At 37.6% G+C, this 288,358-nt stretch overlaps 4 protein-coding genes across 9 annotated transcripts; 1 reads left to right on the forward strand and 3 right to left on the reverse strand.

Moving 5' to 3' along the window:
• Positions 1 to 54,677: 54,677 nt before the first annotated feature.
• Positions 54,678 to 55,901, reverse strand: FANCF (FA complementation group F). Its single transcript, XM_066251141.1, has one exon. It carries the CDS (start codon positions 55,870 to 55,872, stop codon positions 54,796 to 54,798), a length of 1,077 nt encoding a protein of 358 aa, XP_066107238.1. The 5' UTR covers positions 55,873 to 55,901; the 3' UTR covers positions 54,678 to 54,795.
• A 34,907-nt stretch (positions 55,902 to 90,808) lies between these two features.
• Positions 90,809 to 227,940, forward strand: GAS2 (growth arrest specific 2). Of its 6 annotated transcripts, none has more exons than XM_066251144.1 (9): positions 90,809 to 90,938; positions 99,442 to 99,606; positions 111,914 to 112,035; positions 142,581 to 142,722; positions 155,689 to 155,752; positions 164,918 to 165,059; positions 171,778 to 171,885; positions 187,893 to 187,946; positions 226,190 to 227,940. In XM_066251144.1, exons 2-9 carry the CDS (start codon positions 99,462 to 99,464, stop codon positions 226,406 to 226,408), a joined length of 996 nt encoding a protein of 331 aa, XP_066107241.1. In that variant the 5' UTR covers positions 90,809 to 90,938; positions 99,442 to 99,461; the 3' UTR covers positions 226,409 to 227,940. The 6 variants fall into 6 exon arrangements, 5 of the variants coding, with proteins under 5 accessions (XP_066107241.1, XP_066107239.1, XP_066107244.1 ...); XR_010728096.1 differs by lacking the exon at positions 90,809 to 90,938 and adding an exon at positions 90,975 to 91,229 and having other exon boundaries at positions 187,890 to 187,946; positions 226,190 to 226,204; XM_066251142.1 differs by lacking the exon at positions 90,809 to 90,938 and adding an exon at positions 90,975 to 91,229.
• A 4,306-nt stretch (positions 227,941 to 232,246) lies between these two features.
• SVIP (small VCP interacting protein) lies at positions 232,247 to 239,791 on the reverse strand. The gene is made up of 4 exons (XM_066251148.1): positions 239,560 to 239,791; positions 237,426 to 237,476; positions 236,800 to 236,913; positions 232,247 to 233,465 (listed from the first exon to the last, which is right to left on the reverse strand). Exons 1-4 carry the CDS (start codon positions 239,611 to 239,613, stop codon positions 233,451 to 233,453), a joined length of 234 nt encoding a protein of 77 aa, XP_066107245.1. The 5' UTR covers positions 239,614 to 239,791; the 3' UTR covers positions 232,247 to 233,450.
• A 20,832-nt stretch (positions 239,792 to 260,623) lies between these two features.
• CCDC179 (coiled-coil domain containing 179) lies at positions 260,624 to 264,001 on the reverse strand. The gene is made up of 3 exons (XM_066252807.1): positions 263,909 to 264,001; positions 262,027 to 262,071; positions 260,624 to 260,767 (listed from the first exon to the last, which is right to left on the reverse strand). The coding sequence occupies exons 1-3, from the start codon at positions 263,999 to 264,001 to the stop codon at positions 260,624 to 260,626; spliced, it is 282 nt and encodes a 93-aa protein (XP_066108904.1).
• Positions 264,002 to 288,358: the final 24,357 nt, after the last annotated feature.

Below are 288,358 nucleotides of genomic sequence, written 5' to 3' on the forward strand. Positions count from 1 at the left end.
TGATATCTCATTGTGGTTTTAATTTGCATTTCTCTAATGATTAGTGATGTTGAGCATTTCTTCATATGCCTATTGCCCATCTGTATGTCCTCTTTGGAGAAGTGTCTATTCATCTCTTTTGCCCATTTTTGGATTGGATTGTTTCTCTTCCTGCTGTTGAGATTTACAAGTTCTTTATAAATTTTGGTTATTAACCCCTTATTAGACGTATTGTCAAATATGTTCTCCAATTTTGTAGTTTGTCTTTTTATTCTGTTATTGTTGTCTTTAGCTGTGCAAAAGCTTTTTAGTTTGATACAGTCCCATTTGTTTATCCTGTCTTTTATTTCACTTCCCCATGGAGATAAATCAGCAAATATATTGCTCCAAGAGATGTCCAAGAGCTTACTGCCTATGTTTTCTTCTAAGATGCTTATGGTTTCACGACCTACATTTAAGTCTTTTATCCATTTTGAGTTGATTTTTGTGAGTGGTGTAAGTTGGTGGCCTAGTTTCATTTTTTTTGCAGGTAGTTGTCCAATTTTCCCAACACCATTTGTTAAAGAGGCTGTCTTTACTCCATTGTATTTCCTTACCTCCTTTGTCAAATATCAGTTGTCCATAGAGCTGTGGGTTTATTTCTGGGTTCTCTGTTCTGTTCCATTGATCTATATGCCTGTTCTTATGCCAGTACCAGGCTGTTTTGAGTACAATGGCCTTGTAGTATAACTTGATATCAGGAAGTGTGATACCTCCCACTTTATTCTTCTTTTTTAAGATTGCTGAGGCTATTCGTGTTCTTTTCTGGTTCCATATAAATTTTTGGAATATGTGTTCTATATCTTTGAAGTATGTCATTGGTATTTTAATTGGTATTGCATTGAATTTATAGATTACTTTGGGTAATATAGATATTTTAATGATGTTTATTCTTCCTAACCATGAGCATGGTATATGCTTCCACTTGTTTATATCTTCCTTGATTTCTTTTATCAATGCTTTGTAATTTTCTGAGTACAAGTCTTTAGTCTCCTTGGTTAAGTTTACTCCTAGGTACTTTATTTTTTTGGTTGTAATTGTGAAGGGGATTGTTTCCTTAATTTCTCTTTCTGACTGTTCATTGTTGGTGTATAAAAATGCCTCTGTTGATTGATTTTATATCCTGCCACTTTGCTGAATTCATTTATCAAGTCCAGTAGTTTTTTGACTGAGACTTTAGGGTTTTCTATATAGAATATCATATCATCTGCAAATAATGATAGTTTTTCTTCTTCTTTTCCAACTTGAATGCCTTTTATTTCTTCTTCTTGTCTTATTGCTGTGGCTAGGACTTCCAGGACTATGTTAAACAAGAGTGGTGAAAGGGGGCACCCTTGTCTTGTTCCTGATCTTAAGGGTATTGCTTTTAATTTTTGCCCATTGAGTATGATGTTGGCTGTGGGTTTCTCATAGATGGCTTTTATCATGTTGAAGTATATTCCCTGTATTCCCACTTTGCTGAGAGTTTTGATCATGAACAGGTGCTGAATTTTATCAAATGCTTTTTCTGCATCTATTGAAATTATCATATGGTTTTTCTCCTTTTTGTTTATGTGATGAATCACATTGATTGATTTACAAATATTGTACCAGCCTTGCCTCCCCAGAATAAATCCCACTTGATCATGGTGTATGATTTTTTTCATATATTGTTGGATCCGATTTGCTAATATTTTGTTGAGGATTTTAGCATCTATATTCATCAGAGATATTGGCCTATAATTTTCTTTCTTTGTGTTGTCTTTGCCTGGCTTTGGAATCAGAATTATGCTCTCCTTATAAAAGAAGCTTGGAAGTCTTTCTTTCTCTTGAATTCTTTGAAATAGTTTGAGTAGGATAGGAGTTAGTTCTTCTTTGAATATTTGGTAGAACTCTGTTGTGAAGCCATCAGGCCCCGGACTTTTCTTTGTTGGGAGTTTTTTGATAACTGTTTCGATCTCATTTGGTGTAATTGGTCTGTTTAGGTTTTCTGATTCTTCCAGATTGATGTTTGGAAGATTCTATGTTTCAAGGAATTTGTCCATTTCATCTAGGTTGTCTAGTTTTTTGGCATACAGTTCTTCATAGTATTGTCTTACAATATGTAAAGCCAGTAGGCAGGGCCAGGGCTACCATCACAGCAGCCGCCTGGCCTATGCAGGTTCGCATTGGATTTGGACAGTCGGTAAAGAAACAACGAAGCCACAAACTGGTGGGCCATAGTCTTTAATCCTAGCTTGCACCTGGCGGGCAAGTGAAAACATACACTGGGCTCCAAAACCCACTCACATTAGTGCTCACAAAGCCACTGACTTATCTGAGTTTCCTAGAATCAAAGGTTTCTAGCTCACCAACCTTATTCTCCTCAGTTCCCCATCTCCTTCCTTCTCCAGATACAAACTCTACACAAACTGGCATCTCACTCAGCACTCTGCCATCTTGGCTGCTTCTCCTGGCCTACTCCATGTGGCCTCCTTCTGCTGTCTGCTCTGCTCTCTCCTCTAATGATAATCTCAGGAACCAAGAGCACAAACTCTTTTCTGCCCCCATTTTATATTGTAGCTTCACAACCTCTAATCCAATATACAAAGTAGGGAAGTCTCTAATACAAAGTCACTTCTCTGAGGCATAATTGGATTGTACTGCCCCACATCAAAAAGGGTGGGAAAAGCTTAATCCCAAAACCAAGCCCCAGGCTACAAGGATTCTCAACACACATTAATATCACCTGGGTGATGGCCTCCTCTTGGGCAGTGTAATCTTTAACAAAGTGAGCATAATACATTTTATCTGCCCAACAATCCACCCCTATGCTCACTTTACCACCCACAATTTACATCACCAGCATTCCTGTGCAAGGAAATTAGAACATTACACAGATTACAACAGCAAAAATCATACAGTTTCAACAATTACAAAGGTACATTTCACCAGTCTCTCAGCATTTAGCGCAAAATGTCCTCGGCCTTCTTTCTAGCCACAGGAAAAGCTTCCCGGGGCAGGGAAGTGCTTCCAGCAAAGCCACCCCTCACCCCCATCAGGGTATTTTACATTGTCCAAAATTGGTAATCCGTAAGTCCATCCAACAAAGGATCCAATGCCCACTCCGGTTGTAGTCCAGAAAATCAGTCCACGCACGTGGGGCATCAGCCACCCCCCACATTCCTGCCATCCTGGCAGGTCTTACAATGTCCCATGGAGGGGCATGTGGCAATGGCAGTCAGCATTTCCATCTCTGCTCCAGAAAGCATGATAACGTTCATCCTATGTCCCCAAAATCGCAGACCCACCAGGAGCATAATAAGAACTCCTTGCTTCTGGGCTCTCACCTTCTGGAGACTGCGGATCACAACTCCAGTCTGATTCTCCTCATCCTCCAAAGAGGAACTGGAAACATCAGCTCCTGCTGCCAGGCTCAAGCCCCGGGCTGCCGCCGCCTTCTGCTCCACAGACCTTGTAGCTCCGGACCCGGCCTCAGCTTCAGCGTCAGCCTCAGCCTCAGCCCTGGCCTCCCGCCGCTGCTGGCTCTCTGCAACATCCAGGGCAATCTGCAACTAACGAACCTCTGAATCCTCCTCCAGCAGCTGCTCCATTTCCAGGTGAATCTCGCAAACCTGGTCGACCTCCTCCTCCAGCACTTCCTCCCGCTCCAGGGTCAGCATCTCTTTCTCCCATGCTTGCTCCAGCTCCTTCCACTGCTCGGTATGCAGGTCCCGGGCAGCCTCTTCCACAGAGCTCTCGGTTTCCTCATGCATGGCTGTAAAAGTCAGCCAGCCTACAATCCCCAAAAGGACAGCCATGGGGAACCCTAACACTAGCCAGTCCTCTACTCCACCACTCAAAGGCTCCTTGCAGATCTGTATCGAATCCTGCCACAGACTACGCCAAATGTAAAGCCAGCAGCCCGGCCCATGCAGGTTCGCATTGGATTCGGACAGTCGGTAAAGAAACAACGGAGCCCAAACTGGTGGGCCATAGTCTTTAATCCTAGCTTGCACCCGGCGGGCAAGTAAAAACATACACTGGGCTCCAAAACCCACTCACATTCAGTGCTCACAAAGCCACTGACTTATCCGAGTTTCCTAGAATCAAAGGTTTCTAGCTCACCAGCCTTATTCTCCTCAGTTCTCCATCTCCTTCCTTCTCCAGATACAAACTCTACACAAACTGGCATCTCACTCAGCACTCCGCCATCTTGGCTGCTTCTCCTGGCCTACTCCATGTGGCCTCCTTCTGCTGTCTGCTCTGCTCTCTCCTCTAATGATAATCTCAGGAACCAAGAGCACAAACTCTTTTCTGCCCCCATTTTATATTGTAGCTTCACAACCTCTAATCCAATATACAAAGTAGGGAAGTCTCTAATACAAAGTCACTTCTCTGAGGCATAATTGGATTGTACTGCCCCACATCAAAAAGGGTGGGAAAAGCTTAATCCCAAAACCAAGCCCCAGGCTACAAGGATTCTCAACACACATTAATATCACCTGGGTGACGGCCTCCTCGTGGGGAGCGTAATCTTTAACAAAGTGAGCATAATACATTTTATCTGCCCAACACAATATTTTGTATTTCTGTTGTTATTTATCCTCTCTCATTTCTAATTTAATTTATTTGAGTCCTCTCTCTCTTTTTCTTGGTGAGTCTAGTTAAAGGTTCATCAATCTGTTTACCTTTTCAAAGAACCAACTCCTGGTTTCATTGATCCTCTGTATTGTTTCTTTAGCCTCTATGTCATTTATTTCTGCTCTGATCTTTATTATTTCCTTCCTTCTACTACATTTGGGCTTTACTTGCTGTTCTTTTTCTAGTTCTTTTAGATGCAGGGTTAAGTTGTTTATTTGAGCTTTTTCTAGATTCTGAAAGTGTGCCTGTAGTGCTATGAACTTCCCTCTCAGTACTGCTTTTGCTGTGTCCCATAAATTTTGAGTTGTTGTATGCTCATTGTCATTCGTTTCTAGGAATTTTTTAATTTCTTCTTTGATCTCATTCTTAATCCATTCATTATTTAAAAACCTGCTATTTAGTTTCCATGTGCTTGAGAATTTTTGACCTTTTCTGTTGTGGTTCATTTCTAGTTTCATGCTGTTGTGCTCAGAGAAAGTGTATGATATGGTTTCAGTCTTCTTAAATTTGTTGAGAGCACTTTGGTGCCCTAACATGTGGTCTATCCTAGAGAATATACCATGAGCACTTGAAAAGAATGTATATTCTGTTGCTTTAGGGTGAAAGGTTCTGAAGATATCTATTAAATCAAGTTGATCTAATGTGTCCAATAAGTCTGCTGTTTCTTTGTTAATTTTCTTTCTTGAGGATCTATCTAGTGATGTTAGTGGGGTATTGAAATCCCCTACTATTATAGTATTGCTGTTGATCTCACTCTTTAAGTCCATCAAAGTCTGCTTTATATATTTGGGTGCTCCTATATTAGGTGCATAGATATTTATAATAGTTATATCTTTCTGTTGGATTACTCCCATTATCATTATGTAGTGGCCTTCTTTATCTCTTATTATATCTTTTGTTTTAAAGTCCAATTTGTCTGATGTAAGTATTGCTACCCCAGCTTTTTTTTCATTTCCATTTGCATGAAATGTTTTTTTCCATCCTTTTACCTTCAATCTATGTGTATCTTTTGTTCTAAGGTGTGTCTCTTGTAGACAGTATATGTATGGGTCCTGTTTTCTTATCCACGCAGCTACCCTATGTCTTTTGATTGGATCATTTAATCCATTTACATTTAAGGTTATTATTGATATGTAGTTGTTTATTGCCATTTTATTCTTTAAAGGAGTATTCCTCTTTTGCTATATTTTTTTCTCACTTTGATCTGTTTAAAACAGGCCCCTTAACATTTCCTGCAGCATTGGTTTGGTTGTAATGAATTCCTTGAGTTGTTTTTTGTCTGGGAAGCTTTTTATTTCTCCTTCGATTTTAAAAGATAGCCTTGCTGGATAAAGTAGTCTTGGTTGTAGGTTCTTGTTCTGCATTACTTTGAATATTTCTTGCCATTTCCTTCTGGCTTCAAGTGTTTCTATTGAGAAGTCGGATGTCATCCTTATGGGGGCTCCTTTGTAGGTGATAACTTTTTTTTCTCTTGCAGCTTTTAATATTTTCTCTTTATCGCTTAGCTTTGGTATTTTAATTATGATGTGTCTTGGTGTAGGTTTCTTTGGGTTTCTCTTTAATGGAGTCCTCTGTGCTTCTTGGACTTGTGAGAGTTTCTCTTGCATTAATTTAGGGAAGTTTTCAGCTATGATATTATTGAACAAAGTCTCTATCCCTTGTTTTTTCTCTTCTTCTTCAGGAACCCCTATGATGCGGATGTTATTTCTCTTCATGTTGTCACAGAGCTCTCTAAGAGTTTCCTCTGACTTTTTGAGTCTCTTTTCTTCTCTGCTTTCATGCCTTCATTCCAGTTGTCCTCCAAGTCACTGATTCGATCCTCAGCTCTATCTATCCTGTTTTTAATTCCTTCCATTGTGGTCTTTATTTCTGATATTGTATTTGTCATCTCCGACTGATTCTTTTTTATACTTGCTATTTCTTTATTTAGGTGTTCATAATGACCATCCATTGTTGTTCTAAGATCCCTAAGCATCCTTACAGTCATTATTTTGAACTCCGCATCTGGAAGATTGATTATGTCCATATCACTTAGTTCATCTCCTGAAGTTGTCTCTTGTGGTTTCATTTGGATTGCACTTCTTTGTCTTCTCATTGTCTGTTTTTGGGTGTTTTATTTGTAGGGTTGTTTGAGTCTAGGCTTGGTGTTGTCTGCCTCTAGTTTTCAGTTGTGTTATTTCTAGGTCTTCTTGGGTTGGTATCAGCTGTTATCTGTAATCCACTTTTGTATTTGGGCAGCTTTGAAGTCTTGATTTGTTTGTTTTCTTAATAGGTGATAGTCTTGTTAATGATCTCAGCAGGGGGCTTTCTTGAAACTGTATCCAGGAATGCGATGGGTGTAACCTGAGACTCTGAAGGCCTCTTTAGTCAACTAATCTCACTGAGGGCTGGGTGCTTTCTCAGCTTCAGTAGGGGGAAGTGTATCTCAGATCTCCATGGAGACTTGAGTTACTTCCCCTACTCCCCACTTCTTGTTTTCAGCTGTGTCTTTTTGCGGTGATTGGAGCTGGATAGATGTCCGGAGATCTCTGATCTGGAAGCACTTCAGCTCTGTTTTGTGAAAGGTTCAGTCCCTCCCCCAGCTATGGCCGCCTCCAGCAGGAATGAGTCAGCTTTTTTAGGTCATCTCCTTCATTCCTTAGCCCCTCACATTCTGTCCCTCTCTCCTTTCCATTTGGGAGATAAGCTGGTCTTTTCAACACACCTCGCTCCCTGGTCGCCAGGCAAGTGGCTGTGAGCAGTAGTTTCTGCTCTTTTCCCTTGTGTGAAATTCCCTCTGGGCTCTCAGCCTCACCCCCCCCCCCTCCGTTCCTGTAAGCAGGGGAGATTCAGGCGCTCCCTACGAGGTTTGTTGTGGCTTCTTCTTTGCTCCTAGGTTTTTGAGAGCTGTTCTTGCAGTTCAGAGTTGGTTTTTCATGCTGATTTTTCCTAAATCGATTTGTATTCCAGTTTGGTGGTGAGAGCTGGGTGTCTGTGCGTCCGCCTACCCCGTTGCTATCTTTTTGTCCCCTGGATTTTCTTTTTTAATCCATTCTGCTACTCTGTGCCTTTTTATTGGTGAGTTTAATCCATTTACTTTTAGTGTAATTATTGACACTTGTGAGTTCCATATTGCCATTTTATAGATTGCTTTCTGTTAGTTCTGTGTCTTGTTTGATCCTTCTCTTTCATTTTTCTATCTTTTGTTTTTATTTGGTTGTATTCCATACCTCGTACCTCTGTTGCTATCTTTTTTAAATCATGTGCTTCTGTGGTTTTTTTTTCAATGGTGGTTACCTTTAAGTAATGAAAAGGGTTCCTACCCTGTTCATTGTAGCACACTATTTTGTGAGTACTTTTGTACTCCATCGTCCTTTGCTACTGGTAATCTCCATCCTCTCCCCTCCCCCTTTCTTTTTATTGTTGTCACAGTTTAAATTTGGTTTTATTGTGTTCTTCTTGGAGCTTTTACTTGTTTACTTGTGGCTTTTTTTTGTTTGTTTGTTTGTTTTTTTTGTTTTGTTTTTGTTCTTTGTATCTGATTGGAGAACCCCCTTTAGTAATTCCTGGAGTGGGGGTTTTCTGATTATAAATTCCCTCATCTTTTCTGTATCTGTGAATGTTTTTATTTCTCCTTCATATTTGAAGGATAGCTTTGATGGGTATAGTATTTGTGGCTGAAAGTTCCTCTCTTTCAGGACTTTAAATATTGGGGTCCACTCTCTTCTAGCTTGTAGAGTTTCTGTTGAGAAATCTGATGATAATCTAATGGGCCTTTGTTTATATGTTGTATTCTTCTTTTCCCTGGCTGTCTTGAGAAGTTTTTCTTTTCCTTTGGTTTGTGCCAATTTCATTATGATGTTCCTTGGAGTAGGTTTGTTGGGGTTAAGAAAACTCGGAGTTCTGTTTGCTTCTAGAATTTGAGGCTTTAGTTCTTTCCACAGGCTTGGGAAGTTCTCATCTATTATTTGTTTGATTATGTTCTCCATTCCATTTTCTCTCTCTTCTCCCTCTGATATACCTATTATTCTTATGCTATTGTTTTTGATGGAGTCAGAAAATTCCTGTAGGACTATCTCATTTTTTTAAATTTTAGAGTCTTTTTCTTCTTCTCTCTGTTGTGCCTCAAGTTGCTTGTCTTCTATTTCACTAATCCTACCTTCTATCTGGCCTGTTCTATTAGCTAAGCTTATTACCTCGTTTTTCAGCTCGTGAATTGAGTTTTTCATCTCTGTTTTATTTGTTTTATAGTTTCAATTTCCTTGGACATATATTCTTTGTGTTCATTGAGTTGTTTTCTGAGCTCCCTAAATTGCCTTTCTCTGTTTTCTTGTATATCTCAGAGGATTTTTAGGATTTCTATTTTAAATTCTCTGTTGTTTCACTCCAAGGTTTCCAATCTATTAAATTTTTTCTCCATAGATTTTTTCCTCATCTATCTGTGTTACCTCTCTTTCTTTTGTATTCATGATATTCGATTTTCTCTTCCTTAATGGCATGTGAGGGTGGTTTTGTTGATAGTATTAATGAGATTTAATAAAGAATAAAAAGTTAAAAAAATAAAAATCAAAGAGTTGTTTTTTAAAAAAATTAATAAAGAAAGAAAAATAAAATAAAATAAAAAATTTTTAAAAAAGGAAATTATTCCTCCCCTCCTTTTTTCCTCTCCTCTTCTCTCCCCTCTTTCTTGAGAAAATCTTGTGGTGAACTGTGAATTATATTGTACTAAATAGAACAAACAATGCCTGTAATGGAGGGCCTGAATTGGGGAGAAGTAATAAAGGGGTAAAAAAAAAAAAGAAAGAAAAAAAATGGGGTATGGACCCACAAAAAGCAAATAAGGAAAAAATTCGGGTCAAGAATAAAATTACTTGCTTTTAGGTGTTGGTTGACTAAGAGTTATGATGAGAGGAATAAGAGGGAAACAGGAAAATGGAGGGAAAAATTTTAAAAATTACTATTGTATTTAGTGGAACAAGAACTAGATAAAATGGAGAGCCAGGGATGGGAGCACTGCTAGTGAGTTAAAAAGGTGAAGTAAACCCCCCCAAAATGCCACAAACATAAGTTTGAGTCCCAGATAAGATAATTTGTTCGTTATTGAGGTTTGAATAAGAGGAGATGTAAAGGAAGAAACTAATATAGAGGGAGAAAAGAAAGAGAGAGAGAGAGAAATAAAAGAGGGAACCACTAAAAGAAGAAAAAGGAAAAAAGAGGAGAGAGAGAGAGAGAGTTAAGGGTTTTGGAGTGCAACCCTCATAGAGAGAAAGGAAGAGGAAAGAAAGGATAATGGGAGATGTAACACTTATGGGTAGTGTAGTTCAAGGAGAGGAGAGAGTAAGACCGGCAGAAAGTTAAATGACCAAACTGGAGGAGGAAAAAAAAATCAAGAATGAAGATAAGAGAAACAAACGAACAAATATAATTAAAATGGGATAGGTTATAAAGTCTATGGATTATTCTTGATTTTGAGAGGTTATCTTCTTGCTTTTTCTTTTCTCTCCCTCTTCCTGGTCGGTGACTCTGTACCCTGGGTTCTGCCCCTTTGGCACGCTCAGGTAGAGGTTTGCAGTTGATAAGTCTCTATGACGATGTCATGTATTGTGCTTCAGTCTCGTTGGCAGTCGAGGCTCATTAGCATTTATAGGCTCTGACAGTGAGAGAGTCCATGTTCCTGGAGCCTCTCTCCTAGTCTTTCCTTCCTCAATTAGTAGCCTGATAATCCAGCTATGGGGTTGCTGCTGCCTCTGCCTGGATAGTAAGAGACTCAAAGAGCTGGCAACTCCCCACTCTATTCCCACTCAGCACAGAGCACTGGGTAAGGCTCAGTCAGTCAGAGCTGCTAGCATAATCAGGCGAGGCTTCCACCCACTCAAAGACCTCTGGCTCTGCCACTCTCTCTGGTAACATGGGTGGGCACCTACTCCCGGGGCGCTTGGAGGAAACTCTCTCTCACTATCTGTGTGCAGACCAGGATATCAGGCCAGCAGTCTCACACTCTGAGTGAAACCCCCGCCCGCACGAAAAAGTTCCAGCATTGGAATTGGCTCTCGCTCCCTCCCCGTGCATGGCTTTTTCAGGGCGCCGGGGCGGCCCGAGATTCTGCTTTTGGCCCACACAAAGGCCCCTGACTCTGCCCCTCTTTGGGATAACACAGGCGCGCACTGCCGAGGCACTCGGAAGAATCTCTAGCTCACTATCTGCGCGCGCAGACCAGGATATCAGGCCGGCAGTCTCACCCTCTGAGTGAAACCCCCACCCTCATGGAAAAGTTCCAGCGTTGGAATTGGCTCTTGCTCCCTCCCTGTGCACAGCTTTTTCAGGGCAATGGGGCAGCCTGGAGATTCTGCTTTCACCCCACACAAAGGCCCCTGACTCTGCCTTTCTGTGGGATAACACAGGCGCCCCTTCCCGGGGCTTTCGAAGGAATCTCTCGCCCACTATCTGCGTGCGCCGACCAGGTGATCGGAGAAAATGGCTGCCCCACTTGTCTTTCTTTGACTGGGTTTGGTGTGAATGTTAGCTTGTATTGACTGGGTTGCCACAGGCACAGTTTTTCCTCGGCTTGCATCTCCGTGCCACAGCCTGGTGCAGCCGTTTGTGCAGCGGCCTGTATCTATTCACCCCCTTTGCCCGCCTTAGTTTCTATATTCTCAGTTCCCAGTGAAAGCAGCCCTATTTAGGTTAGTGAGGAAGGCGGAGCATTTCTTACTCCCTATTTCTTTCGGGATTTGATTATATATTTAGCCAATTTTTTGCTCGACCATACCTTCAGGTGTATTGTGAAACATCTGGAGGCTCCAAGGATAGGTTTTTGTGGTTCTGGTTGAAGATCTTGTTGAGTTTTGGGGGAGATTTATCAGTATCGCTTCCTGCTGCGCCATTACTCTGACATCATCCAAACTTCATTATTTTAGAAAAATTAAAACAACAGAAAATAAAATACCATAACTCCACTATCCACAAAACCTATATTTCCCATTGACATTTTAAAAAATAAAAACAATACATTCACAGGCCCTGGCCGACTGGCTCAGTGGTAGAGCGTCAGCCTGGTGTGTGGAAGTCCTGGGTTTAATTCCTGGCCAGGGCACACAGGAGAAGTGCCCCTCTGTTTCTCCACCCTTCCCCCCTCTCTTCTCTCTATCTCTCCCCCTCCCACAGCCAAGGCTCTATTGGAGGAAAGTTGGCCCAGGTGCTGAAGATGGCTCAATGGCTTCCACCTTAGGTGCTAGAATGGCTCCAGTTGTAATGGAGTAACACTCCAGATGGGCTGAGCATCGCCCCCTAATGGGCATGCTGGGTGGGTCCCAGTCGGGTGCATGCGGGAGTCTGTCTCTCTGCCTCCCTGCTTCTTACCTTAGAAAAATACAAAATTAAAAAAAAGATACATATACATGACTTAGATTTTCTGACTATACTCATATGTATATACTTTTAGATTTATATGCAATGATTTATTCTAAAAATACATTATTTTGCTCTTAGGTGCATGTATTATTTATTATTATTATTATTATTATTATTATTGTATACCTGGGGTCAAAGCTTAAATGCATATAAAGAACTGGTAGGTAATACAATGAATAACTCAGGATGGGTATAATATAAAACAAATTTGTAGAAAGACATAAATTAGAGGTTACTAATCTGTACTAGCTGATAAGCTTAAACTTCTAAAGTTAGCCCCAGGTTCAAATATTTAGTCCCTCAAAGATCTTATAATGCAACATGAATATTTTTATTATTGAATTTTTACAAGAGGTAGTAGTTTAGAAACTACTTTTCTTGGGTACAAGGAAATATAAAACCAACAGCAATACTAGCTAATATGAGACAGAGTTCACTCTGTATCAGTTCCTATGCTAATCATTTCTTACATAATCTTTAGAGCTATTTTATGGATTAGATATTATAGTTTCTCTCACTTTACAATTTGAAGAAACTTAGAGACAATTTGCCCAAAATCTGATTAGCAGGACTGGGATTTAAAACCAGGTGGATCCAACTACAAAATCTAAGCTCTTAAAAAAAAGTTGCTATAATAGCTAAGCTCTTAAGAACTAGTAGATGCATCTTTCTCTGTCTTCCTCTGAGTCTGTACAAGCAATGTCATTTTTAGATAGAGTACTAAAATAAATACATTATGATTCTCATAAGTCTCAGAACATGAGGGGAATGATGGTATGTTTTATGAATTAATTTTAAAGCTATTTATGGATTATATAAGGAACTTTGAATAAATGTTAAAACATTTTCTTTAGAATAAAATCAATATTTTTAAAGATAATTTTGTTTTATAAAAACCATCAGAGCCCTGGCCAGTTGGCTCATTGGTAGAGCATCAGCTCAGCCTGTGAAAGTCCTAGTTCTATTCCCAGTCAGGGCACACAGGAGAAGCTACCATCTGCTTCTCTACCCTTCCCTCTCCCATTCTCTCTAAATTCTCCTCCTCCCACAGCCATGGCTCAATTGGTTCAAGTAAGTTGGCCCTGGGCACTGAGGATGGCCCCCTAGCCTCACCTCAGGTGCCAAAATATCTCAGTTACTGAGCAATGAAGCAATGGCCTTCAATGGGAAGAGCATCTCCTAGAAGGGGGCTTGCTGGAGGTGGATCCCCACTGGGGCACATGTGGGAGTCTGTCTCTCTGCCTCCCTGAATATCAATTTTAAAAAATCAGTAGTTCAGACTACAAAGTAACTGTATTTTGATTGATCAGATTTCTTTTCTACTATATTTTTCTAAGAAATTAGCTATTCAACCAGTCAATTATGCTTTTTCTGAAGTATGATAAGAAATTACTTTCATGGGAGTCTACAAGTAATTTGCTTTTGCATCTTAGGTACTTTAAATGGGAGTCAATGTTCAGATTGATGACTTTCAGCACTATATATTTGCCATCACCAAAGCTTCAATGATACCCTCACACTTACTAAGACAAACCTCAATAAAAAGAAAATCCACTCAATAAACACACCTCATAACATGAAGCGTATAATTATTCTGTTGGAAATTCAATAAAGGGTGAATCATAGTAAGGACAAACTATGGAGATGGATAAGCAGAGAAAATCATGGACATGCAACCCAAACTCAACAGTAGAGAATCATTACTGAGTAAGATGGAATGTTCATTGCTTTGGCCAGAAATATTGTACAGGAAAAATAATCATTGTTATGAGAAAAGAATAACCCTGGGAGAGAATTTTCCAAGGGCTCATGCCAAGGCCTATAAAGTTACTATTATTTTCTGTATAAATATATGTTCTGTAAAATGGACCTAGTGTGATTTGATACAAAGACCAGATTCATTAGCAGTATCCAATAAATAACAGCTGTGACACCAACCCTCACAGAGCATCAAATCATGAGGCACATTTTACTTGCAATATTGGCTCTAACCAGAAGTGTCAAGTTATTAGTTTTGAGATTTTATAGACTGACTTTATTAGGTTAAATATAGCCAAGGGATATCAGTTGGTATTAGAACACCCTTATGGAATTTTCCACTGAAGTCTAACTGAGGATAATCCCGGAAACTGCGTATTATAATTCATGTATATGAGGCTGTATGTATAAAGCTTTCACAGAGAAAATGAGAGCACCTGGCTAAGGATGTGTTCATTCATTCAAGGAAGGTGTATTGAGTGACAACTATGTGCCAGACCTTGATCTAGGCCCCAGACAGACAGATGGGAAAAAGAGAGACAAGGCATCTGTGACTGTAGAGATAATAGTCTACTGGAAGGTGTTAGGTGATATACAACTAAAACAATAAGTGAATAAGGTATCTTTTTTTTAATTATTTATTTTAGAGAGAGAAGAGAGAAGGCGGGATGAGCAGGAAGCATCAACTCCCATATGTGCCTTGACCAGGCAAACCCAGGGTATTGAACTGGTGACCTCAGCATTCCAGGTTGATGTTTTATCCACTGTGCCACCACAGGTCAGGCAAAGGAATCATTTTTGACAGTGGTTAAGATCTATGAAAAGAATAAAACAGAATGATGCAATAGAAACTAACTGGTCAGTGTATGGGTCACTAAATTCTAGAAGAACCAACCAAAGTGCTGAGACCTTAATGTCAAAAGCCAGATATGCAGAAAGCTGGGTTCATAAGTTATGCTTACTTTCTTTTGAGCCACCTCCTGTGTTGTATTGACCTTTTTCCTTTTTTTTTAATTTTTATTTTATGTAACCATGTGTGATTCTCTAGGTCTGAATCTTAGAAGCTTACAATGCTTGGAATGGTCATCCTTTCTAATTCTCCCTTAATTCTTAGGTGTAATTGTATAGCAAAGCTCCATGCCTAGGGAGCTACCTCAAAGAATCTTCTGAGCAGTGTGTATCTTAGAGTGTGCATACTTGATTCTGTGAGTTGATCATGTTTAAATTATATCCTCAGGGGAGTATGATATCTTTGCCTTAGCCCTACACTAAGCTTATAGTGAATATATAATAGCAGAAAATATGGCACAAGTTTGCTAAAAGGTTGAGGAATGATAGATTGACTTGTATAGTTAGAGAGCACTTTAATTTTTCAAACAGTGAAACATTAATACCATTTTACTCAAGGGGAACTGAATGGATTGTAAATCCATTGTTTTACTTCCTTAGTCTGCACACTCTGCATATGGTACAAAGAATTTTTCATCAAAGGCAAAATCAAAGCTTAATGGAAAAAATTAGGACATGAATACTTTTATTAATGGATCTCAGTTTAAGTATTCAGAGCTATTCTATAGATTTCAGAATTGTGGAGTAAAGGTGTTAGCTGCACAGTCTAATATTGTATCTTATTAATTGAGAAAACAGATCCTTGGCTCAGATTTGATTTTAAAGTATTGCCTTGATTTATTCAACCTTGTCAGTCATTAACATAGTTGAAATTCCTGCTCAAGTAGTTATTAGAGAAATCATTAAATCATGAAATATTAAAAGATGTCCTCCAATGCCCAGAACTCATCATGAAAAGTATAATGAATAGAAGACGTTTTTATTAATCATTCATATGCTTTTCCATAATGATGGAACTAGTATACTAGAAATGAAAACATATTTTCTATTTCTGGTTTCTTTAATTTTGTCACTGGCATTTCCTGTAGCTTTCATTTTGGTAAAGTTCCAGGTATCTGAACTTAACGATTTGACATTTTAATTTCCCAGGTATTTGAACTTATATTTAATGATTTGACATTTTAATTTCTTTTATAGTAAATGACTTAAGAAAACAATATATGTGTAAATGCCACATTTTTAATCATCAAAACATTTTTGGTTTTGTAGCAGGGTTCTCAGAGACAAGGGTGAACCATGTCCTATTCTGATTGACTCACTCAACATCTTTTCTAGATTTCTTTTATAGTCCTTTCCTGTGCGGGATTCAAATAATTCAACAACTGGTTCTCTGTCCTAGTGACAATTTTAAGGTTAAAAAAAATGAAATACTGAAAAGTAGTTTATTATTTCATGCATTTAATACTTAAATAAGAACAATAAAAGAGGTACACAAAGCTAGATTATGTTATAAGAGTTTTAAAATATTAATTAAAAAATTAAATAATACCTGATGAAAAGCAATAAAACTGTTATTTAAGATACAGTATTTCCATATTTCTTCTTGATTGGCATCCTCACTTGCACTTTTTCCCACCTATGGACAGAACACACTGTTGTGCAAATGAACATTAAAAAAGAGTAAGGAACGTGAATTTGTGATTTCCACACTGGATGCTGCCCAGGCGCCCACCATAGAGAGAACCCTGATTACAAGTGCCATTTTAACAACCGGTTCGCTGAACTCAACAAAGAGTTAGGTATCCGTTCTGCTGAACTGGTGCAAAACCGGCTGAATTCGACCACTGGTCCGTTCCTATACATGGAATCTGGAAAGGTGAAATGAAATTTCCCAGGCTTGATGCTCGGGTTCCAGACATGATATTGGTTCTGTCAAGCAGGTGAATTCTGAGGAAAGAATAAAGACTCGAGTCAAACATTTGCAGGTGTACATCAGCAGGTAGAGCTTGAATCAAAAGTCAGCCTTTCCTGCAGGTTCCTCCTGACCTCCATATTACTGTTAAGAAATGATTTCCTGGAGCGGATTGTGGATATAGTCATACCAGAGCCACTGGTTGGTATAATGATTTCCTGATTTTCCAGCTCCTTGCTATGGAAGAGATTCAGTTCCCATAGTACGCAAGTCTTACAGTTTCTTCTGAGGGGACCAAGGCTAAAGTTTGTTCCTGTAGCCCTTCTAGTGATTTTATAAGCACCTAACAAGTTATTTCAACTGTCTTTCTACTCATAGACCAGATAAGGTTAAGCTTTTATTTGGACTAAGATAAAAGACAGAGGCTCTATTTAGATCTCAAATCTAAGCTGATTTTCTAACTGAGATTTATCAAAATGCTATATTAGGTGCTACCACGCACTTGACAAATTAATAAAAAAGCAGTTCTTATTCTGCAGTGTTTGAACGTAGAGCTTTCTTGGAACTTCTTGGGTCACAGACAAGCATTAGTTAGTTATTCTCGAGTTCTTGGTAATCATTTCATCAAGAACATCATCATGAGTCCTAGACTGAGGAGTGGTAGAGTTGGGTTTTTTTCATTACTCTTCTGTTAATTCAGTAGCTCTGTGGACATCTGAAAACCCAAACCTTAAAATTGTAAAATGGAAAGAAATAGTCAAGCTGTGTCCAAGATAGATATTCACACTTAAGATAATATTTGCATGAATCCTTGACCTACTTAGGTAAAGATAATTTTAGAACTGTCAGGTATTTTACTTAAACCACAAGGGAGTTAGTAGAAGCAGGTACAGAAATAACTAGAATTCCATCACTTATTTTTTTAAAAAGGCAATGTTTTATTGAGTTTTTATTATTTTTAATGCTATTCTCTTTTTAAAAGTGATACTGAGTTTCTGTTTTAAGTTGGTTTATCAAGGTAAAAACAACATCCTTCCTGTTTAACTATGGTACATACCTGGTCAGCCAAATACATTTTATCAACTGTAAACAAATGCTAAAGTCCTTTAAAACATGAGTAATTTTGGTCTAGGAACCAAGGTAATATATACCATTCATTAGCTGTTTTAAAATATTTTATAGATAGGTAAGTAGATAGATAGGAAGGTAGATAGATGATAGATAGATAGATAGATAGATAGATAGATAGATAGATAGATAGATAATAGATAGATAATAGATAGATAGATAGATAGATAGATAGATAGATAGATAGATAGATAGATAGAGGCTAAGGTTAACAAGCCTAATCTTGACAAGTCAGATTCCTTCTGCCCCCTAAAGAAATTGATAACAAGTGCAGGAGGCCAAGGATTAAGAGGGAGATTTGAGTAAGAAAGACAGACTAACGAAAATCAGGTTTAAACTTTTCTAAATCGTTGACTTCTCCACTTACTGTGTTCCTGACTCTGTAGTTTACAGTGGTTTGCACACTGACAATCTGGCTGAGAATCTTGATCTGTTTCATTGATTGACTCCCTCCTTTGAATCCCAACTCAGCTATAAACACCTTAAAGGCAGGGGTCAATTTTACCACTTACCAAATACAAAGCTTGCTCACAATAAAATTCCAAGGAAAGTTTGTGGAATAAGTTAACTGTTTGTCAGTTTCATTTCCATCTGCGTTTATGATATTGAAAGTTCTAGCCAAGTGCTTCTCAAACAAATGTGAATGTGATCACCTGAGGATTCTGATTCTAATTAAAGCCATGGAGAGGTGGGGGCAGATTTTGCACTTCTAATGAGCTCCCTGGTGATTTAGATGCTACTGTACTTCAGAACATACTTTCAGAGACAGGGTCTCTCTCACTCCGAAGAGTCCTATTTCTATGAGGCAATGATGCATAAGTTACAACCATGGCCTGGAGCCAGAGACAATCTTAAAATCTACTCCTGTATTTACAAATTGAGTAAATATAAAACAATTACTAATAACTCTCTGCCTTAATTTCTTCATGTAAAAATTTGATAACAGCATCAATATTTTATATAGGTATCATGATATGTACATGAAATATATATAAAAAATTTTAGCAAAGTACTTGGCATATGAGGAATTCTCACTAAATGATAGCTGTGCATTCTCCTGATTTTTCCCCCTGTCTGTGCCTCAGATGGTATGTTTACCAAAAACTCTTTGTAGGCTAAGTGAAGCTCAGTCTGAAGCCAATAATGCCAAGTTTGATTCTCCCAACCCCTGCAGGAATTGATAGTAAATGCAGGAGACCCAGGGTTGTGACGCAGGTCTGAGGGAGAAGGATCGAGGATCAAAAAGAGACTCAGAAGCATTAGGTAGTAACGTAGGGTTAATTACTGAAAAAGGAAGAATGCATATAGTAAAATAAAGATGAAAAAAGAGCTAAGAAAGAACAGGTAGAGAGTCAATTGGTTTAGTGGGGAAAATGGATAAAGGATACAAATTTAAAATGGCATTCAAAATGCTGCTGTTTGCTGGGCCTTAGGCCAGTTGCCCACAAGATAGATTTTTGAGACAAGGATTCATGTATGTGGTGTTCAAGGGTAAATTAGTAAGAAGAGTATGGGAAACTGACTAAGAAAAGCAGAGAGGGAAAACTTCAACCTGATCTTCTGGGAATTCATGGAGTGTAAGATCACCTTAAGGTTGTTCCTATTTGAAGAGAAAGAACTGGTATTTTATTCATTGCTTTCAGGCTACCCCAGAGAAATGGGAGAGATATAAATGTAATTGCTACATATTTCTAATTCGCCACAGTGCTGGTAAAGTAGGCCTCAGTGCCTGAAAGCAATCTTCCAATAAAGAGCCATAGGTCTTAGAGGTTCAAAGCCAAGCCACACAAACAAAGGGGAGGGACACAAAACTAATAGATGCCAGACTACTAAATACTAAATCACAAGAGCAACTGTTCTGTTTATGCCATCCCAGGACAACTGCTAACAATGAAAGCAGTTATTGATCTCTGAGGGTTTTTTTCAGTGCCTATGGCTTCTTATTGTGTGATATTAAACAGAAATGGCAATGTTTTTGAAAGTCACGGTGACCTTGCAACATGAGTTTTTGTTTTGTTTTACTTTTTGTTTCATAATTTAAAAAATTACTCTTCAACAGCAGAACCAGTGAAAATAAGCCAAGAGAAATATTAATGAGCACTAACATATACTTATAGAAATTGGGAAGGAAAACGTAACAGTGGGTAGGTTTACAGTTATTCAAATGAAAAATAATACAATAATTAATAAATAATGACACAAGAATAAAATTTCACCTACTCATAACTATAAACCTACTTTTGCAAACTACTTTTATATATCACAAATAAAAATTAGTATAAAAACTAGATACAGCCATGTTGCTTAAAAAATAGCATTATAGTCCAGAGAGAAGAATGTCTGAAAATGGTTAACCTATATGACTTTAACAATTGTTTGTCTCTTTTGTTTGCATTTCTGTTTTCCTGAAATGAATAAACTATCATGAAAACTACAGAGCTGAGTCAGTGATATAAAGAATGACGTCCAAAATTTAAATTTCATAACTTGACTGGCAGAAACATAGAGACTGACCATAGAAAGAAATGTGTTAGGGTAAAAATAAATTGATATGTTCTGTTCATTTAAGCTCTCAAATATAATCCCATATTTCACATTGCACACAAGCCAAATCTGAGGTGAAAAATTAAAAATAATTGAATATATTTTGGGTACTTAAAAATACTGAAATTGGAAGAAATGGTAAAATTACCTTTTTGCAAGAACATGACATATAGAATATTTTTCCCTAAAATTTTGAGAGTTCAGTTAGATAAGGCAAGCTTTAGATTAACCCTTCAATAGCTGAGGCTTAAACTAACAAACACAATATGTGTGCATGTATGTTATATGTATTTGGTATATATACATCTATAAAATCATATTCCTCAAATGCAATATTTTCTAGGCCCTGGCAGGCTGGCTGAGTGGTAGAATGTCAAACAGATGTGGACGTGCCGGGTTTGATTCCAGGTCAGGGCACTCAGGAGAAGCAAACATCTGATTCTCCTCCTCTCCCCCTCTCTCTTCTTTCTCTCTTCTCCTCTTTTAGCCGTGGCTCAATTGATTGGGCCACATTCGGCCAAGTGCTGAGCATCCTCAGCACTCCCTCGAGTTTTCTCCTCAGGAGCTAAAAATAGCCAGGTTGCAAACATGGACCCAGATGGACAGAGCAACGGCCCCATACGGGGGTTGCCAGATGGATCCCAGTCAGGGGCATGTGGAAATCTCTCTGTGTCTCCCCTCCTCTCATTTAATGTGTGTGTGTGTGTGTGTGTGTGTGTGTGTGTGTGTGTATTTTTCTATACAGTAAGATAATAGTGATTGTAAGAAGTGACTGGCAGAAATAATCGCCACTTAGAGTCCTTTTAAATACTTTAGAAACAAAACTATTTCAGAAGATCATCAAAAGCTATAAAATACTGATAAAAAAAAATCTTAAATAGAAATCCAAGACGGCCCTGACCAGTTGGCTCAGCAGTAGAGTGTCGACCCAGTGTTTGGAAGTCCTGGGTTCAGTTCCCAACCAGGGCACACAGGAGAAGTGCCCATCTGCTTCTCCACCCCTCCCCCTCTCCTTCCTCTCTGTCTCTCTCTTCCCCTCCCGCACCCAAGGCTCCACTGGAGCAAAGTTGGCCCAGGTGCTGAGGACGGCTTCATGGCCTCCACCCAGGTGCTACAATGGCTCTGATTACAGCAGAGCAATGCCCCAGAGGGGCAGAGCATCGCCCCCTAATGGGCATGCCCAGTGGATCCCGGTCCAGCACATGCGGGAGTCTCCCTGTCTGCCTCCTCTCGATTCTCACTTCGGAAATATTAAAAAAAAAGAAAGAAAAAGAAAAAGAAAAAGGAGAGAAAAGAAATGTCCAAGACCTATGAAGAATAAATTAAATGATATAGATGACAAAATAAAACCTGCAAAGGGCATAAAAATCCCTGAATAAAAAGGATGGAAGTATAATTTTCTCAGATGGGAAGACTAAAAAATTATAGAGATATCAGCTCCCAAATAAGATAATTAAATATAAATATAAATTGAATATAATCCAGTGAGAAAGCCATTATATTTTTGGATGAGATTTGGTGTCTTAATTCTAAAGTTCATCTGATATAGAAAATGTGATAGAATAACTAAGAAACTTTTGGAAAAATTAATTTAAAAACCACACATTTTACCAGGAGTCAAATCACATTAAAAAGACACAGAAATGAAAACAGAGTGGTTTTAGTGAAAGAAAAAAAAAATAGATCCGTTGTGCAGAATAGTCTAGAAGCAATTGCTTGAAATTTTTAATATATAGAAATGAATATTGCAATTCAGTGGGGAAAATATACACTACTTAATAAATGGTGTTGAAATAATGGGATCTCAATTTATATCCACTAGAGGCAAAAATAAATTTCAGGTGGAATAAAGGTTAACTTTGAATGAATTAAAAATAAACAAAAATATACATAAAAACTAAAAAGTATAAAATCTTAAATAAAAATGGAGGAAGATAGTTTTGATAATATTAAAGTAGGAGAAGCTTTCTCAAGTAAGCAAAGAAGAAACTGTAAAGAAAGAGCAGAATTGACTTTTAAATACTTAAAAACATCATTATGAATGAAGATACTGTAGAAAAGTTAACATATAAGGATCAATTTAGAAAGTATTTGGAATAGTTTTAATACATGAAATAATAATATCTCAGATACGCAAGGAGGCTAAAAACGTATAAAATAAAAATAGGGGTAAAGATTAAACTTTTTGCTAAAGAAGAAATATCAATAGCTATTTACCATATAAAAATTCTCAATGTTACTGATAGTCAGAAAAATATATTTTAAAATGAGAAGTTAGCATGTAAGATAAGAATATATTCATATGTAATTTGGTAGGACGAATTGTATACTTTATTTAATATTTGAACAGGTAATACATTCACATGGGTCAAAATGCACAAGTATTTTCAATATTTTGTATATATAATAAAGCCTTCTCACCCAGTCCCCTGCCAACGATTTACCTCTTACAGGCAATTAATTTGATTGGTCCTCTATGTAGTTCACAAAAATATTTTTATGCAGTTATCATGCAAATACACAATACTTTGCACTTTGATTTTTACACAAACACACGGAGAACTTCTCATATTTCTTGTAACTTTATAAAAATGTTCTATTGTATAGATGTGACATAATTGATGGACAAATAGTTGGATGACAACTATTTGCTAAAACATCATATATAAGTTATAGCACATAGATGTGAATATATCTGTAGGATAAATTCTTGGAGTAGAATTGCTAAATAAAATTATATTTGTGCATTTGCAAAGGAGTACAGTATAGCCTTCTCAGGAGGAAATTTGGAGATAGCATTAAATTTTAAAATAGTTATGCCTTGGAACCAAGAATTTCTCCAGCAAAGTACTTTTAACAATAAAAATCGATGCCTCTAAAAGGATGCATATTGCATAAATTGTAACCCTAAATGTCTTTTTTTGGGAATAATATGTATGTAATGTTCTATACATATTACCAAATAATATACAGCTATTAGAAGGAAAGAATTATATCCATATAAACAAAATGGACAAATTTCCAAGATATATATAACTAAGTGAAAAAAGCAAATGACTGAACAATATGCATTATATGATTTATGTTTTTTGAAAATATATCTCCTCAGTCTTAAAAGATACTCACCAAATTCTTAAAAGAGATTATCTATGGAAAATGGAAAGGCAGGTGGAGGTGACAGGGCTAAAGTGAAGTGGACTTTCACTGTTTTTGCTGTATGTCTGGATTTATATTATTTTTGAAATTAGAAAAATGAAAATGTTAAGAACAACATCTAAGTGGGGAGAGGCAGGGACATAGGTGAACTTACTAGGAAAGTCAGCCACTGAGATCTTGAGCATGGATTGCAAAACTGCAATCGAAAGGGGAAAACTGCAGATTGCAACACATGAAAAAGGTGTGTCCATAGGGATGACCACCAAGGTCAGCACAAGCAGAAACATAGAGTATCTTTGCTGGTACATAGGGTATTCCCATTATAAATGTGCTTTTTTAGCTAAAAGCAATAAATCTCATTTTAAACTAAAAAACAAAGAAAGTGTAGCCACAATCTTTGCAATTTTTAAGTGATAAAATGTGATAACTTTGGAAGAATATATAAAATGCATTTTATACAAAAAGGAAAATGTGGAACTAGTATAAATAAATCATGTTTTATAAGTTATTTGCAACTGGCTGCATTATATGGATCTACCATATGAGCCCATAATTACACCTTATAAACATGAAAAATAACTAAACCAGCAGGAGGGATTTCTTGCCCTCAATAAAAGAACCATATGTCAGGTAAAAGGAAAATGGTCATATCCACCAATGTTGGTTCTGAACCTCTGTTCCTGCTTAGTAACAATTCAGAGCTGAACCATGCCATCCATTTTACATAATGACTTAGAGTAATTTTTACTTATGATGTGAATCAGTAAGGCAGCTAAGTAGAGAGACAGTCTTGTACTGATTCAATGATGTGACAATCTACAAACAGGAATATTCTTAGTGAAAGTTAGATGCAGCCCATGATAGATACCTGAGGTACATGGCCCTATTTTTTCATCCCAGTGGAGCTTGCAGTAGTCAAACAGCATCAGCAAACACTGAGCCCCAAGGTAGTCTCAGAATTCTCAATTTAACACTTCAGGCAGCAGTCATTATCTTTTGTTTTTTGTGTGGGGGAGGGTTGTATTTTTCTAAAGTAAGAAGTAGGGAGGCAGAAAGACAGACTCCCGCATGCGCCAACAGGGATCCACCGGGGCAAGCCCACCAGGGGGCGATGCTCTACCCATCTGGGGCGTAGCTCCATTGCAACCTAGCGCCTGTGGCGGAGGCCATGGAGCCATCCTCAAAGCCTGGTCCAACCTTGCTCCGGTGGAGCTCCAGCTGCAGGAGGAGAAGAGAGAGACAGAGAGGAAGTAGAGGGGGAAGGTTGGAGAAGCAGATGGGTGCTTCTCCTGTGTGCCCAGGCTGGAAATCGAACCTGGGAATTCCACACGCACGGGCCAACGCTCTATCACTGAGCCAACTGGCCACGGCCCAGGCAGCAGTCATTATCAATCCAATAGAATCATTATCAATCTAGATGAAAGTCGAACAATATAGTTTTCCATTGGAATATTTCTCTGTAGTAAGATACTTATAGGTAAAGATATTTGGTTCTGCTATTGATTTGAATGGTCTAATACTTTTGATAATTTTGAGTTTCTGAGAATAAGAGAATCACATTCAGCAGAGAAATATTTTCGCTGTAATTCTTACATGATGTTTTTGTCCTTACACTTACTGTATAACAAGTTAAATGGAATGCTAAATATTTAATGAGTCACCAGTAATTTTTTTAACTCAACATTGAAAAAAAACATTAATTTTAAGTTAATTTTAGAAAATATTTTTGATTTATAGTTTCAAAGCCAGAAAGAGGTCTCTTTTTGTTATATTAGACCTGGTCAGTAGGAAAGAATGATTATGGAAGATCAACTGCTTTCTGAATGTCTTGACAGTGAAACATCATTTGCAAATACTTGAGTACAAAAAGAAAGCCTAATATGAGGCTTCAGCTTCTTCTGGCTTTTATTTCAAAGCCAACCCTCAAGTCCAATCTTTTTTTCCCCATTTGCTCATATAGACTTATATTTGCTTTCCTTTATATACAAAAGTTCTTTTTATATATATATATTTTTCTGAAACTGGAAACGGGGAGAGACAGTCAGACTCCCGCATGCGCCCGACCAGGATCCACCTGGTACGCCCACCAAGGGGCGACGCTCTGCCCACCAGGGGGCGATGCTCTGCCCCTCCGGGGCATCGCTCTGTTGCGACCAGAGCCACTCCAGCGCCTGGGGCAGAGGCCAAGGAGCCATCCCCAGCGCCAGGGCCATCTTTGCTCCAATGGAGCCTTGGCTGCGGGAGGGGAAGAGAGAGACAGAGAGGAAGGAGAGGGGGAGGGGTGGAGAAGCAGATGGGCGCTTCTCCTGTTTGCCCTGGCCGGGAATCGAACCCGGGACCCCTTGCACACCAGGCCGACGCTCTATCACTGAGCCAACTGGCCAGGGCCCAAAAGTTCTACATAGAAAAAAAGCAATAAATATTTAATGCATTCAATTTATTATTTATTTATGCAATAACACATATGTTAAGTGGAATTTTGAGAAAAAGAATAAATTTAAAAAGAAACTTTACTTGATATAAAACTAAACACTTAGCTAATACTATATAACTTATGGTCTTGGTTATATTTCTGCTGTCAAAACTAATTATTGATTAAATTCTGTTAACTATCTTAGTTTTAGTGTTATAGTTATGAGTGTATAAAATTGTTTTTCTTTATAACTTATTGTAACAAGGAACTCTAACTTTGTATTCTGTTGTTGAAATTTAGGATAATTTAAGTGTTAACACTATTATTATTATTTTTTTTACAGAGACAGAGAGAGAGTCAGAGAGAGAGAGAGATAGGGACAGACAGGAACGGAGAGAGATGAGAAGCATCAATCATTAGTTTTTGTTGCGACACCTTAGTTGTTCATTGATTGCTTTCTCATATGTGCCTTGACCATGGGGCTACAGCAGACCGAGTAACCCCTTGCTCAAGCCAGTGACCTTGGGTCCAAGCTGGTGAGCTGTTGCTCAAACCAGATGAGCCCACACTCAAGCTGGCGACTTCAGGGTCTCAAACCTGGGTCCTCCGCATCCCAGTCCGCCACTGCCTGGTCAGGCTATTAACACTGATTTTATAGTGAACAGGTCTCAAACTACTATATATAATGAAAGTGTTCATCTTAAGCATTTGCTTATTTGTTATTATGACCAGAGCCTTACCTACCAGGAGTTATGGTAAGGTGCTGACTGATTGAATAAAGAACTAAATGTATGAATAACAAAATGACTGAGAAAGACTTGGTTCTTTCAATAAACAGATACTATGCATTAAAGTAGATCATTGTCATCATTTAATTTAAGGGTGATTAAGTATAGCACATCGTGCACTGGTTGGTAAATGTATTGTGTGTACTTATTGTATATATTTATAATAAAGTCATACCTTTCATTCTATGATGCCAACAAAGATACTCATCATTTTAGAGAATCTTTTCTCTTTTTTTTTTGTATTTTTCTGAAGTTGGAAACGGGGAGGCAGTCAGACAGACTCTCACATGCGCCCCACCAGGATCCACCCGGCATGCCCACCAGGGGGCGATGCTCTGCCCATCTGGGGCATCGCTGTGTTGCAACCAGAGCCATTCTAGCACCTGAGGCAGAGGCCATGGAGCCAACTTTGCTCCAATGGAGCCTTGGCTGCTGGAGAGGAAGAGAGAGACAGAGAGGAAGGAGAAAGGGAGGGGTAGAGAAGCAGATGGGCGCTTCTCCTGTGTGCCCTGGCCTAAAATTGAACCCGGGACTTCTGCACGCCAGGCCGACACTCTACCCCTGAGCCAACTGGCCAGGGCCATTTTAGAGACTCTTAACTGTTTTATTAATGAAATAAATTTTTCTCATTAGTTAATTATAAATAATTCTAGAAAGTGCTAACTGTATTTCCTTGATTTAGATTCACATTTGCCATGTTTAATGTGGTGGTGAACTTTTCAATAAATGGCTTCATATAGGTCAGGAAATAGAGTAGTTGTGGAACCTGTCTCTCACTTATAATACTTCACATATTCTTCTTTAACCACCTCTTTACTGCAGAAACATGAAGGTGTAGCCAGAATTATATATAAACAACACTCACACTCAACATTAGATCACAGCAATGAATCGTCTGAGTGGCTTCACCAAAGAGCTGTTTCAGCAGTTAAAATGTGGGGAGGATTGACAAGTGGCATATATCACTGGAAATTTAGTACAAAGAACTTTTCTCAAATTGTACACTCTGTTATTACTCATGTCAGCTCAGTAGAAATATATCCTTTCTCACCTAATTGTTATTCTTTCCTAGAAAATAACAACATTGACTAGAAAAATGACTCAAAAGCAAATTATGTGCAGAATAAAAAAACAAGTTCTAACAATCATATATTTAAAAATCAGACCACATAGTACAAATATTATGTTAGATATATTTTAATATCACTCTAATTTCATTTTAAGTGTCACTTATAATGCTAAAATGACTTGGTAATCTTTTCCAGACTGATAGATATGTTGGGAGCACCATTAAACCAATGCAATGGAAAATCATGGTCATTAATTTAAATAAAAATGTTATTAAAGGTAAAGCTTAAAAGATATATCAGTTTACAAAAATGTGTTTTAGATGTAATCTAGGATGTTTACCATATTAAAGTAAAATTATAGCAGCTTACTTTTAATTAATAAATGTATATACTCATTAAGGGACTGGAAAATCAGTCATTTCTTCTGCAAATGGCTTAGGGAAATATTTGATTCAATTATTATTGAGTTAATACATTTATTATATTATATATATGTTAAAATTATTTTTGTCACTATAAAATCACAAAAGTTCTACTGCTCATCTCTTGTCTAGAGAATTGAGATAAAGTCAGCTGTAAGAACTAGAAGATATTTCTTCTGAGGTTACAGTATTGCATATAAATAATTCAAGATTTTCCTTTTAATCTTCTCAATATTTCACTGACAGAGGCAGCCAAGAAGTAATATCTCCTGTACCCTCTGACAGATGTGACACGCATGTGATTATTTTTCTGTTTCTTTAGGGCACGTTATGCTTTCTGTTCACCCTGCTACTCTGTCACTAATTCCCAAATTTCATCACTCTTTTACACTCAAATATTTTACTGTGATTGAAAATCTAATTTTTCAACTTGGTTGATGTAAAGAAATTACTTTTCATCATTACAGGCTGTCAAGGAACAGGAACCTGGATTAGATAAGGCTTACTGATATTGGATGGTCCTACCATGAGGAAAAATTATATATACATATATTATATATATAAATATATATTATATTCCTTAATAATTAGTATAAAGTTTCCCTGCCAAGGCCTGAAAAATCCTTCTGATTTTCTAAATTCTCTCTACCCAAATGACTCCTCATTATGGTTATTTTGTACCTTTTTTCTTCTTCTTCTTTTTTTTTTTTCAGGGACAGAGAGAGAGTCAGATAGAGGGATAGACAGGGATAGACAGACAGGAACGGAAACAGATGAGAAGCATCAATCATCAATTTTTCATTGCGATACCTTAGTTATTCATTGATTGCTTTCTCATATGTGCCTTGACCGCGGGCCTTCAGGAGACTGAGTAACCCCTTGCTTGAGCCAGAGACTTTGGGCTCAAACTGGTGAGCTTTTGCTCAAACCAGATGAGCCCGTGCTCAAGCTGGTGACCTCAGGGTCTCGAACCTGGGTCTTCTGCATCCCAGTCTGACGCTCTATCCACTGTGCCACCATCTGGTCAGGCTATACCTTTTTTTTTTCTTAAAGTCCTACTTCCTTCCTTCCAGTCTCACTTCTATCCTCAGATTGAGTGAGTCACTGTGAATTATTTTTCTTTACTGAGATCAAGGCCATCTACCTGTGCTTTTACAGATAAGTTCTCTAATACTTTTTTCTCCCACTTGTTCTTGTCTGCCACTGTTCTCTCCCCTCCCTGATGTTGTAATCTTGGATGAAAAAGAATCTACCTTCTGCTCCAAAGTAACTTTTTCACCCAATGTGTTTAAATTCTATCCACTCTATTCTTTCCCTAATGTCTTAAATCTCTAAGTCCTTCTTAATTCCTCTTTGTATCAGATAGAATTCTATGGTCACAAACAACAGAGATAGTCCCTGACCAACCCATGAAAAATAAAATTTATTGGAAGCATCTGAAATTTTCATAGGCTTGTAAGGACAGTAGAAAAAACAAACAGATAAACAGGAAAGGGCTGAAACTAGGGAAGTTCTAAGGATCCAGACAATGAGCTCAAGTCTGTCAGGAAACCATGATCAATGTGAGTAGACTCCAACCACTTTTTTTCATATTTTGGCCTAGGGGAGAGCAGACTACCTTAAGGAGAGCCGCATTTAGCCATATATATACAAATGAAAAGTGTAGTTTGCCTAAAACAAAAGCAGGATGCTATTAGTTGAAGAGGCACTGCATGCTAGAAGCATGAACTACAAACCTCCTTTAATCTCCCTTTTTAAAGAGGTATTGTGGTATTTATAGACACAAGCACACACCCTAAAATACTATTGATACTTGCCTCTTATGGCTAGCATTCCACACTGCCATACACCATTCACTGAGCATTTATCAAACAAAAACACTGTTCTAAATATTTTACATGCACTGAACTAGTCATCCTTACAAAGACTGTCTCAGCAGGTACTATTATGATCCTTATTTTTTCAGATGAGGAAACCAAGTCTATTACTCAGTAGGGTTCCAACCTGAATCTGTCTGATTCCAAATTTGGGTTCTGAGCAAATGCACTGTAACATTTCTTTTTGCAGTTAGTTTTTCAACCAGTCAGTGTTGTATAGCCTGCTTTCTATGGTTTTTTTTTGTGTTAATACATTCTCTTTAGTCTTCTAGAAACTGTCTTCTGTTCCTCACGAGCCCCAAGGAACTGGATCTCAGTTTATCAAAAATCTTCTTTCAGTCAAATCTAAGGCAGTTTCCTTGGCTCTCAAACTTCTGTTTCTAAATGACATCATGGACCAACTTCTTAAAATACTCTTTTCAGTTTTTGTGACATCATGCCCCTTTTGTCATCTACTTATCTTCCTATACATCAGTTCCTCAGAGATCGTTCTTCCTTTGGCATTATAACTCTTAGTGACTCCCTCAGCATATGTGATATAAGTGCTAGAGACAGAAAGCCCAAGGCCAAGGACAGAATTTTATGCCAACATTTTTAGAGAGCTAATCAAGTCCTATGGCCATCATTTCTCAATTCTATTTATGTCAAATGCTCTATCTTTCTTTCTGTTTAAATTCTAATGTTCTGCAGCTGTCTGTAGAACATTAATCTTTCAAACTTATATATAAATGTATCTTGATTGGCTGTCTTTTGGAATACTCTATTTTTGCACTCGCATCATTAGGCTGCTAAATCCTGGCAAATATTTAATTAATTTCAGAAATTTTGCCTAGATCATTGAAATCACCTTATGAATAATAAAATAATGATTGCTTAATTAGTATTAGTTTTAGATTTTCTCCAGTCACACTGACCTCCAATATTGAATAAATCTAAACAGCATACTCCATTCTGCTCACTTCCCCAGTGAATCTTTACCATGGAGTAAAGCAGAGATTTTAGCAGTCATAAACCTAAATGAGCATAATACTCATTTCTGTGTTCTCCAACCTAGGCTCAGATTCTACAGAAAACCCTGAAAATTACTTCTTTAAGTTTTATTTATCTTGCGATTATGACTCTGTTATTTAAAAAAATATTTTGATACTTGTTTTATTGGTAAGAAATACTTTACCCATCCCTTTTATAATAGGAGAAAGATTGGGCTCAACTCTGAATACAGCAAAGATTACCAGGGATTCATAGCCAACTAGCAGAGAGTGGAGTAGATGGAAAATTACTAATAGGAGACATCTAATACAGGGGGATTCTTGCTAAACGGGCCTCACATGATTCTTGTCTAAGGATTTAGGCACCAAAAGTGGTGGATTAAGAACTTGATCAGATATCATGGGTAATCAAATGTTAAGGATGGGACTATGATTCAGCAAGATTATTTACTAAAACTGGGCTAAGCAGCCAAAGATAGGAGAGGATAGTGGCCAAGACTGTGGTTTGGTTGAAAAGAGGATTCAGAGATGGCTCAATAAGTTTAGTTGAGAAGAGTCTTTGACAACTTGATGTCACCCATTTTAGTTAAGTTCTCTCTGGTATGGTATGGCTTCAAAATAAAAAACCAAAAAGAATGATGACTTGCTATGAACTGAATGAATGACAGCATTTTAAGTGATTTTTAAAAACTTTTCCCATGACAATTTTGGGACTGGTTAGAGCTTAGCAATATTCCTAATTCCTTTGGAATATGCTGAAGAAATGGATATCGAGACAAGCATTAAAATAATATTCTGTCTTCAAACTTTTATGAGTGCTCATCTTTTGAAAGTTATTCTATTACTATTATTGTTTAAATTATTCAATATGCATACTTATATCTCCATGAAATCATGGTAAAGCAGATATCTTTACTCACACCAGAGTTTCCAAACAGAATATATAAAGCATAATAAACAAATTTTTATTCATTTAATGTAAAATTGAATATTTAGGTAATTATTATACTATTTTATTTGTTTTTTGTAATCTTAGTAGTGTGCATCTTTAGGAATTTATTCATAATCAGGACATCATAAAAGGTAGAGATCTATTTGCTAATGGACAATAGTATCCAATATATTTTCTTTTTTTTCTTTTTTTTTTTTTTTACAGAGACAGAGAGAGAGTCAGAGAGAGGGATAGATAGGGACAGACAGACAGGAACGGAGAGAGATGAGAAGCATCAATCATCAGTTTTTCATTGTGACACCTTAGTTGTTCATTGATTGCTTTCTCATATATGCCTTGACTTTGGGCCTTCAGCAGACCGAGTAACCCCTTGCTCAAGCCAGTGACCTAGGGTCCAAGCTGGTGAGCCTTGCTCAAATCAGATGAGCCCGCACTCAAACTGGCGACCTGGGGGTCTCGAATCTAGGTCCTCCGCATCCCAGTCCAAAGCTCTACTCACTGCACCACCACCTGGTCAGGCTATATTATCTTTTAAAACATACCAAAAGCTCGCAACTTCCAGTTACAGAAAGTATACAGTCATTTCTAGCTTTTTATTAATGTTTCATCACTCAAAAGACTGTTTGAAAGAAACTTGTTTTAGAACTCTCATTTCAAAGTTACAAATTATTTTCAATGAACAGATCTAATTATAAATAAAGGATGTCATTCCTCCTAACCTTTTAAAAAGAAAAACAACTTTCGTCAAAATAAATGATGAATAAATAATCAAAAAGTTTTGTTGTCAATTATATATAATTATTTTAAGAAAAAACAGGACATATTTTGTTTTATTATTTAGTCCATTTTTTTTTCTCTGACATCTTTCATCTTTGTGCCTTCTACCGTTATGATATATATTAGCAGTCTAGGGAGAAAATGTACCTGATTGCTACATAGTTGTTCTCAAGTTTCTGTAGGGACAATAGATGCACATTTAAAATTCATCAAATCAATACCCTGCTAACGAGAATAAAATTAATGTGTCATCACCTTGGCAGTGGTTACCAAATTAATTAGGTGGTCATTAATTTATGTATTTCCTCAGCTGCATTTATAAAGATTATATTTTTTTAAGTGTTTGGCACTTTTATTATATACAAAAAATGTATATGCTCTCTTTTTTAATTCAAGAAAAGTACAAATGAGAAAGTGAAAATCAGATCTTATCTTACTGTTTAGAAATATGGCCATTAAATTCAGATGAACTGCCAGATACTTTTCTATGCATATGTCTATATTTATATGTGTTGATACCTTTATCTATATCCACATCTCTCATTTCTCTCTATACATACAATACATACATACAAGTGGATAAACAGACAAAAATAATGACATAAATTGAATTTAACAGGAAATGTCCATAAAGTATAACAATAAATTACTAATAAATAGTTTTTAAAAAGATATTAATGACTTAAAGATGCCTCTCCAGAAAATATATAACTGTCAGAGTCTGATCAAGAAAGCAGAGTCCATGCCAAGTTCTCCATTAGAAAGTTTATTAGGCCTCAGATGTGGTGGCACAGTGGATAAAACATTGACCTGAAACACTAAAGTCGCTGATTCAAAACTTTGGGCTTGCCTGGGCAAGGCATATATGGGAGTTGATGCGTCCTGCTCCTCCCCCCCTTCTCTCTCTCTCTCTCTTCTCTAAAATGAATGAATGAATAAATAAATAAATACAATTTTAAAAAATTAAAGAGAAAGTTTATTAGCAGAAATTTATTTTTAAAAGCAATAGTTAAAATATTTACAAAGAATGAGGCAATCATTATTAAAAAGAGGAAGAAGCCATCACCATCCAGAAATAATAAAGGAAGAGGTTTATCAGAGTACTGGAGCCTGGGCTGCCTGGAGAAAGAAGAGAATATAAAGGTTGCTCTTTGGGAATTAGAATTACATAAATAGTTATTGCCAAAGATGGTAATCAAAGCAGAGGGAGAGAAGAAGACATAAATTGGCTTCTCCTCATCCATCAATCTCTTGCCAGGGATTCTCATTGACTAAACCTAGTTGGAACTCTCTGGGTAAAGTTGCCTAGAAAATATAGCTCATAGGAATTAGCCTCATGACTTACAGAGCAGAGCAAGGACAGGGTAGAAAGTAGATCTGGAAGCTAATAGGCAAACTACCAGTGCCACTCTTTTTAGAATAGATCTGGAAGCCAATAAAGTACCAGATAAGGTAAGAAAAAAAAATGAAAAGAACCATGAAAAAAATAAATGTTGGCCACTTTGTAAACCTAATTATTTAGGGTACTATTGATTAGTTTTTTTTGCAAAAGATTAAATTAACTTTTCTACTTTCTCTCTCTATCTCCCATTTTTTTATTATTTATATATTTGTTACTTTATAAATTGTTATAAAATTTATAATATGAAATATAGATTACACACACATACACATTTAATAGATTCAGTGCTTACCACCAACTTTCTCCCATATTTGTGCTCTTTAATTTGTTTTAATAATTTGACTTTCATTTTTAAATATTTCTTAACAAAGGTTTTATATATGTAACATTTCTAGAGTTCTTGCTTGAGATTCTTCCTCCTTGAGAATGAGTTTTGTTGTAATATTTTAAAAAATATATAGCTGCATATCAAATCCATGACTCAGATTTGGTGGCCATTGTTCCACTCTCTTCTGGATATGAGTATTGTACTTATTTTAATAAAGCTTCCTGAGCTCTGGCTGGTTGGCTCAGTGGCAGAGCGTCGGCCTGGCATGCAGAAGTCCCGGGTTCGATTCCCGGCCAGGGCACACAGGAGAGGTGCCCATCTGCTTCTCCACCCCTCCCCCTCTCCTTCCTCTGTCTCTCCCTTCCCCTCCTGCAGCCAAGGAGCAAAAGATGACCCGGGCGCTGGGGATGGCTCTGTGGCCTCTGCCCCAGGCGCTAGAGTGGCTCTGGTTGCAACAGAGCAATGCCCCAGATGAGCAGAGCATTGCCCCCTGGTGGGTGTGCCAGGTGGATCCCAGTCCGGCGCATGCAGGAGTCTGTCTGACTGCCTCCCCATTTCCAGCTTCAGAAAAAAAGAAATTAAGCCTCCTCATTTTATCTTTCAATTAGCTGGATTTTATATATAAGTAGATTTTTAAAAAATTTTAAACTAAATTTCCTAAGTTTTCTCATGATTAAGAATTTCTGCGTGCTACTATTTTCTGGACAAAACTATCAAAGCTAGGATAATCCATTTACACTTTTTTCCATATACAGAACTATTATAGAACTATTCATATTGCTTATTTTCCTTGTGGCATGCAGTGTTGGTATAGTGAAATCTGAGCTCAATCTGATCTTTTTATTTATAGCCAATTTATGTTTTCTACCTGACCATCTGAAAATTCCTTCTTTGATTCTTGAAGTGCAGTAACTTAATCGGAACATACTCCTTAATTGTTTGCTACAGATTTTTCTTTGGATGTGGTATGCCTTTTCTTTCTTTAGGTTTATATTATTCTTATTCCAGGAGATTTTCTTTTCTATTATATCTTTTCATCTTTTTGTTCATTTCATTTTGGGGCAATTGACTCCTCCAAGGACATCAAATACGACAATGACCTTGGACAAGTGTTTTAACCTGCCTGAACTTCCATTTTCTTATTTATAATAAGGAATTTTCTTATTTATATTAAGGAGGATAATGCTGTTTATTTTGCAATGTTTTTGTGGTGACTAAATAAAATAATATAAGTAAAAAGCCTAACAAAGAATCTGGCAAATAGCAGATGTTCAATAAATATTAATCTCTCTCCCTCGGGCCCCAGGATCCCTGACCCATCACTCCAATGCTTTGTTCCTTTAACTAGGAATTGCTATTTCTATTAGAAGTATTGCCACTCCTTCAAGAAAAAAAATGTGATTTGTAAATGTATGCTCTTCAGTAAGTTGTAAAGAATGCTCATTTTTAATCTCAGTTTCAAGAGCAACCAAGTTTTCTTTTCCTTCTCTTCCCCTCCTCATTGAAATTAAAGATAAATCTATACTGACTTTCCCATTGTTCCTAAAAGATACACTCCAAATACTCTTCATTTTTAAATTTTTGTGTTTATTTATTTTTCCCTAAATCTACCCTTCTATGACATAATATCTTGATAGTCAATATTCCTTATAGCCTCATTTACCCCCTCCACCAGTATGAAACAAGTATGTCCTTTAGGAGAGGGAAGATACTTAGAACAATGATATCAAATAGGATCCTAAACACATGTTTCAAAAATTTTACTGTGGTTGTTTGTCTGGTTTTGAATTCTGAAAACCTAGCTCTGCATATTAAGAGTGTATGTCTGGGATGACGTCAGAGTAATGGCGGGGTAGGAAGCGATACCGATAAATCTCCCCCAAAACTCAACAAGATCTTCAACTAGAAACAGAAAAACCTATACTTGGAGCTTCCAGATGCTTCGCAATACACCCAAAGGTATGATTGAGTGAAAAATTGGCTAAATATATAACCAAACCCCGAAGGAAATAGGGAGCAAGAAATGCTCCGCCTTCCTCACTAACCTAAACAGGGCGGCTTTCTCTGGTAACTGTGAATATAGAAACTGAGGCGGGCAAAGGGGGTGAATAGATCCAGGCCGCCGTGGCACAAACGGCCGAACCAGGCTGTGGCACGAAGATCCAAGCTGAGGAAAATCTGATCCTGTGGCAACCCGGGCAATACAAGCTAACACTCACGCCAAACCCAAACAAAGAAAGACAAGCGGAGTGGCCATTCTACCCGGTCTCCTGGTCGGTGCGCAGTTAGTGGGCGAGAGATTTCTTCCTAGGCCCCGAGAGTGGGTGCCCGTGTTGCCCCACGGAGAGGCAGGGTCAGAGGCCTTTCTGTGGGCTGAGGGCAGAGTCTCTGGGCAGCCCCAGCGCCCTGGGAAAGCCACGCACGGGAGGGAGTGAGAACTAATTCCAACGGTAGAGATTTTCCGTGCTGGAGAAGGTTTAACTCAGAGGGAAACGCGGCCTGCCTCATATCCTGGTTTGCGCACGCAGATAAGGAGTGAGCGATTCCTCCGAGTGCCTCGGCAGTGCGCGCCCGTGTTATCGCACAGAGGGGCAGAGTCAGGGGCCTTTGTGTGGGCCAAAGCGGAATCTCGAGCCGCCCCAGCACCTTGCAAAAGCCGCGCACGGGGACGGAGCGAGACTCAATTCCAACGCTGCAATTTTTCCCTGCGGTTGGGGGTTTCACTCTGAGCGTGAGACTGCTGGCCGGATATCCTGGTCGCAGACAGTGAGTGAGAGTTTCCTCTAAGCGCCCCGGAAGTGGGCGCCCGCTTGTGTTACCGGACAGAGTGGCAGAGCCAGAGGTCTTTGAGTGGGCGGAAAGCCCGCCTGATTATGCTAGCAGCTCTGACTGACTGAGCCTTACCCAAAGCCCTGTGCTGAGTGGAAATAGAGTGGGGAGTTACCAGCTCTTTGAGCCTCTTGCTATCCAGGCAGAGGCAGCAGCAACCCCATAGCTGGATTATCAGGCTACTAATTGAGGAAGGAAAGACTAGGAGAAAGGTTCCAGGAACACGGACTCTCTCACTGTCGGAGCCTATAAATGCTAATGAGCTTCGACTGCCAACAAGACTAAATCACAATACATGACATTGCCATAGAGACTTATCAACTGCAAACCTCTACCTGAGCGTGCCAAAGGGGCAGAACCTGGGGTACAGAGTCACCGACCAGGAAGAGGGAGAGAAAAGAAAAAGCAAGAAGATAACCTCTCAAAATCAAAAATAATCTGCAGACTTTATAACCTATCCCATTTTATTATATTTGTTCATTTGTTTCTCTTATCTTCATTCTTGATACTTTTTTTCCTCCTCCAATTTGGCCGATTAACTCTCTACCGGTCTTACTCTCTCCTCTCCTTGAACTACCCTACCCATAAGTGTTACATCTCCCATTATCTTTTCTCTTCTCTTCCTTTCTCTCTATGAGGGTTGCACTCCAAAACCCTTAACTCTCTCTCTCTCTCTCTCCTTTCTTTTTTCTTCTTTTAGTGGTTCCCTCTTTATTTCTCTCTCTCTCTTTCTTTTCTCCCTCTATATTAGTTTCTTCCTTTCTCCTTTACATCTCCTCTCATTCAAACCTCAATAACAAACAAATTATCTTATCTGGGACTCAAACCTATGTTTGTGGCATTTTGGGGGGTTTTTACTTCACCTTTTTAACTCACTAGCAGTGCTCCCATCCCTGGCTCTCCATATTCTCTAGTTCTTGTTCCACTAAATACAATAGTAATTTTTTAATTTGTCCCCCCATTTTTCCGTTTTCCTCTTATTCCTCTCATCATAACTCTTAGACAACCAACACCTAAAAGCAAATCATTTTATTCTTGACCCAAATTTTTTCCTTATTTGCTTTTTGTGGGTCCATACGCTCTTTTTTTTTCTTTTTTCTTTTTTTTTCTTTTTTTGCCCCTTTATTACTTTTCCCCAATTCAGGCCCTCCATCACAGGCATTGTTTGTTATAATTCACAGTCCACCACAAGATTTTCTCAAGAAAGAGGGGAGAGGAGAGGAGAGGAAAAAAGGAGGGGGGGAATAATTTCCTTTTTTTTAAATTTTTATTTTATTTTATTTTTCTTTATTTCATTATTAATTTTTTTTAAAAAAAAACAACTCTTTTCGATTTTTTATTTTTTTATTTTTTTTATTTTTTTAACTTTTTATTCTTTATTAAATCTCATTAATACTATCAACAAAAGCACCCTCAGATGCCATTAAGGAAGAGAAAATCAAATATCATGGATACAAAAGAAAGAGAGGTAACACAGCTAGATGAGGAAAAATCTATGGAGAAAAAATTTAATATATTGGAAACCTTGGAGCTAAATGACAGAGAATTCAAGATAGAAATCCTAAAAATCCTCTGATATATACAAGAAAACACAGAAAGGCAATTTAGGGAGCTCAGAAAACAACTCAATGAACACAAAGAATATATGTCCAAGGAAATTGAAACTATAAAAACAAATCAAACAGAGATGAAAAACTCAATTCACGAGCTGAAAAACGAAGTAACAAGCTTAGCTAATAGAACAGGTCAGATAGAAGAGAGGATTAGTGAAATAGAAGACAAGCAACTTGAGGCACAACAGAGAGAAGAAGAAAGAGACTCAAAAATTAAAAAAAATAAGATAGCCCTACAAGAATTATCTGACTCCATCGAAAAGAATAACATAAGAATAATAGGTATATCAGAGGGAGAAGAGAGAGAAAATGGAATGGAGAACATACTCAAACAAATAATAGATGTGAACTTCCCAAGCCTGTGGAAAGAACTAAAGCCTCAAATTCAAGAAGCAAACAGAACACCGAGTTTTCTTAACCCCAACAAACCTACTCCAAGGCATATCATAATGAAATTGACACAAACCAACAGCAAAGAAAAAATTCTCAAGGCAGCCAGGGAAAAGAAGAATACAACATATAAAGGAAGGCCCATTAGATTATCATCAAATTTCTCAGCAGAAACTCTACAAGCTAGAAGAGAGTGGACCCCAATATTTAAAGTCCTGAAAGAGAGGAACTTTCAGCCACGAATACTATACCCATCAAAGCTATCCTTCAAATATGAAGGCGAAATAAAAACATTCACAGATACAGAAAAGATGAGGGAATTTATCATCAGAAAACCCCCACTCCAGGAATTACTAAAGGGGGTTCTCCAATCAGATACAAAGAACAACAACAAAAAAAAAAACAGAGCCACAAGTAAAAGCTCCAAGAAGAACACAATAAAACCAAATTTAAACTGTGACAACAACAAAAAGAAAGAGGGGGAGAAGATGGAGATTAACAGTAGCAAAGGACGATGGAGTGCAAAAGTACTCAATAAATAGTTCGCTACAATGAACAGGGTAGGGACCCTTTTCATTACTCAAAGGTAACCACCATTGAAAAAACCACCACAGAAGCACATGAGATAAAAAAGATAGCAACAGAGGAAAGATGTATGGAATACAACCAAATAAAAACAAAAGATAGAAAAACAAAAGAGAAGGATCAAACAAGACACAAAACTAACAGAAAGCAATCTATAAAATGGCAATAGGGAACTCACAAGTATCAATAATTACACTAAATATAATCAGATTAAACTCACCAATAAAAAGGCACAGAGTAGCAGAATGGATTAAAAAAGAAAATCCAACTGTATGCTGCCTACAGGAAACTCATCTAAGTAACAAGGATAAAAACAAATTCAAAGTGAAAGGCTGGAAAACAATACTCCAAGCAAATAACATCCAAAAAAAAGCAGGTGTAGCAATACTCATATCGGATAATGCTGACTACAAGACAGGAAAAGTAATCAGAGACAAAAATGGCCATTTCATAATGGCTAAGGGGACACTGAATCAAGAAGACATAACAATTCTTAATATATATGCACCAAACCAAGGAGTACCAAAATATATAAGACAGCTACTTATTGATCTTAAAACAAAAACTGACAAAAATACAATCATACTTGGAGACCTCAATACACCGCTGACGGCTCTAGATCGGTCATCCAAACAGAGAATCAACAAAGACATAGTGGCCTTAAACAAAACACTAGAGCACCTGGATATGATAGACATCTACAGGACATTTTATCCCAAAGTGACTGAGTATACATTTTTCTCCAGTGTACATGGATCATTCTCAAGAATTGACCATATGTTGGGCCACAAAAACAACATCAGCAAATTCAGAAAAATTGAAGTTGTACCAAGCATATTTTCTGATCATAAAGCCTTGAAACTAGAATTCAACTGCAAAAAAGAGGAAAAAAATCCCACAAAAATGTGGAAACTAAACAACATACTTTTAAAAAATGAATGGGTCAAAGAAGAAATAAGTGCAGAGATCAAAAGATATATACAGACTAATGAAAATGACAATACGACATATCAGAATCTATGGGATGCAGCAAAAGCAGTGATAAGAAGGAAGTTCATATCGCTTCAGGATATATGAACAAACAAGAGAGAGCCCAAGTGAACCACTTAACTTCCCACCTTAAGGAACTAGAAAAAGAAGAATAAAGACAACCCAAAACCAGCCGAAGAAAGGAGATAATAAAAATCAGAGCAGAAATAAATGAATTAGAGAACAGAAAAACTATAGAAAAAATTAATAGAACAAGGAGCTGGTTCTTTGAAAAGATCAACAAAATTGACAAACCCTTGGCAAGACTTACCAAGGAAAAAAGAGAAAGAACTCATATAAACAAAATCCAAAATGAAAGAGGGTAAATCACCACGGACACCGTAGATATACAAAGAATTATTGTAGAATACTATGAAAAACTTTATGCCACTAAATTCAACAACCTAGAAGAAATGGATAAATTCCTAGAAAAATACAACCTTCCTAGACTGAGTCAAGAAGAAGCAGAAAGCCTAAACAGACCTATCAGTAGAGAAGAAATAGAAAAAACCATTAAAAACCTCCCCAAAAATAAAAGTCCTGGTCCTGACGGCTATACCAGCGAATTTTACCAAACATTCAAAGAAGACTTGGTTCCTATTCTACTCAAAGTCTTTCAAAAAATTGAAGAAGAAGCAATACTTCCAAACACATTTTATGAGGCCAACATAACCCTCATACCAAAACCAGGCAAGGATGGCACAAAAAAAGAAAACTACAGACCAATATCTCTAATGAATACAGATGCTAAAATACTAAACAAAATACTAGCAAATCGAATACAACAACATATTAAAAAAAATAATACATCATGATCAAGTGGGATTCATCCCAGAATCTCAAGGATGGTTCAACATACGTAAAACGGTTAATGTAATACACCATATCAACAAAACAAAGAACAAAAACCACATGATCTTATCAATAGACGCGAAAAAGGCTTCCGATAAAATACAACACAATTTTATGTTTAAGACTCTCAACAAAATGGGTATAGAAGGAAAATATCTCAACATGATAAAGGCCATATATGATAAACCATCAGCTAACATCATGTTAAATGGCACTAAACTGAAGGCTTTCCCCCTTAAATCAGGAACAAGACAGGGTTGTCCACTCTCTCCACTCTTATTTAATGTGGTACTAGAGGTTCTAGCCAGAGCAATCAGACAAGACAAAGAAATAAAAGGCATCCATATCAGAAAAGAAGAAGTAAAGGTATCACTTTTTGCAGATGATATGATCCTATACATCGAAAACCCCAAAGAATCCACAAAAAGACTACTAGAAACAATAAGCCAATACAGTAAGGTCGCAGGATACAAAATGAACATACAGAAGTCAATAGCCTTTCTATATGCCAACAATGAAACAACTGAGAACGAACTCAAAAGAATAATCCCCTTCACGATTGCAACAAAAAAAATAAAATTCTTAGGAATAAACATAACAAAGAATGTAAAGGACTTATATAATGAAAACTATAAACCATTGTTAAGGGAAATCGAAAAAGATATAATGAGATGGAAGAATATACCTTGTTCTTGGCTAGAAAGAATAAATATAATCAAAATGGCTATATTACCCAAAGCAATATACAAATTTAATGCAATTCCCATCAAACTTCCAATGACATTTTTTAAAGAAATAGAGCAAAAAATCATCAGATTTATATGGAACTATAAAAAACCCCGAATAGTCAAAGCAATCCTAAAGAAAAAGAATGAAGCTGGGGGCATAACAATACCTGACTTCAAACTCTTTTATAGGGCCATGACAATCAAAACAGCATGGTATTGGCAGAAAAATAGACACTCAGATCAATGGAACAGAATAGAAAGCCCAGAAATAAAACCACATATATATAGTCAAATAATTTTTGATAAAGGGGCCAACAACACACAATGGAGAAAAGAAAGCCTCTTCAATAAATGGTGCTGGGAAAACTGGAAAGCCACATGCAAAAGAATGAAACTGGACTACAGTCTCTCCCCCTGTACAAAAGTTAACTCAAAATGGATCAAAGATCTAAACATAAGACCTGAAACAATTAAGTACATAGAAGAAGACATAGGTACTCAACTCATGGACCTGGGTTTTAAAGAGCATTTTATGAATTTGACTCCAAAGGCAAGAGAAGTGAAGGCAAAAATTAATGAATGGGACTACATCAGACTAAGAAGTTTTTGCTCAGCAAGAGAAACTGATAACAAAATAAACAGACAGCCAACTAAATGAGAAATGATTTTTTCAAACAACAGCTCAGATAAGGGCCTAATATCCAAAATATACAAAGAACTCATAAAACTCAACAACAAACAAACAAACAATCCAATAAAAAAATGGGAAGAGGATATGAATAGACACTTCTCCCAGGAAGAAATACAAATGGCCAACAGATATATGAAAAGATGCTCATCTTCTTTAGCTATTAGAGAAATGCAAATCAAAACGGCAATGAGATACCACTTCACACCTGTTCGATTAGCTGTTATTAGCAAGTCAGGTAATAGCAAATGTTGGAGAGGCTGTGGAGAAAAAGTAACCCTCATACACTGTTGGTGGGAATGTAAAGTAGTACAACCATTATGGAAGAAAGTATGGTGGTTCCTCAAAAAACTGAAAATAGAACTACCTTATGACCCAGCAACCCCTCTACTGGGTATATATCCCCAAAACTCAGAAACATTGATATGTAAAGACACATGCAGCCCCATGTTTATTGCAGCATTGTTCACAGTGGCCAGGACATGGAAACAACCAAAAAGCCCATCAATAGATGACTGGATAAAGAAGATGTGGCACATATACACTATGGAATACTACTCAGCCATAAGAAATGATGACATCGGAACATTTACAGCAAAATGGTGGGATATTGATAACATGATACGAAGCGAAATAAGTAAATCAGAAAAAAACAGGAACTGTATTATTCCATACGTAGGTGGGACATAATAGTGAAACTAAGAGACATTGATAAGAGTGTGGTGGTTACGGGGGAGAGGGGGGAATGGGAGAGGGATAGGGGGTGGGGAGGGGCACAAAGAAAACAAGATAGAAGGTGACAGAGGACAATCTGACTTTGGGTGGTGGGTATGCAACATAATTGAACGACAAGATAACCTGGACTTGTTATCTTTGAATATATGTATCCTGATTTATTGATGTCACCCCATTAAAAAATAAAATTATAAAAAAAAAAAGAGTGTATGTCTGGACCATAGGATTATATACTGAACTACCTAATGAGAGCAGGCTATGTGATGACATTGTACAAGTCTTTCTGAAGAAAAGAGATTAAAATTATTTTCTGGAATAGCATAGGAATTTGGATAGGATTTGGAAGACAGAGTCAGAGAGTTTAGATGTGAGTGTGAAAGTATGCTTTCAATTTTGCCTTCCCTCACAGTCAAAACCCTAGAGAAAACATAGGAAATCCTTGATAGGTTTGGCTAAACAAAAGCAGAAGGAACTTGGTAGCTTTTGTAGCACTCCGATCTTGAACTCTGGGGACAGAGTTGAGACAGTCATATAGAGTGCACCATGCCATCGTGTAGGCATGGCAGGTCCCAAAAGGGTTTCAGAGTCCTCATCTCTCTCTCTTTGAGTTTCACTTAGCTTTCACAGCACATTGAGGTGTGAAAATTATTTACATGCCTGAGAATCAAGAGCCTGTATACCTAAAGAACTTGCAGTGAAGATATTTGGGAAACCACAAGTATCACCAGCTGGAGACTGGACAGTCTACACTGCTGTCTGGATGAAGAATGTGACTACTTTTAATGACGTCAGTACTGCCAGTGGCAGCTGAGGTGTGGGCATATTCATCAAGAAGTAATCATGAAGTTCCCCACCCTACTACCCATGCCAAGAGAACAGATAACTTACACCAGCAGAAGGGTGACCACAGGTCAGAAACCTTCTCTGGAGGGTGCCAGAATGACATAACAAGCCCTCCTGAGCTGAGATCACTACAGAATACGAAAAACAGAAGTGGGAGTATTTATCCAAAGAAGATTGAGATTTAAACCACAGACATTTATTAGCTTAAACAGGCAAAATCAAAGTTTCTGCCATCAGCAGAAATTAGGGTTTGAGAGCTTAGCTAAATTCAGTAAGAAACAAAAACTGTAACGCTCAGTGTGATGATGTAACATGAAATCTTAAACTGGCTACATTACCACGACATTTGCTCAAGAAATAAAAGCTTCCTAGTTTCCACTGAAACTCTTCTATATATTTGACCAATAGGAAAATAATAATAACTCACCTCAGAGAGTTGTTATAAAAAATGGATGCTTTAGTATATGCAAAAATAATCCTAAGAAGTATTAGCTATTTTATTATAATTACTGATAATATCTAGGATCATGTTGACTTTGCTACAGCCACTTGCTTCATACATCCCAGTACTGCATGGGGCACCATGAGTCAACATAAATTTTGCTATCATTTATCTGTCTGAGAATCTAATAATCCTCCCAATAAATGTAAGGAATGCATAACAAATTTTTCTTATCATTTCATGAGTTCAAAAAATAACTCAGGCCCACTCTTTGAGCCTCTAATGGTTGATAGACCTTATGCTGAAAGTCCCTGGTCTGTACATTTAAAAGACTATCTATTACTGAGGCAATAAACCTTCAAGGAGTTAGTTTTCTCCTTTGATATAAAAAATAAGTGTGTCCCTTCAAAGTATTTCTTTAGAGAATGAGAAAACACAATGCACACTAACATCAAAATGACAGATGTCATTTTGCACATGTATCAATAACAGTGGGAAACAAAATTTTTGTTGCATCCACAAAAGCACTTGTTCTTACCTAATTCGAGTGTGCTGATCTCAAATCTGGCATTAGTTTTTCTCTGTAAGCTACAGTTTTATTGCAATTCAAGATTTTAGGTTTTCATCTTATTATAAAATTTTCAACATTTAACATAATAAAGTAGAATGTCTTCTTGGGCATCATCTTTGTGAAAATATAATAATTTATATAATGCAGTAAATACACTAATACACTAAAAGATATGATTGCATCAGAATGTGTCTACAATTTCAAAATAGAATATATTAAAACACTGATTTTAATCATAAAATTTGCGCAAAACTTATTTAAATTCTATGCAGGAAAAAATTTGCGTTTGTAGCTCTTGTGTTTGTGTATTCATTGAAGACAATCTTGTTTGATGCTCCAGCAGTAGTCTGCTCATCACTAACAGCTCCAAGATTTTGGGGAAACTTATCAAGGTGACTGTTCAGGAAGTGAATCTTAACGCTCAGGTTACATCCAATGTCGCGGAAAGCCAACAGCATAGTTTGAACCAGAAGTTCATAGTTTTCTGCGTTTTTGTTGCCAAGGAAGTTCTTTGTAACTACCACAAAAGACTGCCATGCTGCTTTCTCCTCCTTATTCATCTTCCTGGCAAATTCTTCATCACATATGAGGGTTCGAATCTGAGGTCCATCGAATACACCTGCTTTTATCTTCTCGAAAGACAAGGCAGGAAAAGCAGAAATAATATGTTGAAAGCATTCACTTTCTCTCTTCAAAGCCTGAACAAACTGCTTCATTAAGCCAAGTTTGATGTGAAGTGGGGGAAAAATGATCCTGTCTCGATTAACTATAAGTTCATTCACAATATTTTGCATCCCTACTTCCAGAACTTCAAGTTTCTGCCACTCCTTCTGTATCCAGTGTTTCTCCCGAGCTCGGCTGTCCCACAAACACAGAAAGCAAGGATACTTCGTGAAACCTCTCTGTTGTGCTAGCAGAAAATTTACCATTTTAAGATCCACACAAATGATCCAGTTATGTTCCTCATACTTCAGAAAGTTGAGGAGAATTGTTTTGTCATTCTTACTAAGTCATTTAATTCTGGTTGGCTAAACTGCTGAGGGGTTAATGACTGCTTGGCATCAGAAGAAGACCCTTCAGATTCTACAACCATTTCCTCACGCATCTTATCAAAATACACTTGATCACTATGTTCACTTTCTTCATCCTTAGAAGAAATAAAACCACTGAAAACTGGAACTGGGAGTGTCTCAGAGTGTGGGATAGGTCGTATTGCTGCAAGAATATTAGGATATGCAATCATATGCCTTTTTTTCTTGCCGATGCCCTTTGTACGGATCAGACAGAAATAACAGTCACTGCTGTGGTCCTTAAGTTCATGCCAAACCATGGGAATACCACAAGGCATTCCTTTGTGTTTTCCTTTTGTCCAGTCACAAAGCATTTCCTCACAATTCTGACACACAATATGAGGAGCCCAATTCTTGTCTTTATCACCAAGGGGAACTTGAAAATAGGCAGTATATGCATGTGTCACAAATGATGAAATATTGCACCTTTGATGTTGAAGTGTGTAACAGCCACATATATAAATAACAGAAGGTGTCAGGACTAGTCTTACATTTACACCTACTCAACAAAGCCATGATTCAATCTTAAAACAAAATAAGAGGGTGTTTTTATTAGATAATAATTTTTTACATTTAAAAACAACTACAATTATGTAAACATGATTTTTGTAGAACATTAATTGTCTTGTGGTTATGTTCAATCCAAGAGTCGTTGCCCTTTAACTCCAATTTAAAAACAATGCATGACATTAACTGTAACAAAAAGAAAGTAAAATTGCATAAAAACTAGAGCATGCATCAAAAAACAGATTTCATATTTGGAATTAGCGATGCAGATATATATAGAAACAGTTCTAAAACCTCATGCAACAGAAAATGAAAAAAAAAATTGTTCCCCAGTATAATTCAATGAGCACTTATACTTAAGTAAAAAAAAAGTCTCAGTAAAAAAATAAAAGTTATAACGAAAAGCCAAGTGGAAACTTTAGAATTGAATAATATAATAACAGAAACAAAAATTCAGTGAAAATACTCAACAACAGAATGAGGAGGACAGAGGCAAGAATCAGTGAACTCTAAGATATAGAACAGTACAAATTACCCTAGATGAACAAAGAGAGTAAATATACTAATGAAAAATATAAACAGAAACTCAGTGACATCTTGGAATAAAACAATATATTTAATCTCATGTCATTGGACTCTAGGAAAGAGAAGAGAAAATGAGTGAGACTGAAAATATTCTAAGAAATAATAGCCTGGCCTGTGGTGGTGAAGTGGATAAAGCATCAGCCTGGAACAATGAGGTCGCAGGTTCAAAACCCTGGGCTTCCACATATAAGTGAGATCATATGATATTTGTCTTTCTCTGCCTGTGGAATCTAATGAACAAAGTGAACTGAGGAACGGAATAGAGTCAGAGGCTGGGTCACAGGGAGCAGAGGGACAACTCTCTGAGGGAAGGGGGATGAGGGAATGAGATCAGAGAAGGTGAAGGGATTAGTGAAATTATTGATATATATACATAACACATAAATAGAGATAACAGGACAGCAAATCTCAAAGGGAAGGAGAGAGAGAGAGTTTGGCGGAGGGGGACAAAGAAGGAGTAATGGGGGCAAGGAGGTGGGGGGGAGGGAATTATATTGAGCGGGACACTTGAATCCATGTCAACACAATAAATTAAAATTAATAAAAAATAAAAACAAAAATACCCTGGGCTTGCCAGGTCAAGGACATACTAAAAGCTACAAGCAAGTAATGAACAACTAAAGTAAAACAAATATGAGACAATTCTCACTGCCCCTCCCAGTAAAATCAATAAATAAAATCTTTAAAGAAAATGAATGTTTTTGGCCCTGGCCAGTTGACTGAGTGGTAGAGAGTCAGCCTGGCGTGTGGATGTCTAGGGTTCAATTTCCGGTCAGGGCACACAGGAGAAGTGCCTATCTGCTTCTCCACCCCTCCTCTTTTCGCTTCTCTCTCCCCACCTCTCTCTCCCCTTCTCTCTTTCTCTCTCTCTTCTCCTCCCCTCCTACAGCTATGGCTCTATTGGAGCAAGTTGGCCCCAGGTGCTGAAGATGGCTCCATGGCCTCAGGTGCTAAATAATGGCTTGGTTGTAACAGAGCAAGGGCCCCAGATAGGCAAAGCATTGCCACTTAGTGGGCTTTCCAGGAGGATGCCTGTTAGGGTGCATGCAGGAGTCTGTTTCCTCTCCTCTCAATAAATGGGAATATATATATATATATATATATATATATATATAGATATAGATATATATAGATATAGATATAGATATAGATATAGATATAAATATATATAGATATTCTTTTTTTAAAAAAGAAATAATGGCTGACTTTTTCTCAGTTTGGCCAAAGACATAAAAGCCTATAGATTCAAGAAGCTGATCAAATCCCAAATTGGATAAACCTAAAGAAATCTATACCAAGATATATCATAATCAAACTTCTTTTTTTTAGAAAATTAAATTAAACAGGGTGACATTGATAAATAAGAGTACATAGGTTTCAGGTAAACATTTGTATAGCATTTGAACAGTTGATTATGCTGTATACCCATCACCCAAAGTCAAATCATCTGCCGCCACCTTATATAAATTGTAATCAAAGGGAAAAATAAAAACTTAAAGCGGAAAGAGAGAAATGACATTTTCCATACAGAGAAAAAACGACTCAAAGGACAGGTTTGTCATCATTAACTATGGATGCCAGAAATAAATGGTACATTTTTAAATGATGGAAAAAGAAATAGCCCCAAATTTTTCATCTGGCTCTGTTATTCTTTAGGAATAAAGGGAAAATCAAGACATTGTCACATGAAAAAAATTTAGGAGAATGTGACACCAATAGATTACACTAAAGAATGACTAAAAAAAGTTCTTGAATATTCATGATCTTAATTGTACTAAAGGAAGATATACTTATTATTCTTATCCCAATTTTATAAATGAGAACTTGGAAGCTTAGAACAATGATAGAATTTATCGAAGGTTGTCTAGAGGTATGAAATCAGTTTAAAAAAGAAAGCCATTTAACAAGGTTTTAAATTTATTTTCCCCTTTTTGTCTCCTCAGTTACACTTTAGTTTTTCCACCATAAAAGGATCTGTTTTTTAAATCTTCTTTAAGTCTTAAAGAGAATTATAAATGCATTTTAATTATAATATTATAATAGTGTTATATTCCAGTCACAGAACTAGACTATAAAAACGGGTATAATACCTTTAACAAATTGCAGAAACCATAGTCTTAAAATATCCTGCCTTAGCTAATGTCTATAATGACAAACAGCAAAATCATTTTGAATCTTCTGGGGCCAGTTTACTGGTGCAGTGGGCAAGGTCCAGTGCTTCCAGCTATAATTAGAAAATGGGCCTGCTCTCCATTAATTTTGGTTACTATAGTAATTCCATATGCAACCCATGCCTGCTGACTTGTGAACTAGATCATGTATCTTTTGTAAATTGCTCTTGTTAGTCACTTGTAATTTATTTTATGTTTCCAACAACAATTTTAAACCAGTAGTGTCAGGAACACATGTTTTTACAATTAGTGAAAAAAACAGACCAGAGAGTATGGGCCTCTAACCTCATCTTCACTCCTGGCTATTAATGTTTATGTAAAATACTAAATTTATTTTTGAAAATTATTAGATTGTGAACATAATTTTTAAAAAACCACAATGTAGAAAACATACTCCCTTTCTGCCAAAATATTTATTATAAAATTATGAGAGAGGGTGAGGTGGAGGAGGGTATAATGGCAACAAATAGTGATGGATGAAGACTTGACTTGGGAAGTGAACACACAATACACTGTACAGTGAGGTATTGGCGAATTGGGCACCTGAAACCTGTATAATTATGTTGACCGGTGTCACTCCAATAAAATTCAATTAAAAAGAAATAAAATTATGAGATCTCTCTTGTTATGGACCATTAATGGCAGGAAGCCATTATAGATTCAAGGCTTGGCAGGGGGCTAAGTTCTACCCCCTCCATCTCCATATTTGGCTTTGATGCTGAGTGTTTGCACCCACTCCACTTCCTTCCTTGGGTTGCAGGAAGCAATATACATACCCTTCCTCTGACTCTGTTTGTTTCAGATGTTTGTAAATTTCACTAATGTATCCTGTTTTTGCCTTGGGAGAGTTCCTGTCTTAGCCTTTGATGTGCAACTTTGTATCAGGGTCCTTGATTTGCATAGGTCCATATAATAAAGCGAACTGGGGCTGTGAGGCACTCAGATGCTGCCAGGCAGTTTGAGGAGTCCTCCCGGTCCCATCGGTTTTGTTCTGACAAAGTGTGTTTCCTTAATTCCGCACCGTTATTTGGAAGCTGCGCTGGTCCGCGGCACTCTTTATCTCTAGAAGCTACTATAATTTATAATCTGCATTGTTTTTCCTATTCTGCATTTTGATAGTCATTTTTAGAGACATACTGTTGAAATTCACCATTAACATCCATTGTGGATTTAAATTCAGTTAATATTCTTAAGGTACATAATATATTTCAGATTATCAAAGATCTTTTACCCATTTTGTTCATGGTTGCATCTACATTCAGTGGAAGCTAACAGTGTGCTATTTTCTTATTCTATTTTGGCATATTGTCAATGCTCATAAATATATGCATAGCCTCAACAGAATATCTTACCAGATAAGTATTGATAATGTGTCAGATGCATGGTATAACAATGAATATTTCAACAGCTATTTTATAGAGCTTTGAACAATTATGGAAGGTAAAATATCCAATATTGATCTTCACATATATCTATGCCTCAGATATTGCTTTCTAGACATAGTTTAAGAGATGAGAATTTTGGTTCATAACAAAAATATTTAAGATGAATAAATTGATTAGTAAACTTTATAGCCCATTAAATTATAGTCTGACATATAAGTAGGTAATTAATGCCTATTAAATAAATGAGTAAAAATTTGCAACACAAATATAAAACTGAAAGTTTACATATAAAGAGGCTTTGTTTGTAGTGATAAATAAATCTGCCTTTAGAATAAATTTATTTTGAATAGTAATGTGTGAAACCCAAACTTCAAACACATCCATAACATTGAGATTATCATAGACTTCATTCACGTGATACTAGTTGTAGAATATATGAAAATATAAAACATAAGCTTATTATTCACATTTTATGTCCCTATGCTTATACTTCTGAATTACTACACATAAAAATTCTTAAGATTTAAATTATGATGGTTCATGAGATAAAAAAACAAAACCACAATAGACATTAAAACACTGAAGCTCTTTTGAACTCTAACCTTCATCTCAGTATTAAGAGTAATGAAGCATCAAAGGACAGTGGTGTACACATTGATTACAATAATTATTCAAGCTACTTTTCCTTAAGGCCACCATATTTTTAAGCCAAAAGGGCATTCCTAGCCACCATGGCAATTAGTATTGGATAAATGATGCAACTGCCACACTTCCACTCTAGGACTGACCGTTTCCAATTTATTCCTGAGAGAAATCAATGATTCTTTCCTGAAACATTTACATTAACTAATTTCTGTTAATATGAATACCCTATATCCACAATTTGGTAGGTCAGAAGGGCCATTCTATTTATAACTTTAGGGCTTTGTTATACTGTTTCAGAGCTCAAAAAAATGTATAAAAACTATAAAGATCAAGTAAACCTGGGCAATTTAATCACAGCAACTTAACCTTGATACTGGTAAATGTTGATCAAACTCAAATTCAGCAGTGTTGGAAGATTTTCAGATTGGTTTTAGTTTAGAAATGGCAAATGTTTGGGATGCACTTTTTGTTTGGATTTATACTCCTTGTATCTACTACTAAAATGACTAACATTTCTTAAAAATATGACCCTAAGGTACATATCCTAATCAAATACTTGTTCCATTCCTATTTCTTTTGTTTACCTATCACTATGCATTGATAGTTATCTACTTAATGTATGTCTGTATAGTGTGAGGGCCTTGGATAGTCAAGCAACAGAGGCAGTCTTGTCCTGAGTTTCTAGTCTAGTGGAAACACATGAACAACAGAACTAAAATCAATAGGAAGATGGGTGGTCTGAAGGAAAATAAGAGGGTGAGATGTGTTTATATAAGAGACATTATGGTGAGAAAATAAAATCAAAGTAAGAAGTGAAGGACCTGTGTGGTAACATGCTTGGCTGAAAGAATAATGAAAGCAAAGGTTCAAGACAGGAAAAGAACAGCCTATTCCAAGAATTGAAAGAAATCCTGTATTTTCGAGTCTATAGAAATTGGCTTAGTATGGAATAGCTTATTATGGAAAACAAACAGGTGAATTATGCAAGTATAGAAACTAGTGTAGATAGATGTAGTGGTAAATGTCTGTGTAAGTTCTGTTCAATTACTTCCAATTTCTCAGTGAATAGAACTGAGAGTCCACTACTTGGGCTGTTAGGTGGAGTATGGATTGCAGAGGTGCAATCAAGTAGAGAAACCAGCTCATTGCTGTGATCTGGCAGAGATATGATGGACACATGACCATATAAATTATCAGCCAAACCAGGAAACATTAGAGAATAAAAGAAGATACTTGTATTAATTATGTCAGGAGAACAGGTATAACTCAAATCTGTCCTGAGCAAACAAGAATTTATGGTCACCCTAACTTAGGGGGGATGAGTGAAAATGAAAATAAGGGGAGATATGTTAATAGAATGGATGTGAGGATTGGAGAAGAGGAATTCAAGGATAAGTCCCAGGTTTCAGGCTATTTACTGAGAAATACATGGGAATAAGCAGGCTTATGTGGGGATATGAATTTCTGTTCTGGATGTTTGGTTTGAGGAACTTATGAGATATTTAAACAGGTCTATTGGTCCTGAAGCACTGAGAGCTCTGGGCTGGAGAAATAAATTGTGTAATTGACAGCACACAGAGTTAAAATGGATACGATCACATGGGATGGGAATGTACACAAAAAAGAACCAGACAATTAAATGCCGAGAAATCTCAGGAAAGTCTGAGTAGGGGAGAAGTTAGCCTGAAACTCAGACTGACAAAAGTATCTAGAAAGATGAGGAAACCAGGGTAAAGTGGTGTCACATTAAGTATGAGAAGAGACTTTTAAGCCTAATTTCAAAATGAAGGGACTGGTCAAAATGTCTAAATTTGCAGAGAAGTCAAGTAGTCTGATACCAGAAAAGTGAATGTGGCATCACGGAGATGATTGGTGACCTTGACATTTCAGAGGTGTATGGACAACAGAAATTAGATTGGTATGTGTTAGCTTTTCAAACTATTCCTGACACATGTTGCTAGTTAGAGAACTTTTCACCACTGGAGGTGGGGGAAGTGGTTAAAAAAACACCAAAGTAGGCCCTGGCAGGGTGGCTCAGCAAAACATCAGACCAGTGTGTGGGAGTCCTGGGTTCGATTCCCCACCAGGGCACACAGGAGAAGCAACTATCTGCATATTTACCCTTCCCCTTCTCCTTCCTCTCTGTCTCTCTCTTCCCCTCCAGCAGCCAAGGCTCCAGGGGAGCCAAGCTGGCTCTGGGCGCTTAGGATGGCTCCATGGCCTCCACCTCAGGCACTAGAATGGGTCCAGTTGCAGCAGAGCACCACCCCCTGGTGGGCATGCCCAGTGGATCCCGGTCCAGCTCCAGTGCATGCGGGGGTCTGTTTGCGGCCACTTTGGGGTGAACAAAAAAATACCAAAGTATATCATTATAATAGGAATAAATGTGTCCTGTGCATCATTTTAAAGCTATTTTTTAAGTACGTATCTTTTAGCATTCTTTGAAGTGGGTCTTCTAAAAAGCAAACTATTGTCGTCAATGCTTTTTAAGTAGGATACTTCTAAGGTCATCTCTATCCAGAAAATCCACACCACAAGCCAGTTATTTACATATTTATAATTGTAAGTTACAATTACACCTATTATAAATTAGCACCTAAAATGATATTTTGGACACATGAAAGTATAGACATGGTAGAAACACTAGAATTTTAATTTTGTAAACCATATATTCAAATAATCCATAACAGAACGTCCATAAGAGAACTGCGGCCTGGGGTGAGACCTAAAACTGTCTTTTACCAAATGCAACATCATGCACCACTCTCAAGAGCTAACAGCAGGTCTGTCCAGATGCTAACACCAGGAACTTCAAAACCTCCATCTTGCGCCTTCCAGGACTCCAGGGCAGTCAGAACTTCATCTTTCAGAGGAAGAGTGGCCTGGCAGAGGCTCTGAAACCTGCTGTGCAACTCCTCCCAGGTCGCACCCCCGGCCTCCGCTCCAACCCAAATGCCCTTCTGCAGATCGTAGTGCAAGTGGCGACCCCAGTCTGTTAGTAGATCCAGGTAGACCCGGAAAAGCTCTGGATGGCGGCCCGCCACCGAAGTTAAAAGCCCGGCTGGGAGGCTGCGGCAAAAAACAACCATAATGTCCGATCTCCCCAGAAGCCAGTGAAGCAGCTCGTGACCCCCCTCCCCCGGTGCTTTGGAGCCGCCCAGTTCTAGGATCTCTTTGGGGGGCCGGGGAGACGGAGGCAGCAACAGCGCGGCCGCTATCACCTCCAGGAAGCTGTTTCGTGGCAAGCGCTCCCACAGGCCGCTGAGTAGCCCGCCGGGGCTCTGGGCCTGGGCCTCGCCCACCTCCTGCAGACGCTCCAGCAGCAGCTCCGCCTGCGTCTTTATCAGGGGGTCGTCCCGAAGGGCCGGCTTCTCGCCAAAACCGTTGAGGCGCAGCAAGTGGACGGCGGACCGGCGGCGGGCGCAGAGGGCCAGGCTGCCTTGGAGCGCCTCCTCTTCGGCGTCCGGGACGCCAGGGCCGGGGAAGAGCTGCCGCAGCAGGCAGTGGAAGGCGGCATCCCCCAGGGCCCGGTTCGCCAGCAGGCGTTGAGACAGCAGGAGGTCGCAGCTGCCCAGGGCCCGGAAGTTCGTCAGCCCGGGCACGCTAGCCGGCCTAGAGCCGTCCTCCCGCTTCCACTGGCTTTCCAGCCGCCGCTCCATTGCCGTGCGAATGCGGACATGGCGGCCGAAGCGCCTGTGGACGTGGCGCAGGTAGCGAGCCCACTGCAAGGCCCTGCGGATGGTCGCGGGGTCCCAGCTGCTGACGTGGGTGGTGCGGGAAACAGCCAGAACCTCGGAGAAGCGCTCCAGCTGCTGCAAGAGCGACTCCATGGGAGCGCGCAAGGGCCTTACTTCCGCTTTCACCCTGGAGACGGCGACTCTCTGTGAGCCGATTGGGGTGTCCGTGAAATGATACGCCTCCCTAAAATGCTATTGGACAAAGTCCCTGTCAATCTGACAACTCGATATTTATCCGGGTACTTAGACTCTAGTAAATTTAAAGTGGGGAAACCGCGGTGCTTTTACTTTTGCCCTCAAGCTCTTAGGGGAGGGAGAGTAAGTGTAGGGCATTCTAGCTGGACATCCAAGAGCCACGTGAGAGATGCTGTTAGTCACTATATTCTCCGTGCTTCCTTTTGCTTCGGATATATTCTCTAGTAGAAATTTCCTGAGTTTTGCCTAAAGGAATCTCTGTTGAAGTTTATAATAATAGGGTAACGCCAGAGACATGTTACAAATGAGAAAATGTTATTAAAGGAAATTTTTATTTCAATTCAGTTTAGTAAAAATGCACTGACGCCAGTTAATGCCAGCCACTATGCAAAAATTTGGACCTTGATGTTGTTCTTTCATTTATTTAGATCTGATTCCCAAGTTAATTGAAACAAAAAAATAAGCTTAAATATTAATGCTTTATTAAAATGTTAAAAGAAATTAAAATTTTATCGCACTTTTTTTTGTTTGTTTTCAGAATTTCCAAGGCAGAATAACTTAGTTGACTCTTACTTCACACAAAAAAAACTAAATGAGAGAAATAATGCTTAAAAGCAAATAACAAATAAATGCTTGGCTAAAGTTTGTGGGAAGAGAGGAGAGAGAAAGAACCCATTTCTGGACTGTCATCTGGATTATTCATTCATTTATGTATTCACAATTATTTGCCAACTTCTAGGAGTTTCATTGTCTAAAAGCCTACAACAATTTCTAACCTGCTGAAGTTGTTATAATTGTTCTGTTTTATTATTGTTGTTAATCTCTTACTGACTCAAGCACATCTCAGGGGGCTAAGGCCTAGTAATTTTGAACCAATCATTTTAATCCATCCTTCTCTTAATTCAATAATTAATTTAAGAATCTAGTCTTAAACCAATCTGTGTATAGCATTTTTTTTGACAGAAATTTGTTCAAAAATGGCCAGTTCAAATCAATTAGGCCTAGATTCAGAGAACACTTTTCTTACTCTTCAAAGTCTAAGCAGTTGTAATAGACTGTGTGAGTGCACACAAACAGAATATCAAATATACTTAAGTGATCATTTCTTGATGTTATTCTATTTATATGCTATAAAGCCCAAACCTGCTACAGCCATCTGTTTTCCAGAGCTAACTGAAGCTCAGAATCACAAAGAATGCATTAGATTAAAATAACCCTCAAATTAGTTCTAAGTTTATAACCTTAGACCCTGGGGGGTTGGCTCAGCAGTAGAGCGTAGGCAGGCATGTGGAAGTCTCGGGTTCGATTCCTAGTCAGGGCATGCAGTAGAAGCAACCATCTCCTCCATCGTACCCACTCCCCACCCCCTTTCTCCTCCTCTTCCTGCAGCCATGGCTCAATTGAGCAAGTTGGCTCCAGGCGCTGAGGATGGCACCATGGCCTGGCCTCAGGCACTAAAGTGGCTCCGTTCCTAGCAATGGAGCAACAGCCCCAGATGAGCAGAGATTTTCCGAGTTTTATATATGCCTCTCAACTCTTCTTTGGTTGACTAGCATGTATCTTAAAGCAAAAAAGGTTGGAAAGCATGGCTCTAATGTAAACACTCTATTAGCTAAAGAAAGGGGGCAAAGGAAAGGGCAGTGATATTCAAAATAGGACAGGGAAGAAATAAGTTGGTTAATTATTCTCCTTTTGTCATTTTCCTATCAGCCTATCCATTTTGTACCTTCTTCTCCCTGTTCTGCACAGAAGACTGGCCTGGTTCTTGTTGACTGTGTCAGCCTTTTCCCTTTGCGGAGTGTGACCAATCGTCCTCCTTTAGGGAGGACAGTCCTTCTTTTGTAAGTACCATCCTCCCTCGAAATGTATCCTCCTACATGTCCTCCTTTTTGATATTGGAAGACTAATCTGTAAATGTCCATATTCGATTGAATCAGAGTTGACCCATTGTATGTGATGTGACATATTTGTATTTGACAGGACAATTCGTCAAGGACCAGTACAGTGCGGCGAGATGGGATTATGAGACAGATGTGCTCTGCACTGGAGACCTTGAGAGAGCGCGTGACATACCGAGCGCGCAAATGGCTTTGTGTACTTTTTACTGAAATACAACACAGCACATACGACATTGTAGACTCACAATTATTTCTTTCTCAGTGAATATTCAATCAGACAGGTAAGCACAATTCACATTTTATTAATTCATTATCTATTTAATAATTTCCAAATACATATAATTTTATTTACAAGTATTTTCCAAAAATTCGAGTTTTAAAGTGGAAATCTAAACTCAAACCATATCTATTAATAATGCATTTTGATTAAATAGTTGCATAAAACAGACTTTTTAAATTAGAAAATGATAAATACACCCGAATATCACTCCAAATTAGTGGTTTTGTTTGATATTTAGTTTTGTTAATTTAGCTTCTGGAAAATTCACCTACCATGATGTAACATTTTCAGTTCCTAATGTGCTTACATTGTTCGTGTAGCTCTATATTTTATTTTTAATTTTTAATTTCATTTAAGAGATGGAAAAATCAAAAAAATATAAAATGCCATTTCAACAATAAATTGAAAGAGAAATTTCCATTCCTCATATCAAAGAAAGATACTATTGTTCTCTGCAATATTTGCAGCAGAGAATTTTGTATTGCAGTTTGGGGCAGAGCAGTGATAACGAAACACTTGACCACCATCAAACATAAGCAATCATTATATGCATCAGCTTCCAGTTGTAAAGTAACAAGTTTTTTTAAAACTTCAAATTATTCTGAAGATGAAAAACAGTTAGCTTCAATGGAGGGAACATTTGCATTTCATACCTTAATTAACAATCAAAGTTTCATTGTACAGCTAAATTATTGAAAAAGTTTCACAATGCAAAATTTTCATGTGGCAGGACAAAATGCAAGGCTATTTTGAAATCAGTATTTAAAAGTTACTGTGAGAAAATACAGAAAACTTGGAAACTGCAGCATTTATAATGATTTTAACTGATGCAGCAAATCATAATGAAATTAAATTGTATCCAATAGTAAGATATTTTAATGTTACTAAGGGCATTCAAGTAAAAATTTTTTTAATTTTTTTTTTACTTAATCAAGTAAAAATTTTTAATTTAGAATTCATTGAGGGCAAAACTTCTGAAATTTTGTCAAACCATCTATACAGAATAATAAATGAAAACAATTTGAAATCCAAAGTTGTTGCACTAATACAAATACAAATTTTGGTAGGCAAAGACCCAAAGGGGTGAATAATGTGTATGTAAAATTACATGAGTTACTCCAAAAGAAAATACTAGGAATAGGTCATAATGCACATATTTTGTCAAATGCAATCAACACAGCATCATGTGCCATGCCAATTGATGTAGAAGTAATAATAACTACAATTTATTTGCGTTTTAGTCGTTTTACCATTCGTGTTGCTACTTTAAAACAATTTTGTGAAGAAGCAAATGTTGAATACAAAAAACTTTTAGGATATTCAAAAGTTAGATGGCTTGCTCTAACACCTGCTATAGAGCATGTTCTACAATTATCTGAGCATCTTCATTCATATTTTTATAAGTTTAGACAAATGTCCTAAAATCCTGGAATCATTTTTCAATAATAAAATATCTGAGAAAATACATATTAATGTATTTTGTACATAATCAGGCATCTATTTTTCACAAAACGATTCAAAAGATTGAAGGTAAACATATTTCAGCTACGGAAGTTAGTCTTATTTTGAATGACTATCCTTTAATATAAATCTCGTTTTGAAGAAAATTTTCTTCCTTTAATTATAAAAAGAAAATTGTCAGACTCAGAGGAATCAAATCTGGCATAACAGAAAAGTTTATCAAAGAAGTATAGAATTTTTACCAGACATGTTTTCAATATATTGAAGAATGGTCTGAAACAAACATTATGAGAAATAACAGTTTTCAATGGTGTTTTTTATTGTACTTTATTGTAAGTATATTGGACAGATATTGAATCTTGTCTTGAGTTTTTAATCTAAGGAAATAGACAATTGTCTCTTGAAGAAATTAGAAGACTGAATGTATATTTAAATTCTGAAAAATTAATACAATGGGAAAATGAACATGTCGAAATTGATAAAAGATGGGTGGAAATATTCAGCCATTTCAAAAATGAACACATTCCATGTGAAAATTTATTTATTCTTGTTCAATTTACATTGTGCTGCCCTGGAACTAATGCAGCAGTTGAAAGAGTTTTTTCAATTGCTAATGATTTTTGGACAAGTGAGAAATCGAGATTGAATGTTGATACTCTAGCTGCAGCCCTTGCTGTAAAATTCAATATGAAGGATATTTCTTGTTCAGATATTTCTAATATATTATTACAAGATGATACATTGACAAAAAATATTCATTCAGTGGATTATCTAAATGAGTACTTTTTTCTTACAATTATTATTAAAAATTAATAGGCATGTAAGCATAATCACAATATAAAATATTACAAATGTTTTTATTATGCATTTATCATATTATAGTGTATTGTTGCAATGAATAAAATGTTTCTTTTATTTACAATACTGTTTTTTTCAATTTATTTTATATTGTAAAAAAGTTGGCCACCTTACTTTGCCCTTTGTCTTGCTGCTGAATTGACCAAAGAGAGGCACTGATAAGCAATTGGGAGAAGAGAGGTATAAGGCTTTCTTTGCTCTCTGCTAAGGCATTGGTATTCTGTTTCTTCCTCTAAAAGCACTAAGCTTCTGATAGCACCTGTTACCCACTGAAGCCCTAGAGAATTTCTGCTGCTGCTAATCCCTGGATGCCCAGACAAACCTTGCAGATTTCCTTAATTCTGTCCACAATCCTGTAAATATTGCTGTTCAATTTTCTAAATCCCTGCTGACTGCCTGTTTTCCTGCCATGACCTTGACTGAAACAGTTGTCTGAAATTTCAGCCATTCTTATAATTAATATAAGTGAGTCATTATCAATCAGTATGTGTTTGGGGAATGTTGAGCAGTCTAGGGCAGTGATAAATACATATCCTTGTCATACACTCCTGCCAATCAGTGCCAAAGTCATCATTGGTACTAATACATAAAAAATATATGACAGACCAATGTGAAATGTTTTTATAAATGTAATTAAGTAAAGGGAAAATACATTTATAAAGTAATTTTGATATTAAGTGGTCATTTTTGTGTTTTTTTAAAATTTTTTTTATTTATTCATTTTAGAAAGGAGATGGAGAGACAGAGAGAGAGAGAGAGAGAGAGAGAGAGAGAGAGAGAGAGAGAGAGGAGACAGAGAGAGAGAAAAGGGGAGGAGCTGGAAGCATCAACTCCCATATGTGCCTTGACCAAGCAAGCCCAGGGTTTCAAACCGGCGACTTCAGCATTTCCAGGTCGACGCTTTATCCACTGCGCCACCACAGGTCAGGCCTTTTGTGTTTTCTTAACTTGGAAAAATTTTAAAGTTTTCAATTATTTTAGACAGCTACTTTAGAATATATACTGTAGAAATATGTATGTACATATCTGTAGATAGAGATATAATAAGCCAGTGAATTCCATAATTCAGAAAATCTTGTTTGGTGTGGTAAATTGTAGATGTAGCTATAGATGGACCCAGATTGTGAAGACTTTGGAATACTGCATTAAGGAATAGGGTCTGTGTTGAATTGGCACCCAGGTGCAATTGATGACTTCAGAGCCCAAGAATGACAGGATCATAGCTGTTAATTGAGCAATGAAGTAAATTGGTTGTAGCCAGCTGGGACAAATGGCTAAAGATGGAGGTCCACTAGAAAAATACTGCAATAAATAGTCCAGGAGCACAAAATGACAGTTTTCCTAAGGAAATGGCAGAAGAAATATAAATATAAAGGTAGGGGTGGGAGGGAGTGGTGTTCAGATTTGAAATTCCTTCTGAAGAATCTATAGATTGTAATGGAGAGGAGACTTAAACTAATTCTCTGTTAACTGATTAGCAAAAGTCTCTTTACTTTGGGAATGGAATGGGAAATTACTAATTGATTTTGATTGATGCCAGTAATTGGGAAAGAGAATAAAAAATTTATAGCAAAGTGTGGCTCAGTGGAAATTCTTAAGAACTTTTTTTTTAATCCTAGACTACTGTCATTCCTCACACTTTTTAGGATTCTCTGGATTAGCATATTACATAATAGAACACATAATTAGTGAGCACAATGGTAACTCCAGAAAACATATTGATTGCATGAGAGTTGAGTTATTAAAAACATGGACTGAATTATGTAAAAAGAATAATTTAAACACAAATTTCTGCCCTCTCTTAAATATTATCCAAATCAATTCTGAGAACCTGAGTATTTAATTTAATATCTCTTAGATTGCTAATATTCAGAAACTATTTAAATCCTTGAGTTGATCCCACTGGAAGACATTCCACTGAGTTTTATCACTTACATATTTTTTCACTGCTTGGACACCTGTTTTGAAAAAAGAAATATCAATATGAAAGACAATGATAAAATTCATACTGAAATAAATTGAACAAAATAATACATACTTTTGAGACTATGTATCAATACCCAGATTATCCATCCTCCTCTGTATATGTGTGTATTTGCATAGAAGTAAATGAGATGATATTCTTAAGAAGATAAATAAATACTTGAACTACATTTATGTTTAACATTTTATTTTTCTTTTACAATTAGTGATTGTTTTATAATGTCCAAACCAGAAAGAAAAAAAAAAAACATATGAATCAGGATCTCTCTTTTTCTTTGAATTAGAAGTTTGATTTCACGGGAGAGAGTTGTATAGTAATGTCTGGATGCCTTTATTTTTATCCCACAGTTATCAGTTTTTTGCTCCATACGTACCTGCCAGCAAAGGCTTATTTTCTGGTTCAATAATGTTTTAAGTATCTGTTATTCCCATTTTCAAGTCTTCAAAACTTTTATGTGAATTCTTTCATCACATTTTTTTCATTATTTCCCAACCTTCTTTTTTTCTGGATGGCTGAAATTTCCAGACATATAACCAAAAATGTCCTAAGAGAATTAATATATAAAAAACTAAAGCTAAGGAAGTGGAAAGAAAAAAAACAAAAATGCATGTATAATATATATATATATATATATTCATATAAGTTCAGTTTAAGTTTTCCTTAAAAAGTAATAGATGCATTTAATTTTCCTTATTAATAGTCTCTCACTGAATAGAAAAGTTATCAAGAAACTTGTTTTTTAATCACTTCCAGACCTAATCTTAGTTCTTAGGTTGTACTAGTCTGTTAATATCATTAATTTTCACGACTGTTAGTCTCAAAGATTCCTAGCATTTTAAAATAAACCGGCTGAAGTAAGCCAAATAAGTGATTAAGACAAAATTCACAATATCCCAGAGACATTTTATTTGAATGTAAAATTTCTTTCTGGTAATGTTTCTTATCAGTTAGTAACCAAATGTTAAGTAGAAAGAAAGGTGTTAAAGGAATACTCCATTAGATCTGAAAGAAATGATCCATTTAAGGGAAGAAAAGTGTTTGAAGCAAAAGTGCCAGAATCTAATACTTCTCTTTCCTTTATTATTTTGAGTGGAAAATGGCATTTTTTTCCTAACAGTTTGCATAATCTTATTTAAACAGATCCAAATTGGTCAAAGTCCCTATTTCTTGTTATTTTAGAATATGGTGTGTCTTCACCTTTTCTCTAGTTTACATAAATTTGATATTCATCTGTTTTATTCATGCTGTACAAAATGAGGAGATATATACAATACATCAAGCAACATCTCTGTTTCCAAGATGTCATTAGTACCTGCATGCATTTAAGGACTTTTCAGTATTCCATGGCCAATCTAGCATGTTAGAAAATGCCAAGCGTTCAGAACAAGACAAAATTACAAAGGAAATTACAATGTAGAAGCAGGGAAGTAATGATTAAAATATAGGCAAAAATTTACAAACATATCAGTATCAGATTAAATTTGACTAAATAGTAGGAAATATTGAGAAAATTTTCAGAGCAATATTTTTCTAAATAACAATGTTATTGAACTATTACAAAATTAAAGATTGTAATCAACAATATAATTTTAAGCAAACAATATCAAATTTCTTAGTAAATATTTTTGTTAGTAAAAATTACAATTTTTAAAGTGTAACTTTTGTGTGTGTGTGTGTGACAGAGACTGAGAGAGACAGAGAGAGGAACAGACAGGCAGGAAGGGAGAGAGATGAGAAGCATCGATTCTTTTTTTTTTTTTAGATTTTTTATTTATTCATTTTTTAGAGAGAGAGAGCAAGAGAGAGAGAGAAGGGGGGATGAGCAGAAAGCATCAACTCCCATATGTGCCTTGACCAGGCAAGCCCGGGGTTTTGAACCGGTGACCTCAGCGTTCCATGTCTATGCTTTTACCCACTGTGCCACCGCAGGTCAGGCCAAGAAGCATCGATTCTTTGTTGCAGCTTCTTAGCCTCCTTAGTTCTTCATTAATTGCTTTCTCACATGTGCCTTGACTAGGGGGCTCCAGCAGAGCCAGTGACCCCTTGTTCAAGCCAGCGACCTTGGGACTTCGAACCTGGGTCCTCTGCATCCCAGTCCATTGCTCTTTTCACTGCACCACTGCCTGGTCAGGCTAACCTGTAACATTTTAAACTTTTTCTAGTTCAAATAAAGTTTCTGTTGTTGGTGTTCCTGGTTGTAAAGAATAACATTCACTTGATTTTATTCATTTAGTGAGAAAAAAAAAACACAATTTGGTGTTCTTACCTTCTGCCTGACCTTAAGAATATCAGTTAATAACTATGTTTTTATAACAAGAAATGAACACCATGTTCTTCTCTAGCTCTTCAATGTGTGGTTTTAATTAGTTTGTTTACAGATTTTAGTAAAAAGAAAGAAAATGGCTTAATTTAAACAGAATGACTGGATATCTTTACAGTGTGACTTAAGATTAATTTACCTTTTATAGTTTATACCAGCTGCAAAACTTTCCGTTATTCTTCTCTACTTTTGAGCACCTAGAGTACACCAAATGCAGCTCTCATGCTCTAGCACTGCAAGTATTTTCAACTTTTAACTCCATCTCTGTGTTCTTGAATTCTGTAGTTTCATTACATATATGGATGAAGAACGTAAACTATGAATAGTAACTCTGATGCCCAGATGGTAGGACATTGGAAGGACTTCCAGCATAGCATTAAAGGAAATAGCCAATTGAAACTGCCAGAAGAAAAACCTATTTTGAGAAAGATGGGATATTTTGCCAGCAGAGCCAAAAGGCATTTGACTAATTTAACTATATTAAGTTATTTGTGTATGGTATCTCTTTTAGAAGATAATCCAGAAATCAAAAACCTACTTCATATACCATCCATGGTGGGTGGTTTACTTGGGTAGTATTTGCATTTCTTTCTTTTTTTCCTCCCTCCTTCCCTCCCTCCCTCCCTCCCTCCCTCCCTCCCTCCCCCCTCCCTCCCTTCCTTCCTTCCTTCCTTCCTTCCTTCCTTCCTTCCTTCCTTCCTTCCTTCCAATATTATTTGTGTAGTATAAGAACTCAAAAGTAGTCAGAAATATATACAGGATATATTTTATGATGTTTCCTTAAAAAATTCACCTTTTAATTTGACTAAACTAGTCTCATTTCTTTCCCAGAACAATCTTGTTCTTTCCTTTCTCAACTGTTTTTGTGCCTAATGTTTCTTATACCTGGAACCATTGTCTTCCCTTTTGCTTCACATGAAACACTCCCTTCTATGCTACAAAACCCAAATCAAATCATATTCTTTTATGAGTCTTTCCTGATAACTTCAACAAAAACTAATCTGTTTCACTTCCAGATTCCTAAAACACTTATATTTGCATTGTTAATTTGTCGCTTCCTATTTATTCCTTTTTATGACAAGTTGGGTTCTTTATATGACCTAAATGTCTAATGACATGAGCCCACCGAATTCATCAGCATGCTAGGCATATTGCTACCACAAGAATTCCATAGATCAGCTTCACTATACAGAGCCCCTTTTTTACAAAAAGGGCAAGAACATACAGGCCAATTACATTTCAAGTGGATATATTTAACTTAGCTCCAACTTAACCTTTTTGAATGGAATGACTGTGTCTTATTGTTATTTTTAATGTCAACAATACTTTCTGCAGTACCTTACAGGATGTAGGAATGCAAGGTGATGGAGTGGAAAGAATATGATCTTAGATGGTGAGACTTCTTTTCATCAGCTTTTGAGTGACTAAAGTGAAGGGGCTAAGTCTTTGTATCTTTGGTTTCTAGCATAATCACTGAAACATGATGGGTGTTCACTAGGGTTGGACTCAATAAAATTTTGGAATCAATCAGACCTGAGATTAGTACCAGTGTTGCCTTTAAGTTTTCCTCAGGCAAGTTACTTAACTTTTTGAGCCTCTTTCTTAATCCAAAAAGAGGATATCATAATATTTGTCATAAAGATTTTTTGAGGACTCAATGAAATCATATTTGCAAGGCACTTACACAGTTACTAGTCATCGTCTATACAGACTTGACATTAGAGGCCTCTTTTCCCCTTAATCATTGAAGTATGTGTGTATGTGTGTGAGTTAGTAGATAGGAATGAAAAGGATATTCTAGTGTTGAGGACCTGAAAGATGAAAAAAGTGAGATGAGCAATATGCATTTGGAAAATAGTTTATTTACTTTTGCAATGAATACTTTTTGAACCCATATTATGTGCCATAGCATGTCCTAGGGTTAATAATGAATAAAGTAGGGTCTGTATCAAAAAGACCCAGTCTAATCAGAAGAAAACTCCAAATAGTCAATAGTCATAGGATTAGGATACTGGGTATGACCATTTTAAACATGGCCTTAGAAATATCTGACACTCATCCCACTAAAAAGATGGATTTGAGACACACTTGACCAATAATGCATAGCAGAAGGGATGCTGAGTGGATCCTGACACAAGATCTTAACACAGCGTGCAGCCTCCACCCAGTACTCTTGGACAGCTTGCTCTCAGAACATTCCTCTAACAACACTCCCTCTAGGAATCTGGCCATCATGCTGGCCAATTCACATGGAGAAGGCTTCAGTCATCCAAACCCGAGCACCAGCTGAATGTGTAACAAAGCCTGCAGATTATTACAATCCCTAATTGTTTCAGTTTTCCCACCTGAGATCCTAAGCATTGTGGAACAGAGATAAGCCATTCTTCCAGTGCTCGGTCTGGTATTTCCCATGGAGTTCATTAGCAAAATTACATGGCCGTTGTTTTATATCTCTGAATCTGACTGAGGCAGTTTGTTACATTACAATAGAAACTGGAGCACTAGGTGATTAACTGGGTAAACCAGGCTAAAGATTATGAGGTTACTGTTGCTAATGGTCCAAAAATATTTTTAAACACTTCTTGTTGAAGTTATTTAAATAATTTTTTTCAAAAAAGTATAAAATAACTTGTAAGAACTTGTATTGTAGGTCCAAGTGATGAGAAATCCTTAATAAATAATGTAGGCCTTGGCCGGTTGGCTCAGTGGTAGAGCATTGGCCCGGCACTTGGAAGTCCTGGGTTCGATTCTTGGCCAAGGCACACAGAAGAAGAGCCCATCTGCTTCTCCACTCTTCTCCCTCTCCTCTCTCTCTATCTCTCTCTTCCCTTCTTACAGCCAAGGCTCCATTAGAGCAAAGTTGGCCCTGGCCCTGAGGATAGCTTTATGACCTCCGCGTCAGATACTAGAATGGCTCTGGTTGCAAAGGAACAACACCCCAGATGGGCAGAGCATTGCCCCCTGGTGGGCTTGCTGGGTGGATCCCAGTCAGATGCATGCAGGAGTCTGTCTCTCTGCCTCCCTGCTTTTCACTTCAGAAAAATACAAATATAAATAAGTAAATAAATAAATAATGTAATAGTTACCCATTCTTTTCTGATAAAGGAGACATTTCTTTCTAATATGAAGAGTCTCCATGAATCTTCATTATGATACTAAAATACAGATCATAAACAGTTATGGTTAACACAGAGCAGTGTAACTATCCCTCATGGTTAGAACATGAAAATCTCCATCATAGGAAATAATATGTGGTGATATAATGCTTATACCTAAATTAAAACCAAAAGTGTTAGAAAATTAACTGAATTGAATCTTGAGTTATACTATTTAGAAGTCCAGACTTTTTAATATGGATTCAAGGCCATCTAAAATATCCACTGTTGGCCTCCATAATCTGAAACCCCACCCTTTCCAGACTGCCTCTCATTCCCTGAAAACTTCACATTTTCTCTCTTCCAGGCCTGTATTCCAATCCCCTGCCTCACCTTCTAAGGGCCACCCCACCATGCCACCTACCCTGATTTCCAGAGACAGGCTGGTCTGCCATCCCTTTGGTTTTTTGTTGACCTTAGTTTGTACCTGTTTTCTTTACCAACAAAAAATTCTTCAAGGGAAACAGTGTGTCTAATTCATCTTTGTATTTCCACATTACTCATTTTAGATACTTAGTGAAGATTTTTTAAATGTACAAAAAAAAAAAAAAAAAAGGAAACACTCTAAGGTAAGTTTTTGATATGGCAAAAAAGCATTCCAAAAATATTACCAGAGTAAAAAAATATATATGTTAACAGAGTCTCCATCTACTCTTTAGTTCCAAAACTGAAAAAAAATAGCAAAATGACTACACTTGGTTGAAATCATAAACTCCAAACTGTGGAAATCACCAATTTAGTTAGAAAAAAAATAGTGCCTCTATTCATGAGGACATCTGTATCTTTCCCACACATAATTTGGCTGCATTTCTAAACTCTGCCTTAATGAAAAAAATGAATGTATGATCTGGCAGGCTTAATACATGCCTCCTCTGCTCGCTCAGCAAAGAAATTAAACCAAACCGTATGATGTAAATTATACACTTTCTTGGCACAGAGCCTAGCTTTATTTCCTTACCTTCTCTGTGTCTAGCACAGATATTTAAGGCTGTATAGTAAAATTTAATGAGAAAAATTGGTGCAATATTTAAGGCTGAGTGGATTAAATTTTATAAGTTAGTTAATAATTCTGAGGAAGACTGTTAAAGTAAACATTTTGTCTACAGTATATTTCTAAACTTCCTGTGTCTCTTGAATCATACTTTCTTCCTGTTCCTCCATAGACACATTCTTATTTACTAAACAATAAAAAAACTCTATGTGGTGTTATATTGTCTAAATAAAACTGCAGACCAAACTTATTCATGAACAAGGAACTAAAAATGTTTTAAAACAAACTGAAACTTTATTTCAATCACATCTATGATTTCTACAAACTGTAAAATGGTAGCATACACTAGTATTAGATGTATCTTCTGATTCTTCTCTTACGTTTTTGGGTTGTAAACTTGGATATAGCTTCTGAAACTTGAAGCTTTTCATAGTCTCTTGATGAGTTGCAGCAACATATGTCATTAATAGTGGGAGCTGGGTAACCTCCTCACTAGTCTCAGTGCAGCAAATGACAGACACCAACACCAATTAGGGAGATCTGCCTAAGGCATAGAATGTTGAAGCAAAGAGGATGGATGTAAAATATAAGAAAAGCAAAAAACCAGAACAGAACTGTGCAAAGCAGAAATTGAATGAATGCTAAGACAATGTTCCCATGTTGGAGGGCAAAGAACATGGATAATCCAGGTAAACTATAAAGGACTACTGGAAAAGGAAAACACTTTAAAAGTATCTATCAGTAAATCGTATGCTTTCAAAAATCTGCAACCCAGTGGTAAAGCAATCATCGTAAGGTATAAGATGTATGAGCTAGAGAAAATTACTGATGGTGGAAATAGTTAAGGGCAGTTCAGGCTGCAGTGGATATCATGCAGAGGTGTGTTTATTACCCTCCCGCTGCTGCGTATCGGTAACGATGTGTGTGTGTGTGTGTGTGTGTGTGTGTGTGTGTGTGTTACCTATAGCACTTATATGCTTTTATAGTCTATGCTGGACATTTTCATTATTATTCTATTAAAGTTTTAATAATTTTTACTCATATCTTTCCTTTAGTTTTCACTTTTACAAAGTGTTTTGAGATAACTTACAGAAATTCATGAGCACAGGAAAGTATGATTATGATATTTTACAGAAAGGAGATAGTGGGAGGGAAGGAATATTTTAAGAGAGGACAATGAAGCGGGAAGAATAATTCTAGAAGTGTGAGTAAGGTGAAGAAAAGGAAATAGGATAAAAACAGAGTTCTCCAACCCTTTTTTCCTGTTTTAAGAAATTTAAAGATTCTGATCACATCAGAACACATCAAAATATACTGACATTTGAATAGATAAAAATCAGAATTCTGTTATAGCTCCAAATGAGAAAGGCTGCCTGGGAGAGCCACACAAAAGGTTGCACTCTGGGACAGGGTAACAGCAGGCTGAACCTCTGTATGGCAAGCTAGGTGACCTTAATCAGTTGTTAATTAGTTTTCTGGAGCTCCCTGGGAAGTGACTAATCCGACTAACTTTGTGGACCCCTGGGGCATTGGGGTTTTCTTTAGTTGCCTGATACCTGGTCTCTAAGAAATTAGGGCAAGTGTGGGTGCACAGTATCTCAGAGTGTGATGGCCCAATAAGGAAAGCAATTAGGATAGAGCTGTAGTTGGCTGCTTAAGAGTCGGAACTGAAAAGACACTACCAGAGTCTCAAAACTGGGTCAAGCCAGCATAAAAACAAACAAATAATCAAACCCCATTCACTACATCACACTTTCTTGGACCAGAAAAAAAATTATAGACACACACACACACCAGAAGAAAAAGAGAACCTATTAAACTCTTAATTATAAGAAAGGCAAAGAACAACAGAAAAAACAGCACGGAGGAAAAACTGTATGTTATCTCCTGAACAGGAGATTTTTATGTGGTTATTTTTCTTTTCTTAACCTGCAGGATCACGACCACTCTATTTCCTCACACTCTTTCTCCCCAGGGCTTTTGTTGTTGACTTGGGCAGCCCAATTATGTGAGCATCACATCTTGGCCCACAGTCAAATTTACTACTAGTGCATTTTATTAGGATTTAAATTCACTTCACAATTTAGAAAGGAACTCAGTCTCTCCCAGGTTTATACAACAACTGGTAGCTAAACAATTAGACTTGAGAATCAGTATTCTACTTTTTTCAGCAATTCCCCAACATTTGACATGAGAGACTTTACACAGTCTGGATATTTTTATGATAAGAGAAAGAATGGAGACAACTGATTTTTTGTATATACATGCAAGATTTGCTTTTTAAAAGACTCAGTTATATTTAACTCACTCTCTTACTGGGCTCCACTGACCACACAATAGCTTCCATTGGATATCAAATTGTCATCTCAAACTTATTGGTCCAAAATAGAAACCCAATTCCTCACTCAAAAGAAGATATCGAAAAACAAAACAAAACAACTTCTTCCCAAAGTCTTTCTCATTTCAGTAAATGGCAGCATAGTTTCTATAATTGCTTACATTAAAAAAAATATTGTGGCCCACCTTGTCTGTCTCTCACATTACATATCCATTTATCAGTGATGAAATTTAAATCATACTTTAAAATAAAAATTCTAGTGACATATATCATGGATGATGTAGTATTCCAGACTAGAATTTGGTGCTTACATAATTCATCTGCCTCATTATAAAATGAGTATACTGGGGAGAAATAGTGTGTGGAGCCTGACCAGGCAGTGGCACAATGGATAGAGCATCAGACTGGGATGCAGAGGATGCAGGTTTAAAACTCTGAGGTTGCCAGCTTGCGCACAGGGTCACCAGCTTGAACATGGGGTCACTGGCTTGAGCATGGGTTCATAGACATGACTCCATGGTCGCTGGCCTAAAGGTCTCTGGCTTGAAGCCTAATGTCGCTGGCTTTAGCAAGGGGTCATTTACTCTCCTGGAACCCTCTGGTCAAGGCACATATGAGAAAGCAATCAATGAACAGCTAAGGTGCTGCAATGAAGAATTGATACTTCTCATCTCTCGCCCTGTCTGTCCCTGTCTGTCCCTATCTGTCCCTCTCTCTGTCCCTCTTTCTCTGACACAAAAAGAAAGAAAGAAAGAAAAAAAGAAAAAAGGAAGGAAGGAAGGAAGGAAGGAAGGAAGGAAGGAAGGAAGGAAGGAAAGGAAAGGAAAGAAAGTGTGCGAAAGAAGAAAAAAGTGTGAAGAAGAGAATAATAATATAAAAGATATACAGAGGTGGAGACAAGATGGCGCTGGAGTAGGCAGATGTACCAACATCTACCTCCCAGAACCAAAGTGGATTACAAACTAATTTTAAGAACTATCATCTGGAAAAACCAACTTTGGACTAAACTAAGAGGACTCTTCAACCAAGGAACACTGAAGAAGCCACACTGAGACTGGTAGGAAAAGTGGAAACGCAGAGAGGGCGGCCCAGCTCCCCAGAGTGAACGGCAGCAGGGAGAGACTCGCGTGGTGGGAAGTGAGTTTAGCAGAGGGGAAAGGGTCCTGAGCCCCAGGAACAAAGCCCCAGCCTGCAGCCCCAGAGCCCAGAAGAGGCGTAAGGACAGTGTTTAGCTGGAAACAAGTAAGGATACTGTTTGTGAGAAAGAGTCTGACTTCTCAGACCCAGATCCTTCTTAAAGGGACCGCACAGAACATCTCTCTCACAACCATTCACCCGGGGCTCCTGGGGACGGGGGGAGAGAGGAGAGGACCAGAGTAACAGGAAGAGAGTGCAATCTAGGAGGCATAGGGAGAAACATTTTGAGAGATAGCCACCCTAACCCCTGGGATGAGTCATTCCCCAAAGCTGAAGTGAATATTTCCCCCGGAAACAGCAATACCAGCAAAGGGAAGTAGGAGAGCAGCCAAACAAGCTTCCCCGCGACAGTCAGAGGAGTCGCATAGAAGGAGGGAGCTTTTGGGTCTACAGTAGTGAGTCTTAGGGTCCGAGCTGCAACGCCCCCACCCATGCAGCTGAGGGCACACCAGAGGGCGGGCGGCAGTGGGAGACAAAAGCGCAGTTGTGCTGGCAGGGGCGGAAGCCGGCTGGCCACCACTGGGCTCAGGTGTGAGCTCAATCTTGTCCGGCTGGGGAGAAGGGGGTGTGCAAAAGCTGTCAAGTACAGCTGCCGGCAGCCTGTAATTCAGCATGCGGGAGAAGGGTGGGAACCCCAGAAAGGGTGGAGACCAGCCCCTGAGCAAGGGCAGAGGAGCACAGCCTTGCCCCGCCCATGCAACCCAGGCTTGCGGTCTGACTTGGTAGCCGGCTCCTCCCGTGGGGGTGGAGCCAAAAGCCCAGAAGAGGCAGAATTTCGCTACTGAGCTGAACTTGGGCATGCAGTCCTGCCCAGCAGTAGAGCCAAGGCTAGCAGCTGTTCCTCGAGTGGGCTCCTCCTGCAAGGGCAAGGTGAAAGCCCGGAAAGAGGCGGAGACCTGCAGCTGAGCAAAGGTGCTCGCCAGTGCCCTCAGGACTGAGCATAACGTCACAGACTGGGGCGGGGCAAAGGCCAAGGCCACAAACGCTTGTGCACCTGAGCGTGTGATCACAGCCACTCCCGTGAAGAGAAAATGCGGAGGCAGAGAAATACAACACAAATAAACCAAGAGAAATCCCCAGAAAAGGACCTAAGTGAATCAGATATAACCAAATTACCAGATGCAGAGTTTAAAATAACGATTGTTATGATGCCCAAAGATATTAGAACAACCATAGATGGCCATTATGAAAACCTAAATAAAGAGATAACAAATATAAAAAAGGACATTGAAATAATAAAAAAGAAGCAGTCAGAAATGACAAATACAATATCTGAAATAAAGAATACAATGGAAGGAATTAAAAGCAGGATGGATGAAGCAGAGAATCCAATCAGCGAGTTAGAGGACACAATAAATAAAGGCACAGAAGCAGAGCAGAAAAAAGAAAAGAGACTCAAAAAGTCTGAAGAAACTCTAAGAGAACTCTGTGACAACATGAAGAGAAATAACATCCGCATCATAGGGGTTCCTGAAGAAGAAGAGAAAAAACAAGGGATAGAGACTTTGTTCAAACATATCATAGTGGAAAATTTCCCCCAATTAAGGCAGGAAAACATTTCACATATTCAGGAAGCACAGAGAACTCCATTAAGGAGAAACCCAAAGAAACCAACACCAAGACACATCATAATTAAAATACCAAAGCTAAATGATAAAGAGAAAATATTAAAAGCTGCTAGAGAAAAAAAGACTATCACCTACAAAGGAGCCCCCATAAGGATGACTTCTGACTTCTCAACAGAAACACTTGAGGCCAGAAGGGAATGGCAAGAAATATTCAAAGTAATGCAGAATAAGAACCTACAACCAAGACTACTTTATCCAGCAAGGCTATCATTTAAAATTGAAGGAGAAATAAAAAGCTTTACAGACAAAAAAAAAAACTCAAGGAATTCACTGCAACCAAACCAAGGCTGCAAGAAATGCTAAGAGACCTGTTGTAAATAGATTAAAGGAAAAAAAGCATATAGCAAAAGAGGAATATAGTTTTAAAGAAAAAAACAACTTTTTTTTTTTTTTGGCAATAAACAACTACATATCAGTAATAACCTTAAATGTTAATGGATTAAATGATCCGATCAAGAGACATAGGGTAGCTGCATGGATAAGAAAACAGGACTCATACAAATGCTGTCTATAAGAGACACACCTTAAATCAAAAGATGCACACAGACTGAAGATAAAAGGATGGAAAAAAATATTTCATGCAAATGGAAATGAAAAAAAGCTGGGGTAGCAATACTTATATCAGACAAAATGGACTTTAAACCAAAGACCATAGTTAGAGATAAAGAAGGTCACTACATAACGATAAAGGGAGCAATGCAAAAGGAAGATATCACCATTATAAATATCTACACACCTAATATAGGAGCACCTAAATATATAAAGTAGACTTTGATGGACTTAAAGGGTGAGATCAACAGCAGTACTAAAATAGTAGGGGATTTCAATACCCCATTAACATCATTAGATAGATCCTCAAGAAAGAAAATTAACAAAGAAATAGCAGACTTAAAGGACATATTAGATCAACTCTATTTAATAGATATCTTCAGAACCTTTCACCCTAAAACAGCAGAATATACATTCTTTTCAAGTGCTCGGGTACATTCTCTAGAATAGACCACATGTTAGGGCACAAAAGCAGTCTCAACAAATTTAAGAAAATTGAAATCATATTGAGCACTTTCTCTGATCACAAGGGCATTAAACTAGAAATCAACCACAATAGAAAAATTGAAAAACATTCAAACACTTGGAAACTAAATTGCATGTTATTAAATAACAAATGGGTTAACATTGAGATCAAAGAAGAAATTTAAAAATTCCTAGAAACAAATGATAATGAGCATTCATCAACTCAAAATTTACTTGACACAGCAAAAGCAGTCCTGAGAGGGAAGTTTATAGCATTACAGGCATATCTCAAGAAGCTAGATAAAGCTCAAATAAACAACATAACCCTGCATCTAAAAGAACTAGAAAAAGAACAGCAAGTAAAGCCCAGAGCTAGTAGAAGGAAGGAAATAATAAAGATCAGAGCAGAAATAAATGACATAGAAGCTAAAGAAACAATACAGAGGATCAATGAAACCAGGAGTTGGTTCTTTGAAAAGGTAAACAAGATTGATGAACCTTTAATGAGACTCACCAAGAAAAAAAGAGAGAGGACTCAAATAAATAAAATTAGAAACGAGAGTGGAGAAATAACAACTGACACAACAGAAATACAAAATATTGTAAGAAAATACTATGAAGAACTGTACGCCAAAAGCTAGACAACCTAGATGAAATGGACAAATTCCTTGAATCATATAATCTTCCAAAAATCAATCTGGAAGAATCAGAAAACCTAAACAGACCAATTACAACAAACGAGATTGAAACAGCTATCAAAAAACTCCCAAAAAAGAAAAGTCCTGGGCCTGATGGCTTCACAAGTGAATTCTACCAAATATTCAAAGAAGAACTTACCCCTATCCTTCTCAAGCTATTTCAAAAAATTCAAGAGGAGGGAAGACTTCCAAACTCCTTTTATGAGGCGAGCATAATTCTGATTCCAAAACCAGGCAAAGACAACACAAAAAAAGAAAATTATAGGCCAATATCCCTGATGAACTTAGATGCAAAAATGCTCAACAAAATATTAGCAAACCGGATCCAGCAATATATGGAAAAAATCATACACCATGATCAAGTGGGATTTATTCTTGGTAGGCAAGGCTGGTACAATATTCGCAAATCAATCAATGTGATTCATCACATAAACAAAAGAAAGGAGAAAAACCACATGATAATTTCAATAGATGCAGAAAAAGCATTTGATAAAATCCAGCACCCATTCATGATCAAAACTCTCAGCAAAGTAGGAATACAGGGAACATACCTCAACATGATAAAGGCCATCTATGACAAACCCACAGCCAACATCATACTCAATGGGTAAAAATTAAAAGCAATCCCCTTAAGATCAGGAACAAGGCAGGGGTGCCCCCTCTCACCACTCTTATTCAACATAGTTCTGGAAGTCCTAGCCACAGCAATCAGACAAGAAAAAAAAAAAAGGCATCCGAATTGGAAAAGAAGAAGTAAAACTATCATTATTTGCAGATGATATGATATTGTATATAGAAAACCCTAAAGTCTCAGTCAAAAAACTACTAGATCTGATAAATAAATTCGGCAAGGTGGCAGGATATAAAATCAATACTCAGAAATCAGAGGCATTTTTATACACTAATAATGAACTGTCAGAAAGAGAAATCAAGGAATCAATCTCCTTTATCATTGCAACCAAAAAAATAAGGTACCTAGGGATAAATAAACCAAGGAGATTAAAGACTTATACTTGGAAAATTATAAAACATTGATAAAAGGAAATCAGGGAAGATACAAATAAGTGGAGGCATATACCGTGCTCATGGTTAGGAAGAATAAACATCATTAAAATGTCTATATTACCCAAAGCAATTTATAAATTCAATGCAAAACCAATTAAAATTCCAATGACTTACTTCAAAGATATAGAACACATATTCCAAAAATCTATATGGAAGCAAAAGAGAACACGAATAGCCTCAGCAATCTTGAAAAGGAAGAATAAAGCGGGAGGTATCACACTTCTGGATATCAAGTTATATTATAAGGCCATTGTACTCGAAACAGCATGGTACTGGCATAAGAACAGGCACATAGATCAATGGAACAGAACAGAGAACCCAGAAATAAACCCACAGCTCTATGGACAACTGATATTTGACAAAGGAGGTAAGGGCATACAATGGAGTAAAGACAGCCTCTTTAACAAATGGTGTTGGGAAAATTGGACAACTACCTGCAGAAAAATGAAACTAGACCACCAACTTACACCACTCACAAAAATCAACTCAAAATGGATAAAAGACTTAAATGTAGGCCGTGAAACCATAAGCATCTTAGAAGAAAACATAGGCAGTAAGCTCTCTGACATCTCTCGCAGCAATATGTTTGCTGATTTGTCTTCACAGGCAAGTGAAATAAAAGACAGGATAAACAAATGGGATGTTATCAAACTAAAAAGCTTGTGCACAGCTAAAGACAATAAGAACAGAATAAAAAGACAAACTACACAATGGGAGAATATATTTGACATTGGGTCTGATAAGGGGTTAACAACCAAAATTTATAAAGAACTTGTAAAACTTAATACCAGGAAGACAAACAATCCAATCCAAACATGGGCAAAAGAAATGAATAGACACTTCTCCAAAGAGGACACACAGATGGCCAAAAGGCATATGAAAAAATGTTCAACATCACTAATGATTAGAGAAATGCAAATTAAAACCACAATGAGATATCGCCTCACACCAGTCAGAATGGCTCTCATCAATAAAACAACAAAGAATAAGTGCTGGTGAGGATGTGGAGAAAAGGGAACCCTCCTGCACTGCTGGTGGGAATGCAGACTGGTGCAGCCACTGTGGAAAACAGTATGGAGATTCCTCAAGAAATTAAAAATCAAACTGCCTTTTGACCCAGCTATACCACTGTTAGGAATATACCCCAAGAACACCATAGCACTGTTTGAAAAGAAGAAATGCACCCCCATGTTTATGGCAGCATTGTTCACAATAGCAAAGATCTGGAAACAGCCCAAGTGTCCATCAGAGGACTAGTGGATTAAAAAGCTTTGTTATATATATACTATGGAATACTACTCAGCCATAAGAAATGATGACATAGGATCTTTTACAACAACATGGATGGGCCTTGATAACATTATACTCAGCGAAAGAAGTAAATCAGAAAAATCTAAGAACTATATGATTCCATACATAGGTGGGACATAAAGATGAGACTCAGAGACATGGACAACAGTGTTGGGGTTACAGGGTGGGAGGAGGAGAGGGAGGGGGTTGGGGGAGGGGAGGGGCACAAAGATCATGGCTTTTCAGCATTTGCCATATTCCCCCTTTAATGTATAGACAGACAGCAAATATTTACTTATGGTGTTTCCACTATAAAGACTGCTGTCTTAGGGACAAATGCTGATGAACTATGTCAGCAGTTCCTCCTTCTTCAAAGACTTATATGTCAACGTTTCATGTTTCATAGGACATACCCAAGCTCACTCCATGCTCCCTGGAGCTTTAGCACAAGGGAATGCCCCCTTTTTTTTCTTTTCTTTCTTTTTTTTTTTTTTGTTTGTTGTATTTTTTCTTTTACTTATTTATTTATTTTTTGTATTTTTCTAAAGATGGAAATGGGGAGGCAGTCAGACAGACTCCCGCATGCGCCTGACTGAGATCTGCCTGGCATGCCTACCGGGGTGGGGGGGATGCTCTGCCCATCTGGGGTGTTGCTCTGTTGCAACCAGAGCCATTCTAGCACCTGAAGCAGAGGCCATGGGACCATCCTTAGTGCCCAGGGTGGCTTTGCTCTGGTGGAGCCTTGGCTGTGAGAGGGGAAGAGAGAAACAGAGAGGAAGGAGAGGGGGAGGGGTGGAGAAGTAGATGGGTGCTTCTTCTGTGTGCTCTGACTGGGAATCGAACCCGGGAATCCTGCACACCAGGCCAATGCTCTACCACTGAGCCAACCGGCCAGGGCCTAGGAATGCCCTTGTTGATCAAGCTACCCAAAAGAAAATTATATGGAGCAACCATGACAGACCAAGCAAGTCAGTCTCATACTATTCATCACCAGAACGCTGCAGCCCAGTGTAAACAGTTTCAACTTTCCCAGGAAGCAGCACGGCAGATTGGGAAATCCTGTCCAAGGGGTCCTATACTGTTCCTTCATTTGGAGTTAACCCTCAAGGACCCCTTCCAGGACAAATTTGGCAGATGGATGTTACTCATATACCTCCATTTGACAAACAGTCGTATGTCCACATTACAGTAGATACATATTCCGGATCTATAGTAACCTCTGTCAGAACAGGAGAGGCTGCTAAGCATGTTATAGCTCATTGTCTGTATGCATTGTTCTATTATTGGATTTCCTAAACTAGCTAAACTGAAAATGCTCCTGCATATGGAGCAAAAGCATTTACTGTATTTTGTCATGCTTACAATCTTTAAAGTTAAGATATTATTAAAGCGTACTCAGCAAACATTTTAAGGTCAATTTAAAACTTAAAAAAAAAATTACATTTCTTTTGAATGCTGATGAACAGGAGACACCAAATCTTTTTTGCCTGCAAACTACTACCTTCTTTATTAGATCCAGCTAATAACACTGTTTTGTCTTTTTCCAATTAGCTCCAGATATATGGAAAAGATTTATATAGGCGGATAGGGATCCTCAAACCCCTCAGCGAGATCTTCTGAGCATGGCCTTTAAGATACCAAGAGGCAGAAAAAGCCCAATAGAGATCAGGGGAACTGCCAGCTTTTAGGATACACCCTTAAAGGCTCCAGCGCCCCAAAGGGGTCTCATAGGATGCCATCTGGGTCCTGCCTCAATAGTGGAAAGGAAGGTCATTGAGCTAAAGCCTGCCAGGGTTACATGCCTCTGCTGTGAGGATACCGGGACACTGGAAGGTAGGCTTCCCCCTCGCTCCTCTAAGGGAGGGTTCAGTCTCTTCCAGCTCTGCTCCAGCCACCTATGACCTAACCTTGCCCAGAATGCTGGGGTTTGCCACTGAAGGCTGAAGGTGCCCAGGGCTGTCGGCCCCATCTACGACACTGTGGACGAGCCTAGGGTATTTCTTCCAAGAAGCAGGTAAACTGATTTCATTTGCACAAGGGCCACTTAACTATGTTTTGCCTGAATAGTCAGGTTTTTTATTCTTCCCTCAAAGATCTCTGTTGTGGGTGTTGATAGTCCTATTTTCTGCTGCTTTGCTTAATATATAGTGTTTCCTTTATCCCTCCTACCTCAATGCCCCACTCATATTTCAGGCTGGGACCTACTCCTAATTTAGAGCTCTCTTTCCCCCTTTTGCCAACTTCTATTATGAATCTACCTTTGCCACCCAGCTTAGTGTATCCCAAGGTTCTCTTTACCATGCCACAGTCACAGAGCTCCAGGGAACAGCAACCTGGTCTCATCTCTCCAGGAAGAGGAGAACAGAAGCTCCATATCCACGCATGCTGCAAATGGCTTTTTCAGTCTACCTGAATTATTATCAGCTAGAAGCAGCGGTCATTGGGACTTGGACATGAGCTGCAAAATATAGAATGGTGACAACAATTCCAGTGCCATGCGGACTTTTCCTGGATGTGGACTTTTCTGGACTCCTGCTCCCTGTGACAGCTCCTAACAGACTGAACTGTGGTTGAGTTGCATTTTTCAGGGATTAGGCATTGTGATGGGGCCAACTTGGACTTGGTGAACATGTTAAGGACACTACTCTTTTATGGATTCTTGCTGTATTGGCCAAGAGTTTGCTTAAAGTCTTTTAATCACTGTAAAAAAAAATAGAAGACTGGATAAAGAAGATGCGGCACATATACACCATGGTATACTATTCAGCTAGAAGAAATGATGACATCGGATCACTTACAGCAGAATGGTGGAATCTTGATAACAGTATGCGGAGTGAAATAAGTGAATCAGAAAAAAAAACAAGAACTGCAGGATTCCATACATTGGTGGGACATAAAAACTAGACTAAGAGACATGGACAGGCGTGGGGTGGTTACGGGGGGGTGGGGGGAGGGAAGGAGGGAGAGGGGGAGGGGTACAAATAAAACTGGATGGAGGGTGACAGAGGATGATCTCTCTTTGGGTGATGGGTATGCAACAGAACTAAATGACAAGATAACCTGGAAATGTTTTCTTTGAATATATGTACCCTGATTTATTGATGTCACCCCATTATAATAAAAATTTATTTATTAAAAAAAGATATGCAGAATATAATTACTTTCCATAATCCTATTGCACTTATTCTCATCTGAGTCACTATCACCCATCGGACCTCTCATCTGCATTATTAGAATAGCCACCAATCTGTTTTCTTTGCACTAACCCATGTCCTCCTATACTATATTCTCTGCCCAAGAGTCAGACTGGTTTAAATTCTAAATCTGATCATGCCACCCCTCTACTCAAACTCTTAAAGCAAAGTCCTTGTAAAGAATTACAAGTTGCCATGAAATATGAACTCCAATCTCTTTCACATTATCTCATACTCCCCCTTTCCTTATTTCTACCATAGGAACCTCCTTGATTTTCTGGAACATTTGATTGGTAGAATTTTCCTGCCTCAGTGACTTTGTACTAGCTAATGCTTTGTCTGAAATGGTCTTTAGGAATCTGTGTAGACACTTACTTCCTGTGGATCTCTGCTCAAATAGCACTTTGCTGGCAAGACCCTCCACGACCATGTATAACATCTGCCACCTCTTAGTACCTTCTGACACTCTTACCCTTCCATTATTTTTCTGTAGAACACACATTATCATTTGATATATTGTGCATTAATTTTTATCAGTTTCTATCTCATGTCAGCAAAGTATAACTTTTGTTAAGTTGTGGACTCTGTCTTCCTTGTAAAAAGCAAAGCATACCTCACTTTAATATTTATTCCTAGCAGAAAAAATGGTACTTTTAGAATACAAAATAGCAGAATAAATAGAACTTTAAAGGGAAAGATGTGTCTAGGACAATATTCTGATTGATATTCTATTCAAATATATTTAGAAATAGAAGAACGAGAACAGTTACATTTGTTATATAAGATTAGTTGAACATATGGATTTATTGGTTAAGAAGATTTTGATGTAGAAATACTTCTTTGATATGGAAGGTGAAGGTCAGAATCTCAGCTTTCATGCTAACATCTTTATTTGCTTGGGAAACAAGGAAATTTAAATTGCTCAGAGTCATAAGGATTACGAATGTTTAAAGAGGTACCAGTGTTCCTTGTCACTTACTTCTCCTGTAATGGTTAATTTTACATGTCAATTTGACTGGGCCAAGATATTTAGTCAAACATTATATTTATTTATTTATTTATTTATTTATTTATTTATCTATTTATTTATTTTTAGAGACAGAGAGAAAGGAAAGGAGAGAGATGAGAAACATCAACTTGTAGTTGTGGCACATTAGTTGTTCATTGATTACTTCTTATACATGCCTTGACCAGGGGGTTCCAGCCAAGCCAGTGACACCTTGCTCAAGCCAGCAACCTTGGGCTCAAGCTAGTGACCTCTGGGCTTCAAGCCAGTGACCTTTGCGCTCCAGCTGGAGACCTCAGGGCTTGAACCTGGGACCTCAACATCTCAGGTCAACACTTGATCCACCAGCCACTAGTCAGGCTGGTCAAAAATTATTTTTGGTGTTTCTGTGAAGACGCTTTTGGATAAAAACAACATTTAAATTGGTAGACTCCATAAAGCAGATTGATCTCCTTAAATGTGGGTGGGTCTCATCCAAGCAGTTGAAGGCCTTAATAGAATAAAAAGGCAAGAATTTGAATCCTTCAAATAGGCAAGAATTCTTCCTACCTGACTGCCTTTGAATAAAATATCATCTTTTTTTTTCTACCTTTAGACTCAAACTGAAATGTTGATTCTTTCTGGGTCTTGAGCCTGCTAGTCCTTAGACTACCACTACAGCATTGGCTCTTCCTGCAACTCACCTTGCAGATATTGGATCTTATCAGTCTTCGTTAATTTGTGAGTCAGTTCCTGCCTCCTATCTATCTTCTCCTCCAGCTCAAGTCAAAAGGAAAGAGATTATTTCTATGTAGAATTTGAAAAGTTTTCTTAACTTTTCCTAGTCAAAAGCTTTCTCTCAGTGTCTTCTACTGTGTGTGAGTGTGTGCGTGTGTGTGTGTTTTGTTGTTTTTTGTGAGTTCTTTCACATACTGCTCTAAGGTATTTGACTTAATTTTAGTTAATGTGGAACCCTTGGCACCAGAGGCAAGTTATTTAGCCTTGAGTTAAATTGCTTGACAAAAACAGCCTCATTTTTACAAAAATTATTCATTTATTTTTCTCTCAGAGTATTATATTATCATATGTAAACATTTGAATATAAATTTTAGTTTTATCTCAGAGGTATAAACTCTTGATGTATAGACTTTTGAAAGAATTCTCTTAAAAGAGAAGAAAAAAAGCAGTAACAAAGGAGGAATAGAAAGAGGATGGAAGAAAAGTGAAAAGAGGAAAGAAAGAAGGGCAGGAGGCCAGAAGGGAGAAAAATTAGCATAAAATTTCAAATCACTCAGATTCAGACATGAACCTGAATCCCACCTGTACTGTTTAAGACCATTTTTCCTATTAACCTGTGATCTACTGGAGAGCAGGACCTGCAACTTCAACTTCCTATAATAAGGGTACAGAGGAGGTTGGAGAATGAATGAATGAATGAATGAACCATGAAGCCACTGGATGTCTAAAAGGTCATTAAATGGGATGCCATAAATTGGCAAGTAGAGAAAGATTCAGAGAAAATATGCAAAAGTTTTTTGATCCTCTGTATTTTTAATGATGTCCTAGAGGATAGTTGAAATAAGTCAATAAAATGAATTAGGTGTCCAGTTAATCATAAAATACCTAACATCCAATTCATACTTGCTTTATATCAGACACTAAACTAAGTATTTTACATATACAATACTTAAGACAGGCCTTTGAGAGAGGGACCATTTGCTAACCCCACTTTACAGACATAGAAACTGATAGAAAGGTTAACTATTTTGCCCATAATTTTAGCAAGTAAATGAAGTTAAAATTTGACCCTGATTTTGCCTGTTTCCAAATCTGGACTCTTAAATATTAAGCTAACTGCAGTGATTATTATTATTACAATTTAATATGTCTATTTCTTGACTGCTTTGGTGGGAATAATAGCTGGTGAAATCTGGAGTCCAAGTGTTTACCATGACAGCAGCATGATGGCATCTCCATCTGCCAAAAGAAGCCTGATTCTGACCTCCTCCTGACAGTTCTGTTACTTTGGGCAAGACGTATTACCTCTAGTAGCCTAGTCTATTATTACATATGAGAAAAACACTCCCGCAATATAATTTTAAGAATCATTTCTCAAAATGATTTGTGTAAATTAGCAGTTGTCAAAGATTCCATGTTTGTGAAATATGTGATAGTTTCAACTATGGAAAATATAATTTTGTTTTTCATACTTCAACAAAGTAATCGTAAATCTGTCATTAAAAATGTTCTTAAGGCCCTGGCCGGTTGGCTCAGTGGTAGAGTGTCGGCCTGGCGTGCAGGAGTCCCGGGTTCAATTCCCCACCAGGGCACAAAGGAAAAGCGCCCATCTGCTTCTCCACCCCATCTCCCTCTCCTTCCTCTCTGTCTCTCTCTTCCCCTCCCGCAGCTGGGGCTCCATTGGAGCAAAGTCGGCCCAGGTGCTGGGGGTGGCTCTATGGCCTCTACCTCAGGCACTAGAATTGCTCTGGTTGCAGCAGAGCAACGCCCCAGGTGGGCAGAGCATCGCCCCCTGGTGGGCATGCCAGGTAGATCCCGGTTGGGCGCATGCGGGAGTCTGTCTGACTACCTCCCCGTTTCCAACTTCAGAAGAGTTCCAGAAATGTCAATTGTTCTATCAATAAGGATGCAAAATGAACAATGGGCACCATCTTTACACAGGGATTTCTGTCAGTTACCCTTTGATGGTCACAGTTCTTCCTTCCTGTATCTGTCTCATCACCCAATGATGCCTGCTTTTCTCTTTCAGATATTCAGTGGTTTTATGGTTCAGATATTCATTCACTCATTCAACAATCTGAGGGTTTTTATTGTGTTGATGACTTAATGTGCAAAGATGAATAACCTAGTCCCTCTTCTCTAGGTACTCATAGTTTTAGTAGGGAGATGTGTGTGTTTAAGAAAATAACTGTGATATTACATTGTAAATGAGATATAAAAGAAATGAAAAAATTCTCAGAGCAAAACAGACTAACACAACAATATTTCTACCAGGGAGATCAAGAGAACTACAGAAAAGATCACTTTTAAGCTAGTCCTGGAACAATGAATCTGATTTATTCAGAGGTAGAATATAAAAGGTGAAAGCTCATTCTAGTTCCCATGAGCAAGACATGGAGGTGTGAGGGTGCACAGTGTTTGGGATATTGTGATATGACATCATGTCAAGTCTACTGCTGACAATATGTAGGCACATCTGTTTTGTACTTTATAATGAAACCATCTGTTCATTGATATCCTACCTCAATTTTGATTGATTTTCTCTTTAGTTCAGTTTTAAAGTCATATTTTTTCCAAACTGTGTGTCTGAAATACATTTGCAGTTCTCCAAAACCATTTCTTTTCAGTTGAATAGCATAGAAATGACTAAAATAAAGCCAAATAAAAAATATATCAGAGTGCATTGACATAGGAAGGAAAATACTATTTTCTGAAACATCATTTTGTATTGTGTATCTGAATGTGTTTCTATGTATCTGTCCCATAAAGTATTTCATAATATGGATCACAATAAAAAAGTTTGAAAGCCACTGAAGTAGTATTATTTTGTATTGCTTTTCATTGCACTCCTATTGGTTATGATTAAACCTTGAGTCCAAATCAACCTTGTTTTTTTAATGAAGTGACAAGTGACATAGACTGACCTCATTTACAAGCCTGGTACACAGGCAAGTGTTTGTTTTACTGAACTTCAGTTACAATTTACCAGATGAAATGATTCTAGCCTGGGAATTAAACAATCATTTATAATGTTATTTTAATATTATTTTTTTCCCTGAATTCCAAACCACTAAATTAAAGCCAATATATAAAATACAACCAATTAGTAGTAAGTTTCCCAAGAGACTAGATTCTTCTATAATATTCACTCACTGCACAATTATTTATTGAGTGCTTACTAGATGCCCAATGGTATTCTAGATGCTACAGATAGCAATTATTCAAAAGAAAGCTAGGGTTATTGAAATAAAAATATTTTATATTAAACACTCAAATTAAATTTGACCTCTTTCCAATTAGAATGGCACAGATATTTATAAAAGATTTAGAAACAAAATATTTAATGAAAACCCAACTTCACTTAGACAAGGAAAATCACACAACAGTATATATTACATAGGATATTTAAAACCAAATGGGAAAAATGGCATATTTTATAAAAGTGCTATTTATTTATTTATTTATTGTATTTCTCTGCAGTTGGAAATGGGGATGCAGTCAGACAGACTCCCGCATGCGCCCAACCGGGATCCACCCCGCACGCCCAACAGGGGGCGGTGCTCTGCCCATCTTGGGGTGTTGCTCTGCCACAATCAGAGCCATTTTAGCACCTGAGGCAGAGGCCACAGAGCCATCCTCAGTGCCCGGGCAAACACTGCTCCAATGGAGCCTTGGCTGCGGGAGGGGAAGAGAGAATCAGAGAGGAAGGAGAGGGGGAGGGGTGGAGAAGCAGAGGGGCACTTCTCCTTTGTGCCCTGGCCGGAAATCGAACCCGGGACTCACACACACGAGGCTGACGCTCTACCACTGAGCCAACCTGCCAGGGCCTAAAAATGCTTTTTAATCTATCCTCATATGCTTGTATATGACACACATTTTACAAAAAATATGAATCTCACACGAGTGGAAACGGCTATCAACTGTTAGGTTGTATTCATAAAGTTTAAAGTTTCCTTTAAGAATAAAAAAAGGTTTTATTTTATTTCTTATTTATTTTTTGACAGAAAGAGTCAGAGATAGGAACAGATAGGGACAGAGATAGGAAGGGAGAGAGATGAGAAGCATCAATTCTTTGTTGTGGCTCCTTAGTTGTTCATTGATTGCTTTCTCATATGTGCCTTTCTTAGGTGGGGGGGCTACAGCAGAGCGAGTGACCCCTTATTCAAGCCAACAACCCCGTTCTTAAGCCAGATGAGCCCGTGCTCAGAGTTTCAAACCTGGGTCCTCTGCATTCCAGTCCAGTGCTCTATCCACGGCGCCACCACCTGGTCAGGCAAAATAGTTTTAAGTGGCATTATCTAACTGAGAGTAAGCCTTAACTTCCACGTGAAACTTGTCTCATTTAATTTACTTTGTAGTATTATATATGAATGGTGATTAAAACTATTAACATTTACTTTTTACCCCTAACAGTATTTGTAATTACCATATTTGGACTTATGAAATCCATTTTGTTTCATATTTTAAAAAATATTTTAATATATATCAATTCAAGGCCTATACCGTGGCCCAAGATTGTAGGTAGAAAAAAAATAAACATATTTTATATCACTGATTCAGTATTTCAATAAAAACTACTAAATTAGTATTTTCATGTATTACATTGCATCATATATTTCTTCAGCACCATTGTAAGCCTTCATACTGCTTTCTGTGTCACTGTTCTCACATGCTTCTAAGCGTTTACTTGCCCCGTTTAACAGCCCTTTTGAAACTATTTAGAAATATAGGAATGTCTAGGTCACCTTTCTTTAAAATTTTATTTATTTTTAATCTTGTTTTTAATTTATTGATTTTTAGAGAGAGGATAGAGACAGAGAGAGAGGAGAGAGAAAGAGGGGGAGAAAGCAGAGAGCAGTAGTAGTTGCTTCCTGCATGCGCCTTGACCGAGGTTTTGAACCGGTGATCGCAGTGTTCCAGGTCAACGCTTTATCCACTGTGCCACCACAGGTCAGGCTGCCTTGGTCACCTTTGGAAATTTATTTCACTTTAACCCAGTGTCTCTTTCCGTGGTTTTAAATTTATTTCAAAGTGCCCTCTGAAATTTATCATTAATTTAATATTTGCCCCACTTTTCAGAATGAGTATATATTATTATTATATATATTTATATATGTTAATTCACAGAAAAGAAAAGGGAAGAAAGCTAACCTGTAGATGAGGAAAAATATACAGAATTTTGTTGTTGATTTTAAACCTATATAAAGATACACATTTTTGTTTGTTAAAGAAAAGGCCCAGTTCATATTCGAGACAATGTTGAAGGTGCAGAGTGCCCAAAACACAGAGTAACCTAGAAACTTGCAATATGAAAGTCCTCTAAACTTTAATATTTAAGTGATAAAAAGAAAAACTAAACTACATTTTCTTTAAATCTGGCTTGGCTGTTCTTTGTCATGCTGTCAAGTTTCAAGAATGTATTTAGACATTTTCAAGAACGTATTTAGACATTTTCCACCCCAGTAGGTGAGGCGTTCATGTCCATTACATCAGTTCAGGAAAGGTAAGTTGGATGGCAGTTTCCTAGATGAACATGGTTAAGTTGAGAGAGACCAAAGCAATACATTCTTGGACAAAAACGATTATCTGACACACGTATTAGTGACTGAGTGGAATACATAAATAGAAATTTGATTTTGAAAATTACAAAATAAAAACCAATGGAAATTGTTATACATTCTGAAAAAAATTAAAACACTATCTTGATGCCTCTTCAGAAATCTTTTGTATTACTTCTCTTTTGTCACCCAAAGATATTCAGCATAACTTTCAGATGCTAAGAGAGAGAATGCGTATTTCCCCTAACATTTTCCTTTTCACTCTTGCTGAAAGGACAGAGGATCTGATACGATGCACATTTCAAAACAAAATTCCTGGAAGGCAGGGGCATTGGAGGGAGTAAGTTGAATGACTATGCTTTCCCAGTGCCTCTGTAAGCCTCCTCATTTTCCAAAATTGGGTTTAGTGTTGTTCCTGATTTAACAAAAACATTGATTTACACCAGGGGTAGTCAACCTTTTTATATCTACCGCCCACTTCTGTATCTCTGTTAGTAGTAAAATTATCTAACCGCCCACCGGTTCCACAGTAATTAATGGTGATTTATAAAGTAGGGAATGGACTTTACTTTATAAAATTTATAAAGCAGAGTTACAGCAAGTTAAAGCATATAATTATAATTACTTACCTAGTACTTTATGTCGGATTTTTGCTAAGTTTGGCAGAATAAATTTTTATAAAACAACTTACTATAGTTAAATCTATCTTTTTATTTATACTTTGGTTGCTCCGCTACCGCCCACCATGAAAGCTGGAACGTCCACCAGTGGGCAGAAGGGACCAGGTTGACTATCACGACAACCACTGATTTACACTTTGCTTTTTATAACATCAGTATTGACCAATGTGATGAGAATATTTACATCTGGAGAGGAATAGGATATAAGATTTTCAAATTTTAAAGTGTTAGATTTTTTGAACTCTTATTATAAACCCTAAGGATACTTAAATGAATGTTTATTGGCTGATGATATTTGATCATGAAAAATTGTCACAGATGTTTGACTTTTTCCTTAAATTGTACATATTCTGAAAAACTTTAAATATTTTGTTGGGGCTCTAGGAATACTCAGGTTTGGTTACTTTTTAATACATTTTATTATTCAGACTCATTTCCTCAAATTTGTCAGTAACGGTGTTTTGTATGACTTGATGTTTATGTATATCCAACCAGTAATATAGGCCTTCTTTTAATGCTATTTCCTTTAAAATGAGGTGGCTCCTTGTTTGCCCCCTTCTGGGAAGCCCAGGAGGAATATGGAGCTGACAGCTGCAACCACAGATTGAACAACATAAAAAGCTTGAAGGTCAGTGTCACCAAACGTTTTGATCTGTTTTGCCCCCTTCTCCACTATTTGTACTGGTACAAATAGCTGATGCAGGGTCTAGATGTTTCAGAGCAAATAACCACTTCCAGATGAAAGCAATAATAAATACAACATACATTCTTTAACCATATCTAAAATTATCCACATCACTTCGCTGTTGTGGTTCTACAGGTAGTTTCTACTTGAGGTGGAGGGTGTGGTGGGGGTGGGAGTACTTCACTCACTACTTTAAAAAAATGGTATCCATAAGAGGCTCAGAATAATTGTGTCACCGCCGTCATATACATGGTATGAAGATACACGTGAAACTGATGAAAGGGAAAACAAAACAATCACCACCGGGTATATATTACTTTTCATCTAGGCTCCACGGAAAGTGGTAACCCGAGGCGATCAGGACGCTCAGCAAGAGGTTACCTATACATTAGCGGTTCAAGCAGACACTTGAACATCTGTCCAGTTCATGGCAAGACTTTTCATCTCAGACTCCATGTCCTAATAAACAACAGTTGGAGAGAATTGCCTGTGACGTTCACCATAATGCTGAGCTGAGGCTGAGAGAAAGAAGCCTGGAATTGTATTTCCTTTTGTAAAGTGAAAACAGCCCTAAGTACAACCTCTTCTAAAATACGATATTTTAGAAAGAAGTGTAAGAAATCAAACTGTTCAATTTGGAACGAAGAGCGGCCGAAGTTACTGGAAAGCTCATGCTTCTGAGTCTGCAAAATCACTGGCCAGGAAAGCAAAACTTTTCCAACACCCCATTTTAATATTGTGCTAAAGCCATTGACTCTGTTAAAACCCTGGAGCTAAATACGATCTCCCCTCCCCGCCCTTTCCCTCGTAGGTTCGTGTTTTGGGGGTCAAGGAGGGGGCTGGAGCTTGGCCCCAACCTCGGAATCGCTGCCAAGGGCTTGTAATACAATCTCTCCCCGTTTGAAGGGTAAATCAGTGTCAATTGCGTTTGCCGTCCACCAGAAAAAGTAAGCATTTTACTTCCGTTCGGTCTATGTAGACTGATGAAATGTAGGAAATCTGTTTCTGGCAGGGGGAAAAAATCGTTTTCCCAAACAGCACCAAGAGGAGCCATCAGAGAAGTATGAAGAGGGGCAGTGCGGCTGTAGCTGCTGCCTCTGCCGCCGGGCTGCTGGGGTGCGGAGAGCGGCTGCTGCAGGACCTGCTCCGGGAGGGGGCTGGGCCCGCGCCGCCGCAGGAGCCGAGCCGGGAGCCCCGGCGCCGCTGAGAGCCGCCAGCAGCCAGCTCCGGACGCGGGGGTGAGCAAGGCGGCCGGGCGCCGCTCTCCGCCAGCGCCGCCGCGGGGTGCGCGCTCTGCAGCGCGGGGTCGCGGAGCCCCTGCCAGCGGGTGCACCGGGGGTGGCGGGGCAGGGGGGCGGTCTTTACCAATAACCCCGGAGACCTAGCTGGGCAGGGTGAAGCAACGCGGACATCTGGATGGGCTCTGGCGCTGAGTGGGTGGTCACTGCAGTGGGTGCCTCTGACTCACTGGACACAACCATGTGTTCCTCATCCCTATTGTGGAACAGCCCAAGTGACCGCCGCGCGAAAAGCCCGCTGGGGCGGCTCAGCCAACCAGGGACAGAAGTGAGGGTTTCTAATTAGCACATCGATTATAAATGCACACTTACGCATTCGTGCACAAGGGTCGCTGTAATGCATGCTGTTGTTGGGGAGAGGGGAGGAGAGTGGGGATGGTCTTAATGGATTGATCCTGATTTTTTGCTTGAGTCAGGAGGCCAGAATGGGAGGAAGGAGAGTGACACGTGGGATTTGGGGTGATGCTCTGCTTTCGATTGATGAGTTTGACAGAGTTGAACCTTTTTATGTGAACAAACGCCAGCCTGTGAATCAACCCCCCTAGGGGAATATTTTGCGTAGTATTGTTCTTTTTGCGTCCAAAGATCAGGGTTTTGGAGTCTGAAATTGTTTGGGGAGTCAACTTTGTTTTGAAAGCATTAATTATTTTGGCAAAATTAAATTTTATCAGCCCAGCAAGGTGAATTGCCATTAACCTAGCCCAGCCATCTGACGCTTCTGCTGTGTTGAAGGCAGAGGGAGCAAACCCAGGGCTTCACGATTGTTCTCAACACGCCTGTACAGTTGGGGGTTGGGGTGGGTTACTCAGTACTTTTCTCCGGTTAAACATTTTGGATATCAAAACGTTACCTGCCCCACCTTTTTCATTTTCCTCCTCTCATCTCCTTCATCTTCACCCTGTTATAGTCAAGGTCGGCAAAACTTTTCTCTCGTGTAAACTCCGCCCTCTCCCCAAGAACCCTCTCCAACAGATCAATTGTGTATGGGAGATCTTATGCAGTGGAAATAAGATCTGCTTGTGCACAGGAACACCCATTTGGCCTCCTAGTGTTAAAATAAAGGCTCAGGCAGGTCGGATGTGCCAGCCAGGCAGGGGAAGTCCACCTTTCCTCCCCACCTGTCCCCTGAGATCCACAGAGGCAAGGCTGAGAACAAGCCCTTGTGCTTATTGCTTCTTTCCCCTAACCTCTGAGCAGTGTGGACACTGATTAACTACAGCTGGGATCTAGTGTGCCCAGACTGTCTTTGAAATCGATCAATGAGTTCCTTCTAGAGGAATGCTCCCCCCTAACTGTGGAGGGGGAGGTGGTGGCTGTGGTGGTCCTCTCCAACATGGGCGTCCTGGTTCTGACTGCCTAAGAGAAGGTAAGGGACAGATGCCTGAGGCATGAGACACTGTAGCCCTCATACATGGCTCTCTGAGTGGGCTCTGAAACTGAAAGGTACCTTGGATTTTAGCCTGTATGCTACTAAACTTTGAGCTTCTTTCTTTACTTTATGGCTAAACACCATACTTTTCTGGTGTGGACTATGCTTTATTGGGAAATACATTTACATGGCCAAATTCATTTTCAACTGGTGCAAAAGGTCATGTGATTGCCATTGAGTTTTCTGGTATCTTGCTAAGGAATCTTAGTTAAAACAAACTTGCAGGGATGGTAAAATGTCAGATCTTATATTAATCTAAGTATGTGATGTATGATTTTAGAATTTTGCTTCAACGCTGCAAGTTTGCATTACAGACTTTTGGAGCCTTTGGAAGGCCAAGTTACCTTGATTGAAACCAGATAAGGAGGCTCTAACAATTTGTTTGCAGAGGGAGTTTGTTAAAATTGCTGCTGATGTTAAGGCTATTTTGGTGTCTTTGTGGTTTTGATCTGAAGGCATGAATAGGCTCCCACTGTGTCTTTTCATTTCTCCTGGGCCACTCTGAAGGTTTTCTCCTCAATGTTTTCTGGCTAGAAAAAAATAAAATAACTGGAGTGAAGGTAGAACATACCACCTGTCAAAATGAGTAATTTTGTGTATTTTTGTCTTAAATGTTTTCAGGGGCAATTCAATTGAGTTATGCTAACACTCTCCCCTTACATGAGACAGATATGCATATATTTTAATAGAGAGTAAAATTATGATAACTCTCAATTACATTATCTTTAAGTAAAATAGAAATCTTTATATTAAAAACAACATATTTTGAAAAAAAAACCCACCAAAATCTCATGGAATTAGATTTATCTAATCAACTTAGATTCAATTTTGATGGAAGTCCTTAAATATTCTAATTAACTTATGAATTTCATATGGTTTTCTATTCAAATTATGTTTCAAGTTAATCTGGTAGAGATCCAAAAATCTGTACTAAATTGTTTGAAAAGTGGTCTAGTAGAATTAAAAAGGAAAAAAAGTCACTAATGCTGTAAAAATATGTCAGTTCCCACTCAGTGTTAGTTTTTTGGCCATGTTGCAAGAAGGAATTTTATTGCAAGTATATCATTATTTGATTCAAGATGAATCATCATGGAGCTCCAAGATAAGAAAGATTCTTGGAAAAGAGTTAGCATTACTTGAGATTGGGCACCAGAAGGGCTGAGTAGGATACCTGTAACGACACTGTGGTCACATAGCCTTGTTACTTTGGGCAAAACGCTTTAGGCCTCCAATCATTTATTAAGAACCAGGAATTTGACTAAGTAAATTTTCTCATGTCTATTTGAATTTAAAGATTTTATTACACAATTAGAATACTAGTAATGAATGTGCTTTTGACTTTAAGCTTGGTACTTTCTTTAATTTGTGGACAAGATTCTCCCATTAGCCAGAAGTGGAGGTTTATTTGCAAGATCTAGAATTAGTTTCATGATTAAATTATGAACTTCAATTTTCTGATTAGACCCTTAGGTTAAGATTTTGCATTCATGACTTTGGTTGAGAGTATGTAGCATTGTAGCGATATTTATTGGTTGGCCAAAATGAATCACATCGGAGTAAAGACCTCAGAATGGTGAAACAGCCTCTTTGGCTGTTAATCCTTTTGAGTCTAGCTTGAAAGATACCATTTTCTCCTATCAGTAGATTTTGGGAGGATGTTTGGCGTGGGATATTTTTTTGTTTAAGTTTTAAAAGATAGTGTTAACGGCCTATAAACTTTGTTTCTTCATTGTTTTACACCCAAAACACAGAAACTGATTAGATAGAGATGAGGTCACTGCTACAGATGACAACAAAGGTAGTCTTAGGGTGGGAACCTTCACTATGGGTTCATTAGCACTCTTTGTTTTAAATCGCCTCAGTTAAGCCCTGGCTGGATAGCTTGGTTTGTTAGAGCATAGTCCTGAAACAAAGATCGTGGGTTCAATCCCCCGTCATGGCACATACAGAAACAGATAGATTTTTCTGTCTGTCTCTCTTTCTTCCTCTCTCTCTCTCTTCCTAGCTCTAAAATCAATAAGTAAATTAAAAAACAAAAACATTTAATTAGCCATAGTTAAGGAGTCTGTGGGGAGGCAAGAAGGGTGTAGTGATATCCTCTCACATTTATTTTGAGAGATATAGCATTCCTATCTTAATAGCTTATGATCTTTAACTAGTGTCAAAAATGAAGAATAATTTGTTAATAAAATTTTTTTAAAAACATGTAAACTACTCATTTTAGAACTCAACGTTTTCATTCATCATCTTAAGGGCTTCATCCTCATTATGAAGAAAATTTTGAGTTTTCCAATATTTATGATTTTATTTGATCAATACTTTGTTTCCATTTCTCTTTATCCTTTGTCTTTTCTTAGTGATTTAAAAGTCTACAAAATATTCCATTTTGTTACAGAATTATTTTTCTTTTTAAAATAAGTCAATGGAAGGTTTATTTTGGCATATTTCCTATGGTTACAATTTAGATTTAGCCAGTATTTATTGAGTATAAAATATATGCCAACACTGATACAAATATTTAATCTTCAAGATTGTATTTGAAGTGTTAGCCTCCATTATATATACTAAATAACTCAGGTACAAAAAGAAAAAGTCATATAACTTGAATAGAACAGCTATTAAGTGGGTAAGTAGTAGAGCTAGTATTTGACCCCAGGAGTTTTCATTCCAATTCAAAACTCCAACTAATATTTATTAATCAGGCTTTTTAGTAGAATCTCATAGCAGACAATAGTGATATAATGTTTATTATTTTATTCTTATTTTTCTTTCTTTTCAATTTATTTTCTATGCAGTATTGTGATGCATTTTTTTTTTTAAAACATGTCAACAAAGTCTAGATATAGACCAGAAACCATCTTGGTCATAATAATCAAAGCACACTGCTAGGTGGTGTGAAATAATATTTTATCTTCAGAGTCAAAACTATGAGGTTTTCAACTGGGATTCTGGAGCAACAGACTAAACACTAAACAGAGTCTTTAAACATATGATATTTTACTTACGGAGTCATTAATTTTTTCTTCTTCCCCTGGGCTAGTTCATGTCTCATCATATTCATAATGGTTATTCCAGAATCATTTCTATGGAAAGAATGAAAAAAAAATGCACACATTCTTTGAAGAATTCTGTATTAAGTTTCTGCATGTTTTTCACTTTAAATTTTATTTTTCTGAATCCAAATCCTGAGGGTTGAGTTATCCATTTTTAGGTAGACCCATAAACCTTGGAAAAGGCATAGTTTAGAGGTCTCATAGAAACATTTAGGTCCTTACTCCTCTTTCCAAAGTAATTATCTTTGCTTAGTAACCTACCAAAGTTACTTATTGAGCTTTTAAAAATATTTAAATTATATAAATTTTAATGATAATATCTTTTAGTGTTTTGACACAGTACACAGTTTTTGTTCTCCCAAACATTAACTTTTTAACAAGTTTTATCCATTGATGAGAGAGAGAGAGAGAGAGAGAGAGAAAGAGAGAGAGAGAGAGAGAGAGAAACATCAACCCGTTGTTCCACTTAGTTGTTCAATTTGGTTGTGAACTCATTGGTTTCTTTCCACATGTGCCCTAACCAGGGATCAAACCCATGACCACAGTGCACCAAGATGATGCTCTTTCCACTGAAACATCTGACCAGGACCCCAAACTTTAACTTTTTTCTTCAAGTCTAGTGAATCATTAATCATTTCACTTCTCATCTTTGAAAGCTATCCCTTGGCATCTCTTGTGGCTTTTGAAAACTTATGAATGAATTCAGAAGATTAGAAATGATCTTTTTATTACAGTTTGTTCTTTGTGAACAAACTCATCACATTGATTAAACATTTGTAAAAAATTATAAAAAGGTTCCAATCCTGTAGTGATCTTTTTACCTCAGCAATATAAACTTGTTTGACTTTTGTTCACACCAGCTTAATTATTTCAGTGGGAACCTACTTCACCATGGAATAAATCTTCCACACTCCTGCTAGCTGGGTTTGTTTCCATGTGTCTTATTCCTGTCTCTGCCTTATCTAAATCCAAGACCTCCAGGTAGTAACTGACTTTCAGCTAAACAATAGACAGTGATTTAAAATATGAAAAAAGGATCAATTTGGACTGAAATCCTAATTTTTTTTAAAAGGGACTTAAACAGAGAAGCCCCTATCCATGACAATGACTTTAAGTGTTAACCTATTTGTCATAAGTTTAATTGCTTATCTTCTACTGCATGCTAATTACCCACTAAGCCTTCTTTCTCCCACTTTTACCTCCTGGTAAACTGTATCTCTTCTTTCTTTCTTTCTTTCTTTCTTTCTTTCTTTCTTTCTTTCTTTCTTTTATCCTCCTTTGTATATGATTTTGATTATATACAAAGCAGCATAACAAAAATTGCTTAATCACTCTTACTGTTTTTACTTAATGATCATCTATAAGTTTTAGAAGATAGTTTGAATTACATTTCTGGCAAAATACAGGACAGATTGCATGAGAAATAAATGTGCCACTGTCAAGAAAATAAAAACGTCACTGTCTAGAGGTATTGAGGGGAAGGATTGTGTCCCTCTGGCTCACTGAAAAACTGTTACATGCCATTAGGCTTACTGTAAACTATCCCTTGATGAATTCTTTACTAGACAATGAGCTTAAGAATCTGAGGTGTCTTCTTGCTTTTACAGAGCAGAATAGGACTCTGATGCTTAAATGGAAGTTGCAGAGCACATAATAGGATGTAGCTAAAGTTACTGACCTACCACATCTCACTTTCAGGAAAGTAGTGGGAGAGATTGTGTCTTGAGAAGAAAGGCATTTTAGAGGTAACCCTTTTAAGATTTCAATTAGTTATGTAAATGTTTGAATCATGTGCTTAAATGTAATATTACTTAAATGTTTGTTTCTGAAGCTAGCTAGCCTATAGGAATTCTCACCAGCTACAGAGAGATGTTTTGTTTTCCTGGGACTAGACCTATTTTTAAAAGAACTGGGACAAAAATGTTTTAGGTTTCTGATACTTAATGACAGGATTTGGAGAAAAATTAGGATTTGTATGAGTAATGTGATGATTAACTACAAAAGAATAGGTGATGGTAATGCTTTAGTTCCTATAATGATATTTTAGTAACACGTGACAAGGTGTATTAAAAATGTTTCACATTTGTAGTGGTTCACTATGGATAATTAATATAGAAAGATTTATAAAAAGTGTTTTCAAAGAAAATTTATGGTAATATTTTTACAAAAAGATTATCAAAGCATAATTGTGTAGAAATGCATTGTTTATGTTTTTAAATTACATATTTATGACACCTTTTAGGTGTTTGTGTTCTAGCTGTCTTTTCTAATGTTATAGCAGAATGTTTGGGAGATGGTCACATTTTGCATCTTAAAGAGTCTTAAAGCAGTCTTAAAGAGGCAAAAATTACCCTATGCTAAAAGAATTAGACTTTGAGATGAGCTAGAAAGAAGTACTATGTAAAGTTCAAAGAATAGAACTGACAAGAGTATATTTACACTTATATAGACATATATAGGAAAGTAAAAATACTATAATTATTGAAATATAGATGAAAACCCCAGTAGAGCATAGGAATCTTACCTCTTGCTAGTTATATTTTTATTTTTGTTCAGTTATGATGCGCTTATTACTTTAATGCACATTTGGTGCATATAATAGAGTCCTACACATTGTTAAACTGATAAGTTTGTTACCTTAGCTGCTTCAATATTATTTCTAGTCTTAGGTCCTATAAACATTGCACATGGAAGCCTACATTCAAGGCCAAGTATATATTAAAAAAACTTTCTACAACCTACATAGTGATACCCATACGATGACCAGTTTAATGAAATCAATTTTTATTTTGTAGAAGTAAGATATTTAGTCACTTCTACTCAAAAGATGATTGCAAACAAAACCTAGGATGCAAAACACTTAAAGTGAAAAGGTACAAAATAAGACAAGAGAAAAACTTGCAACAGTATTTGTTAACATTATGGTGTTATTCTTGGGTTATAGTCTGGTTTCTTGATGGATCTATTTTGGAAAATGTGTTCTTCTGGAAAGAGTTTAAAGACGCAGGTTGAAACCTGACTGTGCCGTGATCTACCTGTACAATCTTGGTTACATCACTGAGCCTCTCTGGTTTTGTCGTCATCAACTCTAAAATGAGAGAGTATAGTAGGGACTCTTTGAAAGCACCTCCTACCCTGCCTCCACACAGTTCTCTTAATAGTGAATCCATGATTGCTCAGTCATCTGCATAGAACCAAGCACTGTGCTTAATCCGAGTCTAGGTGATAGTTTGAAGAGTAGTGACCATATGTTTGCAATAAATTGGGCAAATACTGTCACTGCTCACATTCGGCCCTAAAGTTTGGTGGAAATCCATGGTTTCAAAAATTAATCCAAACAATGGGAGTTTACAATTTAGATACTAAAATTTTAATCAGTAACTTCAATTGGAATTTCTCATCTTAGAAACTGTCTCTAAATATGACGTTTTACGAAAACTTAACTCTCACTGTATTTTTTCTATTTGACCTTTGATCGTTACTATTTTCTACCAAGTGGTTGGTCAACAGTGATAAGACCAGTAAAGATAAAGCAAACAGTATTTCCTGGGGTTTAATAATTAATAACCTCATCAAAATCTCCATGCATCTGGTTCCTTTGTCACTAGCACCAAGATTTGAACAAGAGAAGTCTGTATAAAAAGCAATTGCTCTTTTGTTTCCAAAACAGGTATTACAAGTGGATAAATAATGTGCACTGCTCTGAGCCCCAAGGTACGCAGTGGACCTGGCCTCTCTGATATGCATCAGTATAGCCAGTGGCTGGCCAGCAGACATGAAGCTAATTTGCTGCCGATGAAAGAAGATCTGGCCTTGTGGTTAACCAATCTATTAGGTAAGGTTATAAGATCTCATTCTGTGAGCAAAGATAACAGGTTTTTTTCTTCCCCTCATATAGTGTCCTTCACCTAAGCATGTGACAGCACCTGGGAAAGAAAGATTTCATTCTTTGCGTTTTGCATCTGGGAAACCTGAAGCATGTGGAAAATTTAAATGAATTTCTCAATGTCTCTCACATGAACTGTGCTCAGCAATTCCAGCATCATGCATTAAAATGTGGAAATAAGTGGTCAAATTGCTTATTTCATCTATATGCTGATCTGATTTATTTTTTACCTTTATTTAATGCAGCTCACCAACCCCACCTCTTCTTTGCACACAGTCTGTGACATCTGACTTCTAAAGTGAGATTGCTTTGCCCTACTTTTATAGCACACCTCCTAAAAGTGCTGAATACCCAAATGCTAGAACAAACACATCTATCCTTTGTCCAAATGAGCTGACTAGAGTCACCCAACCTTGAACTAAAATTTTGCTTTTCATTTCACTTTTGTTTTTAGGTACTCTTCCAAAAGGACTGTCTCTGAGGAAAATGCTACCTCGTGGAAGGCTGCCTCTTTTTTAATTCCTATTGTGCTGGCATGATCAGAGGAGAAAATTTCAACCATGTGCATTTATAGAATCCTTATATATAGAAACACGATTCACCAATAGTTTTTCACAGAGAACAAAACTGATTTATGACCCGAGGGAAAGACCCCTAGAGCAATATAAGATAAAGGATTTGAATATCGAGTAAACATATATTTTGCATGGTACTTTACCATTTGTAGAAGTGATTTCACTGATATTATTTTATTATTTACAGAATTTTTCGAGATCAGGGTTTTTATATTCACTTTCTAGCTGAGGAAACTAAGACAGGGTGAGAGATACCCTGTCCACCTGAAATCTTAGCAAAATTTGGAAAGATTTTAGCACATTTTAGCAAGATTTTTTTTTTGCTCACCATGGCCCTGGATCTTTGTAGCTTTTTAACTTCTTTTTGCCTTTATCTTAGGGTTAAGATATTTTCTTTTTCCTTACTATGTGCACACTATTTTGACAATTCTGTGTAGTCTAACCAGGGCTACTGCTTGTGAGTATGCATGTTGTACCTTTCACAAGGGCACCTAGCCAATGGATAAGGGCAGAAACATGGAGAGTATTCCAGGAGGACCCTTTACCTTGCTTTGGAGCTGTGTCCACTGGAAGGAAGAGGCTGCCCCCTTCTGTAATTAATCCATGCGAGAGAGGAACTTTGATATCTATCACGTAGAGGGAATCAAGTTAACCTTAGCAGGTGGATTTCGTCTCTTTATTTTGTCCTTCCAAGGCTCACTAATGATTGTTACACTAGTAATTTATTATTAACTTGGAGCCGTCTTCAGATATGGGCCATCATAAGTAAGCCAGTATGCAATAGAAGTTAAGAGAACAGACTCGATATAGACTTCCTGTGTTTGAACCCCAGAACTGCTGCCTACTAGCAATATGACATTGGGCAAATTACTTAACCTCTCGGTGCTTCAGTTTTCTCATTTGTGAAGTGACAATCATAGTAGTGCCTATTTTGTGGGATTGCAGTGAGATTAAAAGGCTAAAATCTGTGTACTACTTAGAAAGTGCCAGACATGTTGTAAACACTCTGTTGTTGTTATTACAGTTATATATAGATTAGTGATAAGGTTCATTTGCATTTGTGGATAAGTTAATTTCTTTATTGACCATGTATTTGAGTGTGCAGCAGCATGAAGTATTAGGTTAAAAAAATGGACACTGGAATCAGAATGCTTAAATTCAATTCTCAGTTTCAGCACTTACTAGCTCTGTGATATGGGCTGGTGTCTAAATACACTGTGCCTGTGTTTTGTCATCTATAATATAAGTATAGTACTAGCAATTTGAATGAGACGATCACATTCAGAACAAGATCTGGCACAGAGTAATCAACTAGCTATAGCAAATATTAGCTATTGGGATTTTTGTGGTCCAGACACAGTCTGCTAACTACTGGAGGGTAGAGTGGTGATTAAGAAGAGACAGAGCGCCTGTTATTAGAGATGTTGGAGCAGATTGAAAACAAACATTAAATAAGTAATTGAATACATAATTCCTTATAAACACTGTAAGATATAGTTTGAAATCAGAGTGTAAAAATGAGGAGGTGGAAGAGGGACAAAGGATTGCAGGACTTGGGGAAATCTTCTTTAGGGGCTCTTATATTTAAACTGAGGACTGAAGAATGATTAATAGTTAGCCAGACAAGCGTGGAGAAGAGCCTGGTGAGAGGGAATGACACGTGCTGAGATAGAATGGAGTCTGGTACTTTGAAAGAACCGGATAAAGGCTAGTGTCAGCAGCGCAGATCAAGAGGAAGAGAGTTTCATGATACTTGTAGGTGCTAGATCATATACTGTTTTGAAGATAACATTAAGGAACTTTGTTGCATGATCAGTGAAGAGCCATTGAGGTTCTAGACAGGGGGTAATAGTAGTTAATTAGATAGCCTGATATTACAAATACGTTCCAAGGTCCCATGACTTGTCATCAAAGTCATTTTATTTGCTGAATGTGATCATTCACAAAGCAGCTTGATCAGTGTGAGCAGCCCAGGACAACCTCAAAGAATAAAGAGTCAGTGTGTGTGTAATGGAAAGATCCTTGGAATAAAAGTCAGGAGACCTGGCTCCTAACAGAAAGTCAGGAGACCTGGCTCCTAACAGGATGTCAGGAGACCTGGCTTCTGGTCCTGGCTCTGCCACTTGGTAGGAAACTTGCCCAAAGTCACTCAGCTATCTTTTCTGGGCTCGGTGTCCTCAACCATAAAATGAAGGGGTTGGAGTAGATGATCTCTAATGTCCTTTCCAGTTCCAAAAGTCTAAGTTTCCAAGAAATCCATCTCTTGAGACCCAGTTTGAGATCATTAATATGCATAAAAGAGGAGAAAATAGTTTATATAAGTGAATAATCTGTCTTTTAAGTAATAAGACTAATTTTTTTATGCTAGTAGTTAGTAACACAAATGCAATTGATGACATTTGATATCTCAGAAAAGGAATTTTAAAAGAATCTCAAGATATAGTAAACTTCCACCTTGCGTTGACTTAAATTTATAAAAGTAGATAGATAATAGACTTCAAGTGACTATCCTATGGTAACTTATACAGTAGAACAATAACTTGACTTTGTTTAAAAGTGGTAAAACAGGCCCTGGCTGGTTGGCTCAGTGGTAGAGCGTCAACCTGGCATGCAGGAGTCCCAGGTTCGATTCCCAGCCAGGGCACACAGCAGAAGCGCCCATCTGCTTCTCTACCCCTCCCCCTCTCCTTCCTCTCTCTTTCTTCCCCTCCCTCAGCCAAGGCTCCATTGGAGCAAAGTTGGCCCGGGCGCTGAGGATGGCTCTATGGCCTCTGCCTCAGGTGCTAGAATGGCTCTGATTGCGGCAGAGCGACACCCCAAGATGGGCAGAGCATTGCCCCCTGGTGGGCATGCCGGGTGGATCCCGGTCGGTCGCATGCGGGAGTCTGTCTGACTGCCTCCCCATTTCCAACTTCGAAAAAATACAAAAAAAAAAAAAAAAAAAAAAAAAGGTGGTAAAACATTTGGAGATAAAATAATCTTATGTACTAGAATGGTGATGATATGGAAGGGAGAAAAAAATGTATGGCTATGATAGAAGATATTTTTATTGCCTATATTAGGTACATTTAGAATTCACATATTTTAGAAATGAAGTCACTAAAGCACATTTTAACATTATTTATTATTGGCCATTTTATCATCTCAGAAATATTTTTGAATCTATATTATGTAGCTCTCTTTTAATTCATGCTTTGTGTCTAATTGAAAGTAAGGGATATCTTGAAAATATATAGTTCCAAAGTTGATGCTGTCTTTAAATAAAGTATATGATTTTTTTTTTTTTTTTGGTGAGGTAGAAGTTCACATTCTACATTAAATCTTTTAATTAGATTTTACCATTGTGATGTGGACCTTACTTGTGGAAAAGCTTTCTACTTCTTTTTAGTAATACTTGATTAAAATGTAAAATTTTCCTGTATCTTTTCTTCTAAAGGAGTATTAATAATAGTCTGAATTCAGATATTTCTGATCCTACATGTAAAATATCAATTGAAAAATGTAGTTGCTTAAAATTTGGATTTAGATTTTTTGAGTGTGTGGATAAAAATCACTTGATAGAGAAGAAAATTATTTCATTGATTCATAGATCAATATCCTAATTCATGCCACATGTGGATGAATAATACTGTAATATTCAGGTGCATGGTACTTGGTAACACTAATACATGCTGCTTTAGATTCTTAGGCACAGAATTAAAGTAGCAATAGAAAATATTTAGAGTAGCTAAAACTTGTGCATAGGAGTATAAAAGGCCAGCTATCTTATAAAGTTATCTAATATGAGTAAACAGTTATGGTAGTTGGGATTTATTTATGTGATAGCACACCACTGTGATTCAAAAAAATCATCATGTAATATTTACTGAATAATCTTTTTTATATTTATTTTTTATAGAGACATAGAGAGAGAGTCAGAGAGAGGGATAGATAGGGATAGACAGACAGGAGTGGAGAGAGATGAGAAGCATCTATCATCAGTTTTTCATTGCAACACCTTAGTTCTTCATTGATTGCTTTATCATATGTGCCTTGATCGCAGGCCTTCAGCAGACTGAGTAACCCCTTGCTCGAGCCAGTGACCTTTGGTCCACGCTGGTGAGCTTTTGCTCAAACCAGTTGAGCCCGCACTCAAGCTGGCGACCTCAGGGTCTTGAACCTGGGTCTTCTGTATCCCAGTCCAACGCTCTATCCACTGTGCCACCATCTGGTCAGGCTAATCTTATATTTCTAACAATATCAGTTGATCTTACTGAAAATAGTTTTTGTAGTCCAAGTATGTTTTCTAACAGCTGGAATCATAGAGCAGTTATATAACCATCACTAAGAAAAGGTAGCAAAAGAATCCTGAATATCCCTTCTTTCTTCCCTATAAAATGTTTCTTTGGGCATTGTCCCATATTATATGGTAAATATACACATTTCATCTCAGACAGGGTCAGTCAGAGGGGAAGGAACAGAGAAGAGAAGCATCAGTCCTTTGTTGCAGCTCCTTAGTTGTTCATTGATTGCTTTCTTGTATGTGCCTTGACTCGGGGGAGGGCTACAGCAGAGCAAGTGACCCCTTCCTTGCTCAAGCCAGTTACCTTGGGCTCAAGCCAGAGACCTTGGGCTTCAAGCTATCGACCTTTGGGCTCAAGCCAGTGACCATGGGGTCATTTCTATGATCGTGCGCTCAGGCCAGTGATCCCATGCTCAAGCTGTTGAGCCCACACTCAAACCGATGAGTTTGTGCTCAAGCTGGCAATCTCAGGGTTTTGAACCTGGGTCCTCTGCGTTCCAGTCCAATGCTCTATCCACTGCACCACTGCCTGGTCATGCCTGTTTTGTTATTTTTGTTTATGCACTATTTCCCAATTTTTATTGATCTGTGTCCTTAGGATATATTTGAACATCAAATGATTATACAAATAAATCTTGAGAAATTGTCAGTCTGAATAAATAACATGACATTAAATTAACAGTCCCAGATGATAGCCAAAACCCACCATTCAAATAGATGAAATTCTACAAATTTAATAATTATTAATGGATTATTGATAATTGTTTTTGGCTTAGCTTTTAAATTATTGTACTAATATAAATTTTCTCGGTATTTATTTCACTTGTGTTTCTTTAATGATTTAAAAATGATGAGCCTGACCAGGCGGTGGCGCAGTGGATAGAGCGTCAGACTGGGATGCGGAAGGACCCAGGTTTGAGACCCCAGGGTTGCCAGCTTGAGTGCGGGCTCATCTGGCTTGAGCAAAAATCTCACTAGCATGGACCCAAGGTCACTGGCTCGAGTGGGGGTTACTCAGTCTGCTGAAGACCCACGGTCATGCACATATGAGAAAGCAATCAATGAACAGCTAAGGTGTTGCAACAAAAAACTGAGATTGATGCTTCTCATCTCTCTCTGTTCCTGTCTGTCTGTCCCTATCTATCCCTCTATCTGACTCTCTCTCTGTCCCTGTAAAATAAATAAATAAATAAATAAATAAATAAATAAATAAATAAAAATAAAAATGATGACCTGCCTTAATCTTGTTTAATAACACTATGAAATCACATGGCAGTATGTTTTTGAGATAAGATTATAGTTAAGTAACAAAGAAATTGATATCGTAGGTCTTTAGATTTTGGCATATGTGTTTGAATATATGCAGGGACTCTGAGTAAATCATATGATATATTATAAATCAAGTTTTGCTGAATTGATTTTACTTCAGTTTAGAGATGCAATATAACAATTGATGCTACAGTGATATTCCCTTTTTCTGACTTTCCATAAAAGAAAATTGAGTTGTTATATGCTTAATATGACCAATATGTAATTTTATTTTATCAGTTAATTATAAAAATAACCTATTTCCATCACTAAAATGAAGCATTTACTTATTGGCATTGTTGCTGTCCAATACAACTGCTGTCTAATAAGTTTTGAACAGCTTTCTTCACTTTCCTATTTTCTTAAAGACCTTTTACCAGATCCTTGTCCTGCAAAGTTCTTATATTCATGACATAGCCAATAAAAATTCCTTAGGAATGTGGTATATTTTGCAAGTTCAAAAGTTGAAAGAATCAAGTTCATGTTCACAAGTTGACACCTTTCAGAGAAGTTACTGTCCATTTTTTTTAACCCAAGTCTTCCAACAGAACCAGCTTTGTCTTGTCGTGATACAAATGCAGGGTAGAGAGTTGGAATCACTGTGGTACAGTGGTACAGGTGCTGATCTAGGGTTTCTGAATAGAATGAATCATTTCCTACCTCACAACCTTCAAATTTTAGTCACAAAACACTGACTAATTTGAGGTAAGATAGTATTTGAGTTCCTTTGAATTCTGCAGTTAGAGAAAGATACCAGGATTGAGAGGTGCAATGGAGTTTCAGGTAGAGTTGGAGCTTATCCGGAACACCTGTCAAGATAAAATGTGGCAGTTTTCTTCTGCAGTACGTCAGGTCACATATCAGGAGGTGCCTGAATGACATTCTCAACCATTCTCCAATTTACAGGTAAACTGCTGTTCATTTTTCAGCATTGCTATCATTAACTTCAGCCCTAAGCTGTTTCTGTGTGTTCATTTGTTCCCGAAGGGCTTTCTGTGGAGTTTCTCCAGAGAAAAAGAGAACGAATTAGGGAGAGTGCATTGTGATAGGAAATTGTTAGTTATATATTCAGCAAATATTCATTTAAGTAGCCAGGCATGATGACTAAGAGCATAGACTCTAAACCTAGACATCATGGATTAAAGAGCCAGATTCATTGTGTGACTTTAGGCAAGTTACTTAAACTAAGTGCCTCGGTTTCCTCAACCATGAAATGGATGTAATGGTAGCACCCACATCACACTTTTGTGAGAGTATAAAATACACATAGATTGCCTGGCACACAATAAGGACTCAAATGTTAAATATCATTATTAAATGCTATCATGGCTTTAGGAACCTGAATTTAGTACTACTAACTTACTGGGAGGAAAACATTATTTCTCAGAAAAATACTATACAGTAAAGGGGCTTGTTTTTTTCCCAGGTGGCTCAATTCTAAAACACTGTAGCTTAATACTTAATATTTATGGAAATTATGGCAAGTACATATTTCTGGGAGGAATACATTGACATATACAAGCATGCATGCTGATTTTTAGTTAACCTGACCAATGTTTATTTCATACCATTGTGCCCTAATATTTTAATAGGAAGTGACCAACCATAATTTTTAACCAAATTCTCTGATCTTTGTCTACTGGCAAGCTGTCAGTCATGACTGAATTGATGGTATAAAGATCAAAGTCTACAATGATAAACTCCAAAGAAAAGCAATACCTCTAGACTAGGCTACTGTATTTTACATTAGCCTTCATATCAGTAGTCTGTACAACCCAGTGTGGGTCAGTGCTCCGAGATTTATTTTATACATTATCTATCCATTGCCCTAACTTTTCCCAACCATACCAAGAACGTGGAGAGATGGGGCTGAGGAAGAAATGATTCTATGGTACAAGAGTCCTACTGCTTCTAGTATTTATAGCCTAATGTCTCAAACCAGCTACACAAGTTAAATATCTGGTTCTGCCTAATAAAGGTATTTAGTTTTGTATAATGATACTTGAGAAATTGTCATGAGTTCATCACAGCCTCTTCTAATGGATTTGTCATAGTTAAATTCAGCTAACTTTATATTTTTAAAATACTTTTGGTCATATTAATGCAATAAGAATGAGATAATGTATTATGCAGTACAAGGCTTATAGCTGATTTCTTCCAATTAAATAGTACATTTAAAATGTATATTTTATGTTTCTTAATCTTTGGATGGAAAATACATTACATATGAAGGTTTTAAAAAATACTTCTCCATCTTGCTTTTTTCCTTCATTTGAGGCAGCACATTTCAACTATAAAGTATGTAACGGTGTCAGTTTTAGCCAAAATAAAAAAAAATCTCACCTTTTGGAGCTATAAAAAACACAGAATTGAAAGCTGACACCTAATATATTTTTCATTAGATACAGATGTTCAATGTAAATTCGTTCTTCAAGAATTCATGAAAATTAAGATGACTAAAAATTTTCAGGTGTAATGCATAAAAATAAAAGTCATACCTTTTGGTAAATAATAATGATTTTTAAATGGAAGATATTTTATATAATTTTGAAATTCTTTTAAGTATAAAAATTATCTCATCACTTAACATTATACATGGAATCTCTAAATTGCCATGGAGCATAATGAAATAAGAATACCTAGTGACCTCATCCAAATGTAGAAGAAAACCCTAATACATAGTCAACAATGTAAAGTTTACCTTTTTTAACTTGAAAAATAATTAGTAGTTTTTAAAGTATTTCTAATATTTATTTTTTATACTTGTTTGCAAAATATCTTTCTTGTTAGAAAATTCAGGACAATATGCTGAATGCATGATACCAGTTGGGTTGTGCTGGCTTTTTGTATCTTGAGACTATTACTTTCATTCCTGAATTGAGTTGAGCTGCATGCAATTTTGTAATAATAGTAGTTCTGAATAGGCTACATCTGTGGTGAGTACTTAGTGCTACTGATGTTTTGCCACCTGCAGAAGTCATTATCCTAACTGGGGACTGAAATGTGAACTATCCAGTAGGGGAAAAAAAGAACATTACAAAAAAAAAAAAAAAGCAATTCCCTTTCCTTTTTTACATGCCCTTCCCCCAAACTGAAAAAAAAAATCATTTCAAACAGATGTTTCTTGAAATCCAAATATATTAGGTATTGTGAGTTTAACGTTAAGCCAGTAGATACCTAGTGTTCCATTTAGGTTATATTTAATTGTTCATGGATTTAAGCTGCATGCATTTTTCTAAAGATATGAGAGTGTCAACATTAGACTTTAAAATACCTCCTTTTATTTTGCCTTAACCTCGTTTCACAAAAATAGTGCCCAACATTTTCTCAAAGTTTTCCAGTAGTTTATTTCTTTATTTGTTAATTCACATGTTCACTGAACACATTTGCTAGAAGCCTACTCTGTGAATAACCTTCGTAGGCACGCGCGCGCACACACACACACACACACACACACACACAAAGATACACCTCAAGATGTTTACAGTGTACTGAGGAAGACAAGAACTTTATATACAAAATATGTCACTAGCTATAGAAGTTGGATCATGCCAGTGTGAGTGATACCCAAGAGTATAACCATGAACTGGAAAACAGACCAGTGAGCACGGAAGAATCTTTTTCTGATTTCTGATTAAAGGACAGCTGGGACTTGACCAGGCAGAAAGAAGGTAGGGCATTGTAGGCGGGAGCCATGCCAGGAACAAAGGCATGCCGGGAGAAGCTGGATGATCTGCTAATGGAACTGTGAAGGCAGGGTGCTGACCAAGGAGCAGGGTATAAGGATATTAGGTTAGAAAGGTAGATCACAGGATATGGAGAAACTTTAGATATTGGGTAAAAGAAGGTATACTTCATCTTTCAGGTAGAGGAGAAGATTAGAGTCTATTCATAAAGATGAAGAATGACCCAGGTGAGGGTGGTGTTCAGCAATAATAATTTGAGCAATGAGTGTGATATGTATTGGACAGAAAAGTCAAAGATACAAGGAATAGCTATTGTTCTTGTTCCTAGAGGTTTAGGTATCAGTTCAGGAAATTTTTTAATAAGGCCACGGCACAAGGACTAGAAGGAAGCTACAGGATTTGTCACTAATAAGTTATAGGAAATTAAGGCAGGGAAGTAAAATACTCTGAAATGTAAGAGAATTACAGAACTAGTAACAGGAGAGAGCTTTGGGGTAGATGAGTTTGGAGGAGCATATAAGAAAAAAAAATAGTGATTTTATTCAAGCTTGAGGAATAAAGCAATCAGGAGTAACCAAAGGTACAGGATTTTTTTTAGGGTGTTATAAAAATGTCCTGAAGTTGGTTGTAGTGATGATTGCATAATTCTGGGAATACAGTGTACAAAAAATCATTGAAGTCTACACTCGAAATGAGTGAATTTTAAGGTATGCAAACTATATCACATTAAGGCTGTTATAAAAGAGAAAAGGAAGAAAGAAAATATGCTTTGGGAGCATATAAGAAAGAAAAAAAATAATGGTTAACCAGTGAAATGTCAGGGATGAACAATCGTGAATCGTTTCATAAGAGCAGTATAGGCAGCTGTGAGTGGTTGTGAGGAGACAGAATAAAGCAGAGGTCTGCATCTGATAATTCTACGGTTCAAGGACAGCGGCAAGAAGGGAAATGGTTAGAGTGTTTACTTACAAAGAGAGTTTATCAATGGCACTGGTTTTGCCTGTATTATCTTAACCAGGAAAACAAATTCAATGGAACGTAGTGATGTGACTTTATGCATTCATGCTGTTAAACTTGCCAACGGTGGTTGATATATTACTTTGATTCTATTTCAGTGTAAAGAAGGGAACTATGGCATTCTTATTATCAGAGACATATCCATAACAAAATACTAGTTCTTCTTTATGCCCTTGCCTTGTAGCCAGAAGTCATTGAATGGGCCACTGAGGGCGAGAACTAAACAAATCGCAGATGCTGAATTGTACATCATTGGTGTACTAGCTTAGTTCTTTGAGTTTTGCTGACTGCTTGATTGTTAAATGGTGGGGCTCTTCCACTCAGAATATTATTTTATCTCTTTTAATGTAAAATAAAAATATTTATGCAGTTGAAACTGTATTATTAAAATGTAATTTTCATGCTACCAAAGGAAAACATAATATTTCAAAGATAAAATTCTTCCTGGTGAGTTCCTATCCCAGACATGTAACCCAGATGAAGTAGAAATTTTGGTGATAAACACTATGTCAAATATGTTGACATAAATGCCACATTTGTGTTGGGGAATGATTATGCTTTTTATTTTATTTATATATTTTTTTACAGAGACAGTCAAAGAGGGTCAAAGAGAGGGACAGGACAGACAGTCAGGAAGGGAGAGAGATGAGAAGCATCAATTCTTCGTTGTGGCACCATAGTTGTTCATTGATTGCTTTTTTATATGTGCCTCGATGCAGGGGCTCCAGCAGAGTGACCCTTTGCTTAAGCCAGTGACCTTGGGCACAAGCCAGTGACCTTGGGCTTCAAGCCAGCGACCATAAGGTCATGTCTATGATCCCATACTCAAGCCAATGACCGCACTCAAGCTGGTGAGCCCGCGCTCAAGCCAGCAACCTCAGAGTTTTGAACCTGGGTCCTCCGTGTCCCAGTCTGATGCTCTACCCACTGTGCCACCGCCTTTTCTGACTGATTATGCTTTATAAATGCTTCTTTTTGCCCTGGCCGGTTGGCTCAGCGGTAGAGCGTCGGCCTAGCGTGCGGAGGACCCGGGTTCGATTCCCGGCCAGGGCACATAGGAGAAGCGCCCATTTGCTTCTCCACCCCCTCCCCCTCCTTCCGCTCTGTCTCTCTCTTCCCCTCCCGCAGCCAAGGCTCCATTGGAGCAAAGATGGCCCGGGCGCTGGGGATGGCTCTGTGGCCTCTGCCCCAGGCGCTAGAGTGGCTCTGGTTGCAACATGGCGATGCCCAGGATGGGCAGAGCATCGCCCCCTGGTGGGCGTGCTGGGTAGATCCCGGTCGGGCGCATGCGGGAGTCTGTCTGACTGTCTCTCCCTGTTTCCAGCTTCAGAAAAATGCAAAAAAAAAAAAAATTAAAAAAAAATAAATGCTTCTTTTTGTTATTTCAGGGAAGGAGATTACGGCAGAAACGTTTATGGAGAAATTGGACAATGGTGCCTTGCTCTGTCAACTTGCAGAAACTGTTCAGGAGAAATTCAAAGAGAGCATGGATGCTAATAAGCCCACCAAGGTAAAAGATCCCAAGGCAAAATAAGGATTAGGAGGTGGATTGCAATTGTAGTTGCTTATGAATTACATTTAACTTTGAGGACTTTGTTGAGAATGAATATATTGCTGTCTATTAACAACAAAGCACAGAGGTGCTTTTTAATTAGGTAATGCTATTTGTTCTCTTAATTATATAAATTATATAATCCTTTTGGTAAGTCTAATTAAATAAAAGCTTATAGAAATTGATGGTATTAATACAAAACAAGTACTGTGTATGAACTGGCCAAATCTGATGTACTAATTAAAAATTTAGCAGAGGCAATGCATGAAATCTAATCAAGGAAGATTTACTGAATAGATCTTCGTTTCCAGACATATCATTATAGCAGAATATTGGAACAAAATGTTTGGAGTGCGTAATTTTTTGTTTGTTTTAAATAGGCAGTAGGGTTGAATTAAGTAACTTTGGACAAATTTATTTTTCTCTGACTTCTCAGATTTCTTTTCTGCACATTAGTGCCAATATTCTTTCTGTTTATTATGAATACATAATTAAAGTGTGATGTTTAATGTATTTTTGAAGGAAAGAAAATAGACGATACTATTCTTAATTTTTAATAGTGAAGGAAAAGAGGTAATTAAAAAGTAAGGTTAAAATATTGTTGAAGTCAGCTTAAAGTAAAAATAAAAACAACTATTAAACTTTCTGCAGCTCTGGCAAAAAGAGTATAACTGATTATTTATGTATAGTTTATTTATACAACTGAACTAACATCCAAACAGAAGATTAAGCTTCCTAAAACCCTATTTTTTTTTATAGCACTGTCCATGGCTTGAGGATAGTATTTTATATCACTTTAAGAAGTACTATATAATATAAAAGCCTCTTCATTTTAAAAAAAAATCTTATAAGCAGCTTTGTGAAATTATCAATTAATTTAGTGGCTCCCAAATCTGTTGTACATTGGAGTCACCTGAGTATTTTTTAAAAACTATTGATACCTGGCTCCTATGCCCAAACATTCTGATTTAACCTCTGTAGGGAGCAACCTGCAGGTGTCTAAAAACCTCCTCAGGTCATTTGAACGTTCAGCAGTTTGGGACCCACTTCATTGGTTAGGTGCAGACTAAGTGATTTGTGCAAGATCAAGAATAGGTTCCCTGAAACCCAGGTAGTTAGGTTTACATTGAATATTTCCCATAGAAAAAAATGGAGGCTTTCAAATTGGGTATAAATAACCTGGTTTAGGGACAGTAGTGGCAAAGATAGATGGGCTAGTCAATACCTCCTCTGAATTAGTGAAACTAAGCTGTATGTAGGAGATGTTAACACAGAATTTTTAAAAAATTCAACAGTCAACTTGATCCCTTCTGATTTCATGTCACAGGAAGCCCTTAGTAATTTTCCTCTAGCGTGAGGAATGAGAATCTCACGTTCACATTCTCACAGCAATAGTTTTCGTCTTCCTGATTGATAGTTAATTTGGGGATTTTGCAGCTGTGTAAACACATTTGAGTGAGTAAGTTATGCTTGGTATGTGTGAAATATGGCTGTGTTCAGAATGACTTAAATACTCTTTAATATTTGAAAGAAAATTTAATAAATATGTGAGACAGTTTACATAATTAATATTTTAGTTATAAATTCATGACTGTTATATTCTGTTTGGGCTTGATAAAATACCCTGAAGGAAAATACATTATATTTTATAATTTTTTTCCTTTGGGCATCTGTAGATTAATAGAAAAAAATATGATCTATGTTTATTAGTTATAAGTATTACCCTTAGCCCTAGAGTTTTCTCACTTTGAATGGAAGCACTGCAGAGATTTACATAATTAGGCAATAGTCGGGTAGAAGGATTTAAGATTAGTATGCAGCCATTAAATTTTAATTAATTTTATTTTAATTTATGTATCATAATATCAAGTCACTATAATTATAAATGTTAATATTTCTGGGGCTGAAGATCATAAAAGGCAAAAATCTAAACAAAACCAAGTTTTCTAATATCCTATCAAGCTGAGAAAACCAAAATAAGTGTTAAGTCCAAGATTAGGTTTTATGCCTTTTGACTCTTAATTACCTAACTCAAAATTAGCATCTGCCATCAAGACTGAGTAATTATACGGATGCATGAACTTTCACTTCCTGGTCCAGATGGAGTTCAAACGTCTGACTGTCTTTGTATTGTATACTTACTTTGTTTTTTCTATCAGTAATGACTTGTTGATTTTTGTGCACGATTCTTTCAGCCACTAAGGGATCAACATGGGGCAAGATATCTAATGTGTTCAACCTCTTTTTATTTTTTTCCTCCTAACATTCCTTTCTGTCTGTCTCGTGTATCTTGTATCTTGAAAGCCTCTGCCCAGACATAAGCGTTTCCCTAGGTTCAGAGCTTCCTTTGACTTCAAAGAGTCCTGGTTAGTTAGATCAGGTTTGAAACACATGAAGGGGAAAGGGAGAAAAAAAAGGAAGTTCTGTTACCTAGTAGAATGCCACATTATGCTCCAAGGAAGGAACTTAACATTCACCATCTCAACGTAGAATCCACTCCTTGTTTGGCGGAAAGAACAACCTAGTCAGATAGAATGCCCAGAGTGCTTTTGCCCATCAAGAATACCTCGTTCTCTGAGCTGTAAGATAACAATGCCTCAGGATGTTGTACCATCCAGGAATTAAATGAAAGACATAAAGATTAGAGTTTTGCCCTTCAAAAATCAATAGTGTGTTTTGTTTAGAGAACATCTTATCAAGATTGAATGCAGAGAAATCTAGAAATATGTGCTTATTGCTGATATCTCTGACAATAAGAAAGTATAATAGAAGTGATCAAAAGTTCTTCTTGAAAAGATCTCAGTTGCAATTAATTTAAAGTTATACATATCTCTCTATACAACTAAAATAATAATATATTCATTAAGAAATTCATGGATTTCTTAATGCAACTATAATGGATTCATAGATGCAAATATAATGCTAGGATTAAACCAACAGAATGAATCAGAAGTAGATGGAGGAAATATAGGTGTAATAGTGTGAAAATAAAAGGGTTTTTTAATGCATTATTTTGCTGCCTAGAACTTAGGGAAAAAGCAAAGAGAGAGAGAGAGAGAGAGATGGAGAAGTTAGTGATAAAGGTTAATTCTTCAGAATTTAAAGTAAATAAGTATAAATACCTTCAAATTTTAAATACATTAAATCATTTCCCTGTATAAAATTAAATTTCCTTGTCACCATTTTTCTAATTTCCTAAACACCTGGAAAATTTCTCATCTCTAAATCATAAATAATGAAATGTCTTGCTTAATGTTTTTCTTATCAGGAGTGTTTCCATTCTATACTATCTTAAAGGGATATGCCTACTTAGAACTTTAGTGCCATAGTAAAATGTTAGAGTATCATGTAGAATGATATGAAAAGAAACTTGACTTTGTTTTCTACTCATAATCAGCAAGACATAAGGGACTTGATATGAGCTAAATATACAGGCCAAGATAAAAGAAAAGATCAGTGCAGTGCAGACTGACCGGTGGTGGTGCAGTAGATAGAGAATAAACCTAGGATGCTAAGATTCCAGGTTTGAAACCTCGAAGTCACCAGCTAGAACACAGGCTCATCTGGCTTGAGCACAGGGTTGCCAGGTTCAGTGTGGGATCACAGACATGACCTCATGACCTTGGCTTAAGCCCAAGGTCACTGGCTTGAGCAAGGGGTCACATGCTCAGCTTGAGCCCACTGGTCAAGGTACATATCCAGAAGCAAACAATGAACAAGTGACACAACTATGAGTTCATGCTTCTCATCTCTCTTTCTCTCTTTCTATCTCTCTCACTCTCGTTCTCACAAAGATAAAAAATAAGAAGGAGCAGTGTGAAAAAAGGAGGTATAATAGGGATGGCATATTTGTACTTACTGATTTTACCTGGATCTTTAGGCCTAATTGAACTAATCCCATATGTAACATTTCTACTCAGTGATGAAGTATTGCTTGGCACAGCTAAATATATTGGCAAATTGATTATCTAGCACTATGTTTATGATAAACAGATCAAGTTCCATGTGTTCAGAATGACTTAAAGGTCACTTTTATCTCAAGATGGAGGTTCAATCTCCATCAAACAAGCAAGCTAGGAAGCAATCTCCATCAAATAGCAAGCTAGGAAGATTTTCATGATGTCCTTTAGAAAGAAGGCAGTGTTCCTGCATAGCTCCTAATACTGGGCCCAGAAATTTCATTTAGTTGAAAAAAACCCATCCTGCATTCATAGAATTCATCTTTTACCCTCTGGAATGCATGTATTTTATGAAACCATATAGTTTTTCTACTATTTCTATTCTTTAATATCAAGTCAGCAAACTGTTATGACATAGAAGAGTTTAATGTCTTGTTTGCTGTGGAAATGTCCATTGTCTCTACGGGTTAAGTCACAGAGCAGGAGCTGCAATGCAAACAATAAGAGAGCTCTGTTATTTTTGTCAAGTGCATTCAAACTGCTTCTGGAGTTTTCTATCATCAGGATTAAGAAAATTGCCTTTTCCTGATGGTTAGAAACATGCCAAATGCCAGAATATTTACTAATACACTTCAGTGAAAAGACCTCATCTGGAATAGCAACTCTGATTGAAGCTGTCACTTCATTTTAATTTTCCTGCTGTTCTTCATATCCCATCCATCTTTTATATTGGTTTAATTGATGGGAGATGTGATAGAAATCATTTTCCTTACAATGTTTGGATCATTGACAGTAGCCTGAATCTATGATTATTTTTTTAAGTTCTAGTATTTTATTTGGTCTGCCTACCGAATAGTAAGTTATTCCATATGCCAAGTATATGCCAATAACAATCCTGACAGTTGCTGTTCTCATATCCATGACAATTACTCATTCAGGAAAACATATGAAAATAACCTCTTATGTGTTCAAAGGCACAGTAGTCAGAGTGTGAGGTGGACTTAGGTAAAAAATCCATCTATCACCTCATCCCCACAAGGCCTTTCTCTTTCTCTAATGCAGGGGTCCCCAAACTTTTTACACAGGGGGCCAGTTCACTGTCCCTCAGACCATTGCAGGGCTGGACTATAAAAAAAACTATGAACAAATCCCTATGCACACTGCACATATCTTATTTTAAAGTAAAAAAACAAAACGAAAACAAATATAACATTTAAAATAAAGAACAAGTAAATTTAAATCAACAAACTGACCAGTATTTCAATGGGAACTATGCTCCTCTCACTGACCACCAATGAAAGAGGTGCCCCTTCCGTAAGTGCGGTGGCGGCCGGATAAATGGCCTCAGGGGGCCGCATGTGGCCCGCGGGCCGTAGTTTGGGGACCCCTGCTCTAATGCATAGTGTACAGTTCAGGTCCCTTTGAAGATTAGTAGGAAGCTGTCCAGTCAAGACTTGAGATCATGGCTCCTTTCATTCCGTAAGTCCTGGATCTATAACTTGGCTCTAGTATAGGGAATTGAGTCATTAGGAAGATTCTCTCATTTGTTGTTGTTGCTGTTTTTTTTGTTCTACAAGTCAAGAACTTAGGGAGTTGTTAGGGAGTTGCCTTTAAATTTATTCTTGAAGGCCCCATGATTAATAAGTCACTGTTAGATCCCCTTGGGGACAGCTCATTCTAGGAGATTTGATGAGCCTGCTCTGTGCTCTGGCAGCTGTATCCATCTTTCCTATGGAAGTTAAGTGCCACCATGTATTCCTGCCAGCCTGAGAATCTCTGTTCTCATTAAAATGAGGGAGCTACTCCATCAGCATTCTCAATCTGGACAGAGAAGTCACATTAAAAAGTTGTGGAACTTTCCTCACCGACCTGTTCTTCACATCTTAGTGAAAAATAGATTTTTTGGGGCCCCACTGAGTGACACAGTAAAAAATATATATATATTTAGGTGAGATGTACATTATCATTGCATGCAGTGTTTCTCCTCTACATTTTTAATTTCTTTCTTTATATTATCCCAAGTGTTTTCTGGCCTTGTATTGTCATTTAGTGTGGGCTGGCATTGCACATATGTTGGTGTTATCAAATCTACCAGACTTTTCTGGATCATCTGTGATTGTCTGTGCTAGCATACTGAATTTTAGTTAGTACAGTTAGGGTAAATCAATTCTGCCAAATCTAAAACTACATACTGTTTTCCTCAGATGAGTATCCTCAAATTTTATTCCATAAATGGGAAAAAAAACCTGCCATAATATACTTAGTAGCACTCAAGTATTTCAGTGTATGTTGAGACTCTGTAACAGGTTGGCCAGGAATTGCTGTGTTGGTCAAGAGTCTTGCTGTGTGATAGATCTAAATTCATCCTGATCATGGGAATGCAGATTGGTACCACCACTGTGGAAGCAGTGTGGAGTTACATCAAAAAATTAAAAATGAACTGCCTTTTGATCCAGTGATTCCACTTATGGGAATTTATCTGAAGAAATCTGAAACACTAATTTGAAAGAATATGTGCACCCCTATGTTCACTGCAGCATTATTTACAAATAGCCAAGATTTGGAAGCAGCCCAAGTGCTCATCAGTAGATGAGTGGGAAAAAAGCTGTGGTACATTTATACAATGAAATATTATATGGCCATAAAAAGGAAAATCTTACCTTTTGTGACAGCATGGATGGACCTGGAGGGTATTATGCTAAGTGAAATAAGCCAGTTGGAGAAATACAAGTACCATATGATCTCATTCATGTGTGGAATCTAATGAACAAAGTAAATTAACTAGCAGAATAGAGACAGACTCCTAGATAGCAAGCCAGCTGACTGCTGTCAGGTGGGGCTAGGGCTGGGCGAGGGAAGTCGAGGGATAGAACAAAAAAGAACAAAAAAATAAAAAATAAAAAAATTCATAGACATGGAAAAAATAAAATAAAATAAATTCATCCTGATCAAGGCTGCAGTATTCTGATACCTGGTAGAGGCTGTCAGGTATGGTTATGGCTAGCTGACATTTTAAGGACAGAGCAATGGTTCCAGGAATGTCCAGGTTGTTTGACATCCTTTCCTTCGCCTGGTCCAGGAGAATACCAGGGATGGGGGAATCCACCAAGTCCCTTCCCTGCTTCCTGAGGGAGTGCTTGCTGTGTGATCTCCCAATTGACCCATCCTCTCGTATCTCTGCTTCTCCCCCAAGATAAGAATTTTAGCATTTTCCTATTTATAAACAGGAACTGGTCAGCAGACAGCAATTAAACAAAGGGCAGGAATCAATACCAAATGCAAATTATATTATTTGAATTCCTTGTATCATAGCTATTCTGTGGAAAATTCTTCCAGATTCAAAAGCTCACAAAGAAACATGAGATTTCTCAAATTTGACAACAGAACTTTTGTAAGTTGCAAAATTTATATTTACCAATAATGAGCAGTGAAACTGTAAGAGCGTTTTTTAAAAACATATTTGAAACATTTGTTCTGATTATTCATGCTGAAAGAAAAATTGGGTAGTCTTTTTGTTCTCCCTATGAAAATATTTCTAAATTGTTGTTTATGAAGAGGCAATCAAAAAGTATAAAGACAAAATCTTCAAGAAAAAATAAAATAGGGTTCTGTGGAGCAGTTAATTAATAAAAATATTGTGGGGATTTTTTTTTGTGCTTTGGGATGGTTCCAGTGTTTATTATCTTTTAAAAGTTACTAATTTGTTTTGCCTTCTTTTATTATGCTAAATACATAAATTTATATACATAATCCTGTATTCTTTTTCAAAACAGGACCCCTAAATAGTATAAGCGTAAAAATCCACAAAAAGAATGTATTCTTCAACCTCAGCATAATACACCAGCTGCTAGTTTTCCATTCCACATTTTTTTTTCTAATATGAACCTCAACACCAATTCTATATATCTCATATTTTTCTAAGGGTTCATGCCTAAACTTTACTCTCTGGTACTAAAATAAAAAACAAAGGTCTTCCAGGGCCTAGGATTTACATTATTTTAGAAAGTTATAAAGCATAGTTACTTGGGCAGTCGCTTTAGGGTACTACTGTCAGAAACAGTTGTTTTAGAAAGCGCAGCTAAACAGACGTGGTTGGTAGTGTGGACTTAGCAGCCAGACTTCCTGGTTTATCAATTTTTTTTTTTTACTTATTTACTTTTTTAGATTTTTTATTTATTTATTCATTTTTATTAGAGGGAGAGGGGAGAGAGAGAGAGGGAGAGATAGAGAGAGAACAGGGGGAGGAGCAGGAAGCATCAACTCCCATATGTGCCTTGACCAGGTAAGCCCAGGGTTTTGAACCGGCGACCTCAGCATTCCAGGTCGACACTTTATCCACTGCGCCACCACAGGTCAGGCCAACTTCCTGGTTTAAACATGACTCCATTTATTAGCTTGGGAAAATTACTTAACTTTTTTCTGCCTTCATTTCTTCATTTGTAACATGTAAATAGTGATAGTACCTACCTTATCAAGTTGTTATGAAGACTAAATAAATTAATATACATACGCACTGAGTAGTACCTACAACCATGTGTGCTCATGAACATTAAGCTACTAAATTTATTTTATCTTTCCTCTTAGGATTCAAATTTTGGCAAGAGAGAATCCGATTAGTGCGATTAATAGCCAACTTGCTGACCAAATCGTGGCCTCACCTTGATTGACATTTGCTCAGACTGAAAAAGAGGGGTTATTTTCCAAAGGAAGGGAAATGGGATTCTGGAAGAGGAGAGTTGTCTTTTATGATCACCTCCACGTTTATGGTTTCCCCATCTTTCAGAGTACCTGTACCACATTGCTATACTTAGTTGACTGCTTGTTATCGCTTTAGTAAACTGTAAGACACTTGAGGACATGGTGTATGCTTTATTCATACATTGGTCTATTATAATACCTAACATATATGTGCTTAATAGATATATTTTTGGATGAATAAATGACTGAATGGCCCAATATAGTTTATACTTGGAGATCCTAAAAGGTTATCAGTGGGTTTTAGCAATACTTAGTTTTTAATCATAAAGAATTATATTCTCATCAAGCTTGAAATTCCTCCTTCTATGGGTTTTGCTTAACTCAAAAGTCCTTGATGTTCAAAATTATATGGAACAAATTTGACTTTTAGTAGTGGAGAAGACAGAGGATGGAGAATTTTAGGGTGGTTCAGGGGAAGAGAAAGGATCTGAGGACATCAGACATGTTGACACAGGACTGGCTGGTTTAGTAGACTCTGGAGTCTGACCTAGTTGGTAAGAGACTTCTGGAGGAGGTGGGTCATGTAGTTAATTGTAGATGTTACTATATAGTCATAGGATGTTATATTATTTCAGTTTAGAACATTATCTAAAGATAAAAGTTATGGGAAAATGAGCATTTTATTCAACTTGAGGGTTATTTTTCAAGGCCTGTGTTTGCCATGGTCCCAATAAAATCAAGATCAGATGAGTGATAATTATGTTTTTGTGAGTTTCTTTTCTTTTCTTTTTCTTTTTTTTTTACAAAAAGAGGGATAGATAGGGACAGACAGACAGGAATGGAGAAAGATGAGACGCATCAATCATTAGTTTTTTGTTGTGACACCTTAGTTCTTCATTGATTGCTTTCTCATATGTGCCTTGACTATGGGGCTACAGCAGACCAAGTAACCCCTTGCTCGAGCCAGTGACCTTGGGTCCAAGCTGGTGAACTTTGCTCAAACCAGATGAGCCCATGCTCAAGCTGGTGACCTTGGGGTCTTGAACCTGGGTCCTCCACATCTCAGTCCGACGCTCTATCCACTGTGCCACCGCCTGGTCAGGCGACTGTTTTTGTGAGTTTCACTGTGATTTTGTGAGTTTCCCCACCATTGAGAATTTGGAAGAAGAATAATTATAGGGTCTTTCAGGTAATAGATTCTCAAAAGATCTTTTCACCTGAAATGAGGTATTATTGCAATAATTAAGAGTTGAGGCTTTCAGTTACTGAAGGAACCATAAAGATGATTCACTGTGTGATTTTTGCATCTTTTTCTCAATAACTGCCTCTTGTCCAATAAAAATAGTTGGTGAGTGAAATGGGAATATAAGAATCCTTGTTTCCCCTCAGAGTCTCTAATTAGCCATCTATCAAAACACTATTTAACAACCAAGGTAAAAATACACTGTAATAGTGCAGGAGGGAATCAGAAAATCACCGTGCTTAGGAACAACGAGCAATAAATGCTGTTGTTGCCTTTCCAAAAAAGGCGTTATGTGATTAACCAATGGATAAAAAAAAAAAAAAAAAAGTAAAAATGATCATGGAGTATAGCAAGTTCTATATCTATGTTATTTTAAAATTTGATGGATGACTGATGAGTTTATGTTAGGAATAAGAGATGATGTTTACGGTGATGTTGATGTGCATATGTATTGGTGATGAGATAAGGTGTTGCAAAGGCATACAGAGTCTACTCAACAAAGGAGAATTATGATGTATGTGGTCATACATAGATTTTTTAAGTCAAGCTTATAAAGTCATTTGAAAAAATTAATTTCCAGCAGTCACAGGTTAAATAAGAGAAAGGCAATATTTTATTGTGTGGCTGACTTTAGAATAGAACTTGAGACATTTAGTATACACCGAAATATTTTTTTTTCTTTCTTTCTGAAGCTGGAAACAGGGAGAGACAGTCAGACAGACTCCCGCATGCGCCCCACCGGGATCCACCTGGCACGCCCACCAGGGGCGACGCTCTGCCCAGCAGGGGGCGATGCTCTGCCCCTCCGGGGCGTCGCTCTGCCACAACCAGAGCCATTCTAGCGCCTGGGGCAGAGGCCAAGGAGCCATCCCCAGCGCCCGCCCGGGCCATCTTTGCTCCAATGGAGCCTTGGCTGCGGGAGGGGAAGAGAGAGACAGAGCGGAAGGAGGGGAAGGGGGTGGAGAAGCAAATGGGCGCTTCTCCTATGTGCCCTGGCCAGGAATTGAACCCGGGTCCCCCGCACACCAGGCCGACGCTCTACTGCTGAGCCAACTGGACAGGGCCTACACCGAAATATTTTTATACACGTAGGTTTATTACAATTTTATTTTTAGTGTGTCTTACCTACTTCCTTAATCAAAAGTTATATCGATTAAAAATAATAGCTGCTTTATAAAGTATAATGTGCACAGCCAAGTCCAATATGTTTATATTCTTTATATATGGGCCTATTGCCATAATTTTAATTGGATTTCAATACATTCATTTGACCATTCCCACTACTCATACATTAATACCTCCTTTAATATTTATTATTATAAAATCAAGTCGAAATTATTGTCATTTTGTCCTCCATGAATCATAGAAGTATTGCCATTCTCCCTCTTGTCACCTAATTCTTTTGGTGAGTGGCAGAGAAAGCCAATAGGTACCTAAGAAGGTGGGCTGAGGTTCTTTGGGAAAATTACTTAAAACAGTATAAAGTTTGTTGAATTATCTGTACATAGATTTAAAAGTTGAGCTACATTGTGGCTTTGCTTACTTACTATTATTTGGATACATGTGTAGGTCCTAGCCAAATGGAAAATAAACCCTGTGCAAATCTTGGAATTAACCTTTGTGGCAAACATTCATGATTGAGACAGCTTTCTTTTTATGTACTTGAAGCAAACAAAATGAATCAGAATTATATCAGAATTCCCTTCACATTACAGGTGAGAAAAGAGTAATCTGTTCTTATGTTTGGCTCCTTTTTGGATCTGTTGTCAACAAATGGTTGCCAACCTTTTTAAATGAGCAAGAGCAAGTTATTATTTTCTCAAAGCCTCATGTTGTCATATTGGAGTTTGCTTCTGCTGAGCTCTTTGAGCTCAGATGTGAGAGAGGGTATTTCTAGCCCTATTCAATGCTCTGCTAAGAATCCTCACATGCCAGATCAAGAGGGAGAGACAGACCAGGTGGCAGCATTTAGAAATTTGCCAAGTTTCTGTGGCTACAAGTTTCTGTGGATCTGCTAATAAAAGACCCTCCTGCAAAACTGTCCAGAAGTTCTTTGCTTTCAATAGTTCAAATTGTAAGTTAGTTTTGGTACAGTATAACAGTTTCATTAAAGGCACATGAAGCATAAGATTAAAAATAAAACATGTTGATTTGAAATTTCTGAAAGCATGGAAAAAAATGAAAACAAATTGTGAATTATAAGGAGGAGGCACACACACACACACACACACACACACACTTTTCATGCACATAATTTCACAGAACCAGCAGAATGTCGCCCCCTGAGCATAAAAGTAAACCTGATCACTTTTTTCCATGACGACATCATCTCTTCACTTACAGGCTCACATCCTGCATTGAGCCGCATGCAGGCACACGGGCAAGACAAGATTGTAAAAGGAGTGTAACTGGGGAACTGTTTTCATGACATTCGATAGCGCTCATTGTGGTCACTGCTGTTTCAAAGCACTGTGGATGTAGAGCACTATGTCATGAGAAGTCACTCTCACCATATGGAAAACAGAAAATTAATTGTTTTAAAATGAGCTGTTACTAAATACTTTGGAGAAATGCAGGTCACTTGGACAAATCAATAATGACTGTACATACCATTTCTGAAAGGAGAACATTCACAGATTTTATAACAGGGGCCTTTTTTGTCAAGGGACTGAAAATTAGGGGAAAAGAGTTCTTTTTTAATTTAAAAGTGTCTGAGAATTGCTAGGTGATTTAAGATGTAAGTGTTCATAGTCACTGGTGTGTGGTCCGAGGTATGTGGCACTTACTGGTACATTACAGAGGAGTGGCATAATGTTTTCTAGATGAGGTAATTCAGTTGACAGTCTACAGAACTCTTCAACTATATCTTAAGCTTTTAGAGGCTGACTACATGAATACCTTCTATTGTTTCACTTAGCAGTCTGAAAATGCATTACATATCATGCATGAAGCCGTCTAGTATGTGTTTTGTGTTTATACTACTTTGCTAGTCATGTCTAATTTCACAGTGGCTTAGGCTGCTTGTCTAATGGATGTCTAGCTGCCATCACTGCTCCATTTAAGAAATAACCAATGTAGCAATTTATGAATCTTGAAGCCAAAATTAAAAAAAAAGAAAGAAACTTGCCCTTGCCAGTTGGCTCAGTGATAGAGTGTCAGCCTGGTGTGTGGATGTCCCAGGTTTGATTCCTAGCCAGAGCACATAGGAGAAGTGACCATCCACTTCTCCACTCCCCCTCCTTTCTCTCTATCTCTCTCTTCCCCTCCTGCAACCAAGGCTCCACTAGAGCAAAAAAAGTTGGCCCCAGCACTGAGGATGGCTCCATGGCCTCCACCTCAGGTGCTAGAATGGCTCCAGTTGCAAGGAGCAAGGATTAAGATGGGCAGAGCATCGCCCCTAGTGGGCATGCCTAGTGATCCCAGTCAGGTGCTTGCAGGAGTCTGTCTCTCTGCCTCGCTGCTTCTGACTTAAAAAAAAACAATAAAAAAATAATAAAATAACTTACTTTAAAAAATAGTTAAAGAATAATTAAACCTTTGAAATAAAAAGAAAGATAGGAATCTTAAAATGGAATGAAATAAGTTCAAAATAAATGACGAAAATCACTTGAGAGCCTCTTTTGTTCTAGATGTTATAGAGGATAGACTCTTCTAGGTCAGGAATACTTGCTTTTGTGCTGGGTCTTCTTAGGCAGTCGGGTGAAGTCTGCACATCTCTTCTCAAATTTATGTTTTTAAATATGTGAAACAAAACATGTAGGGATTAACAGATACAGAATAATGGAAATTAATTATTAAATGACAGTTATTCCAATATCAAACATAAATATTAAAGCATAAACTAAAAAGAAAGAAGCAATACATCTGCTTTTTTATTCATCTGGCCTATGTTCTAAAAAATACTGACATTTTAAAATGCAGGAGAAAGTAAACCCATTATTTCCAGCTATCTGCAATATTTGTACTGTAAAATAAAACATCGACAATTTCTAGTGGGAGAACTGTTGTATTTGGTTATATTCATAATAAAGGAATATTAAAATTTAGAGAGAGAATAAAATAAAAATAACTTTTTGTTCATCTCAAGTTCATGTCCTCCCAAAGAACCCATGTCCTAGATGATCAGAGCCTAGTGAGGAATATTGTCATAAATGTGCAGCACTCAGAATATGCAGATTTAAGTGAAGTAGAGTGGGAGCATTAAGACAGGAGATGTTAATATTTATATTTTTACTTATATAATAAATGTGTGCAAGTATATATATATATATAATTATAAATGAAGACCCAAAACATATTTTGTTCCATGTTGTCCTATTGGCTATATCTAAATGTTGTTTAAAGATCAAAAAGTAGATATCTGAACTTTTTTCTCAGACTTAATGAGTGCCACATGATGTGATGATAAAGCCATTTATTAAGTATATTTAAATATTTACTAAGTACTTAATCTGTGCCAGAGTAAGCTTTTAACATGTATTAAAATGTCATCAAATAATTTAAAACGTAAGTCAGATCATGTCACTTCTTAGCTCAGAATAATTCTCCAGTGGCACCTTGACTTAACTCTGAGTAAAGGCCAACATCTTTTTGACTGCCTTCAAGGCCCTGCATGTTCTGTTCCCCACTGCCTGTGTAATCTCACATCCTCTGACTTGCTCCTACCCTACTTTGATGCAGCCATATTGCCCTCCTTGCCATTCTTTGAACCCAACAAGCAGGTCCCACCCACCACAGGACCTTTGCCAGTTGCTTTTCTGTTTTCTTTGAGCAGTCTTTCCTTAGATATGTGTATGAATTGTTCTTGATGCCTTCCCTGACCACCTTATATAAAGTATCTTACAAGAGTGCGCTCTTCTACAATTTTCAACTGATAGACGTTTATTGAGTGATAACTGTGTTCAAGATGCTGATTAAATAAAAAAAGAAAGAGCAAAGCATACTGTCTTTGCTCAAAGGCCTTGCAATATAGTTAAGTAAACAAAATGTAAATATATAAAAATACAGACACCAATAATAAGTTGTAAATAAATAATATATGCCAGTGGTTCTCAAAGTTTACATCATCATTTTATACCTTATATTGATGACATTCAGCAAATATTTACTGAATACCTAAGATAGCATGTAACACAAGGTACCTTATAGGGTAGAAGGAAGGAGAGAATAACATTAAGCTAACAATTAAGCAAACAATGAATTATTACTGTTATGTATATGTATGGGAGAATCCAGTCTCATCAGTGGCTGACCTCACCTACTCTTTTAGGATTTTTCTATTTTTCCAAAGCGGGAATGGGAATTAGCTAGAAAAAGAAGGAATTCACGGGGTTTCAAATATAGAAAATAGACCATGTGAAAGCCCCCAGATGTGGAGATGCATGCTGACTCTCAGGACTAAAGGAAAGTGAGTGTCTGGATAATTCCACAGCATCAAGAAATGAGACCCGAGCTAAGTCTTGCTGGATGTTGGTATCTATTTTAAGAACAACATGATGCCATTGAAATGTTTTAAACAGGAGCATAATAAAATACTTGTAAAAGATGACTTTAGCAGTTTGGTGAATGGATTGGAGGAGAGAGGAGAAAATAGGACTGAAGGCACGGCTGAGGGAACCGTTGCCCAGGTCAGATGAAGGATAATGGCCATTAAGTAGTGGTGCTGGAAAGAGGTAGATGTTTTGAGCTATACTGAGCCTAGGCAGTGTAGAAGAAGAACACCTTTTTCTTCTTCCCTTCTGGGTCCTTTGGCTGGTCTAATAATTAAAGTGACATAAGACCCAGTAATAGAATAAAACTAATTTCATGCAGATGAGAGCCCTACAGAAACATAAGACTCAGAGAAGTAATCAGAGCAGGAAGCTTTTATACCTTTGAGACAAAGTAATATATTTGTGCAGAGTAAAGAAGACAAAAGGATATGGGCTTCAGAGAGTAAATTGGTGAGGAAGTAACAAGGTTTGTTTATACAGGTTTCTTGGCCCTAAATTCCCTATCTCTGGTGATAAGAGTGCCTTGTCCTCTCTTGGTACAGAAGGGTACCTTTCACATGGGAGATTTATCCCCTGCTTTCAGGGAGGTAAAGGAGGGTCATAGTGTCCTTCCTGCACTGACTGTTTCTCAAGCACCTTTAATTAAAAATAATATACCAAGGTGGCATATTTTGGAGTGGCATATTCTATCCCTTTTCAGTGGGTTTAGCAGAATTTGGTGATTAATTGTATAGAAAGAGTGAGGGAAATGAGTTCAGGGTTTCATGTGTAGAGAAATGGCGAGAAGGGTTGCTTTATTTTGCAATTGAAAAGTCAGGGGAAGAGTAGGATTGGGGAAAGCTCATGGGCTCCTATGCACATGTGCAGTGTACCCACATGGATACCCAAGGGTTATGAGCCCTGTGGGCTCCTTGTCTCACCACTCCTTTCATTTCTGCTTAAGAAAAAATAAGAAAATGAGTAAGGGGTAATTCTAGCAATAGACTTGAATATACCTTAACTGGCATAGTCTGTAAAAGATACTATTTTTCAGTCAAAAACATCTGTACACTTAAATCTTAGCCAACTGAAACATGTTGTACATTGATGTCTGCTAGAAACAAGTCAGTTTGTTAGAGTTCTTAGAGAAATTTGCATAGAAGCAGTAGATTTTGAATCACCTAGACTTGCTACAAATAGATGGGCAGCAAGAAAAAGAAAATGCCATATAATTTCACAGTTAATGAATCAAATATTGAAGTTGAAAAAACCCAAACATATTCTAGGTATAGTGACTAGACAAACATGGTTGATGCGGAAAGGATATGTGGGACTTTGGGCACAGAGACTCCTGAAGTTGAGGATCCATGTGGTTGTAAAACTTTTACACTGGACTCTTGAGCTAGAGACTGGGAGCTTTAAATTTAGAAAGATTAAGATGATGATGATGATGATGATGATGATTGTGATGATGATGGACAGATTGGGTTGAAGAGATCTGACGAACATTTTGAAAAGTTTCTGCATTTATTCAGATGTAAGATATTAAAGAATTTATAGCAAGGGCATCAAAACTATACTGAAAGAGGCAGGATAATAATTGAAGGTATACAAATTACAAAATAGCAATAAATTGGGTTGGTGACTTATTGGCCACCACAGGAAGGGAAGAATCAAAACTATACTGTGAATTTTGAAGGTTAAAAAAATACAATGATGAGAGGAAGAAACTAAAAAAAGGGAAATTCTGTTTGGGAGAGAATATAAAATGACATGATAGATATCTCAGATGGCAAGATATGTAAGTAGAAATGCAGGACATTTTTGAGTTGGTGCCTCTGTGTCAGTTATTAAAATCCTCAAGAGTTTTATTGAAACTTCAGGCTGATTTTGTATCAGTTTTTTAAAACTTCTCTTGCTTCAGTTTTCCAACAAAACAACATTTAAACTCCTGTATGTGTCAGGCATTATTTTGAAAATTTCCCATATAAACTCATACCTCCCTCATAGAAACGCTATGATATATATACTATTATTTTGCCATTTCACTGGTGAACTTAAGTTACTTGCCTGAAATTACACAATTAATAAATGAAAATCCAGGGTTCAACCCAGGCAGTCTAGCTCCAAAATTTGTACTTATAAATACTATACTCTATTGACTCTCATTGACTCTAATATATGCCTTAGCTCGAGTCAGATTTGTATTTATTCAGTAAATATTCTATAATTGTACTAGGCGCTGGGGGTAATATGGTGAACAACCCCCACCCACCCACCCCCTGTTTCCTTCCTCATGAACTAAACAATCAGGAGGGAGAGGGCTGCTTATCAATTAGTCATGTGTAATAATAACACAGACAACAGGAGGGCTACTTGAACACGTAGGTTTTAACCAATTCTAAGCAAGTTTGGGGGTGCTGTTTTGGAATAAATGATCCTTCGTATGGGATTAGAAGTTAATCGGGCAAAGAGGAATGAGAAGGCCAGAGAGAACAGTTATGGGTAAGGACCACGTGGTGGTTGGTGGGGGTTGGGGGAGCGTGGGGAGTTTGTGGGAGTGGGAACAGAAGCTAGTATGTGATCATGGGAGAGAGTGAGGGCTGTAGCGCTAGGTCAGTGGGTAGGAACCAAACTAATTCACACCACGGAAGCCATAATATAAGGACCTTTGCCTTTGTCTTAAAAGAAGTGAGAAGCTAAATTTGCCTTTTGAAAAGTCTGCTCTGATTGGAGTGTGGAGAACAGACACAAGTACGCAGCATGATGAAATATATTAGAAGACGGGTAAACACAAACTGTGATTAAGTTACCATACAAATGTGAAGCAACTGTTTTAACTTTGTTTTTCTACATAAATGTGGACTTATTACAGTAATTATAGATGTGATGGTGTAACTATTTTCCCACTTTCATCAGATAATTCTTTGTAAATAGAACTTAAAGTAGACATAAATTAGAAAAAAAAAACATTAAATGAAGAAAGGCTATCCTCTAGAATTAGTATTAAGCACTTTCCAAAGCATCTTATTTAATCCTCCAAACGTGTTACAAACAATGGACCTGAAGTTCCAAAAGGTTAAATAAATAACGGTTCTTGGTCAATAAGTCTTATTGGAAGTGATTGCAGTTTCAAGAGTTAAATCTTACTTTTCTGAATAAATGAAAATTTTACATCCTCTAGTTTCAAATATATGGAGATGCTAGGGACACATCATCAGTCAATTAATGGGCACATATAATCTGCAGTGCCCAAAACTGCAGTGCAATGAAGTAACAAAAATTTGATGGGCACATACAATTTGCAGGGCCCAAAATCTGCAGTACAGTGAAGTTACAAAAAAAAAAAAAAAAAAAAAAAGAGTGTTTAGAAATCTGGTAGTCACTAAATTGGGTTTCTTGGAATCTACTTATAAAACAACCTTTAGACCTCTGAAAATGCTTTTCTTTATTGGATACATTAAAGATGGGCACCAAAAAATTAGAATATTAGAATCAGTGACTCTGTGAACTCAAAATTTGCTGCCATTAAATATAAAGAATTACATCTTTGAATAAACAAAATGTTTGTTGGAAATAAGAAAACTCAAGATTCATTTTAAAAGAATTTTCCTGTGTATTTCCTTAATGGAGTTCCTTGATTGTAGAGGAGACACAGAAAACTATTGTAATATACATTCTCATAAACATTTTAAAAAACTATCATCAATTTGTTTTAGTTTCTGTAATTAATTCTTAGCAATTACTATTAGTTTTGTGGAGAATCAGAGGGACTGTCACTCCTAGTATCCAATGCTCCTTTCTCTGAGAAATCTTTCATATTCAGAGAATAAGTTTCTCTTTCTCCCATTCAGACCTCATTTCTCTAGTCTTGCTCCTCTAGCTGTGATTCAGAGGTGTTCCAACATGGAAGTGGACAAAGGAAAAGAAATCACTGTTCCAAATTCCTCTGAAAATTTGGAGATCAAACAACATTGGGAATGCATCTCTTTATAGTAACAATGAGTTAGAACTAAATAAATATGGCAGTCCTCTGGGACATGGCATTAACTCTTGAGGATTCCACAGTCTCCACCATTCCATATGGTCCCCTGGAGCTAGCCACTTCATTCTGTTATTTAATGTGCCTGGCCTCTTCAGGGCCTTTGAAAATACAATACTAGTAATTCTTCTTAAGCATAAAATACCCTTTGTGATCCTGGCCCAGTTGACTTTTCTGGACTCATTTTCTCCTCCCCACACATTCTTTACTCATCCATAACTCACATGCTTGTTTAAGACACTGCCAGATGTTTAACTCTATGCAATACACTGCCCTTCTATTTTTATGCCTGGTAAGCACTCAAGATACTTCTATTCTGTAAATTGTCTCTCTTTTGTAAGGCTGTCCTATAATAATGCCCAGTCAACCTTTCCCCAAATTAATACACACTCTTAAATTTCCCAGGGCATTAAATTGAAGCTTCTATTTAAATATTTAAGTTTCTATTGTAGTTCTTAGTATATGTTGTCATGATTTTTAAGTCTGTTTTCAAAGACCTGAGGGTCTTCAGAAATATACCTTGGCCTTATTTTTCTTCTATTTCAGTCCCTCATGCCTACTGTTAAAACTGGTATAGAGCTGTGATTTAATAATGATTGTTTGAGTTGAATCAGATTAAATTTCTGCTATAATTTTTATTATTTTTATTTTTATTTTTTAAAATTATTATTATTTTTTCTGTATTTTTCCAAAGTTGGAAACAGAGAGGCAGTCAGACAGACTCCCGCATGCGCCTGACCAGGATCCACCTGGCATGCCCACCAGGGGGCGATGCTCTGCCCATCTGGGGCGTTGCTCTTTTGCAACCACAGCCATTCTAGCACCTGAGGCAGAGGCCATAGAGCCATCCTCAGCACCCGGGCCAACTTTGCTCCAATGGAGCCTTGGCTGCAGGCGGGGAAGAGAGAGACAGAGAGGAAGGAGAGGGGGAGGGGTGGAGAAGTAGATGGGCGCTTCTCCTGTGTGCCCTGGCCAGAAATTGAACCCAGGACTCCTGCATGCCAGGCCGACACTGTACCACTGAGCAAATTTCTGCTATAATTTTTAGATAGCCCTAACATTTAACTGAATTTTAGAGTGTAGGGCTAGACTATTAGAATTTTTAAGAAGCCAATCTCTGTCTAGTCATATGTAAACAATTAGTTGGGAGAACATAAGCTTTTTATAGTAGCAGATCCTTTAGATCAGTGGTAGTCAACCTGGTCCCTACCGCCCACTAGTAGGTGTTCCAGCTATTATGGTGGGCAGTAGCAGAGCAACCAAAGTATAAATAAAAAGATAGATTTAACTATAATAAGTTATTTTATAAAGAATTTATTCTGCCAAACAGTGAAAATCTGACATAAAGTACTTGGTAAGTAATTATTATTATATGCTTTAACTTGCTGTAACTCTGCTTTATACATTTTATAAAGTAAAGTTACTTCCCTACTTTATAAATCACCATTACTGTGGAACCAGTGGGCGGTAAGAAAATTTTACTACTAACAGAAATACAAAAGTGGACGGTAGGTATAAAAAGATTGACTACCCCTGCTTTAGATAATGATTCCCATGTATATGTATGTGTAAAATTAGGCACAATGCATCTAAAAAAGGAAAAAAATTCATTTGTTGTTGAACTTCTGATATTTTGTACTTGGTAAAGCCTTTGTGCATCTTAAATAACTATCAGTGATATAATTACTTTTTTATAGATTTTAATTTTTAGAGCAGTTTTAGGGTCATAGCAAAATTGAACAGAAAGTACATGAATGGTACTTTTGTTACAATCAATGAAACTACACCAATACATCATAGTCACCCAAATTCCAAAGTTGCATGAGAATTCAGTTATTGTATATTCTCTGGGTTTTGACAAATGTATAATGCTGCATCTTCACCATTATACTATCATTCATAGTAGTTTCACCATCCTAAAAATCCCATGTGAAAACTGAATCTCATGATGAATCATCTACTTACCACCCCTCCTCCCAGGCTTGTCATCCCTGGATCATTTTACTGTCTCTCTAGTGTTACCTTTTCCAGAATGTCATATAGTTGGAATGATACAATATTTAGGCTTTCAGATGGGCTTCTTATTCTTAGTAGCATATATTTAATGTCCTACCATATTTTTAATGACTTAATAGCTCATTTCCTCTTAATACTGAATAATATTCCATTGTCTGGATATACCACATTTTATTCATCCATTCATCTACTAAAGGACAACTTGGTTGTTTCCAAGATTTGGCAATTATGAATAAAGCTGATGTGAATGTAACTTTTCAATTCATTTACATCTTTTTTTTTTTTTTTTTTTTTTTGCATTTTTCTGAAGCTGGAAACAGGGAGAGACAGTCAGACAGACTCCCGCATGCGCCCGACCGGGATCCACCCGGCACGCCCACCAGGGGGCGACGCTCTGCCCACCAGGGGGCGATGCTCTGCCCATCCTGGGCGTCGCCATGTTGCGACCCTCCTGGGTGTCGCCATGTTGCGACCAGAGCCACTCTAGCGCCTGGGGCAGAGGCCACAGAGCCATCCCCAGCGCCCGGGCCATCTTTGCTCCAATGGAGCCTTGGCTGCGGGAGGGGAAGAGAGAGACAGAGAGGAAGGCGCGGCGGAGGGGTGGAGAAGCAAATGGGCGCTTCTCCTATGTGCCCTGGCCGGGAATCGAACCTGGGTCCTCCGCACGCTAGGCCGACGCTCTACCGCTGAGCCAACCGGCCAGGGCTCATTTACATCTTAAATTTTCATTGTCCACTTTATCTTTTAAGCCTGAAATTTTAATAAAAAGTTTGACCATCATTTCTAACATCATTGTATATTATGCCAGAGATAATTTCAGATAATTCAAAATACTTAAACTATTTCCTTTCTTTAGTGATTAAGTGATTTTCCTTCATTTACTTAAGTGGTTTTTCTTCATTTTTCAGGGTATACCAGAATTCTGCTACAAGAAACCTTTTTTTTCTCATTTTATTTATGTGAATATTCTTAAAGCAGTTATAGCATAGACATTGCACCAAATTTTGCTGTAAGACCTGTCCTCTATAAAGTGAAATATATTGTAGGGTAAGAAATGTAACTTTTATTATACTCTTATATGTTCTTCTGGCTGGTTTACTAGTTCAATTGACATGAGGCAGATTAACAGGAGAAAAGAACAAAATTTATTAAATATTTACACAAAGGGTTTTTATAAAAAATGTGGGACCTGAGGACAAATTGAGCAATTGAGGCTTATATGCCTCTTTGAGCTCAGGAGAAATGGGGAGTTATGGTTTGGGATTTCAAAGGGCAGGAAAGCAATTCACAAGGAGATGGAAAAGCAAATGTTTGGTAAATAAATGTTTGCTGAGCCATCTTGAACAATGGGACACAGAGAGGACTTTGATCAGATGACTTTTGTAGGTTCCTCCCTGTCTATCACACCTAGTTCATATTAAATTATAGTTATCTACAATGATAGTTCCCTTCCTGGAGTGGTTCCTCTATCTAAAATTTTTGGGGGCCATGAGGGGGAAGGTCAAAGATTGTTTCTTTGAGTCTTTTGTTTCTTAACAATTATCAGCTTAGAATAGTCACTATCCCAAAAGGCATATTTTGGGTTGGCAAATTCTGTTTCCCCTCAATGTATTGGAGAGTGCAAAGGTGCATTTTGAACTCAGTCCTAGTGAGATAAGTTGCTACTGTACTAAATCATAGCTCAATTTGTCTGAGGCATGAAGGCTTAATGCAGACTACCCAGGAGAAGTTGATGGTACCAGAAAGAACATTTTATGCTATTTTTAATTTTAATAATTTTGATCTTAAAAAATGTATTTTCATCCTTTCTGAAGTTACTTAGTAGTTACATTTAGGTATCTTGATGTGAATGTTCAATAAAATAATTTTATTGAATTCTTAAAAAGAGAATATATAGCAAACCTAAAATTAGCAAGAGGATGGAAACATTTATTCCATTTTGGAAAATGTGACTATTGACTGCGTATTTGAACAGTACATTCTGTATGCCCTTTGGAAAAGGAAATATATTAGTTCTTGGCATTTTCTACGTCTTCTTTATGCATCTCTTCTGTTTTATATCTGAAATAAATAACAATCAAGGGAAGTAGCTTGCTTCAAATTTTTGTGAATAATGGGTTTTAAACTGCCTAGTATTCAATCTTTAGTTCACTACATATAGAGAAGTAAATATGCCATTCTCTTCATTTCTTTCTAGTTTGAATAGATGGAAAAGATTATGTAATTCTTTATTTTAATGTTACCTGGACAAAAAAAGGGAAATAAATCAAATGCTGAAATATATTAAATTTCAGGCATTGGTGAGCCGTTGTGGAACAAGTAGAAGTATATGGGTATAAGAAACTGAATGATTTGACTTTAACTGTGCATGAGTTCATTATTTTCATGGAAAAAATGGAAATGCTATTGGAAAATAGAGATACTATACCTACCTAATTAATGATGGGTGAGTCATGGTACCATTTTTTGAGAATTAAATAGCATAATCGATATGAAAGTAAGTTTTATGTGCCTAGAGCAGTGATGGACAATCTTTTGAGCTTGGTTGGTCAATATTCGCCAAAAAACCGAGCATAACTCAGGTGGTGTGTCACTTCGAGAAAAAAAAACATAATTTCACGATATTTATAGTTTAAATAACAAAAATTTATAATTATAATATATAACTGTATTGAATAAACCAAAAACTAATTATTTAACTTACCTGCTTAGTGACTTCTTTGTTCATCTGTCAGTCAGTTTCTTTTGTTGGTCTTGATATTATTTAACTTGTGTGGGGTGTCATGAACTAAGATAAGTGAGGAGGAGGGGGAATTCTTTAACTAACCTGCCTATTAGCGACTTTTTTGTTGCTGAATTTCATTGGCCAAATCTTCAATTAAAGGTTGGTATTTTGTACACTTCAAGCCCAAGCAAACGGTACTAACTTCATCTGTCAATCTGTTTCTTTTGTTGGTTTTGATATTATTTAACGCTGAGAATAAGGTCTCACAAAAGTATGTAGAGGGAAAAATAGTGAGTAAAGCCATTGCTATATTTTTTAGGGTGCTAAAAGTGTCTGGTAATCGGTTCCAGGCACTCCAAATTTCCTGTTCATAGTGGCACTCTTCTTAATTCCAAGCGGCACCTTTCCAGATTCTCAAGCTTTGACCTCAAGTTGACAAACATCTGAGCCCAGATGTTGTCTTGAAATTCTGCAGATTACATCTTACATAAATTAAAATGGCTGCTGCTATTTCTAATGGCAGGAACAGCACTCATAGCACAGGCCCTCGCCTCTCCCAGCCTCCCCCTCACTCATCTCAGTAATGATGGTCAATTAGAAATCCACGACACCCCAGAACACTAGATTGGATGATGGTTGTTATGGGTATGTGGTTGCTGGTAATGGTGATCACAGGGCCCCCAGAAATGCATCCCCCCGCGGCATTCCACTGCTCCCTGCTCCGCCAGCCAGAAGTGAGGTCAAAGATCCCCTAATGGCCTAATTGGAATTCCCAGAACTAGACACTCTGTGCCGGAGTTCTGTTGTTTTGGCCTACAGACCTCCGGCACAGAGTGTCTACACTACAGCAAATGTTTTATCCTTGGCTACTGCACCTGGCCGTGCAGGAGCTGAGGATGAAACATGCTTCTCGGCATGTGGCCCCATACTTCTCTGGTATGTGGCCACGTGTCATCAGAAATGGCTACGCGTGTCAGTGCTGACACACGTGTCATAGGTTTGCCATCATGGGCCTAGAGCATGGTAAGTCCTCACAGTGTTAATTCCTTATTCCCCCACCTAACATATGATTCAGAAAACAGTATTAGTACTGCTTCTGTATAAAGCACTGTATTTGGCACTGTAGCAGTATGACAAATAAGATCTTGGTTTTCTCTAGGAGTAGATTATAACTATTATAAATAGAACTAGTCACTATTGCCCTTTAAAGCTATAATCCTCATGACACCATAACTAAGACACACACATTTTGGACTTTACAACATACGGTATAAGTAAACTTTTTTTAAATGACCAACATAGTTGTATATCTAAGTAACTATATAAAGGGAAACTATTGGATTTGAGGATACTTGAAAGACCTGGGAATGATATTAGTTAGGGGAAATTAGTCAAGTGATCAAATATTGAACTCTCTTAATCTTTAATAATGGCTTTACTCTCCTTATTATGAATGTGCTATCTAATATGATGGCCACAAGCCATGTGTGTCTATTTATATTTAAATTGAATAAAATGAAATAAAATTTAAAAATTAGTCTTCATTCACACTCACTACAGTTCAAGTGCTCCATAGCCATATGTCAATATAATGGATAGTATAGATAAAGAACACATACATTATTACAGGAAGTTCTACTGAAAAACTATTCTAGAGGAAAGATTCAAGTTTAGCATGAAGATAGAACTAAATTGTTTGCCAATCTTTTTCTGAGTTCTTGTACCCATAAGTAAAAATGAAATGTGTACAAGAAAATATGAGAAAAGGAAATTGTAGGCAATTTAGTATATTTTACTTGCATTGATGATGATGATAATAGAGAACCTTTATTGAATACTTCTACACTTGATTTATATTATTTAATTTACTCTCATTTACACATAGCCAATGGAATACATTATTTTCTACGTTTATTGAATAGGAGACTGAGGCACAGAAACATTAAATAATTTACCCAAAAGTATCATTGCGAGAAGGTGACATAGCTGAGTGTGAACTCAGGCAATTGGACTCCAAAGTCCTAGCACATGCCTAAATGGCAATGGATTAAATTAAAAGCCTTTAGAAGTAAATTAAAATTTTTCTTTTTATTGCAATCTAACTTGGTTGTTACCAGAGGGAATGGGGAGGAGGACATTATTAAAATTCAAACCATTCTCTTGTATGTTAATCATCTAGTCTGGAAGTATTTTAAGCACCATGAGTACATATTTTGGGTTCCACCCACTGAGAGATGAAAGGATAAACTTAAGACTCTTGGTATTAGAAAAGTTAATATGCATCCTACTGACTACTTGCAGATGATCCAGTGGTTTTTTTTGGTAGTCATTTCTCATTTTGCTAACATAAATATTGAATTTCACATCGTGGAGGCTAGAGTACAGTAGTGTGACCCTGGCTTGTGAGTACATGAGTCTAAATCTCTACCCAATCTCAGTTAGCTTGGCTATTGTTCTCCACTTAGCATTCTGTATTCAGTAACTTTCAAAAATAGTTGGAAGGTATTACTTAACATTTTTCAGTTATGCATTTCTTAATTTATAAGAAGCACTTTATGTATAATCAATTATACTATGAATTTAGTGAATTTTGAAAGCCTTAGAAACATATTTCTTGACAATGTAAAAACTTAAAACAGGCTTTGCTCCTGCTATCATGTTGATTATGGTTGAGTTTGAGGGGTCCAGTCTAACTGTTCATTCATGCATTCGTCAATCAGGTTTTGAGGACTTAATATATAATAGCATTGTCTGAAAAAATTAATGAGTTAACAAAGATAGTGTATAATTGAAATACTGTGGGAGTTCTTTGAAGAGTCAGGCAGTAAAAGGAAAACTGATATGGAAGATATATCAGTAATCCAGGTGCAGCTCACCGGCTGAGAGGTGTAGCCCATAGCTTGCAGGATCCAATATTCTCTTTGCACACCAACCAAAAAGGAAAGGGTGAAGGATCTTCCCAGGGCTAACATGCCGTTTATAATTAAGAGTCTTGGTCCTAGACAATTGGCTCAGTGGTAAAGCATTGGCTGGTGTGTGGAAGTCCAGGCTTCGATTTCAGTCAGGGCACAAAGGGGAGGTGACCACCTGCTTCTCCACCCTCCCTCTTCCCACTTTCTCTCTCTCTCTCTCTCTCTCTTTCTCCCTCCTGCAGCCATGGCTCGAATGTGGGTATTCTCTCAAAATTAAGTGTCAAATCAATCTCCAGCTTCTTTTATGTGCTATGGGTATTGTTTTTCTTTAAGGTATACCCCTCATAACCCTCATGTCCTTTAGCTATGTCAAGTATTGTAAAGTTCTTACATTATAGTTCCTGTACTCAAATTCATTTATCCATTTGAAGTGTTTTCAAAAGTTATTTTTTTCCCCACCCAGAGACAGAGGTGATAGATCTTGAAGTGGCTCAGTGTTTAGATCTATTTCAGTTCTTAAAGATGATCTTTGCCTTATTCACATCATATAGTCACCTTTTAGAGATTTTTGTTTGAGCAAATACACTTTTTTATATTTTGGTTAACATAATTTACTCATTTTTACTATTTAATATGAAAATAATAAAAAGTCACTCAAAGTCTATGATTTTGTTTTGGAATTATATAAAATAATTAAATAATCTCTATGTACAGTCATCTTCCTCAAATGTCATTACTGTTGCTTTGATGCCTGTCCTTGAGTTTTTCTTAATTAACATTGTATAAATATAATATTCATACTTATAACATATTTATATGCAATTTAATTTCATATGTGTCCATCTCTATTGCATGTGTGTGTCACCAGTATGTATATAGACATGACCCCATGGTCGCTGGCTTGAGTCCAAAGGTCACTGGCTTGAAGCCAAAGGTTGCTGGCTTGAGCCCAAAGTCACTGTGTCACCAGTATGTATATGTATTCACACATCACAAAATGAAATTATAACATATATATATTTCTGTTTGCAAATTATAGTTTCTGCTTAAGATTATATAAAGGATATATACTGCTCCCCAAAATTAGGAGGTATTTCAAAATGAATATGAAGCTATGAAATATCCACTAATTTTTGTGAGAAGAGTTAGGGAATATTTCAAAATGAATATGAAGCTATAAAATATCCCCTAATTTTTGTGAGCAGTACTTACGGTTCCAGATACATTTATCTTAGTCATTATAAATGATTGCATAGAGTTCCATTGTATTCATACACTGTATTTTATTCCACTAGCCCGCTCTTGACATATTCCTATTTCAATATTTTTCCTGTTCAGTCACTGTTACAATAAGTATACATTGACTTTTAAGCAATAGAGCTCTTTTATCTGTAGGATGGATATATTCTTAAAAATGAAATGTTAGATTTAAGGATATATGTGTTTAAATTCTAAGAAATACTAACTAATTGATGTTTGAATATTTTATAAAGGAGATATTATAATCTACCATTTCTGATTGTTTTTATAATTCATATTGGAAAGTATTTCCCTGAAAACCATTACTTTACCAAATTGGTTAAAGTGATATTGCTATATAGGTAACCCCATTTTTTATTTATATACATACCTATAGTACCTAAAGTATATATCTATAAAGATATTTGTGTGTTCATGCAAAAATTTTGATTATGTCTACCCTAAATCAAATTCAGTCAACAGCAAAGAAATGGATCAGTACAACCTTTAACTGATATAGCAACTGAGTGTTCTAGTTGTCTAGCTTGAAGTCCTTGCTCATGAAGAAGTCTAGTAGCCTAGGCAGTGGCACAGTGGATAGTGTGTTGGACTGGGATGTTGAGGACTTAGATTTGAAACCCCAAGGTTGCTAGCTTGAGTGTGGCTCACCGGATTGAGCATGGGGTTGCTGGCTTGAGCATGGGGTCATAGACATGACCCCATGGCCGCTGGCTTGAGTCCAAAGGTCACTGGCTTGAAGCCAAAGGTCGCTGGCTTGAGCCCAAAGTCACTGGCTTGAGCAAGGGGTCACTCACTCTGCTGTAGCCCCCCAGTCAAAGCACATATGAAAAAGTAATCAATGAACAACTAAGATGCTGCAGTGAAGAATTGATTCTTCTCATCTCTCTCCTTTTCTGTCTGTCTGTCCCTATCTGTCTCTTTCTCTGACTCTCTCTCTGTCTCTGTCAAAAAATAAAAAGAAGGCTAGTAGTAGTAATCTTAGCAGGACTTCACCAGTCCACTAATGGGCCACTATTTCATCTTATAACCATCCGTGTTAGGAGCTCACCAATCAACAGTATTTTGGTTACATTTGCTGGTTCACAGTGAAGAGAGGAAATATCCTACCTATAAATTTAAATTACCAAGTGCTTCTCCTTTGGTCTTTTTTCTCTTTGAGGCAAAGCTCTGTGTAGCTCACATCATCCAAATTCGTGATTCAGTCACATAGAGTCACACTGTATGACTTCATGGAATGCTGTGGGAACTGGTTTTATTCTATTTTTTTAAAAAAACCTGCACAACATTTTATAGCACTTGGTATGGTGCCAAGGGAGATATTCTGGCTAAAATTATGAGAAACTGTTAATATAAAAGTCTGTAGAGGTTCACACCCTCCCTTATCTTATGCATTTTCATATCCCAGAAGAGAAATGGTGCAGAATAGATATCATATGTTTCAAGGTCAGATAGCAGAAATCCAACCAAAACGATTTTTATATTATATAATATAACAATACCCTATGGTTTAAAAGGAAATAGTCTAGACAAAAGACGATAGAATATTACTATTAATAGATTTTTCATATTTTTTTCTTGGTGTTGGTGATGGAGACTTATGATGTTAAATAATTCTGCTGCTCTTTTTTTGACTTTACAGTTTTTGTGTAATTTTTATAGTGTGTGTATTTGTATGCTTGTAATAATGCAGGTGTGTGTTATATATATTATACATGTTCACATACTATAAAGGTTGTGGCAAAAGTAGGTTTACAGTGGTTAATATAGAAAATAATACAATAATTAATAAATAATAATTTAAGAATAAACTGTGTTTTGCATTCTCAAAACTGTAAACCTACTTTTGCCATACCCTGTATTTGTGTTTTATTCTTCTTGCACTAATGAGAAATACATTTATAAATGCTTCATGATAAATACTGATAGAATACTTGGAAGAGAAGGCCAAAAAAATAATAGAAAAGAAAGTAAAAGGGCCATCTGAGCCAGAGAAGGGATTTATGTATATTTATCACTAGATACTAAAAAGTATGTTTAAAGGCACAGATTTTTATACTCTCTTATTGCCAGCAAAGTATTATTTACATTTCACTTCCTTTTCAATAGTTCTTCACTGACCTATTTATTGACATGAGGTCATCCCAAAGCATTCTGTTGAAAACATAAATGTATATTTAATGTGTTGTTCTGATAACTTTGCCAGAATTCCTCCAGAGTGAGATTGCTTTGTTTTTCAGAATCTGCCCTTGAAGAAGATTCCCTGCAAAGCCAGTGCCCCCTCAGGCTCCTTTTTTGCCCGAGACAATACAGCAAATTTCTTATCCTGGTGCCGAGATTTAGGAGTAGATGAGACATGTCTATTTGAATCGGAAGGTCTGGGTATGTATTTTCTTCAGAATTTTCACTGATAAAATATTAAAATTGTAGTCTTTGTTAATATAACTATCAAAGCTAACATTTTTGTGTGATGTAATTTCACAGATTAATTTAAAAAAACTTGTAGTTTGTTGTAAATGAGTTTTGAAGGTGGAAAGATGCATGTCCTCTTATTATTGGTTATCTGTGCATTAAAAATAGGAACATAATTAGCACACTTATTTCCAATAGAAAATCAAATAAATACAATACAAAATTAGGGGATGTTTGGAAAGCATAGAGTTCAATTTTACCATCAGGCTTTTACCTGCCTAGTCAAGCAGTAGTTATATATGTTCCAGCTATGACAACACTACTGTCTTTTCACTTCTGCAAAGGTATGAAAACATCATTTCCCACAAGTTCTCTTTGTTGAAACTGAAGTCTGTTAATTAATTTTTTAGTGAGTTAAACATCAGTCAAGCAAGCAGGAGACTGAAGTAATTAAAGATAATGAAATGAAAGACAGATGTCTTAGTACCCAGGTCTACACAGATAATTGGGTTATTTTTTGTCTTATTTTGTTTTATGATTGAATTTTGGCAAATCCACTTCCATACCATAGAATGAGTTTTTGGATTTCTTTGGGATAAAACATGCAGTGTCCAGGGTTTTGACATTACTCATGAAATAAAACTGAGTGAAGAGAGAAGACAGAGTCTAGGAGGGGGACAGGAAAAGCTTTTGTTCTGTTGAGTGAGACTTCAAAAGAACCAATTCATAAAATCATATACCAAACACAGGGTGTGCAAAAAGTAGATTTAGAGCTGTTACTATGCAAAAGACTGAATATATTCTTGTATTATTTTTTAATTATTGCATTATTTTCCATATAAACAACTGTAAACCTACTTTTGCCCCATTTAAAATTAATATCAGAGTAAGTTGAGCATTCTTCAGAGAGAACAAGTGTACAAATTGCTTTCTAAACAGAATCCTCTATGCCCCAGGGCTCACAAAGCAATATTCCTCTGTTGAACCTAGGAAATTGATGAGAACAGCTAAAATCTTACTCATTTTTTTTGTGCTTAAGGGAATTTGTATTTGTACTGAGAGGAATTGATGTGATAAGGAAAAGGTTATCATCAAGTTTCTGAGAATTATCTCAGCAGAGTAGGAAAATACATGAATTTAGACTAGAAGAGCATTTTATACCTGAACGAAAAAATAAACCAGAATAATTACACAATAGCATACTATGTTAAAAGTGTGCTTCCTGAACATTCATTATATGAATGGGCTTTGACTGTCTTACTTTTCTCTCTAATAATGTAAAACAAATTTTGTGGAAGATATGTGTGTGTGTGTGTGTGTGTATACTGCTCACAAAAATTAGCAGATATTTCAAAATGAATATGAAGCAAAAAGAAAAAGCATTTGATTTTTTTATTTAACATCACAAAAGCAAACAACAAGTCAAAGATAGTTGTTTAATTATGCAAATGAGATGCAAAATCAACTTTTATTTCATTGGTGAAAATGCACTATACAAAAGGCTGAAAGTACTGGAGTATCTCCACGTTCCCTGATCCCCTAATTTTTGTGAGCAGTGTATATACCTCCTTTTTAAGTCTGGTGTTAATTTTACAGATAGATTTTAATTTTCAGGTTAACAGGAAATTTTGTGTGTGGAGGATTATAAAAAGGGAGTGTGCAGGAATTACTTGTGAAAAATATTCTTGAAAGATCTAATAAATATTCATATACACACACATGGCTATATAATAAAATCTTAGGAGGACATTCCTCATGAGTGGACAAATACCATCCTAATTTAAAATTCTGGAGTGTCCCTGCATGACCAAAATGTTGCCACATGGAGAAACTGCTTTATTGCTTATTAATTTGTTCATTGCACAGGTTTTCATTAGTGAAACATTTTTCAGTGACCACTGTAGAGCAAGTGGATTACTAACTATAAATGTAAATGTGATCATGTCTCAATTTTATCATTCTCCATTGAGTTCTTTTGTTATATGAACTAATAAAACTTTTAGTTGGAATCCAAGAAGAGTCAATCAGTCTAGTAATATATTTTCTCTGGAGTAAATATCACCATAGCCCAATGTCCTTAATGAGAACAGAATGCATATTTCTTAGTACCTTAATTGCTTCTTAAAACCCCATTCATATAATAAGTAATATTTTATTTTCAAACAATAAATCCTAGAGCAGCATATGTAATAATGATTGTGGTATATAAATATGTATTCTGAAGCATATAGAATTATGTCTAGAAAAAATTTGAGATGATCCATTTCTTCCTCTTTTTAAAAAACTTTATAAAAAGAAAGTCCATGAAAATTTAAATATAACTATCAAATATTTAGTTAAAATATCTTTGATTTTGCTTATCTTCTATAACTTCACTTATACCTCACAAAGAAAATACATTTACATAGCCATGAAAGGTTAATAAGACCAAGTTTTCAAGGGTATTAAATTTTTTTTAAAAATTTAATTTTCAAAGTACCAAATTAAAGCAATAGGCATTCTAGCTTGCTGCTTAATGAAAAGATAAATTTAAAATTTCTGCTGCTCAGAATAGGATGTGAGGGGATGTACAATAGGCCCCAGGGAGCAGGAGGAAGGGAGCAATATTGTAGCATTGACTTTAGGATTATTCAGAGAAAGGAAACAGCTGTGCTCATAGATGTTAATGATAATCAAGAAGAAGGACACTGAGAAATTCCATTTCCACAAGTGGAACCCTTTCTCCTTGAATTTTTCTTATTATTCACTGTAGACGAGGAAGTGATTGAGCCACTGCTCATGGCCTTGTACTCTGTACTTGCAGAATTGACTTTCTTGCAACAATAACACTGTGTACTCTGCTTGATGTCTTTTCACACTTCACTTTTGAAATGGAATTTAGGGCAAGGTTTTTTTCTTTTTTCTTTTTTTTTAACCTCAAGATTTCATTTCAGTAGCATACAAGATGAAGAGCATCCTTTGTGTTCTGGTGTTTTGAATAGCAAAGAAAATGAAAAGATGCCCTGATGAAGGGGAAAATCTGTTTGAATGAATGATAAAGTAGATCACTGTACTGAGTGTGTATCAAGAGGCTTCTGTGTTTAGCTGTTCAAAGGTCTTTGCCTGCACAGAGCATCCTTATCTTTGTGGCAATTGATATACTAACCCTCTGCTGCAGTTCTTTTTGTACAGTTATTTGTGAGAGGATCTTGATTCACAACTCACTCAATCTGTTCTCTTTCCATAACAGCTAATGACAAGAAATCTCAGTGGGTGGGGAACGTATGCCAGGGATGAACTGGGGAGTATGGACAGCAGCTTAGTTCATATGCTCCTCTCAGGTATCTTGTCTTCTCGAGTCCTGGCAGATAACTTTCTATGCCAAATGATATAACTCCATATGATCACATACAGAATATAACCTGCAATTTACCTTCTATGGCATTCTTGATAATTTTTCTTCTATGGAATATCAGTTCTTAGATCTCATAATTTCACAACTATACTAAAGTATCTTCAAAATGAGCCAATCTAAAAATGTGTAAAGGTCATGAACAACTTATTCATAAATGATATATAAAAATCTAACAAAGATATAAAAATCATTGGACACCTTAGTAATAAGGTAAGGCAATGAAATACTGAAAAATTAGCAAAAAATTAAGAAAATTATGTTTCATTTTGAGTAAGCAGGATAATAGGGTGTTTACACATTACTGGAGGAAATTGGACATTGGTGTGTCTTTTTTGGAGGGCAATTTGATGTTGTCTATCAGAGACCTCAGGAGTGTTTATATCCTCTTATCAAGTGGATCTACTTCTAAAAGCTTATCCAAAGGTAATAAGTAGAAATAGGCTTCAGAATGTCCACTAAAACATTTTTATAATAATAGAAAATATGAGAATGAACTGAATCTATGACATTTGGTGATAGCTTGAACAAATTACAGTCATCCACAAATAACATCCAAAGATAATATTCTTGAGACTTTAAGGCTATGGGAAACTCACACATTTATATGTTATAAATAACAAGAAATGTATTTAGAATTTAAAAGAAAGGTAAATAGTTGTTGGGTTATAAGTAATACGATTTTCTTCTCCAATTACCTATTAAACTCTAACCAGTAAACAGGTATGTCATATAATCTGAGACATGAACAGTTAATTTTATGTTAAAATATAAGTTGAACCAATTTGCATAGTGAAGTATTTATGGACATAAAAATGTATACATCAGTGTATTATAAGGGTTGTTTTTTGCATTATTGAGGTTAAACAGACATTTCAAATGATTCTAGAATTTTATACTGCCATGGGAACAGATGACATAACTCTTTGTGTGTTCTGTGGAGCATACTTTAACCTTAAGATTTTACATGGAACGCTCACCTACAACCCCAGTTGTATAAACCAGGCTGACATATTAGCAACTGGAGGGGATTTAATTTTTCATGTCTCTGATTTATTAACACTTGTTTTTTTTGGGGGGGGTTCCTTTAGAATATTAAGATTGCATTTTAGATTTTAAAAAGATGAATATGAATGTTTTCTTGAATTTAAAAGTATGTAGTCTATCAATCTAAAAAGAAAATATCCCCCAATAATAATTTTTTAAAAAATGAACTTTACTTTTAGTTGTAGAGTAAGAGAAAAGAAGTGCTTACAAAACTATATAGGTGTGAAAGCATTTTCTGTTTTCAGCGTGGCAGAGATACAAAATTTTGGGAACTGTATTAATCACTATTCTTCCTAACAGTAAATGTAATAATTTTTCAAAGACTTTAACTTCCTTTTATAAAATAATGCTTAATGTTTTAATATGGCTCATTTTTATTATTTAAATTAAGACCAGAAATGTATGTATTATTTTCAATTGTAAAAGGTTTTGTCATAAATCTTAAAATTGGTGCTCACATGAATTTTTAAAAAGTATTTAAAGTAAGAAACTAGTTAAAAGAGTAATTTTCTTGTGCGGGGGGTTTATTTTTTATAATTTATGTTAGCACACTAATTAAAAATCATCAATGTTAGTTTAAACTTTTTCCTCCCGAGATGTGTTTATATTTGCATTATTTGTATGCATTCAGGTGAGCTGGGAGGTGGTGTGGGGGCAAAGGATGGGAGGAAATTCTTTAAAAAATGCATAGCTTTTTGCTCTCTGTTATTGTGTCAATATCATTATGTTATTGAATGATTATAGGATTTGGAGCCCAATGACTATCCTTCACCTATTTCTCTGAGAAAGAATCTACTCAGCGAAAAAAGGGTTTGCTCTCTGCTGTGCTAGCATGCAAGTGTGTGTGATTTGCTTTTTATTTTTATTTGCTGTGTTTATGTTTGCTGTGTGGCACTGTCTTCTTTTGATGCATGACTCTAATGTGCCGTTTCCCAAAGTCCTTTGTCCTTTTGATCGTTGGTCAATCACTGATCTATCTGCAGTACTGGTGTGCTGTTGCTGTCCAAAGTAGAACGGATTGTGTATGGAGTGTTAAACACTGTTTTCCTTTTTATACTTTCACGTCACCTGTTGCATCAGAAAAAGAGTCTGTGCCTGCCTCCCAGTGTTTGATAAATCTTTTGTTGTTGTCTATATTGAGGACTATAGGAGTATTTCTGTAGAAAAAGCTACATTACTTTTATTAGTATTAATGTGGCATGACAATTTCAGGATATCCATTCAGCTCTGGGTTATTTATATTCACTTTATTTCTTTCCCAAGAACAATTTATTGAGACTTTTGGGGTTGTTTTACACTTGTTTTCATAAAGCACTTACTTTATTAGCATCTCAATTCACTTTTCACTTTTGGGCTCCGAAACACTCTTTCCAAATTTAGCCATTTGCCCTGTGCCAGAAATAGTTATAAGCAAAACAATATAATCTCATTGAGGAAATAAATGTCTCCTAGGAATCACAGGTGTATCAGAACCTGATGGAGCCAGGGTCAAATTAGGAAAGTAGACAGCTTTCTAAGTTTTCCAGGATAAAATTTTTGCTCTACGATATTTAATAATAAAATCTATATGCTCAATAATGAGAGCTGAACCATGTACATGTGCTACCATTTCTACTCTCCCCAAAACCATCATTTTATAAATGAGAATGCTGAAACCTAGAGAGTTAAAGAATTTACCCAGTTTCATAAGTTACACAGCTTTCCCATGGCCCCACTAAGATTTTAATTCAGCACCATTGACCTCCAAAGATCATGCCTCCTGTGTTACAGAAAGATATGTTTTGAGTTAATTTTAGGACTTCACATGATTATGTCAAGTAAAAGGAAAAATAAAATATAAATATAAAACAAATTAGAAAAGACTCTTGCCTTGTCCTGCTATTCTGAGGGATAGTGATTTGATCCATTAAATTAACATAAGGTCTGGGTGCTAAAGAAAAAAAAAAAGCACTATTTGTGCCAAGACATTCCCAATTTAGTGACAAAGGCAATTAACTACATATCATTCTATACATCTTCTGCTACTGATGAGATTATGAATGAGCCCAACACTGTGTGCAATTTATATGTATGTCATATTCTATTTTCAATGTGGATGATGATTCTCAAAAGGTTGGCTGCACACACAGCATTAGTGAGCTTGCAAGACTTTCTTGTTGGCCTTTCCTTCTGCTCTTTCGCCTCCCTCAGGTCAGTTCCTAAGGTACCTCACCTGCTGTGCCTTGCCTAACTGCCTCCTACCTTTAAACTCAGATTTCTGAATCATGTTATAGGGAGTCACATGATGGCTGAGAGCTGGTTGTTATTATCCCTTCACCTTCTAAAGTGGCCTCTTTTGTACCTTATAGTTCTGGCAGGAGAAAAGTCTCCATGATACCCATTAATGGCTAATTGAAATAAAATTTTTTCCCTTTATTCATCATCACCACTGTTATCCTAAACATTTTTAGGGTATATTTCTTATCAAAACACTTGCGAATAGTTTTAACAAAATACAGGGATAGGCAAAAGTAGGTTTACAGTTGTTTGTATGAAAAAAATAGATAATATAAGGATAAATAATAATATAAGAATAAACCTTGTTTTGCGTAGTGATAACTGTAAACCTACTTTTGCCAACTCCGTAGATACAGGAATTATAACCGACATTTATCAAATAATTGTTATTTAATACAGTGCTTCTTAAACTGTAGTGTGTACCCTCATCACCCAGAGAGCTTGTTTACATGTAGATTTTAATCAATAAATCTGGGTGGGACCCAATAATTTACATTCCTGTCAAGCTCCCAGATGATGTCTGTGAACCAAGGGAAATAAGCAGGGAGTAACATTTATTGAGTGCTTACCATATGCCAAGTGCTTACCATATGCCAAGTTCTCTTAACTATAAAATTACCTCTTAAGGAAGGCAAGACACCTGTTTGAGAGATGAGAAAATTATACAGCCTAAACTAGAACCCACTCCTGACTTCTGGCTTATCTTCAACTATATCACTCTTCCTAAATATTAGAACCTATTCTCTACTCCGGGAAGGTGAGCAGCCTTTCTTTTATGATATTTTTACAATTATATAATATTCAGCCAAACATATCATTTTTATGTTTTCTTCCTAAATATAAATCTAAAAACTAATTTCCTTCAAGACTAATGTGAATGTTGTAACAATAATATATAGATACTAAGTGGACAAGACAGTTTTTTATGCTTTCATTTCTTCATTCATCTGTTAAAACTTAATACATTTAGCTAAAGTGTACATTTATGGTTGAATGCATTTTCTCCTTGCAGATGCTGTGACATTGGAGCTCACCCCTTGCTTTTAGTGGAAGGCCTCCTTTTCTATTCCTGGAGCTAGCAGCATTCCATTTGACATTTGATACCCATGAGATTTTTATAGAATCTAGGTTATAACATTGAGTCTCTTGCCACGTATTTTTGAATAGAGATCTGTGTGTTACTTCTCCCAGAGGTATTCTGCATTATATGTTTCTTTGAAATGGTTTTGTTTATTTAAAAAGAAGCCTCCAATGATAAAAAAAAGACCTTTTGAAAATATTCACCGTAGAGTAGAACTTTTTATATGTTTTAAAGAGAATTTGTTCAGAGGAAAGCAATCAGTAGTAATACCTCTACAACCCTTAACACAAAGTGAAAGACCATATTAATGTTACAATGAGAAAGTGAAAAAAAAGTATTCTACTGTAAACTTCAGTAAAAGTAGAGGATTATTTATATTTTTGGAAAGATGAATCAGTAAATATGTTAAAAAATGAGTAGGACATGACTCAACCCACAGGCTTTATTTCAAGGGCAATATATTAAAGTTGCCTTTCTAATCTTCTTGACAGACATGCTTTTAGTTATTTAATCTTCTAAAATATATAATATTTAATTAATTTTGATAATTTATTAAAAAAAGACTCATCTAAGTTAACTTATTCTCAGGGACAGAGGAAAATCAATAGTAACATGATTGGTGTTTCACAAAAAGGCATATCCCAATGTAATTGCTAGTTAAACTTTATACTCGGTACAAAATCAGAATAGCTATAGGATATCTCTTTTATATCTGTCTATAAATATACTTGCCAATTTGACTTATTTAACTTGAAATTTGATTATACTCAGCACAAAATCAGAATAGCTATTGGAAAACTGCTTTATGTCTGTCTATATATACTGGCCAAACTGACTAATTTAACTTGAAATTTGATTAAATTTAGAATTTACTGTCTCTGATAGAATATAAATGATAAAATATTCAAATACAAAAGGACACTTTAAATTATACAAGTCTACCAACAGAAGCATTTTTTCATTGCCAAGTTTCTTCCATCATAGGCAGTCCCTGGGTTATGAATGAGACAGGTTATATAAGTTTGTTCTTAAGTTGAATTTGTATGAAAGTTAGAACAGGTACAATTACCTATTAAATGCAACTTAGACAGATGTTTATCTTAGCATAGTATTTATTTGTTATCTTTCTGTGCATATAATCCTTAAACATTTTCAAACCTATAGAACCTATCTCATTTGCAACCTAAGGACTGCCTGTAGTTAGTATTGTGACTAGCAGGGTGTATGCACAAGAAAAAGCTTACAGGAAAAAGATGGGAATTAATTTGACTAAGCCAGATGGAGATGTTCTTCAAATAAATGATTTATAGCAATGAAAAATAATAATAAACTAACCTAGGACAAATCTTTCCTGTGCCAATGACAACAGTAAGTATTATTTTGTGTAATCCTCACCAAAATATGTGTGGTGCACAATATTCTTTTCCCTCAGAAAACTGAGTTTTTATAAAATGTCCTCCCAAACAGCACAACTAGGAAGTGTTAGAGCTCAGGCTCTTCTCTCCGGCCACAACACTTTTTCCATCTATTAATGTGAAATTAGAACTTGCCTTGGTGCAAAACCAATCACCTCTTAGGTATAATATAGATACTGCTTAAAAAGCCTTGAATTTAGTTTGATAGCAATAAAGTAAGAGTGTTTGTTTTTACAATTAAATAAACATTTACATAATTTAGGTCTTGCCTTTTCTAAAATTGCTAGGTAAGATTTTATTTAGTTGTTCATTGTCACAATCATTATAATCCCCACATAATTTTCATCATCCTTGATATTATGAGATATCAAACTTACTGTATAATTACTCTGTGCTAAACATTGTGCTAAGTTATGTACCTCTACAGAGTTATCTTATATTTTGCCTACTAGTTATTAAACATTGATAGTTATTATTATTTTTTTGTCTAATATGGGTCAGGCATTATATGCTAAATATTTAAAAATTCATTAACACATTAGACAATATTGTAGGTGTGTTTTAAAGCAATTATATTGCTTTATTAAAAGATAATCTTTCCGCCCTGGCCAGTTGGCTCAGTGGTAGAGCGTCGGCCTGGCGTGCAGAAGTCCCAAGTTCCATTCCCGGCCAGGGCACACAGGAGAAGCACCCATCTGCTTCTCCACCCCTCCCCCTCTCCTTCCTCTCTGTCTCTCTCTTCCCCTCCCGCAGCCGAGGCTCCATTGGAGCTCTGGGGATGGCTCCTTGACCTCTGCTCCAGGCGCTGAAGTGGCTCTGGTCGCAACAGAGTGACGCCCCGAAGGGGCAGAGCATCGCCCCCTGGTGGGCAGAGTGTTGCCCCCTGGTGGGCGTGCCAGATGGATCCCGATCAGGCACATGCGCGAGTCTGTCTGACTGTCTCTTCCTGTTTCCAGCTTCAGAAAAATACAAAAAAAAAAAAAAGATAATCTTTCCAAAAAATATTGAAAAGTAAAACATTTTCTTTCTATTAGCTATTTTCTAAGAAATAATACTGAGGAAGAGGTTTATTTGACTTAAATTTTAAAGGATAGACCCTGGCCGGTTTGTTCAGCAGTAGAGCATTGGCCTGGTGTGTGGAAGTCCCAGGTTCGATTGCTGGCCAGAGCACACAAGAGAAATGCTCATGGGCTTCTCAACACTTCCCCCTCTACTTTCTCCCTATCTCTCTCTCTTCCCCTCCCGCAACCAAGGCTTCATTGAAGCAAAGTTGGCCTGGGTACTGAGGATGGCTCCATGGACTCTGCCTCAGGCACTAGAATGGCTCCAGTTGCAATGGAGCAACAGCTCAGATGGGCAAAGCATCGCCCCCAGGTGGGCTTGCTGGTGGATCCCAGTTAGGTGCATGTGGGAGTCTGTCTCTCTGCCTCCCCACTTCTCACTTCAGAAAAATAATAAATAAATAAATTTTATAGGATAGTTCTGTTAAAGAGATAAATGAAGAATCATGAAATTATTTTTTAGTTTCCTAAATTAAATTTCTAATGTATCCATGGTATATTTGACATTTGAGATGGGCTGTACAAAAGCTGTTTTAAATTTATAGTTTTATTAAAGAGGCAAAGAAATATACAATAGTGATGCATGCTATATATCAATCACATTTTTTCATATATGACCCACCTTATTGTTTTTCTACAGAATGATTTCTATTTGCCATAAATTTATGTTTACTTCCAATGCTTATATAGTCCTCAGAATATCTACAACAAATTGGCTATGGAATCATTATAGTTTGATCAGGTATTATTTTATATAGGTGATTATTAAATGCACATTCACACAATTTGGTCTGTTCACCAAAATTTTTCATATTTTGACAGTTTTTGTCAAGAAATGCATGAGTTTGTGTCCAAAGTTCCTGGTGCTTTAACCACTTGCTTCTCACTGCTTTCTTTCACTGAAGATGAGCGTATTAGGTAGAAACTTAAAATTCTTCTCAGTTTTTATGTATTTTTTTTTCTACTCAAAACTCCTGTTTGTTTTTTGGTGCTGTGACAGAATTTTCAAAAATAAAGTTCAAATCAAAAGAAATTAATTATCTAGACAGGAAGATTGATTTTTATTTGTTTTTTTCTGTTTTTAATGTTTATTAATTGTTCTCTGTTTGAAATTGATGCCTATGTGATATGACAGTCTACAAGTTATATTGTGCTAAAGTTGATTTAATATAGCAAAAGTTGTGAAGTTTGTATCATTCCAGCCAGGGACTGGATGGTGCATTTGACATTGGAGATATTAAGAACCTTTATTTTAAACCCCTTTAATTAAAAGTAACTTTAGATTTTCCAATTAAGGTTTCATGACAATTTACTAAGGGTCAGCCAAAACTAGAATTTGTATTACTAAGATTGGAAATAATTTATAATTCAGAAATTCAATAATCAATTCTATTTTAATGAACATTTACTGATGGGATTAGAATTTATTTTAAAAGCTTAAAAGGTGTCATTGTATAACAAGATAGAAATTTGTGTCTGTTTAAGCCTAAGTGAAATTATATACTAGCAATCCAAGTAAGAGTATTTTTCTAATCACCACAGATTCCCAACAAATTTCATATGGGTGTCCATGGACTAAATATGGCCACTACATTAATCCGTATAAAGAAAGAATTAGATGTTTAAATTAATGAAATGAAATAGTGCTGGGATATTGAGTTATAAATTCTATGTTTTAGAATTAAAACAATATTGCAATTTTTCTTAAAGTTTAATAATAACCTAATATATTTTTAATAAGAATATTAACTGTGTCTATGTAAAGACCATTAGTGATATTTTTTCCAGTATCTGTTGTCTTTATTAGGTATCTATAATATAACATTTAAAAATTCTCTAATCTTAGTTTAAAAAGAGAGTAATATAAGCAGTATATATTCCTCTGGTAGGCTGAACAAATGCAAATTTGATTTGTCAACATTACTGACATTACTGCATCCAAAGCAATTAGTAAAGATTTATTAAGTAATCAGATTATATTAGAATAAAAATATCAATGCAAATAATACTCTTAAAATTGCTTATTTTATGTACAAAGATGGCTGATGGCATATTTGGTGTATATTTACAAAATTCAGTCATTTGAAAGTGTTTCTTTTTAAATTATCACTTAATCAGATTTGATCAGGAAAAGACATTAAGTTTCAGGGTCTCACTTGACATCTTTGCTGAAAGGATAACAAGGAACTGTGATGTATAATTTTTATTCTTATTCATTTCATTATTTCTGCTAAACTCATTAGTGAAAGTAAACCCAGGATTTTTAAAAGCCCAGTCTCTGTTCCATAGTCTGTGTGCTGTATGTTTTAAAGTATCTGTCATCTATTTATATCATAATTATAGCCACATATGTTTCCAATACTGACTTTCTAAAATTAACTCATTGAAGAAAATAATTTCAGGATGAGATTTACGCAGGTTGAGATTTCCTGAAACTAATGGCTTTGGGGAGGGGAGTTGAACAAAATTTTGAAAACTACTTGGAGACTTTAGTAAAGCAAAGTCTTCTGTGGGGTAAGCTTGTTATTCTGAAAGTTAGAGGGAAGACTAGCTAATTTCCTGGGAGCAGGTAGGATGAGGGGGTCAATGGCAAGCCTGTTTGCCACTGAGTTGCTTTACAGTCCCTTCTATTGTGAACATGTCCACCTCTGTCTTTTCTTTCAGTCCTCCACAAACAACCCAGAGAAGTGTGTCTCTGTTTGCTAGAGCTGGGCCGGATCGCAGCCAGGTAGGTCAGACTAATGCTAGCTACTGTGTCAAGACATGGACCACCTCAACATCCAAGCATCTGAAGGCTTGATGGCTCTTTATTGCTGATGTCAAACCTGTTGAGAAGCAATTGCTTTAAATATGATGATCAGTCCAACATCTCAAGAGCAGTCATGCAAACTAAAAGCAGGCCACTAATATTCTTAACATTGTTATCTTGTCAAAGACACTCTCTCTTGAGGGATAAGGGAGGTTGTTGTACATAAAATTTATATGACAATTACTCTTTCCTTTTTGGAAAATGTATTCCCATTATTTTCTTTCCTTAATCCTTCACCCCCATCCTCTGTCTCTACTCTTTATTCGTGTTCAGCCTCCATTTTGTTCATTTTCCCTCATTTCCTCCCATTCAGCATCTCATTTCTCACTTTCTTCAGTTGCTAATTCTGAGTGGGGGAATAGTTTTTAAATTCTTGTCCATATTTTGATTAGAGAAGGACAAAAAATTGTTATGTAGTGACTTCTTTGGAATCTTTGTCTTCTGGCAACAAATGAACCAGAGGCAGTTGTCGAAATCATGATTATATTTATATTTAATTAAGCGGAGGAAGGGGCTTTATTAGCGAAGCTGACTTTATTTTCTGTCTTCTTTAGTACCTTGCAAACCATCAAGCAGAGCTTCTGACAGTTCTGTGGGCCCAAAATATTAGAAATAAAGATTTAAGTCCTTGAAGAAGTCTTAATGCAAAATTCAAATGCAGAATAAATTAGAAGATGTTTTCTCACCCAAAGCTGAGTATAATTTTAGAGCTGAAATCAGATGAACTGATAAGATAAAGTAAGAGGTAGCTTTAGGTGTAAATTCACAAAGAGAAATTTATAAAAAAAAAAAAAAAGGAAAAGACAACACAATGTGTGCACTTGAGCAAGTTACAGCTATGGGGAGAAAACTTTCTACTGATACATAGACGTTTATTTGATCCAATAAAAGAATTAACCTGTAATCAAAAGAAGTAACTGCAAGTTATTTAAAACATCATACTCATTATAATTTTAACAGATTGCATATAAGGTATGCATTTTACTTTACCACAAAAATTATGTGGGAAAAAGATTATTTTAATAAAAAAATATGTTTTAAAAATGAAATATGAGTGGTGCTCCACTCAATAAGTAGTGGGAAAATCTATCTGAGACATTTGGAGGTTTCTCTGTGCTCTCTCACCCCATGCCCCGATATTGTGTTAAGACCTCTGGAGAGGCTCCCTCGTCTTCAGTCCACTCAGATCTCGACTATGCAGGCGTAGTTGAGGTTCATAGAGCCTGGCTATTAATTAGCACTCCATTCCCTGTCCGTGTTGCTACCTACTTGGGTTCTGTGAGGGAGTAAGACAAAGGTGCCTGTTGTTTCTAGAACTCTGCCAAGCCACCCTTCTACCTGTCCTGAGCTTTTGGACTGCCAGAAAATAGCTTTGCGTCAAAGAAATACCAAAGACTTAGAAGATATCCCTAAAATAGGAGGAAGCTAAAAATACAGCAGGGAAGAAAACATCAAAAGTAAAATCTCAATAACTGTTGCTGAAATGCTAGAGTAAAAGAAATACGAGTGCTCTGGGCTTCCTACCCAGCTGATTAGGCAGACAATTTTTGTTTGGTTGTTTGTTTTGATTATGCTGTTAGAATATTCTAAAAGGTCAGGTTCTATACTGTTGCTTTAAAATTTTAACTATATCAGTCAGATAATCATCATGAATCTGAAAGTTGTGATATAGAGGTAAAGAGAAGGAGTTGCACCATAGACAGAAGTAGTGGGAATTGTAATTTTCTTCTTGTTTATTTTTTATCATTTGCCTGTTTCCTGGATTTATTTTATTTATTTTTTTGTGATTATACTTTTTGTTACTTGAACCCTCTGAATAGGAATCCTGCTGAACTGAACATTTAAACTATGAACGAGTCATCAAAGGAAAAGACCCAATGAAAAATTTCTTTAGAAATGACCTTTCCCCCAGTTCTACATCTGGCATAAATTGACCCTTGCCATAGTAGATAATGCATATTAAAATCTTGGCTAATGAGAGAGAATCATAATGATTTTGCTAATTTCAAGGTAAAGCATCCTATGAGGAGTTTTACATTTTTTTCCTCCTCAAAATAAATTTGAAGTTCAGATTCTGGGTTGCTCCATTTTTTCTTTTAAACCACTGTAGTGAGGCATGATTGACCCACAAAAAGTTGTCGTATTTAACATAGACAACTTGATGAGTTTGAAGATAAGTACACATCCGTGAAAACATCACCACACCCTATGTCATAAACATGTCCATCACCTCCAAAAGTTTCCTCCTGCCATGTACTAATTATGTATATTATTATTATTTATGATAAGAATGGGTTGCTCCATTTCTCCTTATACTTATGGCCATGCATGCTGAGGAAAGCAATATTTATTCATATTACAAAGAAAATATTACTAATTTCATAAAGGAGTCATCTAAGGAGTAAGATACCCTTTACAATAATCTGTAAATTTTGCTTTTTATTCACCTACTTGAGCACTGTAGCACTGCACATTTAGACTGAAAAAGAAAAAAATATGATAAGAAATTACTCAGGGTGTTACATTTGTGTGCAGAGTAAGGTTAAATAGTTGAATAGGAATTGGATAGATTGAACATTTAAGTATTAGATTTCTCTCTGTACACATTTGAAGAGTTCTATCCTAACAAAAGTTCAGTTGTGCTTTATAGACAGCAAATTGATAAACCCAAAATCTTACTGCCTTAGCCCTGTGCTGCGTATTAGTTCAAGGAAAAAAAAAATGTCATCCTCCAATCTCATTTTACACCTACATTTCCTACAATATTAAACCTATATCTAGATCCTTACTTTTTTTTATTCTTTCTCCTACAACTCCTCTACAGAGGATTATATAAATTAGTAAAACAGTTTCAGCCAAAACTACAAGTGATTTGGGGAGAACTCTCAAGAATTACGACATGCATCTGTACACATAACAGATGAGTTTTGAGCATAACCAAGTTCCCAATCCAATCTTGTGAGTTTAGATTTTATCACTAGTAGACGATGCTTTTTTATATTTGATTCTAAACATTTCCTTCTTAAATTACATAAATGTCATCTTAAAAGCATCAGTATTACTTTGGCTATGATTTGCAAAATGTTTTTCATTCTCGGCTGTATCCTCCTGCGTGGGAGCACTCAGCGAAGCTCCTCGGAGATCTGTGGGCTTCTCCGAGTTCTGAGATGGGAGGCTGAGAGCACTTATTTTTGTTCTCATGGGTTAAAGTTCCTTCCATTTTCAACTAACCAGAGCTATCATCACTGGAGAGTGAAATCCCTTCATTAATATTTCAGACACCATGTCAGTTTCTGGCCGTAAAGTATGCATATTTGCCTTCTGAAAAGTAAAACACTGCAGAAACAGGTTGATAAAACCTCAAAGATCTTTGTAATGGCAATGCTTTGATATTTGTTCCTAAAGCAAAAGTTACTATGGATTCAACCTATTTTGCAGAATTAAGATTAACTGTGAAGTAAAACACTTGATATTTTTGGTTTAGGGCCATAATCAATAAACATCATTGTGGAACTTTTTATATTTATATTTTTAAGAACTTCCTTGATTTGGAACAAAGTTTATGACCATTCAAAAGAGATATACTTTACAAATGTTTTTTTTTTTCATTTCCAGTTTTAATCCATGGCCCAATGACATGTTACTTAAAATACCAATAATCTCATGCAAGGCTTATTAATTAATTCATCTGATTTAAACCATTTGGCTCTGACTACTAAGAATAAACATGTTTTCCATGGGTAAAATTTCCTTCCAAATCTAAATCTATCCTTAAATTATGACAGAATACAAGTGGGGCAAAAACTACTTGCAAGAATGTGTAAACTATCCTTTAGAGAGAGGGAGTTTCTAAAATGTGTCCCTTTAACTCTAGTAAAATTGGCCCCAGATGCCTTTTGTTTAAAAACTACAGTCTACTAAATAGTTTGAGTAAATTTTCTCATTCAGAGATTGGTGAGGGCTCAATTATTTCATCTAGAACAGTGGTAGTCAACATGGTCCCTACCGCCCACTAGTGGGTGTTTCAGCTTTCATGGTGGGTGGTAGCAGAGCAACCAAAGTATAAATAAAAAGATAGCTTTCACTATAGTAAGTTGTTTTATAAAGATTTATTCTGCCAAACTTAGCGAAATCCGATATAAAGTACTTGATAAGTAATTATTATTATATGCTTTAACTTGCTGTAACTCTGCTTTATACATTTTATAAAGTAAAGTTACTTCCCTACTTTATAAATCACCATTACTGTGGAACTGGCAGGCGGTTGGAAAATTTTACTACTAACAGAGATACAGAAGTGGGCAGTAGGTATAAAAACGTTGACTACCCCTGATCTAGAACAATCTCAAACTTGGGTCACATGCTAGAAAATTGAAAACTTCATTTCTAGAATCTCATCATAAAGTCATTAACCAGAAGACTCTTCCCTAGTACTTGGTAATATTTTTTAATGAGACAAAAACATATATTGCTGTTTCAGTATTCACCCTACTTTCTTATCACTGAGATATACAGATGTGATGATTTGGTTTTAGTGGACTCAACTTTCTTGCTTTAGTTAGACCCTTATTCAGTTTGAGAGCTGCAGCAAACCCCTCTCCCCCAAAGCTCTAAAATCTTGTAGTTGGAAAGGAGTAGAAAACAGTGTGAATTTGTGAAAACTTCATAGACAAAGTAGAAATGTGAAGTGGTATAGAGTTCGTCATGTAAACCATCATGAAGCAGCCTTTCAGAGAGCAGAAAAAGAGTCCTAGTCCTGGTGACTAAGTTGGCTTGCAGGTGCGGGACCCCAACCCAAGGGGAGTTTTATGATTTACAACCTGTTGACATCTCCAGACAGACAGGAAGCCAATGAGTCGTATTTAAGTGTGCATTTCTGGACTGGATGACTGTATGTTAGGCAGCCCGAAGTTTTCAATAGCCAATATAAGCAGCGATTTGGGGCTTACTGTTGATTTTCTGTGTTCAGTGAGTGGCCCAGCTAATTTTCAGTATTACCAGATAAAGGAAGACCTCCAAGTCACACAGTTCCATGTATGACTTTGTCACCAGCTTCATTCAAACTTGGTCTATGTATGATACTTTGTATCAGACACTAAGTGGAACCTACTGTTTCTCTAATAACATATTTTCTATTTCACTTTGTAAAAAAAATAGATAAAAAAGAAAAAGAAAAAATTATGCAGCCTATCCCTGCAAGGGGGCATGAATCCACCCACAATGACAAATGAAATCATATTTTCCAATTGATCTACTTTATAAATACTTTCAAATATGGGGTTTTCATTTAGGATCGACTATTAATTGGCTGTGACTTCTAGTGTCTTAAATTCCTTTATCTTCACTGCTCAGTTTATGTGATTCTTTTAAGAACAATAAACATAACAATATTTTATACCTTGATAGGACTGAGAACTCAAAGAAATCTAGGGAGATTAAGAGTTTCCTGCTGAAGTTCATCCAGCAAGTTAGTAGCAAAGCTGAATTTATAACTTCGTGTGCTTCACTCCAGCTCTGCTATTCCGTATACCTAGGAAAATCCATTTAAAAAAAGCCGACAGTAAGGTAGTAGAGTTTTTTTTTTTCTTTCTTTTTTCTTTTGTGTGTGTGTGTAGTTTTCTGAAGTGAGAAGCAGGGAGGCAGAGAGACAGACTCCGCATGAGCCCAACCGGGATCAACCTGGCAAGCCCACTAGGGGGCAATGCTTTACCCATCTGGGCCATTGTTCTGTTGCAATCGGAGCTGTTCTAGCACCTGAGGTGGAGGCCATGGAGCCATTCTCAGCACCAGGGTCAACTTTGCTCCAGTGGAGCCTTGGCTGCGAGAGGGGAAGAGAGAGACAGAGAGAGAGGAGAGGGGAAAGGATGGAGAAGCAGATGGGCGTTTCTCCTCTGTGCCCTGGCTGGGAGTCGAACCCAGGACTTCTGCACGCCAGGCTGACACTCTACCACTGAGCCAACCGGCCAGGGCAGGGTTTTTTTTTTGGGGGGGTTGTAAAAGATACAAACAATAGTAATGTAAACAATGTTAATAATACCACTTTACAACTTAATTATGATGCTGTTATATTATCTAATTTGGGAGCATACTATACTTGAAAAGTGAAAACTTTGGCAAAAGTGCCTTTGTGCTGCAGTTTTCTGGTTGTGCCACTTTTGAAACGTCAAGTAACAGCAATCTCAGAGGTTGTGACACATGTCAGACACTATGCCAGGCGTGTAATGGATACTGTTTTAATTCCTTCCAACCATATTAAAATACAAGAATCAGAATTTCCATTTTACAGTGAAATAAAACTTAGGCTCAGAAATAATGTATGTGATGATGTCCCAATGTACCAGACGCATGCAGGTGTTCAGTAACAGTTGCTTTTCCAGTGTTCTTCCTCCTCCCTCCCTCCACTGACTGCTATATCAGACCTCTAGGGCAGGCCATTTTCATCTCGACTTTCCATAGAAAAAGCAGACTCCTAGAGGTTAAGTAATTTGCTAAATTTAAAGAGTAGGTCAATTACACAGTTAGCTCACGTCTACCTCAGGGAAGAATGATGCACAAATCTCCGTGTGAGTATTGTTGGTACTTGTCAATGGTAATGAAATGCCGGATTGAGTTCAGTGTAATTAATAAGTATTAGTTTAAAAAAATGTATTTTAGTTTTAGATAGGTTTTAAAGTCATCTAGAACACGTTTGGTAAAGAATTTATGTTCATTTAATATTTGCATGTTTTATATCAAAGTGAAATAAATACATTTTAAAATCCCAAAAAGTCAAACCAAATATATAGTATATTTGGAACCCAAAATTACTGTTATGAGAATACAGGAAATTTTTTTCATGTGAATAGTATGAAGTACCCTCTGTATTCCAGGTCCTGTGCTAGCAGCTAGAAAGGCTGTGAATTAGACAGTGATCCCTGCTATTAGAGAATTTGCAGACTAGCACACATTATAACTAATGTCTCATCATTTGGCTAATATATAGAAAAGGTTAAAATATGATAAATGGTGCCTATATCTTTTAGCCAATAACTTTTGTAACTAAAAATTACTCCATTCATTAGAGGCAGTTCTCAAAACTGCAACTGTTCAGTTGAGTTGTACCAGTTTCAACTGTATTCTAATACATTTTCTAGCACTCAAAGGGCACCTCACACCTAACACCCATCCTTACCATCTAAATTCTGAAAAACATGAGAAAATAAGAGAACGGCAGATGAAATATCAAATATCATCTTTGTTACTAAGAAGGTCTAAGTTGACAGACATGTTTGTTGTCTTTAATATAACTCCACAATTAGGCTGATTAACCACCTAATTACAAACAATGATGAATCAGTGTGGGAGTTCTTATAGAGCCCTTCCTGTGGGCAGTTTGTTCCTTGGAAGAAGAAGGGTAAACTGAGTCAAGCATGTTCAGTTTATTCTTAGACTTACCCATTCGATAAATCATTTTATCTTGTTGGAGAGGAGTGAACAATGAAGGAGAGAGACCAGAGATTGAAGTCGTCAAGCACCCTCTACAAGAACAAAACTTCAAGAGTGAGAAAATTGCTTCCCCCTAGAAATGTCTACGAATGGTATCAGTTAAAACAACAAGCTATTAGAACAAGATAGTAATCTAAGCTTTTACATCGAATACTGTTGTAATATACCAACTCTAAGATACTAAAATTGGCAACATATTTGTTCTTTATGGGTTATTTACTTTTAGATTATCCTGAATTTTTTATTTTTGCCTTTCTTTTCTAACATGTAATCAACCTGTCAGAGAAAAGTGGGCTCAGCCCTCAAGTCAGAGAACCTGGATTTGTATCTTTGTCCAACTCTTACTTAGTTCTCTACCTTCTCTGGGTCTGGATTCTTAGCTGTGTATAAATGAAAGTGTGTTACTGGATGAGCCCAAAGGTTCTTCTCAGCTCTTAAATTCTGTAGTTATCTTTGGCCTCCTCCATCTGGGAACATTTGGCAAACTAAGAAATCAAATCAATTTTAAGTTTAGCCTAAGGAAAATATGATTACAGGAGATAAGAATGCTGATAACAACTGTGTTTCTCTTTTTTTATTTTTTGTTACAGAAACAGAGAAAGACAGAGAGAGGGACAGATAGGGACAGACAGACCAGAAGGGATAGAGATGAAAAGCATCAACTCTTCATTGTGGCACCTTAGTTGTTCATTGATGACTTTCTCATATGTGCCTTGACTGGGGAGACTACAGCAGACTGAGTGACCCCTTGCTCAAGCCAGCGCCCTTGGGCTCAAGCTGGTGAGCCTTTCTCAAACCAGATGAGCCCATGCTCAAGCTGGCGACGTCAGGGTTTCAAACCCAGGTCATCTGCATCCCAGTCCAATGCTCTATCCATGGCCCCACTGCCTGGTTAGGCTATCTCTCTCTCTCTCTCTCTCTCTCTCTCTCTCTTTGTAACTTGTACAGCATCTATAATTTACAACACACAATTTTTAATATATTATTCTAAATTTTTTTCTTTTTCTTCTGTGTTCATTTTCCTTCCTAGTAACACTAGACATGCTTTCATTATATTATTCTTAAGAGAATAACCTGTATAACCCATAGTCCATTTTCCTGGACCCATAGGAGGTGTACAATTAACAGTGCACTTCTCCTCTGTTAAATCATTTTAAGAATGTTTATTTTGGGGGATTGCTGTTTTAAAAGTTGGCTCTGACTGATTTTATTTCTGTCTTTAACAAGCTTGTGTCCAAAATAGCTCAATTACAGCACTAGTATTATTTGTTAGTAAATAGGATAGCTGAAGACTAAATTGTATATGATTATATGTATTATTGAATCATTAATATATTACATGTAGTCTTTTTATTTAATCTTAGTATATTATTTCTTATGTGTCTGCTCATTATGTGTGCGTGCACACACATAGCAGATACATTTTTTCCCCTGCTTGAAAGGATATCATTTTAGAGTTTCTATTTCATGCCAGAAAAAGTTAATGTTGTTTTTAAAAAATCAGCAGTTTGCTCTTCTAGTGTTCATAACTAAATGTAACATGTGCCAAGCATATCACGAGAAGTTATGCATGTCTATTGATCTGGTATCTTTTAAAAGGTACGGTGTGGAGCCTCCTGGTTTGATCAAATTGGAAAAAGAGATTGAACAAGAAGAGACCCTTTCTGCCCCTTCTCCTTCCCCTTCTCCTTCGTCAAAGTCTTCTGGCAAAAAGAGTACAGGAAACTTACTGGATGACGCGGTGAGTAAATCGCTCCGCCTTCTTACTCCTAGTTAGTCCTTGAATTTCAACACTCCTTCTGTACCATCTCTTATCAGTCTGTCCTTTCCCTGTTTCAGTTTCATTCAAATTCATTGTTAAAGTCCTATGGAAAATTTTGTAGTTGTACAAGTCATTCTGAGGTTCAAAACTGAGCCAGTCGTTTAAGAAAAAAAACTGTCACTTTGTTCTGCTATCATTTTAGGATAATAAACGAACTTCCCAAAAGTTGACTTTGAAAACACTTAGGCCTGTTGTCATTGGTTTATGGCCCCTCCATTCACAGATGAGAAGCCCTGGGCATGAGATCTTGAAGACTGTTAAAGGGAAAACAAACATACCACAGACAGGAGAACCGCCCCTTCCTTACTGCCCGCTGTGGGCCCAGGTCTAGCACGGGTTGCCTGTACTCTTGGAAAGTGTAATGCAGGTTTCTCATTGAGAAAAAAGAAACTTAGCAGCCAACTCACCGGCTGAGGAGAGGAGAGGTGCTTAGATTCCAACCCAGGGTTGTCTAACTCGGACATCCCCATCCCTCTGCTGAGCAGAGTCCTTGAGTCACAGTCTTTGGCAGATTAGGAGCTATTTTCATTATATCCTCAAAATCACAGAGCACAGATTCTGGATGTAACAACAGATGGGATGAATTAAAACTTTCTGGCTACCCTGTTGTCTGTTAATTAGTTCTTGGTTGTAAATAAAGTCTTTGATTGTGTGTGGATTTACTTCGCAGAACAAGTGTTTTGAGTGCAAATGTACAAAATTGCTTATTGATCTTCTAGAAAATAGTAACATCATTCACTCTAACATAGAAGGAGAGAGTCCTTAGAAATGAGCAGCAACCATAGTGCCCATTGTGTGGAGTAGGCAGGACTGGAAGAGACCACTGGCTCCTAGCCTGGGGGCTTCTTACCCAGGGATTGAAATGCCAAGTGCTAAGACAGTGGCAGACAGGCAAAGTGCTAAGACAGTGGCAGACAGGCATGACGTGATGCAGAAAGAAATTTCCCCATCTTTTGTCCCATCTATGTGACAGGCTAACTTATACTGCAGATTTAGATGAGCAGAAATAGAAGTATTTTTCTGAGAGGTTGAGAATTTTCCTTTCTGCTAAGGGCAGCAGACTTAGCCTGTTAAGGTAACTAGCCAATAGCAGTTTAATTTAGGTTTTTTGTTGTTGTTGTTGTTCAGTGCACCCAGGACTTAAAAAACTGGCAAGGGCATTTTAAAAATTAAAGCAATTTTAAAATCACAGGTCTGTTTTTAAGAATCAATGACATGTCTTGCTCGTCATAGTATTTCATATTTATTTTATAAGTTAATTGAATGAAGTATTGTATATATTAATAGTAGCTAATAGTGCATTATTCCTATATTGATGAGAACAATTTTCTCTCTCAATTATACTTTTTTGATTGGACTCATTTTGGAGTAAGATGTTCCTTTAGTCTTTTTCTTACAAATGCGCTTCTCAGTGGCAACTACTCTTGACTTTAGTCCTTTCCCCCTCTGCCGTCACCTCCATTCATTTTCTTTAATGCATTATAGTCAGAGTTCTGGCTAGCATCACCCATAACCTTCTAATGAATGAATTACTGAATCAAAGACAGTTTTTAGTCCACAGATCGAGGCTACTTTCTGATGTTTGACACTGCTGACCAAAGCATTATTGACATTATTCTCCACAAACATTATTCTCAACAGAATGATCAACCTAAATACAACTCAGATTTGATGAAAATTATATAGGGTTGCCTTTCACATTGAGGGTAAACCCCAAACTCACTGATATGTCACATAAGCCTCCGTGTTCTGGCCCTTTTTGTCTCTCTGGGCTTTGTTGTCCTCTACACACATCCTGGCAATCTGAGGACTCCATTGTAAGGGTCCCCGCTACTCCAGGACATTTTATGCCCCAGGATTTTCCTCACCATAATTAAGCATACTCATCTTTTAAATCTACTTTTAAACACCTTTTCATCTTTTAAAATTCCAGTTGTGTGGCTTTGATATAAAGCTTTTCTTGGCATCTCCCATTCCAGGTAAAATTGACAAGTTAGTTCTTGATGCCCCAAGTTTTTTTTATATGTTTAAAGAGGTGTTTACCTTATTGGACATAAATATCTATTATTCCTAGGTGCAGTCCTTGTTCTTGAAGACAAGGACCATATTTTATTCGTGTATGTCTGTTAGTGCCATTTTTGTTGAATAGATGATCAGTGTGGGCAGTTAAAGTTTAAACAAGCTTTTCCCTTATTCTGTTTACCTGGAATGGCCTTATGTTCTGAAAATGGAGGCACTTTGCAGCAAGAGGAGATGTTGCCCCTTGAAACCATTTACATGAACGTAGGAGAAGTAGCCAAAATGGTTCCCTTTCTTCACCAGCTTGTCCCATGTGTGGCCATCGGTCATCCTTGAAAAGGGGAGGAAAAGAACAGGAGGCACAAGGTGGTGAGACAACTATGAAAGGGATTTTAGAAACATGTTGCCAATACTCCAGTTCAGAAGAAGTAGAATGAAATAGAAACTCTCTTTACAACAGCAAGACCGTCATTCCTTGGCTGGTCTCCCTGCTCCATGTTCTAGTCTCTCAAGTGGAAACCATGAGGGGATCTCACAAGAGCTTTAAATCGCCTTTAAAGTATACCAGGATCTGGGAACAAAACTATCTGTTTAGTTAAGAGGTTTTAATTGAATGTAGGAAATGTACAAAGTGGATATTTCTGTATCATTGCCAGCTAGAATACTATGTTCTGAAAGACTTTATACCAGCATTTCTCCAAGAATGTTTAATCAAATACTAACACCCCCAGATGCCCCACAGGGAGAAGAATTTCATGGTTAGGTTAGTTTGAGAAATACAGCTTACTGTATTCCCTGTGTAGTTTGGCAATGCAGCGTGGTGTATCAAAGGCACTAGTGAGTTCCATAACAAGATCTCATTTGGCCTGGAATTTTCCAAATTATTTGGCCACCAAAGTCTCTTGGTCTCCTTCATACTAGGTTGGAGAAATTATATTAAAATATTTGCATTCTGTTTAAGAGACAGTTTTTCACCAATGTGTTTTATTTCAGGGACAGTGGAACAGAGAGAAACATAATTTGAGGCTCAGTAATGACTTAAATCAGAGCTTCATATGTATGTCAAGTATAAAAAGTAAATAGTTCCTACGGCAGTTGCTTCAGTGCATGTGAAACATATACCACCGTTGGAAATTGGAATTCATGTGCCCCAATTTGTGTTTTAGAATGGGGGTGTTAACTAGAGATTGCTTGTAAAGGTCCTGTGTTCCCTTACAAATATCGGCTATTTCTGCTCTGGCAAAGTTACTATTTGTATCTACAACAACAAAAACGATGGAGAAGGAAAAAAAAGAGAAAAGGAAAAGAGAACAGAGTAAGAAAAGCAGGCCTGTATTAAGATATCATCTTCCAGTGAAAGATTTCAACAGTAACTGCCAGTTCTGAAACTTTCTGTTTCCTCACATTTCTTTGTTTGCTGCTAAAGAGAATTGTGAAAAATTGGAAAAAAAACAAATAGGTGACCATTTCTGTGGATAATGCACCCCCCCTTCTTTAATCAAGATATTATAAAAGAACACACAGTGGAGTCCATTCAGAATAATTTATTCTCCCAATGTCCTGATAGAGCGATTCATCGGTGATAAAACGGCGGGGTCAGGTTTAGTCCTCTTTACATTCCCTCATGCTGAGCTAGTTCCCACACAATGTGTTGAATGCAGTTCTAAGAAACCATTCTTACTTTCTTCCTCTTTTCCATCAACTTCCTCAGTCTGGGGATGAGAGATAGTATAATTCTGAGTAATCAGGCTCCTCTTGAAATCCCATTTTAGCAGAAAGCTGGCTGGGTTCCTGGTCCCAAACGGAACACCTGCCAGGCTGACTTATCCCAAGGTAACGTAAGAAGCACAGATGTCATCAGTCACTGTTTACTTAACAATCTATTTCCACTACCCACAGTCTGGCCTTGTCTCTTCCTTTTCGGCCTCCACCCCTCACAGAACTACAAAACAGCCCTTGAGTTTAAAAACCAAGTCCATTTTCTTTTTTTTTTTCCAAGTCCATTTTCAAAGCTTGAGAGGCCTTAGAGAAAAGCAAGTCACTTGAGAATATGTATCTATTCTGTATTTCACTTCATTTGATACTGGCAGTTTCTGTGTTTTGTCTAAGAACACTTGGAGATGGAAATAACTTTTTGCACATACTTGTAATTGTCATTTCTTAACAGAGGAACAACTTGAACACCGGCTTCCTCTTTGCTTAGTTATTATGTGGCAGGAAGGCTGTGCCAAGCAAGGCTTTCCTGAAGTTTGGGCCCTGTGCCTTTATGATGCTGATTTATTGTTCTGTTATCACCATCTTGTTTAAGAATATTCATACAAAAAAGTTCCCAGGGACAGAATTCTGTTAATACTGGGGGAGTAGGTGGATGTATCTATGGACCAAGTGTCATGTAGTACGTGTAGTAGAAGAAATTCAGAACTGAAATATGCGAGCCTAATCTCTAACTTGATGTTAGGCAGTTTTCTCATTTTTCCATGAAACCCATCTGTAAGATTCTTTGAATCCAGTCTCAGTCTGTTGCGCCCGTTTCCCCCTGTGTTCTGTGTAGACTCATTTTTAAATTTATCCATTAATTTATTTATTCAATATGCATTTTTTAAACACATAGTATATGCCATTAAGGCATTGTGTTTTATTTCAAGGATATAAAACTGTAATGAAACACTTATCTTAACCCATAAGTAACTCACAATCCAGCAAAGAGAAATTAAGGTTAACTAATAACTGATATGAAATTTTATATTCTAAGAATAAGTATTAAGAATTGTAGGTTTATATGTTGGTAGAATTAGGGTTTCTGCCTGACCAGGCAGTGGTTCAGTGGTTAGACATCAGCCTGGGATGCAGAGGACCCAGGTTCGAAACCCTGAAGTCACAAGCTTGTGTGCAGGCTCATCCAGCTTGAGTGTGGGATCGTTGAATTGAGTGTGGGATCATAGATAATTACCCCATGGTTGCTGGCTTGAAACCCAAGTTTGCTGGTTTGAGGCTTTGGTCTCTGGCTTGAGCCCAAGGTTGCTGGATTGAGTTCAAGGTCACTGGATTGAGCCCAAGGTCACTGGCTCGGCTTGAGCCCCCAGTCAAGGCATATATGAGATAGCAATCAATGAGCAACTAAGGTGCTGCAACAAAGAATTGATGCTTTTCATCTCCTTTTCTTCCTATCTATCTGTCCCTGTCTCTCTCTGCTTAAAAACAAAGAAAGAAACAAACAAAAACACAAAAGAATTAGAGTTTCTAAAAGGGACTGATGAAAATATGTTTCCCGAAATTGTTTCTCTTTCCCCAGCTGTAGTGTTGGTTTTTCCTTATAGGTCTTCACTGAGGCAAAACTGTAGTTCCTAAGATAACTTTTCTTCAGGATTCCTCCACCTTTTCTAGCTTTCCTCTAGTTTTTATGCTTCTCTGCTTTCTGGAATCCCTTTGATATAGGGAAACCAAGCTGTTTAAGTCTTTTATACCAGCACATAAGTGAGTTTATATGCTACTTTTTCCAGTTTTTACTGATTGTGATTCCACAGTAGAAGGCTGATTGAAGTCAGATGTTGCATTATTTGAGGAAATGATTGAATATCTTTGATGACAGTGCTCTAGGAACCAGATCTCTATGGAAGAGAGAATTTGAGTGGGGGCGAGTCCAAGCCAATTCCTTCAGAAACAAACTTTATTCTATCTAGCTTCTCAAATGCAGGCTGCACATTGTTTAGATCTTCCATGGAAACTTTGACTCAAAACACAGAACATTGTTGTTTTGGATTGGCTGGTTGGTTAGTTGAAGAGAGGACAGTTATGAGATACCGCATTCTCATTTGAGGAAAACATAAATGTAAATTTTATTCCTAAAGTCATGGACTATCCATTGTCTTCTGATAGTCACAACTACTTATAAGCATTGTGCACATACCATTTAGATTAGGTATTTTTTCAAGAATAGGGAGATAGATAAATGAAATAGAGATAAATTTGAGACATGAATTCTATGAAACTTGTAAATTGTAAGATATTGCCAGAGATGTAAGTTTAGGTAGGTAGCCCTTTCTGAGGTGGAGTGAATTGTTGGATAAGCCTGAGTGGGTTAGAGGTGACTTCTAATGGAAAATCTTTAAGTTCAAAATAAAATGAAATAATAGTCTCATTAAACATTTTTTTAAATTCTCATTTATTTTAAAATGGGTAAAATTAATACTGTCAAATTATAATGAGGAGACCAATGCTATGTTAATATACACTCTATTCTATTTTCAATATGTTTATCTTAGCAACCCGATGTACATGATCTTTATAATCCTCTCAGAATGAGAACCAGACCATCATTCCTACGCTGCCAGCTGATTTGCTCATCATTGTTCTCCAGCATTGTTGTCGCTGTCATCACCCGCCTCGTGCCATAGTGCAGTAATTGGCCTTCACAAAACGCCTTCTGGGCCTGACCTTTACATAGTTAGGACTTAATGTGCTATTTCTTTGCTCATATCACATTCATAGTCTGATATAGAACAAATTTAAAAGCAATAATGGTCTGTGGGTTCACAGGCCCCTGTGAAATCACAGAACAAATTAATAGAAATGGGACTTGATTAAGGAGAATGAACTTGCTTTAACTCTTCTATTTCAGGTGAAAAGGATTTCTGAGGATCCTCCTTGCAAATGCCCAAATAAATTCTGCGTGGAGAGATTGTCTCAAGGAAGATACCGAGTGGGAGAAAAGATCCTCTTCATTAGGGTAAAGTTTTACTTTTCACTGGATATCTTGCCCTTTATGAGACTAACAGGAAAATATGACCGATAATTAAGCAGAAACTTCCCCTGTGGTGGTAACAATTGGACTTGAAGACAGGAGGTATGAAGATTTTAAAATGTATCGTACAAATTATTGCTGAGGGCTAAATAAATAGAACTATCTCTTTCTACATTTACAGAAACATGCACAACAAATAGATCGTAGAGATAAAATACAATCAGGGAAAGAAAAAAACAAATGTCTTTTTTTATATATATTTAGTCTCAAAGGAACTTCTCCCCCCCCCCCAGCACAATACTCGCACATACACACATATATCCCCCCTGGGAAACAGAAATCAATATTCTGCCCTGGTCTTTCATATCTCAACCTCAGGAAGATCTTCCTGTTGGTCCTGGTAACTTTCAAAGTATTTGAACATGATTTTTAAAGCGGTTTGGGTTATGCACCAGAGTGAGTAGACTGGAAACTCGTTACCATAACTTGGTTAAATGTCGACTGCCATTTCTTCATTAGTTCTCTGGGGCTCGATAAAGGAATGTATACCTGTGCCAATGAATGGTTTGGTAGTCTCTGAGCATTTTGCACTGTCCTCATGAGAAAGGAGACAAGATATCATGAGCAGTTATAGGTTGAAGTTAGTGGCTCAGTAAAGTAACATGTCCAGCCTTTAATTTGTGATCTGTTTTGGTAATAATCAAGAAAACTTAATCTCACAAAATAAGTTTGTGACTTTTTATAAGATCAATAATTATTCTTCTCAGAAATAAGAAGATGAAAGCCGTAACACTGATATAGTCCTAGAAACTTCCAGTGGATACATCTGAATATTTTCTACCTTATTGTTTAGTCATTTCCTAAATAACAGAGGGTTATGATAGAAAGGAGTTATAGTCTCTGCTTGAATAACTTACAGGTATCTCGCTTGTTATTTCACTTTATGGAGCAGAGTGACTTGAATGTGTACATCTAGTATAATCAATGAATATTCTCAACAGCACTCAACTCAGTGATGGCCCAGTAGTTTTGTCTATGTAATGCTTTCTTAATTTTTGACTGAAAATCATTTGCATGGCAAGTTTTTAAGGTTATTTGAAGAAAAGTTGGATCATAATTAGCCTTCAGTAATCCTGACAATCATTTTGTATTTTAATCTGATTTAAGTCAGTGTTTATTGATTGAAAAAAAAATTCCAGTAATAATTGATACTTTGCTTGGGAATAGCAATGCAAGGGATGTAATGATATGTTATTATTAGGGATTTGACTACACCTCACTAGGATAAACAGTTGTCCCCATCAGTGCTTAGTGTTCTCTTGTTCCTTGTTATAAGGAACACAGACAGGTTTATTTCAGCCAAGCTGCCTGCTTTCCCTTTAGTACATTAAAAAATAGTGAATTGGTATTTCCAAAGATGTGTTTAAATTTTACTATGTTTTTCTTTCTCAGTTGAGACTCAGGCTCCTTGAGAACATTAGGCCCTTGAGCCTAGAATCCAAACAGGGTTTTATTCATGTAAACAATTATTCCTTTTATGATAGAAGTATTGACAAAACACATAAATTATATGCATTATCTTCTAATGTAACCTAATATCTTTAGGCAAAAACACACACACACACACACACACACACACACACACACACACACACCAAAAACTATATATATATAAAGTTTGTTTATTTGTGTCGGGTCTTTTCTATTTAGTCAATTGTCAAAGAATATAATATCTATACTTGTAAATAACATAAATTTAAGTTGTATTTAACATGTAAGATATATTTTGGTGTTCCATTTTTCTTTTCAGAAAATGGTTTCCTTTTAGTAAAATCTGAGCATGTATTATTTATAGAGGAATTGAGATTTGCTTTACTGAAAAAAATTACATTAACTTCCCTAGTGATAGGATTTGAATTAAATACCAGTGTGTTTCAGCAGAACACACTGTAACATACTGTGCACATTCAGTTTCCTGCTTCTAATGCTCCAGGCAAGCCTGCAGTAAGGAAGATGACAGTGGCTATTCACTGACTGGCCAGCAAGGGAGGGCGTAGTGCTGCTCTGACAGGTGTTTTAACAAACTTTAGTCATTCACTTTTTTTCATTTTGTGCTGTCTACATTTAATTTGAACTATTTTTTTAAAAACAGATTTTACTTTATAATTAACCTATTTTTTCAATTTTTAATTTTTAAAAAGAAATCATTATGTGGCTGCCTAAATTGTAAAGTAAAACTATTTGTCAAAAGAAGGGAGATATTTGTTAACATAATAGTTATTGAAATTATTATTCCTTCGGCTTGCCAAGCATACATTCCCACCCCATTAGAGGAGAGTGATTCTACAAAGACTCCTCTGTTGTTTTAGGCTACCCCTAGAGGCTTCCGACCTCCCATTCCCTTGAGTTTAGGGACTGACACTTCACAGACAAGCATTGTTCATTACACATTTTCTCCGTTTCCTTCTCATCACTGAATGCACAAACTAATTACCATCTCATTGATGAGTATACACTTTGGGTAGTACTTTTGATTTTTGGCAGGAACTATAATTGATTGTCATTCTGCACTAACTCACCATAAGGAACTGGCAGTTATTACTCAACAACAACAACAAAAACCTCAGAGGTATTGTTTTGCAAATGATCATATGGTTGTTGCTGCTAATGTCTTAATTTGATGGCTCTCTAAACACCTGGATTAAGTAGTAAATGCCTTTAGTTAAATTCTCAGTGGGGAATGATGACCTCACAGTGTCGCTGCTGAAGTTCTGCATTTGTTAAACTTACATTTTTAACATTGGCATATTTTAAACTTTGTCATATCTTTTTGAGGCTACTAAATATGGTCATATTTACTACATAATATATAATAAGTAGATGCATTTATGCATATTATTCTATAAAACGAAATATACCTGGTATCTTAACTTTTATCCCCCAGTTTTCTGTCAGTCCGGAAAATAGCAGTGTCTTCCTATGCCCATAATGAACCTGTCCATGCAAGGAACTGCTGACTTAGCTCTTATGTAAATATAACACAATTGTCAAAACAGTGACTCAGAAAAATACTCTCTCTTAGAAATAGATACTTACAGGTTTCTCTTCATAAGTCTGCATGTAATACATGTACCCTTGATTTAACAATTTTATTGCTAGCCAAATTCCAAGGTTTTGTTGACAATACCCAATCACTTTACCTACATATGGTTTAATGATTCTCATGTATATGAACACATCTTCTCTTTATACATACAGACAGATACAGTAACAGCAAATAAGAATGAAAAAATATAAGAATGTGAGCAAATTACAGTCAAGGAGCCCAGAAGACATTTTCTGCAGTGGATATCTTTGCTAAGCATGCCTTGTCTGTGGTTTTCTAGAAACCAGTGTATGAATGAACACTTCACATACATGGCTACGTAGCGTGCGCTTATGTAGAGGCGCTTATATGGTGATGTAGGCATGTTTGCTTATGTGCATGTGTCTCCATTTCAGAGGGAGGGATTAGTCTCTACCCAAATATAAAGAATCCAATACTATAGTGGAAAACCTCTGAGGTTTTAACTGGCTTTTATACAATTATGCTAATAATCCCTGCCAGTGTGGGAATTACCTTGTTTCTAGCTTATCAAAAATAATTTTCAAAGCCATACTTTTGTTCTATACATTCCAATGAGCAACACTGGTGTATTGAACAATCTGATGGACAAGCAAGATAAATGCAACTAATTTGTGCCTGTGTAGTGAAGATACTAATTTACTTTCCTTCAAAGTATAAGTATTTCAGTGACTATTGAATTTGGACAGTGATAAACCTCCCTGCTGATTTATGTGGTAACAGAGAGGTAGATATGATAATTTAGCCATGCTATGTATCTTTTAAATGTAAATAGATGAATCTCAGGCCTAATGGTATGATCTGGAGGAGGAGAGAAGTAAGAACTCTTCTTTGTTCATTTGTTCATTCAGTTAGTTTCTACCCAAGTTTCAAGTGTTAACAAGTTGATTGGCAATATGAACGTGTGTGAGCTTATAAGAAAGCTTTCTCAGGTGCCATCAAAGGTCTGTGCTATTTTATTTGTCAAACTCAATTCAGTGATGATAATTTCTATGTAAACAATCTAATGGTATTTTTAAAAAAGTGATCCCCAGATTAGTAGCATCCGCATGACCTGGGAACTGGTTGGAACTGCAGATTTTTGGCCTTACCAGGACTTACTCAGTTAGAGGCTCTCTGAGGGTGGGCCCCACCACCTGTGTTCTGACAAGCCCTTTGAGTTATTCTGAAGTGGGCTGAAGCTGAAAACTACCGGTCTAAAAGTCAGGAAGAGCTATATGAAGGAAGAAAGTTGTACAACGCCATAATTAGAAATCATTGCATGTCTGATCAGGGGAAACTATAACCATCCAGGTAGTAGAAAGGATCATTTTGAAGATATCTTTGTATCCTTGTGAGAAAATAATGAAGATATTATGTTATGTGGAAAAAAACAGACTTTGAGATAGTATTTACATATAAAAATATCTCTGCGTAAAACTGATATATACTTGTGATTAAGATTTGAAGGGAATAGGAATAATTGAAAATAGTTTTTAATTGTTGAGGTGTTGAGGGTGTATAATTATGAATATTTTTTTTGTTTTGCATTTACTTCTGATGATGTGAGCACCATGAACCCTTCAAAAGAAGTCAGTAGCCTGATACAGTTACAAATTTGAGAATAAAGGGACTTTTATAAGATATCATATTAATTAGCGAACTGCTTATTTTTCTAGTCCTGTGGCTAAGCTTCCCATTTTCTGGAAAAGGGTAGGGAGGTTTATTGGAGTCATCGTGTTATATTTCAAGAAGGACTTTGCATTTTTGTTATGAAATTATAGCATATTTTTTCTTGGCTGAAGCCTTTACCTTTTCTTATCTTCCTTTACTATTTTATCTCTCCATTTAAAAAACTCTCTCAACTTGTTTTAGGTTAGTATTAAAAAACATGCAAACATGGGTATAATGTCCCTTCTCTCTGCAGACACCATAATTGAGCCATGGACTCAGTTTTCTCTCCTTTGGGCATGAATGATTTAATCATGACATCCTTTTCCTTTAAAGCTTAAGTTTTAGTGACGTGCCAGTAACCTACTATGATAAACTGATCTGTGCTAATATGATAAAGTGATTTATAAATGGCTCTAATGAGTCAAATGGCCATGGGGTAAGATCTTTATACTTAACATCGTTTAATGTTCTGTTAGTAAGACTTTCTGGCACAATAACATGCAAGCTGGTGGGTTCATATGTTGTAAGGTAGCTTTTTGTGCTACTTGCTTTGGGCACTAATTTGATGAATTCTTTTTTACTTAATTACAACTTATCACTACCCTGACATTGTACTTGAATTTTGTTCAAGGCGTGTTCCAAGGAATAATAGTTCCAAAAGGTGTTCAAAAGTATTATTTATAAAGAAGTGTTATCATGATAAAGAATTTATAACAGGCTTCTTTATTAACTCTTAATATTGATTACTGACTCTGTTAGCTCTGTCTGAGCACATGATGGATCCCATTTTTCTTCTCATCCCAGTATGGGAAATCTGTTGCCTTTCCTATTTTACAGATGAGGAAGTTGAAACATGGAGGTTGAATATCTTCTCAAAGATATAAGCTAATAAATGGTGAAAGTGGGGTTCAAAGGCTCCAACTCCTGAATTTACGTTCTCTACCACTAAACAGTATTGATTTGTTTATCTGGAATGATCTGGGATTTCTTGAAGGGATGAATATATTAATATGATCTATTAATCCCATCGTACATAGTGAATCCATAATGTTTTCCAAATGTATCTGACCATAGAAATTGCCTTTCTCCCACTTTTTTTTTAAATTTTATTTATTCATTTTTAGAGAGGAGAGAGAGACAGAAAGAGAGAAGAGAGAGAGAGAGAAGGGGGGAGGAGCTGGAAGCATCAACTCCTATATGTGCCTTGACCAGGCAAGCCCAGGGTTTTGAACAGGCGACCTCAGCATTTCCAGGTCGACACTATATCCACTGCACCACCACAGGTCAGGCCTCTCCCACTTTTTTTTACTTTCCCCCAGAACATCATGATGAGATAGGAGGTCAGGAAAACATACTTTGGAAAAGGACTTATCAATCAAAGCAAATTTAAAAAATTAATTTGTAACAGAGTTATACTGAATTGAAAGTTTTCTATATTTGCCAGAGTTAAAACCCATATATGTATATATGAAAGTACTGCTAAGAAATATTGACTTTATACTCATTCTTGCCTTAAAGATCCATTTGGTAATTATGGTTCAAGGAAATAACCTGCAAAACTTTGAAGAACAGACAGCTAAAACTTTTAAAATATCATGTGAGCCTGGCATTGTAGCAAGTGCTTTACATACACTCTCACTGATTCCCCTTTACTACTACAGCCAAGAAAGTGTTTCCATCCTCCATCCTTTCTTTTTTTTTTTTTTTTTTTTGTATTTTTCTGAAGCTGGAAACGGGGAGAGACAGTCAGACAGACTCCCGCATGCGCCCGACCGGGATCCACCCGGCACGCCCACCAGGGGCGACGCTCTGCCCACCAGGGGGCGTTGCTCTGCAGCGACCAGAGCCACTCTAGTGCCTGGGGCAGAGGCCAAGGAACCATCCCCAGCGCCCGGGCCATCTTTGCTCCAATGGAGCCTCGGCTGCGGGAGGGGAAGAGAGAGACAGAGAGGAAGGAGGGGGTGGGGGTGGAGAAGCAAATGGGCGCTTCTCCTATGTGCCCTGGCCGGGAATCAAACCCTGGTCCCCCACACGCCAGGCCGACGCTCTACCGCTGAACCAACCGGCCAGGGCAGTGTTTCCATCCTTTGTTACAGGTGACACCCCTCTGCCCCAACCTTACAGAGCCTAGGTCTGAAGTAAGTAGTATGAAAAACAAAATTGAAGTGTTTTTTTTTTCTTAGAGAGAGAGACAGACAGGAAAAAAGGGAGATGAGAAGCATCAACTCATAGTTGTGATACTTGACTCATTCACTGCTTTCTCATATGTGCCTTGACCAGGGGGCTCCAGCAGAGCGAGTGTCCCCTTGCTCAAACCAGCAACCTTGGGCTTCAAGCCAGTGACCTTTGGGCTCAAGCCAGCGACCATGGTGTCATGTCCATGATCCCACGCTCAAGCTGGTGACACCGCATTCAAGCTGGTAAGCCTGTGCTCAAGCTGGTGACCTCAGGGTTTAGAACCTGGGTCCTCAGCATCCAAGGCTGACTCTCTATCCACTGTGCCATTGCCTGGTCAGGCACAAAGTTGAAGTTTTGACTCCCAAACCCATAATACACTCCACTCCAAGCTGCTTCCCTATGGCATGTCAATTAAGTACAAATATTTTATTCACAAATTTAGCCCTCTAAAATAAAGCTGCACATTTTTACAATATATTTTAGGTTCAGCTACACAGTAGTATATTCCTTATACCATTTTTAATTTAAAGATATCAGAATATAAAAGGCATTACAGTTCTATAATCAATAGTTTCTACTATAAAGAAAAAGATATAATGTGTTTGACTGTGTTATGAGAGTAATAAAAATTATAACAATATTTATTAGGTGTTTATTTGTATGCCCGACATTGTTCAAAAAGCTTTGTATGACCTATCTAGTTTAATAGTCAAAGCCAATTAGACTTATATACATTATAAGGTGTATTATATTATCTGTATTGATAACTTTTTAAATAAAGTCAGAAGATAAATCTATATTGCCAGTAGAGTCTTGTGAGTCTTCTTGCTAATTGTAGATATTTTAAAAGTGGATTAATATTATATCAAGACATTTTTATAGCAGACTTTCATAGTTAGGTAAAACCATATGACACAATACAATATAAAGATGATGTATCATAGAATTGTATGGTTGAAACTTATATAATCATTTTAAATAATGTCACCCCAAAAATTTAATAGAAAAATAAATAAAAATAAAATAAAATCTTGCAAAAAAAATCAGATGAGGTTTCATGCTAACACCCTAATGGTTCAGGGAATTTTCTTTTTCACATGGCAATACCCTGCCTTAAGGGAACTAAGAAGTGTGACTATTTAAAGAGCCTGAAGACAGAGCATCGCCCCCTGGTGGGCAGAGCGTTGCCCCTGGTGGGCGAGCCGGGTGGATCCCGGTCGGGCGCATGTGGGAGTCTGACTGTCTCTCCCCGTTTCCAGCTTCAGAAATAAAGAAAAAAAGAAAAAAGAAAAAGAGAAAAAAATAAAGAGCCTAAAGAAAAGAATGAATAATTTAATTGGAAATCAGCAAAGGGATTTGAAATGTTATGGAGTCACCTTTGCTATACTTCTTTTAAATGAAATCATCTTGGATTAATGGAAAGGTCACACACATTGTTATTGATTCATTGTAATTTCTTCTTTACTATAAAAATTCTTCAGGATTATACCTGTGCGGTAAAAATCAACTCACGGTAACAAACCAAGCAAAAGAGGCACCAGAGCTCTGTTGCTATAGCAACTCAGCCGGGCAATGTCTTCTGGGACTCACTCTAAGGGAAGGTCCAATGATAGTGACTGATATTATTTCCTTTTCTGCTCTGATGACACATATGGATTTACTGTGAGTAAAAAAAGTAGCATGGTTCAAATTGCATACCTTTCCTGGTAATGAAAAATGCGCTGTTATGTAAAATTGCAAAGGAGTTTTAAACAAGTAGCAAGCAGAATAATACTTCCATTTATCTTGGTAGAAACGTACAGATAGCCATTACTGAGCAGGTGAATGTCAAAAATTCATTTTTTAAAAAAAATTTAATGTAAACCTTTCCTGCAATTTAACAATTTATAAGAGCAGTGATTAGGATTTCAAAATCATCTAATGTCTTTCATTCATTTCTAGGGAAAATATGACCATGTTTGCCTCTGATGTGTGCAAAATCTCAGACAACAGTTATAGTGCTCTGATCCATGGTGAGAGAGATGGCTGTTATTAGCACATGAATATTTTCAGACTGGGCCCCTTTCTTTGCCCAACTTCCTTAAAAGATCACTTATTCAGGAAAAGCAAGCAGCAACATTTAAAATGTATTCAAACATTATAATATCAGATTTTAAGTTACTTTTATAATATTTTGCTCCATTAAAGACACTCATTTGTTTGGAATTCATTCATGTTTCATGAGGCTGGGCTAATAACATGGTTCTAATTTACACTTTGGTAACACATCTCTCAAGGGACTTTGCAAATGTTAGTAGGTCCTCTTAAACTCTTCTTTCTGAGAAAAGCATATGTCCTGTGTGAATGCAAAATAAACGAGTAATGATTCACCATTGCTGTAAAAATAAATTGGCTGTTAGGGTGTTGTTTTTTGAGATTTATTTCTTAAGATTGAAAAATTTTAAACATAGAAAAATTTAAACTAGACTTTGTTGCAGATTGCATCCACCTTTAAAAGCAAGAAAAATGTTAGTTGATGTCTTTTACAAGAACGGAAAGATTAGCTAATATGTATATATGGGCAAATCTCTATTCTTATTTAAGTTAGATAATTTACTTCTCTTTCCATGGAACTGTTAAGAGGGTATATCAAGTGAGAAGAACAATACATAAATGAGAACTCAAAACCAAAGATCCTTTCTCCTGAGAATTTGGTATTATTGGCACCTAGCCATGAGTAGTTTTAAAATTTATGTTTACCTTTCACCTGGCCTGATTAGTACTTTTACTCATCTTCACCTGGATTACAATGCCTGTAAATTGTACAATACATTTGTGACTCTCTTTCACCTTGCATGTAGAATAGATTGAAAAATTTTTTCTCACCAGCCACAAATCAAAATTATTTAAACTTCTAGAAGCATTGGAAAATTCAGTGGCTTCATGTCCTGTGATTTCCAATTTTTGCACTGCTGTAGCTTTTCTGCTATGAAGATAGATTTGTTGCATATGTATATATACATGTATATGTGTATGTATATATATACATATATATATGTGTGTGTGTATTATAGTATGGTGTGTGTATGTGTAGTGAAAAGGAGCAATATCAGAAAGTTGATTAATCCAACGATTGGGCATTTTGATTTTAAGAGAAATATTAAGTTGATTTTTCTGTGCCTGAAATTTATACCCCTAGTCAAGAATTTTGTGAGAAAAATAAACTTTTATTTTGTCCACGTTTCATTACATATACCATTTAATATTCCCTGTATGTCGTCAGTGTGTCGGGTGCTTGTCTAACTACTCTCCTTGGATTCTTTTATTTAGCCCTCACAACTCTTTGAAAGAGACACTATTATGATTTCCATTTTCACAATAAGGAAACCAAACGTTAGGGAATTAATTACTTGCCAAAGGCCACACAGCTGTAAGAGTCAAAACCTTTCTTTGAATTAAAGATGTCTGACTGCAGAGCCCATGGTTTTAATTACAGTCTATGCTTTCATTCTCTTTCAGACTGTCTAGTCTTTCAGCATGTCATGTTGTGAGTATTGTTCCTCAACCTTTCAGCATCCGTTAATAATTGAACCGTACTTAATGTGCAGCTCCTAATTCACTCATCCCTTTGCTGGTGTGCTTTGGCAAAATAGAAATTTAATAGTCAACCCCCATTGGAAGGTCAGAAGAAAGTACCCAGGAAACAATGAACATTACAAAAAACAACAACAACCCCCCCTAATTTTTTTTTTTCAGAAAAACCAACCAGAATGGTTTTCGTATTGTACAACATATTTATTGATTTTTAAAAATACATATATTTACCAGACTTGAATAATCTTCCAGAAGCCAAAATTTATTCTGGGAATGAAGAAACTAAGGGATATTCTCAATGAAATATATATCCATTTTCAGTTTGCTTTTATGCAATTAGGGTTTAATCCTTTAATTTGATTATGTATGAAAGAAGTTTCTGAACATGCTGTGGAAAAGGAGGAAGGTAAAATTGTTTTTGTGTACCTCTTCATACTTTAATGAAAGGGTTTAAATTAGATTTAGGCCAAAGGACAAACTGAAAACTTTTAACATAGCAATTAGTGCTTTTAAAAGCAAGTTCCCTAAAAATGGATGTTACATAATTTGTAAATAACATTTTTTTCTGAACTATTTTTGTCCTTTTTCTTGATGGTGGTAGAGAATACCTTACTTTTCTATGGTTTATAAAGTATATTCACTTGTACATTCTCATTTTATTTTCATTACTACTCTCTGAGAAAAATCAGTGATTGTTAATTTACATATCTTTTTAAATTGAGTAAACTGCAGATAAAAGATTTAACAACTTTCCCAAGGTAATCCAGCTAATAAGTGGTTAGTCTAGGGTTAAATCATATTATAAATTTTTATATGTTAGATTCCATATATTTTAAACTTCACACTATAAAATTTCCCTTTGAAGTTTTTTTTTATCTTAACAAAAATGGAAACACTTAGTCATTCACTGTGTTTTTGATTTAAGTCTCATTTGACTTGCATTACAAAGTAGATATTACACAATAACGTGAATTTGTAAAGTTTATAAGATTTTTCTCTTCCTTCCTTTTGTAGTTTTCCTAACAACAGCAATTTCTTGGTTTATATGTTCTCTGCTGATATAAATGTGAATGATTTTAATGATTAAAAATATGAATGATATATTTTTTTTTGCCAAAGGAAAAGAAATGAAACAATTTATACATAATGTGTCATGGCCTTGAATTATTAATGAGTCTTCTAGCAGCCAAAGCATAAATCTGTGAAATATCTGACATTATAAATTATATATAATTCTCCCATGGGCTTGAGTTGCATAAACAGGATACAGCCAGATTCATTGAGGAATGTACTTTGCAAATGTGGCCATCTTGAGTTTGTAGTGAATGTAGTCAAGCATGGTGGAAATATTTTCATTACAGCAGGGACTGTAAGAAAATACGACTCATTTATGGGGTGGTTTATCTTTTTCATAAAATCAATGAATTAAGCTTCTGTGTGACTTGGTTATTTTACACCTTGTGCATTTCTTCTCTAATACTTGACATTTTGAATTTCAGTTCCTCCATAAAAACTCGGAACCTTGGACCTGGACCCAGCAAGTGCCTCCTTTTCCTAACTGCCCAGCCTTTCATTGCAGGAGTCTTACTGAGTTCACTGGAATGGCATGTTTCAACTCTATTAGTCTTAACATTTTTGTTTGAGGCTTGGTTGTGTGTTATTTCAGGATACATTCTGCCATTTCCTGCCATCTTGTTAGAAGCATGCTAAGATCTTGAGGAAATCTTTGTGAGGATTTTGGGAGGAACAAGATGTAAAGATTTCAGTTTAATATTGATCTTAGGGCCCTGGCTGGTTGGCTCAGTGGTAGAGTGTTGGCCTGCATGTGGAAGTCCCAGGTTTGATTCCCATTCAGGGCACACAGGAGAAGCACCCATCTGCTTCTCTCTCTCTCTCTCTCTCTCTCTCTCACTTATCCTCTTGCAGCCATGGCTCAATTGGAGTAAGTTGGCCCTGGGCACTGAGGATGGCTCCATGGCCTCCACCTCAGTCAGTAGGGAGAGCTTAGCTGCTGAGCAACAGAGCAACGCCCCAAATGAGCAGAGTATCACCCCCTAGTGGTCTTTCCAGGTAGATCCCAGTCTGAGCACATGTGGGAGTCTGTCTCTGCCTCCCCTCCTCTCACTGAATAATAATAACAACAACAACAATAATATTGGCCTTAGGATATATTCTCAATTTGTTTTATAATAAAAATCCCAATGTTACTAAAAAAAAAGAAATTATATATATAAATTATATATATATAATCAGTGAGTTATTTAGAGAGCTATTTGACATTTCCCTAAAAGAACCCCAGCAAGAAATCACATTTCATGACTCTTCTCTTAGTTTCAGCTTTCTTTTACATACTCGCTTCTCTTGCTAATTTCTAATCCTGCACTGCACTCACACCTTGTCCTTCTCATACTTTTGGCTATTATGGAGAAATGCTATTTCTCTGGCTCAGGGTTCTTATAATCTAGTTTGTGTTAGAGACAAATTTTAGGGGGCTCTAAACTCTATGAAAAAAATTATAATTATTTGAGAAATCACCATGGAAAGGGTTTTTTCATCCCTTAATCAAACAAAATACAATCCTTCCAATGTTTTATTTGTTCATTTTCCAAGAAACCAACACCTTGGTTAACAGTCATTGACTTTCACTCTGAACACAGTCATTTGTCTTATTTTTCTGAAATCCAGCCTCACAGAGTATGTGGGACAGAGATAATTAGAGAGTTTCTCTGAGGCATCATTTGAAAGCTGGTCAAGGGAAGCCTGATTTAAAATCCATCTTCTCACTTTGGCATCAGGCAAAAGGTTTCTGAGAATCCCAATTTCAAAACTGTAACACCCATGTAGTAGTAACATATTAATTTGTCATCACCCATCAATGTGTCAGCCATAATAATACTACCCAGTCCAGGACTCAGTTTTTTATATTCATGGTCTTTTAACATCATGAGTTAATAGAAAAATTAAGGAAACTCCTATGGCCCACAGAACATTAAAAGCTTTATTAATGTCACATTATCCACCCACCTAAGGCTAAGATGGACTTCAGCCTTGTACAAGGAGGCACTTGGAACCACAATGTATATAACACAAATTTCCTCTCCCACAGTGATAGTCACAAAACACCTTTTTGCTGACTGGGTGGTGGAGCAGTGGATAGAGCGTCAGACTGGGATGCAGAGGACCCAGGTTTGAAACCCTGAGGTCGCCAGCTTGAGCGTGGACTCAAATGGTTTGAGCAATGCTCACCAGCTTGAGTCCAAGGTCGCTGGCTTGAGCAAGGGGTCACTCAGTCTGTGGTAGCCCCCTGGTCAAGGCACATATGGGAAAGCAATCAATGAACAACTAAGGTGCCACAATGAAGAATTGATGCTTCTCATCTGTCTCCATTCCTATCTGTCTGTCCCTATCTATCCCTCTCTCTGACTCTCTGTCTCTGTCAAAAGAACAACAACTAAAAAACAAAACAAAACACCTTTTTTTGCCTCCATTTTCTAACAACTTACAGTCAACATGACAAAGAACTAGAAGTGTTCTGAGAAGCAAGGTGAGGATTCTCATATCCAACCATGGAGATATCATCTATTTCTTGTATTTACTCAACATCATATAGCAAAAAGAAACCCTCCAATATGCACTGAAAGAATTTCAGAGAAACCTGAATTTTATTGAAATCTTGGCTTCAAAGATTGAACAGGATCTTCCTTCATGTGCAATACCATAGCTCAGGTGGATAACACATTATATATCAACTAGTGAAAGATAAAGATGAGCCTGACCAGGCGATGGCACAGTGGATAAAGTGGCAACCTGGGATGCTGAAGACACAGATACAAAACCCTAAGTTTGGCCCTGGCTGGTTGGCTCAGTGGTAGAGCGTTGGCCTGGTGTGCAGGAGTCCCAGGTTCGATTCCCGGCCAGGGCACACAGGAGAAGTGCCTATCTGCTTCTCCACCCCTCCCCCTCTCCTTCCTCTCTGTCTCTCTCTTCCCCTCCCACAGCCAAGGCTCCACTGGAGCAAAGTTGGCACGGGCACTGAGGATGGCTCTGTGGCCTCTGCCTCAGGCGCTAGAATGGCTCTGATTGCAGCAGAGCAACGCCCCAAGATGGGCAGAGCACCGCCCCCTGGTGGGCATGCCGGGTAGATCCCGGTCGGGTGCATGCGGGAGTCTGTCTGACTGCCTCCCTGTTTCCAGCTTCGGAAAAATACAAAAAGAAAAAAAAAACAAAACTCTTAAGTTTGCTGGCTTGAGCACGGGCTCATCTGGCTTGAGGGCGGGCTCACCAACTTGAGCATGGGGTCGCTAGCTTGAGCATGGGATCATAGACATGACCCCAGGGTCACCAGCTTGAGCCCAAAGGTCACTGGCTTGAGCAAGGGGTCACTTACTCTGCTGTAGCTTCCATGGTCAAGGCACATATGAGAAGCAATCAAAGAACAACTAAAGTGCCACGACTAGGAGTTGATGCTTATCTCTTTCCGTTCCTGTCTCTCTATCTCTCTCTTAAAAAAAAAAAGATGAAGATGAAGATGAACTATTTTAAAGATAAAAGGAAGATAGCCTTGACTAAAAGATAAAGGAATTAAAACCGTAATAATATCTAATCACATTAACGAGAAAGAAATATTTCCCAAGGATCATTTGACTTTAGAATCATAATGCTAAGACAGAGAATCTGGTGCATGACCTTTAATTATGATTGAAGGCCTTTCTATAAATTACCTTTTAGATAAAGTGTTTCTTTGTGAGTATGTGATCACTGTGAGATTAGAGTGCTACATAAATTCATTTTTAATTATAATAGAATGTGATAGAGTGCCTCATGGATCACATGGTTCTCTGAGGGTAAATATATTTGTAGGGCCTTGAATAGAAGCAGGACCAACATCAGTGACCTGAATGGGTACCAGGGAAGTTAGAACAAGATGGCAGGATATCTCCCAAAGTAGAAAGTTTCACATTGAACATAATGGCTTCATTTACTTAACAATTTTTTTTCTAGGACTTCATCAGACACTCTCTAGAGTCTGCTGCAACATTTCTCTTATTAAAACAAGGCACAGACTTGATGTCTGTTTCCCAGGCAAAATTACTTCCTTAACACGTTTCTCTTATTTTTATAGTAAGAGTTCTGAGCAATGAACAGAAAACCAAAGGACCCCAGAACATAGATAATTCTAGCATTTGTGTTTTAAAATGCAAATGGCTAACACAGTCGACAATTCTTAGATGATGTATGCTTCCATTATCACTTAGTGTGGATTATTAAACCATAAAACTTCCTTTCGCTGGAGGAGATGAAAAAAATATATACAAATAGTCATTCTCATGTAACTTTTACCAAAAGGATTTCTTTAATCTTGTCACAAAAGGTCACAGTTTGCATTTCCAGGTAATGTTCGTGTGCCTTTCTGCAGTGGAGGTGGAGAGCACTTTATGAACTTCATATCTTCTTGTTTCAGTAGGGTCTTCATGGTTGTGCCTATGTCTCCACAGCCAAAGCAAAGCAGACATTTAAGGTAATTACTTAGATAATTAAGGGGAAACCTCTCCACTTTGCTTTCACTGTGGAGCCTTGACCTCTAGACCAATGAGGGAAGTTGGGCAACAAAAAGTGAATAATTTACCTATGTTTTTCTTTCTATTTTTTTTCTTAATAAAGTATTCAAATGATGGGTCTCCCATCATACTTTGTGACAGTGGCAATCTGAGGCTTATGGTGGGTGGCAGGCGGAAGCCTGGTATTTTTCTCTTTTCTGAGTATAAGTCCCACACTCCAGAGTGTCTCTTTGTCAACTTTATTATTACAACAGTTCAAAAGTATAAACCATGATTTGGCTCCTGTATGCAGTATTATCTTAAGTCTTTGCTTTAAAATATTTAAGATAATATGCTTATGGAATAAAAAGGAAGCACCATCTAAGCCGTATAATTTCAGCATATTTCCTTTCTGTTCCCACTGCACAAATGGCCCTTTGTGGTTTTTCATATACGGAGCCTCATGAGCTCCTGCCATGTCTCTGCTCCTGACATCATCCTTATTCAACGTACCAGCAGCGCTTTTCCTAACACATGAGATTTATTACTTGGGTGTAAGAAAGGTTGAAGAGGACAGGAATGGATTATAATAACATGAACTTGCCACCTTGAGGTTGCCAGTGTGCATAGAAGGGTTGGTTCATTTTTAGTTTTTAAATATTAATAATTCTGAGCTAAAAAGAGCAGCTTACTTGAATAAGTGTTACCTGTTTTGCACAAATACAAAATAATTATTACAAAAGTCCCATTTTGTAAATGATTTAAATAGGATAACTGTATCTTGAAACGACAATCTGAGAATGTTTAGGTTTCTAAAGAAGTATTGTTCAATGCATTTCTTAATGCATAATTTATCCTTCATTTATTCACCAAATGCATGAGTATGTGAAATGTGCAGACGACTACTAGAATTCTCAAGGATACTATTACTGTATTAACTCTTTCTTTGTAGAGATCATGCTTTACAATGTAAATAATTAGTCATACACTAAGAATTCTGACAATGAAGTATAATTTAATTGATTATAGACATTAATAATTGACAAATAAAAGAAAGAGGTTAGTTCTTGAAAAGTCACTTTTAACATCTCCTTATTGAACCTGAAAATATGTTATAAAACATTAGAGTGCCTGATTGAGTTGAAAACAGTAGACATCACGCCCCTTGGACCTGCTGAGATACGGTGCACAAAGATTTAAAAAGCAAGTTACTATTAAATGAAGGTGAAATGTTGGTCTGTTGTGCTAATCTGGATATGACAGCCCTGACCCCCATTCAGCACCAGGATTGTTTGAACCACTCTTGCTGACTGGGTGTGAAGTTTGCCTTTCAATATTCAGATGTCCCTTGGTTAAAATATGTTGCCTGACAGATTTTCTTTGTTCAGGGAATATGAGTGTGTATTCTTTTCACTACTTAAATTTCCACACTTCTCCTTGCTTCTCTTAAAGTAATTTTTTTTTCATAAGTGTCTTTTAGGAGGGCACGGATTGAATTAGAAAGTCAGGAATATAGTTATCTGATAACCCTCATTATAATTCTTTGTATTTTAAGGTGAGTCGTTAAAGAAAATCTTTGAAGTTCATAGGATCTCAATAAGCACCATGGAATTGGTAGGATGGGTTTGTAGTGGAGCAGGCATGCTATTTTTCGGGGTAGAGGGGCAATTCAAATCCTGCTTTGGGGAGGCAAAAAACAGTAGAGTTCTTGCCTTTTCTCTGCCTTCCTTCTTTTCCCAGAGAAGGTGAGTTAGAGAGAAAAGAGAGGTTACTTTGTCCAGTTTTCAGAGCGCTGTCCCCCATCCTGGTTACTTGTTTTTCTATTTAAATGCAGACATAGAAGGATAACACAGCCATGTTCCTAACAGAAGTGAAATGCACAAGAATCAAGGTCAAGAGACTTACTTCCTGGGGACATCTCTCAGAGAGCCTGGGGCTGAGCTTTATTATTGGTCTTTTCTGGTCCCGGAACAGAGGACCTTCAGTGGGTGCAGCCCATTTCAGGCTCATATGTCCTTTCATCGTTGAACCCAGGCAGTTCTGGGAGGATGTGAAGAGCTTCCTGGACAGTGACAAGCAGAGGGTCAGAGGCTTTATCACCACTTGGACCCAGCAGATAAAATGCCTGGAGATTGACAGGGGTTAACCCCCTAATTCTTCATCCAGGGGCTGCAGTCTGCTGCTTGTGCATCCACCTTCCTGTCCCACCACTCCCTGAAGGAGGCTCTGCCTTCTGGCCCTTGAGACTCTTCCTGGAGGGTTGCCAAACTGCCTTCAATCCTGCGCCTCCTTACCCTGGCCTGTCCCTCGTCTTCAGTTCTCCCCTGCCTCATTTCAGACACCTTTCCACAGATGGGACTTAGGTTCTAGTCATCTTCATTCACTACGTCCCGGGCCACCCTCTGTCCTAGGCCCTCAGATTTAGATCACCTTTGGGTCTTACCAGGTCTATACAGGGCTGGAATTGGAATTGTCCTGGGACTTGTCTGGTGTGAACTGTTGTTCTCTCTGTAGTGAGATTACCTTATCTGCCTGCCCTTGTTGGTATTTCTTAGATCAATTCATTTCATTCTTAAGATGCCCCTATCAACTCCCTTCCCAAAGCAGGTCATAGAAAAGGTGGCAAGCAGTTTAACCATTTAGATCTTAGCTTTTTAACTGTTAGCTGTTCCCATGTAACCAGAGGCTACTGAGGGAGGTGCTGATGTACTTAAAATGCCTCCACCCAGGATTTGTTGTTCGGTCATTCCCAGTTAAATGTGTCAAAGGTTTTTTTGTTTGTTTCATTTTAAGTGTAATTTTATATTCAATGATCTCCAGACCTATTTATACTGTTACAAGTATTTCTCCAGAATAACCCAGTGCTTTCTCATATTACTAGGTGTTAGAGCTACTACAAGTGGCTTTTCTTCACACATGTTCTCTCTCTTTTCTCCTGAAAGTCAAGGGCTTTCAAAACAAGATATATCAATGATTAAAATGTATTTAGCATGCTATTTTAAACAGAGAACTTTCACCATATTTTAAAAAGAACAATCCTGGATTTTTCCAATCACAGTACATTGGAAGATTTATCTAAGAGATGCATAATCGAGTTGCTTGGGTGAGTCCTTACAGCAGTTTTCTTTGGTGCATTGACTTTTAAGAATTTAGATCATATTGGGGGAGACATCAAAGTTTAATATCGAGATCTCCCTTTCGCTGATCTTCCATGTGATACGTTTCTTAGATTTGAAGTTGGAATTCCCAATAGTAGTACCTATTGTAGGATGTTTCTGTTAATCTGGACTTCTAGAATCATGAAAGGCTATTAGGAGGAAGAGGTATGGGCTGAGACTCTAGGAGGTTCAGGAGGAAGGAGAGTGTTTCAGCCAGAGCCAGAAGGGTGCAGCCTATGCCGAGACTCAGGAGCACTGGGGAAAAGGCCAAGGCAGGGAGAGCTAAAAGGGATGAAAGGAAGACAGAGATATCAAAACTCTCAGACGTGCAGCCTCCAGAGCAGAGGGCCAAGTATAGGAGAGGGTGATATGAACCTCAGGGAAGGGGAGACGTGAGGTGGTCAGGCACAGAGTCAAGTCACGAGGACCCACCTGTATGATAAGAGCTGTGGCTTTCTCTTGAAAAAAATAGGTAGATGCCAAAGAATTTTTATAAGGGCACCTGTGTAAGTAAATTGTATTTAAAATCACTTTGGCTCTACTATAGAGAATGAAGAGAAAATGGGTGAATACCATCCAACCATATTGGCTCAGGAGTGGGTAAGTCAGGACATTGGCAGCTCAGCCTGGAGACCTATCTGATAAAAATTCCAGATAGGACATGTATTATGACTGACAGGGTAAGTCTTCCTATCTTGGTAAGTAGGTTATTTAAAATCGAAACACTGTGAAGTTCATCTTTTCCCCTTAAACAGAATATCTGAAAAGCAGCATGTTGATTTTGGCTTGTTTTGATACATCTGTCTGGCATAGAGGAATTAACTGGGTTTCAATCAGTCAGAATTTCCACTTCTTAAAGAATTTTTTAATGAGAACCTTACCATAGATTAAAATTGTAAGCTACTTATATAGACTGAAAGAGAATGACTGGAAATGGTGTCTTTATATTTTACTACTAGGGAGAGTTGTCAATTTCATCATTTTATCTTTTGAAAATATATGTAAAAAACAACAACAAAAAACAACAACAATAAAACCTCTGGGCAATACCAATTGACAAGAGTCAAAGAAATGAAGAGAAAAGGAACAAACTGGTGTTACTATCAACAAGTTTTTAGAATTTGTTTCTCTAAGCTCTTGTTTTCCAGATGTTACCCAGATTCTCAGTTCCAAATCAGGCTGGTGATTTAGGACATTTTCTTTTACCATAGCCAGGTTATAAAAAAATACAGTGCTCTTCCCCCCCCCCCCCAATAAGCCCAGCAATGAGTCCAAGGCATTTTCTGTGAAAACTATTCTTTGGTTTAAGAATATTCTCCATAGACTCTGTGTGGTGGGCTCAGTGGTAGAGCGTCAGCCCAGTGTGCGGACATCCCAGATTCGATTCCCAGTCAGGGCACACATAAAAAACGACCATCTCGGCCCTGGCCGGTTGGCTCAGCGGTAGAGCGTCGGCCTAGCGTGCGGAGGACCCGGGTTCGATTCCCGGCCAGGGCACACAGGAGAAGCGCCCATTTGCTTCTCCACCCCTCCGCCGCGCTTTCCTCTCTGTCTCTCTCTTCCCCTCCCGCAGCCAAGGCTCCATTGGAGCAGAGATGGCCCGGGCGCTGGGCATGGCTCTGTGGCCTCTGCCTCAGGCGCTAGAGTGGCTCTGGTCGCAATATGGCGACGCCCAGGATGGGCAGAGCATCGCCCCCTGGGGGGGCAGAGCACCGCCCCTGGTGGGCGTGCCGGGTGGATCCCGGTCCGGCGCATGCGGGAGTCTGTCTGACTGTCTCTCCCTGTTTCCAGCTTCAGAAAAAAAAAACAAAAACAAACAAACAAAAAAAAAAAAAACGACCATCTCTTCCCCTCTCTCTCCCTTCGCTCTGTCTTCCCCTCCACAGATAGTGGCTCAATTCCTCCAAGCATTGGCCCTGGGCACTGAGGATAGTTTGGTTGATTTGAGCATTGGCCCCAGACAGGGGTTTGCTAGGTGGGTCGCTATAGGGGTGCATGCAGAAGTCTGTCTCTATCTCCCCTCCTCTCACTAAAAAAAGAAAAGAAAAAAGAATCCTTCCCAGACTATTCTTTGGCAATTTACAAATTTCTTTATATGAGTCCATCACATATATACCCAGAAAGCTATGAGTCCAGATATGTGGCTGAGTTCAGAGCTTTGGGTACAATTCAATGCAATTTATCCTTCTCCTGTTAAGTCTGTGAGTGGTCAGCAACAAATATTAAGCACCTACTATATGTCAGGTACCAGTATTATGCTCAGAGCAGTAAACAAATCAGTCTCTTCATATTTTGGGAGTGAGGAGACAGAGAATATACTCATAGATCAAAAGTCAGATAGTACAAAGCCAGATAGAAATATTTTAGGCTTTGTGGGCCATACAGTTGTTGTCATAGCTACTCAACTCTATTGTTTTAGCACAAGAGCAGCCATAGGCAGTATGTAATAAACGGCAGTGTTCTAATAAAATTATTTACAAAAATAAGATAGGGCAGGATTTGTCCTATGGGCCATATTTTGCTGATTCCTAACATAAATCAATAAATACATAAGCTCTTTCCATGTACTAATAAGGTCAGAACAGGATGACGTGGGAGAGAGGTACTAGATGTGACTGATCTGGCTACAGTGGCTGGGAAAGGCCTCCTGGTGGGTGGATTAAATCAACACCCAAGCAATTGAAGAGCAAGTTGTCAGTGTCATCAATTTATCTTTTGAAAAAAAATATAAAGCTCTTAAAGTTAAGTTAGATTATAAATTTCTAGAGAGTCAGTACTATGTAAGACAGTTCTCTGTTGTAAAAGGCAGTTTCACTAATCCCTCATGTAATGAGTCAGCCTGTATTAATTCATCCTTCCTCACGTAATGACTCAGCCTGTATTCATTCATTCATTCATGGTAATACTTAGCATTGAGAAAATGTAACACTGGTCATTGTTTTTTGTATATGTTGCCCTGAAGCGTGTGAGCAGTATTTTGTCCTAGTTTCTATCCTGGGTGCCTAGTTTGGTATCTTTACACTGTTGGCACACCACAGCTATTGGGTTATCATTTCATGGGGATTAGAAAAATTAAAAACAAATGCAGCTAGGCTTCCAACAAGAAGTGGCTTAGATCGATTATTTGTTTTGCAGTATATCAATGATGATGAAAACATTAACCAAAGAAAAAGAAGGAAAATATTTTTGAATCTCAAGTGGTCTCTCTGGTTCAGATCTATAGGGTTAATTGTTTTAAGTGTAGTTGTTAAATCCTGAGCCATATAAAAAAATTAGAAAGGCAGTGGTGAAGCATCGACCCGTGTGTAGATGTCCTGATTTAGATTCCCGGTCAAGGCACACAAGAGAAATGACCATCTGCTTCCCTGCCCCTTCCCTTCCTGCTTCTCTCTCTCTCTCTCTCTCTCTCTCTCTCTCTCTGTCTCTCCCCCTTCTGCAGCCCTGAATAGATTGGAGTGAGTTGGCCCCGGGCACTGAGATATGGCTCCATGGCCTCCATCTCAAGCACTAAAAAGAGCTTGGTTGCTGAGTAACAGAGCAATGCCCGAGATGGGCAGAGCATTTTCCCCTATTGGGCTTGCCAGGTTGATCCTGGTCAGGTCTCATGCAGGAATCTGTCTCTGCCTCCCTTTTCACAGGATAAAAAATAAAGAAATAAAATAACGATAACTCCAAAAAAGAAATTAGAAAGGCAAGTTTATCAATAATACTATGTGACATTTGGCTCGCTTGATTAAAGCATGTGGAAAAAATTGTCAGATATTATCTCCTGTGTATAAGGATTTGGATTTCAGTCAGGGACTCAGACCTCAAAGATTCAGTTGGAAAGAAGCCCAAAAGGAATAACTCAAGTAAAATAAAATAAGATGAAATAAAAGGTGCCATAAGATGGAGCTTACTTCAACTACAGATGCACTAATTCATTTGACAAAAATTTGCTTACAATCAGCTAGGCACTGTTCCAGGCACTGATGAATTTACATACAAGTGGGCCAATGTGAGTTGGATTTATCTGGAAAGCTTTCAAAAAGAAGATAGAAATTCACCAGTGTCTTGAGAAATGAATGGGATTTGAATAAGGGAGGGCATTTTTAGAGGATTTTAAGGTGAATATAATAAAGGAATAGGAAGAACTCAAGCAATGTTTGAATAGGGAGAGGGCCAAATTCTTCGGGAGATCATATGAAGACTTTACATAGGGAATAATATGAGAAAGGTAGGTTGGGGGCAAATATGGAAGGCCTTGAATATAAAGTCAAAATGCAATTTAACCTGAAAGCATTAGACCGCCATTGGGGTGTTGAGGTAGATATAGCATGATAAAATGAAAGTTAAGGCAATTACCCAGAAGAGGGTTGTATATAGGTTGGAGCAATTAATTAGGAAATTATTCCAATTGTTTATAGGATATGAGCATTAATTAAAATGGTGGCAGAGAGAATGGAAAGAAAAAATGGACAACATGAGTAGTATTTTGAGGGTAGACTTGATTGGACATTAAGAGCATAGAGGAAAGATTTTTAAATGACTTTTATCCCAAAAAATATAGTTAAAAGAAGAAATTTCTTATAGCTTCAGAGTCTCTGAGGTTAAGTAATTCTGTCATCGACTTGCTGCACACCCTGATCAAGTTATTTGATAACTTAGTTACCTGTGATGTGAATAATAATAGTACTCATTCAGCAGATATTCCACAAATGCTTTTCTAGGTCCCAAGAATAGAATGGTGAATAAAAAAGACAAGATCACTGCCTTGAAAGAGTATACAGTACTTTCTAGTAATGTACTTTTAAATTAGCAAATATACAAGATGACTGGGTTCTGGCATGTGTCAGAAGAAAACATCTGGTGCAATCCAGAGTGATGGGATTCAGGAGGCATTACATTAGGGAAAGCTCGAGGTGGGGGCCTCTCCAAGGAAATAATAGTTGAAGTGCCACCTAAATGATGAGAAGAAGCCAGGCTTGGGAGGGGACAAGAGGAGCCAGCACGCAGCCTGGCTTGTTTGAAGAGCGGTGCAGCAGGTTTTTCGCCTTGCATGTGAATAATACCCGGAAAGGGACCAATGCAGGCATGAATACCTCCAATAGTACACATAGTGCATGGTTGTCAGCCGGTGTGTGGGTGGAAATGAGAGTGTTTTTGTTGTTGTTGTTTATTGATTTTAGAGAGGGGGGTAAGAGCTGGAAGCATCAATTCATAGTAGTTGCTTCTCATATGTGCCTTGACCAGGCAAGCCCAGGGTTTCGAACTGGCAACCTCAGCATTCCAGGTCTATGCTTTATCCACTGCACCACCACAGGGCAGGCTAGAGTGTTCTAAAAGGGACACCTGCCCTCTAGTGTTCTCTGTAAATTATTTAATCCTTTAGTGGGCTTTTCCCAACTCTTCCCAGTACCAGGGAGGATGTTAAAAGCATGCATACACACATTTGCTTAGTAAAATGCAGTAAGATTGCCTTATGGAAGAAATAAAGAAAAAAATTCTGAGAAGTCAGCTTCTGCCGGGAGAGAGTGGTATTTCTCTATTTATTTCTGTAAATGAGAAGGCTCAGGAACAGAGGGGAACAAGCAGCGTTCTGTTGAGAGGGATGACTTGCATATTTTCGCTTGGTCTGTTCATTCTTACAGAAACCAGGGCAAAACAATGATCCCATTAAATGTTATCTTTTCTCACATCAGTTTTTTTTTTCCTTTTGGTGGTGGTGGTGGGGGGAGAAAACCCCGGAATCAGAGAATACTTTGATTCTGTTGGTGTGGGTTTAAATTCTGTCTGTTCACCCACAAGAAAATTCTGAAAAATGGGCCCTAGAATTTTCTTCTTTATGAACTCTGGTCATCTTTCTGTTTTTTTTTTTTCCATCCCTCTAGTGTAGGAGATGGTGAGACAATGGAGAACAGAGTGAATACTGTGGGCGTGCCCACCTACCTCCTCTCCACCTCTGTCCCCAGGCTTCCTTGCTCTCGTCTAGTCACATTGAACTTTTCTTCTGTCAACACACTACGTTGTTTTCTGCTCACAGGCCTTTGGAAATACTGTTCCTCTTTCTGGAATTCGTCTCCTTTCTCTATTTGCTAACATCTCATGTTTTAGTTGTTACACCTAATGTCCTTTCTCCAACAGGCTTTCCTTCCTCCCCACGGGTCTCTGTTAAGGTTCTGATCATCAGCACCTTACACTTCACCTTCCTTCATCACTGTTAAAAACCTTAAGGGCTATGACTTGTGTTAGATTTGCTCAAGGATTTCTCTCAGTATAACATCGTCTCTGGTACTTAGCCTTGCATGAGACAGCTGTATCATTGCTAACATAGGTTTACAGTTGTTCATATGGAAAAAATTAATAAACAATAACTAATAAATAGTAATATAAGAAGAAACCACATTTTGCGTGCTCACATCTGTAAACCTACTTTTGCCCCAGCCTGCGTTTGCCAAGTGCATTGTACCGAAATAAACAGATAACTGTTGAGACAGCGCAGGGTTTTTGAAGGTTGAGGGACTCTGAAAACACAGATGTGGAAAACTGATTTCATTAGTTGGCTGTGAGTAACAGAAACAAACAAGACATCAGTGACTTAAAGGAGGTGGAAGTTTATTTCTCCATCATTTTTTTTTCTCTCCATCATTAAAGTCTGGGGCTGTTTGGACGACTCTGCTTCTCAAAGTCCAAAGGGACTCAAGCTTTCTCCAACTTATCACTCAACCGTGCTGGTGCTGGATCTCAGACACAGGGTCCAAAATCACTCTGTGTCCCACTGCAGCACCCCACCTCACCACCCATCCCAGGCAGAACCACAGAGGAAAGGAAAAAGAAGGGACCAAGTGCCTGTGCCACTTAAGGAAAGTCCCTGACTCACTTGACTCTCTGCTTACATTTCATTGGCTGTAACTTAGACATGTGGCCACATCTACCTGCAGGGAGACTGGGAAAATTGCCTTTTCTGGGCAGCTCTGGGCCCAACTGAAATTTCTACTGCTGTAGAGAAGGAAAAAAAGTAACAGGATCAACCATGTATTTCCTAGGAAATGATGGTAACATCACAAAAATCAGTCTTAAGCTGAACGATCACTTGGCAGCTCATCAAGCATTAATTGTGGCCTTCAATTTAAGATTTTGTGTCTATAATTTGTAATAAAAATTAGAGACAAGAATCACTGATATTACAGTAATATATTATGTTGAATAGTGTTTTTTTAAGTGAGAGGAGGGGAGATACAGACTCCCGCATGCACCCCAACCGAGATCCACCCAGCAAACCCCATTTGAGGCCAATGCTCAAGCACCAGACTATTTTTAGTGCCTGAGGCTGACATGCTTGAACCAACCAAGCTATTCTCAGGGGCCAGGATACACACTTGAACCAATCGAGCCACTGATTGAGAAAGGGGAAGAGGGAAACAAGGGGAAGAGGGAGGGGGCGGAGAAGCAGATAGTTGCTTCTCCTGCATGCCCTGACAGGTATTAAACCTGGAACGTCTATATGCCGGGCCAATGCTCTATCCACTGAGCTGTCTTTTGTTTTTGTTTTGCTATTTTTGTGAAATTTGTACAGGAGACAAACATATCAAGGACAGTTTTTAATAAGGAATAGCATGGTCTTCTCATAAAATGTACCGACTTGCAAAAAGTTTAATTCTAACTGAATTCAAGATTAAATTTAAGCCATGTAAGTCTTTAATTTTCAAAATGCATGGTAAAGGAGAGTAAATGTGGTTTAGAAATAAAGAAAAAAAGTGTCGTAGATCATGTTTATTTTATGCTTGACTATTTACAAAGTATATACTTTGAACTAAGGACATTTGGCCCTATAACAGCTTCCAAAGCTAGATAGATTTACAGATGGAAACCTGAGAAATTAAGACCAGGCCAGAATCAGACAACTTCTAAGTGACAAAGTCAAGACAGAATCATGTTCATGTCTTATTTTTAAGTTTTGCCTCCTGACTCCAAATGCATGTCAAAACCTGATGAAGAAACATGTGGAAATATGGATGAGAACAAATACATCTGCAAAACAACTTTCTGGAAAAACAGGCAATAGGAGGAATTAGGATATTTATATGGGTACCTAGTAGTCTTTAGCCATAGTTTGTAGAGAAATTCCATATGGAATCCTCCATGGTCAGGGCTTTGAATGACTTAATTATTACACCAAAAGCAGCAATAGAGAGTGGCAGGGAATACTGCCCTTTGACAAACCGGGGACAGCACACATACACTGCAGACATGCTGTAGTCTACACTCTGGTGTCACTAAGCAACCACGAGCACATTGCTTTGTATTCTGAGTTGCTCACTGAACTAGGAGTGTCTGCTAGAAGGCCCTGCAGAGCTAGGCTCTATGGAGAGCAAGATTAAATGGAATTCAAAGACATTATGGCTGCTCTCACAGGATGGTTTCCTGACACGTGTCCCCACCCGTGCTATTTCAGCAGGTCATGTATGCGCGCAGCTGCCACTTGGCCTGATTCAGAATTTTTCACTCACCGGTTTAATTAAAATTTCTAGCAAGCACCATCTATCATTTCTCTTTTGTAATTTGTCTCTCCCAGAGAGAAAAGTGCAGTGCTCATTACCTCTTGCATGTTTCTAGTGCCTTTGTTTCTATAGGAAAAGATTCTTAATCCCTTTAGCAACGCGTAGGTTTTCATTGGGAAACTTAATGCAAAGCACATCTCCATCTTGGGTTCTGTTTTGAGGTAAAAATATGTGTGTGAACTCCCTGAGGCTTATTATTTAACTCAGTGAAATATATAGACCGAGAACAGGAATTGTTTTTTTTTAATAATAATGCAACAAAGTAGTTTCTATCTTGAGATAGCCAGACCCCCAGGTCTTGTGCTTGCAGAAACCAGGACTCAGGCTAATTTCAGTGTCTCGGAAAGGAAAATAAAAGGGTGTGTGGCCAAATTCAACGTCAGGCTTTAGGTTGAATTAGTATAACAGTTGTTTCTTTATACTAATCAATTGATGATTTACATAGCATATATATGTTTTTGACTAATTCTTATGGGGACTAAGTTATTTCTTTTTTTTTTTTAATTTTTATTTATTCATTTTAGAGAGGAGAGAGAGAGAGACAGAGAGAGAGGAGAGAGAGACAGGGGGGAGGAGCTGGAAGCATCAACTCCCATATGTGCCTTGACCAGGCAAGCCCAGGGTTTCAAACCGGCGACCTCAGCATTTCCAGGTCGACGCTTTATCCACTGCGCCACCACAGGTCAGGCCTTTTTTTTTTTTTAATTTTTATTTAGTTATTTCTTAATGAATAAGTTTTGCAGGCAAATTCTCCCAGCATGATATGTAAGCAGATTGCAGATTTTAGAATAAAATATGAAATGCAGCCCTGGTGCTGTTCTGTCACTTTGAGTAGGTCATGCAACAACTGTGAGAGTGAATTTTCTCATCTATACCAAGAGGACTAATGGACAATATATTTGTTATGAGAACTGGAAAGAACCACCTAGTCCAGCAATGAGCACATGGTAGCATATAAAGGATGATTACCAGCATCATCATAATTATCATCATCCCGTCAATACATGGAGTTTAAAAGAAAAATGAAGTAAAAAATTTCCTTAGTTGTGAATCGATTGGGAAGCACTGTTTGAAGGTTCAGCCAAGGTAAGACTCAGCTGATGGGGCAAAGCCAGCTTGAGCTGATTCCTATCAGTTAAGGGCTCCTCATCATCATCTGGGTAAAGAAAAGCATTGGATTGCTGGTCTCTAAGGTATCTGCTAGTGTAGATACTTTATATTTCTCCACCCAGTCAAGACTTCCCCACCTCATCTCTACCATCTCTAGTTGTGTTGTCTGGTGAGTCACTGATCTTCTGTGAGCTGGAGTTCTTATCTGTAAAATAGATACAGAAATCCCTGCCTTCCAGAATGTTGTGCACTAAGACTGTGGCCTAGAGCAGAAATTGCTTCAACTGTAATTGGCCACTGATTACTCTAAGGACTTCACTCAGCTCTTCCCACGGTCAAGGTTTGCTAGGTTCTTCGCCATCATGGCGACACTGTTTGTGTGTGCTGCACGCTGCCTGCATCCTTCCTTCCTGGGTCCTAGAATCAAACCATGTCCTGCCTGTGTGTTCTCATAAGTGGTCTACGTCCTCTGCATATCTTCTGTCCACACTGTCATTAAAAGCATTTAACTGGCCTGACCTGTGGTGGCGCAGTGGATAGAGCGTCGACCTGGAATGTTGAAGTCGCCGGTTCGAAACCCCGGGCTTGCCCAGTCAAGGCACATATGGGAGTTGATGCTTCCTGCTCCTCCCCCTGGTTTCCCCCTTCTCTCTCTCTCTCTCTCTCTCTCTCTCCCCCCTTCTCTAAAATGAATAAATAAAATCTTTAAAAAAAAGCATTTAATCTTCATTTCTGAGACATTCCTCTTAGTATTCTTTCTACCTGCTTCTCTCATCTAGGTGTTATACCTATGACATCTGAGGTCACAGGCTAGATTTGTTTGCAGACCACGTTGCACCTTGTGCTCCAGCCATAGAAGGCACCAGGAAACCCAATGCAAGTAAAAGCCAGTGGTTCAAGGGCAAGGACATTACTCTTTGAGAACCAAAAGGGGTTGGGGAGGTGGAACCAAAAGTAGAGAGAGTTCTAAAGTTCCTCTGTCACACTCTCCACTCTCCCTCTTCAGGGATACTGAATGCCAAGGACAGCTTGTTTGACCTGTGTGAGTTGTAACTGTTTTGTCAACTAAGCCCAACCTACTCTGTGTATCACAGAGCCACACATCACGACATTAGTGCTGTGGGGAAAAACAAAAAACAGCCCACAGCACTCAGAAAGTACATCCTTATAGGCTGCATGGAGAAATAAGGTCGATGAGACAAGCTTTTGATGCTCACCACGCCCTCCTCTATTCATCCTGAGTGGGTAGTGTTCTGTCCTCTCTCACACTCTCCCCTGGCTTCTCTGAATCACCCGGACACATTGTCCTCATTGGAAACTCTTTTTCCCTTACTCCTGACACATTCTTACTGTATCAGAGCTGTGCTTAACCAGGAAGTGCCAGATGGCACTGAATCACCAGCTGCTTAATATTCAAGAACAATATTACATACAGAACAGAACAATGTACGTGCTGATTAAAGGACTTTGCTGATGTCCTGGGAATCAGGGAGTGCCCCAGTCACCTCCACAGCTGTGCCTTGACAATTTATATGGCTCACAGGTTTCCTGGGGACTCGTTGGTAAGTTTGTCTCCACCTATACTTTTGCTACTGCAGCCCTTGGAGTTTTCGGCTCTAAGCTCTCTGCCATTCAAAGTAATGGTTGATATTGCCACCATCCCTGGTAGGGTTGTTAAATAGCTTCCCGAGTGCCCCTCCGTATGTTGATGAGTTTATAGGAATATAAATGACAAAAAGAAAAAAAACCTATTAACATAGATGATTTTACTTTTATAGGAGAATCGGCATTATAATTCTAGAGCATGTCGATGTATTAGCATATCCAGGTACTGTCCTGCTAATACTGACTGAGTTCTTTGTAGTTACCTGACTTGATTCCGAACATAAAAGAGTACACACAAGTCAGATTTCTTGCATAAGTCCTGTTAAAGAGCTTAGTTTTCCATGGAGAGTGTAAAGCCAGGAGCCGCCATCATGGCCATTCACATGCAGGTTCGCATTGGATTCGGACAGTCGGTAAAGAAACAACGGAACCACAAACTGGTGGGCCATAGTCTTTAATCCTAGCTTGCACCCGGCAGGCAAGTAAAAACACACACTGGGCTCCAAAACCCAATCACATTCAGTGCTCACAAAGCTACTGATTTATCTGAGTTTCCTAGAATCAAAGGTTTCTAGCTCACCAGCCTTATTCTCCTCAGTTCCCCATCTCCTTATCCCAGATACAAACTGCACAAACTGGCATCTCACTCAGCACTCCACCATCTTGGCTGCTTCTCCTGGCCTCCTCCACGTGGCCTTACTCTGCTCTCCTCTGCTCTCTCTTCTAATGATAATCTCAGGAGCCAAGAGCGCAAGGTCCCGCTCCATCCCTATTTTATAGCGTAGAAATCTAAACCCTTAATCCAATATATAAAATAGGGAAGTCTCTAATACAGTCACTTCTATGAGGCATGATTGGATTGTACCACCCCACATCAAAATGGGTGGGAAAGGCTTAATCCCAAAACCAAGCCCCAGGCTACAAGGATTCTCAACACACATTAATATCACCTGGGCAACGGCCTCTTTAACAAAGTGAGCATAATACATTTTATCTGCCCAACAGAGAGCTTTGGTTAAAAATTAAAGCAAAGCAAAAAATAAAAAACAACAACAAAAAATGCAACACCAGATTCACTCTCTTATATCTTACCAAAGGCAAGCCACCTTTGTTGCGGCCTCAAAATGGTTGAATATGTTCCTAATTATAGAGTTGTCAAAACAATCACAAAGCTTGCCAGACTTTCATTATTTGAAAACAAGTCTGTGTTTACATCAGTTGATCTGAAAAGGAAAACTTTATCTGAGATGTCACCATCAATCTTTATTATTTTGTAAACAACTGGCTAGATAAAAATACTGGTGGGGATTACCAAGAATGCTTTGAAGTGGATTTTTGAAGATCAACCAATAGTAAGACCAGCCCTGAATCTCATCACTTAACACTGTGCTGTCCATTTATCCACAAGCTCATGCAGTAAAAGGTTATCGCTTGTCCATGATATGCAAGGATCTGTGTTCAATAATGGTATTTTAGAGTTAGTGTTAATAGTAAATCACATCTCAAGATATATCTTGAACATTTTGCTGAGGTCCTAAAAGATAATCAGTAATGTAGGACAGATATGATTCTAATGGTCTACCACTTAACCTCTATGAATGTTTGCCTTGTATGGAAATATTGTTTACTTGCATAGACAAAAATAGATCTCTGCTTCTGTCATTGAAGTCATAAGATTGATCATAAAAGGAAGAGAACCACAGATGGGTGGGACATTATTAGTGTTAGTGAGTTGTAAACTTGTATCTCCTTCAGCGCCAAACATTGTATCCATAACCTTCTTGGTAACTATTTGGTATTTTTAGTTCTATCTTTGAGAATTTATCAAAAAGAAGTGAGAAAAGGCCCCTAAAACTATTAAAGACTTACTTATAGTCACTACCCTATAGACTCTCAACAATACCCCGGATATTAGAATTACCTGGTGAACTTTAAGAAAACTACCCTTCCTAAGAAATTCTGATTAAATTAGTCCACATTTTAACATGCATCCTAGTAATCGCCTTTATTTCCCCACATGAATTATGTTTCCTGAAAACCATGAATTGGAAACCAGTTGTTCTTACACTTATACTTACTTGTTTGGTAAAAGAGAATAGAAATTAAGACAAAATCCCTTGTCTCAAAAAGCTTACAGACTTCCAGTTCTCTGAAATGTATAACATAAATCCCACTTCTGTGACTCATTACACTGTGTGACACTGGCCAGGTTGTTCAATATCTCTGATCCTTGGCTATCAAATCAGAAAGGGAGATAATTAATACCTTCCATGTAAGGTTGTCAAATGTATTAAGCGAGATAAGTTGCTCAATAAAATCACTATTATTTTTATTAATGTATCATGTTCACCATCATTATAATGTAATAATTTATACAATTACATACAACATATGCAATTTATGTATATATAATGTATGTAATTATATGTATATAATTAGTTTGTGTATATATAATGTATATATACACACATGCATACTAAATGTTCCTCTCCCAAATATTCTCAAATGAAATGTAGATTTATTTAGACAAAAACAGCTTAGTGATTTTAAGCCCCATGAAAGAAATACAAGGCAATGATAAGAAATGCTGGGGGAAAAAACCATGTTTATAGCTTTTCTTCCAATTGAATTTTAACAATGCAGCACTAAATTTTTTTTCAAGGTTGAACTCACACACTTGTGTGCTGCTGCCACCTCGTGCCTAAATTTAAGATCTGCAGTTTTACTACATGTTTCATTGACAGGTATTCAAGGTTGGAAGACAGCATGGTACCTGGTTAGTCTTTTGAAGCAGATATTAGATAATGTTGAGATGTGCCTGTAGGAATTTATTTATTTCCTTTATCTTTTCAATCAGGTAATAGTGAACAGCTGACTAACTCAAGTGGAATGGTTTACTGGCTTCTTTCTGGTAACAAGGCTTGTCTGTTTTAAAGGTATCAGAGTGCCTTTGCAACAGGAAACAGTGTGCACTTTCTCCTCCAGTTTGCATTTCAGCAATGCACTGATGCCCCGTGTAGCCACCACAGCTCCTTTATATCACTGCTACTATTTCCATAGCAAAATATTTTGTGAGCCTTGTATGTTAACTAATCTCATGGGAGTAAAAAGAACACTAAGAGGAGAGTCCAAGTGACCACTGAGATGGGGAAAATGATTAAAATGGTTTTATTTTATTTTTTACAGGAATGGTTTTAGTAGAATTTGATTTTGTGTGAGCAGTCATATGATATAGAAGAGGGGTTCTCAAATTTGGCACTATTGACATATCACATCAGATAATTCCTTGTGGTGGGGGACTGTCCTGTGAATTGTAGGAGGTTTAGAAGCATCTGTGGCCTCAAGCCACAAGATTACAGTGCAACTACACCTCCCATTTGTGAAAACCAAAAATATCTCCAGAAACTGCCAGATGTCCCCTGGGTAGCGAACCACTAATGTAAAAGCATGTTGTGATCATTCAATATAAACAAGTGATTTTTTATCGTTTTTAATTTGTCTAGGGTTTGTACTAATTGAAGACAAAGATGGTATGATGCCTGGTGCATTGTAAGCAAATTCAATCAATCTATTCATTCACTCATTCACGTATACAAGAGTGGAAGGAAGCATTAGATAATGATAATAAGTGGTCTGAGTTTGTCACTAAATTTTGTGATCAATTCACATCTCTAAGTTTCATTTTATTCAACTGCAACCAAGAGATAGTAATTATATCTACATCATAAGATTAGTGTACAAATTAAATGAGATACTGCATTTAAAGTCTTTAACTTAGTGTCTACTAATTAGTAATTACTAAGTAATTACTGGTTATTGTTTAATAGAAACTTTTAATAACTGCTGTGTGCTAGAGATTGTGCCAGCCCCTAGAGAGACAATGCTGGTTAACCCATGACTTTTCCAAAGTAAATTAGAGCTCTGTGGGAGAAAGCAGCTAAATACATGTATGCACAATTATTTGGTTACTATTGTGATAGATGAGGGGGAGTGTAGGGTGCTTTCAGGTGTTGTTTGTATTGGGATCAACATTAAGATGACAGAGATGCCTTTAGAGAATCAACTGCTAGTCAATAGTTAATCAGTTGGCATAGAGAAAAATCCAGCTTCTAGGAGCAGTAGGATAGTCCTTAGATTAAAAAATTATATCATTTTATACACTCTGAAACCAATTAGCAGAAAAGAAATATGTTTACCCCTGAAATATGTTTTACCTGTTTGTAGGCACTGTTGAGTGATGATGGGTTATAACATTAATTACGATGAAGTGTTTTTCTAATGTGGCATGATATACAAGCATGAATCTCAGAGCCTGTTCTGGAAGTTGCTCGTAGGTGATGAAATGTTTGCTAAGTAAATTTGTCTTCTGTGTCTTATTTTCCTCCCCTGTCAAATGGGGACTATATCCCTTCCCCACTCTACCTACTTCACATCATGTCAGAGGGGAAGACATGAGTTCTGCCTGCAAGTTAGTGGTGCATTCTGTGATGAAGATCACATCAATCTTGGGGGGGAGGGGTGTGTGGCAAGGGAGAGGGTGAGATGATATGCATGATGTGAGGTAATTGGGATACTATAAAAATATTCTACCAGGCACACCCAACCTGGCTGAGTCAACCATCCTTACAACTGGGCCATTGCAGCAGCCACCAGACTGGCCTACTGCATCTACTCTTTTTTTTTTTTCTTTTTATGTAGGCACCCCTGTGCTTCTGGAATGAGCTTTTAAAAATGTAAACATGTTCATTTTTCTCCTTAGAGTCCTTAAAAGCATTTGCATTGACTTGAGAGACTAGGATTCTTAAAATGCTCCACAGGGCTCCTGCCTGGTTCTTTAAGCTGATGTGATGACACCACCATCATCACCACATGCACTTGTGTAGCATCTTCAGTGAGTAAAAGAATGCCCCACATCAGTGACCAACTGGATTCTTATGTCTGAAATGTCCTTCTGTGCCCACTGCTGCCCCCACTTCCTTTGACAGATAAGCATGTGCGCATCCTTCAAGGTTCTGCACAAAAGGCTCGTCTTCTAGGCATCTTTCTTGGACTTCCCAACCCTGTTCACTTTTCCTTTGGATCCATTTGGATTGCATTTTATTACATGTAACAGAAAACTGTATTGAGAGTGGGTTAAACTTCATATACAGTGAAGTTCAGAGGTTGGTTACCACTGCTGTTGGTTCATCAACACAGTGATCCCTTTAAAGACATGGGCTTTGTCCACCTTCCAATCTGTGGCCCTGTTGTGTTGGTGTTGGCTTCCATGTTCACATTTCTCCTCTCCTTGTTGTGAGATGGCAGCTGCAAGCTGGTGACAGTGTGTCTGAGTGCACCCTCACAGGAACAGGGTGCAAGGAGCAGTGCCCATCACGGCTTCCAGGTGGAGATCCTCTTACTGCTTGTTGGTCAGTAGACTTACATGGCCACCTCCACTGCAAGAAAAGCTAAAACCATGAGAGTATTTGGATTTCCCAGTCTGAGAGTAGACACAAAAAGAAAAAAGGAGGTTGAGAATGGCTGCTGATTCAGTTAGCCCAAACTGATTATAAAACATGTGTTTTTGATCTCTTAGACCCCTGGAATTGTCGTTTATGGCGCCCCTCACACATGCATTTGTTTGTTTAATGTCCCTTTCCTCCACAGACTCTCAGCCCTTCAAGGGTAGGGAAATGTTGGATTTATTCTATATGATATCCCTAGTGGCTAATATATTATCTGCCATGTAATAGTTGCTTAGTGAGTATCTTTTGAAACAAAGACTAAAAAATATAAACAACTTAGTGTTGGCACGGTGGAGGATAAAATGTTGGGTAAGATACTGTGTTCAAAATAAGCATTTGTTGTTCCTTGCTTTTCATTTTACAAGAGATAAAGCAGAAAAACAAGTAATTATAATAAGGACATTTAAAAATATTCCAAGAGAGTGATTTTACAAAAGGAATAGATGACCTGTAATGTAGAGATTGGAGGCATTCAAGCCTTGAAACCAGCCATGAAAGATATAGATTTGGGGTAACTTTCCACATGTCATCAAAGAGAATATTCTATTCAAAGACAATGACAGGATTTTGGAACAGTCAGTAATAAAGCTTGGCTGATGCCTGTATTAGGTAGGCATATATGGGGAAGAAAGTTAGAGTTGAGTTTAGGACATATTTTAAATACCCTAGAATAGGTGTATTAAAGGTTTTTTTAAATGAGGGGTAAATTAGTCCTGTAGCAGTATCTGCAGTATTCCTGAAAATAAAGGCAGAGCAACTGAAAGACAGTAGTGCCTGTTCAAGAAAGAGAACAATTGCCTGGTCAGGTGGTGGCACAGTGGATAGAGAGTTGGACTGGGACACAGAGGACCCAGGTTCAAAACCCCGAAGTTGCCGGCTTGAGTACAGGGTCACTGGCTTGAGTGTGGGATCATAGACATGACACCATGGTTGCTGGCTTGAGCCCAAAGGTCTCTGGCTTGAAGCCCAAGATCACTGGCTTGTACAAGGAGTCACTCGCTCTGCTGTAGCCCCCCCAGTTAAGGCACATATAAGAAAGCAATCAATGAACAACTAAGGTGCCACAACGAAGAATTGATGCTTTTCATCTCTCTCTCCCTACCTGTCTGTCCCTATCTGTCTCTCTCTTTGTTTCTGTCACACACACAAAGAGCAATTATCTGTTAATGGTTCATGATACTGAGAATATATGAAACTGATTTGAGAGATAGTAAAAATTAAAGTCTGTTGGTCTTGGCAACTGCTTAGTGTGAGCTGGCCTTTCTGTTTGTCTGTCTTGTTTGAGTCTATTCTCTTTGTCTTTGATCCAAAGCCATATGCACTAAGGCATTCCTCAAACCTTCCTTTATTCTTGACTGATATTTTTTCTAGCTCATCCCTAAAAGAAGCCCCTTTAAGTCCTGGAATCCCCTAACTATGTGGTATTCCACCCTGAACTAGAAGAGATTTCAAGATAAAGAGTTGAAACAGAAGCTTACTATTTAATGTTGTTGCTTATAAAAGCAAAATCAAGGTCAGAGGATGGATTAGATAGCCTACAGTTTGGTGGTGTGAGTGCAGTAGAAAGGTCACTTCAGAATGTCCCTTTCCCTTCACCTCAGTCTATGTCTCAGTCATTTTTACCTTTCTCCTAAATACTGGAAATGCCCCTCATCTCATCTTTCTTGCTCCAGGTCTTGACTTCACCATGAATCTACTGGAAGAATCTTTGTGTAATAGAGATCTTGTCATGCCGTTCCTTTGCTTAAAACCTATCCAGGACCCTCCCTATTCCATGTGCATAGAGAGCCATTCAAAGGCATATTACACATGGTGACTTTTTCTCACTGGACATACCTTCTAACAGTGCTTCCTCATCGCGCGCACATTTTAGCTGTGATAACAGTGAGCTACTCCGTGTTAAACACAGGTCGTGCTGCTTCCTTGTCTCTTCCTTCACATGTGCTTTTCCCTCGGTCTGGGATGCCATTCTTTATCCAACAAAATCCTCCTTTTCTCTGAGACTTAAGTCATCTCCTGCAAGAAATATTCACAAGAATTGTTGCCTCTCAGCAACCAGGCTATAAATGTCCCCAGTGTGCTTTCATAGCCTCCTTTTCAAACCCTTACCAGCACAAGCTTGGCAATGGCATGTGGGAGATGATTACAGTACTGTTAGGATCAAAAGAAATCCAAAATGTGATACTCTGCTTTTGCTGCAGAGTGTTAAAGAAACTTGGAAATAAAACACAGCCTAGCCTGACCTGGCGGTGGCACAGTGGATAGAGTGTTGGACTGGGATGTGGAGGACCCAGGTTTGAGACCTTGAGGTCGCCATCTTGAGTGGAGGTTCATCTGGTTTGAGCAAGGCTCACCAGCTTGAGCCCAAGGTTGCTGGCTCGAGCAAGGGGTCACTCGATCTGCTGTAGTCCCCTATCAAGGTACATATGAGAAATCAATCAATAAACAACTAAGGAGCCACAACAAAGAATTGATGTTTCTCATCTCTCTCCCTTCCTGTCTGTCTGTCCCTATCTGTCCGTCTCTCTTACTCTCTCTGTCTCTCTCTCTCACACACACACACACACACACACACACACACAGCCTATAAGCATGCACAACAGGAGAGTTGAGTAAAAATAACACCGAGAACAGAGATAACAAGAAGACTCCTACAAAGTAAAGACATTCTAGCAGAAGTAGCTGCCATAAAAGATCAGATAGGATCAAAATGAAAAGAAAGATCAGGCAACATGAAATTTCCTTCCCGAAGATCTCTTAGGATAGAAGAGACACAGAGAAGAAGGGGTGGCAGGTTTGCGATTTAAGAATGAATAGGTGGTATAGGTGCTAAGAGATTGGATAATGGAGACTTGTGAGACCGTAGAAAGATCTAGAAAAGGAATACAGGGGAGGGAGATTTCCCTAAAAGGAGAAGTTAACTAAAGAGGGGAGAGGGGAGGGTTTTAGGTGCTGATGTCACCCCTTCAAGACCACTGCCAGGTTGGTGTAGATGGATAGCACATCACAACTTGTAAGCCGCAGTGCTGAGGTCTTTGAGATCATACTTGTGCTTTCAGTAAGTACTGCCAGAAGCTAATGGGTGAAATATGGAATATCCATTTCCATAAAATACTGTGTATTATTCATATTATGTACAAAGGGAACAAGGAGAGATCTTTGAATCTGGAGGCCAGTAATATGACTTTAACATTAATTACAAAATGGTTTTTTTTATTTTACTACATAAACTGGTTAGATGCTAGAGGTCATGCTTCACAAAGTGACAGAAAAGAGCCTTGGCCTTAAAAGATATTAGAACAAACAAAAGATGACACTTAGGACTAAATCAGGAAGGAGCAGAATCAGAGGGAATGACACCATGCCAGCTTTGCCTCCCTAGATACTGCAGCTGAGGATACGGCTTCGTGCTGCTGATGGTGGCATTTCTTTTAGCAGGTGAGCTGTGGAGTCTGTATAGGAGGCTCTTACGTAAACAAGTACAGGGAGAGTTAGCTGAATTGGAAACAAACCACTAGGCAATAGAGATTAGACTTGTCAGTAAGGAGTAGATATTGTTGCTCCTTCAACATCATTACTGAACTTAATGCTTCCTGCTCCCCCCCCCCTTCTCACTCTCTCTCTTATCTCTAAAAACTGAATGAATTTTTTTTTTTTTTTAGAAAAGGGACACAGGATGGTGTTTTATTAGAAAACTATGGTTTCTTATCAACCTGGAGAGATATTGCTATGCATCTAAGTTCCTGAAATATGTGAAGATGTTTGTACAAACAGGAACAGATTGTGTGCAATGGGCTATTGAGCAAAGAAAAGGAAGAGGCCAAGGGACCCGCATGGCTGAGGATCTGCTCTGTGGATTTTGTCATTTGAGAGAGATGGACTATAAAGATAAAGCAATAGAAAGTGATCCCAGTGTTCCAGCCAGGCCCTCGTTAATCCAACAACATCCCTGTAACAGTAGTTGAAGGGAGAAAAGACAGAGTGTTGAGGACGGTGCATATATATTTATATCAAATAGGATAACTTTTTTTCTCTATCTGTATATGACACACCTGTAAACACACACATGAAAAATATTAGAAAATCATGACCAAAATTATAAAAATGGGAGAAAGGAGATATAAAAATATGTAAATATAAAAATAGAAGATGGGCTAGTGAAAATTTTAGTGTGAACTTTGGCAAAGGAAGATATACCAAAATTCTTGGAGGTAAATGCAAATTTAAGAACAAAGAAAATCACCATAGGAACTCTGTGAAGTCATGTCTGAAAACGGGAATTTGAGCAGGCAGTTTCTGCCAATAACTTCCTAGGGCATTAGTTATTTGTGACTTTTATCAAGAGAATTTGTGTCATCCTCCCTTCAGGGACCTCTGGGTGGCCCCATAGAACAATAGGCTCATTGATAGGTGAGCATGTGACCAGTCCCTGAAGCAAGAATGGATAGATGTAGTCAGTTATGCATTGTTTAATTCTCTTAGACTTCATCTTTAAATGGGAACAGGTTGGAAACTTTAAACTTCACCTACTCATATTGGAAAGGAAATGACAGAAATAGAATATTCAGTGAAGAAAAAGTTTTGAATTCAGAACAGGAATTTACAATGTGCAACGAATAGAATAGCTATGTGGGAGGTAAAGACAAAAGATTTGAATTTTAAAATCCATATACAAAAGGTAATGTTTTTCCATATATGTTGATAGATGAGGTTGGTTTATATTTTTCCTTGATGCTCTTGAACTGGTTACATAGCATGAGAAACTAAATTATAGGAAGGGGAAGGCTTTAGTGCCTCAGGAGTATTTATATTACATATGTTGATGTTTTAGACATTCTTTTTTTTTTCATTTTTCATCTTTTTAAGTAGAATGAGTATTTTTACTTTAATTTTTATTAAGAAATATGTGTATATAGTTAATAGAATGGTGCTATAAGGTGTATGACTAAGAAAGCAAATTTGCCCTATTCTTTTTCTTCCCTTTTCATTCCTTTTTCTCCTGACTTCTCCCCAGAAGCCTCTAGTTTCACCTCTTAGAGCTATTTCTTTTTTTATTTGCCTTCAAGGTTCTAAAACACATAATTATGCTGCTGTACCTTCTTTTTAATTTTAGACATTTTCCACGGCTTACTCCTAAGCCCCAGGGTAGCAGGAGTAGGAAGATGGTGAATAGCAACATTACGCCCCCACCTCACCCCACCAAACACTCATACTTCTCCTCCTCCCGTTTGTCCAGCCTCATTGTGATATCGCAATGCTGGTCCAGTCAGGACTCAGCACTTACTTTATAATGATCATGTAAATACTGCAGTGTGCCCTAGTTACTTTCCCTTTTGTAACAATTTCTATTTTCCTGGAAGTCGGTAATGTCCCAGTGTGTTGTTGTATGACTAAGAAGCTCTTACCAGATCCCCTTGGAGAGCTGTAAAACCCATCTCAGTGACGTCACAGGAAGACAGCAGTTCATCTGACACTTTCATTTCTGATCCTTCCATATGTCCTCCTTTCCCAAATTGGCTTCACTGTGTAAACTGAATCTTTTTAATCTCTTCTTACAGTGAATGCCTTATTTCCTGGATCACATGTCTTCTGCCAGTTACTCCATTGTTTTCCTAGAGGTCATCCTGAGAAAATGTGTATTCATTCATTCATTCAATACATACATATTTCTTGAACATACCTTATGAAAAGCAGTGATCTAGGAGCGAAAATATATCAGAGAATAAAATGGTAGATCCCTGATTCCCTTGAGGACTTAATATTTGTGTGTGTGTGGGGGGGTTGCCACATAAAATACAAGGTGCATAGTTTCACCTGAATTCCAGATAAAGAACAAATACTTTTTAGTACGAATATGTTTCATATATTGTAAGGGACATACTTAGTCTAAGAAAGTTCTTCATTGTTTATCTGAAATATAAATTCAACTGGGTATTCTTTTATGTTTTATATGATAAATCTGACAACCCTAGTTAGGAGGGATTATACTGTATAAACAATAAACATAATATGTAAGTTGTAGAGCTTGCTAGAAAGTGGAAAATATCATGCTGAAGTCAAGAAGGAAAAGTAGGGCTGGGCAAGGCAGATTGGGAATGCCAGGAACATTCTGCAATTTTAAAAGAGTGATTAGGGTAAGCTTCATTGAGAAGGTGATAGGTTAGCAAGAGCATGAAGGAGGTAAGGCGTTTGCTCTACCAAGTCAGGAGCATGCCTGGAGTAACTCTGGAGTGTTTGAGAAAGAGCAAAGGGGCCAGCGTGGCTGCAACAGAGCATACGAGGGGCCCAGTGATAAGACATGAAGTCAGAGAAGTACCAAGGGTCCAGACCATATAGGAACTTGAAGACCACTGGGTATGGGAGCGCTGCAGGTGTTTGAGTGGAGTTGTGGCATGAGCTGGCTTCTGTTTTAACAAGATCCCTCTAGGTTCTCTGTTGAGAATACCCCGAGGGGCAAAGAAGCAGGAAGAGCAGTTGGAAGTTTCACCACAGTCACCCAGGTGAGATGAAAGAACCCTGGACTAGGGAGATAGCAGTGGAGATTGGATTCAGGACGAAATCTTCTTCTACCTACTTATTGTGAAAAATTTCAAACGTGCACAGAAGTCAATGCCACAGAACTAGCATCAGGGCTCTATAATGGACATTTGCTGTATTTGCTTTATCATATATCTCTTCATTCTATGCCTGTGTGCCTGTGTCATCCCCTAGACTAGAGCACCTCTGATCCAACTTCTGCCGAAGTCAACTTTTAGTCTCCTTCTGTGATGTTATATCCTCTCAATTTTCCCTTTGTCTTGTGGCTTTATAACATTTTTATTCTTTGCCTTTCATTTGATTGGGGTTTTAAGGGGAAGGAGACTTATGCTTTTAAATATTTTTGTCAATAGAAAAGATCTGAATGTATTTTAGTAATACTTTGTTTTCCATTTTCATGTATCTACCAATGTACTAAAAGCACATGAAAAACAGCAGCAAAGTAATAGTTTTTGGACTACAGGCACCGTTGTTAATTTTTTTAGGACCCAAGAAGACACCAGGTTGGAAATCACTGGTGTGTATCATTGTCACAAAATACCTTGTGCCTCTCTGAGTACAGATTTCAGTCTGTTGAGTTTGGCATCACTGTTTGAAGGAGAGAATGGGAGTTCAGATTGAGTTGGACAGACATTTGATTAGTGGAAGGAATGGATTTTCATTGCCCCTCACATCCCTGTTCTTCCTCCTAAAGAGTTGCTGCATTTTGGGAATGGATACATTCTACAATAGTTTCAGCCTGGTAAACACCAGCTGCAAATCCTCCCTCTAAGCAGCTCTTCTTTCCAGCACCGTGTTGCTTTCATTGTGCTGAGTGTTCTATAAAATATTTATCATAACTTTGCCTTCCCTGTCTGAAATGGTGCCACAGACGGGTGATTAGATTGCAGCGAAGGCTTCTTAATTTTATTTGTTGCGGAGCTGGGAAAATGGAAACCTTACATAACAAGTAGATGAGAACCAACAGGCAGTTGGCAGTAAGGGCTCTTACACATGTTTTCAAGAAGATGCAAATGGACCTTTTTGCCAGTTGACCATTGCATTCATCTGCTGCTACTGTTCTCTATTTGCTTCCAGAAGGAAGCTTACTAAGAGTCATTTGTCTACAGTGAGACTGGGAAGTGAACTTCCTCAGTAGGAAACAACAAAAGCAGGCCAGAAACATTTTTTTTTCCGAGCAGCTTCAATAGCCACAAGATTTCTGACTGCAAGCCCTGTTCCTGCTGGAGGATTGGCTATGACCATTCATGGAACCACATTAGTTCATCCTTCCAAGGAGAGTGTGAGGATTGCATTTTCCCTACTATAGCATTTATTACTAAAGACAACAAATCACAAAGCTGGGAATCAGAAGACTAGATCTGTGTTTTTTGCTGTGTGTTCACGAACCACTCACTTAACTCTTTAAACCTCTGTATCTCCAGTTGTGCAACGGAAATAGTAATACCAGCCTATTGAAGCACTGAGGAGGCGTGACAGCAAGATGACATGATACAAGACCAAGTAGTTTGCATATTGTCAGGGATATCTCTCCTACATGTTTTCCTCTTGGAGTGTGGGGCCCAAGGCAAAGCCCTGGGAGGGACCTCATTTTCAACAGTTTCTTTTTTTGTATGGCTGACTCAGTCAGGTTCAAATTCAAATACATTTTGCCAAGCATGTATTAAATACCTTCTCTGATCTGTGTCTGGGGTATGTGCAGAGCTGAGCAATGCAGTCAGCCATGGAGACATCATACAATGTCAACATGTATTCCTAAAGAAAATAAATGCCCATGGAAAGAGTCTAGATGAGAACCCGGACAACTGTGACCTCTGGCAAAAGTTCTTGAGTGTGTCTAGTGACATGGTAATGAGCACTGTCTTTGAAGTCAGAGAGAATCAGGTTCAAATCTAAATCTTGTCACTTCCTAGGGAGGTGATCTTGGGCAATTTACTTAGTTATTTCTGAGCTATCATATTCTCATCTGTAAATGTAGATAATAGTGCAATCCACTTAAAGTTGCTCCAAGAATTAAATGAAATAAACTTTATAAGAAGCCTATCATTATCATCACAACAATATTATTGTTTTAATAATAATAATAACAACTACAACAATGGCCAGCTACTGAGTATGACATGCCAGAAACTTTTGCTATATGCTTACAAATATTGTTATCTTTGTCCAAACAACTCTAGAAAGAAGAAATTATTATAATCAATTCACAGATGAAAAGCTGTGCCATAGAGAGATTAATTAATGTCTCAGAGTTGTACAACTGGTCAGTAGTAATCATATTTAAGCAGTCTGATTGAAACCAAATGGTACCTGTTACGCTGTCTTTCTGAAGCTTTATATAAGAAAAAAGCATAATCAATAAAACATTGTTTAGAAAGTAAACTATGAGACAGTGACTATGAAATGTACACAGTAAGCAATAATTCTAAAATCTTACTTATTTGGGTAGTATTTAACCATTTATAATTTTAAATAGCTAGAGACAAGGAGATGAATCTCCAACCCTTGACAAACAAGTCCTCACATGTCAGCTGTGGTTAACAGAGCCTCGGTTGCCCTATTAACAGGTAATCTGATCACTTTACCTGAAAAAAATGCAAGTATCAGGCTTTCAACATAGCAAACTAGTGATTGAACACCTGCCATCTCATTCCTCCATGTGTCAGAGTACCTTAGGCAGATAGCTGAATTCCCAGCTGCCCAATTTTAAACATATGCCATTTCAGGAGAGTACTAGATAGTGACACAGTCTGTTGTCCTATAAATTAATCTAACACTCTTTCTCTGGAGAGCAGATGTCTGCATTCTAAAAACAATATTTTCAGTCAAGTTGTGATGGCTTGTAAAAACACAGGGAACAGGATCGACAAGGAAGTATTAGGAAGCATATGATATCCCAGGAGGCGGAACTGATCTAAATTTAGGTATGTTGTCTCTTTAGGCTATCAATGTCAGAGATGATTGTCTCTCAAAAGGATGGCTGGGTCCCCAAACTTTTTACACAGGGGCCCAGTTCACTGTCCCTCAGACCATTGGAGGGCCAGACTTTAAAAAAAACTATGAACAAATCCCTATGCACACTGCACATATCTTATTTTAAAGTAGAAAAACCAAAATGGGAACAAATACAATATTTAAAATAAAGAACAAGTAAATTTAAATCAACAAACTGACCAGTATTTCAATGGGAACTATGGGCCTGCTTTTGGCTAATGAGATGGTCAATGTGCTCCTCTCACTGACCACCAATGAAAGAGGTGCCCCTTCCAGAAGTGCAGTGGGGGCCAGATAAATGGCCTCAGGGGGCCGCAGTTTGGGGACCTCTGGGTTAGTAGAATGAGCATAAATATGAGCCTTTGTGGTTAGATAAGTGGGGAAGGGCTCAATGAGAGCTGAAGATGTGCTGAGTGACCCCAAACACTCAGGCATTAAAAGATGAAAAGGAAGGGGTGAAATTGTTATTAAGTCATTTGTCACTATAGTGAACAATATTTGTTACAATGCATTCCAGGTGTAATGAGGATTTGTGAAGAAGATCATGAAGACAACGATGTCATTAATTCTGGATTCAGTCCGGATATTTTCTTCTCCCTTCCGCCTTCTTCTATTTCTCTTTCTTGTTCATTTTTAAAATCGATTCACAACAGAATCACCCTCTTTTTTTGTATAATTCCTGTTCCAGCTTCATTCTTTGACCCCAAATCTATCTTTCTTTCAAGCTGTTCTCTAAGCCAGGGGTCGGGAATCTATGGCTCATGAGCCAGATGTGGCTCTTTTGATGGCTGCATCTGGCTCGCAGACAGATCTTTAATAAAAATATAATGTTAAAAATATAAAACATTTTCATGTATTACAATCCATTTATTTCCTACTGCTCATGTTCATGGTTGTGGGTGGCTGGAGCCAATCACAGCTGTCCTCTGGGACAACACCAAATTTTTATTGGATAATGCGTAACGTACATGGGTCATTGTATGGCTCTCATGGAATTATATTTTTAAATATGTGGTGTTCATGACTTTCTCAGCTAAAAAGTTTCCTGACCCCTGCGCTAAGCAATAATTCATGTGGGTTATCCTTCTCATCCTAGCTTTGTTCACTGTCTCTTCTAAAAGCAAATCATTTAATCTTTTCCTTTTTTTATATTTCCAAAAATGAGTAACATCTTCTACTTATCACATATTGTAATTTTTGCCAGGTATACAAAGGATGTAACCCTTTAGGAAAATAGACAAGTAAAGAAGGCAACAAAATATTAAAGGCATTTTGAAGGAAAATCTCAGGTTCAAAGAGGGTACTCTAAAGGTTAGACAGTGCAAAGGTAGTGCATCCAGTGATGCCTGCATGCAGCATTAGTAGGTGTTAACTTTGTTAATTTGTTCGTTCATTCCATAAACATTTATTGAGTGTCCACTGTATGCTAGGGACAAACAGTGGGGTATGGAATTTAGAAAGGAATAACTTTTCCTGGCACTTAAATAAATATTTGTTGAATTGTCAAAGAAAAAGACTTCCTTTCAATTCACCTGGTGAAGGTGGAGCATTTTTTTCTGTATGTAGAAAAGCATGAAAATTTCAGGGGATTCTAAGGCGTTCAGCACATTTGTAGGGTAGGTCATTTGGAGGGGGCATGAGCACAGACAAGAAGGACCACAGTACGGCCACATAGCTGCCCAGTGCACAACCTTCACAACAGTGTGTGGGCATTCTGGCATGAAGAGAAAGAAGGTAGGGACAGAATTGTAGCTGGGTCATAAAGTGCCTTGTGCATCAGAATGATTGATGGGACGGAGGTAGGAGAGGGGGTATCAGAATTGCTGGTGAATTCTTTCTCCAAATTACGTACGCTTTGCCCACCCTAGAGATGCAGATTCTACCTCGGTCCTCCACACAGAGGTAGGTGCACAGCCAGTACTGCTCTCCCAGGATCTTTGCCACAAAGTGCTGAGAATGAGTCACGTTCCTCAGGTGGCGTGGGAGCTAAAAATGGCAGAGAAACCCTACAGAGAACCTTACTCACAGGTTTTAAGCCAGGCAGTGGCATGATTAGATTTTCTTTTTAGAAAAATCACTCTGGCACTGGGCCACAGGGGGGATTAGTGAAGTGTGAGAGAGCAGGACGGCCCCCTGCCGGAAAGCTTTTACATCTCAGGGTCTAATGACATTGGTATTCAGAGTCCTTGCCAGAGATTCCTGCTTGTCTGTTTTCAAGGTCACTGACAGAAGATTCAAACCAGAATGAAACAGATTTGTCAGTGTTGTCCTGAGAAGGTGGTGACACCTAAAGCACTTCGTAGGAATTCTGATTTAGGACAGATGTGAACATTCAAGCAGATCTATGCTGGCGAATTAAGGAAATTAAGCTACCAGATATGAACATATATTTCACTTTAAATTCTGTTTATCAAAAAAAACCCACGTCCTGCTAGTCATTATTTATTTCTGTTGGTGGTGTTTCTACTTGCTCTGTTGCTGGTATAGTATGTTATACAGCTTGGTCACTTTAAAAATCAAATGCGTGCCTGACCGGGCGGTGGCGCAGTGGATAGAGCATCGGACTGGGATGCAGAGGACCCAGGTTCGAGACTCCGAGGTCGCCAACTTGAGCACGGGCTCATCTGGTTTGAGCAAACATTCCACCAGCTTGAACCCAAGGTTGCTGGCTCCAGCAAGGGGTTACTCGGTCTGCTGAAGGCCCGCGGTCAAGGCACATATGAGAAAGCAATCAGTGAACAACTAAGGTGTTGCAATGCGCAATAAAAAACTAATGATTGATGCTTCTCATCTCTCTCCATTCCTGTCTGTCTGACCCTGTCTATCCCTCTCTCTGACTCACTCTCTGTCTCTATAAAAAAAAAATCAAATGCGTTACCAATAAATCCATAAAATTTTCTGGCTCTCCTAGGTGACAATTTTTCCCCATTTTCTGTGATCTATATAAGTATCAGCTGTGCCTTGTCAACGGAAGATGAGTTGATATATTTCTGTTTCTAAAGACTAATTAATGTCATCAAGAGAAGAAAAATACCTACTTTGTCTTCCTTTAAGCTACTGTACACGATGTTATTTTAGTCTGTCTCTCTAAGCTCTATAATTAGGGAGAAAATCTTATTTTCTGAAATCCTATTAGCTCATATCACGACAGCCAGAGTGCTGGACCCTCTGATACTGTAGTGACATCAAGACTTATAGGGAGTTATAGATTAACCATTTTTACAATTTTAGAACTTTCCATTATGTGCTAAGTTGATATGAGAGGATGAACTTAGTTCCTTTCCACCCACTTTTTTTCTTTGCATTAAGTATCTGGAGGAGCTACAGAACTTGTTGGTTATGAGTGGTATGAGAGTATTTTTTTACCTTATGATGTCAGGAAAATAAAATTGAAAAGTGGCTCTAGACTGCAGGTAAACCTATTGTAGCCTGAAAAAATGTGCATTGCACCTGTAAGAAAAAGTTAGCACTCATCTGATGTTATAAGCCACAGCTGGGTCTTTTTTTTTTTTTTAAAGAGAGACAGAGAGAGAGAGACAGATAGAGACAGACAGACGGAAAGGGAGAGAGATGAGAAGCATCAATTCTTTGTTGTGGCACCTTAGTTCAGTGATTGCTTTGTCATATGTGCCTTGACCGGGGCTATAGCAGACTGAGTGACCCCTTGCTCAAGCCAGTGACCTTGGGCTCAAGCCAGCAACCCTGGAGTAATGTCTATGATCCCATGTTCAAGCCAGCGACCCTGCACTCAAGCTGGTGAGCCCGCATTGAAACCAGATGAGTCTGCGCTCAAGCCTGTGCCCTCGGGGTTTTGAACCTGGGTCCTTCAGATGCCAGTCCGATGCTCCATCCACTGTACCACCTACTGGTCAGGCTTGGATTCATTTTTAAGTAATAATTTTTTGGATTAATATAGCTCAATAAGTAAATTTATGTACTAGACTGGGAATAAGGCAGATGTGATTCCTAACCTGGCTCTGGGGAACCCCCTCTGTAAAATGAGAGTATTGCCAATGACCTTGATGATTTTTTTAGAAATTTACTTTAAGGCATATTTGTTGATTACCTGGCACATAGTATGTCCTCTGATATTGCGACTATGTCATCTAAAGAAACAGGTCCCTGTTCCCTGGCGCACAGTAAGAGGCCTTCTATGAAAACAGCACATAAGGAAGCATTATGAGAGGACAAAGTCATAAAACAAAATACCTTTGATAAGAATGGGAAAGCTTCTTCCCATTACTGAGAAAAATTACTAAAAAACAGAAACATAACCTTGAGGGAGACTGAGTCTTTTCTCAGGGGCAAGAAATGTATGTTAATCATAGACATCAAAATAGAAAATGTTTGCCATGTTTGTAACAGCCCAGATCTGCTTCTAGAACATCTGGGCCACTGGGAGAAATATTGAAATGAACCCTTTGTTCCTCCAACCCCCCTTCCACATTGAAAGATGTTGCTGTCAGTAGGAGTCTCATTCCTTTTGTTAGAATCAGTGGCATAGCAAGGAATGAGGCCAATTGTAAAAAAACTAGCAACAGCCAGAATAGATCTAACATGCAAAACCACAGATCTGCTTCTAGAACATCTGGGCCACTGGGAGAAATATTGAAATGAACCCTTTGTTCCTCCAACCCCCCTTCCACATTGAAAGATGTTGCTGTCAGTAGGAGTCTCATTCCTTTTGTTAGAATCAGTGGCATAGCAAGGAATGAGGCCAATTGTAAAAAAACTAGCAACAGCCAGAATAGATCTAACATGCAAAACCACTGTTTGCAACATACATGGAGGAGGATTTGGAGTAACTAGAACTTATTTTTCTTCACTTCTCTGATGAGGGGTGTGATCATGGAAAATTTTTCAGGTCGAGGTGACGTTTGCATTGGGAAAGGTTTGTGGTTCTGGTAAATAAGGAGGGCAAAGCAGAAAGTCCACACTTAGTGGCAAGTCTGGAAAATGTGCAAAAAGAAGGTACATGTTTCCTGGGCAGAGAACTAAAAGAATTCATGGTTCCCAGATCTCAGGGCAGGGCAGCTGAAGCTTTCAGGGCTGCTCACAGAGAATAATTCATGCAAATAAAAGGAACTGCAGCTCAGCCTACAGGACAGAGGGAGCTGGTGAAAGTGTTTGGGCAGGAGACAACCAATCAAATATGCATTTTCAGGAATTCCTTTTGGTAGTAGTTTCATAAATAGATCGAGAGGGCAAGGCTAGAGGCAGTTAGGCATTTATAGTAGCCTGGGGAAAGATGAGGCATTGAATGAAAGAGCACCGATGATAACAATTACCCTGAGAAACATTCAGGAGGTGAATGAACATGCTTGGTTACGGAGATGCCCATGCCGTGGACCTTACTAAGAAAGGCTTGTGGGGCCTCCCAGTGGAGGGTAATAGAGTAGAACGTCTTTGCATTTGGAATCACAGTCAAGCAGCAAGGGCTAGAGTTATAGTCCGGAAACAAAAGTCGATGATAGCAAAAACTGTAAAGATGCAAACAGAGTGGTTAGAATGAGGAAAGCAGTGGAGGACGGATAGAATCCTTCGGGATCCTTTACAACAGCAAAACTTCAAAATAGAAGAAATAGAACCTATGAATGAGGCAGAGGAAGAACATTCAGATAGCTGGGTAGCAGGAGATCCAGGGCAAAGGGTCCTGTCCTAGAGAATCAAGGGGTAGGGAGTTTCAAGGAAGGAGTGGTCGATACTATCAGAGATGGAAAATGAGAGGGATTAGGGATCATCCAGTGGAGTTGACAATTCGAGAAGCCATCTGGTTCCCTTTCCCAGTGCAGTCAGTGAAAAGATGGCGGCAGAAGCAAAGCCTACTGTGGGCTAGACAGGCAATAGGAAGTTAGAAGTAAAGCATGGAGTGTAGATTGAACTATCAGGAATATCAGCTGTAAGGAGAAGGCATGAGAACAGCGTAGCCTGGGATACAAGGAGAAGAGTCTTGCTTTATACAAGAGTGGGAGAAGCCTGGGAATATTTATTTCCTGAAGCTTATGGACCATCATACAATAAATTGGAGAGCAAGAAGAGAGAGGGGTGTTCCAGGCAGCAAGGTTCTGCATGAATGGCAGTGGGAATTAGAGGCAGGGGGAGGAACTGACCTTAAAAAGACTTTCTGTAATGGGAAAGGTGGGGAAAATGTAGCTTGAAGTCACATACCAGGGGAGGTGCCACAAGAGAGAAAGCCAGGCCTAATAAAGGTGAAGCCATCAGTAGACTGATGACAGTGGAGATGGGAGTGTATTTGAAAATAATGAGAGAGGAGGTGAAAATGAAGCTGAAACCAAAAAGGAAAAGAATTAGTTAATTGCAACTCGCCTAATGTCTCTAATCTTGGAGTTGGATAAGGTTCTTCTGGCAGAGCTCGGCAGCTCCGCCCCGGTTTAGAAAGATGGTTTATATACTTGATCCAAGATTGGGGTTTTGTAGGCAAGCATTGGCAGGGAGGGAAGGGTTGAGAGTGATTTGGTTTAGAGCATGTTGATTTGCTTTTAGGTTAAACAATAGGGATTTTGTTTATGGAGGTGCAAGTGGGTGTTAAAGTTTTTTTCTTGAGATTGAGCACATACTAAGAAAAGACAGGGGACTTCTATAGTCAGGGTTGGAAATCCCTATGGCCCTTAATCCTATGCTTGAAACTGTTGCCCAGTTTGTCCACTGACTTTCTTAGCAAACTGCAGGTTGCCGATTAGTTATAGGAAGGTGGGCAGAAATTTAATTCCTGTGATCTGCACATTCAATATGACTGTGTTTCATGATGGATCCCCTTTGCATGGGGCTATGGATACATTAAAGATTCTGTCAGTAGAGTTTGTTCTTAAACACTTGTATATTCCAGAAGGAAAAACATTTCTTTTACTGTTTTCCAGAATTAACTAATTGTTTAAAACTGACTGGTAGTTTTTTCTGGTTGAAATAGTCTCACACTGAAGTGAATCTCATCGTTCTGCCAGAGGCATTCATACCAGGGATGTTTGGAGGCAATTCTTCAATACAATTTGCAGAGCTAAGTGGTACAGGATTTCAACAATAGGTGAAGCCTTTCTCAGGGAGCAGTGGGAGGAAGGGTCACAGGCCGGTTTTGGCACTGGCCTTTGTTCCAGCAACTCCAAGGTTTGGAAGCTGGGAGTAGGGGCACCCACAGGAACTTGTTGGAATGGGAATAGGCCAGGAAAACTGTAACAGCCTGGATAGATTCTTTATTATAAGGAGGAACTGTTGAGGGAAAAGCACTAGATAGGGAGTCAGAAAGTCTGGGTCTTATTTTGAGCAAATCACATAATAGATCTTTGCTTCAATGTCTTCTTCTGAAAAGCAAAAACTTTGTACCACTGATAGGACCAGGGGAGGCAAGGTAGTTACAAGCTACATTCTTACTGCTTTTATCTGCTTTGTACTCCAGGGGCTTCCACTGAGGTTTTGTTTAATGAGTAGAATCTGATGCTAAAATAAATTTAAAGACTCCTAGCTTGAACGTGTTTTCTAAGAATTTTCTACACCAAATACTAATACTCTGAGTGGGAATAACCAGTAATGCATTTAATATAATCCTCCTGAGTCTAATAGTTTTAGTTATTGATAGTTAGCACATTTGTTATTTGATTTTGTAAACAGCTTTGTGTCAACCACATGATTCAGAATTTCTTAGCTTGAGTCCATGGGTGGATTTCTAGGAGTCTGTGAAACCCCTAAACACACATGCAAGATTTTGTGGATCTGGGCATACAGATAGATATCAAAACTTTCAGCAGATTTTCAACAAGTGAAGGAAAGCAGGAATGACACTCAAGTTATCCCCCTGCTCAGTGGGAGCCAAAGACACCAGATTGCAAGCTGACACAGAGTGAGAAACATTTAAATAGATTGCACCCACTCCCCAGTCCTCTCATACAACTACATCCTCTTCTGGAAGTTACATTGCCAGCGTGTCTTCATAATACTGTGGGCAGGGGAGCAGGTCAGCAGGTCTATGGTGATGGGGCAGCATCTCCCTATCATCTTACACTTGCTAATCTTGGAGAGATGCCAAGACCAGGTTCTTCGGCTCTCCATGCCAAACCTCCTCAACTCTGACACGTTTTTACAAGATAGAAATAAAGAACTCTATATTCTTCACTTTTCAACCAGTAGTGTTGTTAACCTGGAGCTTTAAACGGCTCATGGACTTGCAGGTAAGTTTTCCTAAAATGATATATCCTGACGTTATTGGAAAGAATAAAAGGAAAGGAAAACAAAAAATATTTGGCCATTCGATAACACCCTGACTTGGAAGACTTTAATTTCTTTGAATGCATTTTCAGTTTTATTTGGTATCAAATATTTGTGTGATTATTAGTATCGTATTCAGTAGCAGATATTGCCATGGTTTTTTAAGGCCTGGGGCAATGGGGAATAAAGCCCCCCTGGTGGAGAGAATGAAGCATCGATCTGAGGCAGTAACCAGAAACGGGGGCAGAGATGAGCCTATAACAGGATATCAGGTGTCAGAGAGAAGCCTGGACAAATGAAAGCCATCAAGGGATTGTCCATAGACCCTGATTCATACAGCAGGGCAAAGTTGGATTCTGGGATGTGTCCCCGTGATCCACTGGCATGGCCAAAAGAAAGCTGTTTTCCTGTACTGTGACACTGTGTGGCCAAGTAGATAAGCCATGGGCACAAAAAACAAGACAGACTAAAGCCAGTAACAACCCTTAGAACTGAATGTTGAGTTGAGAGTCTGTGAGAATTCTCAGAATGTAACACCTGTGCTCTCCTTTCATTTCAGATGCTGCACAACAAACATGTCATGGTCCGTGTGGGAGGAGGATGGGAAACTTTTGCAGGGTATTTGTTGAAACACGACCCCTGCCGGATGCTACAGATCTCCCGCGTGGATGGCAAAATATCCCCCATCCAGAGCAAATCTCCAACCCTTAAGGACATGAATCCAGATAATTACCTGGTGGTCTCTGCCAATTACAAGGCTAAGAAGGAGATTAAGTGAAACTAGTTGGTCGTGACAAGGGGACTCTCATAATGGCCTGTATCCACTTCTCCAGTGTAGTCAGTTTAGTTCACATGCTCTGAAAATTACTTTGGAAAAAAAAAAGTTTAACACACAGAAAAATGTCCTCACATTGAAAAATGTTCAAAGAGTAGCACTATTTATTTTAATGCTTCTGTAGCAAATGACCTATGGAAAGACATTCTAAACTCAGATTTAGATTAGACAAATGGTAGGCAAATGATTACTTCTCAATAGGTGAACACAGTCTTTAGAACACAGTGATAGAAAAACAAGTCTAGCTGGAGATAAAAACTGTTGTTAGGAGAAACTATTTAGGATTTACAGAGAAGAAAACAGAAAGTGCCTGCTTCACGTTTTACAGAGTAAAAGCACCCCAGACATTTTTATAATTGCAGGATTTTAAAGCTAATTTTAAAAATATGACAATTAGGGTGGTAATGTGTTACTAAAAATATACAAGGGCTCTGTAAGTAAGTGCAGAGTATTTACAACAGTAATACTTTACTAGAAAAGCCACTTCAGAAAAGTTTACATTCACTTGGAAGATTGCCTTAAAGTTGATCCATTATCTATGACCTAATATCTGGGGTACTTTTGGAAGCTTTCAGTACGCCCCTTAGAGAATCACTTACAAATTGTCGCATACATTCCTAAGACACATGGCTGTGTTGAGACTGACAGTGTGATTCACACACATAAGCTGACCTACATTTATATTTTGACAGAGTAAATTGTACATTCAAGCGTTTATTGACTTCATGTTATTTTAAAGCATTATTAAAATATTTCTTTAGTTACTCCTACTTTGCTATGCTGTCTAGTAAAGTCAATTCACTGTAGCTAATAATGTTACAGACTTATGTATACCCTTGTACACCTAGGACAGAGCTGTTTTGTACCCATAAACAGCAAAATATTGTCCTCATGATTCAAGAATTAAAAAAGATAAATTGAAAAAAATTTTATCTGTCTTTATATCAATGCTTCATTCTGAAATAAAGATAATCTTCACGTGGCATATTTCCCTGATGAAGAGTCAAATTATAGTTAGCCAGTACTTTACTTTCAGCAGCTGAATGGTGGTGTGTGTTCTAAGGTGAGAGTCTTAGGTGCTGCCTTGAGTATAAAAAGTATAGGCAGGGTTGATTTGTAATTTCCTCATTTTCAACAACAACAACATCTACCTTTTCTTTCTCCAGAAAGTCAGGGAGGGAGTATCTGTCTGTCATGTGACCTATGTCATCAAAGCATACATGCATGTTAATTGGGAAGTTTTTAAACAATAGGCATAGTGTAGTTTGGTGGAGCTAGAAGCAATGATAATCCTTCGGGGTGGGGGGATTTAAAAGTTTCGTAGGAAATGAAATCACCTTGGGACAGTGAATAATTTTAATATCTTAAAATACAGACATTGAGTGATTTGATTTTTATGTTAACACTGAATTTCTCTGTTTAGTAATTGACAACAGTATTGCTATCAAAACTGTTTTCAAATTATATATATATATACATATATATATATATTTTTTTTTTCAAATTGAGAAGCAGATAGAGAGACAGATAGACTCCCACATGCACCCAACCGGGATCCACCCGGCATACCCACCAGGGGGCAATGCTCTGCCCATCTGGGGTGTTGCTTCGCTGCAATCAGAGCCATTTTAGCACCTGGGGCAGAGGCCATGGAGCCATCTTCAGCACCCGGTCCAACTTTGCCCCAGTGGAGCCTTGGCTGTGGGAGGAGAAGAGAGAGATAGAGAGGAAGGAGAGGTGGAAAGGTAGAAAAGCAGATGGGTGCTTCTCCTGTGTACCCTGATAGGGAATCGAACTCGGGACTTCCACACACCGGGCTGACTCTACTGCTGAGCCAACTGGCCAGGACCTTATATCTTTAATATGTAAAATTAATTGTTTAAAAAATAGTAAACAAAAAATAACAATATCTTCATGTGAAATTTAGTGGCTTACACACTCCGAGTCTATTATATTCTATTACTGTAGGTGAGAAGTATGGGATGACCTCACTGGGTTAACGGATGTCAGCAGGGCTGTGTTCCTTTGAGGCGAGAATCCATTTCTTTGCCCTTCCCACCTTAAAAGACTTCCTGATTTCCTTGGCTCATTTCCCCTTTTCTCTATCTTCAAAGCCAGAAATCGAGTATCTCAACAATTCTTTCTACATACTTCTTTGACCACAGTTTGAAAGGTTCTCTGCTTTCAGGGTTCCATGTGATTAAATTGGGCCCACCTAGAAATCCAGTATAATCTTTCTATGTTAGGATCATTAACCAAATCACATCTGCAAGACACCTTTTTCCATGTAATGTAACATAGTCTCAGGTTCCAGGGATTAGGATGGGAAGATGGTTGGGGGAGGCTAGCATTATTCTTTCTGCCTATACCATATGTATGATGGTCATTTAAGTGTCACTAAGAGCATAATGACAATTGACATTGAAGTCTAGTTGCTACCTGTGTGGTACGAAATCAGGAATATGGAAAATTAGACAACAGTCAGAAGGAAATGACCAAATATGAATGGTTCTTATTCATTAACTCCTTAGTGAAAATTAGTTTCTTTTTTTTTCAGAATTGTGTTGTTATAAATGTTACATTTCCATATACATTTTAGAATCACCTTGTCAATTTTTCTGAAAAAGCCTGTTGGAATTTTGCATTAAATAATTTATTGATCAATTTGAGAACTGCCATCTTGACAATATTGAGTCTCCCAATCAGGAAACATGATCATCATGTCTTTTTATCTTTAGAAACTAAATTTAATGGGGTGACATTGGTCAATAAGAATACATATTTTAGCAATATTTTGTAATTTTTAGTTCAGATCTTTCATTTTTTATTTTTCTAAGTATTTTATCCTATTTGATACTATGATTGGAACCATCTTCGTTTTAAGATTGTTCATTACTTTCACATAGAAATAGCAATGACCTTCATATATTTAGTATTGTACAAACTTGCTTAACTCATTTATTCTACAATTTTGCGTGTGTGTGTGTGTGTGTGTGTGTGTGTGTGTGTGTGGATATGTAGGAATTTTCTACATGAGACACTTGATACTCTCTTTAAAACCTAGGTTAAGCAGGTCTAATCTCTAAGAAATGTAAATGAGAAAATGGTACTTTAGAATTAGGTAGTTTAAGGAGTTAGACTAACTCCTTGACTTCTGATTTATGTGATTAAATAGATTTCAATAAATAGCCAAGAGAGTTTCTGTGGAGAACTAATTCCATTTGAGATGTTTGAAGTACTTAGAACAGTTGACTCAAACCTATTTGTTTATTTTTAAAATATTTTATTTATTTATTTTAGAGAGATGAGTGGAAAAGAGGGGGGAGGAACAGGAAACATCAACTAGTAATAGTAATTGGTTCTCATATGTGCCTTGACCAGGCAAGCCCAGTGTTTTAAACTGGTGACCTAAGCATTCCAGGTAGATGCTTTTTCCACTGTGCTACCTACCACAGGTCAGGCTCAAACCTATTTTTATGACTGGAAGACATTCAAAATTCTATGCAATTCAAGTCTGGTGTTATAAAATAGACAATGCAATTCAGGATATAATAAAAGTATTATACCCAGGTTAAGTAATTTATGACTATTCAGCTCTTAAACCACAATGATCATATTTAGAGGCAGTATTTGCAAGATGATGCATATCTAGAAGAAGGAGACCACAGTAATTTAAAACTATGTTATATGAGATTTAAGGGGTTTGAACTGTTGGGACAAAAACTCAGTAATATAAAACTATGTCATATGAGATGTAAGGGGTTTGAACTGTTGGGACAAAAACTGTCAAATCAGCATCTTTTCAAACTCTGCCATATACACAAATGCCTTACGTCAGTGGCTGTTGGGAAAATTAAATGGCCACAGTGCCACTTTTGAATCAATTTAAAGCATATATAGTAGTCATAGGAATATGAGTTGCATGCCTGGAGATGTTAAAGAAATACACCTTAGATCTCAACACAGATAGGCAGGCATATCTATCAACCTCTTACTGATCTATTTTTGCAGCAGTTATTCAAATCAAGTAACTCGTTCTTCTAAGGACATAGCATAATTCTTATCAGAAAATAAGCAACTTGAACTGTTGGAGGAGAAAAAGAAAATTCAAGGTTTCTGTCAATTCTCCTGGGGTACTAAGAATGATAGCTAGAAAACAGGAGACTAATAATATCATTTCTGGAAAAGAAACATGTATACCTATAAATTCAGGGGTTGTATGAACACACAGCTTTAGCTCTGTTCTCATTAATCCCAGAGAAGAAAGCACTGCTGAAGCTTCCATAACCACTAACCCAAGTGCTAATTATTGAAGATGTAGTCAAGATAAAATCTTGTTAAACAGAGATAGCCAATTTTTATATAGGAAAAAAATCTATATTATATTCCTATATGGCAATACAGAATTTATAACCAAACAATGTGTGGGAAAACAATTACATCCCAAACACAATTGGCAGAAACGTGTCACATAGCAATGCTGAGAAAACATGAAGTGTGTCAAAAGAGGCTGTGTAACACACACCTTTTTGTCACCAGCCATAATAAAAGTTTGATGACTAGAATTAAAAAGCAATGATATAAGCCTTTTACATCTTAACATATTAGTTACATATATGCATTTTACTGTTTCATTTATATTTTAGTAATTTGGTTTGGGGGGCTGTTGAATGCCATATTAAGCAAATGTTTTCCTATTTAAACTGTGATTTATAGTAAATTGGCTCCAAATTAAGGTTATCATCAGGAAGTGATTCATAACTTTATGAGGGAGATACCTGGATATATCTGAATTAGGTGTACAATTTTTTTTAGTAGTAATTTACTGGGTTTTTTTATCAGACATTTTAGTCTCTCCCTTCCCTTTCCTAACACTATCCCTAACATTTGAGTCTCGCCCCTCTGTCCACGTAACCCCGACGGTTTGGGGAAGCTGATCGCAAGCATGGAGGCAGGGCACGGTTGGCTGCAGCAGGAAATCCTACTGTTCCCAGAAGGCGATATACCAGCCTATCATTCATGTTTCAACAGTGAATAAGCGTAGTGTTTGGATATAAACTGCTATTAGAAATAGGGCATTATCCCTTAGATGTGAAACTTTTGTTCATACTAACCCAAGTTGCAATTCTTAAAGATGCAGTACAGATAAAATTGTCCTTTCTATATTAACCCTTTGAGTAGTTAGTTTTTTTTTATATTTGCTGACCCTCGGGAGTGAGTTTTTTTTTCTTCAAATAATGAAATCAGTTTCAGTTACAGTTTTATTAACTTAAAATCATGTTTGTTTGAAATCAATTTATGGAAACAAGAAAAATATACATTTGCCTTTTTCAATGTTGCCTTACACATGTACGATCGTACTCTGGGTGGTCAGAAGGCACGAGGACACGTACATGAACATTTGTACTACTCAAAGGGTTAAAACAGAAGAAAGGATTTGTATGGTTCAAGGATGATATGCCTGGATCTGTATCCTTTCAGTTGTGAATGATCCTTTTTCCTTGGAAAAATTAATCATATTCATAGAGTCAAAATTTTATTTCTAAAATACAATTCAGTAATTTCACTATTCTTTCTGAACAAGAATACTATTAATCTCTTAATGGCCGAAGAAAATTGAGCCTAACTATATGTCTTAGATGGATATAAAATATTTCATGCCATAATAGAAAAGGTAATGTTTCCAGTGAGGATTCAAGAGACATATATTATAGTTCACACTCTTGAAAATTGCAATATAACACAAGTCTTATGGTAGGAATGAGGGAGACAGTAACTCAGTTTCCTTTGGGTAAATCAAATGAGCTGGTTTATTTAATTTAGCCCTTATTGACACTTAGTATCTGCAAATTCTAATTCAGGGTTCAGATGTATCCTTGCCATCCAAGAGTTAGCAACCACAAAAGCTAATTAAATAATATAGCAACCCTTCTCTTTTAGCTTATTATATATTAAAAAGAAAAACTCAAGAAATCAAAATGCTATAAAACACACTACTAATAAAAAATACAACAAAGTTTATGATTACGCATTATACAGAATTATCTCATAATGTCTTTATGTTAAAAGTGGTCTTTTTTACATACAGTACCTACATATTTCTCTTTCATACATTCATACTTGCTTTGGCAATTTTATATTTATATAAATTTTATGACCATTTTCAATAATTACAAGAGAATAAAAAATCCTAAAACTTGGACAAAAGATATTACTACTCAGTATCATCCATCCAGATTCTTGGTTTAACTCAATCAGTTACTACAGAAATCTTCACAGAACTGGCTTGGCTATTGTGCAATAAATAGTACATCACTGCCCTATGATGGTACCACTAATATATAATTTTAAATTCAGCAAGTGAAACAAATTATTGTAATGTAAAACAGTGTGTTAAGTTCATAAGCTTCATAAACAAAAAAATTAGGAGAAATTCAATATTTTCTAGAAGTGTTCATTACTTAATGAGTTAAAAAATTTACAGTGTTCCTTCAATAAGTCCTTCAAAGGACTTTTCAGAAATTTCCCTGATGGCTAGTTTAATGGCACTAAATCTGTAAGTTTAAGCACAAGTCTTCACAGATAATGAAATAAAAGGAAATGTAAGGCTAAGCCGTACAACTATAAATAGTAGACCATTTTATAAAGGAGGAAAAATAAAATTACAAATTTTAATATTTGAGATCTATGAACAATCTTTACATGTGATGTATATATAGTCACCATTTATCTTTAACTACTAAAAATGGCAAATTATCTACCATATGCAAAAGAGAAAATATAGGAAAATAAGTGTTCAATGAAAGGTCTGGCCATTTTCTAAGTGTGGAAATCAAAAGCAATACTGAAAAAGCACTGCATTGTAAGGACACTAAAATCACAAAGTCTGAATCTCCATTTATTCAAAGAGAGGAAATTAAGTTGAGGATGTCCAGTTGATTGCAGATATTAGTTAATGGCAGTAGACTCTCACTCATATTATCCTTTATGAAACTGTCCACTAGAAAATAAAAATATATGAAAAGTAAATTTTATTTAAGGTTACACAACAATATTCCAAAAGTGAACAAACAGGCAAAGGAAGACAATGGGATATGCAAACACAAACTCATTTTTGTGAATAGCAGCAATGACTAAAATTCTACATTATGGTCAAAGTCTGAAATAAGATATGTATGATGGTCTAAAAATACAAAGAAATATAAAATACGTGGTCCAGTTAATGGGTAGCTAAATGCCAAATATCCAATAATCACTAAAGGAAAAATACAAAACAAAACAAAAAGCAAAAAACAAGCACCAACCAACAAAAACAACAACGAAACTATAAAATTAAAATAAAGAATTTCCTGTTCGAGGCATGGGGCCAGGGAATGGCAGAAAGTATTAAATAATGATTTGGTAGTCTTTTCCTTGTTGAGTTTAGAAACTATTCTATTTGTTGTTCTGTTTAAACAAGCCTATTAAATCTGCAAGAAAAAGTTCTGACTCATCCCCAGAAGGGGGTTGCCGGGGGGATTCCAGTCGGGGTGCATGAGGCAGTCTGTCTGTCTGCCTCCCTGCCTCCCACTTGACTAAAACACAAACAAACAAACAAACAAACAAAAATAAGTTCTGAAAGGACCAGAGATACTTGAGGCCTATGGAGTAGTGTTTTCTAAGTATATCTAAGGAATATTATTGGATGTATATGTATATATATTTATATTTATGTAATTAAATACATTTTAAATTAAGATTTATTCCAAGTAAACCTGCTTTAATCACAGAATTTCTTAGAGACTCTATAACTGTAGCCTTTTTAATCTTCAAGAAAGGGATATGGTATATACAATATAGTATTCAAAATTTTAAAACATTTTTTACCATGGGACACTATTTTTCAAAATGTATCTGTATCTGTTAAGATTAATGTTAAAAACACTACTAGAGCAGTGATTCTCAATCTGGTTTGACATTAGATTACCTTGGTGATCTTAAAAAAGTACTGAGGACTACACCCCACTCTCCAAGATTCTGACTGTATTGGGGGCAGGGACTAAGGCTCAGCCTTTTCTGCAAGCTCCCCGTGAGACTCTGATGTACAGCCAGGGCTGAGATCTGCCATTAGTGGTGTATCCTGTGCTGATGCTAACCTGCATCCCAGTGCCATCATCACCCTGACTTCTTATGATAAAGGCTGCCTTTCCCAAAGACAGTGAATAATACAAACGCCAGTTATCCTGGGGAGAGGCAGAGCTCATCAGGAGATGACTATGTGCAGGATACGGGAGGGGACATGTTTTCCTCATACTATGGAGTCAGTTCAGATGAGGAAGAATCTACCTACACTATCGGACATTCCAGACCAGCCTGCAGAACAGGCCTGACAGCAGCCTTTAAACAGCCCTACACCAAGGGGGTTGAGAATTATTCTCTGCCTTGTTTTTTCCCTTGTTATCACTGAGCCATCAACATTTTATTCTGAACTTTTTTGTGTACTCCTGAGGAGCAATGCAGGTGGTCAAGGAGAAAGCGGTAGATCCCTTAGAGCTAGTGCTGGTGGTAGAAGTGAGAAGGAACATTCCAAGGAAAAATGACACAGTGATAACTGTAGTTGCTTTATGAAAATGAGCCACTCTTACTGGGAAAGCTTCCCACCACTGCCCAGGTTAAGACCTTAAGGGTCATTTTTATTAAGGGAGCCAGAGAAATTTCCTATAAGAACATTATACAAAGAAATAGAAGTAGTACATTTACATTGGGATTGTTTTTCATTTTGAGCACCTCTGAGGGGACCAGAAGCAACATAAAGCCTTATTTTTAATCTATAGGCTGAATTCAGGGCATGGAGGCTTTAGGATTAATTAAGAAAGTCCCTTCTTCCTTGGATTTTAAAAGCTGATGTTAAATTTGTTAGTGAGAAGTTGTACAATAAGTACCTTCTTAATTTTGACAATATATAAAGTATCCTTTCCTTATAACATTATGTGATTTTAAGTCATTCAGTAGATATCAGCATCACTACCAACCCTAAAATTTAAGTTTCACAGACTGTTTTTGGACTCTTCTATGAAGTAAACCGGGTGACAGATCTTAACCTCAACAGAATATCGAAAGTAAGCACCTATACTTCAGATATTTTACCCTGTATCTCCCAACTGATTTAATCTATACTAAATTTATTCTATCCTATTATTGGGGGTACATAAAAAATAGGCAAAATGATCACTACTATTTACCTTAATATTGAAAGCATTTATTTTATACTGTTAAAAGTTAACAATAAGAAGGTGTTTTAATTTATAAAGTGAAATGAGATAAAGTAATATGCAATTATGAAACATACACAGATAAATCTCACCTCTATATGATTTCCCTGAGCCAGAATCACCTAATCTCAGAATGCTCCTATACTGCCTGTGCCACAAACTAGGAATATATATGTGTGCATATATATTCACATATATGTGTGTGTATATATATTCACCCCCACATATATGTATTTATATGTAATTGAGAGCAAAAAAAAGAAACTAAATTGAGAAGACAGTGAATCGGCTAAACAAAAGCTCATGAATCACTGAAAAGTTAAATATAATCGAAATTCAGAACACAGTCCTTTTCACAAATATACTTACTTGAGAAATGTATTTCCTTTAAAAGTGGACCAAGGAATAGAAGAATACAATCCTTGTATCTGAAGCATTATTCTTCTACGTTTTAACATGTAAAATAAAACCTTTACAATATTACTAGACTGTAAAGATTCCCAAGTTCAAGGAAGGACCTTGTTTAATTTGTCCACCATTATATTTCCAGTGTAAGCACTGTAATTGTTACATTGGGAGGTACATTTATTACACTCACTGTCCAAATGAACATTTACCTAACTATGATATGTATGACAACAGAAAGATAAAAAATATTAAATCAATGAGTAAAAAAGGTATAGGCTCTAAAAAAATTATAGTGTAATCCAATTTAGTAAGATTGACATTTATATAAGTGGAAACGAGAAACGACCTTTGAAAATGACACTGAATTGAAGTGATAGTGACTTCTTCTTATTCTCCCATCTCGTTGGAGTTTTCTACACATTTATAATTAGTACTAATTATATAAAATATTAAGATAATCAGAAAAAAGCTATCTTGATTTTGGGAAAAAGAGAGTAAACCTATTCCAAATAAACATTAGAATGTCCAAATAAATTGACAGTTGTTCCAATCTATATTATTATCAAATTTTTCTGATAATCCATTTCAAGAGGAAATTATTGAATGGATTGCTACTTAAATTTTTTAAATTGTAGGTAAATTTAAATCTTAAATAAATTTGAATATAGTACTTACTCTAAGTCCACCTTCTGATGGGGGCCCAGATGTAGCAATTTGTTTTTCTATTTTTTCCTTTTTCTTTCTCCTTTCTTCCACAGACTGAACATCCAAAATGCCCCGAGATGCAGACTTTAAGAAATTTAAAGGGAATAAAATAAAACAACAGTAAAAATCTGTATCCAAGTGTTCTTTTGTTTTGTTTTGTTTTTGCTTTGGCGGTGGAGTATTGGTCTATTTCAGTTACAAAAAAATTAGACTACTTCTACAACAACTTTACACAAAACATTATCATTTTTAATTGGGTATTTTGAAACCATACAAATTTCTCCCTAATATTTTTTCTTATCTGTCAGTGTTTTATAAGGCATGGACATTTTAGCCTAAGGAAGAGAGTTTTAAAGGGGTATGTCACTTTACAGAAGACATCTGTATAGTAATTTTCATATATTACCTAAATGATATAAATGCATTAATGTAATTTATAGAAACACAGAGATCATTTTGAAAAATAATTACTTTTAAATATAAATTTTGAGAATCTCATATACCATTTTCATTAGAAAATACTACTTAGTCATAGACATCTATCAAGATTAAAGTATGAACTTAATTCTCTAAGTAAATTTCATTTTTACACTCACCTCCTTCTGTCTTCTCTCTGCAGCCTCTGCAAGCTTAGCTCTTTTTTCTTCCTAAATAAAATATGTAAAAAAATGTTTTAAAATAAAAAAAAACCCAAACATTATCCTAGATAACTTACACACCTATCTATATCTTACAGGTAATAAAACAGTTTATAAAAAATATTTAGTACCGGCCTCAAATGTTCCACTAAGACTGCCAGTATTTACTTGTATAAAACACTCAACTTTCTGAATTTCATTCTTGCAAATAATTAACATACCTTCAAGTAAGAACAAGCTAAGACATATATATATGTGTGTGTGTGTGTGTGTGTATGTATATATAATATACATATATATACATATGATACATATTGGATGTCTTAATATGCATATATATACCACAGGTTGGTCAGTAACATCATCCATTTGCTTTTGTTTTAAAAAGGCTTATAAGCAAGTCAAGGTAATAGAACAAATGCCATTTAATAATCCAAGGTTTGGTACTGCTACTTATAACGGAGTTTGAAACTAGGTTGGTGTTTGTAGGAAAGGTTCATTAATGAAGTGGACGAAACTCATTGTGTATAAGAACTGTAGAAAATGTATGAAAGGTACTTTTCCATGTTGGGAAACTGAATAATTTTCTATTTCATGTATTAATTATCAAAGCTTTATATAAGAGTATTATTATCTTGGGAGTTATGTTAATAATTCCCTTGTTTTTAATACCACAGTACATATATTCATTCATTCATTGTATAAATACAGTATTTACTGAGCACCTTCTATGTCTCAGGAACCTGTCACAGTGCTGAGGATGCAGCAGTAAAAAAACACAGATAAATACTTCCACTCTACTGAAACTTCAAATCCCAATGAAGGCACACAGTCAAATATAATTAAGAAAAAGTGTCAGCCAGATAGTAGTAGGTGCTTGGGAAACAGAAGGGTAAGAAATAGTAGGATGGGTAGGTCGGATAGTTGGGATCTCTTTTATTTAGTGAGGTCAGGAGAAACCTCCACCACAAAGTAACTCAAATAGTGAGCCATGTGGTGATCTCTGGGAATGGGTGGAGGGTTCAGCAAATGCTGACTAGTTGTGCTTTTATCAACAGACCGACAGACCACATTTAAAAAAATCGTAGCAAGAAAGACAACGTGAACTTCCTGGTACTAACTTCCAGGTCTCTCTTTAGTCTGTATAATCACAGAGCTGAAGAGTGAATGCACTTTCCTTAGACAATATCTTTCAAGGAATTTTTAGCTAGAGAGGAGAGAAGAGGGGAATTTAGATTTTCTGTTATCAACTCCCAGGAAGGAGTCCTAATGTAAATACTGTTCACAACAGAAAGGTACAAAAAGAATAAATGCAGTGTACCACACACCGCTAAGGTAAATCTGAACTTCAGATAAACAGCGAATACTTTCTGGTATAAGTATATCCCGATACTTTTTGCGACAAATTTCCTTTGAAAATGTATTCCTTGTTTATCTGAAAATTCAATTTTAACTAGGTGTCCTGTGTTCTTAGTCGCTTAAGGTAGCAACATTACAAATTGTATGGTCTGTATTTCATCAAATAGTCCTTTCTAAAAGGAAGAATTTAAGAAAGCTATATAGTAAAGGTAGATTACAAGTATAATTCCAATAAAGCTTAGGAGCATAGGGGACTTACTGAGCACCTTCTTTAAACAGCTGGTACAGACACATAAAAATGCACATCTCCTACAACATTCACCACTTCAGAAAAAAGAGGAATTTCTTTCTGAACCCTAACTGTGTCTACGCGTGGCCAACAATGGCCCCTACACGCCCCGTCTGCGTGCTGTCCCGGCGTCCCACCAACTGCCAATTCCGCCAGTCAGGGAAAGCGATGAAGACCCCGGAGCCGCCTACGGCCAGTTTACGTAACAACCGAAGTGGAGACCACACGGAGGCAGCGACCCAGTTCCCGCTGGCGGGACCCCAAGGTCCCTGCGGGCGTTATCATACGTCTTCGCCACCAGGGTGCCAGCCGCGGCTCCCAGCGCGCTCCAGAGCGACCCACCGCTCGGGCAGGTGCCCGCAGTGCAGGGGCGTCCTGAGCGCTGCTCCGCGAACAGGTGCAGGCGGCGCGGGACGGCAGCGGCCCGGACGCGGCCTTACTCACCGGGTTCGGCGTGGGAGGTTCGGACTCGCCAGGACAGGGAAAGCAGAGCCCCATCGGGAGAGCGGCTGGAGGTCCCTCCTGCACCGGACTGGTGAGTGTGACCTGCGTGGTAATGCGGGCTGCCCAGAGGGGCAGAGTTCGCCGGGTCCCCAGCAGGGCCGGTGGCTGCACCGCTCGGCTCTGCCCGGTGCAGCTCTGCTGCCTGTGCTCGCGGCTCTGTCCCCGCCCTGAGCTTCCGCCCTCCCACCCCCTCGTCACAGTTCTCCTCCCTTGTTCCCAGTTCCCTGATACTCCACCCCTCTTTGCGCCTCAGTCCCCGCTGCCCGTCCCTCCCCCGCAAAGTGCCCTGGTAACCCGGGCCTCCCTCCCCCTCGCCCTCCTCCCCGGCCGGTGCCAGGCCCGCGGACCTGCCTGGGTGCCGGCAAACGCCTGCTGCGGGCACCGTGCAGGGCTGGATGGAGAAATTGGATTCCGGCTCCCTTTGCCTGGCTATTTAAGTGAGTGAGAGGACAGTGAAGAGTTATGCTGTTTCCTTTTTTCTTTTCTTTTCTTTTCTTTTTTTTTTTTTTTTTTTTTTTTTTTTTTAACAGAGAAAGAGAGAGTCAGAGAGAGGAACAGATAGGGACAGACAGGAAGGGAGAAAGATGAGAACCATCAATTTCTCGTTGTGGCACTTTAGTTTTTCAATGATTGCTTTCTCATATGTGCCTTGACCAGGAGACTACAGCAGACCGAGTAACCCCTTGCTCAAGCCAGGGACTTTGGGTCCAAGCTGGTGAGATTTGGTCAAACCAGATGAACCAGCGCTCAAGCTGGCGACCTCGAGGTCTCAAACCTGGGTCCTCCACATCCCAGTCCGACGCTCTATCCACTGCCTGGTCAGGCTAGTTATGCTATTTCTTTTGTGAGATAGGACACTGACCCCCCAAGAAATTAAAGTGAAAAAGTGAAATTAAATTAAACTTGCTGAAATTGCAAATTGACATCAGCATCATTTTTTGCCTTCTAAATAACTCGGTATTACTCCAGTTAAGAGAGCAGAATATGAAGTCTTTTGCTGTGTGTTAGAAGCCATCCTCATGAATGTGGCATTAGTTGTGGTGCCCAGGTGGTTCCAGGTGTTTTGAATTCACCTATTCCTACAGGGGTAATGATGGAGGTTGATCTATTCAGAGATACGTTATGTGTTTTCAAATTTTAATAGTCAGAAAAGTCATCTGGGCATCTAGTTAAATGTAGTTTATAATTTACTAAGTTTAGGGTGAAACCTAAGATTAATTTCTGGGTATTACTGAACTTACTGGTATCTCTTCACATAACTGCTGCTTTTTACTAGTTTCTTTCTTTTTCTTTTCTCTCTCTCTCTCTCTTTTTTTTTTTTCTGGTTGGAGTATCTTCAAATATTTCGAAGAGTTGGGTGTAAAGTGACAGTTAATTCCTCTGAAACCACTGTTATATGGGTTCAGGTCTTATGTTTAAGTCTTCAATACATTTAAAGTTAATTTTTGTGAGCTGTGGGAGTTGGGGTCTAATTTCATTCTTCTGCATGCTGTTACCCAGTTTTCCCAACAGCAGGTATTGAAGAGAGTGTCCTCTCCCCATTGCATATTCCTACTCTTAGCTCCCTCGTGGAACAGTAGTCTGTTCCATATGCAAGGATCTATTTCTGGGATCTTGATTCTGTTCCGCTGGTCTGTGTTTATTTTTATGCCAGTACTAGATCTTTTGATTGCTACAACTTTATAGTATAGTTTGAAATCAGTGTGATACCTCCAGCTTTGTTGTTCTTTCTCCCAGATTGTTTTGGCTATTAGGGGTCCATTTTGATTTCATACAGATTATATAATTTTTAGTTCTATTTCTATGAAAACTTCCATTGGAATTTTGCTTAAAATTACTTTGAATCTGCAAATTGCTTTGGACAGAATGGACATTTTAACAGACTTTTTTTGTTAAATTAATTTTTCTGATCCATGAACATGAGATATCTTCCCATGTATTTGTGCCCTAAGAAAACACTGATTTGGCTTTTGTGGGTATAGACTGGTCAATGGGATCATGTGTACTTCTTCAAGGTAAAGTTTAAAAATCTGTTAATGTTATTGTATGTGTCCTCAGTAATATTCTATTTTTATGGATGTATCACATTTTAATTAAAAAAATTTAATTCATATTTAGAGAGAGAAAGAAAAAGAGAGAGAAGAGGGGGAGGAGCAGGAAGCATCAACTCCCATATGTGCCTTGCCCAGGCAAGCCTAGGGTTTTGAACAGGCAACCTCAGTATTCCAGATCAATGCTCTATCCACTGTGCCACCACAGGTCAGGCTAGATGTATCACATTTTAAAAATGAGTTTATCCATTAACATACAGGCTGCTTGCAATTTGAAGATATTATGATCAAGAATTAATAAATATTTGTGTATAATTCTTTGTGTGAACATGTATGTTTCTCTTTAGTGACAACTAAGTTTAGAATAACCGGATGATATTTCACATGTATGAAAAACTTTTAGGAATTTTTTAAAGATACAGTATTTATACCGTTTTATTTATATCAGCAGTAAGAAAGTACCAGTTATATTTCATCCCAGCCAACAGTTGGTGTGGTTGCTGGCGCAGAGACCAGCCCTCAGTTGTTGTCTTCCTGAGGAGAGAATTCAGTGAGGAGACAAAAGTGCAGCAAGTACAGCAGGATTTTATTGGCCTTGCAGGAATACGCACAGAAGGGACTGACAGGGAAAAGATGTGCACAAGGCCTGCTGGGGGTGAGGATGACAGAAACGCAAAAACCCAACTCTGGAGACCAGGTTCAGTGACACAGATCCACTTTATTCAGGAAGTAAGCAAGCTTATATACATGGGTTCTGCCAATAGGATGTTATGGTAGGGCAAATGGCCAAAAAAGGTCAAGGGGCTGCCTGGCTGGTGCTGAGTCATTTCCGTATAGTGGACGAGCTTCCTTCCTGGGTATGCCCAGGAGGGTTCTGGGAGCTGGAGAATTCTCACAGCATTGCGTCAGCCACAACTGCTAGGTAAATGCTCTGCACTCCACCTACATCTCCCCTTTCTCTTTTAATTAAGGCCAATTATACTTGCTTGATGACTGCTTGTTGCTGTTGTAGCTTCTGAATGCTACGCATTATGCAATGGAACCCTAGTAGAACTAAAACAATTATAAAACCTATTATATTAAACAAGAGGCAAGCTTCTGTAATGTTTGATTAGTTAGGAAATACAATCGGGGTTTTAAACAGGGGATTCCTCCTAGGGGTCAGGATGTCATTTTCCTCCCATTGTGTTACAGAGACCTTCTAGGTGCCGTAAACACAGATCCATTTTTATTGTAAAAAATGGATGTAGGTCCATGCACGCCCCCTTCCCACAAGGGTCCCAGTGTCCAAACATGGAACGGATGGCTTGCCACAGGCTGCGTACTGCATATGGTTGCATTCTGTCTCTCAGCTTCCGATGCCAAACTCCAAGGTTGACTGTCTGTGCATCTGTGCCAGAGGCAATACGACAGTCTCTCCAGGGAATTCCTTCCCTTGGGAGTGTTCTTAGATGTTAGAGGAACCGCCAAAGAGGTGACCCTGGGAAGGCAAGGTTAGCAGACAGGCCCAGCTGTTGGTAGCTAGGGGGAGGAGGGCTCGTAGGTCAAGTACTGAGCCTTGGTCGGTAGTACCATTTTCAGCAAAGTCCCCTGTAGTATTACTTCGAAGGAGGACCCACCCCTCTGAGGGAGTGGTGTCATTACTTAGAGTAAATTTGAGTAGCACTGTGTCACTGAGGTTACCCCATATAGTGCCATTCCACTTTTGGGAATCCCGACCACTGCTGTCACTCATAGAGTGCCGTTCCACTTTTGGGATTCCCGACCACTCTTGTCACACAGGAGACCAAGGGAACTGTTACTGGAGTAGATTGCAGGAAACGGGGCTATTAACTTCAATGGGCATGATTATCCCAGGGTGGGGAACAGCCGCCCAGATGTGCGGCTCTCCTCGCACCTGGGAGTTGCCTGTGGTAATGGCTGGGCCCACTCACCAGAGCCCCCATATCCCCCCAGGTGATGCCGCATGCATGCTGGTAGCGAGGTCCTCTCCCAGGGCACTGAGGACCTCCTCCAGGCAGCTGCCCATTAAGGCCAAGGCTGGCCGTCTCCCGAACCGGTGGGTTCGCCCCTGCCGAAGGACTCACTGGTGGGGCCATCCTGGGCACCGGGAGTGGCCACACACTCCCTCCTGGGATCCAAACTGGATGCGGACTGTTCCCTGGAAAAACACAAGCATAACCTCTCCCCTGCCCCAGAAGAGGGTGTGGTCCCGCCACCGAGCTGGAGCTGGGCCCCTCCAGTGCACCAATGGCAACAAGGCCAGCTGGCGAAGGCCTCCCCAATACCTGCAGGCTGGGGCCATACCATCAGTTTGAGGAATTGGGGTGGGGCCTTGCAGGGAATGCGGAAGTAGCGACTTCTGCTTCTTCGGGTGGCGGTGCTGATGACGCAGTTAGGTTTTCTGCGTGCTCAGCTGCAAGGTTATCAAATTCAGTAGCCCAACCATTTTCCTCCTCTGCAAAGGGAGGTGAATGGGGGGTAAGGGATCCTCTGACAGAGGAGTAGCCTGTAGGATCTTAGGAACCAGCGGAGGGTCTTCATCAGGAGCACCGGTCAGGCAGGCATGTATTGCTAATAGGGCAAAAGTGAGGCCAAGAGGGAAGGTCTTCCTTCATGTACCTCGGCCCAACGAATGCGTTGGAGAGCCCTGGCCCAAGTGCCCAGGTCCCAGAGAGGTGCATCCCCAAGCCTTGGATTGATTTCCCAGTACAGCTAGTGCTCAACTTACGAACACGATTGGTTCCGACAGACCAGTCGTAACACGATTTGGTTGTAAGTTGAGTAGGCTATATGTACAGTACTGTGAAATGATGTTATAAAAATCTTTAAGTCATATTTTATCATAATTTTCTTTCATTATTGTTATATACCATAATTTTCTTTGTTCATTTTACGCCATTTGTATCATCTCTACACCATTTTGTTTCTTATTTTTACATTCATCAGGTTTAAGTAAAACTGCATTATCGGTACAACTGGTTTAATATTTGCAAAGACAATTTCCTCTTGGTAGACATCTTGGGAGGGGTTTGATGAAAAACATCCAAGACACAAAACAAAAATTGCTGTTACCGAGTCTGGGATAACAGTTGAAATGGTGCACGCGGAATTGGTAGTGCTGCCTGAAGCTGGTCCGCACGCCCAGCTGGGCAATGCTTGTGCTGCCAGACGTGGAGCAGTCATGGCTAGTGATTGTGGTTGTAAAGTCGAATGGTCTAAGTTGCATAGGTCCTAAGTTGATTAATATTTGTAAGTACAAAGATTCTTTTTACTAACTTTAACTTGCCTACTCTGCAATAGGACATGCAGGGTTCAAGCCTGCAGGGTTCAAGAGTGAGGGAGAAGGTTTTCCACTGCAGAGGGTCACTCACCCGTCCTTTGAGTGCTGGCTGGGTCCCTGTTCAAGGTGCCAGAATGTGGACAAGGCCTACCTGGGGTTGTACAATGGAGACGCAAAGACCCGACTCCAGGGACCAGGTTCGGTGACACAGATCCGCTTTATTCAGGAAGTAAGCAAGTTTATATACATGGGTTCTGCCAATAGGATGTTATGGTAGGGCAAATGGCCAAAAAAGGTCAAGGGGCTGCCTGGCTGGCGCTGAGTCATTTCCGCATAGCAGGCGAGCTTCCTTCCTGGTTGTGCCCAGGAGGGTTCCGGGAGCTGGAGTATTCTCACAGCATTGCGTCAGCCACAGCTGCTAGGTAAATGCTCCACACTCTACCTACAAAAGAAACAAGGGCTTTGGAGACAGGTTCAGAGGGTTAGCCTGGGATGAGCTGCTGCTGCCCATTGCTCTCCTGTTGCAAGTTTTTTAAAAGAGTTTTATTTAGACAATTAATTTTAACTGGGTGACGTTGGTCAACTAGAGCACATAGATTTAGAGAAAACATCTCCAGATCATTTTGCCATTCGATTATGTTGTATACCCATCACCCAAAGTCAACTCATCCTCCTTCACCCTTTATTTGGTTTTCTTTATGCCCCTCCCTTCCCATCATCCTCTCCCTCTCCTCCCTTCCCCTCTCCCTGGTAACCACTGCACTCTTATCCATGTCCATGAGGCTCAATTTTGTGTCCCACCTATATATGGAATCATACAGTTCTTAGTTTTTTCTGATTTACTTATTTCACTCAGTATAATGTTATCAAGTTCCATCCATGTTGTTGTAAATGATTCAATGTCAATCATTTCTTATGGCTGAGTAGTATTCCATAGTATATATGTACCACATCTTCTTTATCCAGTCTTCTATTGAAGGGCTTTTTGGTTGTTTCCATATCTTGGCCACTGTGAATAATGCTGCGATGAACATGGGGGCTGCATGTGTCTTTACGTAGCAATGTTTTTGAGTTTTGGTGGTATATACCCAGTAGAGAAATTGCTGGGTCATATGGTATTTCTATTCTTAATTTTTTGAGGAACCACCATACTTTCTTCCATAATGGTTGTACTACATTCCCATCAAGAGTGAATAAAGGGTTCCTTTTTCTCCACAGCCTCTTCAACACTTGTTGTTACCTGTATTGTTGATAATAAATAGCTAATCTAACAGGTGTGAGGTGGTATCTTACTGTAGTTTTTTTTTGTTTGTTTGTTTTTGTTTTTGTTTGTTTTTTACAGACAGAGAGAGAGAGTCAGAGAGAGTCAGAGAGAGGGATAGATATGGACAGACAGGAATGGAGAGAGATGAGAAGCATCAATCATCAGTTTTTCATTGCGACACCTTAGTTCATTGATTGCTTTCTCATATGTGCCTTGACCGTAGGCCTTCAGCAAACCCAGTAACCCCTTGCTCAAGCTAGCAGGCGTCTCGAATCTGGATGCTCCGCATCCCAGTCTGACGCTCTATCCACTGTGCCACCTCCTGATCAGGCTTATTGTAGTTTTGATTTGCATTTCTCTAATAGCTAGTGAAGATGACCATCTTTTCATATATCTATTGGCCATTTGTATTTCTTCCTGGGAGAAGTGTCTGTTCATGTCCTCTTCCCATTTCTTTATTGGATTGTTTGCTTGTTTGTTGTTGAGTTTTGTGAGTTCTTCATATATTTTGGACTTTAGCCCCTTATCTGAGCTGTTGTTCAAAAATATCATCTCCCATTTGTTGGCTCTCTGTCTGTTTTGTTGTCAGTTTCTTTTGCTATGCAAGAGCTTCCTAGTCTGATGTAATCCCGTTCATTTATCTTTGCCTTTACTTCCCTTGCCTTTGGAGTCAAATTCATAAAATGTTTTCTGTGGCTAAGGTCCATGAGTTTAGTACCTATGTTTTCTTCTATGTATTTTATTGTTTCAGATTTTATATTTAGGTCTTTGATCCATTTTGAATTAAGTTTTGTACAAGGAGGCAGACCGTAGTCGAGTTTCATTCTTTTGCACGTGGCTTTCCAGTTTTCCTAGCACCGTTTGTTGAAGAGGCTTTCTTTTCTCCATTACGTGTTCTTGGCTCCTTTATCAAGATTATTTGACCATATAGTTGTGGTTTATTTCTGGGCTCTCTATTCTGTTCCAATGGTCTGAGTGTCTATTTTTCTGCCAATACCATGCTGTTTTGATTATTGTGGCTCTGTAGTATAATTTGAAGTCAGGTATAGTAATGCCCCCAGCTTCATTTTTTTCCCCCTTGAGATTACTCTGGCTATTCGGAATTTTTTATGGTTCCATAGAAACCTGATGATTTTTTGTTCCAATTCTTTAAAAAAATGACACTGGAACTTAGATTGGAATTGCATTAAATTTGTCTATTGCTTTGAATAATAGGTAATTTTAACTATATTTATACTTCCTATCCAAGACAAGGAATATTTTTCCATTTCATTGTGTCTTTTTTGATTTCCTTTAACAATGCTTTGTTGTTTTCATTATATAGGTCCTTTACATTCTTTGTTATGTTTATTCCTGGGTATTTTATTTTTTTGTTGCAACCATGAAGGGGATTATGTTTTTTAGTTTTTTTTCTGATGTTTCATTGTTGGCATATAGGAAGGCAATAGACTTCTGAATGTTAATTTTATATCTTGTGACCTTACTGTATTAGTTTATTGTTTCTAATAGTCTTTCTGTGGAGTCTATGGGGTTTTCTATATACAGGATCATATCATCTGCAAAAAGTGAAACCTTTACTTCTTATTTCCCAGTAAGAATGCCTTTTATTTCTTTCTCTTGTTTGATTGCTCTGTCTAGAACTTCCAGCACTATGTTGAATAGGAGTGGAGAGATTGGGCATCCTTATCTTGTTCCTGATTTTAGAGGAAATGTTTTCAGTTTTTTGCCATTTAATATGATGTTAGCTAATGGTTTGTCCTAAATGGCCTTTATCATGTTGAGATATTTTCCTTCTATAACCATTTTGTTGACTGTTTTAAACATAAAATAATGTATTTTATTGAATGCCTTTTCTGCATCTGTTGATAGAATCATATGGTTTTTATTCTTTGTTTTGTTGTTATGGTGTATTACATTAATTGTTTTATGTATATTGAACCATCCTTGTGATTCTGGGATGAATCCCACTTGATCATGGTAAATTATTTTTTGTTGTGCTGTTGTATTTGGTTTGCTAGTATTTCGTTTAGGATTTTTGCATCTGTATTCATTAGAGATATTGGTCTGTAGTTTTCTTTTTTTGTATTGTCCTTCCAGGTTTTTGTATGAGGGTTATGTTGGCCTCATAAAGTGTGTTTGGAAGTATTGCTGCTTCTTCAATTTTTTGAAGACTTTGAGCAGGATAGGAACCAAGTCTTCTTTGAAAGTTCAATAGAATTCACTAGTATAGCCGTTTGGCCCGGACTTATATTTTTTGGGAGGTTTTTGATAGTTGTTTCTATTTCCTCCCTGCTTATGGGTCTGTTTTGGCTTTCTAATTCTTCATGATTCAGTCTAGGAAGATTGTATTGTTCTAGGGATTTATCCATTTCTTCTAGATTATTAAATTTGGTGGCATAGAGTTTTTCATAGTATTCTACAATAACCCTTTGTACATATCTGTGATATCTGTGGTAATTTCTCCTCTTTCACTTTGGATTTTGTTTATATGAGTCCTTTCTCTTTTTTTAAGTGAGTCTTGCCAAGTGTTTGTCAATTTTGTTGATCTTTTCAAAGAACCAGCTCCTTGTTTTATTGATTCTATAGTTTTTCTGTTCTCTATTTCATTTATTTCTGCTCTAATTTTTATTATTTCCTTTCTTCTGCTGGTTTTGGGTTACCTTTGTTCTTTTTCTAGTTCTTTAACATGTGATATTAAATTGTTTACTTGGTCTCTCTCTTGTTTGTGCATATAAACCTGTAAACTTCCCTCTTATTACTGCTTTTGCTGCATCCTGGAGATTCTGATATGTCGTGTTGTCATTTTTGTTTGTATATATATTTTTTTTTATCTCTGCTTTTATTTCTTTTTTGACCCAGTTGTTTTTTTAGAAGTATGTTGTTTAATTTCTACACTTTTATGGTTTTGTTTATTTTTTTGCAGTTGAATTCCAGTTTCAAAGCTTTATGGTCAGAGAATATGCTTGGTATAATATTAGTCTTTCTGAATCTGTTGATGTTAGTTTTGTGGCCCAACATATGGTCAATTCTTGAGAATGTTCCATGAACACTGGAGAAAAATGTATACTCTGATGTTTTGGGATGAAATGTCTTGTAGATGTCTATCATATCCAATTGTTCTAATGTTTTGTTTAAAGTCTGTATTTCTTTATTGATTTTCTGTTTGGATGAACAGTCTAGAGCAGGGATCCCAAAACTTTTTACACAGAGGGCCAGTTCACTGTCCCTCAGACCGTTGGAGGGCCACCACATACAGTGCTCCTGTCACTGACCACCAATGAAAGAGGTGCCCCTTCCGGAAGTGCGGTGGGGGGCCGGATAAATGGCCTCAGGGGGCCTCATGTGGCCCGTGGGCCGTAGTTTGGGGATGCCTAGTCTAGAGTCATCAGCGTTTTATTGAGGTCTCCAAATATGATTGTATTTTTGTTGGTTTTTATTTTTAGATCAGTTAGTAGGTGTCTTATATATTTCGGTGCTCTCTTGTTAGGTGCATATATATTAATAGTGGTATGTCTTCTTGATTCAGTGTCCCCTTTATCATTATGAAATGACCATCATTGTCTCTGATTACCTTTTCTATCTTGTAGTCAACATTGTTAGATATGAGTATGACTACACCTGCTTTTCTTTGGATATTATTTGCTTGCAGAATCATTTTCCAGCCTTTCAATTTGAGTCTGTTTTTATCCTTGTAGCTTAGATGTGTTTCTTGAAGGCAGCATACAGTTGGATTTTCTTTTTTGATCCACTCTGCTACTCTGTGTTTTTTTATTGGTGAGTTCAATCCACTTACGTTTAATGTAATTATTGACACTTGAGGGTTTCCTATTGCCATTTTATATAATGCTTTCTAATAGCTGTATTTCTTGTTTGGCTCTTCTCTTTTGTTTTTCTGTTATTTGTTTTTGTTTGGTTGTATTGCATACTTCTTTCCTCTGTTTCTTCTTTTTTTAAGCCATGTGCTTCAGTAGTGGTATTTTCAGGGGTGGTTACCATTAGGTAATTAAAAGAATATATATTATATTCATTGTAGTCCACTATCTCATGAGTGGTTCTGCATTCTATCCTCCTTTGTTACTGCTAATTTTTGTCTTCTCCCCTTTATTATTTTGTTGTCACAGATTATTCTTGTTTTTATTGTGCCCTTGTTGGAGTTTTTCAGCCACATTTTCACCCAATCATACCTTTGTCTGCTATGTGTAAATTTCAGATGTTCCTAAAGTTATTTTCTCTGTGTTTAGTTATTGAATTTGTTGAAATTTCAAGGGGAGAGATTGGGAGTATCTCTCATGCCGCCATTTCTCTGACGTCTATCACAAGTGTCTTAAGGTACCTTAAGATTTAAGAGAAAGAGCAAGGCAAGGTAAATACATGGAGAAAGGAGGAGGAAGAGGAGGAAGAGGGGGAGGAGGGGAGGGGAGAAGGAGGAGGGGGAGGAGGGAAAGGCAGGAGCATGTTCCTAGAAGGGAGGGCAGGTGGGATATTCTGTCTTAAGGGCTTTTAGGGGTGGAAATTTCTGGAGAGTTCTCAGGGGAGAGGGAGAGTCTCCATAGACTATTCACCAGCTCTCCAGGTGTGTCTTTTTAAGGTCCTACCAGGGCAGGGGTCATTAGTCAGTACAGCTGGTCCTAAGGTCAGCCTTGACATCATTTGTCTGGTTTAGTACCTATTCTGGGCCTGAAGCTGAAGTCAACTGAGGTCTTGATGTAGTTGATGTAGGTCAGAACCTCACTGATCTGGAGCTCAGTGCTTAAGGAATATTCTTTGGCACCCTTGTTCGTTTCCCCTTCTCAGGTATCTAACCTGCATGACTGGCAACCTGTCAGGGGAGGAAAGGTCAGGGGAGGGTCTGAACCACCTGACCAGGGATGTGCTAGTGAAGGAAAGGTCACCCTGGGGGCAAGAACCTTGTTTTCCCAGTTTTGCCTGTTGCTATGCCACTGGTGCTTTTTGAGGATGTGGCCTTGTGTGCCTTGGCCTATAGTCCTTGTTCAGCTCATGTCTGTCTGTCTAACTGCCTACCACGGTCTGATCAGTCTTTTTAATTTTACCAATTATAATGGACATATAATGGTATTAATTTGTATTTCCCATCTTTTCATGAACTACATGGTTATTTGTATATTTGTTTAGAAGTGTTGATTCAAATATTTTGTCCATTTTATTGGATAGTTTTAGTTTTATTTTTTTTTCCGGTTAAAGGACATATTTTGTCTTACTTCAATTTTATGAAATTCACTGAAATTTACCTTATGGTCTAGCTGATTGTCTATTTTCATGTTCTAGTTTACAATTGAAAGACTAGTTGTTCTGTTGTTGGGTAGAATAGTTTCTAAATATCAGTAAAATATGATTTTCAAGTTTTTAAAATTATTTTTCAATAGAGGAATGCTAGGTTTCATTTTTAATTGTGCATTTCTGTATTCTTTTAATTCCATTAGTTTTTTCATTAATGTCTTTTGATGTTTTGTTATTGGGTCAGATATTTGTGATTATGTCTTTGTAATGAATTGTAGCTTTTATTATAAATTATTTATCTGTATACCCGATAATATGATTTATTCTGAAGACTAATTTGTGTTAGTAATAATAGCCATTCTAGCTATTCATTTATGTTTTTATGGACTATATTTTTGCATCATTTTATCTTTAAACCTATCCATGTGTATGGACAAAGATTGTTTCTGGTAGACCTTTTGTATAGTTGGTTTTGGTTTTTATAGAATAGAGCTTGATAATCTGCCTTTTGGGAGAAATTTCTCTATTGGTCTTACACGTTTCTGTATGTTTTCTAACAAAAGTTTAAGTATTTTCTGTTTTAGACTATCTTTTTAAAAAAAGTTTTAAAAGATATTATTCATTTTAGAGAGGAGAGACAGAGAGAAAGAAGGGGAGAAGGAGCAGGAAGCTTCTACTCCCACATGTGCTCTGACCAGGCAGGTCCAGGGCTGGGATCTGGTGTCCTCTTCCTGCAATAGTGGAGATAATGCCACTCTCTAGAGCAAAACAGGTCAGGTTTGGTTATCAACCCCTGATGTAAGACTGTGGTTTCATTGTTGCAACACAATGCCATGGGAAATTGTAGTGGAATAACTCATTGCATGGCCTTGGATGGGAACACAGCCGACAAGAAAAGAATGTTTTGCCAAGAAATTTATTTTGTGACTTGAAGGCGGGTCACTGAAACAGGTCTATATGACTGAAGGTAGTTGCTGGGCTTTTCTCAGTAAAACATTCTCATAAGATTTCTGTACTTTCCAAGGTTATCCCTTGAGAGGAATGTTGTGGGAACCATAGAAGCAATAGCAATTAATGCCTTCTGATATTATGTTGTTACTAAGCTATCTTGCAGGTGCACTCCATGTATCTTTAAGTTAAAATTGATGTTATGCCAATTTCTCAATAAACAAGCTTTTTGAAGTCTTGTGAATAAAATTAGGACACAACCTGAACTCGGGGCCATTTGCCTGAGCGAGCAGTGGTCCTTTGCTAGTCCTTGATGATTTCGTCTGCTGATCTCTCTCTCTGTGCCCCTGACTCACAATAACAGTAAAGACAAAATTCACCTGGGCACACTTCTGCATGACCCTCATGGGGCTTGATAAGTCAAGTGAAACCAATGCAACCATGCACTTGATATGCCTATTATCCTGTAAGAAAGTTATTTGTCAAGTAAGACTGTTTTTTGCCAGCATCTGTGAAAATGTGATAGTCTCACTTGTTTCTTGTAAATAGAATAAAATTTGAAATCCTTCACAGTTCTTGATACTGCCTTTTAACTGAAGTGTTTATACCATTTACATTTAATGTAGCTATTGATGGACTTGGGATTTAATCTGTTACCTTGCCATATGTTTTCTTGATTATCAATTCTTTTTTTTCTATTTTCATTTGGATGGATTTAAGCATTACATTTTATCTCCATTAGCTGTACTTCTGTTTGTGTGATTTCTCTTGTATTATTATGTCTTAAACATATCCAACTCTACCTAAAAATAGTGTATCTCTTCACATAAAATAAAAGAAACTATTTTTTTTAAGCAAAAGACACAGAGAGATACAGGGACCAGCAGACAGGAAGGAGAAAGATGAGTAGCATGAATTTTTTGTTGTGGCACCTTAGTTGTTCATAGATTGCTGTCTTATATGTGCCTTGGTGTTTCGAACCTGGGTCCTCTTTGTCCCAGTCCCACACTCTATTCACTAGCTCCACCACCTGGTCAGGCAAAAAAACTTTCAATGATTGTACTCTCTCAGCCTTTGTTATTGTTGTCATAGATTTTAAAACTGTAATCATTTACTTTGATTTAAAAAGCCAATTAATTGTTAAATAAAATGTTGGAATAAAATGATTTTATATTCACTTATATGTTTGTTATTTCCAGAGCATTTTATTGTTCTGTGTAGATCCATGAATCTATCTAATATAATTTTTTTTCCACCTAAAGAACTTTAACCTAGAAATCTCCTTGTTGATAAATATTTTTTGGCACTTCTGAAATATCATTTTTTTCCTTTTGTTTTGAAGGACGTTTTTGTTCCATATAAAACTTCCAGTTTGACAAGTTTGTCTTTAATCAGTTTCTTAAAAGTTTCATTCTCACTAACATAGTTTTTAGTGAATTTTGTGATTTTTTATGCTTATTTCTGTTTTTAATGATTTTGAGTAATTTGATTGAGATAATTTGATAATTTTTGTCTTTATATTGATTAGTGTTTATTAAGCTTTTTGAATTCATGAATTAGTTTTCATCTGATTTTGAAAAGTATTGGGTATTCTTTTCTACTTTCCTCCTCCCCTATTTAGATGTTCCCAGTTAGTCATATGTTAGACCACGTGGTACAATGTGAGACAGGTTAGTACAGTGTAATCATTTCTCCAACCTTTTGTCTTTACCCCAGTTTGGATTATGTCTGTTGCCATATTTGCTATAATTACAATTTCTTGACTTCTGTTTTTACATCTAATGTACTGTTATTCTCATTTAGTGTACAGCCAAGGAAATATGTTTTCCCTTATTGTTAAAACATAATTCTAAATCTCTGCATAAATCATAATTCCAGCTACAAAATTTAACCATGAGTATATTAGTTTTAAAAGCCTATACATATTCATTATTATTTGGTGAAAAGCAGCAAATCTGAAATTTCCAAACAAAAGAAAGTGGTAGAGAGATATGCTATTCAATAAAATTCTAGAGCCTGTGGCTTGGGTGTGAAATGGTTGAATTGTGTTTATTTTGCAGAAAGGGCAGAGGATTGCCTTTATTTTTCAAACGAAGTAAAATCTGGAAAAGCCACTTGATGTGAGAAATATGCATGTTTGGGTCTGGCACATGATTTCTTCCATACAGGCTCCAGCTTTTTAGGGCCACTAAAAGAGATTATAATGCACAAGACAAAGAATTAAATTAAAATTTATATGAGGAAATATTTATGCAAACTATAAATTATCTGGAAAACTTATTAAAAGGAGAAAACTTTCTTATACTAAAAGAATGCTGTGAAGAGGTAGAAATGTTATTTTCAAACTCACATTCAGATATAATCGAGATATAAAAATCACTAATATCAAATGAATCATATGTAGGGAAGATGTCATAGAAACAATTTTTTCCCCTGTGAGTCAGACAGCAAATTACCACCCACAGGAAGAATTAGAAGAAGATGAAGATAACAATTTGGAGAAAGGGTCAAAGTCATTTCTATTTGTAATGGATGTGACAGAAATGTTAAACATAGGAATTTTCTTTTCTAACACAGATCTTTGATTCACTGAGAAAGCATATTGTAAATATCTGTTGAGAGAGTTTTGTCCTAAAATGACTCGAAATGTAGTGAACAACAGGGACAAATAAGTGAAAATGGCAAGGTCATTTATATGTTTTAATAGGTCCTTAACATTTAAACAATATTTCAGGATAATTTAAATATCCATGAGTATATATAGTTAATGATATAATTAGGAGATAAAGATAATGTATATACATATACAGTCGAATAATAGCCATAAAAAGAAGGGAATCTTTTCACTACCAATGACATGGAATGATCTTGAGGACATTATACTAAGTGAAGTCTTATAGAAAAGACAAATGCCATATAGTCACTTATATGTGAAACCTAAAAACAAAACAAAACTGAACCCACAGATTTAGAGAACAGATTGATGATTACTGGAGGTAGGGGCTGGGAAGGTAAAATGGGTGACGGGTGCCAAATTTTTAATTATAAAATAAATAAGTCCTGGGGATACAATGTATAGCATGGTGACTATAGTTGATAATATATATTTGAAAGTAATATATATTTGGAAGTAATATATATTTGAAAATTACTAAGAGAGTAGATCTTAGGAGTTATCGCACACAAAAAAATTTATAATTACGTGTTATGAAGGGTGTTAACTCATCTCCCTGCAGTGATAATTTCACAATGTATACATTTGAATCATTATATATGTTATATCTCAATTAAAAAAAGGAAAACAATAAAGTTGAACAGTGTGAACATCAACAAGTCTTCTTACTTAGGTCCACCAGACAACTGAGGTCACAGGGCCTACAGCTATGCTGAAAACTAGGAAGACACAGTGGTGAAGCTGCTGGTGGAGCCCAAACTAGTGGGAGCCCTTTGATGTTAGTGGGTGTATTACTGGAGGCTCAGTATGTATTAGCTTGAAAGTTAAAGACATGGGAGTGGGGGCCCGTTTTACGGAGGTCCTAAAATTACCTTGAAGTTTTACCTCCAGAAACCCCATAGGTCTCAACTATTGAAGATCAGAAAAAAATCTCTTTTTGCATCCAGCAGTGGGAGGGCAAAAGTGACCATAGATCATACCCTCCAGGGAAACTCTTGTTAGAAGCTAAACAGTTTTGGTTTGACTGAACCCTAGCTGACCTAGGGAAAGGGAAACTCCCAAATTCAGACCATTCTACCTGGGAGAAGAGAAATACCCAACTCCAATTCCCTATATCCTGCCTCTCTCACTTGAGGGGAAGGGTAGCTAAGAAGCTGCTGAGAAGGTCACACTCCAGGCCCAGATTCACTAACTATAGGCTATAATATGTTTATCTTCACCTCCACAACTTACCACCACATCAAAAAGCTAAAAAGCAAAGAAGAGAAAACAAAACAAAGCCGAAGAGACCAAGCATCACATCTAGAATCAGATATGGCAGAAATTTTGGAATAATCAGACTGGGAATTTAAAATAGTTTTGATTAATATGCTAAGGAGCTAATGGAGAAAATGGACAAGAATGCTAGAACAGATGGTAAGTGGAAGGGGATATGGAAACTCTTAAGAATCAAAAGCAAATGCTAGAAATCTAAAACATCACAACAGAAATTAAGAATGTCTTTGATGAACTTATTAGTTGACTATGCACCATGGAAAAAAGAATCAGACAGCTTGACAGTGAATAACTAAAACTGTCCACACTAAAAAACAAAGAAAAAAAGGGTGAAAAAGTGGAATAGAATATTTAACAACTGTGGGACAATTAAGAACTTTTTAATTGTAAGAAACTTTATCAATAATTAAAAATCTTTCAAAATAGTAGTCATCAGGCCCAAATGGGTTCACTGGTGAATTCTACCAACTGTTTTAAAGGAAATTACACCAATTATTTGCAGTCTTTTGCAGAGAATAGAAAGAGGGAACACTTTCTAACTTATTCTATGAAGCCAGCAGTACCCTAACAATGAAATTAAAGATGGTATGAGAAAGGAAATGACAGATTAATCTTTCTCAGAGCATAGATAAAAAATCCTGAAGAAAATAGTAGCAAACTGAACCCAATATTGTATGTAAAGAATCATACATCGCCTGACCAGGCGGTGGCACAGTGGATAGAGCGTCGGACTGGGATGCAGAGGACCCAGGTTCGAGACCCCAAGGTCGCCAGCTTGAGCGCGGGCTCATCTGGTTTGAGCAAAAGCTCACCAGCTTGAGCCCAAGGTCGCTGGCTCCAGCAAGGGGCTACTCGGTCTGCTGAAGGCCCGCGGTCAAGGCACTTATGAGAAAGCAATTAATGAACAACTAAGGTGTTGCAACGCGCAATGAAAAACTAATGATTGATGCTTCTCATCTCTCTCAGTTCCTGTCTGTCTGTCCCTGTCTATCCCTCTCTCTGACTCACTCTCTGTCTCTGTAAAAAAATAAAAAAAATAAAAGAATCATACATCATGACCAAGTGGACTCTTATGTATGCAAGGCGGGTTTAATATCTGAAAATAAACTAATGTAATCCATCGTATCAACAAGCTAAAGAAAAAAATCATAAAGCCATATCAATAGATATAGTAAAAGCATGTTACAAAATCTAACATCATTTATGATAAAAATTTTCAGTAAACTAGGACTAGAGAAAAAGTGTCTTAACTTGATAACATCTTTGAAAACGTCTACAGCTCACATCTATTTATTGGTAACTAGATGCTTTTCAGTTAAGATCAGGAGCAAGGCAAAGATGTCCCTTTTAACCACTTCAGTGTCATACTCTTAAGTTTTTCTAATGCAATATAAACCAAGAAAAGTAAATAAAAGATATATAGATTGAGAAGGAAGGAATAAAATTATCAGTCACATATGACATGTTGTCTATGTAGCAAATCCCAAGCAATAAACAACAAAAACACAAAATTTTCTAAAATATTAAATAATTTAGCAAAGTTGCAGGATATAAGTTTAATATAGAAAAATCACTTTGCTTCCTATGTAGTGACAATGATCAATTTATATTTATTTATTTTTAATTTTTATTTAGATAATTATATTAGCACACACAATAGGAAATACTTTAATGTATAGCCAACCAAATCTGTACATCATCTGAATGAGCAAATACCAGCTGGTCTAAATAAATGAGAAGAACTCAATGTTCATATAGGAAGACTCAGTATTTCAGTATTGTTATTTGTCCTTTCTTCTTTTTCTTTTTTTTGTATTTTTCTGAAGTTAGAAGCAGGGAGGCAGTCAGACAGACTCCTGCATGCACCTAGCATGCCCACCAGGGGGCGATGCTCTGTTCATCTGGGGCATTGCTCCTTTGCAGCCAGAGCCATTCTAGTGCCTGAGGTGGAGGCCATGGAGCTGTCCTCAGCGCCCGGGCCAACTTTGCTCCAATGGAGCCTTGGCTGTGGGAGGGGAAGAGAGAGACAGAGAGGAAGGAGAGAGGGAAGGGTGGAGAAGCAGATGGGCACTTCTCCTGTGTGCCCTTGCTGGAAATTGAACCCAGGACCTGCACACGCTAGGCTGACGCTCTACCGCTGAGCCAACTGGCCAGGGCCAAGATGTTTGTTCTTTTCAAATTGATCTATAGACCCAGCAGAGTACCCATCAAAATTTTAACAAGTTACTTTGTGGATTTTAATTAGCTGATTCTAAATTTTATAGGGAAAATCAAAAGATCTACAATTGCTAACACAGCATTGGTGGAGAACAACAAAGTTAGATGACTGATACCACCTGACTTCAAGATTCATTATAAGGCCACAGTAATATAAACAGTGTGGTAATGATGGAAGAACGGTAAAATATTTCATCCAAGGGAACAGAATAGAGAGCCCAGAAATGGACCACACAGAATATCAACACAGATCTTTGACAAAGGGGCAAAGGCCATCAAATAAAGGATATCTTCTAACAAATGGTGTTGGAACATCTGCATGCAAAAAGTAAAATCTAGTCAAAATTTATTACAGACTTAATTGTCAAATGAAAAACTGTAAAACTAGAACACAAGAGAAAATATATATGATCATGGGTATGGCAATAGGTTTTTAGATACAACACCAAAAGTATGATCTATAAAAGAAATAAATGATGTTAGACTTCATTAAAATTAAAAACTTCTGTTTTGGGAAAGACACTGTTAGCATAATGGAAGGAGAAGTCAGACTGGGAGAAAATATTTGCAAAAGAACTAGAATCCATTTTGAATAGGTGGTGGCTCAGTGGATAGAGCCTCAACCTGGGACACTGAGGACCCAGGTTGGAGACCCTGAGGTTGCCAGCTTGAGTGCAGGCTCATCCGGCTTGATTGTGGGCTCACCAGCTTGAGCTCCAGGTCTCCTGCTTGAGCATGGGATCACATACATGACCCTGTGACCACTGGCTTGAATTCAAAGTTCGCTGGCTTGAAGCACAAGGTCTCTGGCTTGAGCTCATGGTCTCTGGCTTGAGCAAGAGGTCCCTGGCTCTGCTGCAGCTTCCCACTCCCTTATCAAAGCACATATTAGAAAGCAATCTGTGAACAACTAAAGTGCCGCAACAACAAGTGGATGCTTCTCATCTCTCTCTCTCTTCCTTTCTGTTTCTCTTTTTCAAAGTAAGTAAGTAAATAAATAATAACTAGTATCCAGTATATTAAAATAACTTCTAAAACTCAACAATAAAATAATAAACAGCTCATATAAAAGTAGGCAAAAGTTCTGAATAGACACCTCATCAAAGAATTATGTAGTTGTCAGATAAGCATATGAAAATATTGTCAGTAGTATATATGTCATCAGGAACTGCAGATAAAAACAGGATACCAATACACACCTGTCAGGATGGCTAAAATCCAAAATGCTGATAACATCCCATATTGGCAAGAATAGGAAGCAACAGTAACTCTCATTCTTTGCTGGTAGTAATGCAAAATAATACAGCAACTTTGGAAAAAGTTTTGCCAGTTGCAAAGAAGAACAAAACCAAATTTGCGCGCACGTGCGCGCGCACACACACACACACACTCACTCTTCATTTGGAGTCTGTTTCCCTCGTGAAAAGAGAACTAACTCAGCTAACAAATGTTTTTTCTCTTTTGTCCTATACCTTTTATTTTTTTACACTGAAGAAAAGCCTGTATATTAACGAAGGCAATTCTTTGTGCTCAATTAACTGAAGGACTTTTAAATGGAAGGGCTGTTGGATTTGTGTCTGGCTACCAGAAATACATTACTATATGTAAAAGGCTCATGGATGCAATATAATGTGTTATGTGGAAGAACCTTTAAGTCCATATGAAAGATATGCAAAGGTGGAATAAGCTATGATGGGTATAGAATTTACTGATATGTTCAAGGCTAGACTGAAAAGCTATTTGGCAAGAGATTTTGTAATTTATTTTTCAAATAATATAATCCAAAGTACTTAAGTGAATACCTCTGTCAGATAATTGATGGCAAAGCAAAAACTGGAATTCTAATAGAACATGGTATCAAAGATCATACTCTTTTCATTAAACCACATCATCTCCAGGAGTTCATTACAAAGGAGATTTAAATAATAGATGAGACTTTGACTAGAGGAGCTTTAAGGTACCTTCCCAAGCTGCAATTGCACATATCTCAAAGGGAAGGGGAAACACAACATTTAGATTATTACATAAATTAAAAAACAGGGATTCTGTGGCATTTAAGTATCTGTTAATTTCAGAGAAGTCTTCGCACTTACTAGGAGCCCTGGATCCGGAACAGGATGAGGTTTTGAGAACATTTTATTCCGTTTCCTCTTCTCTTTCCTTAGGTTTTGCATATTCTGAATACGTTTATGCAAGGACTTGAAAAAATTAAAAGGAAAGAAGACAAATCATACTTTTTATAACAAAAAGGTAATATGCTGATTATGTTTTGGGTTTATTTCAATAGAAAAGATTAACACAATCAGTGCCTATGGTTTACACAGCTACATAGATGTAGGAAAAAAATCTTTTCAAATGTTAGTTCACAGATGAAGAAAACATATTGGACTATCAGTAGAGCTTTCAAATTAGACTATTCACTCCTGATCCCCACTTTACCAACTGTGTAAATATAGATAGATCTAAGATTCATGAATAGATGAGTTATTTTTAAAGATAATGTTCATTAAAACCCCAAGAGGGACATTTTATAGTACAAATGTCCATGAATGTTCTATAGTTCTCTTAAATACTAGATATCACAGGGCTTTTTTTTATGTGTCCATTGTTTGGTATCTATCAGTAGCAGATAGCTAGGGGATCAAACCAGAATGCTTTGAAGATAATGAAACAGAGTACTAGGGTGAAGAAGATACTAATAAAAAGCACTTTTATCCACAGCTAATGGTGGTGCAGTTGATACAATTGCTTTGAAAACCATTTGGCATTACATTATAACAATGAAAAGTTTGCTTTTTTCTGTGATCCCCTTATTCTACTCCTGCCTAAATAATCAAGTGAAACTCTTATTCATTGGCACAAAAGACATGTACTAATGTTCACATTAGTACTGGTCATTACAGGAAAATTTGTAAACTGCCTGCTGCCCATCAACAAGAGAAAGAACTAATGAACTGAGATATGTTGCACAAGGAAGTATTAAACAGCAGCAAAAATTAAGGAAATATAACTGTACAACAATATGGACAAATCTTACAAAACAACATTGAGAATAAACTACTTAAAAATAATATTGATAAAAATAAAATCCAAGACAGTGGTTACCACATAGAGATTTAGGGAGGTAGAATTTGGAATCAGCCCCTACATGGCACTTTCAATGTTTCCTTTTTCTTTCTTTTTTTGTAATGTTTTCTTAAGTTGGAGATACAGTTTTTTATTCTATTTTACAAATTTTATATTATACATATATTCTTGTGTGTGTATGAAATATCACATGATAAAGTACAGTAAGCCATTTCAGTTATCCTCATGATAGAGCATAAGATTCCAGAGAAAGATAACACAGAGTGTCCAGCTAATAAAAGTTCTGTTGTTTTAGGGAACACTACACATATAAAGAAACAAGGTAAAGTCATGATTTTGAAATACTCTGACTTATTTACTTAAACATTACCTGCCTTTCGGTGACTTCTGAAGGATGATTTCGTCTTGGTCCTTCCTACAAAATATGTAAAATAAGTAAAAAAACCCAAAACAGATAAAAGTCATAAGCAAAGAGAAAGGTTTGTTACTATAACAGGAAGCCAATGCTACTGGCATATATGTGTGTGTGTGTATGTGTGTGTGTGTGTGTGTGTACATATTTTCTCAACAGCAAGAGGGAAGATCAGAAGAGTACCAACGTGAATACCACGGTGAAGATTGGTAACAGTATTATAAGGAAAGAGAACCAGCTATAAAGCACATACTGATACGAAAATTGGTAAAGGGAAACCTCATTTAAGATGGAGCCCTGAGGCACTACCATACTTGCCATCAATTACACACCCTATCAGGAAACATGGTCAGTTCTGGATTGCAACTGGAAGAGACTTACCACCCCAGCAGGAGGAAGGACTCTTCCCTTGCAACTCAGCCACTGAGAAACTACCACCTCCCTCAGTTCACACTTTTTTCCCCAGTAGGTTTGCCTTCAAAACAACTCTTCCCAACTTGCCCTTTTTCCTGTAAAATTCTTCTCCTTTGCTTGTTGGATTAGCCTATACCTTTTATTATAGAATGCTTGCCTCGAATTTTCTATTCCTAGATGTACCCATTATGCTGCTAAAATAATTGGCTGTTTTATTGTTTAGGACCGCATAGGGAACAGGTGGACTCCAGAGACTTACTCTGGAATACAAGGGTGTACAACATTTCCAAACATTTATGTTTCTGTTGGTACACACCTTTAGTGGTGCCATGCTGATATTCCCTTAAGAAACTGGTGGTTTCTAAAGCCTGGTAAAAAGCTGGATGATTGAGAAACTCCACCAGATAGTTTGATTTTCTGAGGCACAGGGAGTTTGGCCTCTAATTTCTAAATTGTACTGTAAGTTCTTCCTTTCGTCCTCATTTTGATCCAGTTGCTTAACCCAAAGGCCTAAAAGCAATCTCCTCCCCATTGGAATATTGAGAAGTTGATGCTTTCCCCCACCTCTGTAACCCTCACCCCCACTGCTCAGTGAGTCAGTCAACAAAGGATTGAACAGTGGCTGACCCTTAGAAGGCACACAGTGGGGCTTTTCCTTGTCCTGGGCAGGTCTTGCAGCCCGGGATCTAGTCTTTGTCTACTTCACCAGGGATTTCCCAACCTCCAGCACCAAACTGCATGTGCAGTAGTAGCCTGGTGCCCTAGTGACTGCTGTGGCTCCCAAGCTCAAAGCCGGGCAGGGGCATCAGAGGAGGGATCCATTACAGGAGACTCACTGCGCTGACTTGTGTAGTTTCGTCCCCTACACAGGGCAGGCACATGTTCCAGAGACTCAGAGTGCCTCTGGCACCCAGGGCCTGATCCCTGATCCTGACCAAATAATTGTGGGGGTGCCACCCACCACCCTGAGCCACACCCAGTCCCATCACAATTCTCTTTATCCTCCCTGTGAGCCCCGCCCTCTTCCTTGGCTGTCTTCCAATCCTAGCACAGGGAAGGTGAGGTTCCTAGCTATCCTCTTAACACCTGAGGAATTAGGGATGCCATGTTATTGCAATTCCCTATCCATCCAGCACTTATGCTCAACAAAAGAATACCAGTTTTTCATCTAGTCCTCATCGCTCTACTCTCCACTGAGCCTTCCCTTATTAAAACATCTATTTTAGATTTTGTGGCCTCTCCTTCAGCCTGTTGTCTGTTCTCAATTCCTTGATCACATTGTTCTTCCATCAGAGTTTTAAGTTAGATCCATCTGAGAACGATTGGCCTTCTTTCTCCCTGGGCTGACACGGGAAAAAACTTGGCAGAATTGTGGAAATACATATTTATAATCTCCCACTTACCCCAGGTTCTCACCAGTGCTCACCCTGCTTTTGTGTTGCTCACATCCTCCTCTTTTGAGCTCTGCACCATTCCCTTCAAACAGCCTTCGTGCTGCTAAAATTGCTGAACCCGCCATTTCCTAGACGCTGTCAGCAGAAGTAGGACAGCTCCTGCTCCGCACCCTGAAACTAACACATGCAGAACTTATGTTCCACTCCTCAATTTCTCACAACACGCAAGAGGGTGAGTGCGTGATCATTATTTTATGAGAAACAAGGCACTGGTATGTTTAATAACTTTCCCAAGGTTATATAATTAGAAAGTGACCTGAGATTTAAATCCACAAAGTTGGCCTCCAAGCCTGTGCTTATAGCCACTGTGCTGTGTCACCAATTGCTTTTAAAGATAGGTACCCATGGTACTTTGCCACCCATAAGCCTATTCAACCTGTTTGCATCCACGTTATCCTTTTCTCTGTAATCCTGTTGCAATGGAAAATGTTCCTCCCTTTGTAATAAATTCCTCTCCTTCTGTTCACACTCCATTTCCCTCCTAGAAGCCTCTTCAGAGCTCTTACTCTACAGATTGCTTTCTCTTCGTGTTAACCTCTCTATATTTCCTTTTCTTTAAACATTTAAATACTATATACTCACATCTTCCTCTCTTCAAACTAATAAATCAAAACCTTGAACAACAACTGATTGTAACCATTGTCCATCCCCTCTATTTACAGTAAATATTCATTAGAGTTGTCTGAAATTCCCATTTCTGGCTCACCACAACCTGCTTCAACCCTTACTACTCTGTTGTTGCTTGTTTCAGAATGGTCACTGTTGGGCACACCAATGTTTTTCATATATGTTAGGCAGAAGCGGGTTAAGGTCGGTTGAGGCTCAGGGTGCAAAAGAAAATTTGGGGCCCCTTACATTAGAAAAAAGTGTAAAGTTGGGGTCTTGCGGGCCCTTTAGAAGTCGGGGCCCAGGGCACGCGCCCAGTGCACCTGCCATTAAATCCGCCTCTGATGTTAGGTTTGCTCACTTATACTTTGCCTAATTGTTGTATTGGCGTGGGGCAGTGCCATGTGTGTGTAGTCTGTGGAAGGCTGTGGGTGCTTGCCCTCAGTGCAACTTGCAGATTGCAAATTTCAGATAGCCTTTTTCTCTTTGGAAGGGGACATTGTTTGCTATTGTTTGCTGGAGATGGGTTCTTTTTCCCTCAGCTGGTTTTGGCTGGAGAGTGCAGAGAGAGAGAGTGAGAGAGAGCTGAGGGGCTTGGAAACCCCGAGATTTCTTCCCCACCTGTTTGACTGGGGAGTGCTGAGGCTGGTGGAGGCCTGTGAGGAGAAAGGGAAGTGATCGTCCCTGCCTGTTTGCTTGTCTGCCATTACAAGACTTGAATAAACAGAATGGCCCACCATTTTCTGGCTCTGCAGTTCCTTTATCGTCTGCCCAAATCTAATGGGAATCTGCATGGCTGTGGTGACAGCCACTGGCCTATATGTCACTAATGATCTTCCTGCTGAATTCAATAAACTATTTGTACCTTGTGACTTTTGCTTCTTTCCTTTAAAGTCAGATGCTTTGTATAAAAATGAACTACTAGGCCATCATGTGTGAAGAAGATGAACCAGTAATATTGGCAAATCAAATGGATGAACACAGCCAAAGAAGACTTAGAATTTTCAGGCCATTTTAGGCATAGCTATCTGCTGCTCAGTGAGTTTCTCTGGTGAGTGACACGTGGAGCAGAAGAACCTCTTGGTGAAGCTAAACCAACCCACAGAATCCTAAAAAAATATTACATTGTAGTTGTTTTAAGCCACTGCAATTAGAGATGGTTTATTCCTAAGTACTACTAACTAAAAGTTTCATAACTGCTTATTATATAATACTGCCTTTTAATAACTGGATCCTATATTACCTCATGGAGTACTAAAGTAACATTTTCTCTTTTTATCTTTATTTTCTCTTAGTTATACATCTGTGACACTGTTGCGCTTGGGACTGATGTACTCAGCTACTCAAGGCCAGTGGATGAAAATGGTTACCAAGCAACATCATCTATTTTATGGATTATTGGGCCTTACCTTTGATAACCTTGTTTGGGGAGAATCTAAGGGAAAAACTACTGTACTTCTCATTTTTGCATCTTCAGGCTTGAGGAAACAGAGATTTAGAACACTTAAATAGGGATTTAACAAGGATTATCAGAAGGAGAAAAATTGGATAGATAATATAACTTTTATTTGCAGCTTTTTAGGTGATTTTTAATAGAATTTTCTTTTTTAGGATTTTATTTATTTATTTTAGAAGAGAGAGAGAGAGGAGGGAGAAGGAACAGGAAGCATCAACTCCCATATGTTCCTTGATCAGCAAGCCCAGCATTTCGAATCCGCAACCTTGGCGTCCCAGGTCCATGTTTCATCTACTGTGACACCACAGGTTAGGCCAAGATGATTTTTAAAAAATGTCCTTTGATACTCTTCTCTTTTACTATTGTTGCATAACAAATCAGCACAAACACAGGAACTTACTGAAAGGTACATTTCTTACCTCGCAGTTTCCATGAGTTAGAAATCTGGGCATGGCTTTGGGCGGCCTCCTCTCAGAGTTCCCTGAGCTGCCACAAGATGCCAGTCTAGGCCTGTGGTGCTAGTTAAGGCTCGAGGTCGTCTTCCAAGTTCCTGTGGTTGTTGAGAGTTCCTTCCCCTGCAGCTTCTGTACTCCAGATAGTTTGCTTCTTCAAAACCAGCATTGGAAAATGAGAGGTTCTCTTCAGGTTCCAATTTCTGAGCTCAGGTATGTCCCAAGTCCCCTCTAAAGGTCTGGCCCCCACAGATAGTCTCCTTTGTGCTTAACTAAATTCACCTGATTGGGGTCCTTAATTACATTTGAAAAATCTTTTAATTTTGCCATGTAATGTAACATAATCACATAGGCGATATGTTTTCATATTCATAAGAAGAAGGACTTTATACTCAAGAAGAGAGACACTATGACACCGTGTGGATCTTAGAGATCCTTTTAACATCCTGTTGACCACAGAGATATTTTAACGATGATTCAGTGTTTTATTAGGATCTTAAAATTTGGGATTAGAATAGCACATCTAGTCTTTTATTTCTAAATTCTTCTGATTGGTATTTAGATTTCTTATAGTCAGGAATTAGTACTTAACTAAGTGTGATCTGTGTAAATAACATTGTAGTTAGGGTTATTTTCTTGGAAGCAAAGCCTTTTTAAATTTTTAAATAATTTTATGGATTGATTTTAGTTAGCAAGATGAAGGGAGAGAGAGACAGAGAGAAGCATTCATTTGTTGTTCCACTTAGCAGTGCACTCAGTGTTTGCTTCCCATATGTGCCCTGACCGGGAACAGAACCTGCAATTCTGCCATTTCAGGATGACACTCTAACCAAGGGAGCTAATGAGTCAGAACCAGAAGCAAACTATTCATATAAAATCTTTATTTCTGGAAAAATGACTGTATAATAAATAATAAGGAATATTATGGGAAAGATTTATTGTTAGATGAATTACTGTTTTGTGTGTGTGTGTGTGTGTGAGAGAGAGAGAGTGTGACAGAGACACAAGGAGAGGGACAAAGGGACAGACAGGAAGGGAGAGAGATGAGAAGCATCAGTTCATTTTTGCGGAACCTTAGTTGTTCACTGATTGCTTTCTCGTATGTACCTTGACAGGGAGGCTATAGCAGAGTGCGAGTGACCCCTTGCTCACACCAGCGACCTTGGGCTTTTAGCCAGTGACCTTTGGGCTTAAGCTAGTGACCATGGGTTCAGGTCTATGATCCCATGCTCAAGCCAGTGCCTCGTTGCTGAAAGTGATGAGCCCATGCTTAAGCTGGATGAGCCGGCACTCAAGCCAGTGACCTTGGAGTTTTGAACTTGGGTCCACCGCATCCCCATCCAATGCTTTATCCACTGTGCCACTGCCTGGTCTTGCATTACTTACAGTTTCTATACAGAACTCCTACTGCTCTGAATTTAGTTCCAGCTGCCCTTGGGTTTGTATTTAGAATTAGGACTGAGAAGAAACAGCATGTACAAATTATCTGGAGCCTGACCTGTGGTGGTGCAGTAAAGTGTCAACCTGGAACACTGAGGTTGCCAGTTTGAAACCTTGGCCTTGTCTGGTCAAGACACATACAGGAAAGAACTACTATGAGTTGATGCATCCTGCTTTGCCCCCCTCTTTCTCTATTTCTCCTCTCTTCTCTCTCCCCTGTCCTCTCTCTTAAAATCAGTAAATATAATGAAAAGAAACACCGCAAATTATCTAGAATATGAGTTCTGAAAATCATGGATGTAGGAATAGGAAGCTCATACTTGGTTTGAGTTTTAAGATTGAGGTTCAATCAACATTGGCAGGTGTCTCAGCAGGTAGAGTATCAGCCTAGCATATCAACAACTTAAGGTTTGATTCTCAAGATGAATCAAGGAAATAAAGGAGAAGCAACCATCTATTTCTTTCTTTCTCTCACTGTCTCTTCCTCCTTTTTGTTTTCATATCCCACACCCAATAGCTTAATTGGTTTGACTGTGTTCCTAGGTGCTGAGGTTGGCATGATTGGACTAATCAAGTCAGCCTCAGGTGCTACAAATAGTTCCATACTCGAACATCAGCTACAGATGGCCTTGCTTGGTTATTCCTGGTCTGGACATATGTGGAAATCTGTCTCACTATCTCATCTCTTCTCATTTAAAAAACAAATAAAACTGAGGTTGAATCCTCCTTGAAAGACATTTCCTTGGCAACACTTTTATTTTAAATCATGTGGAGAGTAAGACTGACTCAACATATTATCATACAAGTAACTATTAGGGAGAGGGATGGTGTGAAATCGTTCCTGTGAATGCTACCTTTTATCTTCACCAAATTTGAAAATATGAAGCATGAATAATAAAAACATAGGAACACAATTTTTAAAAATATGCGATTTGTTCATTTTACTTTGCAATTCAAAATATAATTGGCAAGGTAAAGTTAGAACTTACAAAGTATATCACTTCAGTTTATTCTTTGCAAATGTTCCAGTTTGGTTTTGTGTATTTTGAGTGCATACCTCCTGTGAAGGCAGCAGAAATTATGTCTATCGGTTGGTGTGTGTAGGAAAGGTTCACAAATGAAGGGGGAAAATCTCATTATGTATAAGGAAAACTGTAGGAAATTTATGAAAGGTACTGTTCCATGTTAGGAAACTGAGGAATCTTCTATATCATATATTATTATCTTGGCAGCTATGTTAATAATTTCCCTTTTCTTCCATACCACAGTACATATATTCTTCCATTCATTGTATACATTCAGTCTTTAATGTGCACCTATCATGCCTCAGGAACCTGTCCTGGTGCTGAGGAGGTAACAGTGAAAAGACAGGTCAGAATTTCTACCCAAAATTCCCAGGAAGGTACACAGTCAAATATAATTAAGTTAAACTGTCGTGCAGATAGTAATGGGTGTTTGGGAAACAGAAGGGTAAAAAATAGTAGGATGGGTCGGTCGGATAGTTGGGATCTCTATTATTTAGTGAGGTCAGGAGAAATACCCACCACAAAGTAACTCAAATAGTGAGCCATGTAGTGATCTCTGGGAATGGGTGCAGGGTTCAACAAATGCTGACTAGTGCTTTTATCAGCAGACCGACAGACAGACAACATTTAAAAGCAACCGTAGCAAGAAAGACAAGGTGAACTTCCTGGTAATAACTTCCAGGTCTCTCTTTAGTCTGTATAATCACAGAGCTGAAGAGTGAAAGCACTTTCTCAGACAATATTTTACAACCAATTTTTAGCTAGATAGGAGAGAAGAGGTGAATTTAGATTTTCTGTTATCAACTCCCAGTAAAGAGTACTAATGTAATGGTACTGTTCACAAGAGAAAGATATAGAAAGAACAAATTCAGTGTACCACACACCACTAAGGTAAATCTGAACTTCAGGTAAACAGCGAATACTTTCTAGTATAAATATGTCCCAATACTTTTTCCAGTAAATCTCCTTTGAAAATGTATTTCTTGTTTATATGAAAATTCAATTTTAACTAGGCATCCTGTGTCCTTAGCTGCTAAACATAGCAACATTACAAATTGTATGGTCTGTATTTCATCAAATCCTATTTTTAAAGGAAGAATTTAAAAGAAATCTAAATAGTAAAGGTAAATTACATGTGTAATTCCAATAAAGCTTAGGAGCATAAGGGACTTACTGAGCACCTTCTTTAAACAGCTGATACAGACACAGAAAAATGCACATGTCCTACTGTACCATTCACCACTTCAGACAAAAAGAGGAATTTCTTTCTGAAATGGCACCTACACCACCCCGTCTGCGTCCAGTCCCGCAGAATCCCACCAACTACCAAATGCACCGTCAGGAAAAGCATTGAAGACCCTGGAGCTGCCTACAGGCAAGTAGACTTAAGCTAAGTGGGGAGACCACATGGAGGCAGTGGCCCAGTCCCTGCTAGCTGGACCTCAAGGTCCCTCCAGGGGCGACCACAGGTCTTCACCCTCAGGGTGCCACCCGCGGGCTCCCAGCAAGCTTGAGAACAGGTGCACACAGCGCGGGCCCACAGCCATGGATGCAGCCTTACTCACCAGGTTTGACATGTGAGGTTTGGACTCGCAAAAACAGGAAAAGGACAGCCACATCGGAGAGCAGCTGGTGGTCCCTCCTGCACTGGACTGGTAAGTGTGACCTGCCTGGCAATGCCTGTGCCCCACAGGGGCAGAGTTTGCTGGGTCCCCAGCTGGGCTGGTGGCCGAGAAGCTTGGCTCCACCCAGTGTTGCTCTGCTCCTTGTGCTTGGGGCTCAGTTTAGGCTCTAAACTGCCACCCTGCTCAAAGGTCCCCACAACCTGCACTCAGGTCATTCCCCTCTGCACCCTAGTGCTCCACCAGCCAGTGCCAGGCAGGTGGTCACCAAGGCATCAGCTGTTAGATTGAGGGAGTACTGGGGCTGCCAAAGAGTGTAACTATTGAAGGAACAGGGAGTGCTGCAAAGAGTGTAACTATTGAAGAAACAGTAAGTGCTGATATGGCTCCTGTGAGCTGGGAACAAAGAAGGTCAGAGACCCTTATCAGAAGTTTAGGTTTGAAATTCGCCACTAAGCTAAAACCGGCCCCTGTTGCTATGCTGCATGTGACCTCTCTAGCCAATAGCTAAACTGCCACATCTGCTTCTGTACTATGCTTGCTCACTTTAGGATTTATAAGGGCCTGGCTGTAAGCTCCAGGTGCGGCTTCTGTTTGCAGCTCCTTGTGGGCACGGTGTCTCCGGACATCTTGGGAGTTCGCCCCTGCGCAGATTAAACTGGCCAATAAAGTAACATCTTAACTCCTGAAAGTCTCCGACGTTTGTTCTCATACCCGGTGGATGCTACATCAGCCACATCAGTTTATTGGCCTTCTTAATTACTTAATTTAAGAATGCAAAGCACTTTTTCTTAGTTCTCTGCCTGTCATCACACACATTTAGCCTAGAATAAAACATAGGAGCCAGCTCTTCTTTCTCTCTCATTTATGTTCTGATTTATATACATTTCGGTACCAGATCCTTGGTTCTTGCTCCCTCACAAAGGCACATCTTCACACATAGGAGTAAGATGGACCTTCAGTTGTGGAAATAGTGCATGAGCAACATAAAAAAGTCTTACAGTGCAGTGGTGGTCTACTCTCACAGCACAACTTAACTGATGCCCTCTGAAGTGACCTTCCCTAGTGATAGAAAAACCCCTGTTGCCTAATTTCTGTCTTGAGAAATCTTTCAAAAGTGGTAATACATTTATATTTTCTGTTGGAAGTGACGTGAATCTGAAGATAAACCACTGTTGAATTATTCAGCTAAAATGACAGTGAACTCTATTGTGAAAAGCAATTCTGAATTACAAGATGTAATGCTTAATTTTTAGACAGTCATCAAAGCAAAGGTGAAATGAATGATTTATAGCCACACTTTACAATTGTTTAGTACTTAACTTCTCATCTGATTTGGTCATGCCTTAAGTGGCTCAGTATTAGTTACATTCTTTATTATATAGCCTGCATTTCTAGGAATTGAATATTGAACCTAACTTGTTAACTTCGGGATGCTCAAAACTTACCTTCTGTTTTGCTGAGTCAAAGCTCCCTAATACATTTTCTTTATGTTTGTACTGTTCTGTGTGAATTTATACAGGCGGGGCAAAAAGACTCATTTGAAAACTTATTCAAGTCTTTTCTGTCTTTAGGTGGATTATGCTGACTGGAAAAAGGCACAATGCCATTTAATATTAGAACAAAGTTAATTTAATATTAAGTTTTACTGATGGAGAAAAGCCCTTTTCTAGTACTTGAAAGTCTTAAAATCACAAATCATGGGAAAGTTGAGTATGCTAAAACTTCCATTCGGTGTGAGAGCAGGTGAATGTATTCACATTCACTGCGGTTTCAAATATCTTCCCTTATTTTCTAGTTTTGCACTAAGTTGTTGTTTTGAGGACCTAGGTGAACTTAGAATTGGAGACTGAAAATTTATACCAATGGCACAGAGGTCTATTTGTCAAGCAAAAAAAAAAATGTAGCCTTACTTAAAATATGTTCACCTTTACTGAAGATATAATTTCTTTAAGACATCTAATTCCATTTTATATCTTCATGAAGGGAGTCTACCGAAACTGCGTTGGGTTTTAACATCATAGGACTAAATATGAACTGTCCTCCTGAGTCTTGTCACCATCACAGGAACATTAAGAGTTGGGTCAGTATTTCACAGATGTCATTTTCCATATAGCAGGGGCTGAAAGCCAGTGTGGGAAATGACCTCACTTTACACTGACAGATAAAAATGTAAATGCAATGTTGTTTTTTATAAAGCATTGTCTTTGAGCCCTCTCAGATAGATGCTCATCAGTACCTGATCTTTACCCTGATACTTTAACTCAGTCAATTTTAGTCAGTCCTAACACTGTGTTGCAGTGCTGATTGAGAATAAAACCCTTGGAAAGGGTCCCACTCCTATCTCTCTATGTTAGAACTGACACTGAAAAAGATTTAAACTTACAGAATACAATGTCATTTTTAAGGAGAACCATGCTAGGTACATGGATTGATTAGTTCAACAGTATTCAGGGTTGAATACCATAAATTTGACATTTATATAGCATATTTATAAAATAATGCTTGTTAATTTTTCATTTAGAATTAATTTTTTATTTCATCGAGAGTTCATTCCATTGGAAACTCCATGTACCTTGGAAGGGAGGTAAAATGAGTATGAGTTTCTTTATGATGAATTTTGAAAACGGAAGCTCAGATTATTTAGGAGAATGAACCAAGATCATTCCATTCTACATTAGTTAATAAATACTTTTGGAGACTATTAATTAGTATTCCTTGAGTTGCAAGAACAGTTTGGGAACTAGAAAAATATTACTACTTTTCCTCTTCCTAATTTCTTCTGGCTGGACTAATAACCAAATTAACAGATTAACAGGTGAAAAATCAAAGTTTGATACATGTGCATGGAGAATTCACGTAGACACAATCATTCCCTGAAAATCCCAAAGACACTGAGGCAGCATTGTGTATATTGACATTTTGAACCAAGGAGGACAGGGAGAGGGCAGGCAGTTTTCAGAAGTGAGAATGGGTGATTTACAGGTAGCTGAGGAACTGGGGACCACAGATGGCAGGAGAATTCGTGGTAGGTGACTCAGAAACGCTGGGGCACAGTGGTATGTAGGTAACAGGCCCCTACCTGAAGCCCTTGTTGACCATACTCAATTCAAGTTAGGCTAAGGCAGCGTTTTAAGATCTCCTTCCTGAAGAAGATTTCTCAAATCTGGGTCTCTTGTGCAGGAAAGGAGTGGAGAGTTAGTGTTTCTTTCTGAGTCTTTTATTTCCTAATAAACAACTTAAAACCAGTATCCCCAAAACATAGCTTTGGGGTGGCAGAATATTTATCTCTTCAACAGAAATGCATGAAAGTAACTAACTGAATGGGATTATTATATATATTTGCTTCAAGGACTGGGAAATAAAAGACAGAATTTGGTTTAGTCAGTGATGATTATATTCATCTCTATTTGCTTGCTTTTGTCTGCAGGTTCTGGCTAGTATTTTCTGCAGAAAATGAGGGCCTTTAGCACCCACATTCCTCCTACCAGGATATCATTGACACAGAATCCTCCCAGCTTTTGAGGAGGCTTCTAATTGGTGCATATTACCAGGTTAGAGAACATAATTTCAAAGCTCAGGTTACATCACACTAAATATAGTTAGTATTAGTAAATTAATGGAGCATCTGCTTTTCAGCTAGCATTCTCATTTTTAGGATGAATCGAATCAACATTGTAGGAAAAGTGATAAATTATTCTTTGTTTTTTTGAAGTTTTCTGTTCACAATCTAGCAAGAATGATTTGAAAGCCATGGTTGATGTTTAGAGAGACACAGAAAGATATCCCAGGTATCAAATAGAAGGTGCTGTGTTCAGCCTGTGTGAAAATGAGTAGAGGAAATAAAGTCATCCTAAGACCTGTAGAGTTCTGACGTGGACACTAATTAAGAGATATGAGAAGTCTTTTATTAGGCAATTAAATCATATTTTTATATATATATATTCCCCATTAAAGAGCAATGGATATGGGTAGGGTAGAAAAAACAGGGGCTTCAGTACAAAAAATACCTTGTTTCTGAGTTTTCTCTGTTCTATTTTGAGACAGGCTTCTTTAGATTAAGCTAAGCCACATGTTTTCCCGTCAGTAATATGGGGCTAATCTTCCTGTCTATGTCAAAGAGTTGGATAATTTAAGGAATAATGTGCTCATGTTTGCTTAAGTAATATTTTCTTTTACTGTTTAAAAATTTGGAGATATATTCTTATGTGGCTAGAGTTTATAGTTTATAAGTGGTGAGCAGAGGAGATAACAGATTTGAGTTACCAAAGGGATGGATGGATATATATATATATATACACACACACACACACACACACACACACACACACACACATACACACACACAAAGTTTCTTTCTTCATGAGAATTATTAGAACACATAATAATTCTCCAGGATAGTATGTAGAAATAATTTAAAACAATTCTTAGAATCAGTAGAGTTATCTACTTAGCAAACACTATCATTTTTTTCTAGAGCCACTAGAAGTTATGTTTCTACAGTGTAATCATCTCATTTCAGAGTTATAGCTCCTCAGAATGTATCTTAATTTATTTAGAAATAAGTCTAGCAGGCGGCACCACAACAATAATATTGACACTAACAGTTTGGAGCTAGGGAGGAAAACAAAGTCTTTGCATAGCCAGAAGATGGTGCTAGTTGACCATTCTTTAAAAATCAATGCCTGACTTTGAAATAACCAACTTTACTTTTACTGAATTTCAGACTTTATAATCCGGGTCATGTTGACATCACTTTTGAAATTCTTCAGTCTTCAGTAACTTCAAATATAAACTTCAAGTTAATTACTTTTACAATAACAGAACTCTGAGCAGCTCATGAGAGCAAGAAATACTTTCCCTAGTCTACTTATCTCCTCTGTCTTTGCAAAGAAAAATATACTTTAAAATTTTGTATTTTATTGTTTCTCTATCTTTATATTTTTTAATATTATACTTTTTGAAAACTGGAAACACTCATCATCTACCTCTAATTCCTTGTTCTTATTCGTCTGTTCTTCCACCAGGATGCTCTTGGGAAGGTGATCCATTGATTTAGATGATCGTCAACCAGCAGATACACTTTCTGGCATGTCCAAATTAGAAAAAAATGTAAGTTGACATATTTCTCCTATTGTACCCTGTGGACTTTTCTAAAACACTGTTTCATGTGTATGTTCTTTTGTTCATCTTCAAGCCTCTCTTTACTTAAAGATATTAGAAAATAGAAATTAAACTGCTTTATAACTCTGTTGTAAACTTTTCTATAATCCAGTACTATATTCAAGAAACTTGTTCTGTTCGTTAGGCATCTTACACACTTGCCTGTGAAATATCTTCTAGGTGCATTTGTTTCCCATGAGCTTCTCCGCCCCCTTCATCTTCTAGTCTCAGCTTCTGTATGGTTCCAATTGCCTCCTAGGAGTTGACTTCCATTTTCTCCTGCCCCCTTTAACCTGTGTTCTCTGAGGAGATGAAACAGACATGTATTGTAAATGTAAATGTGATCCTTCACTCCTGTTCTGAAAACCCTTCAACAATGTTCCACTGCTTGTAAACAGGCAGACCTGCAGCATGTCCCGACAGGCACGTGCTTGCTCTTCCCATTTCTCTCCTGTGCCCTCGCTACATGGCATTTCAAAGACTGTGCTTCCACCTCTGACAGGTCTTTGCACATGTCTTCTTTCAATGAGCAAGTGATTTTCCACCATCCTCCAAGATGGGGCATCCACGGTCTTTAGATCAGAGCTTCCACATCACTTTCCTGGGGATGTCTCTTCTATCACGGAGGTAGGGGTATAGGTCAGGGCACTCTATTATGTGCATCTGCAGCACTGGGGAACTCTCCTGTGTGGCACTTGCCTGTAGAATGGGGCATGGTTTCTATTTTTTTTTCACTTAATAATTTTATTTATTTTTTAATGGGGTGACATCATTATATTCAAAGATACATATATTCAAAAATAACATGTCCAGGTTATCTTGTCGTTCAGTTATGTTGCATGCCCATCACCCAAAGACAGATTGTCCTCTGTCACCTTCTATCTAGTTTTCTTTGTGCCCCTCCCCCTTTCCCTCTCCCTCTCCCCCCTCCCCCCGTAACCACCACACTCTTATCAATGTCTCTTAGTCTCACTATTATGTCCCACCTACGTATGGAATAATGCAGTTCCTGTTTTTTTCTGATTTACTTATTTCACTCCATATAATGTTATCAAGATCCCACCATTTTGCTGTAAATGATCCGATGTCATCATTTCTTATGGCTGAGTAGTATTCCATAGTGTATATGTGCCACATCTTCTTTATCCAGTCATCTATTGATGGGCTTTTTGGTTGTTTCCATGTCCTGGCCACTGTGAACAATGCTGCAATGAACATGGGGCTGCATGTGTCTTTACGTATCAATGTTTCTGAGTTTTGGGGGTATATACCCAGTAGTGGGATTGCTGGGTCATAAGGTAGTTCTATTTTCAGTTTTTTGAGGAACCACCATATTTTCTTCCATAATGGTTATACTTCTTTACATTCCCACCAACAGTGGATGAGGGTTCCTTTTTCTCCACAGCCTCTCCAAAATTTGCTATTACCTGTCTTGTTAATAATAGCTAATCTAACAGGTGTGTGAGGTGGTATCTCATTGCAGTTTTGATTTGCATTTCTCTAAAAACTAAAGAAGATGATCATCTTTACATATATCTGTTGATCATTTGTATTTCTTCCTGAGAGAAGTGTCTGTTCATGTCCTCTTCCCATTTTTTTATTGGATTGTTTGTTTGTTGTTGAGTTTTATGAGTTCTTTGTACATTTTGGATATTAGGCCCTTATCTGAGCTGTTGTTTGAAAATATCATTTCCCATTTAGTTGGCTTTCTGTTTATTTTATTATCAATTTCTCTTCCTGAGAAAAAACATCTTAGTCTGATGTAGTCCCATTCATTAATTTTTGCCTTCACTTCTCTTGCCTTTGGAGTCAAATTCATAATATGCTCTTTAAACCCCAGGTCCATGAATTTAGTACCTATGTCTTCTTCTATGTACTTTATTGTTTCAGGTCTTATGTTTAGATCTTTGATCCATTTTGAGTTTATTTTAGTATAGGGGGACAAACTGTAGTCCAGTTTCATTCTTTTGCATGTGGCTTTCCAGTTTTCCCAGCACCATTTATTGAAGAGGCTTTCTTTTCTCCATTGTGTGTTGTTAGTCCCTTTATCAAAAATTATTTGACTATATATGTGGTTTTATTTCTGAGTTTTCTATTCTGTTCCATTGGTCTGAGTGTCTATTTTTCTGCCAATACCATGCTGTTTTGATTGTCGTGTCCTTATAATATAGTTTGAAGTCAGGTATTTTAATGCCCCCAGCTTCATTCTATTTGTTTAGGATTGCTTTGGCTATTTGGGGTTTTTTATAGTTCCATATAAATCTGATGATTTTTTGCTCCATTTCTTTAAAAAATGTCATTGGAATTTTGATGAGAATTGCATTAAATTTGTATATTGCTTTGGGTAATATGGCCATCTTGATTATATTTATTCTTCCTAACCAAGAACAAGGAATATTCTTCCATCTCATTATATCTTTTTCGATTTCCCTTAACAATGGTTTATAGTTTTCATTATATAAGTCCTTTACATTCTTTGTTATGTTTATTCCTAGGTATTTTTTTGTTGTTGTTGCAATCGTGAAGGGGATTATTCTTTTGAGTTCGTTCTCAAATGTTTCATTGTTGGCATATAGAAAGGCTATTGACTTCTGTATGTTAATTTTGTATCCTGCGACCTTACTGTATTGGCTTATTGTTTTTAGTAGTCTTTTTGTGGATTTTTGGGGGTTTTCGATGTATAGGATCATATCAACTGCAAAAAGTGATACCTTTTCTTTTTCTTTTCCGATATGGATGCCTTTTATTTCTTTGTCTTATCTGATTGCTCTGGCTAGAACCTCTAGTACCACATTAAATAAGAGTGGAGAGAGTGGATAACCCTGTTTTGTTCATGATTTAAGGGGGAAAGCCTTCAGTTTTGTGCCATTTAATATGATGTTAGCTGATGGTTTATCATATATGGCCTTTATCATGTTGAGATATTTTCCTTCTATACCCATTTTGTTGAGAGTCTTTAAACATAAAATTGTGTTGTATTTTATCGAAAGCCTTTTCTGCATGTGTTGATAAGATCATGTAGTTTTTGTTCTTCGTTTTGTAGGTATGGTGTATTACTAATGTTAACCGTTTTATGTCTGTTGAACCATCCTTGAGATTCTGGGATGAATCCCACTTGATCATGATATATTATTTTTTTAATATGTTGTTGTATTTGATTTGCTAGTATTTTGTTTAGTATTTTAGCATCTATATTCATTACAGATACTGGTCTTTAGTTTTCTTTTATTGTGCCATCCTTGCCTGGTTTTGGTATGAGGGTTATGTTGGCCTCATAAAATGTGTTTGGAAGTATTGCTTCTTCTTCAATTTTTTGGAAGACTTTGAGTAGAATAGGAACCAAGTCTTCTTTGAATGTTTGATAAAATTCGCTGGCATAGCCATCTGGGCCTGGACTTTTATTTGGGGGGAGGTTTTTAATGGTTTTTTCTATTTCTTCTCTACTAATAGGTCTGTTTAGGCTTTCTGCTTCTTCTTGACTCAGTCTAGGAAGGTTGTATTTTTCTAGGAATTTATCCATTTCTTCTAGGTTGTTGAATTTAGTGGCATAAAGTTTTTCATAGTATTCTACAATAATTCTTTGTATATTACGGTGTCCGTGGTGATTTCTCCTCTTTCATTTTGGATTTTGTTTATATGAGTTCTTTCTCTTTTTTCCTTGTTAAGTCTTGCCAAGGGTTTGTCAATTTTGTTGATCTTTTCAAAGAACCAGCTCCTTGTTTTATTAATTTTTTCTATAGTTTTTCTGTTCTCTATTTCATTTATTTCTGCTCTGATTTTTATTATCTCCTTTCTTCGGCTGGTTTTGGGTTGTCTTTGTTCTTCTTTTTCTAGTTCCTTAAGGTGTGAAGTTAAGTGGTTCACTTGGGCTCTCTCTTGTTTGTTCATATATGCCTGAAGTGATATGAACTTCCCTCTTATCACTGCTTTTGCTGTATCCCATAGATTCTGATATGTCGTATTGTCATTTTCATTTGTCTGTATATATATATATTGTTCTCTGCACTTATTTCTTCTTTGACCCATTCATTTTTTAAAAGTATGTCTTTTAGTTTCCACATTTTTGTGGGATTTTTTTTCCTCTTTTTTGCAGTTGAATTCTAGTTTTAAGGCTTTATGATCAGAAAATATGCTTGGTACAACTTTGATTTTTCTGAATTTGCTGATGTTGTTTTTGTGGCCCAACATATGGTCAATTCTTGAGAATGATCCATGTACATTGGAGAAAAATGTATACTCAGTCACTTTGGGATGAAATGTCCTATAGATGTCTATCATTTCCAGGTGCTCTAGTGTTTTGTTTAAGGCCACTATATCTTTGTTGATTCTCTGTTTGGATGACCTAGCTAGAGCCGTCAGCAGTGTATTGAGGTCTCCAAGTATGATTGTATTTTTGTCAGTTTTTGTTTTAAGGTTAATAAGTATCTGTCTTATATATTTTGGTGCTCCTTGGTTTGGTGCATATATATTAAGAATTATTATGTCTTCTTGATTCAGTGTACCCTCAGCCCTTATGAAATGGCCATTTTTGTCTCTGAGTACTTTTTCTGTCTTGTAGTCAGCATTATCAGATATGAGTATTGTTACGCCTGCTTTTTCTTGGATATTATTTGCTTGGAGTATTGTTTTCCAGACTTTCACTTTGAATTTGTTTTTATCCTTGTTACTTAGATGAGTTTCTTGTAGGCAGCATACAGTTGGATTTTCTTTTTTGATCCATTCTGCTACTCTGTTCCTTTTTATTGATGAGTTTAATCCGTTTACATTTAGTGTAATTATTGACACTTGTGAGTTCCCTATTGCCATTTTATAGATTGCTTTCTGTTAGTTTTGTGTCTTGTTTGATTCTTCTCTTTCGTTTTTCTATCTTTTGTTTTTATTTGGTTGTGTTCCATACATCTTTCCTCTGTTGCTATCTTTTTTAAATCATGTGTTTCTGTGGTGTTTTTTTCAATTGTGGTTACCATTAAGTAATGAAAAGGGTTCCTACCCTGTTCATTGTAGTGCACTATTTTGTGAGTACTTTTGCACTCCATCGTCCTTTACTACTGTTAATCTTCATCCTCTTTCTCCCTTTTCTTTTTGTTGTTGTCAAAGTTTAAATTTGGTTTTATTGTGTTCTTCTTGGAGCTTTTACTTGTGGCTTTTTTTTTTGTTTGTTCTTTGTATCTGATTGGAGAACCCCCTTTAGTAATTCCTGGAGCGGGGGTTTTCTGATGATAAATTCCCTCATCTTTTCTGTATCTGTGAATGTTTTTATTTCTCATATTTGAAGGATAGCTTTGATGGGTATAGTATTCGTGGCTGAAAGTTCCTCTCTTTCAGGACTTTAAATATTGGGGTCCACTCTCTTCTAGCTTGTAGAGTTTCTCCTAAGAAATCGGATTATAATCTAATGGGCCTTCCTTTATATGTTGTATTCTTCTTTTCCCTGGCTGCCTTGAGGATTTTTTCTTTGCCGTTGGTTTGTGCCAATTTCATTATGATGTGCCTTAGAGTAGGTTTGTTGGGGTTAAGAAAACTTGGAGTTCTGTTTGCTTCTTGATTTTGAGGCTTTAGTTCTTTCCACAGGCTTGGGAAGTTCTCGTCTATTATTTGTTTGAGTATGTTCTCCATTCCATTTTCTCTCTCTTCTCCCTCTGATATACCTATTATTCTTATGTTATTCTTTTTGATGGAGTCAGATAATTCCTGTAGGGCTATCTCATTTTTTTTTAATTTTTGAGTCTCTTTCTTCTTCTTTCTGTTGTGCCTCAAGTTGCTTGTCTTCTATTTCGCTAATCCTCTCTTCTATCTGGCCTGTTCTATTAGCTCAGCTTGTTACCTCGTTTTTCAGCTCATGAATTGAGTTGTTCATCTCCATTTTATTTGTTTTTATAGTTTCAATTTCCTTGGAAATATATTCTTTGTGTTCATTGAGTTGTTTTCTGAGCTCCCTAAATTGCCTTTCTGTGTTTTCTTGTATATTTCTGAGTATTTTTAGGATTTCTATTTTAAATTCTCTGTTGTTTAACTCCAAGGTTTCCAATATATTAAATTTTTTCTCCATAGATTTTTCCTCATCTAGCTGTGTTACCTCTCTTTCTTTTGTATCCATGATATTCGATTTTCTCTTCTTTAGTGGCATCTGATGGTGGTTTTGTTGATAGTATTAATAAGATTTAATAAAGAATAAAAAGTTAAAAAAATAAAAATAAAAAATCAAAGTTTTTAAAATTAATAATTAAATAAAAAAATAAAAATAAAAATTGGAAAAAAGGAAATTATTCCTCCCCCTCCTTTTTTCCTCTCCTCTCCTCTCCCCTCTTTCTTGAGAAAATCTTGTGGTGAAATGTGAATTATATTGTACTAAATAGAACAAACAATGCCTGTAATGGAGGGCCTGAATTGGGGAGAAGTAATAAAGGCACAAAGAAAAGAAAAAAAGGGGGGGTATGGACTCACAAAAAGCAAATAAGGAAAAAAATTTGGGTCAAGAATAAAATGATTTGCTTTTAGGTGTTGGTTCACTAAGAGTTATGATGAGAGAAATAAGGGGGAAACAGGAAAAAGGGGGGGAAATTAAAAAATTACTATTTTATTTAGTGGAACAAGAACTAGATAAAATGGAGAGCCAGGGATGGGAGCACTACTAGTGAGTTAAAAAGGTGAAGTAAAAACTCCCCAAAATGCCACAAACGTAAGTTTGAGTCCCAGATAAGATAATTTGTTCATTATTGAGGTTTGAATGAGAGGAGACATAAAGGAGAAAGGAAGAAACTAATATAGAGGGAGAAAAGAAAGAGAGAGAGAGAGAGAGAGAGAGAGAGAGAAAGAGGGAACCACTAAAAGAAGAAAAAAGAAAGAAGAGGAGAGAGAGAGTTAAGGGTTTTGGAGTGCAACCCTCATAGAGAGAAAGGAAGAGGAAAGAAAAGATAATGGGAGATGTAACACTTATGGGTAGTGTAGTTCAAAGAGAGGAGAGCATAAGACTGGCAGAGAATTAAACGACCAAATTGAAGGAGGAAAAAAAAATCAGGAATGAAGATAAGAGAAACAAATGAACAAATATAATAAAATGGGATAGGTTATAAAGACTGAGGATTATTCTTGATTTTGAGAGGTTATCTTCTTGCTTTTTCTTTTCTCTCCCTCTTCCTAGTTGGTGACTCTGTACCCCGGGTTCTGCCCCTTTGGCATGCTCAGGTAGAGGTTTGCAGTTGATAATTCTCTATGGCGATGTCATGTATTGGGCTTCAGTCTCGTTGGCAGTCGAGGCTCATTAGCATTTATAGGCTCCAACAGTGAGAGAGTCCGTTTTCCTGGAGCCTCTCTCCTAGTTTTTCCTTCCACAATTAGAAGCCTGATAATCCAGCTATGGGGTTGCTGCTGCCTCTGCCTGGATAGTAAGAGGCTCAAAGAGCTGGCAACTCCCCACTCTATTCCCACTCAGCACAGGGCTCTGGGTAAGGCTCAGTCAGTCAGAGCTGCTAGCATAATCAGGCGGGGCTTCTGCCCACTCAAAGATCTCTGACTCGGGGCATGGTTTCTAATGGGTCCCTGTCATTTATTTATTCGTTTTGTTATTATACTACTATACGTAATTTTAATAAATCTGCTTCGAGAATGTAATTTGGTTATACAGAGAAATCAATACAGTGTATTCTAAAATAATTTTTCTGTCGAGTTAAATTCATCTGTAAATCTTGTAACAACAAGTTTATAGGCACAAAATCTGAACAAAGAGCAAACAAAATATTCCCATTTAACACAGGGTAATGCACAAGTTCACTCTGATGGGGACTGAGCGTTTGGCATAATTTTACTTTCAATACCAAGCATAATTATATAGGTAATAAGCATTGGAAGGGTTACTTTTCTATTTTATGAAATCCTGCTGCTCTTAAATAAATTTTATTAGTCACTGTGATGATGATGTTAAAAAAATCGACCATAAGCCTGAGCTGAGGTGGCGCAGTGGATCCAGTGTTGACTTGAGATACTGAAGCCACCAGTTCTAAACCCTGGGCTTGCCTGGTCAAGGCACATGTGCTTCCTATTCCCGCTTTCTCTCCTTCTCTCTCCTCTCTCTGAAGTCAATAAATGAAATCTTTAAAAAAAAGAGAGAATGAAAATTCTTGCTGCTTTTTAAAAGTTTATAATAATGTAAATTCTGATTGTATCCATACATTTTTAGTTATCTACTACTGTGATTTTGTAAAACCATTTCTGAATGCACAATCTGGAGAATAATTAAATGCATCTTAAAGATATTTTCAGTGATGTATGTAGAAATATGGTTTACCAGAAGCTAACTAGCATCATTTCTTAATTAAAAATCAATGGTACTATCTAGTAATAAAGAGTACCTTCAACAACTCTATTTTGTGAAGTAAAAACACTTCAAAGGAGTTATAGGCATAATTTTATTCATATCTAGTATAGTAACCAATCATAAAATTTTTACTTAGTTTTCTTTATTGATTTAAATTTTTTTTGTTTACATAGATTCAAATGTCGCCAAATACATCTCCCCCACCCCCGTGTTCCTCTCAACATTGCCTTTGCCCGTCCACCCCTCATGTCAACGCCCTCTCCCCTTCCCTCCAGGATTTGCTTTTCTGCTCCCTATAAGGCTGTTTTATGTATACATAATTTCACCAATCTCTTTCCCTTCTCTGATCCCATCCTCTCATTTTCTTTCCCATTGTCTGCTTTCCCTCTGGTCCCTTTGATCCTGCCTATGGCTCTATTCTGTTTTTCAGTTCTCATTGTTCCTTGGAATTCTCAAATGAGTGAGGTCTTTTGAAATTTTTCTCTCTCTGTCTGGCTTATTTCCCTTAATATAATAGTTTCCAGGTCCATCCATATTGTTGCAAAAAAGTAAGATTTCCATCATTTTTATGGCCGCATAGTATTCTATTGTGTATATGTATCACACCTTTTTAATCCGCTCGTCCATTAAGGAACACTTGGGCTGTTTCCAGATCTTGGCTATTGTAAACCATGCTGACATAAACATGGGGGTCCATTTTTTTTTCTTTGAATCAGTGATCTGGTATTCGTAGGAAATATTCCCAAAAGTGGGATGCCTGATTCACAAGGCAGTTCCATTTTTATTTTCTGAAGAATCTCCGTACTGTTTTCCACTGTGGTTGTACCATTCTCATTCCCACCAGCAGTGCAGGAGGGCTCCCTTTTCTCCACACCCTGGACAGCACTTATTATGTGTTGTTTTATTAATGAGAGCCATTCTAAATCGTTTGAGGTAGTATCTCATTGTGGTTTCTTTTTCTTTCTTTTTTTTTTTTTTTACAGTGAGAGAGAGTCAGAGAGAGGGATAGATAGGGACAGACAGACAGGAACAGAGAGAGATGAGAATCATCAGTTATCTTTTTTTTTTTGTGACACCTTAGTTGTTCATTAATTGCTTTCTCATATGTGTCTTGACCGTGAGCCTTCAGCTGACTGACTAACCTTCTTTGCTCAAGCCAGCGACCTTGGGTCCAAGCTGGTGAGCTTTTTGCTCAAGCTACTTGAGCCCATGCTCAAGCTGGTGATCTCGGGGTCTCGAACCTGAGTCTTTCTGCATCTCAATCCGACGCTCTATCCACTGCGCCACTGCCTGTTCAGGCCTCATTGTGGTTTAAATTTGCATTTTTCTTATGATTAGTGATATTGAACATTTTTTTCTTTTGCTTATTGGCCATCTGTATGTCCTCATTGGACAAGTATCTATTCATTTCTTTTGGCCATGTTTTGATTGGATTGTTTGTCTTTCTGGTGTTGTGTTTTACAAGTTCTTTATAAATTTTGGTTATTAACCCTTCATCAGACATATTGTCGAGTATGTTCTCCCATTGTGTGGTCTGTCTGTTTATTTTGTTCATATTGTCTTTAGCTGTGCAAAAGCTTTTTAGTTTGATATAGTCCCATTTGTTCATTCTGTCCTTTATTTCACTTGCCCATGGAGATAAATTGCCAATTACATTGCTGTGAGAGATGTCAGAGAGCTTACTGCCTATGTTTTCTTCCAAGATAAATATGGTTTCATTACTTACATTTAAGTCTTTTTATCTATTTTGAGTTTATTTTTGTGAACGGTATAAGTTTGTGCTCTAGTTTTATTTTTATTGCAGTTAGCTGTACAAATTTCCCAACACCATTAGCTAAAGAGACTCCATTGTATGCTCTTGCATTGTTTGTCAAATATCAATTGTCCATAAAGGTGTCAGTTTATTTCTGGGTTCTCTATTCTGCTCCATTGATCTATATGCCTGTTCTTATGCCAGTATCAAACTGTTTAGAGTACAATGGTCCTGTAGTATAACTTGTTATCGGGAAGTGTGATACCACCCACTTTATTCTTCTTTGTCAAGATTCCTGAGGCTGTTCCTGGTTTTATTTTGGTTTTATATAAATTTTTGGAATATTTGTTCTATATCTTTGAAGTATGTCATTGGTATTTTAATAGAAATTGCATTGAATTTATATATTGATTTGGGTAATATAAACATTTTAATGATGTTTATGCTTCCTATCCATGAACACGATATATACTTCCACTTGTTTGTATCTTCCTTGATTTCTTTTATCAATGTTTTATAATTTTCCAGTACAAGTTTTTAATCTCCTTGATTAAATTTACTCCTAGGTACTTAATTTTTTTGTTATTGCAGTTATGGAGGGGATTCTTTTCTTAATTTTTCTTTTAGACAGTTTATTGTTGGTGTATAAAAATGCCTCTGATTTCAGAATATTAATTTTATATCCTGCCACCTTGCTGAATTCATTTATCAGACCCAGTAGTTTCTTGACTGAGACTTTAGGGTGTTCTATTTACAGTATCATATCATCATCAAATAATGATAGTTCTACTATTTCTTTCCAATTTCGATGGCTTTTATTTCTTATTCTTGTTTTGCTGTGGCTAGGACTTCCAGAACTATGTTGAATAATAATGGTGAAAGTGGGCACACCTGCCTTGTTCCTGACCTTAAGGAGATTGCTTTTAATTTTTGCCTATTGAGTATGATGTTGGCTTTGGATTTGTCATAGATGGCCTTTATCATGTTGAGGTATGTTTCCTGTATTCCCTGTATTATATCAATAGATGTGTTTCCTGCATCTATTGATATAATCATGTGATTTTTCTCCTTCCTTTTGTTTATGTGATAAATCACATTGAATGATTTGTGAATACTGTACCTGCCTTGCGTCCCCAGAATAAATCCCACTTGATCATAATGTATAATTTTTTTCATGTGTTGCTGGATCTGATTTGCTAATATGTTGTTGAGAATTTTAGCATTTAAATTCATCAGGGATATTGGCCTATAGTTTTGTTTCTTTGTATTGTCTTTGCCTAGTTTTGGAATCAGAATTATGCTCACCTCATAAAGGGAGCTTGGAAGTCTTCCCTCCTCTTGAATTTTTTGAAATAGCATGTGAAGGATAAGAGTTAGTTCTTCTTTGAATATTTGGTAGAATTCGCCTATGAAGCCGTCTGGCCCAAGGCTTTTGTTTGTTGAGAATTTTTTGATAACTGTTTCAAGCTCATTTGTTGTAATCGGTCTCTTTAGATTTTCTGATTGAACCAGATTGATTTTTGAAAGATTATATGTTTTAAGGAATTTCTCCATTTCACCTAGGTTGTCTAATTTTTTGGCATATAGCTCTTCATAGTATTTTCTTACAATCCTTTGTATTTCTGCTGTGTCAGCTGTTACTTCTCCACTCTCATTTCTAATTTTATCTACCTGAGTCCTCTTTCTCTATTTCTTGGTGAGTCTGGTTGAAAGTTCATCAATCTTGTTTACCTTTTCAAACAACGAGCTCTTGGTTTCATTGATCCTCTGTATTGTTTTTTTAGCCTCTATATCATTTATTTTAGTTATGATCTGTACTATTTCCTTCTTTCTACTTCCTTTGTGGCTCTGGGCTTTATTTTTTGTTTTATTTGTAGTTCTGGTAGATATGGGGTTAAATTGTTTATTTGCGGTATTTCTTGATTCTTAAGGTATCCCTGTAATGCTATGAACTTCTTTCTCAGAACTGCTTTTTCTGTGTCCCATAAATTTTGAGTAGTTGTATGCTCATTTTAATTTGTTTCAAGGAATTTTTTTATTTCTTCCTTGATCTCGTTAATCTATTCATGATTTAATAACATGCTATTTAGTTTCATGTTGGAGTGTTTTTCAGTTTTTTTACTGTAGTTGATTTCTAGGTTCCTGCCTTAGTGACTCGAGAATATTATAAGTTTAATCTTCTTAAATTTATTGAGACTCTGTTTGTATCCTAACATGTGGTCTATCCAAGTGAATGTACCATGAGCACTTCAAAAGAAAGTATATTCTGCTGCCTTACGAAGATAGGTTCTGAAGATATCTATTAAATCCAGTTGATCTAGTATGTCCTTTAAGTCTGCTGTTTCTTTTTAAATTTTCTTTCTTGAGAATCTATCCAGTGATGTTAGTGGGGTATTGAAATCCTCTACTATTAAACTATTGCTGTTTTTCTTACCCTTTATGTCCATCAAAATGTGCTTTATATATTTATGTGCTCCTGTATTAGGTTCATAGATATTTATAATGGTTATATCTTCCTGTTAGATTGCTTCTTTTATTATGTAGTGATCTTCTTTATCTCTTACAATAACCTTTATTTAAAGTCCATTTTG

Source organism: Saccopteryx bilineata, chromosome 1, assembly GCF_036850765.1.
Source record: "Saccopteryx bilineata isolate mSacBil1 chromosome 1, mSacBil1_pri_phased_curated, whole genome shotgun sequence".
Taxonomy (NCBI): Eukaryota; Metazoa; Chordata; class Mammalia; order Chiroptera; family Emballonuridae; genus Saccopteryx; species Saccopteryx bilineata.

Excerpts from the sequence above, each read along its gene's own strand:
- SVIP (XM_066251148.1), bottom strand. The coding sequence starts at position 239,613 with ATGGGGCTCTGCTTTCCCTGTCCTGGCGAGTCCGAACCTCCCACGCCG. Across the intron at positions 237,477-239,559 it reads AACCTCCCACGCCGAACCCG|GAAGAAAAAAGAGCTAAGCT; the intron begins GTGAGTAAGGCC and ends TATTTTATTTAG. Across the intron at positions 236,914-237,425 it reads CAGAGAGAAGACAGAAGGAG|TCTGCATCTCGGGGCATTTT; the intron begins GTGAGTGTAAAA and ends AATTTCTTAAAG.
- GAS2 (XM_066251144.1), top strand. The coding sequence starts at position 99,462 with ATGTGCACTGCTCTGAGCCCCAAGGTACGCAGTGGACCTGGCCTCTCT. Across the intron at positions 112,036-142,580 it reads ATGCTAATAAGCCCACCAAG|AATCTGCCCTTGAAGAAGAT; the intron begins GTAAAAGATCCC and ends TTTGTTTTTCAG. Across the intron at positions 142,723-155,688 it reads ATTTGAATCGGAAGGTCTGG|TCCTCCACAAACAACCCAGA; the intron begins GTATGTATTTTC and ends CTTTTCTTTCAG.
- FANCF (XM_066251141.1), bottom strand. The coding sequence starts at position 55,872 with ATGGAGTCGCTCTTGCAGCAGCTGGAGCGCTTCTCCGAGGTTCTGGCT.
- CCDC179 (XM_066252807.1), bottom strand. The coding sequence starts at position 264,001 with ATGGCGGGTTCAGCAATTTTAGCAGCACGAAGGCTGTTTGAAGGGAAT. Across the intron at positions 262,072-263,908 it reads GTGAGCAACACAAAAGCAGG|GAAGGACCAAGACGAAATCA; the intron begins GTGAGCACTGGT and ends CATATTTTGTAG. Across the intron at positions 260,768-262,026 it reads CAGAAGTCACCGAAAGGCAG|TCCTTGCATAAACGTATTCA; the intron begins GTAATGTTTAAG and ends AATTTTTTCAAG.